The sequence below is a fragment of the Hylobates moloch genome, unplaced genomic scaffold (genome assembly GCF_009828535.3).
Source record: "Hylobates moloch isolate HMO894 unplaced genomic scaffold, HMol_V3 SCAFFOLD_18, whole genome shotgun sequence".
NCBI lineage: Eukaryota > Metazoa > Chordata > Mammalia > Primates > Hylobatidae > Hylobates > Hylobates moloch.
This window is the reverse complement of record NW_026652293.1, coordinates 57,941,165-58,150,348: the sequence shown is the minus strand read 5'-3', so window position 1 is coordinate 58,150,348 and position 209,184 is coordinate 57,941,165. Positions and strand designations below refer to the sequence as shown.

General features: G+C 44.8%; 1 protein-coding gene and 2 pseudogenes across 3 annotated transcripts; 1 reads left to right on the top strand and 2 right to left on the bottom strand.

The window, feature by feature from the left end:
- Nucleotides 1–18,725: 18,725 nt before the first annotated feature.
- CNIH3 (cornichon family AMPA receptor auxiliary protein 3) lies at nt 18,726–155,935 on the bottom strand. Of its 3 annotated transcripts, none has more exons than XM_032137338.2 (6): nt 148,892–149,906; nt 84,803–84,871; nt 80,974–81,021; nt 35,203–35,315; nt 31,074–31,217; nt 18,726–20,242 (listed from the first exon to the last, which is right to left on the bottom strand). In XM_032137338.2, exons 1-6 carry the CDS (start codon nt 148,970–148,972, stop codon nt 20,215–20,217), a joined length of 483 nt encoding a protein of 160 aa, XP_031993229.1. In that variant the 5' UTR covers nt 148,973–149,906; the 3' UTR covers nt 18,726–20,214. The 3 variants fall into 3 exon arrangements, with proteins under 3 accessions (XP_031993229.1, XP_058286924.1, XP_058286925.1); XM_058430941.1 differs by lacking the exon at nt 148,892–149,906 and adding an exon at nt 115,459–115,554; XM_058430942.1 differs by lacking the exon at nt 148,892–149,906 and adding an exon at nt 155,620–155,935 and having other exon boundaries at nt 18,727–20,242.
- LOC116457938 (dnaJ homolog subfamily B member 6-like) lies at nt 85,359–105,187 on the top strand (annotated as a pseudogene).
- Nucleotides 155,936–196,891: 40,956 nt separating the features above from the next.
- Nucleotides 196,892–197,842, bottom strand: LOC116457853 (aldo-keto reductase family 1 member B1-like; annotated as a pseudogene).
- Nucleotides 197,843–209,184: the final 11,342 nt, after the last annotated feature.

The window sequence follows — 209,184 nt, the reverse complement described above, 5'->3', positions numbered from 1 at the left end:
GAGAAATGAAAATAAATCCAGCTTGCAGCACACTCAGCATTCATCCTGAGGCCAGCCTGCTCTCTAGCCCACTTCCTCAGAGCTGTTGGATGCCTATTGCCTCAGAATCACATGGAGCCTAGATTAGAGTTCCCCGTTACTGCTCTATAGATAACAACTTGAACATTATGAAATGTTAATTTTTCTATTTGAGATATTCTTTCAGGTCCTGCACACCATGTGACACTACTGACATCAGCTGGTCTGAAGGACCCCATGAGAAACTGACTTCGCAAAGAATGCAGTTTCCACATCCTAATAATTTCATCCTCCTTACCCCAACCAATCCACAACCCCAGTTTTCCAGCCCCTTGCCCTCCACAATTATCTTGTAAACCTCAGCCCAAAACTCCTCCAGAAGATGAATGTGATGGTCTACTCCCATCTCCTTTCTTGGTTGCCTTGCAATCATTAAACTCTTTCTCTGCTGCAAATACTGCTGTCTCAGTGTATTGGTCTATTATTGCACGGGGAGCACATGAACCTGTTGGTCCTATAACAATGGGACTCTTAGACAAACATATAACAACAATAACATTGCCATCAATTGAGCACTTCTTGCGAAGCTAAGAGCTTCACATACATTATTTGATTCATCACAATACCCCCATAAAAGTTGGTATTATCATCTTCCTATAAGATCAGAAAACTGAGACTTGGAGAGGACAAGTAGCTCACCTAAGTCACATAGCTAATAACTGGCAGAGCCAAGATTCAGCCTCAGTTCCAGCTGACTTCAGAGTCCAAGCTCTTCACTACTCTTAACTCTGGGTAGCTACAGATGCTCCAAGATGGGCCAAGTGCATATTTCAGCTCAGGCCCCCTTCCTCCAGAACACTCTCCCTAATCCCAAGCCTTCTCACCCCTGAGCTGGTTTAGGAGGCCCTCCCATCTGCTCCTCTAGGGCCAGGGCAAACCTTGGTCACAGCTGCATTGTTTCATTTGTTTATGTGCATGCTTCCCTCAGAAGAAACAAGTCCTTGTATGGTACTTGGAAGCAGGGACTATGTCTTATTTGGCTTTACATCCTCGTCCCCTGTTTAGGACCTGACACATAGTCATGCCGAATCTTAAAACTGTAGGCTTTCCCAGAGACTAGACTGTTTTAAACAATCTAGTTAAGTTTTATCACTGGGATGTAACCTGGGGTGCTTGGTTTGGCTCAAACCACTGAAAATTTTTCAAACTAAAGGCCTTCACAGGCCAAGTTCCTTCTCCTGCATGCTGTCTGGGAACTTGAAATCTAAGCATGGAAGATGTAGCTGTGAGTTTCCTGAAGTGAGCACTGAGGTCCCAAATCACTCTCTCATCTCCTCTGACAGCCTAAGCTTGGTTCCTTTCAATTATATGCATGAAAAATAGCATTTAAACTAGTAAACTCTCATCCCCAGTGTAATTTTAAATTGTTCAAAATCACAGTAATGATCCTTTAAACAGAATCATAGCTTTGCCTCTCTTTGCCACCATGTCCTTGCCTTTAAAAATGAGAATCAACAGCCGGGCATGGTGGCTCATGCCTGTAACCCCAGCACTTTGGGAGGCCAAAGCAGGAGGATCACTTGAGGTCAGGAGTTCAAGACCAGCCTGGCCAACATGGTGAAACCTTGTCTCTACTAAAAAAAAAAAAAAAAATTTAGCCAGGCATGGTGGTGCACGCCTATAGTCCTAGCTACTCAGGAGGCTGAGACAGGAGAATTGCCTGAACCCAGGTGGCAGAGGTTGCAGTGAGCCGAGATTGTGCCACTGCACTCCAGCCTGGGCAACAGAGTGAGACTCTGCCTTGGGGTAAAAAAAAAAAAAAAAAAAAAAAAAGAGAATCAACATGATCACCAACAGAGACTATTTTTAGGATTGTTGATAGTTTCTAATAAAATTAGCTAAATATAATTGTTATTGGTTATTAACTTGATTACTGAAGCCAACTATAAATAGAGGGTATGTCTTGGACAGCAAAGTAAAATCCAGAATCTCTAAAACTCATTTCAGCCGACAGGTTAACCCAGGCCCATGGCACAGTTCAAAACATGGGCTCTGGAGCCAGACTCGCTGGCTGATTCCCAGCTTGCTGGACTTGTGATTTCTTCCCTGACCTGAGTTTTTTCACCTGCAAATACAGGGAATATATTGGCACTTTACCTATAGGATTATTGTGAGAGTTTAGTAAAATAATTCAAATGAAGCACTCAGCATGTTGCCAAGCATTTAGAAATGCTTAAGTGTAATTAAAATTACTCAATTAAAATAAAATCAGGTCGAGCACAGTGTCTCACACCTGTAATCCCAGCACTTTGGATGGATCACTTGAGGTCAGGAGTTCCAGACCAGCCTGGCCAACATGGTGAAACCCCATCTCAACAGAAAATATGAAAATTAGCCAGACATGGTGGCAGGTGCTTATAATCCCAGCTACCTCAGAGGCTGAGGCAGGAGAAACGTTTGAACCCTAGGAGGCAGAAATTGCAGTGAGCTAAGATCGCGCCGCTGCACCCCAGCCTGGATGACAGAGTGAGGCTCCGTCTAAAAATAAGTAAGTAAATAAATAAAATTTAAAAAATTAAAAAACTTATTTCTGTTTAAGATAAAACTAAAACTGTTCCAAAGAAATTTGGTCCCTTGAAAAGTAAGTTCAGTCAGCAGAAAGTCAGTCTTATTAACTGTCAGAAACTGTGCCTGAGCAGTCTTGCAGGAGCCACAAGATTCGTGACTAAGTTCACTCGTGTGAGAATGAGAAAGATGGAGTCTGCGGATCTGCCTGTTTTGTCAGGGGCTGTTTTCCCGCCCTGGGGTAATTGGGCACAAGAATAAGATTCATTTTCGGCCGGGCATGGTGGCTCACACCTGTAATCCCAGCACTTTGGGAGGCCAAGGCGGGCGGATCACAAGGTCAGGAGATCGAGACCATCCTGGCCAACGTGGTGAAACCCCGTCTCTACTAAAAATACAAAAATTAGCCGGGTGTGGTGGCGCGTGCCTGTAATCCCAGCTATTCGGGAGGTGGAGGCAGAAGAATCCCTTGAACCAGGGAGCTGGAGGTTGCAGCGAGCCGAGATCGCGCCACAGCCCTCTAGCCTGGTGACAGAGCGAGATACTGTCTCAAAACAAACAAACAAAAGAATAGATTCACTTTCTGCAGTGTCATCTTCCTTGTGCCCAACACCCCTGGTGTCAGACTTTGCTCACTATTCCAGTTTTATTCTCTTGGTGCCCTCCAGGTCTGCTGCAAGGCACAGTGGGTTCCAGCTATGACCAGGAATCTGTCCTGATCCATCGGATCATGTGCTCTTGGGCAAATTCCCTCTCAGTTCAATTTGGGACTACCCTCTTCTATCTGGAGAGGTCACAATTCCCTTATTCGGGCAGTGCTAGAGGGGACCACACCTGAGCCAGGGCCAGGAGGAGCAGCAGAACTGAGAAGGTAAGTATATGAGAGGTGTTCTTGGTCCCTGGTTTGCCCAGGACCATCCCAGTTTTAGCACTGAAAGTCCTGGGCAAACTGGGATGGTTGGCCACCCTAGGAAAATCCTAAAGGTCCCCTTGTAGGTGGATTGTGCCAAGGTGTCAGGTCATGTCAAAGGTGGAGGGGAAGCCCAACAGTGCTAACCCCAAACTTTCTGACTGTTTTATAATGGCCCTTTTGATTTATTCAAATGGCTTCACAGAAAACAGCACAATTCACCAGCCTCTCACTGTATAAGAGCTTCGATGTAATTAAGAATAATTTTTATTTCACCTTCCTGTGTTCTCTGGATTGAATAATACCAGTCCCTTCCAGCTGAGCTGTCATGCCATATTCCCTGGTTACTCTCCTCTGACCTCACCCCATCCTGGCCCCCGGCCCCTCAGTTAGAACCAGAGAAAGACCAAAGGCTCCAGGGGATTGTCCCCACCTCTGGCTGGAATACTCATCTTTGGAGTCCAGTGGGGAGTGTGGGCTGCAGGGTCAGGGCTCACAAGGTTCTAACCTGGCCTAGTCTGAACTTGAGTGTTCATCACAAGCACCCAGTTTCACTCTGGACTTTCGGAGGGGAATGGGAAGGGGAGATGTACACAGGAAAATGTCTGACTCAGGGTGAAACCAAGTCAGAGTCATGGGACTTTCTCCAGAGTGTCCCTTTTCTTACTTATGACCCCATCTCTCTCTCCTGGCTCTTTGAAGCAGCCCCCTATGAGAACAGCAGCATGGTCTACATGTTATCAGAGCCCCACTGCAGTGACACCTCCACCAAGAAGTCTCCTCAGCTCTCCTACCTTTCTCATCAGCCTCCTCTAAAAATTCCTGGTGCTTCCAGAGATTGTACCACAAAAATTTGCACTTGATGACTACTTTGTTTCATTCTTCAATTGGTTCATGTTGATTCTCTTTTCCCAATGATATTTCAAGATATTTTTGGAACAAGAAGCTTGTCTCACTTAACTTACTCACTCACTTTTTTTCCCCTAAACCTTCACAGCACCTATCAGGGTGTCAGGGAGCTAAAAAGTACTCAGTAAATACTATCAGAAGACGGTGAATGAATTCTGAACACACCATCCCCCAGCACAACACCTTGCACACTAAAGCTCAACACGTGTTTGTTGAATGAATGAATGAATGAATGAATGAACACTCCTGTCTCCTACTTATCCACATTCCTGATATTCGCCACCCTGGATTTCTGAAAAACAAAAAATATTTATATAAAAAGATGGAATGAGACAAAAATATGATAGAATTGGATGAAGTGCTTGGTATTTAAGTTATTTTTTTACTTCTTATGGTGATATCCTGGCTTCTGATCTGCTCTATTGGAGCTAGAGGTATATTTGAAAAACACACCCACCATAGACCCATCCTCTAGAATTTTTGCTCGTATCTCATTCAAAAACCCCCTTCTTCTTCAGTAGCTGTAAAGCAAGCCACAGGATGGCAAAAAATTAACATGAAAAAAACAAGTAGCATACATTTAAACTGCTGATATTCTGAGAGAAAATCTTTCAGAGTACTTTTAATGCTTTTAGCTGCTATCTACACACTCTGCAAGCAGATTTCTATTTACTAATGGTGGCAATTAAGGCAAGGTCTTAGGCTTAACACAGTGATTTTTTACTGTAGCAGATATGCTAATCAACTTTCCTGCCATGCTCAATTTTTTAATCTAGCTTAGTATTTGTGCCCACAGCCTCAGAACGGGGAAGGCTGTCTGCTATGACATGCATCTTTCTGGCCACATATGGAAACTTGATTGGCAATGAACAGTGAGATTCTATGTAAAGAAACTTGAAATGAATGGCACAGAATTTTAGCACTGTAACCTTTCACATATCACTTATTCTCAGTTTCCTCATTTGCAAAATAGGCATATGATTTTGGAATTAAATGTAATCACTCTGGCAATGTAGTTAACAAACTGCATAGACAAACAACTGCTCAAGAAATGTTAGCCATTGCAAAAATAAAAATTGTAAATACATTAGTAAGGCCGGGCACAATGGCTCATGCCTCCTGAGTAGCTGGGACTACAGGCATTTGCCACCATGCCTGAGGTGGGAGGATTACTTGAGCCCAGGAGGCTGAGGCTACAGTGAGTTAAGATTGCAACACTGCACTGGGTGACAGAGTGAGACCCTGTCTCAAAAAAAAAATTATAGTAAAACACATTGTTATTATGGTTGTTGCTAATGCTGAACTGAAAAGCATATGAAGTTGGATCCTGAAGTGGTCATATTAAGCTATGAGCACTAGGAGAAGAAAAAGAACTAAAAAGAAGCAGGGATGGAAGAGATCACAAGTTCTTGTCTTCCCAGTCCACCTATAAAACTGATTTTGGGCTCCCAGATGTTCATAAAATTGACTCTGATGCCCATAAGTAAATGCTTTGTGCTAGCCAGCATCCAAGATGGCCCTTGATCCTCACCTCCTAGCTACCATGCCCATGTGCAGTGTCCTCCCAAGCTAGGTCATAAAACACATTGACTTCTCCCTCTCTCTCCAGTCACTCTGGTAGAAGCCACGTATCATGTTGTGAAAAGGGGCCAACATTATGAGGAACTGAGGCCTCCTGCTAACAGCCCTATGAGGGAGCCACTCTAGAAGCAAATCCTCCGCCCTGATCAAGCCTTCAGATGGTTGCAGTCCTGGCCAACATCTGGACTCCAACCTCAAGAAGGCTCCTGAGCCAGAACCACTAGCAACGCATCTCCCAGTTTCCTGGTCCTCAGAAACTATGAGATAATGAATGCTTGCTGTTTTATGCAACAAGGTTTTGTAGTAATTTATTACACAGAAATAGATAACTGATACATGCTCTTTTGTTTAAACAGAATTGAGTGCATTTCTGTACCTTGCTGTCTATGATTTCAGGTCAAGATCCTTACTTTAAAAACATTAGTTTAATAAGAAATGGGAACAGAACTATAATTATTAAAGCTTTTCATTTTCTTTTTCTGAGATATACAGAAGCTGATGCTAGTTTCAAAGCTTACTGCTTATTCACCTGCCTGTCAACCACCTATTTTCCTTCACGTTCACTCATCTATCCATGCTATGTCTTAAGACTGGGGTTTTAAGATAGAAGTACATGGATAAATAATATACGGTACTGAGGGCAAGAAATTTTCTTTTCTAGAAATCCTTTTGGGGAAAAGTTTTTCAGAAAATGGTTTTTTGATCAACTGACTTGGGGTAACAGTTGAGCCTCCAGGGCATGATTTACTTTGGTATAAGATTGTAGGATATAGACTTGGCATGGTGGCTCATACCTCGGATCACAAGGTCAGGAGTTCAAGACCAGCCTGATCAACATGGTGAAACCGCGTCTCTACTAAAAATACAAAAGCTAGCTAGGTGTGGTGGTGCATGCATGTAATCCCAGCTACTCAGGAGGCTGAGGCAGGAGAATTGCTTGAACCTGGGAGGCAGAAGTTGCAGTGAGCCGAGATTGTGCCACTGCACTCCAGCCTGGGTAACAGAGCGAGACTCTGTCTCAGAAAAAAAAAAAAGAGTATAGGATATATGGAGGGACGGAGTTTGGAAGTCACATCATCTGGAGAAGAAACACAAGAATGAGATAAAGGGAGAAGAAAGGGGTGAAGAGCAAAGGCTCTATGATATGACTCTTCCCTTTGCCCCTCCCTATCATCTTGAGTAAAATTATTAAACTCACAAAATAGTTGAGACACAATTGGAGAAGTGGAAACTAGTGAAGGGGCAAGCCTTTGTGTCCATGCTGATGTATTGGAATAAAGACCACCCAGGAAGCCCTAAAGCACAGAGGCAGAGAGCAGGAAAAGGAGTAAGCCTCAGGGACACAGAGAAACCATAAGGAGGACTTTGGAGTTTCACAGAGCTATGATAGTGAGGATTTGAAGTTCGGTTAAACCTCTAAGGGCCCTGAGGTCCCAGTGGGCATATTGGATGGATGAATGGATGGATGGAGACAGAGGCAGAGAAATGGACAGGGGTGAACTCCTGGAGGACTGAGAGAAGAAGCCTCATCTTATTTATCTTTATGCATTTTATGTTGTACATGGCAGAGGTTTTATAAACTTGTATGGCAGAAATGAATGAATGAGTGGATAGATAATATATGAATGAATAAACAGATGAATAATTTGCAGGTACTAATTATCTAATATATGCACTCTATCCAATACCTGTATAGTCATCTTGAAACTTAAACTTACATAAACTGTGTTTTTTTCATACGGTTACACATCTTTCAGGTTGTAGAAGATATTCTATCTGCTTAAGTATCTTTACCATAAAGCAATACTTTATTGCTTACAAAAGCCCATCTTTCCTCTGGTTCATCAGACAAATATTTATGTTGTCTTCACTTTCTGCTAGGGGAGCAATGGAGAGGGGAGATATTGCAGAATGAATGTAACCAATTAAGGGATCAATATGTCTCCAGCCTGAGCAAAGTGGGAGCTACTACAAATGAGCTTGCTAGTGCAATAAATGTATTCCGATTCCCTTTCTAAGGCTGCTCCAGGATTCTAGAACTGAACATGCCATTCTTCTCTGCATATTTGAACTGCTCTTGTCATCAGTAAAATGTGAGAGTCTTCTATGTATGACGTTCTAAATCAGCCACAAAGACTCTCTCATCTCCACACACATCAGCTCTGCTGGTCTGCACAGAAGCAATTCAGGTCTGCTGGCTGCTTCAGATTAACTGAACTTAACTGTCTTTTTTCCTAATCGAGGATTTCAATAAAAAGGAGATCATTCCAATACCAGCTGTCAGTTCCAGTGCAGTCCTGGTAATTATCACCTTGTCAGACTTTGAAATCCTCCTTCATTATATGCCAGAGTTCTGAGTTCATCTGAATTTACGAATTATTTGCAGAAATAACAAAACCTATCAGATTACCTTTCAACTTCATTCAAAATGAAATTAACTGGCAAGAAGACATAATGGCTTATGGGAAGACTTTCATATCCTTAAAATAGCAAACTGATTTCCTCTCTCTTTTACCAATGCTGCCTTTCCCTCACAGTTCTCTCCAATTAGCCTGCTACTTCCTTTTTCTTCTCACTGGAGGCTTAAAAGATCAGGAAACTGGAAGGGCCAAATCATTTTTTGAAGTGCGTGTGTGTGTGTGTGTGTGTGTGTGTGTGTGTGTGGTGTGTGTGTATAAATGCTGCTCATTCTGAAATGGTTTCAACATCTTCCTACTCAATCCCCACCGCCCACACTCCAACACCAACTATTGCCGGTAAGGTTCTGGAAAGCAATCTTTGAACATAAAAATTAAACAAAAAGGACATTAGGGACAGGATTATTCTTTTTCCTTTTCTTTCCTTTTTCTCCTTTCATCACCTAGAAGGTGATTTATAAATGTACAGCTCCAGCTCAAAACTCTTTCCTCAGACCCTTCTATTCTACTGTCTTCTAAACATCTTATCTCAATGACCAATTGACATTTAAACTCAACATATCCGTGGTGGGGACAGCTACATGCTCACCAAAACCCACCTAGACTACATTTCCCAATCTGCTGTGTGGGATGAAGGTTGTACCAACTTCTGACCCAAAATTTGGTTTGGACGTTGAGAACTGACTAATGCCACACATGCACCAAGAGGGGATGAACAGACTCATCACTCACATAATGAGTCTTTCAGGGAGAGCACGGCAGGCTCCCAAGCACATCCAAAGATGGCTTGAGAGAGCAAGGAGGGGTCACTGGCTCTGGCTTTTGCTGTTGCTAGGGGTTGGGTCCAAGGTGAGGGTTCCCAATGTAGGCCAGGTTTTGAACTTCCTTGGTGTCAAAGGAGGGAGCATAAAACTTTCCTATTGGTTTGCTCACATGGGAGACAGAAGGAAGAGGGGGAGCTATGGGGCTTGAAAGGTGTCAGCAGTCAAATATCAAAAACAGAGCAAGGCTCTTTAGTACGCTATAGCTAGAATTCTCCTATTCAGCTTCAAAACCGAACACATTATCTTTCCCCTAAACAACTTCTCTTTCTCAAGGATTAGCCCTACCACCTACCATATACAAAGCCAGAAACGTACCCTTTTCACCAAGCCCCCAAATTTCCATTTTCTCATAGCATTTCTCAAAAACCTCCTCCTTGCCACCCTTTTATTTCTTGGATGAGAAAACCACTGGAGGGGTCAAGGGCTCAGTCCCTGAAGTCCTTCTACCCAGGTTTGAAATTCTAGATCCACACCTACCTCCTTGCTAGTTTGTAATCTTGGACATGTACTGAATCTTTCTGTACTTCAGTTTCTTCATTTGTAAAACGGAAATAGTTATAATACTTACCTCCTCAGAGTTGTCATCAGGATAGAATGAGTTAAAATTTACAAAATGCTTAAACGAATGCTTGTCACACAGTAAGTTCTACATAAATGTTTGCAATTTTTCTCTCACCTGGGTTTCTGCAGTAGTTTCTAACCATCTCTCAACCATTTTTGTTTTCTCCAATTCATTCTCCACTTGAAAGCTAGAATGGACTTTCTAAAGCCAAATCCGACCATGTTTCTCATCTTATTTCAAAGCTCCAATCAAATTTGGACATTCCAACCCTCCCTTACATTGACTCTGACCTCTTTGCTTTCTCTACCGGAAAGGGCACAACAGAACTGGATTATTGGCCAAAGACACAGCCAATCCCAGCCAAAGGAGCCATCAAAAAATGTCCAAAGACAACTGCTAATAACAGTAACACATATGAATTAAGAAGTAAAAATGAAATAGCATTCCTGAATCCAATGATATTTCTGGTAGAAATAATCAAAATAAAATTAATTTGACAATGTTTAAAGTAGCCCATGATAAAAATGTATGACAGATGAATGTACCGAAGAACTGCTTCTGATTGATAACAATGGAAACTGCACAATTTGATATGGAGGAGAGAATGGAATTAGTAAAATGCTCAAATAAGAGTTCCAGTGGCTAAAACATCCCATAATAAAATGTGTTCATGACTAGACATTGATAAAAGAATGTGGTGTTACAAAATTTGACTTTGGGGATATGAACTTGGTAAATTGGTGGTTTCATAGAAAACTCACAATGGCAGAAGCTATAACTTTCAAAAACTGACTAATAAATTTAATCTTTGTCATAAAATTTACACAGAAAATAATTGATCTCAGGGAAATAATTTTAGAAAAATGAAAATGGAAAAATTTGGAAATAGTTTATTAATTCTATATTAAAAATTATCCAAGGAATTAAACTGGCCCAATGGAATTCACTCTAGAAATATCTTTCTCAGTGAAAAGCTATCAAGATTGCTAAGGTTCTTATTTTTAAATTTGTATTTTTAGACACAGAGTAAAAAATTGACCTGGGGGTTTCAAAATTGCAGTGTCAAAGATGCCCTGTACTCCAACTAGACAACAACCTTTACGGAGGTCTAGGACCCTCTAACAAGACAAGGACGGCCTCTGAAAAAAAACAAACAAGACCTGGGCAGCAATTTCTTTCCCTCTTGTCCCAAAGCCAATTCCTAAAGCACTTTCATCCAATATTCTCAGATATAGCCATATTTTAAGCATACTCTTAAAGCAGAAGAAAAGTCAACTCCTTCTGTGACTATAATAGTAACAACCCCTCATATCAGTATTGCATTTTCTATACTGTAAATTGATTTCATGTAAATAAGCTTATTCAGTATTCACATCATCCTCACAAAATTATGCATTAGTGCTCCCATATTGTAGTTGAGTAAACTGGGACTCAGAAAGGTTGAGAAATTTGATCAACATCACCCAACTGACAAGAAGTAGAGACAGAATTCCAGTTTAGGTCCTTCTCATTTCAAGACCAGAGCTCATTCCATGAGGTAAGAGTTCACTGATCACCTGATTAACATCACAGCCCCAGTTGGAACTCCAGGCTCAGGAAGGCAGCAGATTATGAACCTCGGAGTTCCCAATCATTCCCAAATAGCCTTGCACCCTGGAGTCAACTGTATACCCCTGGGATCACCCATCATTCAGCACCACCACTCCCAGGTACAGGAGGAGGGGGGCAAGTAGTGCCTTGACTGAGCCCAGGCCAGATGACATTACCCAACCAGCTCAAACCTGCCTTCTCCCCTGCTTCCCTTGGGACCAGGCCAACCAACCCTCAAAAATGTTGGATATGAAAAAAGGGAAACCTTGTAGAGGTGATTAGTTTAAAGTCATTCTTGCTGTCCATATACTCTGCTCTCATCCCCTCCCTCGCCTTTCACAGCCCTAGCTTAGAGAACTTCCAAGGGTTTGTGGGCAGAGCAGGAGCCACTGAGCCATTTCTGCCAGAAACACTGGACAAGAGCTGAGCCAATGAAGGACTTCAGACCACCTCTCAGACACCTGGGGCACTGTGGGCAGGTTTCCTGTGTGTCACTCCCCAACTGCTGCTCCCCTGGCCAGGAGCCAGACTCTCTCATGCCAATAAACAACATGCATGCAAAGAGCTGGTCTTTTTGTTTGAGTTTTTGTTTTTGGTTAATGTTCTCTAAATTGTTACATGTACAAAAAGCGATGGAGTTTAACGACAGTCACTCTGCGACTCTGGAGAGCCAGTCGTCTTTGTTCCTTCAGGCCTAGGAGTCATGTTTTAGTGATTCAGAGAAGAAAGAGAAGAATTCAGAAGAAGAAATCACTCCACCTTAGTCTGGAGTGATCTCTGCAGTGGTAAAGGACAATCTGCTGATGCCCTTCACATGCCCTTGCCTGTTTTACTGCTACTGAACCCGACAGGATATTGCCAGGACACAGCCTGCATGGCACTGCCACATTGCCTTAACATTCCTCCCTGGGATACTGATTCCTATTTACTATGAGGTTATCTCTGCCTTCTGCTTGTTCTAATCATTGAAAATTCAATTTAATTCAACATATATTTACTGTGGGCCTAGTAAGGACAAAGCCAGCTCTAGAGCTATCTAAATAAATACTATCCTCATAGGGCTTATAATTGATGGTATCCTGAATTCAGCCCTTTCTATTTTTTCTGCATTTGAATTACGTGGTTTGTCATTGTGTTTTGCTCAATTTGGGGCAAGTCCTATTTCTTTACAGTACTTCTGATAGTTGGTTCCATATTTGGAACCGTTCCATCCCACAGTACACACTCATCCCTCAGTCTTCCATCAAACCCAGAAAGCTCTGCCTCATGCCTCTCTCTGCTGAGTCTCCACTGCTGCCTTTCACAGAAAAGTGCTTTGCAAACAGTGCCCCTTTTGGTGCTTCTGACCAAGGGTTCCCGCTGAGACAGATTTGAAAAGGACTGCTTGTGTTTAGCCCAGCAGTTCCACATACATTTGACCACAGAACGGTCCTTTTGCCTAACACCTCTCCAGAACCCTCATTGGGAAGCAACTGCTTCAACCAACACCATCTGAAGAGCAAGGGGTGGGGTGGGGGTGCTGTTTTCACCCAAGTCCTGGTTTCTTCCCTCGGAGCCTTCATGTCTTTGAAGACAGTCTTTTAGACTTCTCTCCTGAAATTGACTCTGGATGCCCTGCTATGGGTAGGCTCAGATTTCTCAATGTCCCTCCTAAAGCACGTGGCCTTCACCCCTTCTATATTTTGCTGCTGACTTTTTTGAGCCCAATCTTAAGACCTTTCATGTATGCCTATTGTATTTCCTCTAGTGAGTCTGAGCTTCTGATATTCTTTAAAAAATCTCTTCCTGTCCTGATTGAATCCTTTTCCGTTTTGTGTTAGCCCAGAATTGATCAACTGCCTTCATCTGAAAGTCACTGATAATAAGCAGTGAAGAGGACAGGGTCAAATGCAAAGCCCCATGGTACTCATTCAGGATGGCCTTCCACCTCCCGTGAACCAGCGCTGCTGGGTTACCACTAGTTAGCTCCCTAGAAAGTATCATTATCCAACTGGGGCTGAACGTCTGCACCTGGCATGGGCTGGGCTTCCTCAAACTGTGAGGCTGAAACCTATGTTGGGGTTTCCCAGTAGTGCAGACCTGGGGGGCATGTGTCTCAAATGAAAAATGTGATCTGGCCTCATTTTCTTATTTTCACCTAGAAGTGGTTATGCTAGAGCTGCCATTGGATCCTTATGATTAATTTTTCCACTGGTACCTGTAACACCATTAGGTATGCGCTACATCTCGGGGCACAGGTGTTTTGAATGCAAGCATAAAATATTACTGAAGAACATAGAACTGCCGATTTTAAAGACTGGTCCGCTACGGTGCAGGGTTCCTAACCATCCTTTGGGGATCTGGCTCATCGGCTGGGCATCTCCATTTCACTGAGAGGGCTTGTAGAGTCTAGGAAGTGACCTCAACATCACACTTATTTTCAACTTAGCTCTGGGAAAATAAGAACAGCATTGCAAGATCTGTCCTAGGAAGCCACTTACAAAATTTCCCCCAAAGCCTCTAGTGCTGCCCTGCTGTTTTGATTGCAGCAATCAAAACAGACTGTCCCAGCCATGGGGGCCTGATTGATGGGTTTCATTATAATTTGATGTGGGGACTGGTATTTAGTGGGGCTCTCATTTTCCCTACCTCCTCTGCTCTAGAAGATCAGAAATATAAAACCGCCAAAAAGGTGAGCTTGTTTTTCTGATGTGTCAAGCATTTTTGAAAAGGACAAGGTTTACTGCTCAGACTCCTGTTTGATGTTTGAACAGAAACATTGTGGTGGCATTTAAGTCTCTGCTGGCTGTCAGGCAGTCAAACTCCAGGACATAAAAACACCTTTTCAGACTGTTGCTTCTTTAAGCCAAAAGGTATGTATCTGCCCCTTGAGGTACTCCGGGGTCCAGTGAGGAGACTGGCCCGCCTAGAGGAGGCCGTGCATGTAGAGGAATTGCTCTAAGAATGGCGAGGGAGGGGGACATCCACAGAGAGTAAATATTCTCACCACGGCCAATTTCAAGCAATCAATGGGTCATCACTGGATGCAAAGCTGGGAAGAGATACACAGCAGCATACCGTCACATAGCATTTCTGCCACAGATACAACAGACATAACCTCAAGTAAAATGTAGTAAAATAATTGGGAAGTGGTGAGTTTGACTAGGTATTACCTTTGTTTTTTAAATTATTTATTTAATTGTAAGCTTACATTATTTCAGTTTTAATAATGGCTCTGTTTAACAACTACTTAGTAAAGTCCCTAAAAAACTAAACAGTTGGCTCTCATAAGCCTGTACAAGTCAGCTTTAGCACACACACCGCTGGCTGGGAAGAAATGTGGGCAACACGTGGTAGCTAAGAGGTCAAGTTCATAGCACCCTTGGCGTATCCACAACTATCTAGGCAGAATTTAACAGGGGCAGAAATGACCACAGAGTGGATGGGTGGGAGCAAAGCCTGGAAAATGCTATTTTGTTGTGGCTGTTTTGACCCTGTTTCCATTTCTATTTCTGGATCATTGGCAGCAACCGAAACCCAGTCTGACGTGTGGGCACTGAGGTCTCCCTCTGCAAATGCAGCTGTGTGAAATGCTTCCATCATGTGCCGCTCCCCACAAGGAAAGCCTGCTCCCTGCTAAACTGGACAGAGCTAAAACTTGGCCGGGCGTGGTGGCTCATGCCTGTAATCCCAGCACTTTTCGAGGCTGAGGCGGGTGGATCACCTGAGGTCAGGAGTTTGAGACCAGCCTGGCCAACATGGTGAAACCCCGCCTCTACTAAAAATACAAAAATTAGCTGGGCGTGGTGGCGGGCACCTGTAATCCCAGCTACTCAGGAGGTTGAGGCAGGAGAATCACTTGAACCCAGGAGGTGGAGGTTGCAGTGAGCTGAGATCATGACCCTGCACTCCAGCCCAGGCAACAGAGTGAGACTCGGTCTAAAAAAAAAGCTAAAACTTGCCCCCATCTTTCCCTAGAATGTGTGGTTGTGTCCTGAAGGCTTACTCCCTTGGTCAGCTCCTCCTCTCCTCCGCCTGGGATGAGCCAAGTCACAGGGCATGTCTCAGGATGCCCCCTCAAACGCCCACAGTGAGTACTGCCTTCTGCCTGAGCCTCAGGAACGCAGGCAGCCCCAAGATATCCAGCTTGGACCGGCAGCTCCGAGGCCTGGAGAAGCCTCTGCCCAAACAGTCATTTGCCAGAGCACAGATGAAAACAGAACAGCCCAAGTCCAGGAAGAGAAAGGGTTATGGAAATGGATCTGTGTAACGACACAGCGTGAGTGCAATTAATTGTTGTCAAAGCATTTTGCTGGCTGCATTCACCTCTTACGTAGGAGAACAAAACTGTCATAACGATGACAACTTTATTCAACATTGGTGCAATTACCAAATCTAAAAATAGGATGCAAAGGGGAGATTTTCTTGAGAGGGCTGAGCTCTGCTACCCATGTCGCATGCCTGGAACAGTCCACCCCAAAGATGGAGAGGGGAAAGGAGGGAGCTAAGATTCATTGACTGTCGTCATGTGTTACCAGAAGAAGCACTTTACCGTTTTTATCTCCATAATCCTCCCTTCCCCTCTTTGAAGGGAAGTGCCATCGGGTGGAGCACTGAGGACCGAGATTTGTTGAGCACCAATTGTGAGACAGGCTCAACAAGCATCCTGTACATAATTTACTTAAATTATCACAAGAATACTGAAAGGGAGGTATTATTAACCTCATTTTACGGATAAGAAAATTGAGTCTCTAAAGGTTAAGAAGTTTGCACAAGATCCTGTAGCCAAAATCCTTCCGATTATAAAGTCATTCACATAGAATTGCTTGCTGGGAAACATGTGAGCTCAGTGGAGCCACACTGCTGTCCCGTCGTCATCCCCTTTTCTCTTCTATCTCACATCCCACTGCCCTCCTGGACTCTATCACCCTTTCAGGAATGAGAAAATGTTCAAAGCCTTGGAGTCAAAAGGACTTGGGTGGAAGTCTAGGCTCCATGACTTAATAGCAATTGTGACCTTGGCTCAATTGCTAGACCTCTGTAAGCTTTAATATTTTCAACTACGCATCGAAGACAACAATCATTCCCATTCCATCATGTTGACGTGGGGATTAAATGAGACTACATATATCAAGTGCTTTGCAGAGCATCCAGCACATAGCAAGTACTCGACGGCAGTGGTTATCATTATTGTCAGAGAACATGACACTGAAAAGAGGTGTCGGGTCCCAGCCTGACATCCATTCAGGATACTATAGACAGGAATGGGGCCTCGGGAGGACGGCAGCATCCAGGAATCTTCACTCCTGTTCCACGTGGCCAGTTGGCTTCATGGTCCTTCCAAAGGGAGGGACCTTGCCCTGGAATGGGCACAGGGCAGAGTAAGGATGGTGATACAGTTTGGATGTTTGTCCCCTCCAAATCTCATATTGAAATGTGATTGCCAGTGTTGGAGGTGGGGCCTGGTAGGAGGTGACTGGATCGTGGGGGCAGATCCCTCATGAATGGCTTAACGCCATCCCCTTGGGGATGAGTGCATTCTCGCTCAGTTCACATGAGATCTGGTTTAAGCATCTGAAACCTCTCCCTTCTCTCTCTCGCTCTTCACCACGTGACATGCCTGCTCTCCCTTTGCCTTCCACCATGATTAGAAGCTTCCTGGGGCCCTCACCAGAGGCAGGAGTCATGCTCGTACAGCCCGCAGAACTGTGAGCCAAGTAAATCTCTTTTCTTTACAAATTACCCAGGCTCGGGTATTCCTTTATAGCAACACAACAATGGATTGGCCCAGATGGCAGGGAAGACTCGCCCTCTACAGTGAGCGTGCTGACCACACGCAGGGTACTGTTCTAAGTTCTTTGCAGGTATGAACTCATCTAATCTTTATAGAAAGCCAGTGTGGTGGGTGCCATTATTCTTCCACCTTAGCAAAGTGAAAAGTGAGCTTTAAGTGACTCTTCCAGGTTCCCCTCTGACCCTTTGGGCATAGCCGCACCAGGCCTATAGCTCTACCTCTCTAAAGGATGGGAAGCAGTTCACCAACACCACCTTCAGGAGATGACTCTGCCCCACTGGGAAGCTCTCTCCTTGACGCATGCTTGGAAAGGTGAGCTCTTCGTCTCTCAAGGAAAATATTCACTTTGTATTTTGGAAAACAGAGGAGTTTCTCCTGCTTTTCCTCTCTTCTTCCCTTTGGTCACCTCTGTGGGATACACAATAAGAGACTGTGCAATAAGAACAAAATTATGTGAGAAGAGGCGGACTTGGGTTTAAATCCCAGCTACAGCTAGACATACCCGTCGCTAGCTGTGGATCTCTGCAAGTGACTCCTCTTCTCAGTTTCCTCATCTATAAAAGAGAGATCATATCCACCTTGTGGTACTGTCACGAGGATCAGGGAAAAGCATATGAAGCATCTAGATCACTGCCAGGTGCCTTGGTTTATAACTGTCATTATTTGGCCACTTCTTCAGAGCATCAAGCCCTTGTTCTACGCTACTTCACCTAGGGAGGACTCCCCTTCCCTGAGGCTCCCTAGTTCTCTCATGGGTGACATGGGGATGAGAACAGCTAACGTGCTGTGCATGATCACTGTGAGGGGTGGGTGAGGTCACCATGTGAGCATTTAACACAGTGCCTGGCAAACAGCACGTACCCCATCAACTGTGCCCTTTACTCTTATCTTTATCATCAAGATTAGCTTCTCCCAGGAACTGAAAATTCACTGAAACTCCCAACAGATCACGAGAATTATTTCCCAATCACAACTTGTGGGAGGGAAATATCTGGATGTTTCTTTTTCATAAATATAAGAGCTGTCAGGCCAGTGGCAGTGGCTGAGCCTATAATCCCACTTTGGGAGGTGAAGGTGAGCAGATTGCTTGAGCCCAAGAGTTTGAGACCAGCCTGGGCAACATGGCAAAACCCCATCTCTACAAAAATACAAAAACTAGCCACGCATGGTGGTGCGCACCTGTAGTCTGCTGGGGAGGCTGAGGTGGGAGCATCACTTGAGCCCAGGAAGGTCAAAGCTGCAGAGAGCCGTGACTGCACTACTGCACTCCAGCCTGGGCGACAGAGTGAGACCCTGTCTCAAAAAAAAAAAAAAAAAAAAAGACATTTCTACTTCCATTTTAATGGTCTTTGTGTACTTGCATCTCCTATTACCAGCCACTTCAAATCTTTTTGAAAGGAGGCAGAGTATAGAAACAAAACAGCTCCATGGTGAGAAGTAACATGGACCATTCACCTTCTACATCTAGTTGCATTTGCAGGACGGCTGTGCGGTTAGATTAGTGTCTGCAGCCTGCCATCCAAGGCTTGCCTCTCTGGATGAGGGTCACTAGTCTTCTCAGGAATGAAGCCAAAGCCAGGCCCAAGCAGCCGAAAGGTAACTCTATCCCTAACAACAGTTACTTGGTCGGTAAAAAGGGCATTGGCCAAGAGGAAGCCTTCTCCCAAAATCATCACCTCAAATTCTCCAGTTTTATACCATAAACCTCAGAATAAAAGTCTGCATTTTGTTTTCCACAGAATTTTTAGCAGCATGATGCCTTTTTGAAAATTTGCCTTTTCTTCCTATCAGTTTTCCAACCATATGTAGACAAATTCAGCTGTAATGGTTGAAATGAGAGAGCCAGTTAAGTGAGACACTCAAGTTGTCGCTGCATTTTAATAAACATAGCACACAATGTGTTGCTACACAAACACCATTCATAAACCTGAGTCACAGGTTTCAGATGGGAGCTGGGGACGTGTATAAATAGCCTGTGTATGTTAAACAGTAGAAAAGAAAAGAAGTTTGGGGAATAAGGTCAAAATCATTGTGCCCAATTTAAACATCATAAAAATCTCAGCCTTGTCATTATTTACAACCCCCAGCATAACTCCCACCCAAAAGAGAATGCCAAATGGAAAATTCTAAATAAGATGATGTCCTCACGTCGACCTAAACAGTACAAATGATGCAGCATCATAAAATGAAGTTATAATTATGTTGTCTTACTTCCTGGCTGCCGGATGCCCACGGTACAGAGCAGCCACTCCACAGGATTTTCTGAGCTCTGAGCTGTCTGGGGTTTTTGTAAGAACATAGCTTTGACTAGCATTGACCAACTGATTTGCATTTAATGACTCTGTTATGGTTTGAGGTTGCAAAAGAAGAATACAACTTGTGTGGTGGAGAACTAACACCTTGAACATGTTGCAAACGTTTCAAAAATCCATTTTTCCTATATTCACCCCTCCTCAGCTGAAAATAGCCCAGCAGGCTCAAGGCTGGTTACAGCTGAAGGCAAATCCCACACACCCTCCAGCCCCTCCCATTTGAGAAAAAGGGCGTGGCCATGGCTTGGAAGAAAGGCAACAAGAGTCTTGGGCAGCCAAGACATTCTTGAGGCTTTCAACAGGTCCCTGCAGACTTGGCCTTGACTCTGGATCATTCTGTTCCTTAGCAAGCACCTTGCGGCCTTCCAGCCTCCACTCCCATGGCCCAAGAACTCAGTGTGAACTTGCAAGGTGCTGTTCAATGAAGCGGATTCAGGAAGCAGCAACTCTCTCTCAGGAGAGGTCTAGTGTTTCGTCACCTACTCCCCCACACCACTGATGCTCGGAAGGGCTCTAGGACCCCGTGTGTGGAATTCGAATGCCAAAGATTGACAAATAGGGTGACACAGACACGCAGGGTTAACTCGGCTCCCGGCTGCTGCGTGATCCCAGCTCCCATTCAGTCTGACTGCCTGCCAGGTCTATTTCTCACATATCCTCATTCTGGTCCCTCCTCCAGTCACCAGCAGAAATGCACCTCTCCGTCTCAGGCCTCTCCCATCTCAGTCTCTGATGACGTGCATGGTCTTTGCGTTAAGAGCTCACTAAAGTGTAGATCATGCTGAATGCAAAAAAAAAAAAAAAAAAGGAGAAGAAGGTGTTAGTAGAAGCCCACAGAGGACTCAGGCTGCCCCTCAGGAGAGGGACCTTCCAGAGGCCAGACCCCTTGGCTTCTCCCTCATTCCTGTCACTACAGCATGTCGCCGACTCCACTACTGTGCCCCTTCTACTTCCCGCAACACTGGAATAAACATTTTTTGGGAGAGCATATTGTATCCCTTGGATAAAAGATGTGATTGCTCTAAGTGCCTATTATTACTCCCATCAGGATGATTATTATGGTTGTTTTCCTTTTTGTGCAATTGCAGGGCAGGTCTGGGGGTGGAGGTGGGGGTGCAGTGGATTCTTTCTGCCACCAGCTGCCACGTGTTTGCATGACGGTTGCGTCCAGGGGCTCCCAGATGATGCTGGATAATATGTTAGTGCTGGGGGAAAGATCATCATCACTACTGCAAAGGCCAGCGTGGGAACATAAGCCCTCTGGGCACCAGAACTCAATGAATTCTTGATTGGGTAACTCCCTGGCCCTCCTATTTTTAATGGACTCCAGGAATTAAACATGCATTAAAAGCGTGTGACCTAAAGTATGGCCCCAATACTACTAAGAGTGGGGTGAAGGGGACATGTATCCCTGTGCTCTTAGTAAGGGCTTCAGGTTAATTTTGCAAGGCTGAGGAATGATCTGCACCAAAATATACCTCTTTGTCTATTTCACAGAAAAAGAAACCAACTATCTTTTCACATTATAGTGAGAAAAAAAGATTCATCCAAGAAGTAAAACCGAAGGAAAGAAATGAAAAGGTTTGACTTCTAACCCTATGCAGCTGTGGAGGCCCCATGAGCTCCTCTGAGTAGCTGAAGTTCCATCTCCAGGAACCTCACACACCTCATGTGCACAGAGAACCACTGGTCAGACCTGGAGCAAGAGGGACTTACTCTACTTGGGGAAGCTGAGGGCCAGATGAGGAGTGACAGCAGGGGGAGAAGCCACATCCTAACTCCAAAGCCAGTGCTTTTTGCATGACAGTACTAAGTCTCAAGTGGATACTTTTGTTTACTCACTTTCATTCATTCTTTCATTTAATGTTTATTGAGCACCTGCTGCATGCCAGACACTATTCTCAGTGCTGGGGAAAATGGTGAGTGTGCAGCCCCAATTCCTGCCTTGAGGAAGCATAGCTGTAACAACAAACCATGGGGATTCAGTGAGTGCCAGGCACAGGCCAGGACACTGCAGACGCAGAGATGAATGAAACCAACATGGTCTCCAATGTCAAGGAACAACTAAACCATAAATAAAATAGATGGAGAGAAATAAACCTGAGGAGGAACAGGCACGATCCAGAATAACCGCGCAGGAGGGTGGTCCTACTACTTCAGGTTTGAAAACAATCTTTCTGCAGAGCAGACACTGTTCACACTGGGCTCACTAGCTAGTATTAGTATCTGCATTAGCTAGTCCCCTTCTAACACAACCCTCAAATATCACCTGGTCCACAAGGCAACCTGAGAAGTGGGGTGATGGGTGCCATGCGGTTCAAACAGGATAAAGAGCACAGGCTCTGAAGCCAGATGTTGCTAATTATTAGCAGAGACCTGAGACACATTTCTTAACCTCTGCAAAGTCCTCAGGAGCCCCTCAGGAAGCTCAAACCATAAACCATCAACCCCATCTTCCCCACTGTTGTGTGGGTCTCTAGCCCTGAGCTCAGTTCAGACATGGCTCTGCATACACGAGTCCCCTTCCCTCTCTCCCACGGTGGCCTGCGCTGACGCTGCTGTGCTCTCCACCAGCTCCAGATCTGAGGGGCTGGCAGCTCCTAAGGTGGGAGAAACAGAGTCTTTCAAGCAGCCCCAAAGAGCACCAAGGGGCCAGATTCAACAAAGAATGTGGGTGTCCGTGGCGGCCACCCAGGGTCCCAGTGAGGCTGCAGGAACTGTTTCCAATTTTGTTTTAGAAACAAAGCGATTAACACATGTATCATGAAGGCAGGGCCAAACTGAAGTAATGAACTAGAGGACAAACAGTCAAACAGACTGTTTGGAACACACTCGGTTACAGAACAATCACACCCATCTAACCGAGAGGAGCTGCCAAGACCTCCCCACTCCGCCCCCTCCCACCCCCGCAGCGGAGCACACACAGCCGCTTCCCCTCCCTGTGAATTCATATGGCTTCTTCCCCGCGACGCCTCGGCTCCAGCAGTTACTGCAACAAAACTGAAATGAGGGAATGTCTTGCCTCCGTCTTCATCCACACTGAGGTGGATCCCAGGCTAAAGGGGCAGGAGCTAATGAAAACAATGGTCTCGTTCTGTTGGCTTAGAGGAAAGACAGTGCTGTCTCTGGGGAGAGGCCACTCAGCCCGTGACTCTGCAGAAGGGGAAGTCTGTGGCTCCACAAAGAAAGCATCGTTGAGCACACTGCAGGGAAGAAACCTGACCTCTGAGGTGTCAAGTCCCTAAGCCCACGACGGCTTTGTCCACGCTCTGTAGGTTTCCCAAGACAGGAACCCATCTGACAAGCCTTTGGTTGTTAAATAGTTCAGACTTGGAGTCAGAAAGACTTAGGTGAACCCACTGGGCACCGCAGAAATCTCCGGAGGCTTCAAAGACCATCAGGCTCCCTGCCGGCTGGAGCAGTAAACATCCCAGAGCACCCCAGAGAGTCTGCAGACACTGGGGATGTAAAGGGGAGGGAAGGCAGAACCAAGTAGAATGCTCCAGAGCCACCAAGGTGTGCATCAGGATTGTCCAGAGAGCTTGTTTAAAACACAGACCCCAGCCCTGGAAAGTTTCAATAGGTAGCTATAAGCCCAGCAATCTGCATTTTTAAAAAGCACACCTTCCTTCCTTCCTTACCCCACACTTTGATAAAGACTTTTCTAGAGGTTTTCTAAGATAGCCAGCAGTTAAGAGCTACTGGGCACGGTGGCTCATGCCTGTAATCCCGGCACTTTGGGAGGCTGAGGCGGATAGATCACATGAGCCCAGGAGTTCAAGACCAGCCTGGGCAACATGGCAAAACCCTTTCTCTACAGAAAAATACAAAAATTAGCCGAGCATGGTGGTACATGCCTATAATTCCAGCTACTCAGGAGGCTAAGGCAAGAGGATCCCTTGAGCCTGGAGTTCAAGGCTGCAGCAAGCTATGATCTTGCCATTGTAGTCCAGCCTGGGAGACAGAGTGATACCCTCAAAAAAAAGAAAAAGAAAAAAGGAAAAGGAAAAAGGAGTTCAGTCTTTGAAATCGGACTCAAGATGTACTACTTACAGCTGTGACACTATTAGCTGGAATTCAGGAAAATTATCTGACTTCTCAGATTCAGTTCATTTTTCATATGTGAGTGAGGATAGTATTTATCTTATAAACTGAGCAATACGTACAAAGCTCTGAGCACAAAGCCTGGCTCATTTTTAAATGTCAGAACTTTGGGAGGCTGAGGCAGAAGGGTCACTTGGGGCCAAGAGTTCAAGACCTGCCTGAGCAACACAGTGAAACCCCATCTCTACAAAAAATTTTAAAATTAAAAAAAAAAAAAAATTAGCCGGGCATGGTGACACACACCTGCAGTTCCAGCTACTCAGGTTAAGGTGGGAGAATAGCTTGAGCCGAGTTCAAGGATGCAGTGAGCAGTGATGGCACCACTGCACTCCAGCCTGGGCAAAACAGGGAGACCCCCATCTTTAAATAAAAATTAAAAAATAGGTGGAGCCAAGATGGCTGAATAGGAACAGCTCCAGTCTACAGCTCCCAGCGTGAGCGACACAGAAGACAGGTGATTTCTGCATTTCCGTTTGAGGTACCGGGTTCATCTCACTAGGGAGTGCCAAACAGTGGGTGCAGGACACTCAGTGCAGCGCACTGTGTGTGAGCCAAAGCAGGGCGAGGCATTGCCTCATTCGGGAAGCGCAAGGGGTCAAGGAGTTCCCTTTCCTAGTCAAAGAAAGGGGTAACAGATGGCACCTGGAAAATCGGGTCAGTCCCACCCTAATACTATACTTTTCCAACAGGCTTGGAAAACGGCACACCAGGAGATTGTGCCCCGCACCTGGCTTGGAGGGTCCTATGCCCACGGAGTCTCGCTGATTGCTAGCACAGCAGTCTGAGATCAAACTGCAAGGCGGCAGCGAGGCTGGGGGAGGGGCGCCCATCATTGCCCAGGCTTGCTTAGGTAAACAAAGCAGCCAGGAAGCTCGAACTGGGTGGAGCCCACCACAGCTCAAGGAGGCCTGCCTGCCTCTGTAGGCTCCACCTCCAGGGGCAGGGCACAGACAAACAAAAAGTCAGCAGGAACCTCTGCAGACTTAAATGTCCCTGTCTGACAGCTTTGAAGAGAGTAGTGGTTATCCCAGCACGCAGCTGGAGATCTGAGAACGGACAGACTGCCTCCTAAAGTGAGTCCCTCACCCCCAAGCAGCCTAACTGGGAGGCACCCCCCAGTAGGGACAGACTGACACCTCACTCGGCCAGGTACTCCTCTGAGACAAAACTTCCAGAGGAACTATCAGACAGCTGAATTTGTGGTCTCACGAAAATCCGCTGATTTGCAGCCACCGCTGCTGACACCCAGCCAAACAGCGTCTGGAGTGGACCTCTAGCAAACTCCAACAGACCTGCAGCTAAGGGTCCTGTCTGGTAGAAGGAAAACTAACAAACAGAAAGGACATCCACACCAAAAACCCATCTGTGCATCACCATCATCAAAGACCAAAAGAAGATAAAACCACAAAGATGGGGAAAAAACAGAGCAGAAAAACTGGGAACTCTAAAAAGCAGAGCACCTCTCCTCCTCCAAAGGAACGCAGTTCCTCACCAGCAATGGAACAAAGCTGGATGGAGAAGGACTTTGACAAGTTGAGAGAAGAAGGCTTCAGATGATCAAACTACTCTGAGCTATGGGAGGAAATTCAAAACAATAGCAAAGAAGTTAAAAACTTTGAAAAAAAATTAGACAAATGGATAACTAGAATAACCAGTGGAGAGAAGGGCTTAAAGGAGCTGATGGAGCTGAAAGCCAAGTTTCGAGAACTACGCGAAGATTGCAGAAGCCTCAGTAGCCGAAGCGATCAACTGGAAGAAAGGGTATCAGTGATGGAAGATGAAATGAATGAAATGAAGCGAGAAGGGAAGTTTAGAGAAAAAAGAATAAAAAGAAACAAACAAAGCCACCAAGAAATATGGGACGATGTGAAAAGACCAAACCTACGTCTGATTGGTGTACCTGAAAATGATGAGGAGAATGGAACCAAGTTGGAAAACACTCTGCAAGATATTATCCAGGAGAACATCCCCAGTCTAGCAAGGCAGGCCAACATTCAGATTCAGGAAATACAGAGAACACCACAAAGATACTCCTCGAGAAGAGCAATTCCAAGACACATAATTGTCAGATTCACCAAAGTTGAAATGAAGGAAAAAATGTTAAGGGCGGCCAGAGAGAAAGGTCGGGTTACCCACAAGGCGAAGCCCATCAGACTAACAGCTGATCTCTCGGCAGAAACTCTACAAGCCAGAAGAGAGTGGGGGCCGATATTCAACATTCTTAAAGAAAAGAATTTTCAACCCAGAATTTCATATCCAGCCAAACTAAGCTTCGTAAGTGAAGGAGAAATAAAATACTTTACAGACAAGCAAATGCTGAGTGATTTTTATCACCACCAGGCCTGCCCTAAAAGAGCTCCTGAAGGAAGCACTAAACATGGAAAGGAACAACCAGTACCAGCCACTGCAAAAACATGCCAAATTGTAAAGACCATCGAGGCTAGGAAGAAACTGCATCAACTAACTAGCAAAATAACCAGCTAACATCATAATGACAGGATCAAATTCACACATAACAATATTAACCTGAAATGTAAATGGGCTAAATGCTCCAATTAAAAGACAGAGACTGACAAATTGGATAAAGAGTCAAGACCCATCAGTGTGCTGTATTCAGGAAACCCATCCCATGTGCAGAGACACACATAGACTCAAAATAAAGGGATGGAGGAAGATCTATCAAGCAAACGGAAAACAAAAAAAGGCAGGGGTTGCAATCCTAGTCTCTGATAAAATAGACTTTAAACCAACAAAGATCAAAAGAGACAAAGAAGGCCATTACACAATGGTAAAGGGATCAATTCAACAAGAAGAGCTAACTATCCTAAATATATATGCACCCAACACAGGAGCACCCAGATTCATAAAGCAAGTCCTGCGTGACCTACAAAGGGACTTAAACTCCCACACAATAATAATGGGAGATTTTAACACCCCACTGTCAACATTAGACAGATCAGCGAGACAGAAAGTTAACAAGGATATCCAGGAATTGAACTCAGCTCTGCACAAAGTGGACCTAATAGACATCTACAGAACTCTCCACCCCACATCAACAGAATATTTTTTTTAAGCACCACACCTATTCCAAAATTGACCACATAGTTGGAAGTAAAGCACTCCTCAGCAAATGTAAAAGAACAGAAATTATAACAAACTGTCTCTCAGACCACAGTGCAATCAAACTAGAACTCAGGATTCAGAAACTCACTCAAAACCGCTCAACTACATGGAAACTGAACAACCTGCTCCTGAATGACTACTGGGTACATAATGAAATGAAGGCAGAAATAAAGATGTTCTTTGAAACCAACGAGAACAAAGACACAACATACCAGAATCTCTGGGACACATTCAAAGCAGTGTGTAGAGGGAAATTTATAGCACTGAATGCCCACAAGGGAAAGCAGGAAAGATTTAAAATTGACACCCTAACATCACAATTAAAAGAACTAGAAAAGCAAGAGCAAACACATCCAAAAGCTAGCAGAAGGCTAGAAATAACTAAAATCAGAGCAGAACTGAAGGAAATAAAGACACAAAAAACCCTTCAAAAAAATTAATGAATCCAGGAGCTGGTTTTTTGAAAAGATCAACAAAATTGATAGACCGCTAGCAAGACTAATAAAGAAAAGAGAGAAGAATCAAATAGATGCAATAAAAAATGAAAAAGGGGATATCACCACCGATCCCACAGAAATACAATCTACCATCAGAGAATACTACAAACACCTCTATGCAAATAAACTAGAAAATCTAGAAGAAATGGATAAATTCCTCAACAAACACACCCTCCCAAGACTAAACGAGGAAGAAGTTGAATCTCTGAATAGACCAATAACAGGCTCTGAAACTGTGGCAATAATCAATAGCTTACCAACCAAAAAGAGTCCAGGACCTGATGGATTCACAGCCGAATTCTACCAGAGGTGCAAGGAGGAACTGGTACCATTCCTTCTGAAACTATTCCAATCGATAGAAAAAGAGGGAATCCTCCCTAACACATTTTATGAAGCCAGCATCGTCCTGATACCAAAGCCTGGCAGAGACACAACCAAAAAAGACAATTTCAGACCAATATCCTTGATGAACATTGATGCAAAAATCCTCAATAAAATACTGGCAAACCGAATCCAGCAGCACATCAAAAAGCTTATACACCATGATCAAGTGGGCTTCATCCCTGGGATGCAAGGCTGGTTCAACATACACAAATCAATAAATGTAATCCAGCATATAAACAGAACCAAAGACAAAAACCACATGATTATCTCAATAGATGCAGAAAAGGCCTTTGACAAAATTCAACAGCCCTTCATGCTAAAAACTCTCAATAAATTAGGTATTGATGGGACGTATCTCAAAATAATAAGAGCTATCTATGACAAACCCACAGCCAATATCATACTGAATGGGCAAAAACTGGAAGCATTCCCTTTGAAAACTGGCACAAGACAGGGATGCCCTCTCTCACCACTCCTATTCAACTTAGTGCTGGAAGTTCTGGCCAGGGCAATCAGGCAGGAGAAGGAAATAAAGGGTATTCAATTAGGAAAAGAGGAAGTCAAATTGTCCCTGTTTGCAGATGACATGATTGTATATTTAGAAAACCCCATGGTCTCAGCCCAAAATCCCCTTAAGCTGATTAGCAACTTCAACAAAGTCTCAGGATACAAAATCAATGTACAAAAATCACAAGCATTCTTGTACACCAATCACAGACAAACAGAGAGCCAAATCATGAGTGAACTCCCATTCACAATTGCTTCAAAGAGAATAAAATACCTAGGAATCCAACTTACAAGGGATGTGAAGGACCTCTTCAAGGAGAACTACAAACTACTGCTCAATGAAATAAAAGAGGATACAAACAAATGGAAGAACATTCCATGCTCATGGGTTGGAAGAATCAATATCTTGAAAATGGCCATACTGCTCAAGGTAATTTATAGATTCAATGCCATCCCCATCAAGCTATCAATGACGTTCTTCACAGAATTGGAAAAAACTACTTTAAAGTTCATATGGAACCAAAAAAGAGTCCGCATCACCAAGTCAATCCTAAGCCAAAAGAACAAAGCTGGAGGCATCATGTTACCTGACTTCAAACTATACTACAAGGCTACAGTAACCAAAACAGCATGGTACTGGTACCACAACAGAGACATAGATCAATGGAACAGAATAGAGCCCTCAGAAATAATGCCGCATATCGACAACTATCTGATCTTTGACAAACCTGACAAAAACAAGAAATGGGGAAAGGATTCCCTATTTAATAAATGGTGCTGGGAAAACTGGCTAGCCATATGTAGAAAGCTGAAACTGGATCCCTTCCTTACACCTTATACAAAAATTAATTCAAGATGGATTAAAGACTTACATGTTAGACCTAAAACCATAAAAACCCTAGAAGAAAACCTAGGCAATACCATTCAGGACATAGGCATGGGCAAGGACTTCATGTCTAAAACACCAAAAGCAATGGCAACAAAAGCCAAAATTGACAAATGGGATCTAATTAAACTACAGAGCTTCTGCACAGCAAAAGAAACTACCATCAGAGTGAACAGGCAACCTACAGAATGGGAGAAAATTTTTGCAACCTACTCATCTGACAAAGGGCTAATATCCAGAATCTACAATGAACTCAAACAAATTTACAAGAAAAAAACAAACAACCCCATCAAAAAGTGGGCGAAGGACATGAACAGACACTTCTCAAAAGAAGACATTTATGCAGCCAAAAAACATATGAAAAAATGCTCATCATCACTGGCCATCACAGAAATGCAAATCAAAACCACAATGAGATACCATCTCACACCAGTTAGAATGGCCATCATTAAAAAGTCAGGAAACAACAGGTGCTGGAGAGGATGTGGAGAAATAGGAACACTTTTACACTGTTGGTGGGACTGTAAACTAGTTCAACCATTGTGGAAGTCAGTGTGGCGATTCCTCAGGGATCTAGAACTAGAAATACCATTTGACCCAGCCATCCCATTACTGGGTATATACCCAAAGGACTATAAATCATGCTGCTATAGAGACACATGCACACGTATGTTTATTGCGGCACTATTCACAATAGCAAAGAGTTGGAACCAACCCAAATGTCCAACAACGATAGACTGGATTAAGAAAATGTGGCACATATACACCATGGAATACTATGCAGCCATAAAAAATGATGAGTTCATGTCCTTTGTAGGGACATGGATGAAACTGGAAACCATCATTTTCAGTAAACTATCAAAAGGACAAAAAACCAAACACCGCATGTTCTCACTCATAGGTGGGAATTGAACAATGAGAACTCATGGACACAGGAAGGGGGACATCACACTCCGGGGACTGTTGTGGGGTGAGGGGGAGGGGGAGGGACAGCATTAGGAGATATACCTAATGCTAAATGACGAGTTAATGGGTGCAGCAAACCAACATGGCACATGGATACATATGTAACAAACCTGCACATTGTGCACATGTACCCTAAAACCTAAAGTATAATAATAAAATAAAAATTAAAAAAAATTAAAAATAAATAAAAAATAAAAAATGCTGGACAAATGCAGCCACATTCTGGCCTGCTACAGCCCAATCCAAACCTAGGGGTGGCGTGCAGTCCAGCATCCCGACCCCTCCTCCTCTTCATCTGGCTGCTGTCAACCATGCCCTTCTGGAGACATCGCCGGGAGGTTTGGAGATCACCATGGCCCTGCCACAGGTAATGATGGAATCGCAAGTGACAGGTGACAGTTCCCAGAGATGAGCCAAAGAGGAGCAGGAAGGAGGAGGAGACATTTGCGGAAAAGGCACTCTCTGGGGTGTCAAACCACAAGACAGTCTGTTTATAGCTATCTGCTTAGTTAGGATGTTCTGAGCGGAGAGGTGAAAGGAGGGGAGACTCCTGAAATGGGACTGCAAAGTCAGCAGGTTTTTCTTAATTGGAATGGTGTTATGTAATATTGGGAAAACTGTAAATGAAGCATTTAGCGACCCAATATGCCACTTTATGAACCGTGACAGCCACTGTGGGGCTGGGGTGGGGAGTTTGGGGCCTCTGTTATGGTTCCCAAGAATCCTTGCAAACAGGCCACGGGGCAAGGGACAGTGAGGATGAGCCCGAGCCCCTATGGCCACAGGCAACCTGGTGGGCTGAGCTGCAGAATTGTGAGAGGCAGGAAGCCCTATAGGGAAGAAGGAGTAGCCAGCTGCACTTCACCAGTTATCTCCAAAGGGATGTTGAGAGGGTGTTTTCACTGCATGGCCCTAAGGATGCGCCGATCCGCAGGCAAGGCCTCCTGCAGGATCTCCCGCCCCCTTACTTGTTTATACAGAAGCCCTTGCTCCTGAGCCAGAGTCAGACAGCTGCGACCACACCCGACTGGCCATGACTCCCACCCTCGCACGCCATCTCCCAAAGGCCGCCTCCCCGAGGCCAGCCTGAAATTCTTTTCCTTTTGCTGCAGGAGTCAAAACCACCAGGAGGGGCAGATACTCACCAGTAAAGGTAGTAGAAGAAGGAGAGGAGATAGAAGGCCAGCTTACACCAGGCCTCCTTCTGACAGTAACTCAAAGTGTCAGCATTCATGACCACCGGTGGGTCGTAGGCTAGTTCTGAGCTATCTGCCGGACAGTGGAAATACCTGCAGGGAGAGAGGACATCATTGTCTCTGAGGTCCTGGTACTTCTGGCGTCACCTGGGCAAGCCCTTCCGATGCAGGGCTTCTGTCTTGCAATCCCTGCCAAGCAATTGCCTGCCTTCTGCCTAAATCACAGTTGAAGCACCGCTGAAGAGTGGCTCAGCCACTATCTTCCAGCGGGTAGTAAATCCCCAAATACTCCGATCCACTGGCATCATGGCAATTTCACCCATATACAAAGCTGCTCCAACAGAAGGGGAAATGTGTCACCTGGCGTTGCCTGGGAGTCTGAGGAAGAGCCGCCTCTCAGGACAGGTGTAGGCAGAGGTACGGGGCTATACCACCACTGCTGGGACGCCACCATACCTCCATTCTACCCTCAAACTACTTTACACAGACCCTTATTGAAAATCCTGAATACTTCAGGACATCCTATTCTCACTTGAGTGTAGAGCAGTTTACAGGTGCTTTCCTTCTTGATTGTGGGACCTAGAACTCGAAAAGAACATCAGCCATCTGTCGGGAGAGAGCGGGCCCCGGATGGCAGCTGGGTGAGTGAAAGAACGTAGGTAGGGAAAAGGAGGAGGGGGAGCAGCTAACGCAAACTGTGTCTACTTCAAAATACTACGTTCCCAAGGCTCACCTGGCCACAGCCCCTGAGGAGGGGAGCTGTCAGGCTTGGTGAGACCTGGGGCAGGACTCTGAGCCTCCTGAGTCCCTTGGAAAGTGGTCGCTGCCCCCAGGACACTGCCCCCAGGGACCTGGCCACAGCCTCCTGCCAAGCCCAAGAACAAAGTGCAGCTGGAATCTCTCAGTGAGTTCCTTTTTCAGTCATTCTGGTAAAGCCACCCAGAGGCCAGGAGTGCAAACAAATGGCGCCCTGGGCTCTGGGACAGACAGTGGTTCTCAATGGTGGTAAAGGGCCCAGGGAGAGGGCTCCAACCGGGAGATTCATCACACTGGCTTTGAAGAACATCCTGCAGTGTAGCAACTCGCAGATCCGGCAGCTCAGCTCCCTCCTCCTTCCCCTTCAGAGAATTGCACTGACGTTATCTGTCACTGACACTGTGCTGAAGAGAAATCACAAGCCAGAGTCGATGACAACTGCCAGCTCATAGCCCTCCAGGCCACTCACCTCTCCTCTTCCTGGGAGCCGATCTCACAAGCTATTTGCTGTCACTGTGGTTTTATTCCCAGGTGACCTCATTAAGTGGAGACAGAAGGGCAGGGTGGCCATGTGGCTCCGTGGAAAGAGCAAAGGCCCTGCCAGTCACCGGTCACCACACTGACTTTCCTTGGGTCAGTCATTAACCCATCTGAGCCTCAACTTTCTCATCTGTGAAATGGGGATGGAATTGCCCATTGCAAAGGGCTGTTGTGACCATTACGTGAGGCGACGTATGCAAATAACCTGGGAAGAACAGGTACTGAGTCAACAGCAGACAGTTCTATTTCCTTTAAGCAAACGAAGAGCCAGAGCAGGAGGGGAATTTCTGTGTATGTGAAACGTCACTGGTCTGGACCTGTTGGGAAGGAGGGGGAGTGAAAGGGGGGATAAAGGGTGTACAAGGGCTCTGATTTTTAAAGGACTCCTCCCCTCCTCATTCTTTTTTTTCTTTCATGATCTGAGAACTTACTAATTGCCAGGAACTAGACTAGATCCTGTCAGGGACTCAAAAAAAAAAAGCAAGACAAAATCCCTATTGGCAAGATTACAGCCCCTCCTTTCTTCCAAAGAGATCAACTTTCCAAGTCTACGGACACTGGCTGCCTCTCCTTTTCCTCCCTTTTGGACAAGCGCTAGCCCCACGAAGCAGTGCCCTGATCGATGTTTTGTCCATTAATCACATTTCTGATACCCTGCCTTGACAGCCCCCTACTTGAAGGACCTTGGGACGAACTCCTTTCCTGGGGAGAAGAGCCAGCCCCTGGGGCAGTGTGTCGGGCGGCAGGGACTTGGACCGGAATTCGTACAGAGGTGGAGTGTAACCTCAGCCCTGCCATGTCCGAGCTGAGCAACACAGGTTAATTTGACTTTAACCTTTGTGAGTCTCTGTGTCCCCATGTGTCAAACACAGAAAATGAAACCCAGCTCACTTGGTTGTTGTGAATCCTGGATCTTCTATTTGACTTCTCTCTAATTCAGATGAGAGCAGATTGCCTTTACTTAAAGTGAGGCTTCTCGATGTAACTGAATCTTTTTCCTTCCTCCCTAAACCTGAGATTTCTTCTACCCTGCTGGCCCTGGTCAATGGCACCATCGACCTCCCGGCCACCCAGCCTAGAGGCTTCCTCTCCCTCACCTGCATCCAATTATGGGCCAAGGCCTATCTAGTTCACCTCCACGGGTTCTCTTGTTCTCTCACATTCTGACTCCCACTACCTGGGTCAAGGCTCTCTCACCTCTCCACCTGGAGTTCCCACCATGACACCCTCGTTGGATTTCACCCTCAGTATTTCACCCTCTAACCCGTCCTTTACGCTGCTTCCCAGGCCACCTTCCTAAAAATCAGATACGTAATGCCATTGTCTTCTTCTAAAGCTTCTGATCATTTTCCATTACCTAGAGAATAAACTAATTCCACCTTCCCCATCAAATTATTTCAGGCCCTCCATACCATACTCTCAGCTGCCTACCAACCCTATCTCTTCTTATTTCCCTCCAAGAACCCTACATCCAACCTCACTGAACAACTACTGTTTCCCAAGCACACCAAGTGCTCTCTTAACTCTGGGCCTTTGCACATGCTGGTCCTTCGCCCTGGAATGTGCTTTTCCAATGTCACTCTTGAGCTAATTTAAGTGCTTCTTTCTCTATGCTCCTACTAGTATTCCTCAAACGTCTGTTAAGAATATATTTCCCTCCACCACTAGGATGTACGTTCCTTAAGGGTAAAGGTTTTGCTTTATACTTAACGTGAAATCTCTCACAATGCCTAACATGTAGTATGTATTCCATATGTTTTCTAAATGAATGAGTGCATGTCTTAGGTGTGGCTAAATTCAAGCCAGATTTTATGGTACAATAACAATGATAAAACACTTTGGGGTCCAATGCTCTGGCAGGAAAGGGTCAAGGGCAGGCAACTTATCTGCACAAATACCTTCTCTACTATTTTGATATTCCTCCACCTCTGCCTCCTGTGTCCATATGGTGACTCTATTTTACAAAAAGCCAAAAATCACATGATCTGACGCATGGTCTTAGCAGGGAATAGAATGTATGAAATTATAACTGTCCCAGAAAATCCAGCCCATCTGGTAGGTGCTTTTTTTTTTTATTAAGATATAATTTACATACCATAAAAGTCACCCTTTTAAAGTGTACAAGTGTACATTTCAGTGGTTTTTAGTATATTCATAGAGTTGTGCAACCATCATGACTATCTAATTTCAGAACATTTTAATCACCCTAAAAAGAAAACCTTTGACCCATTAGCAGTCATTCCCTATTCTCATTCCCTCCCAGCCCCTGGCAGCTATGAATTTACTTTCTGTCTCTATAGATTTGCCTATCCTGGACATTTCACATAAATAGAATCATGAAATACGTGACCTTTTGTGTCTGGCTTTTTTCACTGATACTTTCTTTAGGGCTCCATGTTGTAGCATGTATCAGTACTTCATTTCTTTTTATTGACAAATAATATTCCATTGTATGGATAGACCATATTTTGTTTCTCCATTTGTCAGTTGATGGGCATTTGGGTTGGTTCCACTCTTTAGCTGTTGTGAATGCTACTATAGATGCTTTTAACACTGACCTACAAGGGATGGGGTTGTGGTTAATGAAACCAACAAAAAGAGCCTTCCCTTATTAGACCTGCTGCCTAAGAGCAGTTTGGGAATGGGCTTTAAAGAGAGAGACCCAGAAAGGAAAGGATGATTGGAAGGCACTAGAAGCTGCCTATTTGGGTGACATCATCACTGGAGAGCAGGCTGCCCTGGCAGAAAAGACAGAGGATAGACCAGCCCCAGTCTGACTTACCTCCAGAAGTGATAGAAAAGTAGGGGGACATTCAGCCCCAGCGTGAGCCACTCTTGCGCACACAGGAACATGATGCAGAAGAGGCTATGGATGGAGTATTCTGGCAGCACCAGCTGAAGAGGGAGCAGACACAGCCCTAAGTTAGAGGAGGAAAACGCCACTCCTGCTTCTATGGCAGCTGACTTCTGCCTGGACACTACCTCTCACAGGCAGTTGACACAAAGGCCCTCCCTGCAGCAACATAGAGCCACTGCCCCAACACAGATCCATTTCTGGTAAGTTCTTCTTTTTATGGCACTCCTCTTTTTATCATACCCAAACCCAAATGACACAAGCCCTCAGTGCACTACTTACTATTAACAGAATACCACGCTTGCCCCTAGGGGTCACCCATGGATGGCCACTGAGAAGACTGGAAGAGCTGGTCCAGCCTATGTGTCATTTGACCCAACATAGGATCACTAGGAGAAATACTGCAAGGGTTTCTAATGAATCCATAACTGCCCTGCTCTTGTTTTCCTGGCCCCTGTGTATCCTCCTATAGTAACTCACAAACCTAAAGTGAATATGTACATTTATCACAAATATAGGAGGGTCAGGAAAAAATGGCCAGCCTCAGAAGGCAGTGGCATTTTGCCTGATGGTGGATGGAGCAAGAGGAACACAAGAAAAACAACAATTAGCAATGATGAAGAGGGACAGTGTAGCCTCTGGGGGAAGAGGGAAGAAACTGATCCTGACCAAGAAAGGCCTGATGGTGGGAAGTGTGACCAGCAGGAAGACTAAGCTCTCCCACCTCCAATCCAGCCACACAGGTATAAATGGGCAAAAGGAGCTTAAAATCATTGAAAAGCTGCTCCCAAGGGTACTCACATTTTATCAGAAATAAAGTTGTAAGCTAAAGGGTAACTGTAAGGAAGAAATTTGGCACCTAAACCAGCAGTAGGGAAGGCTACAGATATAAATGTACCATTTTACCCAGTTATATAGGGAGATATATATTACTAAATATATTTATTTATATAATATACAAATATACTTTGTATTGTTTAGGCTCTCATGAATGCTTTGGTCTTCCCATCAAAATCTTTTGAAACATCCTTCAAGGCCCATCTCAAATGCCACTTACTTTCTTTTTTTTTGAGACATAGTCTTACTCTGTCGCCCAGGCTAGAGTGCAGTGGCATGATCTCGGCTCACTCTAATCTCTGCCTCCTGGGTTCAAGCAATTCTCCTGCCTCAGCCTCCCAAGTAGCTGGGATTACATACAGGCACCTGCTACCACACCCAGATAATTTTCATATTTTTCAGTAGAAAGGGGATTTCACCATGTTGGCTTGATTGGTCTTGAACTCCTGATCGGAGGTGATCTGCCCACCTCAACCTCCCAAAGTGCTGGGATTACAGGTGTAAGCCACCATCCCCAGCCTCAAATGACACTTTCTATCAGGAGCTCTGCCCACCCTCCCTTGTTCCTCCACCCTCCCCTGTACCTCTGGGCCCCACAGCATGTTTTCTGACCCCCTCCCAGGGGTACTTTCCATAATCTATCCATTGTGGAGTCATCATCTTCTTCTCACCTTCCAATACAGATAGACTCCTCTGTCCAGCATTCTGCAGGCCATCTTAGCCAACATCTATTCTTTTCTCATTTCCATTTGCAAAGCGCCTTTGTACAATGCATGGCAGTTAGGAGAGATTTAACAAATACATTGTAAAGTGCATTGAACTGACCAAGTGCATATGTTTACAACATGGCTGGCTGGCATTAGATATGCAGCCTGTGGTTACAAACTAAGATTTCTTTGGGTAGAGAACAAACTCCCTCAAACTATCCCATTTGAGTATGGACCATGACTTTGGTCTCTCGATTTAGTTAGATGAGCTAACTACCCCAGATGGCAGACACAGAGGGAGAAACACATACTCACACATTAAAAATAAAGACATGCACAGCACACGTGTAAGACATTTTGTAACTATGGGGCACCTTCTTTACTCTCTAAGTCCAGTGTAGATGAATTGCATTAACACTCACCTTAGACTTCTCAGGCAGTCACCTGAGGGATCAGAGCAAAGGAGCCATCATTCCAGAGGTGGTGACCCTTGGTGGGTGAAGCAGGTATCAGCAGCCCCTGTGAATCTCAACCACCTGGCAGGAGGGGGCACGCCATGTCCCTATTGTATCTCCTTATAGGACCTCAGAGTTGTGCTAACCAACCCTATCTACCCCCAGCCAAGGCATCACCCTATCCCCTCCCATTCAAAGAGAAAGCCCACTTTCTCAGAGCTGGGTGCGCCAGCCCCGGGAGGCAGTGGCTATGAATTCTGCTGTGCACACCTCTACATTTTCTAATCATCAGTTTCAGACACTTAAGCTGAGGCAATTAACATGTTTAGAGACAGCCACCGTGGGCCTGAATCATCCATTATTTCTCCATCTCCATCTCCAATTCCAATGACAAATCTCTGATTGATTACACTTTGGATTTCAGGTCCCACTCTTAATCACCACTGCTTCTTCTCTCTTTGGGGCTTGATTTATTGTGGAGGCTGCAACCTTCCAAGCCGGGAGGATTTATCACTGTCTCCATGTAGAGGAAAACTGCTTAATGCAGGCCAGCTAGTCGTGGAGGTCTCCAGCCTTTTGGAGGTTGGGAAAAAAGCTGAAGAATTTATTCTGCCATTTCAGGTAGCTTCTCTAGATGACCTCTTACTGCCTAGAACACTGAACAGGATCCTTACAAGTAGAAGAGGCTCCTCCAATTAATCCAGAGACTTTTAGGAGTGACAGTGACCTTTTGATACACATACTGATCCTTGCCTACTCCCCCAGCTGCTTCTTGTCACAATGATGTGGAAGAGGTAGGGAACCTCTTCCTTCTAGACCAAATGGAAATCAGCCAGGCCATTTGCATGAGGCCTGCACCATAGCCATTACGGCTGCCTCCACTCACACCCAGCACTCAGCCTTCTGGAAGGTGGTAAGGTCTGATTTTCCAGCTCTCAGGGGTTGGGGTTGCCGATGCGCTGTGGGCAGAAGTGATGTGGAGAGAAGGCCAGACCACTTAACGGCTGATACAAAATTCTCCAGAGTTTCTTTTCCTTTTCCTCTGACAAAGCAAAAAGCATTTAGGATGGTGGATACTCCATCATCCTGAAGCCACAAGTAAGGAAAGAGGCCCCCAGGCAACTCATGATGGACTAGAGTGTGAGCAATAAAGAAACCTGTGTTGTTTTAAGCCGCCAAGAGTTGAGTGTTCTTGCTGTTTTTTTGCCATAGCATGATTTAACCTATCTCATATGATACCGTCAGCAAGCCCCAGACTGAGTAATCAATGGGGAAAGCAAAGTTGTGTTCTTCACTCTTTATCCTCCACCAACCATCCACTCAGCCCTTCCTTAACAAGCCATCGAGGCTGGCAGGACACAGCTCCCTGTCACTGGACATGCTCGGGCAGGGGCTGAATAACCACCAGGCAGGCATAATGCTCATTCATTTGTGTGGGCAGTCAGACCAGGCGTTCCCTCCCAACTCTGAGAGTGTCTGTTATATAAAGACCACCCCTAAAGCTTCCAAGCAAAATACAGAGATGCTGATGCAAGCACTCACCACAGCCCCATGACCCTGAGTCATCCCTTAGCTTTGGAAAACACTTTTTTTTTTAATAAGAGAAGATGTTGAATGGTGCCAATCTCATTCCTTCACTCAACAAATGGAGAAACTGTTTTATGCAAGCCACAGCCTATTGAATTGCCATGTATTATTACCCTGCTTTCTAGAGTCATAAATACTAAATCTCAATATAAATATTGTGGGATTACTGAAAGACTGCAATTCATTCCAACCGGGGGGGATCATGGAAGGTTTGTGATCAAAGGGAAGTTGGAAAGGGCAAGTAAAACCTAATCACGTATGGGAACTGGAGGTCAGCATCCTAGAAGTGGCACAGTGAAAGCAAAAGCATAAAGAGATGGAAGTCACTGGTCTGGCGTGGCTCCTTAACAAGGCCACCTCAAAGGGCCCCTATTAAAGGACATTAATGATATCACGTAAGGACTGTGTAAATGCTAACTTTATTCTACCTGTCCTGACTTCCTGCCCAGATGCTAATAGTCAATTTTCATTTGCTGGCAAACATTTCCACCTGGATATCCCACAACCACTTTGTGCTGAAATTCACATTCCTGCCAGTATCTGCAAACTTTATCTCCTAAATTTCCAACTTCTACTAAGCATACCATCTCTGACTCCTTCTTCTCATCAGTCTCCATATGAGTCTGTTTCCAAATCTTGCTCCTTCACAGCCACTTGCATTTGTTCCTTCCTTTTTATTTATCCTGCCCCTGCTGGTGCAGGAACCTTCTAGCAGGTTTCCATCCCTATACACATGTGCCCTCCATGCAACAGAGCAGTATATGCCACGCTCAGCTCGGCTCTAAGCCATCGTCCACAATCTTGTTTTTCCAGGAATTGTACTTGTCTGCATTCTAAATATTTTATTTCTAGTTATGCATCCTCTCATTCATTCATGTATCCATTCGTTTGCTGTTTTATCCCATCAATGACCTGCAGCTGATTGGTACCCCATGGACTATGAAAACAATGGAATCATGTGCCAAGTCCTGTCCTATTTTCACTACTGTGGTGGAGAAGGGCATCAGGGGTTGTGGGAGAGATTCTTCTTACCCCCAAAGGAAAAGAAGTAGAAAGGGGATGCTTGGAGTTGAAGCAAGGGAATAATGCTCCTGGTGGAGAAAAGGGATTCCCTAAGACCAGGGGAAGGGAGAAGATGAGGGAGATGGAGAGGCAGCAAGCACCCCTGTTGTTGGAGATCTGTCTGCTCCTGGCTCTCATCATGCATTCCAAGGGCACAGGATTTCTGAGGGGCTGGTGTCAGCATGCCTAGGACCAAACACATTAAAAGTCACAGCTATGGAAGCCACAGGGAAGCTCCTGGCGCTGAGTTTATCTTGAAGAGAGTGGAAGCTGTGAGACTCTGAGTCTCCACCCATCTCTGAATGCCCCTGTTGACTCAGACAACAAGCTTTACAGCTGTAATCCCATAAGTCTCAATATATTAGCCCAATGTCTCAAAGCATTATATAAATTCCTACAGTTACATAATACTCAACTGTGTGCTATTTAGAAAAGCAGCTACCCATGCTGAGTCTTATTTTCCCCATCTGTAAAATGCCATACCTACCAGCCAGGGACACAGGATATACTATGAATGACAGTGCTCTCAAAAGTGAAGAAGCCTCCAGCAAAAGAAGACACCACTATTGTGTCGTAATCATTATTATCATTATTATTTTTTCTGAGATACAGTCTTGCTCTGTCACCCAAGCTGGAGTGTAGTAGCACAATATCGGCTCACTGCAACCTCCACCTCCCAGGTTCAAGTGATTCTCCTGCCTCAGCCTCCTGAGTAGCTGGTACTGCAGGCATGTGCCACCATGCCCGGCTAATTTTTGTATTTTTAGTAGAGATGGGGGGTTCACTATGTTGACCAGGCTGGTCTTGAACTCCTGACCTTGTGATCCACCCGCTTCGGCCTCCCAAAGTGCTGGGATTACGGGCATGAGCCACCATGCCTGGCCGGTCATTATTATTTTTAATAATCATACACTAGATGATGACCATTCTCAGGTGGATAACTTGTTGCTCTTACCGTGAAAGGCAATGAAATGACCCAGAACCAAAGTTGGTTTCCTGATTTTTCGATTCAGTCTCCTGACTCCCTCTGATTGAACCAAGCTCCAGCTTCCTCAAGTGGGAAGAGAAACCAAGGGCTGTTTCAACAGCCTGCCTCTCAAATCATAAAAAACCTCAGTCTTTGCCTGTTTTCAACAGCAATAATCCAGTTCTGCATGTCTGCCCTAAGGTTTGTTTGCCCCAGGAGCCAATGAGTGTGGAGAAAAAGATAATATATCTTCTATTTGATTCCTCAGCCCATACTAAACTGGCCCTAAAATAGAGGATCCCTCTGGGATGCCCAGGACAAAGTCAATATTCCCAGCATGGAAATCATTCTCCATTTGTTCCCAAATGAATATTCATGCACATGAGTATCTCCAAGCGCTGTCAGGAAACCACATTCTGGGCCCCTTTGCTCTCAGGAGGCCACATGCTCTTTAATCACTCTGGACGACGGTCGTCTTTGGAGAGCCTGCACCAGCCTGGGCATCCAGGAGGGCTGCCCAGCCCCATAGGCCCTGCTGTGTCAGGGACTAGCACCCAACCTCAAATGGCACAATACAGTAGGAACACTCCGCCAGCTGGGACTTGGGTTGGGTCGACTTGAGTGTTCCCTATTTGTTGGTGCTGGCATTTTAAATGTTTTGACCTCCTGGAATTTGCAGCAAAGTTTATTAAATAGTTTTAAGCCATAAGACAAAGGCTCTGCTCCATAAGCAACTTAACACAGAATCACCTAGTCTAGAATTATAATCTTATTTAAAATTTTTTTTAATTTTTTGGTTAAGAGATGGGGTCTATGTTTCCCAGGCTAGTCTTCAACTCCTGGGCTCAAGTGATCCTCCTATCTCAGCCTTCCAAATTGTGGGGATTATAGGCGTGAACCACCATGTCTGGTCCTAGAATAATTTAAAAAGTCACCATAAAGTTAATATGACACCTACTGATTTTATGTACACCAGGAACTGTGGATGTGACTCAGAACCCTTTGCTGTTAGCAGCTCTCCTAAATGCCTGGACCAAGTATTGCTTTGATCTTGGCCTTCCGTGGCCAGAATTGGACCCTCATGGCTGACCACTGGGGACTGGGCCGCTATTCAAGGGAAACCAGTAGCAGATTATTTTCCTCATGGGCCTGCACCAGGAACATGAAGGAAAATAAGTTAGAGAAAGCAAGAGATGGTTGCCTGCCTGAGTGACCCAGGACCTGAAGACAGAAGAATTTTCCTCCTGGTCTGGGGAGGCCCAGTGGTCAGTGACGGCATGAAGGGCAGAGGAGTGACGGGCTGCTTCCAGCCCCAGAGGGGCTTTCTCTCCAGGCCCCCCACTTTTCCATCCAATGGCGCCTCTGGTTTCTCCCTATGTTTTCTTCGCTTACCCTCCCTGAGCACATTTAATCCACACTGTGGATGTTCCTGTTGCTTCTTGGCACCCACTTGGACTCATTTCCACCTCTGCACTGAGAGAAGGCAGCACAGGAAAAGGCACAGAGAGAGAGGGCACAGAGAGAGAAGGGGGGCACAGAGAGGAAAGGCACAGAGAGGAAAAGGCACAGAGAGAGAAGGGGGGTCAAAACCAGCACCCCTGCTGCCCACTGCTCCTGACCACCCAGGGTGTGATGGCCCAGAGGCCCCTGTTGGGACTTAGCTGTGCCTGACACATCTGCAGCCGGCCGCACATGCTCCAGACACTGCCTTCGTGGACTACTCCGGGCTCCGCTCTTGCCCTGCCCAGCACCCTGGGAGCTGCCTGACCCGTCCTGTCCTCACTGCTCGTTGGGGACCAGCTTCCAGCCTGACTGACACTGACCGGCTCAGGCACCTCTAGCCCCACTGTCATTTCCCTTGGGGCCCTCACCACCAGCTGTACCCTGTGCAGGGGATACAGGCCAACCATCCTGCATACATTACAGATCCCAGCCAGTCGACTGGGGAAATTCTCCTGCTTTGATCCAAGAGGAAAAGCATGTATGCACACCACCATGAAGGAGAAGGCTTCTTCCGTCGGAATTCACGGGTCTCAGCTGTGTTTCTGGAGGAGAAGGAAACTATGGCAGGAGGTGACTGACTGGGCCTACTGCCCTCCTCTACAGCCTGGCTGCTCCCACCCTGCCTCCCACCCATGTCTTTAAGCTTCCCCATCTTTTAGCAGTGGTTCTCAAACTTTAGAATCCCCTGGAGCTTTTGCTAAAACCCAGATTGCTGACCCCACTCCCCCCAAGTTTCAGATGCAGTAGGTCTGAGTGGCGCCTAAGAGTCCCCCTTTCTAACAAGGTCCCATGTAAGCTGCTCCTCAAAGTGTGGTCCCTGCGCCAGCATCCAGTTTCTCCTGGGAGCTTGTTAGAAATGCAGAATTTTGGCCCCATCCCAGACCTACTGAATCAAAGCCTGCAGTGTAACAAAATCCCCGGTGACTTACATGCACATTAAAGTTTGAGAAGTGGCTGCTCAGCACTGATTCCCAAAATAGAGTCCCCCAGCCACCTGCATCCAAATTGCCTAGGGCACTTGTTACAAATGCAGATTTCCAGGTTCTACTCTAGACTTTTTAGATTCTCTGGGTCAAGAATCTGCATTTTTCAGAGCATTCCAGGTGATTTTGTTAAACACTTGAGCTGAGATTCATAGACCTAAGGTATGAAGAGCGTACAAGGGTCGCCAGGCCATAACACCTGGAATATGCCCAATCCCATCTGAAGAGCACACGAGACAGACGTTTCTTTTTTAAAACCCCTGGTGTGAGGCCTCCTCCCACCCAACCCTCCCAGAGGCTGTGGGTCTTCTCCCACATCATGAGGGTCCTGTGCACACACAGCCCTGCTCACTAACTACCGCTTCAGGGGCTCAAGTCTGGGCAACCAGCATTTGCAGTCAAAAGCAGCTGTCTCTGGCTCCTGGCTCTCCCACACAACACCCCGTGGGAGAGCACCCCTGAGGCTCCCCGGGGTCCTGCAGCCCTGCAGCTGGTGGTCTCTAGTCTTGGAGGGTTGGCTTCGGCATACTCCTGGGATGGAGGTGAGCTCTCCAGCATCCTCCCACCTCCAGAATCCCCCCTCCAGTTCTGGCCAGATTCTTTCCACCCTCCACAGGCCACCCCTTCATTCAGCCTCACAAGCTCCTTCCACCTGTCTCTGGCCCTCCTGGTGTCTCAATGGACACTTTATAGATCTGTAAGGGGACAGCTTCCTTTTAGGACCAAACCTTTGGATTCCAGCCTTGCTCTGCCCACTCCTCCCAGCCTTCCTTTTATAATTGTTTTCATACAGCATCAAGACACACTTGAATTTCAAAAGCCTCTGCCAGTTTCTTCACACACTTGTTAAATTACTGAACTACCTAAGATTTCACTCAGGGAGGAGATGAGAATAAAAGCGCTCTCTCAAATAATACCACATATTTTAAGGGACAAAATTCTCCTACAACTTGCTGGCAATTCAGAGCTTCTTAACACTTGTAGCTTCCCACTCCTTTTCTTCTTTACTTTGAGCCAGAGATGAAGGGAGGAGAAATCATGCCCAGACTATAGGGAGTGATCAGGCAAAGACTCAGATGGTTTGAGAGGAGAGGCACTCACCTCTCCTCTCAGAATGAGGAGGGCAGTGGGGTCAAGGGTTCAACAAGCCTTGTTCTGGTGCTGGAGAGCCCCATTTTCACACTCATTCAGCAAATATTTATTAGAAGCACTTACTAGGTGGTGAATGCAAAGCCATCCAGCTGGGGAGACTCAATGTAAATGACCAGGTGTACCACAGGCTCTATGAACAACAAACACGGAAGCCAGAGGACAAACCAAGGCAGCACAGGAGCACTCGATGCAGGAGGAAAGGAGAGAAGAAACCGTTGTACTGAGTGAGGAAATGAAGGAGGGCCCCTTGGAGGTGACGGCCTCTCAAGTGGAGATTTAAAGGATGAGTTATACTATGGAAAGCAGAATGTGTGGCCAAAGTTGCCCCCAAGGAACACTCAGAGCCATCCTTTCATTCAGGGGCTTGAGACAGTCACTTTTTCCTTTATGTCTTGGGAAGAAAAATCTCCATTCCATCACGTGGGCTATCCCTTACACATCTTCCAGGGAAACGACAAGGCGACTGGAAATCCTTTCTGCCAGTCTCTTTTTAAACCTGGGAGACTTCCAGGGAATAGTCACAGTGATTTTACCTGACAAGGAAGAGCATGGTGACAGGAAGGGGAACTAGGGCAGAAACAGGTCATCTTCTGCCTTTAGTTACTCAGCACGGGGCAGATGATAATGAGCCTCGACATCAGCCCCGCCTGCCTAGAGCTTGCTGGGAATTTAGCACAGCTGAGAGCTCCGCCCTCCTCTCCAATCTGTCCCACCCACGGTGCCCACCCAGCCCAGAGGGAAGGGAAGGAAGCCCAACTCTGCTTAGAGAAGAGGGTTCCAAGTCCCCAGGGCCACACCTCCCCACTTCCACTGCCCGCTACAGCCGCGCTTCCCAGGTGAGGCTCTGCTGCCAGGTCTCTTTTGTAACAAGAACCTGGTGTTTCCAGAGGAGGCAGTTGACCTCATGCACCGCTATGCTCCTTAACAGAGTGAACCTGGTGTAAGCCTGAGTCTTCAGCAGCACCATTAACTTCTAAAGAACATTTTCCAGGAAAAAAAAAAAAAAAAAAGATGATTATCCTACTTAACACTTATTAAGTGGTGTTAATTACCTGTTACACTCAGCAGGTTGGAAAAATTTTGCCCTAACAAACAAAAGAGGGTGAACTGAATGAGAATGGGAAGTACTGGCATTCGCAGAAGAAACACAAGCTGTCATCGTCATCATCATCAATTAATATTTATTGAGTGCACGTACAGGGGAATGGGCAATTTGCTGAACGTCCTGACCCAGAGCCCTAACTGCAAGAACAAGATGAATGGACACAGCCCTCCCTCCCCGTGGCCCAGGCAGAGGGGGTTGTCTGAATTCGAGCACATGCATATGTGTTTGTCCAAAGTCTGGCAACAATTCCTATTAGCTGGACTGTGCCAAGCTTTACCACAAGTCTGATTTAGCAAATTAATATTTTGAAGAAAAGACAAAATAATATTGTAACTTGCTTCCAGCACGGGATTGAGTGCCAGTGTCTTAGTGAAAATAGTAGTAGATTAAGGAACAAGAAACTTGGGCTGTAGCCTGGACTATTAAGAAACTACAGAAACTTCGGTAAACCATTTAACCTCAATAGGCTCAGTTTGTTCATCTACAAAATGAAAACGATAATAGTATCTAATTCATAGGACTGTTATGAGTATTAAATGAGTTAATACCTGTGAAGCTCTTAAAATAGTTTCTGGCACAGAGTAACACTTTATAAATAATAACTATTACCTGTAAGAGGAGGCATTTGACCTGTACAATCTCTACAGTCCTTCTCAGTTCAAATACTCCATATAGTTTTAAAAAGCAGCAATTAAACTCCCTTGAAAATTAAACCAATAGATCTTCCTTTTCACTCTCTAGTGCTTGCAAATTTTAAAAATCCTCCTCCTCCAATAATTTTTATCCCCAGAAACACCATGTGTTCTGGGGAGTCTGACCATTTTGTGTGTCAGCAATTACCACTCCTAAGTAATAAAAGCTCCCCATGCTCTTGAAGAAGGATTTTTCTCACTTCTCGAGTCAGTGCTGTGCAGGTGTAGGTATCTGTGCCATTGGTTTGTCTGTGTGTATCCTTGTGGGTCTCTCTCCATAAAATTGTTCCATCAGCACAGGGGCCGGCACATAGTGGGTGCTCAGCAAACTCCCCATTTATTCACTTAACAGATACGCATCAAGAGCCTACTATGAGGTGTCAAACACCGCGGCAGGCACTGGAGGTGCCAGGATGAGTTCAGTAATCCTGGCGACAATGTTCCAGGCACCCCCAGGCTGATGGGAGAGACCGACAGCTGAACACTGGACCATGCTGCAGCCAGCACTCACACACTGGTGAGTAGGCAAAGGGGTCAAAAGCCACAACCTATAAGCTACAGGTAGTGGGGAAACCAGAGGCAGACATGCCACCTGGCAGGCACACATGGAGAGGGATCCCGCTGCAGAACGGTGGAAACACCTGGGGCCATCTGTGAGTCCTGAGAATCACTATGACAAACTGCCACGAGTCCCAGGAAAACCCTCTGCTCCCACATCAAAGAACAGGCTTCACATAGAAGGAAGGAACTGCCCCTTTCTCCTGAAGTGTCACCTCTTCCTCCTCCTCTCATCCCCTATCCCTGCCTCCTTCCACCAGAGCCACCCGTCTCCTCCTAACTGGTCCCCTCACTTTCACTCCACCCCAAGCTATTTTTCACCAGTAGGCAAAGTGATCTTTTTGAAACATAAATTAGATCATGTCACTTTTTGGCTTAACCCTCCAATGTCTTCCCACTCCTCCTAGAACGAAACCCAAACTCCTTACGATGGTCTCTAAGGCCCCACATGATCTGGCCTCTGTGCCCCTGGGTCCTACAACCTGCCACTCGCTCCCCTGCTCACTCCACTCCAGCCACACTTGACCCTTTGTTGTTACTCAAACCCAGCATGTCTGTTCCCACCTCAGAGGCTTAGCATGTGCTGTAGCCCCTGACTGGGGAGCTTCTCCTTAGATATTCGCATGGCAGTGCCTTCATCATTCAAGAATCTACTCAAGATCACCTCCTCAGATGAGCCCTCCCTGCCGATCCAGTATCGTCTCTCTCCTTATTTACCTTAACTTTTCCATGGCTCTTAGCATCATTATCTGAAAATGTACCCATTGTGCATTTGTTTACTTGCTTATTGTCTATTTCCCACACTTGAATGTTCCATAGGGCAGCTTGTCTTTTTCATGACTTTACCCCCAATTCCTAGAACAGTGGCTGGCACATGGTGCAATTTTGTTGTGTTGAGTGAGTAAACAAACTGGTCCTTTGGTCATTCCCCACACAAGCATAGCTATCACCATCATTGAGCTGATTTCTGAATATGAAAAACCATAACAGCCATCCCAGTAACTAAGAAATGGTGTTGACTCGACACTAATTTAGCAGGCCCCAGGTTCAGTAGGTCTGGCCCCAGTGTATCTCTCTGTTGTACATCCACAGACTGAAGCTCTAGCTCTGGCTGGTCCCTTACAGGTGAGTACAGTTGATCACAAAGGGTGTGGACAAAGAAGAATCCATGCAAATTCAAACTCAGCCCAACTCTCCAAGCTTTGAGCACCCAATGCCTGGGATTAAATATGGCAGGAGGCCCAGCAACGACCTTACAATAGATGGGGAGAGATAAACTGAAAACCTAAGTGACTATATAATCCAAGGCTGAATATAGGGAGAAGCAAAATAGAAGGATAAGCATAGTAGGGTCAAAAGAGGAGGGAGACAGATCGGCCAACACTGGCCCTTGCTGGGATACATGCTGCTATGGACTGAATGTTTGTGCCCTCCCCTAAATTCATATATTGAAGTCCTATCCCCATTGTGATGGCATTAGGAGGTGGCATCTTTGGGAGGTAATTAGGTCATCAGAATGGAGCCCTCATGAATGGGATTAGTGCCCTCATAAGGAAAGACACTAAGGAGCAAGCTTCTCTTCTCTGCCACGTGAGGATACAGTGAGAAGGTGGCCATCTGCAGATCAGGAAGACGGCCCTCACCAGAACCCGGTCATGCTGGCACTGTGATCTTGAGGTTTTAACCTCCAGAACTGTCAGAATAAATTTCTGTTAAGCCACCAATCTATGGTCTTTTCGTTGCAGCAGCCCAAGCACGCGTGTGCACACATACACACAGACACACACACCAAATGCCTCACTGGAGCTTCCTCCTACTGCTCGCCACTGTTGCGGTGCAAGGGGTGAAGGAACAGCTGCAGGAAAAGGCTGGCCAGTGTTATGAGAAGGGAAGGAAAGGTCACCTGTCCCCAAGTATTGCAAAGAACCCTCTGCAGCTCCTGATGTCCCCACTCCAGAACCCTAGCAGGGCTCCCCTCTCTCCAGTGGCAGAAGTGGGTGCTCTGAAGGGGCCTGATGAGGAGCTTTACGGCATCACTGCCAGAAGACAGCACTTCCTGTCCTTTATTATTTCCATTTCTCATTACACCCACTCCCTAGGTGACCACAGCAATAGCAGAGAAGGGCAAGAGAGGAGGGGAAGGCAGACTCTCCTTGGGAACTTTCCTCCTCACCCCACAGTTCCCTCTTCTCCATCACAGTGCCTCCCAGTTCCCTCCGGGGTGCCTCAAAATTCCCTAAGTTATCAGCCTGCTTTCCAAACTCCCAGGGTCCCCAAACTGTACCCCATTCCTTCCCCAAATTTCCATTCCTGCTGCTAATCCCAAGAATCTTGTCCTCCATGCATCTCCTCCAGCCCCCAAAACCCCCATTCTTGGAGCAAGTGACATAGCAAGTGACAGATAATTTCTGTGATTCCCAAGCAAAATGTAAGACATGTGTTTATTCACTCAGTCATTCAGCATTTATTATATACTGGGTCCTATGTGGTAGTGGTGGTGGGGTATACAGAAGTAAGACACCATCCTTGCCAGTGTAGTTATAGGCTTATAGGCTAGTGTAGAAAACACATGTTTTTATGAAGGAGAACGTTGATATTATGCATGAAGAAACATATGGTCAGAGTTTGGGGTCTGGGATTCTAGGAAGACTTCCCTGAAGAATAATAATCAAAGCTGAAGTAGAAGAGTAATCCTTTGGCCCTACCTTTCTTTGTAGTGTTCCAGGCAAGAGATGATGATGGGTCAGGACAGGTAGTTAGGGGCAGAATATGATGGAGTCATACTGATGGATTTGAAAAATACTTAGGAGGTACCATCTATAGAACTCAGTAATTGATTGGATGAGAGGGTGAGTATGAGCATTACTCTGAGAAATCTTGAACATCAGTGTGAATGATTTACTGGAATGAGCAGCAGCATTGGGAGGAGAAATATTTTTAGGGGTGAAAGAAAAGAACTCCGCATGGGCCACTGTGTGAAGTGTGCTGTAGTTATGTTTGACCTCTCCAAATCTCATGTTGAAATTTGATCCTCAATGTGGTGGTACTGGGAAGTGGGGCCTAATGGGAGGCGTTTGGGTCATGGGAGTAGATCCCTTATGAATGGCTTGATGCTCTCCTTGCAGTAATGAGTGAATTCTCCACTCTATTAGTTCCCATGAGAGCTGGTTATTATAAAGAGCCTGGCACCTCCCCACCCCTCACTTCCTTTCCCGCCGTGTGATCTCTGTGCACGCCTGCTTCCATTTGCCTTCTGCCACAAATGGAAGCAGCCTGAGGCTTTCACCAGGTGCCCATCCTTTCAGCCAGATGAACCATGAGCCAAATAAACCTTTTTTCTTTATAAATTATCCAACTTCAGGTATTCCTTGATAGTAACACAAAGCAGACTAAGACAAAGTCCCTGCAGGACATCCAAGGCAGTTGGATGTTGAGGACTAGTTCTCAGAAAAGGAATTTGAAGGTTCTGGAAACATCAATGGTAAATGAAACCCTGGGCTGGTGGGAGAGTGGAGAGTGAGACAAGATGGAGGACACAGTCCTTGGGGTCACCAACCTTCAAGGAATGAGTAGCGAAAGCAGCACAGAAAAAGGAGGCTGAAGACCAGCAAAGACACAGGACAGGGGAAAACCAGAGGGTGTGGGGTTAGGAAAGCCAGGGGACTGAACATTTAAAGATGCAGACATAGCTGCCAGACACTGCTAAGAAAGATGAATATCATGCAGAATGAAAAATGCCCCCTGGATTTGGTGACGCTGAGTCACTGCCACTTCACACACCATTTAGGAAAGTGTGGCTGTGGAAAGCAGGCAGGAAGAGGGCAGGAACTAGGGAGACACGTGTGAACAAGGGGTTTTTTGTTGGTTGGTTGTTTTCAGTAAGGCATATTAGATGAGCACAATTTTATGTGGAGAGAGGACAGCTGCAGAAATATTGATCCTGTTCCTTACTACGTAAGGTGAAATCTGGATTAGTCTGAAGACTGAACATTAGGTTTTCATTTGAAATGATCAACCTACAGGTAAATTTCTAGAATGCAAACAACCATTTATAAGCTGGGGACAGTCCGTGCTTCTCCTGGAGCCCCAACAGCTCTCTGGGATGTGGCTGTCATGAGTCCTAGGGTAGGTGTTCAATAATAACTTAATCAACTGGTGGATGAATGGAGTGACTCTGAGGTCTGATTAATCACTTCTCCCTGGAATTTCAATCATGGGCAGCTCATTCCATCCATCCACACTTGACGACATTATTCGGGGCCTAACAGTACCAGAGCCCCGGGCCTGGCAGAATTTATATCACCTCAAACCATGGCACAGGGAATGTGTGCAAGGCACACACCGGGACATGTCCTCTGTACACAGTGGGAAGTGTAAATGAAGCTGCTCCCTACACTCTATGACAAGCGAGGCTCCATGTGCATATTTGCTCCCTTGAAGAGAGCAAAGGAAGCAGCCAGCACACATCTCGTCTCTGCTCCCACCACTGGCGACTCCCCGTTATCTTTCATATTTTCCCTTGGCGGCACCTGAGAAGTTCGTCCCAACAAGCTGATTCTCAGTGAGTTTAAGGAATGGTGGGGGTGGGGTCTTACATAGGCATATGTTTTTGTGACACTGTTGTGATACAAAACTCGGAAAAATAGGAGCTAACCGTGTCATCTTGTCTGGGACCTTCCAACTAAAGGCTGCTTTAATTTCAGGAAGCACAGGCCTTGTAGAGGCTGCTTAAAAGATAGCCAACATTAATGCTCTATGTTATACACCAATTAAAAGTTGCACTGAGGCCGGGCACGGTGGCTCACACGTGTAATCCCAGCACTTTGGGAAGCTGAGTGGGGTGGATCACTTGAGTCCAGGAGTTCAAAACCAGCCTGGACAACATGGTGAAATCCCATCTCTACAAAAAATACAAAAATTAGCTGGGTGTGGTAGTGCATGCCTGTAGTCCCAGCTACTCGAGAGGCTGAGGTGGGAGGATCACTTGTGCCCAAAAGGTTGAGGCTGCAGTGAGCTGTGATTATGCCACTGCATTCCAGCCTAGGTGGCAGAATGAGACCTTGTCTCAAAAAATAGAAATTTAAATTTTAATTTTAAAAAAGTTGCATTGAAACCAGAGGAGCAAAACTCAGTGAAGCTAAAGTATTAATACTAAAATAAACAGATTTCATCTTGGTAGAAAAGAGCTTATGCTTTTCTCTTTTCTTCCAATAAACTGGGTTTTATATATATATATAAGCTGCTTGATAATAATAGTGGCTAATGTTTATTCAGCCCCAACCACTGTGGTGTTTTATTACATTATCACATGTATTCCTTGTAACAACCTATGAAGTAGGTGCTTTTATAATCCCTACTTTACAGATAGGAAAGTGAAGCTCAGAGAACTCAGAGTAACTTTCCTGAAGTCATATTGCCTTTTAGTGACTCAAACAAGACTGAAACCCTGACCTCTGGTACCAACAGCACATGTGGACTTACAGAAATAAACCCCTGAATCTGCACACATGTGCACACTGAATAATCAAAGCAAGGTGAGAGCTGAGGTGTCAATAACGATACCTGGAACTGTGCAAAGACTTCACCATGATAATCAAAATCACATACACGTCTCAGCAGACAAATGTTTTTTCTCTGGTTAGCTTTTCAATAAAACCAAAGACACTTTCGGGAAGCTACAGGTGCGTTGATTATGATTTCAATAAACTATTGGACTGCAGCAGGTCTCCTGGGCAGTGTGTGTTTGATACCTGGTTGACCAGCTGCTGAAGACCCAGAGCTCAATAACAGTACAGTCAAGAAAGGAACATTCAACAACAAGGATGTTAAGCATGCTTGGATTTTTTGAAAGGATTTTAGGAGATTGAGCTAATTAATTGAGATCATTTAATGTTAAACTTTTTGTCAGGGCACTACTGAAAAATGGTGTGGCAGCCAGAAAATCTGAGAAGTTTGGCAACTTAGGATAATGCTCTCTGGAGTTTTCAAGGTGGTTGCCAGAGCAACCTCAGGGACTAGATCCTGGAAGAGCTGAAACATTCTATTTTAAAAACACCCAGTTGATCATCAGAGAGCCAGAATGAAACAACCAAATAATAAGGCAGATATTGAGAATGTTTTAAATGATGAGCATCTTCCCAAAGTGGAAATAATTTAATCGATGAGGAATATTTTAAACCCTGGAAGCAAAGAGATTTCAAAGTGAGTCCCCAGGGGTCTGATTATCACCTGCATCTTGCACAAAATATTGATACTAGACACTCTTCTTTCTGCTTGAATTTCCTCCTCTCAACTCCTGGCTACATTACAAGTTCCTGCTACCCTTCAAGTCTCACCTCTTCAAAGGAGTCTCTCATGCATGTATTCATTCATTCAGAGTAATTTATCCTATTACTGTGAGCCAGATATTCTGCCAGGTGATCCAGATGCAATCCTGCTTTTAGGAAGAGTACAATCCAGAAGGAGAGATCAAAAAGATACATAAATACCCACAACGCACAGCAGGACAAGACCTTCAGCTTGTAGGGTCCCAAGAGTCACTGGCTTCCAAAACTGTTGCATATCAGAATCCCTTCGTAGATATTAATAAAAATGCAAATTCCCAAGTTCTACTTCAGAATTTCCAGAGGGTGGGGCCCAGTGATTTGTATTTTAAATGCTGTGCATATGCAACCAGGTTTGGGAACAACTGCTAAAGGTGAGAGAAGAACCTATTCCCAGCTGAAATGGTCATTAACAATGTTGTGAAAGTGAGTGGGCTTTAGGCAAGCCTTCGTCATCTAGGGAAGATACGGCACCTGAATGGAGGGAAGCTTCCCGGCTGGCCCGGGCTTGAAGCTAGTGAGAACCAGGGCAATAGCCTGGGGAAATGGCCTTTGGGGACAGCCATGAAGGTTAGGCTAAGGAGTTCGGACCTGATGCAACAGGCACTGAGGAACCATCAAAGGCCCCTAAGCATGAGAGTGATATGCACAGCAGCGTTAGCAGAAATAATTATTGGAGTTGTGATAGATGGATTGGAAAAGTTGGCAACAGGCTTTAGAGAAGCCAACAAAACTTCCTGGTTCTTTTTTTTTTTTTTTTTTGAGACAGGGTCTGGCTCTGTCACCCAAGCTGGAGTGCAGTGGCATGATCAAGGCTCACTGCAGCCTTGATCTCCCGTGCTCAAGCAATCCTCCTACCTCAGCCTCCTGAGTCGGTGGGACTACAGGCGGGTACCACCATGCCTGGCTAAGTTTTGTATTTTTTGTAGAGGCAGGGTTTTGCCATGTTGCCCAGGCTGGTCTCAAACTCCTAGATGCAAGCAATCCACCCACCTCAGCCTCCCAAAGTGCTGAGATTACAGATGTGAGCCACTGCGCCCACCCTCCGGTTCTTAAAAGTAAAATGATTAGAGCTAGGCGTGGTGGCTCATGCCTATAATCCCAGCTACTCAGGAGGCTGAAGTGGGAGGATCACTTGAGCCCAGTAGCTCAAGACTGCAGTAAGCTAAAATCACATGACTATACTCCAGCTTGGGTGACAGAGCAAAAACCCTGTCTCCAAAAAAAAAAAAAAAAGAGAGAGAAAGATTAAAAACCTAAGTTGGTTGCAGTAGGAATGAAAAGGAAGAGATGAAGAAACATTATTTAAATATGTTAAATACCATTTTGTTTCAAAAGGGATAGTAGATGGCTCACAAATGTGTTATTAATTATGACATATTCATCTCTGTACAGCTATATTTAGTAATACCTAGGATCATGTTTAATTTATTTGTGTGTTAAAACATTTTTCTCTGGGTTTGTTTCATTTTCTGCTTCAGAGGAGATGCAATTTTAAAGACACTCATCTATGGAGTGCCCCAAATGCGCTAGGACTGCACAGGCTGCGTGGGGAACTCAAGGCTGAAAAAAGATATATCCTTGGCCCTCAGGAAGATTACAGCCAGGTAAGGGAGATAAAACATGTACACAAGATATCATTATGCAGGAAGAATATGCTTTTAAAAATCCAGTAAAATAGAGAGAGCAGAGATTATTTCTTTAGTGGAATAGAAAAGGCTTCATAGAAGAGATGACACTTGAGTTGAAATGTAAAGATAACATTTTAGCCAACAGAGAGGAACATTCCAAGTGATAAAGTGGTGTCAGTAATGTCATGAGGATCTCAAATCACAGGGCACTGACTGTAACTTATGCACCTCTCTTCCCAGCACTTGGCACCCTCCTTGGCACATAGCAAATACTTGATAAATGCTGGCTGAGAAAACGAGTGTTTGAAAGAAAGCAGATTGCAATAAGGTTAAAAGATACGTTAGGGGAAGTCACAGAGTACCTTAGGAGCCATGCCAAATCCTTTAGTGGTCACTTATTCTCCAAAACTGGGATCCAGAGATTTCTGGGTATGGAAACTATATATGATCAAGGTTTGCTTAGATCATTCCAACAATGTGAAGGGTGAATGGAGGAGGAGGCCTAGGGACTCGAACGAAGACCAAGAAAAACAAAAAGCAAACAAACTAGGAAGCTTCTGAAATAGTCCAGGCAAAGAAATGAGAGTCTGAGCTCTTCCAGCAGTGGCCTGGAGGAGGAGGGCTGTAATTCACGAAGCACTCGGGAAATAGAATCCACAGAAAGACAAGAGATGTGGTATAAATCCCGAGTAACATGGAAGACAGTGTCTCAATTAACTAAAATGGGTGAACGAACATGGCTGTAAAGCAATTCAGCAGTACCCCTTATCTGTAGTTTCACTTTCTACTATTCAAATTACCTGTGATCAACTGCATCTGAAAATAGGTAAGTACAGTACGATAAGATATTTTGAGAGAGACCATATTCGTATAACTTTTATCACAGTATATTGTTATAATTTTTCTATTTTATTAGTTATTAATAACAAAGATAACAAAGTTAATCTCTTACTATGCCTAATTTATAAGTAAAACTTTATCATAGATATGTATGGATAGGAAAAACATAGGATATACCGCAGCTTGGTACTATCTGCAGCTTCAGGAATCTCCACCAGGGATCTCAGAACATATGCCCCATGGATAAGGGGGTACTACTGTAATGAGTAGATGGCAGGTTGAAGGAAAAGAGAACCCTGAACCCTTCTCTTCCTCTTTCTGTATTCCTGCTTCAACCCATAAAACAGGAATTTCCACCAACTTTTCCACATCTTGGGGAATTATTAGGGAGGAAGCCTGTGGCCTGGCTTCTCTTGCTCCTGGACTTGCCTGCCCTTAAACTGCAGGTATCCTCTTTCTCTATACCTGCAAGCATGTGGTAGGTTTATGTGGTCAGGTCCAGAGACTGCCTCCTTGGCAACACAAGCCTGGAGTGAGTCCACCCCTCTGCGATACTCTCTCTCTCCTACACTTGAAGGTGCTGGAGTCCTGCCATGCCCTTCCATGCAGCTGGCTGGATACCACATGGTTCTTCGGCTCTCATCTAGACTCTTGTGTCTGTTCTCAATTGATTCAAAACTCAGAGACGTGGGTAAGTGTGATTCGTAAGCACTCCTAACCCCAAGACTGAGTTTGAGGTACAATGAGTAAAACCAGGTAAAGATGCCCAAGATGGTTAGAAGCACATTCCTGGAATTCAAGAGAGAAAGCAGGAGAAGATGCGTAGATTTGGGGCCACTAGAAGATGAACGATGATAGATGCTTCAGCATTGGAGGAGATGAGCCCTGGGGAGGGCCCACACTCAGGGGAGGGCCCACACTTACTCAGGAGCACAAGTGGCTCACACTCAAAAGCATGTGGTGCTAGACAGACATGTGTGGTGGTCATGGAAGTGATCTGAGGGCAGACACCCCATCTAAAGGGGTCATCTGCTACCCACTCCGGCTGACTGTTGTCCTGAAGAATACGAATCCACTATTTCCAGGTCCTGTGTTCTGTTTTGTTTTGTTTTTTCAAAAGCAGCTTGAAACCCAGATTTTTGTGTGGGGTTTTCAGGTTCCTAAAATATTAAATGAGTCAAATGAAAACAAATTTCCAAGACATCTCTGATCCACAGGCTGCCAATAGCAACTCTTAGTACAGAGTAAGAGGAAAACAAGGGCAGAAGGTGCATGAACACCTGTATTTGGGGTGTGAGAAAGGAGAGAAAAAGGAGAGACATGAGTGTGCATAAGACAGGAGGAAAACTAAGATGGTCTCATGCCAGGAAGCCAAAGAGGAGCAGGAGACTAGTCATGTCATACTACATACTACAGGTCAAAGGGGAACAGGACAAACAAGTCAGTCTACTGGATTTGGCAACTGGGACGTCATTGGTGACCTTCAATCAGCAGTTTCAATAGAAGGAGAGGCACATCTGCTGGACTGCAAGGGATTCTGAGATGCGTAGGAGTCAGGAAGCGCAGGCGGGGAGTGCAAGGGACTCTTTCCAGAATTGGGCAACATATGAAAAAAGAAATGTGTGGGTTGGTAGCGTGAAGGGTTACCAAGGCCAATGCAATTTTTTAGAACGAGGAAGACAAAATGTGTTTTAGGACAGGGGAAAAAAGGAGCTGGATAACAATGAGAGAGAGAAGGTACTCAAAAGAGGAAGCTGGTCTGGATACGCTCCAGAGTGAGTCAGAGGGGGACTGAATCATGAGGCAGCATTAAAATGGGGCCCTGAGAGGGGAGGGGCCCTGAGATGGGAGAGGAGGATTGGAGAGGTGAGGACACGAAGTGGAGGGGGAAATAGGGAACTCAGCATCAACAACCTCCACTTACTCAAGAGCATCCATGGCTGAGAGAGAAGGGGTTGAGGGATGGCAGGATCGCTGGGGAACTTAAGGAAGGTAGAGAAAACCAGGAGCTGCCCATGGAGGCAGCGTGACCAGAGACAGGGAGCAGGATGGGATGAGTCAGAGGATAGTTGCATGGCAGGAGGACCCTGCAACAGTGAGATGGTGGGAATTCTAGTGGACAGAGAGCGTCTCAGCAGCACCAGGGGCACACCTAGAGGAGTGAAACTGATGAGGTGGGAAAGGTATGTCAATAAGGACAAGATAACAACGAGGGCAGGATGTTCATTTCTTTGGTGCCGTCCAAAAAGGCCACACAAGGTGGATGCCCAGTAAGTGCTGAAGAGCGGGTACAGCCTGCCAGCTCTGAACTTGACAGCCAGGGTTCTCAGCCATGCTGCTCAAAATAATGTGCATACAAGGATCTTGTTAAAATGCAGATTATGATCCCACAGGTCTGGGTGGGGCATGAGATTCTGCCTTTATAACAAGCTCCCAGGAGATGCCAAAGCTGCTGGTTCACTATGCTATTCAAGTCATGGACCACTTGAATAGCAATATTCTTGGACCGTCCCAGGACTCACATTGCTCATTGGCCAAGCCCACAATGGGGTAGAGAGAGAAGAAAAGCTGCTTCTGTGAACTTTGTGGTTAACTCAATCATCCACACCAATTGAGGCCGGGGCGGGGGGTCTCTCCATGATGTTTCAAAGCAGTACAGAATTCCTTAATTGAAGTTGGGGGTGGTTGAAGTGTGTTTCGGGCTTGTTGCTTTTCATCCAATAGATTTGCTCTCCTCATTACATTGTGCTTAAACTTTGATTAAAATGAACTTTTCTTTCCTGTGGTCAGAAAGGAAAGGCAGCTGTGGCTGACACCTGTAATCCCAGCACTTTGGGAGGCTGAGGCGGGCAGATCACTTGAGGTCAGGAGTTCGAGATCAGCCTGGTCAACATGGTGAAACCCCATGTCTACTAAAAATACAAAAATTAGCCGGGTGTGGTGGCACACACCTGTGGTCCCGGCTACTCGGGAGGCTGAGATGGCAGGATTGCTTGAACTCGTGAGGTAGAGGTTGCAGTGAGCAAAGATCACACCACTGCACTCCAGACTGGGTGACAGAGCAAGACTCTGTCTCAAAAAAAAAAAAAAAAAAAAAAGGAAAGGAAAGGAGAGGCAGCCAATTAGAGGTTGGATTTTTAAAGTACATAATAATATGAAAAATTATCCACATGTGAATAATGAAAAGTCAATAGGATTTGGACATATGAAATCAATAAACAGTAATGAAATAAAGGTGAATGGTATCATAGGGAAAAAACCCTGGTTTCAGGGAAACAGGAGACAGGCTTAGTCCTGACTAACTGTACCACTTTTTGGCATTGAGGCAGGTCTCTCTGCACTTTTGTTTACCTTCAATAAAAGAGCGAGGCCAGAATTCACTAATATCCTTTCTGGCTTTTCCATTAAAGATACATACATGCAAACCTCCCAAATGCTGAAGGAGCTGAGACATCAAAGAACGAGGCAGACAAATCCAGTTTGTTGGTATTGGGTCATTGATTGAGAGAATGTACAGATAAAAGTGTGGTCTTGGGCAGCCACAAGACAGGTAGATCTCCGCATTGTTACTCCTCAGACCCAAGGCTTATAGACCACAGGGAGAGGGTACACGTGCTCTAGCAAGACAATCAAAGGCGACCCTCCAGAATAGGCAAGGATGCTATGTGCGTCATTGCCTGTAGTTTGTCTGATGACATCAAGGTTGACATGTTCTTACTGTAGAGACAGTAAGTAAAGTGGGAATCAAGAGCCATTCCTGGGACTAGGGCTAATCAGAAGTGAACATGGCGGATCAGCATCCAAGATGAAGTCATTTTTGTCCCCACCCTAGCCCTAAGATTCTATTATTGTAACCTGGAGAACTGTGACTGTAGAATTCTCAGAACTGAACACACCTCTTTTGCTTTCATTCACCAAACATTTACTGGACACCTACAATGTGCAGACACTGGTGTTGGACTCATAACAGCCTCAGTCCCTGTCCTCTAGCAGCTCCTGGTCTAGCTGCAGAAAGAAAAATGCAGTGCTGCCTAGTAAGTGCTAGGGTAGTCATCAGCCTGGGGTGCTAGGGGAGCCCCCAGAAGCACACAGACTCCAACTGAGGAAGGAAGCAAAAGGCTTCCCCGAAGTGATTATGTGAGCTGAGTCTTAAAAAATGGGTAGGTTCAACTCAAAAAAAAAAAAGAAAGAAAGAAAAGAAAAAGAGAAAGAGAAAATAAAAGTGAAGGAAGAAGGAAGATGAAGGGCAAGTGAATGGTGCTGAATTCAGTGTGGCTGGAGCAGGGTCCTGTGGCAGCCTGGGAGAGACATCCCTCTCTGCAGAACATTTACAACAATCCCTCACTGCTGCTGCTACAGAGAGAGCAGATACCACCACATCCCCTCCCTTCACCCTCCTCTGTCAGGTTGCTCAAGCGATTCCTATCACGGGCTCAATACCTTGAACATCCAGCACAAAAATCACAGAATGGGAGCCGGGGATCCCAGGAGGGAGGGGAAAAGAAGAGGCAAAGGTGCTGAGCCACCACAAAAGGTATTGATCAGAGTGGCTTGTGACTCTGCATAACTAAAACTAAACACCACTGTGGAAAGGGGCCAGGGCTGTGCATGGAAGGCACACGCGGCTCTTCCCAAGAATGAAAGGGGCCCCAGGCAGCGCCCTGCTTCCTGTTCATTTTTCCACATATTTATATGGGGAAAGCAAAGCATGCAGCCTTTGATTGCAGTGCTTCCTAATCCTGCTGCTCATTAGAAATACATGGGGAACTTTTAAAAACTACCTGCATTCGGCACTCTTCAGAAGAGGTCAGTGTCACAAAAAAAGTGGAGAAATGGTTCTAGATTAAAGGAAACTATGGAAAACACAACAACTAGATGCAATGTGTGATTTTATTTATTTATTTTTATTTTGTTGAGAGGGAGTCTCGCTTTTGCCCAGGCTGGAGTGCAGTGGTGTGATCTCGGCTCACTGCAACCTTCGTCTCCCAGGTTCAAGCAATTCTCCTGTCTTGGCCTCCTGAGTAGCTGGGACTACAGGCTACTGTAGTCTGCCACCACGCCCAAATAATTTTTGTATTTTTTACTAGAGACAGGGTTTCATCACACTGGTCAGGCTGGTCTTGAACTCTTGACCTCAGGTGATCCACCCGCCTCATTCTCCCTAAGTGCTGGGTTTACAGGCATGAGCCACCGTGCCTGGTGCAATGTGTGATTTTTGATTGGATCCTGGATTTAAACAACAACAACAACTATAAAGAACACTACAGAAACTAGGGGAAATGTGACTATGACTAGGTGACAATATTAGAGCCATGTTCTTTGGTGTGACATGGTATTGTGGTTATGTCGGAGGATGTATTTGGGGATGCAGATCCATGATGTGTACAATTAAATGGTCCAGCAAAAAAAAGTCTGTGCTGTACATACACGGGGGATGGGGAAAAGCCGAGAAGGCAAATGTGGCAAACTGTGAACAAGCGGCGCATCTTGGTAAAGGCTACGTAGGTGTTCATTATGCCGCTCTTCCAACATCCCCTTATATTTGACATTTTTCAAAATAAAATGTTAAATGAGACTCAGGGGATGGCGCCCTGCCTCTGGATCCCTGGGTTTTAAAAGCTCCCCAGATGATTTGAATGTGCATAATCCTGCATCATATTATCTGCTGCTGAGTTTAGCTTTTGCAGAAAGCACCTGCTGGCTTTCAGAGCTGTTAAGACCCTGCAGGGCCACACTGCCCTGGAGAGAGCCTTCTCATTGTTCCCATGACGCTGCTTCTAGGAGAGAAGGGGCTGTGTCTCCACTCCTCTTTGATGACCTGAGACTCAGGGAGGTCCTGCTCTGTAGGTGATGTAGCCTGCTCACACCAGGCAGGACACACACCGTCCTTCCACCTGCCATCCTGCACCTTACTACCTTCAGTGTGCACTGGTGTGGCCCATTCCCCTACCTCCTGAACACTGGTGTGACCCATGCACCTACCTCCTCACTACCCACAGTGTGCACTGGTGTGACCCACGCCCCCACCTCCTGAACAGCAGTTCATGTTCTCACTCCACAAAAGGCGCACCTCTGAGAGGTGTATTACAGAATCCAATCCAATGAAACTCTGGCCTCATTCATCGCATGATTGGTACACCATTGCTCGCTTTGAGTTGGAATACATCGCAGGCTGAGGTGGGAGGCCTGCAGAGCAGCAGCGACTCAGGTGCTGCAGGGAGAATATGCAGGTGCTCATCTTGTTCTGCCTAAATACCTGCTGCGTGCTGAATGAGCTGGCAGTAGGTGATGGGGCTAACAGAGTCAACAGAATCCTGCAGAACCAAGAAATGTTCACATGTATAAAAATACTAGGAATATTTTTGCCTCATGAAAAAAGATGAACTTCTATCTTTTAGGAAACAAATTGCTTTGGAAACTCTATTCTTAGCTCAAGAACTGGGTAGGGAGGCTTGAAAGAGGCAACCAGGCAGGTAAAGGCAGCAATGCTAATAGGAAAGCAGTAGCTGCCCATCAGCACAGCCAGGCCGACGAAACTCAGTGCCCTAACCATGGTAACTAACATTGCAAAATGCTCCCTAGGGCACTGATTTTTCCAACTTAGCTGCGCAGTGGAGTCACCTGGGGAGTTTTGTAAAATACTGATGCTGAGTCTCTGGTTTGGGATGAATTCTGGGCATCAAGACTTTTTAAATTTCCCCCAGGTGATTCTAATGTGCAGCAAAGTTTGAGCCCCTCTGCTAAGCAGGCTTCATGTTCATTAACACATTTAAGCTGCCCATCGTGGCTCAGCTGGTCTGATGGTCACGTCTAACTTGGCCAGCCCTCTCCCCTCATGAGTGCAGGCCCATGTGGGATGCACAGACACGAGGTCACTGGCTCCTCAAAATCTCCTGGCCCCTCCAACAGGTAGAAAAAAGGTTTTGACCAGCCAGGACAGAGGTCAGAAGTGTTTCCTGCTCTGGAAAGAAACAAGGCAATGGTTTGCCCCTGCCTGCACACTGGAGCTATCTTGGCAGCATTTATAAAATGCTGAGGCCCTAACCTCACCTCCCGAGTTTCCAATTCAATGATGAGGTTCGGACATGGAAATTAAAAGCTAGCCCTTACAACCAATGTGTTTCTGCAGGCCCAGGACAGTAAAGGTAGAGGATGCTATCTCAGTGAAGTCTCCCCTGACCAGCAAGGACAGGGCCCAAGGAGTGGGGAAGAAATGAGGGGGAAGGGAAGAGAGGGGAAAGAGAAGTTAGGATCTTCGTGTCTGCAAGGTCTCTAGTAGAAGTCTCCACCTTGTCAGGCCATCAGAATCCTCTGAGAGCTTTTGAAAACACCACTGTCTGTGCCCCCTTGACCAATCAGGTGAGACTCTCTGGGGTGGGGTCCTGCATCTGGATCCTTGGGTTTTAAACGTCCCCCAGTGGGTTGAAATGTGCTGCTGAGATTGAGAAAGCTGGTCTCTGAGAAGAAGTTCCTGACTGCTCAATTCTGTATCTACCTCGGGCTGTGCCTAGGGCTGAGGACAGAAGGCCGCCTCTGCGACAGGCCAGCCCACACCCCGGAGCATCTAGTCATGGTGACGCTGGTGTGGGGAAACAGACACTCTCTTATACTGCTGGTGGGAATACATCTGCTTTGACCTTTTTGAGAAAGTAATCTGACAATTTTTAGAAAAGTATAAATTTATATACACTTTTGCCTGACAATCTCACTCCTGGGATGTAAGCCCACGAAGGTGTTTATTGCAGGGTTGGGGCTAAACAGAACTGAAAACATACAGAAGGTCCATAAATATGAAAATGACTAAATAAATTGTGTGTACTATGGAATATTATGAAAGCTTGTGTCATTATTTTTAAGAGAAAACTATAGCTATTGACCTACAAGGGTATCGGTGATGTAATGGTATGTGGGGAAAAAACTAGTTATAGGAAAACAACTTTTGCATTATTAGGAAAGAGAAAAAAAACTGAGCTGGAGTGTATATCTGTGCATACATGTATTTGTCCATCTAAATGCGCATGGAGATACAGCATGACGGGAGGATACAAACCCAGCTTTTAGGTCAGAGAGTTACAAAGGACAAGGGTGGGGTAGCTTATTAATATTTTCTTCATATCAACTTTGCGTCATTTTACTAGTGAAAATATGAACATATTATTTTTATAACTAAAACAATTAATAAAGAAAAATGAAATAGCATGCTCCAAGGAAAGACTGCCTGGATTCAAACCCCAGCTTTGCATGTACTAGCTTATGTTACTTAACTTCTCTGTCCCTCAATTTCCTCCTCAGTGTAAAGGGGACCATAATGATGTCTACATCCCAGGGCTGTCGCGAGTGAGATCATCCAACCAAGCACTTTGTACAACGTCTGGCATATTATACCACATATAATACCTTAATAAATGTTGTTATAGAAAAAAACACTTAAGCCTCTGTTACGAGCTGAATGTTCATCTCCCCCCAAAAGTCACATGTTGAAATGCTACCCCTAACGTGATGGTGTTAGGAAGTGGGGTCTCTGGGAGTTGATTAGGATTAGATGACAACATGAGGGTGGAGCCCTCATGAATGGGATTAGTGTCCTGATAAAGGGTGCAGAGAGAGCTTGCCCCTCCACCATGTAAGGCTGCAGCAAGAAGACAGCTGTCTATGAACCAGGAAGTGGCCCTCTACAGATGCTGAATTGTCTGGCACCTTAATCTTGGACTTCCCAGCCTCCAGAGCTGTGAGAGATACATTTATGTTGTTAAGCCACTGAGTCTAGGGTATTTTGTTATAGCAGCACAAAGATAGCCACTGAGAACCAATCTTCCATGTCTAGCTAACCTCGCCTCCTTCAGCAAAAAAAAAAAAAAGAACCCGAGCCCCCCTTCCACTCTCTGCATAGCAGTGTGACACCCCCCAGTGGCCTCTCCAGAAGCTTATGCATGCCATGGCTTCCGGGGAGCCAGCATAGCACCATGGGTGGTCAGGGCCCTTCATCACTTCCTTCAGCCCCAACATGGGTCAATGCTGTCCTGCTCTTATGTGACAACTTCTGGGCAATGAAGTGCCTGGGATCTCCTGGGAAGGGACATCCTATAAACAAAAATAGTTACAATAATTACATGACTTCGGCCCTACTCAGCAATTGGCACCTCTGCAGAAGTTCACATGGCAGATGTGGATTTTGTCCTGACTCTGTGCCTGCTGGGGAGACAGGCACCGGAGCTAATTAGAATGATGAATGACCCATGCCCTGTCCAACATGTGTTGAGCCAACCATCTAGGTCCAGGGGACAGGCTCTGCAGTCTGCTCCCTGCAAGAGGTGTGGTAGCATGGAGAGGCGGGACCCAGTCCCTTCTGTTTGGGCCCTTTTTCCAGGAGAATGATGGGGGAAAGTCTTCACAGACTTTACTGAGGATAACTTTGCTTTTGATCTTGATAAACACATAAAACCCAATGAAAGAGGATCCAAGTCTTGCCCTTTCTTTCTCTGAAGCACATCTGGGATAATGAGAAAGTGCTAGGAAAATTAAAACCCAGAAACTCACTATTCACTCTATTTGCCATTCACCAAAGAACAGAATTCAAGGGCAGGGAAATCATTTCTCCTAACCAATGGGATGTTGTTTCCATGAAAACTCTTCTCTGGTGCAGAGATCCTGTTGCAGACTGAAACATGTCCTCCCAAATTTTATATGTGGAAGCCCTAACCCCCAGTACCTCAGAATGGGACAGTAAGTATTTGGAGACAGAGTCTTCAAAGAGGCAATTAGGTTAAATGTGGTCATTAGGGTGGGCCCTATTATGCCAAAACCCTATTAACCTCAGTAGGGAGGGTATCAGATTCAAGAGTCTGAAGAAGAGAACCAGAGCTAGCAAACGAGACATGGGGTTTTATCAGGGGCCTCCATACAGGGGAGAGAGTCCAGCGGTGGCAAGCTGGAAAGGAGAACTGCCTTATATACAGAAATGGTCCAGCGGTGATGGGCTGGACAAAATATCCGCCTTCCTACAGTGCAGTGGCAGTGAGCTGGACAACACATCCACCTTCCTACAGTCCAGTAGGTGGTGGGCCAGACAAGATAACCACAGGGCCCAGTGGCAGCAGGGTAGGCAAGAAAACCACAACCTCCTGCAAACATCATGCAGTTTATAAGACATTTTCACTTAACACTCTCCCTTAATGAGCCCCACATGGCAACCTGCATTCAACCCAAAGCTCAGGGCCTCAATCCCCTGTGTGCATGTCCCTGACAAGTGGGACAGGTAGGGGGTGAGGGACTCAGATTTTTATCATAGATAAGGTATGAATCTCTGGGTTGGCCACACACAGGTTCCCCAGCTTGGAACACACATTCAGATGCGTCTGCCATATAGGGCCATTCTAAAGGTATGCTTAGATTATTGCTGTCAGATGGATTTACCCTATAGATCCTAACCTAGTATGACTAGTGTCCTTAAAGAAGAGGAAATTAGGACACGGACACACAGAGGAATGATCATTTGGAGACAGTGAGAAGGTGGTCATCCACAAGCCAAGCGGAGAACCCTCAGAAGGAACCAACCCTGCCAACACCTTGATCTAGTACTTCCAGCCTCCAGACCTGTGAGAAGATGAATGCCTGTGGCTAAAGCCACCCAGCTGCTGTGTTATGGCAGCCCTGGCTGACACTCAGTTGCCGAAGGGCCAGGAGAAGGGGGTACAGTGTCCTCTGAAGGTTCTTTCTCTCAAGACATCTTTCTATCAAGACATCAGTTTCAACAGTCTCTTGAGGTTGAAACAATGCCTTTGGTCAAAACCTCTTAGCCCATTTTTGACTTGGAGGGTGGGAATCAGTGGAGAAGAGATGGTAGTCAGACTAGAAAACAGGGCCCATCCGCATGAGGCTAACGGTGGATCCTGGAAATGGATATGCCCGGGAATGTCCAGGGATGGTGCCAAGCTTGCTCTGAAAAACTCAAAAGATGTGGAAGTATTCTGGGAAAAGTAGGGAAATGTGTCTTTAATCCCTAAAGCATGGAAACATAAGGACTATTAGAAAGGGCAGGGATTTGGGTGTGAATCCAGACCCTGCACTTACTAAGTGACCTCATAGCCCTCCGAGTCTCAGCTCCCCATCTCCACATCACATAAGAACAAGTGAAACACTTGTAAAGCATGTAGCAGTCACCATGGAGTTTGTTCCACTCATTCATTCATTCATTCATTCATTCCATCAGCAAAGCATTACTGGCTATGTGCTGCGCTGGCTGTAGGCAAAATTCCGCAAGTGAACAAGATTCACAATTAGTGCCCTTACTCATCTTCCAGTCTGCTAAGGAAAGCACGCTTTTTACAAATTATTATACCTCCTGAATTCCGCCTATACCTACCTTCCTTTTAAAGCCCAGAATATGTGTGCTTGAAATACATTATCAATAACTCAGAAAGACCTAACATTGGCAATTGGTATCACCACTGTCAAAAAACGTGAAGTACCCAATGGCATGTATTAAAGTCTAGCTCATGCACAGAATTCTACAGGTTCTCTCAGAAGACACATAGTTTGTCATTTATCAGTACACCCTGTCTAAGTGGTTCCTTTATTTGGTTCCCACTAGGACACCAGTGGCACTGGTGCTACCTTACGCTGGTGTGCTGAGTGGTAACAGCAGTGATGTCACCACTAAAAGGCCACAATAGCAGAGCTGTTCTTGCTGCGTGTTCCCCGCCTACCTCCTTGTGCTATAATCGGTGATCATTGTCCTCCAGAATCTCATCATTGCTTTGACCATTTGGCTGGTACAGAAAGGAAACAGGATGGCTTTTCTGTCCCTTTATAATAATGGCACTTTGCATTTGTATAGCACATTTAACTTATTCAGTGCATTTTCTTGTCTACTGCCGGGTCTTATCCTAATGAAACAAAACTCCATGAGTTGTGTAATTGTCTGTGCCACAGAGACAGCTTAGAAATCAGAGCCAGTGAAACTCAGTTCTGGAGGAGGACCAATGCCCCAAATTGCTTAAGGAATAACAAGTCCCATAGAAGTTACAAATGGAGCCAGCATGATAACTCGGCAATGCAGCTTTTCCGTGGGGAGAAGATATGTCTGGAGCATGTGAATTAATTCAGCACAAGCCGGGAGCTCAGAGGAATTCTCTCTTATTGTCCCCACCTAGGTGCAGGCTGGCATGGTTTTACCTCTAGAGAGGGGCAGTAGGAGTTGGAAAGAGTGAGAGGCAGAGACTGCATAATGCTACCGAAAATAAGAGGCTATTAGGATTTGTAAGATTGGCCCATTTTGTGGCCCAGAAACAGGACCCAGAAATGTTTCTTGCTTCTTCAGCAATTTGGAAAAGGGCAAGAATGAGTGCCTGCAAGGGTGAGCATTCTGGGGGCTGAAAAACAGAATCTTTACTTCTCATCACATTCTGGAAAATGAAGCATCTGGAAGCAGAGTTCCCACCATGAAAATGCACGTGGCTCGTGGATGACTTGCAATGAGTCATCCCGTTGGGCTGACCATCTCCCTGGAATTTGGGAAGTAACTCTTCAGTCCACTTGGGCACCTGTTGGCAAATTATTGCTTTTACTCTGCTACCATTTTGAAAATTATGGCTCTCTAAATCATACCCTGGAGAACGGAGAAAATGAAAATGCCTCCCCACCTGCACTATTCTCCCACTCAGTGATCCTCAGCTTGGCTACACATTAGAATCATCTGGAGAGCTGTTAAAAAAACAAGTGCCAAGCTGCACTTCAGAAATTCTGGGGGGTGGGACAAAGGCAACAGGATTTTTTAACCTCTGCAAGCAATTTCAGCGTACAGCCAAGGTTGAAAACTAGTGCTCTAACTACGTCCACTACAATGCTCACCCACTGGGCACTGAGGGTGCTCTGATGTGACAAGCACGTCACACCTGTCATGGCCTTTCTCTGGTCTCCACATGGCTTTATCCCATGCTCAGCAGTGGAAATTCCTGCTCACGCATTATGAAAATCATAGCCCATGGTATTTGTGGTTGCCAGTCTCATGTTGACTAATCCTTGCAGCTGGGTAACATGAATTTGACACCATGCTAAGCAATGTAGCAGCTGCAGAAACCAGAAGGACAGGATCCTTGTCTTCAAGAATATAACTGTGTAAAATATGTGTACAGGCAACTATCATATAAGGTGTTAGGTGATCAGGGCTTTGAGGGACTCTCAGGCAGGAATGCAGAGAAAAAGCAAGATTTCTTTTAGCTGTACTGAGCATGTCTTCACAACTGACACACCACATACACACACACACGCACACACACACATAAATTTATCCCCTTCAGCACATAATAACCAACTATGTACATGGTAGGTGCTAAATGAATTCCAGTTGAAAGAACGAATAAATTCAGATTGGTACCTATTGGGTTGTTCCATCAAAGCCAACAGCCAGCACTTCTCGGCTCCCCACAACCCATATCATGCCCAGCCTCCTCCAGGTCCCATTTAATATCATTCAACCTGTGACACCTCATCTTGCTCCTCTCCCACCTCACATTCCTGCCCTTAGTTTTCCAGAGTGCACATCAGTGGCTGTGTGCCCTGCACAGGCTGCGCTGCTGACCGACTTCCCCCGTGAGACAGAGAGCTGCAGCTGTCCTCCAATGTCCTCACTCCCACTTCTCTGGAATAAAGTCCCTGATGTTGAGCTGAGCACATAGCCCCACGGAATCAAGACTAGATTCTGCCATTTGCCTCAGATCTGGCCAAAGAGTTAAGGGGAAGTGATGTGTGTGACTTCTGGGTCACTTCCTTCAAGGAAATGGCCCTTTTCCTCTTGCCTCCTCCATCCTGCTACTTGAAAGGAGGTCATGATGTGACGTCCTCATGGTCCACATGGACAAGGAAATTCCCTAAAAATGACAGCTCCAAAGACGGGAGGAGCCTGGGTCTCTAGACAGCTTTGTGAGGCCGAGTCCCACCCACCCCATTCCAGCCTGAACAGGCTTCCCAAGGCAGAGTGAGCCCCATCATGTTTCAGTCATGGTAACAGTGGGTCTCTGTTACTCACAGACCCAAACCCATATCCCAATATGCTTTCCCGCCTCTCACACATCCTACAATCCCAGAGTTCCTTGTTACATTAATGAGAGGAGAAGGATATTATGAAAACCCAAATTGTTTCTGTCAGAACAATCAATGATTTGGTGACTTCTCATAGCAAAACTCCCAAGAGTCCATAAATCTTTATTGCTGAGAAGGTCAGGCTGTGACAATCTGCTCTGCCTCTGCCGATGAATGCAGTAAGGGGACCAGCCTACTTTCATCTGGTCCACGTGGTCTGTGGAGACTACAGGGGCGCCTGAGAGATCATCATTCTTTTCGCTGGCCCTGCAGAGATTGGCCCCTAGGGTAGTGGTAGGAAGCTCTGTAAAGTTATGGAAAATAACTGACTCCTATGAATGTGAGGAATTGGAAGCAGCAAGGGTTGAGGACTCTGAACATGGACCCTGGGACCAGACCTGAGCTGGGTGACCTTGAACAAGGTACTGACCATCTGGTGAGCAGATAATTTCACCCAACTCACAGGGTTGCTGTGAAGGCTCAGTTCACAGCAGTTCCAGGCCTCTCTGTAAACCTACTGAACCTGAACTTACCAGAATTGAGGGGAGTGCATTAGTCAGGGCTCTCCAGGAAAACAGAAACAACAGGGGTGTGTGTGTGTGTGTGTGTGTGTGTGTGTGTGTGTGTGTGTGTGTGTGTGTGTGTGTGTGTGTGTGTGTGTGTGTGTGTGTGTGTGTTTAGAAAGAGAGAGAGATTTTAAGGAATAGGATCATGCAACTGTAGAGATTTGGTAAGTCCAAAATCTGCAGAGTGGACTGGCAGGCCGGAGACCCAGGGAAGAGTCAAGTTGCGGGTGAAGTCTGAAAGCTGACTATTGGCCAAATCCACTCTTGCTCAGGACAGCTCAGTCTTTCTGCTCCAGTAAGGCCTTCAACTGCTTGAGTGAGGCACACCCACAGAAGGGATGATAATGTGCTTTACTCAAAGTCCAATTTATTTTTTAAATTTTATTTCAATAGTTTTTGGGGAGCAGGTGGTGTTTGGTTACATGGATAAGTTCTTTAGTGGTGATTTTGGTGCACCCATCACCTGAGCAGTGTACACTGTACCCAATGTGTAGTCTTTTATCCCTCACCCCCTCCCACCTTTCCCCCAAAATCCCCAAAGCCCGTTATATCATTTTTATGCCTTTGCATCCTCATAGCTTAGCTCCCACTTATAAGTGAGAATATACGATATTTGGATTTCCATTCCTGAGTTTCTTCACTTAGAATAATGGCCTCCAGTTCCATCCAAGTTGCCGCAAAGGCCTTTATTTCATTATTTCATTCCATTTCATGGCTAAGTAGTATTCCATGGTGCATACATGCCACATTTTCTTTCCACTCATTGGCTGATGGGCACTTAGGTTGGTTCCATAGTTTTGCAATTACAAATTATACTGCTATAAACATGTGTGTGCCTGTGTCATTTTCGTATAACTAAAGTCTGATTTAAATGTTAATCTCATGCAAAAAATACACCCTCACGGAAACAACTGGAACAATGTTTGATCACATATCTGGGCACCGTGACCTAGCCAAGGTGACAGATTAAATTAACTATCCTGGGCGGATGGGAATCTACCTTTCAGAGTCGTATGTTTAATCATCAATCCAGATTCAATGTGAGGCACAGCCAGGTTTAGGGACCCTCTCAATGACACATCCTAAAGTCCCTGACAGTTTTAGGGTTTCTCCTCCTGCTGCCATGAGGGCTGCTGGACTTCTTTACTTTTTGAAACTGGTTGTGACGGCCCCAAATTCATCTCAAAACCAACCTTCTGTTGTGTCTCAGGTGAGGAAGGTGCTCTCTCCACACACAGCCAGGACATAGCAAGTTGTGGAAATGCTCCCCAAGTCCAGGGCTCAGCTCATCCGGGGCTGTCTGCAAAGGAGCCGGCAGCTGGCAACATCTGTCTGCTGTCAACTTCTCTGGGTGGAAGCTCTTGTCCCTCTCCTCTCCTCCTCCATAGATCCAGTTCTCCAGACCCTGGGGAGCCATCCTGGCACTGCTTAGGAATCACCAGAACATCTACCAAACACTCAAGTCACCAAATACTTCCCAGAGTGTTTCTCTACCGTGGCCCCCCATGGGGCATTTTCAAAACAGAGATGACTAGACCCTCGCAAGAACTCCTGGAGCAGATCTTCTGGAAGTGATTCTTAAGCAGACATATGTTGAAACATCTCCAGAGGTGATCTTGATATGCAAAAAAATTAGAAACCACCAGTTCCACTAATGACGAATACTGGAGACCAGCAGACTCTAACATTTGCTACTTCCTGATATGATCCTAGCATAGAATTTTCACAATCAAGGAAGCAAGGTCTGACTGAAGAATATCCACACCCTTTGCCCCTAACTTTGTAGTCCCCCCATGCTGACCAAAGCTTGAAAAGGTGCTTGCACATTTCCACTTCTTCTCTTGCTTCTCTATGACACCAGGAGAACAAGCCTCAGGTGGTCGCTGGAGGACGAGATGTGTCTGAGGCTAACTGAGATGAGCTAATGGCCTTCTGCCCACCAGATACAAGAATGAGCTCCAGCCAAGACCAGAAGAACATCCCCCCTGCTCAAGCACAGCCAAGGTCAACAGAACTGACCACATGACCCATGGACTTGTGAGAAATAAATGGTGGTTGCTGTAAGCTGGTTTGATACCTTATTATCAGGACAATAGAGAACTAAAAAGGATAGGGTCAACCAGCTACCCAGATCCCCAGTGAAAAGCCAGTGCCCATGTGTTAGGGATTTGTTTGTAAAGTCCTTCAGTTCGCCTGCTGTGGCCCTAGGGAAGGAGTGAGGTGAGGACAAGCCCCCTCCAACTTCTGGTTCAGCAACCCCATGACAGCACCACAGTTTACACATCAAGGAAAATGTTCCCTCTTTCCCTCTGACTAACAAGGAGTTTGCCACGGAAAGCATCTGAAAATAAATTATACATGAGACATGGGTTCTGAACTAGTTACAACTTTTGTTCCAGGATATTTTTACTTCTCTTCAAATATTCCCTCCAGGGGTGAACTACCCTACCAAGAAGTGAAATGAAATGAGACAAAGAGCCTAAAAGAATCCACTCGGACCCATCAACAGTGAGCCAAGCATCTTACAGGCTCCCTGAGGCCCTATGTGGTTTCAGTATCCATAGCTTCCCTTTAAAACAGCTGAGCCATGTTACTGTAGCGGTGGTCCTTAAAGAGCATGTTTTGACAAGAAGCAACAATCTCCCTTATAATGTGGTGATCAGAAATGTGGACTCTGGTCACATGGGCTTGCCTTCAAATCTGAGCTCTACCACTTAAGAAATAGGAGACTCTCAGATATATACTTAACCTCTCTAAGCCTCAATTTCCCTTTCTCTTAAGTGTGGCTTTTAATAATGATTACTTCATAGGGTTGTTGTGAGATTAAAGGAGTTAATACTTTTAAAGGCATACAGTAGTCAGCATCACTATTTCCATGCTTTAGAAATCCTCCCAAGAAACAGAGAATTCTGATCTAGAAAACTTCTGTGTCAAGGATGGTCTCTCTAAGGCACTCCACACAACTGCCTTTGAGTTTACGTATCCCTTTTCACTGTATCATGTCCCTCAGTTAAAATATGCCATTCCCTCCAGAGCCCTGTAGGAAGAACCGTATTAACAGCTAAAAAGAACTGAAATCAAGTCAATCCCTTGTGGCAAGGAGTGCCAGTGATTAGAAAAAAAAGGCACCATCTTCTCCATTCCTCCCAGATGTTTTTAGAGACTGGGTCTTACACTGTCCCAGGTTGGAGTGCAGTGGCATGACCTTGGCTCACTGCAGCCTGAACCTCCTGGACTCAAGTGATCCTCCCACCTCACCCTCCCTCCTGAGTAGCTGGGACTACAGATGTGCACCACCGTGCCTGGCTAATTTTATTTTAATTTATTAATTTTTTGTAGAGATGGGGGTCTCACTATGTTACCCAGACTGATCTCAACCTCCTGGGCTCAAGCAATACTCCTGCCTCCCAAAGTGCTGGGATTACAGGCATGAGCCACTGCGCCCTGCCCTTCCTGGTTGTTAGCACATGACAAACACTGTGCACCAAAGCAACATGGATCTTTCTCTAAGTTCTGGTTTATAAATGTACTTAGTAGCCCCCACTTAGGTCAAAGAAATTTGGACAAAGCTTGAAACCATCTATTTGTAAATTTGTAGAGTCAACAAATGGCTGAATTCTGGCAAAGAATAAAATCACTTTAAGAAAAAAGTTTTCCCCTTATAGAAGTGCCACATGCTTATGGTATCAATGAGGTACCAAGAGCTAAGATACTCTGCCCAATGAGAGAATGAAAATAATCCATCCACTACAGCTTTTTACATCCATGCATGTCAGGAATGTTGCCATAAGAATGTTATGTAACAAACCATTCTCCAAAATACAGTGCCTTAAAACAATAACCATTTATAATTGCTCACCCATCTAAAGGATGGTTGGCAGTCACTGGCTCTAGCAGGCTTAGCCTTAAGATACAGGTGGGCTCAGGTAGGTTCCCCATGCCTCTCATCCTCCTTGAACCAGTGCATTGGTCTTGCCAATGACAGAATTTCAGAAGGGAGAACAGGAATATCCAATGACTCTCACAGCCTTGACACACACTCCCACGTCTGCCCACTTTGCAGTGGACAAGTCCTGTCACCTGGCAGAGCCAACTATCAGTGGGGAGAGGAAATATACTCTGCTTATAGGAAGAGGAACTGCAAAATCATAATGCAAAGGTCACGGAGACCAGGCTGAGTTGCTTCAAGCTGCACAAGGCCCTGAGCTGGGAAGGGCTCCATCTTTGGTTAAATGTTTGGCATCAGTTTCTGACATGGAGCCTCACATTGCCATTTTTCACCAGGCCCTGACAATTATGTAGACAGTCCTGGAGAGAGGGGAGGGTAAGGAAGCATTAACAGTAATGCAATCTCCTCATTTAACAAGACTGACTTTTCACTGCAAAAGTGTCATATCCACTCCCCATCTCCTCCAACCCCTGCTTTCAGAACCACATCATGGAATTTCTGCAGTGGGTTCAGGCTGCTACTGGCAGCCTCACTTCACATCATAACTCCTCCGTAACACAGAGCTGTGGCTCTGGGAAGCTTTAACAAGGAACAGACACACGTGCCCATTAGTGGGAACACCTGTGGTCATATCACCACTGCATTTCCGGTACTAAACCTGGAGCACCTACCCCTTCCCACCAGGCTCTCCAATGAACTCAACAGCCCACTCACCCCCAAACCCTACCCACACACCCTTCTCCTCCATGTGGTGATGAGAATGCCCAATGAAGAATGAAAATAATCCACCCACTACAGCTTTTTATATTCACAAATGTCAGGGAAAACCTGCAGTGGGACTGGACAAATCCTTGGGGAAATTGGGACATGAATTGGAGAATCACAAAATTGTCAAGCCAGAAGGGACATCCCAAACTATGCAACTAAATGTCCCCAATGTTGGGCAGCCTCAGTCTAACTCAAAATCATCTCAGACATTAATTTGTCTAATTTGATCTAAGGGGTGGTGTGCCTGTAATCACGCCTGTAATCCCAGCACTTTGGGAGGCCGAGGAGGCTGGATCACCTGAGGTTAGGGGTTCGAGAACAGCCTGGCCAACATGGCATAACCTCATCTCTACTAAAAATACAAAAATTAGCCAAGCATGGTGGTGCATGCCTGTAGTCCCAGGTACTCAGGAGGCTGAGGCAGGAGAATCATTTGAACCTGGGAGGCAGAGGTTGCAGTGAGCTGAGATCGTGCCACTGCACTTTAGCCTGGACAACAAAGTGAGACTCTGTCTCAAAAAATAAAAAATAAAAATAAAAATAACTAACTTGGTCTAAGGGATGTGAACATTTCACAACCAGTCCCAAAGTTTGATGACTACCACTGATGAAGCACGTTTCTCCTTATTCTCGTACCAATCATTTGGGCTTACATTTAAGTTAATTTCCTCGAACCACTCGCTAAACTTGCAGATGCAACAGGAGTCAGCCTCCTGCCCACAAGAACACTTTATATGCCCGAAAGCAGCAGTCACACCAACCTCTGCCTTCTGGGATGCTTCCTGCTCCCAAACCTGCACTTTGTAGGGGCCCCATAGAGCTTATGATGTGCTCTGGTGGGGAGAGCTGCTCAAGAGGCAAGTGGCTCTTGCCACAAAAAAATGAATCATGAGCACAAGTCAACACAAGAATCCTGCAGTTCAGACAATTACCCAAAGAACACATTTTCTGATAATTACAGAGCTAAAAATGGATCCACTTTGAAAATCCCTTCCTTTCTCCCAAGAAAGCTGAGGAGGTGGTTTAACAACAATCAGCTGCTGAGATGCATCACATTCTAGGGTGTTTAGGAGGCTAGTTCCAAGAAATTCTTGGAAGGTGCACTTCCCAGAAGGTGGTGCTGCTAACTAGACCCACTAACCCTCCCCGCCATCCCCAACATGTGCTCACAGCTTGGGAATCGGAACTCAGAAGCCCATTCAAAATGGGAGAGACAGGAGGGAGGAGGCCCAGGCCGGCCCACCTTGTGATGCTGCTCAAACGCTAAACGGCACTTACCTAAGAAAATGGGAGGGGATGCTAAGAGGGGGTGCAACCAGCCGAGGATTATCTCAGCTGGCCAAGTGTGTGCTTAGCGATGTTATAAAGCGTTTTAGGTAGAATCTAAGGGTCAGGATGATAATAATAACATTTAATATGCATTGCACACTTATAAGCCAGATGTACCATATTACCTCGTTTAATTCTCACACACCTCTATGAGCAAGGTCTTGTTATTTTTACCCCTAGTTTACAGTCACACTGAGGCACAAACTGTGGGTTACACGGATAATAAGGGCAGAGGCAGGATTTGGAAGCAGCAGAAGTTTGCACACTTCACCAAAACCTTCCAAATATAAAAGTCCCAGAATTGGCTGAGAGCAGATATCAGGATGGTTGAAATACAGACTACAAGGGGGCAGAGGGTATAAGCATTATGGAAGAAAATCGGACTGAAGAAACTGTAGGTCAGAGATCTTCTGTGTCAATAAGGAATACAATATTGAGTTAAATTCAATTTTTAAATACAAATCTTTTTTTTTTTTTTTTTTTTTTGAGACAGAGTTTTGCTGTTGTTGCCCAGGCTGGAGTGCAATGGCGCGATCTCTGCTCACCGCAACCTCCACCTCCCGGGTTCAAGCGATTCTCCTGCCTTAGCCTCCCAAGTAGCTGGGATTACAGGCGCCCACCACCAGGCCCGGCTAATTTGTGGGGGTTTCACCATGTTGGCCAGGCTGGTCACCGACCTCAGGTGATCTGCCCACCTCGGCCTCCCAAAGTGCTGGGATTACAGGTGTGAGCCACTGAGCCTGGCCTATAAATCTTATATAAGGAGTAAATATAGTAAAATATGTAAATTTTGTAGTATGTCACGGACAGTACTGAAATGAAGAAATGGAAAGATTATTGACTAAGCTAGTGTTCCCAAGAAGAAAGATTTAGATGACAGAAGTGCCAGAAAGTTGGCACTCATTCATTCACTTACTTAGTAAATACTCACTGAGCACCTTCAGTAGGCTATGCGTTCCTCTACATTCTATGTCACAGCCCATGATGGTGAACGAAACAAAATTGCTGACCATCCAGAACTGGCATTCTAGTGAGAGAAGACAGAACTGCGTGCCCAGGACCTAAATGCCTTTGCGAGAATAGTGTTACCAACTTAAGCTAAATAATATGTGAGCTACAGCCAGACCTCAAGGGCCGGACAGACAGAAGCACCTGTAATTTGAAATTACATTCGGAAAGAAATTATGTTGAAATCATCCTCATAAAGTTAATAAAACAAAATTGCTCGACTTTTAACAAAAGCATAAGCTTTAAACAGAAGCATAACTAAGCATTAACCAGCTTGCCCTATAGCCCATCTCCTTATAGCCACTTACTGCTTAGTCCCATCACCTCTGTCACAAGGTCCTAACATCTATAGGTAACATCTTTAACATTAAAAAACCTCAGGTTTCCCATTTGAGATATTTTCTAGATCCTGATTCCATCAGGCCCACTGACACCAGCCAGTCTGCGGACTCCTTCCAAGGAACTGACTTAGTACAAGAATGAAGTTTCTACGTCCTTATGATTTCATCTCCCATGTCCCAACCAATCAGCAACCCCCAGTTCTTCAGCCCACTACCCACCAAAATTCCCTCTAAAATCCCAGCCCAAAACTTCTCGAGGAGGTGGATTTGAGATTCCCTCGTGCCTCGTTTGGCTGCCATACAATTATTAAGCTCCTTCTCTGCTGCAACTCCCACCGTCTCAGTGTATTGGTCTGTTACTGTGCAAGGGTGCAAAGCTGGTGGTCCTGGTACGAAGCTGGTGGTCCTGTAACAATGACGACATCACTGAAAACAATCTCAGATATCCAGGGCACACAGAAGAACTAACGACCAGTTGTTAAAAGTAGATGTGCTTAGGGCAAGAGGACTGGAGGAGGAGGGAGATCCCACAAAGAAAGAAAGAAAGCTGGGCTGGGCATGGTGGCTCATCCTTGTAATTCCAGCATTTTGAGAGGCCAAGGTGGGAGGATCACTTGAAGTCAGGAGTTTGAGACCAGCCTGGACAACAAAGCAAGAACCCATCTCTACAAAAAATAAAAAAGTCGGCCAGGCATGGTGGTGCATGCCTGCAGTTCCAGCTACTCAGGAGGCTGAGGTGGGAAAATCACTTGAGCCCAAGGAGTTCAAGGCTGCAATGAGTTAGGATTGCACCCCTTCACTCCAGCCTAGGTGGCAGAGAAGATCCCATCTCAAATAAATAAATAAAGTTGTAGGTACATGGTTTATTTCTGCCTTGAGTTAGTGAAGAGGTGCTGGCCACTCCAGTGCCACTCCCCGTGGGAGCTAGAAAACTGTCTGGCTGCAGAAGGTGTGATCGCGCAGCCACAACACCTAAAGTCTTGAAGTCACTGTCTCATGTCCTCTGATGTCTACCTTTTCTCCCTGGTATTTTCCATGACCATGAGCAGCAACTACATTTGACCTCCCAGAAGCTGCAGCAGAGGCAGTGACATGGGAAGAAGGAGCATGTACAAATGAAAGGGGCAAAAGGCAGGAAAAGGTAGAGTACAGTGTTCCTTGGAGTAAAATGCCTCAGTTTATTGTTTATAGAAACTTACGCAAACAATATGCAAATCTGCAAAAAGTAACGCTAATTCTTGCATCGTGTGCTTACTTTCATACCCTTGGCTCTGACCTTTAAAAGGTCCAGGGCTACAAGTCTGTGGGCCACAGGACCTTGGCCATTGCCTGCTGCCTGGCCGGAGTCAGTGGTCAAGCATCATAAAAGAATAAGCAAGGATAAAAGGTGATGGATATGGAACATTGTTCTGCCAGAGAATACAGGATGGTATATTCAGGATGGGAGAAAAAGGGGCAACTTGGAGTCTGAAAGGCAAAACTTTGATTTTGTCTTGATCCATTCTATGTCACTTAGGCGTCAAGTCTTAAAGAACAAACCAGAGACTATAGAAGTACTGGCTGGACATCCCATTACTGGGTATATACCCAAAGGATTATAAATCATGCTGCTATAAAGACACATGCACATGTATGTTTATTGCAACACTATTCACAATAGCAAAGACTTGGAACCAACCCAAATGCCCATAAATGATAGACTGGATTAAGAAAATGTGGCACAAATACACCATGGAATACTATGCAGCCATAAAAAAGGATGAGTTCATGTCCTTTGTAAGGACATGGATGAAGCTGGAAACCATCATTCTGAGCAATCTATCGCAAGGACAGAAAAACAAACACCGCATGTTCTCACTCATAGGTGGGAATTGAACAATGAGAACACTTAGACACGGGGTGGGGAACATCACACACCAAGGCCTGTTGTGGGGTAGGGGGAGGGGGGAGGCATAGCATTAGGAGATATACCTAATGTAAATGACGAGTTGATGGGTGCAGCACACCAACGTGGCACATGTATACATATGTAACAAACCTGCACATTGTGTACATGTACCCTAGAACTTAAAGTATAAAAAGAAAAAAGTAGTACTGGCTGGAGCAGGTTATGGGTCTCCAAGATATTATCTGGAAAAATAATTTATAAATTTGCGAATTCATATTATGTTATTTTCCTAATCATTCTTTATCCCTTGGATCACAAATATTTTCACATATAGGTTTTATCCAAGCATATTTCCCTGCTGTATCATACAAGATATGGGATTCTAACACACTGGCTCTCTTAGAAGATATTAAAAGACAAGTAATTAGCTAGAAAAATAACTGGCTGCTTGATTAAGCTCTCTCTCAATGAAAGGTATCATTACTGAAATACAGAAAAAACTTTAAAAGCTTGCAAAGTATTTTCCCCTTTTATCAATGTTGGCATAACATTTTATTTCTGTCCTATTCATGTAAGGCTCAAAAACTCCTTTTGGGCTGACAGATGGCTTTCTTATGGCCTGTAGTTCATCCACTCTGTACAGAGGTTAGGGATGTCCTTTGGTTATTTTACCGGCAAGTTGCCGTTCTCCATATTTTGCTGCAAAAAGCACACACTTTTTTGGGAAAGAGACACAGGGGCCCCCAGCTATGGCACAGAGCTATGCTAAATACCAAGTTTGAACTGTGTGTGCCCACGTGCGCTTCCTGAATGAGTCTGGGGAAGCTGTAACGTACTACCCATCCATTCAGAGCAACTCTCTGAATGACGTGACTCTGCCTTTAGTAACACTGCCTCATCCCACCCATCCAGCACTCCCAGTGATGCTGACAATCAAATTGCAAAGCTGCGTGACAGGCTGCAACCTCAAAGGAAACGCAGCATCTAGTTAAAAACTTCCCAAGGTCGGCGGGGAGTGTTCCTGAGCCCAGCCCCAGACAGGAACAAAGGCTCTGTGGCAATAGCAGCTGGAAATGCCATCCATCATCACGCAAAGATAAAGAGCTTATAACTCCAACCAGAGGGCACTTGCAAATATCCAGTGCTGTCCTGACACTTTGATTGATGGCCACCTCCTTTAATTAGCTCCTCTTGTCTCTGGAGGTTTCCAAAGAACTGATCACTTGCTCCCACCTCCCCCTTTCCCTGCCACCATTTGCCTCCCTGGTGGACAGGACTGGAGCAGGCACAGCCTCACCAGCCTCTTTCACTGTGTGCCCACCCACCACCACGCAATCCTCCATCCTCGGCATGAAGCTGCCACACTAACCTTTCGCAGAAGGAAGCAGATACGCTCGATGTTCCTCAGCCGTTCCCTCTATCAGGATGCACAAGAAAGAAACGAGAGGGGAGGTTAGGGGTTCTGCTAAAACAGCATGAGAAGGCCCCGCAATCAGCCCCAATAGTGGAGGCAGAAGCCACCAGAGAGCCCTCCTGGGCACATGGCCAGCATGCTCCCACCCAATGGCTTTTTCTAACAGTTTCTGACTTTCTTCCCTGTACCTTGTCATGGTCATTTGCTCTTAACAGAACTCTCCCAGCAAACAGCATGGGCTCACCTTCCCTCTCAGTCCAGCACGGATTTCTGTTCTTTTATCTACAGTCAAAGTCTCTCTCAGCCTCCACGTATACATAAGGTGGTCAAACTGCTGAATGGTACCTCATGTTCATGGCGCATCCTAAAGCCTGCAGCCGGCCCTCCCAGGAGGCCTTCCCACTTAGGTCTCGAAGACAGTATGTGCCCTCATTAGTATCTAAGGTAGACAAGTTCTCCGCCTGCTGGTTTTATTTTTCTAAAGTGAGTCTACTTGGAGGAAGTAATCTCCCTACTAAATTAGACACCAATGATGCCCCCAGGCTAAGGCTTTTTAAGAAGTTCGAGTCTATCAAGGCCTGGCTCACTGCCAAGGGAAGATGAGCTGATGGCCCGTGGCTGGGCAGGTGATGATGCCCACATCATGCACTAAATGCCGTTGCCTCCCTTTTCCTTCAATGACTTTAGCGATTTCCAAAGCCACACTGAACACAGCTGTGGCATCTCCCGGTGCTTCATTACTGAGGCAATTTGGTTGCCGTAGATGGAATGGTAATGAGATTCCTCGTGGATCTGGAAAGGACAGGTGGCTGGGACACTTCATTTCCCTAATTAAATCATAAATATAGTGATTCCTGTGCATCCTGTAAGCCCAGAGGAAGGAGCCCACATCAGGACAAATTAGTGTCCACATGGCTGGAAAGACACACTGCATCCTCCTCACACGTGTGCACACGCAAGCACACATACGTATGTGCACGCACGCACGAAAGGGAATGCTACAAGACACGCACTAGCTACTTCTCCAGCAAGCCAGAGCCTCTGAAGGACAACATCTACCATTACTTTAAAGTAATACTGAATGCCCAGCTGGTAAAAGGAAGGGGGAACATGAGAAATGAGGAGTAAAACAGAGCATTCCTCCTCCTTTCCATCCCAGAGGGTCCAACAATATCGACAGCTTCAGGGCATCTTAAATCCAAATGGGCCTCATGCCCTCATTGACAGACACATCATACGGATCAGCAATTATTTGTGACACACAAGTCCTTCCAGGGCTGGAGTCACCAATCAGTGAAGTAGCTTTTTTAAGCCGCCTGAGTCTGAAATGCTGCTTTGGGGGCTCTATAGAGGTCTAAGAGCTCGCAGAAGAGTTAAATGAGGCATCTGAAGCATTTAACTTCCTGCCAGGGAGTAACAGCGTAAGAACTGGGAAAATGTGTCTAGCACTCTTCCATTTAGGGTTTCTATTTGTTTTTGTTTTCGTTTTTAATCTGAGACAAGAGTCTTTTCCCCATGGGGCACCTAGAGTCTTTATTCTGTCCATGAGCTTCATAGGGCCCAAGCTCCTTAACTAATCAGTTTACTAATTAGAAGTATGCCTTTAATAATAGGAGTAAAAAAAGTGAATTGAGATTTAACTTCTATGCCACCACTTCAATATTCACCTATTGTTTAATCGACAAATAGCTATGGAGCACCTACTATGTGCAAATTCTATTCCTGCACTGACCTTTCACAGAAGCTCCCTGGGGAGCATATACTAGTCCTGCTTTTCTTTATTCTGTCTAAATTTCCTTATTCTTTGCCATGGTGAGATGGAAAGGGTTCCACAAAAATATTTCGTGGTTTCACCAATCACCTGCAACCCAGCATGGAATTTGCATGATAGAATTGTGCAGTAGGACAAATTCCTTCCCTAGCATTTGCCCTGGAAACAGACAAGAAAGCTCTGGGTGTTCTAAGTGAGCTGCCTATTAATTTGAGCCCAAACAATTAGAAGGAAGGAAAGTAGGTTCTTGTCTTCCCTGGCATTCCTAAATGAAGCTGTCTCTCAGACTAGAGCCGCTCACTGCACCTGGTAGATATTGACAGGCCAGGTGTGTAATGTTGGGGCCAAACACAAAAACATCCAGAAAGACATGAGACCCAAAGTGAAACCTTTCAGGCCTGACAGATCCAAATTATTCCGGATGCATGGTGAGGCTGGTAGATGGAAACAAAATGGCTTTTAATAGTTCTAAGTTCATGAAATACAGCAAGTTTTCAAGTGGATCTTGCAGGTTCTTTAAACTTGCATTAAAATTTGCTTTGAAAGAGTTCGTCTCTATTTCATGGAATCAAAAAATATGACGCCAAAGCGGGCCTCAGATATCATAAAATCAGGTCTCTTAAAGAGGCAACACAGGGTAGATGGTAGGATGAGAGACTTTGGAGACAGGCAAGCCTGGGTTCAAGTCCTAGCTGCAGCACTCATAAGCTATAAATCCCTGTACAAACGAGTCCATTTTGTGGTTTATAAATTGGGTTAACGATGCTTGTCTCACAGCATTATTGTGAGGATTACAGATTATGTATATAAAGTTCCTAGCATATAATAAAAACTCAAAAAAATGACAACTCCAGTAATAACTCTCTACTTTATAGAAAGGGACACTGAATCCTGGTTCTTCCATATGGTCTTTTGGTACCTCCCTAAAAGCATATCCTTCTTCATAGGGCCTGCAGCTAAGGAGAAGAGACCTCTTTGTCCCTGCTGAATGACGCCATAAACCTTCCAAGCTAAGATGGTATCATGCTAGCAGAGCCTGTTGTTCTCTCTACAACTTCTGGCTGAAAAGGTCAACAAAGCTACTCAAGAGGCAAAAAGTTGCCTCAGCGCTGGAAACCATGGCCTGGAAGGAACTTCAACTACACACAGACCCAGTGAATGTGGATTGAGAAACACACTTGAATGAACTGTGTGTGCACCACCCTTTGAACTCAGAAGTGCAGGTCTGGTGTAAGTTTGGAAAAGGCTCTGTCCACATACAGGGTTGGTCTCTGGCTCCGGGACATGGACTACACTGACCAGGGAAACAAACAGCCGAAACACCCATCCCCACCCAGCACCCATTCAGAAGCTCCCAGTCGGAGGCATAGCCAGGGCACAGGGGAAGGGCAGCATGTGGGGCCTGCCAAGCCAGACAAGCAGGAAGATGCCAGGAGCCACGCATGCCGGGGCAGGTGGCCTTTCACATCCCAAACCCAGACCAGGACAATCAGACTGCACCAAATCCTCCAGGCAGAGGTGAACTGACTTCAGGCCCACAGAACCACCTGAGATGAATGCTTTCTGGGTGATGGATATGGCACTAGGGACTTTGTGCATTAACCCACCCTCCACATCTCCACTTGGTGCCCAAGTGAAGAGTGCGGCACGGACATCCGCTCATAGTGCTCACGTGCCTGCAAGCATGTTGGCCAACATGGAGCCTCTTTCCTTGTTTAAGGATGAGTAACCAAAACACATGAGCACCAGGCTTTGAGGACTCAAGTGCCACAGCACAGTAGACTACTCCCCTGGGTTACTGGGACAGTCACATCTGATTTGCAACATATCTCAAGACCTCAGCACACTTCAAGAATGAGAAGGCTCCTCCACAACCTTGAGCCAGGTAGAGAGGCACAGTGAGGGTGAGCATGTTCTTTACGCATTCAAATCATTCACATTCTCGCCCTCCTTCCCAGGCCCTGGGTAGCCTGGGGTGATAGCACCTTCCCCTCACCAGTACCCGCTACTTACCGCATGAACAGGGTTGCATTGGTCTATGGGGCTCTTAAAATCTGTCCTTAACTCATCAAAGGCAATTATCTGAAACAGAATACAGAGATTTGAGGTGTTAGTGCACACATGAGTCAATACACCATGTCCAAAGCTTCTGTGGATTTGCTTCCAAATAACACAAGAGAAAGGAAGAGGCTGTAGATGGTATGAGATTGGCCAGCAGCTGGTCACTGTCGAAGCTGGCAATAAGCACATGGGGTTGATTATATTCTTCTGTCTACTGTGTACGCTTAAAATTGTCCCCAGTAAGATTTTTAAGTATTCTGTGCTTTACAAAGATGTAGAGAAGTCTACTGTGCTGAGGGCAGGTTGGGATTTAGATAAAAGCACAAAAAATTTAAAACTTCAAACCACTACTTTTAGCCCCTTTCCTTCCAGGAAGAGCTATTTAATTTTTTGTGTGTATTTGGGCAGAAAAGGTGATTGGAAGTGAAACAGACAGAAGTCAGGTGAGAGGGAAAACAGAAAAACAAGGCAGTAGAGTTGACAGTAATAGAAATAACCAAATCTCTAGATGTCCACAAGCCTGGACGGTCAGCTCCTGGACAGTCAGCGCTTCAAAGCACAGTCCTTTGGACTTCAGTCCTACGGTTCATTTTGGACAAAGACTCAGAACTCCCCAGAGAACAACAGTTTCCTGATATCCCTGGAGGAAAGAATGCTGGAGAGGACCTTTTCCAGTCACAGAATGAGACATGGCCCTCCACAGAAGGACCTAACTGACAGGTGAAGGTTCACAAGCCCACATCCTCACCACAGCTACCTTGTCTGCTACAGAAGGAACAAATAATAGAACAAGGTGGGATTTGGCCAGGGGAGTGTCCTTTCTTAGGGTGTGGAAGCCTTGGGTGCTCCCAGTAAAGTCTCTCCTTTTGAAAATAAACAGACATGACCGCCTGTAATCCCAGCACTTTCAGAGGCCGAGGCAGGTGGATCACTTGAAGTCAGGAATTCGAGACCAGCCTGGACCAGCCTGGCCAACATGGTGAAATCCCATCTCTACTAAAAATACAAAAATTAGCTGGGTGTAGTGGCATGCACCTGTAATCTCAGCTATCTGGGAGGCTGAGGCAGGAGAAAAAAGGGAAAATAAAATAAACAGACATAACCAACTCCCCAGGAAGGCACATCCCAGGGGTCCCTGAACACTTGGCAGAATTGCTGAAGCAAGGAAGCCAGCTTCCCACCCCCAAATGTCCCCAATCCAGCAACATGGGGCTGAGAGTAAGCACTAAGTGAGAGAAAACAACTTCCCTCTACAAAGCAAGTAGAATTTTAAAGCAGTCATATGTCATCCTGATTTCAATCCTCCTACAGAATTTGAAGAAAACTCCAGTATAACTTGTATTAAACCAACACATTTCTATATCATCCCTTGCCAGATAATTATCCAGCCTGTACTTAAAGGCTTCAGTAATAAGAAACTCACCACTTACTGAGGATGCTCATTCCATTTCTGGCTACCTCTAATTAATCATTACTTTCCTTATTAAACGAATATATGACTCCCTGAAGCTTCCACCCACAGCCTAAGCCAGGGTCAGCAAACTACAGCCTGAAGGCCAAATCCAGCCTGCTACCCATTTTTGTTCAACCTGTGAGCTAAGAATGTTTTGGTTTGTTTTTTAGTTTTTGTTTTTGTTTTTGTTTTGAGACAGAGTCTCACTCTGTCAGCCAGGCTGGAATGCAGTGGTGCGATCTCAGCTCACTGCAACCTCCATCTCCCGGGCTCAAGCAATTCTCCTGCCTCAGGCTCGTGAGTAGCTGGGATTACAGGCGTGTGCCACCATGTACAAAAAAAATACAAATACAAAAAAAATAATTTTTGTATTTTTAGTGGAGACAGGGTTTCATGTTTTTAACATTTTTTTAAATAACTGAAATAAACCAAAAGGAGAATATTTTGTGGCATGTGAAGCTTATATTAAAATTCATATTTCAGTATCCATAAAGGTTTATTGGAATATAGTAGCAATCATTCTTTTATCGATACTGCTTTTGCACAACGGCAGGGTTGAGTAGTAGTTACAGGCTGTAAGGCTCACAAAACCCAAAATATTTACTATTTTGCCTTTTATAGAAAAAAATCTGCTGACCCCAGCCTATTCTTTCATTTGCCCTCTAGAGCTATCCTCTCCACTACGGTAGCCTCTAGCCACATGTAGCTATTAAAGCTTAAACTTTTAATTAAAATTAAATTAAAAATTCAGTTCATAGACACATTTTAGTTGTTCAACAATCTTATCTATCTAGTAGCTATTACACATCACAGATACAAAACATCCCCATCACCACAGAAAGTGCTATCAGACAGCACTGCTTTAGAGGCACATAGCATGGGTCAAATCGCTCCTCCACAAAGAACCCTTTTAAGTACTGTCAGCTACAGGGACCCCAGCAAATCTTTTTTCTTCAAGCTAAATCTCTCCAACCATTGTTTACACAAACTGGCGCTAAGTTGCCTCATCATCCTGATTGTCCACCACGGATGTTTCAGGTTGTAAATGCCCATTTGAAAGTGTGACTGTCAGTACTAAACACTAGATTCAAGGTGAGGGTGGCTGGCACAGACAGTAGAGATGTCACTCACCTCCTCTGTTCTATAGTCTATGCTTCTTTTAATCCAGCCTGATTGCATTAGCTTTTTTGTGGCCATATCACATTCCTGGCTTTATACTGAATTTGCATTAACTAAAAGCCCTAGGTCTTTTCATGTGCTTCACTTAAACTCAGTCCACCTCATTCTGCACAAGCATTGTTGGATTTGGAGGCCTAAGAGCAGGAACTAATATTTATCCTGGTTAATTCCTCCCTATTCAATCTGATCTACTGGTCCAATCTTTTGAGACATGACCTATCTCCCAACTATTATATAAATCCTAATAAACACAGTATCGTCAATACCCACAACCACATTCACCCTGACATAAATGTAGACCAAGCAGGACCAAGGCCAGAGCTCTGAGCTCACCACTCCTAGCTCCTGTGAGGCTGACATCGGTTTTCCTGGCACCTATTATCTATCCAGTTATAAAGACAGTTTACTATATTTTGATCCAGTCACTGAAAGTAAGTATCTGGACAGCTGCAGAACTCCACAACTGTTAGTGCTCCACATATAGGCCCCCCACAAAGAGACTGGGCACCCATGGAGGAAAGGGAGCTGAGCCCCCACATTGTGGACAATCCCCATCCCCAGTCCTGCTCTAGGGCCCGTGTCTCTGTCTGAGTGCAGGGAGGTGGGTCTAGACTGAATAGATCAAAAGTAGCTGGAGCTTGAAGCAGCAGAGACGAGCCAATGGGGATCTGGGGCCGCTCAGCCAGGCTGAGAGCCGGCGACCCCTACCTCGGCCCACCTCAGTGCCCCACCTAGAGGATGGCGCAGAGGAAGGAGGCCTGAAGTGTGGCTTATGCCTTTGAGCTCCATGAGATAAGAGGTCCTTCATGGGTGCTTTCTGATGATGTGATGGCAGTGCACCCATGAGGACAAAGGCTTTCAGCGTCCCTGCCCCCAGTGTCTACTCGCTAATGTATCCATCCATTCACCTAACATTCAGCCAGCATCCTTTATACACAGGCAATGGCTAACCACTGGAGACACAAAAGTCAACAAGATCGGTGCCTGTCCTCACCAAGTTCCTAGTCTAGAGGGGAAGACCCCCATGTAGACAGGCCACTGTGCTACAGTGTGATGAGGGCTATCAAGATGATTGTAATAACAGCTCTCGTGTATTGCCTGCTCACAATGTCAGCTGCCGGGCTATATGCTGCACATGCTTTTTATCATTTAATCCTCTGACCACCCAAAGGATTAAATGGAACCAATAATAGTACCTACCTCACTATTACTGGTCCCATTTCAGAGAAGAAGAAACTGAGGCCCAAAGTAGTTAAGTTACTTGCCCACGATCACTCTTTGATGCCAGGATCCAAACCAAGGCCTGCCTAACACTAAAACCTGAGTGTTACCATTACATTATTCTGCCTCCAAGTACATACAGAGAAAAGTAAATAAGGAGTCAGAAGACATTCAGAAGAATGAACAGCTGTCCCCATGGAACCAAAGTAAAGCTTCCCCGAGGAGGCAGGGGTTAGGCTACCCCCCACTTAGCACTAATTCATAGATTCCCAGTCCCAGCCTCCTGACCTGTCTGAGGATAGAAGCCACGGGCCCCACAGTGTAGTATCATCCTTTGCATGTGGCAGACTTCTATCTAGAGCTAAGCCTTAGCATCAGCAATAGACTGCAAGTGCGATAAACACAATGATGTAAGGATGGGCAGATGAACGGCCAGCATAGTTGAATTCAGTTGAATTCACAGACCAGCCTGTGTGTGTGTCCTACAAGGCTCCACTGCACCCTTCAGCCCAGCAACTGACAGTACAGGTTTAACTGCTGAACTTTAGGTGAACTTTAACTGCTAAACCAATGATAAGATCATTTCATATCTCACCTGTTTTAAAAATCATTTTTACATTTAATGCAGTAAAACTCACTCTTTTTGGTGAAAAGTTCTGTGAATTTTGACAAATGCAGTCATGTGATCACCTCCAAAATCAAGACAGAACAGTTCTATCACCCCCAAAATTCCCTCCTGCAACACCCCCCCGCCATGTCTCACCCCTGTCCCCTGCCCAGCAACCACTAATCTGTTCTCCATCCCTCTAGTTTTGCCTTCTCCAGAAAGTCACAAAAATGGAATTACGCAGTATGTAGGCTTCTGAGCCTGCTTTCTTTTATAAGCATGTGTGAATACACGATGTGTTTAAGTTTAAGCCACACTGTTGCCTATATCAATGGTTTGTTCCTTTTTACTGCCGAGTAGTATTCTATTGTACAAATGAACTACGGTTTATTTGTCTACCTGTTAAAGGACATTTGGGTTGTTTCCAGATTTTGATAATTATGAATAAAGCTGCTATAAACACCTACACAAGGCCTTTTATCTAAACATAAGTTTTCAATTTCCTTGGACAAACAGGAGGGGGATTGCTGGTCCATGTGGTAAGTGTAGATTTAATTTATAAGAAACTGACAAAACTGTTTTCCAAAGTGGCTGCACTATTTTGCATTCCCACAAGCAACATGAGTGTTCCCATTACTCCACACCCTAGCCAGAACTAAGCACTCTCAGTTTAGTTTTGGGGGGTTTTTTGCCTAGTGTTGGTTTTTTAGTCATTTCAGTAGGTGTGTCGAGGTATCGTTACAGCTGTAATTTGCATTCCTCCAGTGACTAACGATGCTGAGCACTTTTCATGGGCTTAGCTGTCATCTGTACATCTTTTTTGATGAAATGTGTGTCCAAATCATTTTCTCTTTTACAACAAAATTAGCTGGGTTTTTTTGTTACTGATGATCTTTGAGAGTTCTTTATAAATTTTGGATATGAGTCCCTTGTCAAATATGTAATTTGCAAATACTGTCTTCTGTGCTGTGGCTTGTCATTTCATTTTTGACAGTATGCTTCTCGGAGCAAAAATTTTTCACTTTAACACTAGTTTATCCCATTTATGAGTTTTTCTTTTATGGATCATATTTTGGTATTCAACCTATGAACTCTTTTGAATCTAAGAACTTCTAAAATCATAGAGGTTTTCACTTACATATTTTTCTAAAACTTGAGTTTTCTCTGTAGGAAGGTTTAAACTACAAATTCAATTTATTTAATAGATTTAGGACTATTCCAGTTATCTATTTCCTATGACATGAGCTTTGACAGTTTGTGATTTCAAGGAATTCGCCCATTTCATCAGTTGTCAAATCTGCAGATTTATATTCACAGCCACCCCTATTTTTGTATTTCACCCTCCCTCATCAGGCATCTCCCCTGCTTTTTTCTCACCAGACTTTTGAGATGGAGGTTTAAGTGATCACAGAAAATGTAAGAAAAGTTGGCAGCAAAGCAGTGGAAACAAAGCAAAAGCTATTGTTCCTCCCCAAGCAGCATAACTGAGGTCCTTGAAAGCCAAATTGCCTCTACGCTGCCTGGGGCCCGGCCCTGCCAGAAAAAGTGGGGCAAGGGTGAGGCTCTGGGGTAGAAAATTAGAGGTCTTGCAGGAGATGCAGCACCAGAGGGAGAGAGAAGGATCAAGTTACATCAGTAAGATAAGGCAATATACATGGGCAAACATCAGAACTTAGTGGAGTACTAGCCTGGATGGAGGCTTCAGGACAGGCAGAGCCAGAGGAAGCCACCGAGAAGTCCAGAAAGGAGGGCAGCTACAAACAGAGAACATGCTAGAAGTGAAGCTGTTTCTATGAACACTGAACCCTATCCCTACCACCACTAGGCTTAGGCGAGTTCAGCCCAAAAGGAGCTGCCCCAACCCTCTAGCATATTGCCCCTCCCTGTTCCCCCAACCACAGGACCATGAAGCAACGATCCATGGAAGCTCACTGTGCGGAGCCTCACCAAGGACTACAGCAAGGGCAGTCCTGCTTGGGCCTGCCCTAAGTCTAGACCGCCTGGATTCCATCCAGCCTGAACACCAGCAGGGAAGCAGGATGGACCCACCTCAAGAGGTGGGAAACCATAGAAACACTCCATAAAGCATCTCATGCTTCCTTCTTTGGGTCCACAGAATTTATAATTAGGAGATTAAAAGTTATCTCACTTGTCTGAAATCATTATTTTGCTAAAAATAACCATGCTGTACTATGGCAAAAACAAAAAACAAAACAAAAAAAACCTTCCTGGAAGATGAAGAAACGATTGAAATGTCAACGTGCATTAGCTAATAAGTCCCTAGGGCTGCCCCATCAGAGAGCTTAGCATTAGGAGAGGCTGGTTTTCTCTGGGACTTTCTCTTCCCTGCATTTGCTCCTCTTATTTCTGAAAGCTCTTAAATGGTTGAGACCTCACTACCTTGCATGTGTACTGCACTATCTTATTGACATAACTTGATCTGCATAAGAACTCTGTGAACTGGATAGGAATCTCCCCCTAGCATACAGTTCAGGAGACCGAGACCCAGTCACAGTGTTTGAATGATGTACTTTACCTTGCATGATGAATGAGGGACAACCCACACTGGACCCAGGTCTCTGAGTCTTTGACTGGTTAGTGCTCCATCCAGCACGATGTGCTGCCCCTCTGTGACTTGAACGGGTAAAAAGAAAATGTTGGGTTACTGAAGAGGCCAAAAAAAAAATACTGACTAGATACCCACGATGTACCTGGCACCATTTTTGGTTCTCTAGGACAGGAGCGAGAAAGAAGAGAAGGTCCCTGTCATCACAGAAGTTATAATCAAGGGTAAGGGCAGAAGAGATAATTAACAAATAGATAAGAAAAGCATCAGAAAATGGAAGACTGTGTGAAGAAAATAAAACAGCTGATAGGAAGAAACAGAATTGGGAGTAGAGAGGGAAGTGATCAAGGAAGGCTCTCTGATGAGCTATCTTTTAAGCTGAGAGGACTGAATGACCAGGAGCCAGACATGGAAAGGTCTGGGAAGAAATTTCCAGAGATGGAAATTATGCTGCAGATGCCAGAAGCAGGAAATAAGCTTGGCAGGTGTGAGGCACGGAAAGGCCTGCACAGGAGAAGCCAGAGAGTGAGACAGACAGCAGGGGGAGGGGAGGTCGAGGCTCAGGGCTGGCCAGGATCCCAACTGTGCGGGATTCATCCAACTGCAGCTCCCCAAAATAGACGGTGTGGCATGAAGCCATTTAGCCCATCTACTCTATCGGGGATGCGGCCCTTATATGACTTGCAGGACTGTGTTTGCTGCTTGTGGTCTCTCACTCTAACAAAAGGAGTTGCATGGACATGACCGAGGGGGCCACTGCTGATACAGGTTGATCGGTGTGAAACCAGTGTCAGTTGTGCAGACTGAGGAACAGGTGCTGGGCTGACAGTTTTCAAGTCTGTTCTGAGCAGTAGCAAGTTCACCCAAATGAAAACTCAATGTTCAGGGACAATATTTAAAGAGATCATGAATCCTAGCAAGTCATACCCAGGGACTCAGAGGATGGATTTGGGTTAACCCCTCTCAGAGAGCATTTGGGCACTGGGAAAAGCTGCGCAGTTTTCTAATGAGTAGGCACATGCCCCAAACCTCCTGGGAACTCTGACTACAGGTCCAATTGTGAATAGGTACAGCTCCCTCCCCCAGTTCTGTGCTCATACTCCTATTTGCATTAGGGCCACTTTGAACAGACCTTTCTCTCTTGATTTCTCCATGTTGTGGTTGAATAGTGACCCCCAAAATTCACATCCACTTGGAACCTCAGAATGTGACCTTATTTAGAAATAGGGTCTTTGCAGGTGTAATTAGAAAAGATGGGGTCATCTTTATGAGACAGAAAAAAAGCCACACAGTGAAGGCCATGTGAAGACATAGGCTGCAATTGGAGGGACACAGCTATCAGCCAAGGAACATCTAGGGCTGCCAGGAGCCACCATTAGCTGGGAAGAGGCGAGGAAGGATTCTTCCTTAGAGCATTTGGAGGGAACGTGGCCCATCTGTCTTCAGACTTCTAGCCTTCCAAACTTTGAGAGATAAATTCCTATTGTTTTAAGCCACCCACCTGGTGGTAATTTGTTAAGGCTGCCCTAGGGAACAAATACACTCCATTTGCAAAATACCTGAAACTACTGCTGCTGTCATCTAAGATCTGGAAGGAATGGCTTTTGGTGCTACCTGAGAACGTTAGCATGAAAGATGCAAACAAGAGCATTTCTGACCCAAAATATACACCTCCCCAGGGAAGCAGGCTTTTATACTCACCCCAAACCTTCCTGTAAGTCCCCCAAACCCACGCTCAGAATACAATTCTAATTTAGAGAGAATTCTGCTTTTTACTTCCTCTGTCTTGTCCCCAAAAGAGCAATGTCTTCAAACCACAGCCCAAGTTTTAGGGGCCCTTTCTGAGGTCCCATTAGAGCACAAAGAGCTCCAATGGAGAGGAAAAAAATGAGAGATGAGAGTGATTTTATTGGTTATAACATACATCTTATATCTAGTCCTAGTTTTATGCCTGAAACTAGTACAGCCTTGAGTCCTAAAGTCTCTCTGTACACTGATTCTAAACTGCTACATGCAAGTGTTTGCTTAGTCATCCCTGAGCCTCCAAGAAGCAAGTGGCACTGGCTGCAAACTCAAAAGCCTCTTGGGGACTCTACATGGGTACCACCCACCTGTTCAAGTCCTTGCTCAGCTCCCATCACCAAGTGGTCTGGAAAAAGACTCAGGGTCTCTCAACCCACTCCCTTCTCTAAAAAGTGCAATGCCAGACGTCATGGAGTAATAGAAGCTTTCCAAAGTGTTTTCACATGTTTTATTTGATTTTATGTTCATTGTATATAATATCCCAAATGATGTGACACCCACTTTGCAAATGAAGAATCAAGAAGAATGAGAGGTCATTAGCAATGTCCAGGGCTATCTGGTTGAAGAGGGCAGAGCTGGGGCCAGTCCTCACCTTCCCCATTTCTCTTCCTTGTGCTTCCTCCATTGGGCCATGCAGTCTCTCCCTCTTCTGCGAGGGGGAGTGAGGAACCTTTTTTTTTTATTATTATTATTATTTTTAATCCTGATTTAAATTTTATTTTTTTATTATTATACTTTAGGTTTTAGGGTACATGTGCACAATGTGCACGTTTGTTACATATGTATCCATGTGCCAAGTTGGTGTGCTGCACCCATTAACTCGTCAATTAGCATTAGGTATATCTCCTAATGCTGTCCCTCCCGCCTCCCTCCACCCCACAACAGTCCCCAGAGTGTGATGTTCCCCTTCCTGTGTCCATGAGTTCTCATTGTTCAATTCCCACCTATGAGTGAGAACATGCGGTGTTTGGTTTTTTGTCCTTGCGATAGTTTACTGAGAATGACGTTTTCCAGTTTCATCCATGTCCCTACAAAGGACATGAACTCATCATTTTTTATGGCTGCATAGTATTCCATGGTGTATATGTGCCACATTTTCTTAATCCAGTCTATCATTGTTGGACATTTGGGTTGGTTCCAAGTCTTTTCTATTGTGAATAGTGCCGCAATAAACATACCATCCAGCCACACGGGGTGCCATGCAGGGCAGGACACAACAGGCTTAGCACCAGAGTCCTGCCTTTTAAGGGCTCCCAATCAAATGAATGGTCTGCTTATCCCTGTATGACCAAGAGTCTAGGAGAGGAAGTTAAACTTCCAACCAGCACAGAGGCTCTGGTTGGAGAGGCTCAGAGTCTTGCCCTAATTCCACCCCATTTCACCTCTGTATTGGTCAGGGTTCCCTAGAGAAACAGAACCAACAGGATGTGTGTACATATATGCACAGAAAAAGATCTGTTTTAAGGAATTGGCTTATGCAATGACAGAGGCTGAGAAGTCCCAATTCTGCAGAGTCAGCCAGCAGGCTGGAAACCTAGGAAGGAGCCAGTGCTGTGGTTCAAGTCCAAAGGCTGTCTGCTGACAGAATTCCCTCTTGCTCGGAGGAAGTTCGTCTTTCATTCTATCTGGACCTTCAGCTGATTGGATGAGGCCCACCTATGTTAGGGAAGGCAATCTGCTTTACCAATTTAAATATTAATCTCATCTAAAACCACCCTCACAGAAACATCCAGAATAACATTTGGCCACATATCTAGACATCATAGCCAAGTCACATTGACATGCAAAGTTAACCACCAGAAACCCCCAATACTAGGGACTGTCACAGGCTCTGGGCAGTGTGCTGGGCCCTGGCCATTGGGGCTTGGTGGGAAAATGGCAGAGTGATAACCAATGGGTCCTTTTCACATGTAAGAAACCATCATGAATCATGGCATCCCGCATCTTGGCACACACTCATCTTACGAAGGAAGCTGCCTTACAGTAAGTTGGGAAAAGTGTGTGACCCAGCCTCCTCCATTTAGGGATGAGGAGCCTCAGGACCAGAGAAGAAGGGGACCTGTCCTGGCACTCTCGCCCTCAGAGCCTGCACAGGGTAGCTTATCATTGTCTCAAGAGCAGTGTCCACCCTCATCATGAGTGGGGACCGTCTGTGCTGTGGGCTACCCATAACAGGCTCCACAAAAGGATGGGGCTGGGCAAATTCCAAAGCTGAGCCTTAAGGATAAAGAGCCCCTTAGACTCTATAGGAGGAGAGCCGCTGGTCAGGAAAATGAGACCCAGCCCTTCTGCCACCATGCCCTCCACACCTGAGCAGCAGCCCCGAGTGTCCAGATCTTCCTGTGCCACCATCTTCTAAGTCCTTGCATAGCTACATCCCTTCCTCACACCATCACAAAATGGACCGCCCCTAGCTCCACGCCTCTCTCTCCCTAACAGGTGCTGCCTCTTTAGAGTGAAGAGTCCTGGACCTGAAGGAGGTCTCACTTGCATCCTGACCCTGCCAGTTCCCAGCTCTGTGACCTGGAGCTTGTCACTTCACTTCTCCAGGTCATGGCTTCCTTATCCATAAAATGAGAATAATCTCTACCTCAACTAGTTGCTATGAATGCAGAATGGGGTGATACAGACTACAGCACCAGGATAGAGAGAAATAAAGACTGTTGGTGCGGGGGTGGGGGGAATGCCATTGTGTAAAAGGCACAACAGTGTCATTGTTACACATACCATGTGAGTCAGTACGTCTCAGTTCAAATCCAAATTCTACCTCATTTGTTTGTGTGACTATGGGCAAAGTGTTTAACCCCTCCAAGCCTCGGTGTCCTCAAGTATAAACAGGAGACAGTAGTGGTTCCTACTTCATATTGATACTTTGAGGATTAAATGAAATAATGTGCAACAAGCACTGGGCACAATGCCTAGCACGTAAAGTTAAAACATTAATATTAACACTTTTATTTCCATAATTATTACCATGCAGATGTTCAGGCCCCACCCTCTGGTCTCAGGGCTCTCCTCCCCTTTCTGGTCTTGAGCATAATCATTAGCAACACACCCTCTGAATCAGGAGAATCCAGTCACTGCAGGGGAAAGCTGGGGTACGGGGTGTAGGTAAAAGCCATGGCAGAGCCCCTCTGAGGACTCAGGTGGATGATAAAGCCAGCATGGCCCATCCTGTAACAGGTGGAAACATGAACTCAGAGTTGCCAGGATGGAAGCTGGAGACCAGCAGGTGAGCTGAGGAGGGAGGCATCAGCTGCCCCTGGAAGAGTCCCTAGACCTGAACGATGAGTACAAATTGGGAAACACAGGACACGTTGGCTTATTTGCCATCGTGTGCCAGAATCTGCAGACACAGCTGGTTCTGACATAGCTTCCCTGGTTCCCATCTAGTTAACAGGAAACAAAGACACTCCGGAGCTGTGCAACTCTGGGACTAAAGCCAAATGAGCAGGACACCAGGCAGACCTAGCCCCAGCTGACTTGCTTCAGGTGACAGCACAGCCATCCTCAACTCCAACCAGCAGCCATCTGGGTCAGGGTGAAATCCAGAGAGGAGAAGGGAATGAGAAGGCCCTTTTCTGCTGACTTGTCATAGGCATAGGCCGGGTACCCACTCTGAATAGCTCAAGCAGTGAGGGAGCGGTTGGGAAGAAGTGGGGGCAGCCTGCAGTGTGCTGGGACCTTCCCTGGGGCAATCAGGCTAGGATCCCCACGCTCCACCAGCCCCCTAACTCAGCCGGCCCACCAGCACTACATCTGGTGGCCCTGCACATGAAGCACACTGGGGCCACAGAGCCTACCCCAGGTAACCACCCCCAGCCCCAGGTTCCCCCTCCTCTCACCAAACTTGTGCATCCTCTGGCATCCTTGGTTCTCAAACATAAGAATGCAGGAGCAATTTCTGGCTCAAATGTTTGGTGACCTTCCACACATCCTTTCAAGATCCTTGTTTTCAGCCTCCCTCCTTCTTCTGGTCCAGTGTCCTCTATTCCTTGGGTACTTCTCCGACACCTAGGCCTCAAGGGTCCATGGCCAGCCTAGCCCAGCTCTGGGGGAGCATGCACCCAAGTGTGGATGTGCATCAGAAAGGTTCCCCAAAGTATCTTCCAAGAAGATCTATCATTACTCATTCCTAAAAATACTTACTAAGCATCTACCATTTGCCAGGCACTGTAGTAGCAGCTGGAGATACAACAAAAAGCAAGGCAGACAGGAGCTGGCCTCTACCAGCTGCCGTTCATTTTGTGTTGACTCTGAAAACACAATGCTTCTGGGCGTGGTAGTCTGCTGAGCAAGGCATCAGTTGCTCACCTAAATATGGATTATTTTAATCAAACTGAAGACAGAATATGTATAAAGGAACGCAGTAATGCCAGCTCCGGCATTACTTAAAAGTTAAAACAACTTAAAAGCTGTAGGTGACCGGTTGCTTGTAGTTTGTTTTGAGATATCATCATTGATCTGAGCAAGGCCCTCTCTTACATATATAATTGTTCATTTATTCATTCATTCATTTCCTTTTATCCCATTAGCCCTTTGGTCCATCCTTGGCAATTATTGGTTTATGTTTCATGTGTATCTTTCTGTTCCTTGTGTTCTTACAAAATGTGTATTCTGTATGTGTGCATAGATTTTAAATTTACCCAACTTGTATCCCATTCTTTCTTACCTTTTGCCCTCAGAAGTGTAGCTGCAGGGCTCCATGGGAGCAGCCACTATACTTTGTCTATCCACGCTACCAGTGAGAAACACAGACTTGACCATGTCACCTCAAATAATGTCACAAAACCCTAATGCATGTCACCTTAGGGACTGGTATGCCGATTTCTTTGTGATTTACACCTAGGAGTTTAACTGTAGGGTCATGGTTTTGTTTTTTTGTTGTTGTTGTTGTTTTTTAATTAGACTGACTGCCCTCCTTGACTGCCCTTCAAAGTGGTTACATTCCCCCAGCAGAGCTGCGGATTCTCTGTCCCGCATCCCCTCAGACACTTGGCAGAATCCAGCTTTCTAGCGTTTGCAGTCTAATAGGTAAAGTACAGTCTCCCTTGTCTTAATTTGCATCTCTCCAGAGATGAGTTGGAGCAACTCTTTATATAAAGCGTTAGCCTTCGGGGTTTCCTTTTCTGTTTGTTGTCTGCTTAGATGCTCTGACCATTTTTCAACAAGATCGCTGCCTTTTTCTCTTTTTGATTTGTACTGGTTGCTGGTATGTTGTAGATGCGAATCCTCTTTCAATTTTAGACATTTTAAACACCTTCTCTCATCAGTCACCTGTTGATTAATTAACTGTGGCTATGGTGTCCTTCACTGAATGAAAATCAATTTCACTCATTTTTGCCTCATATTTTATACTTTCTGAAGTTTTATTTAAGAAGTTCTTCCTTGCCCCTAAGACACAAAGATAGACTCTTACCTTATTTTGTATTTTCTTTATGAAATTGGAGGATTCTAATTAGTCCTCTCCTGTCGTCAGATGCCAGTATCTGGGACTAAGCCAGGTCAACTCACGAGTCAGAGTTGCTTCATTCGCTGAATATTTAATGAGCACTTACTATGTATGAGGCACTGTTCTGGGAGCTGCAGACAGAAGGCAAGGTGTAGTCCCTGGACAGGATGACAGAAGTGGATTAAGAACTCCATGTGACCGGAGATGAGAGGGGTCAGGAAAGGGCAACCTCAAGTAGAAGGAATGAAATTTCAACTTGCAAACTGCCCAGGAGGGAGAGACCACAATCTCAGCAGGCACATATCAACCATAAACACGTGACATGATGACCATGCAAACATTTGGGGTAGCCCAAGAGTGGAGAGACTGTCGTTGGGGGATCTAGAATTCCTTTCCTAGTCTAGAAGAATCATACCAGGACTTGAATGATAAAGCCTAAAGTTCTCAAAACCAAATGTGGAATCAACTACTAAGAAGAAACTTCTAAAATGCAGTGGCTCAGCCTCCATGTTGTACCCAGTGGGCAGACTCCTTCTGTATAAAGACAATCTTTGGCAGCAGTTTCCTCCAAATCTGCAGAAATCCACGAACTGGCGATTGAGGGCTGAGCCATGGCCCTTTGTAAAAGTCTCCATGGGCTCCTAAGACAAGTGCCCACTCTAATGATCACCTGCAGAAAAACTCGCCCCAACCAGGAGGATACCTATGCACTTTATTAAGATTCTTCTAAATAGCACTATCCACTTCGGGAAATTTTAAGAGCCAGGCATTACAAATTTATTAAAATACTTCAATGGAAAAATAGCAACCACAGTATCAACTCAGAGTACAACCAGAGCATACAGGACATGACCCTGCTGGAACCCTTACCAGACCTGAGCCAAGGCCAGTCAGAAAGCAGGATGGATTATTTCACAGCCCATTAACACCTCACAGTACCAGCTGTCTGCATGCTCAGAAAAAGGTCCGTCACCTGGGCTTGTGGAAAGGGCATTGTGGGGAAGTCAGGAACCTGAGTTTGGGTTCTGGCTTTGCTTTTGACTGTGTGATTTTGAACAATCCCTTTATCCCCTATGTCTCAGTGTCCTCATGTGCAAAATTAGCACGTTGCATTGCATCAGTATTTCTGAACATGGAACAGGGGTGGGAAACATTTCAGAACTCCTTGGGAAAGTTGCCAAAATACAAGCTGGCACAGACCCTGCCCTGTACCTGCTAAATCAAAACCAGAGGGTGGCTTGGCCAGGCCAGTTGAGAGCCACCTGACTGGTTACACGTGACTCGGGGATTGTTTGTACATCACCTGAAGCATCCCTAGCACACTAGGCTCCTCGGGAACCTACAGACAGAATCCTTGGGCTTATCACTAAACCTATCGACTCTAACCTGTAGATATCATTCCACGGTGCTGGGAAAAAGGGAGGGGGGAGGGAGGAACTGTAAATCTTTTTGCAAATACAAACATCTTCCATGTCGTAACTTAGGTCCATAAACCCTAAGTCTAAAACACAGCTTTGATCTCATAAGTGAGTCCTACCACATATGAGTAGATGCAAAGAATGCAAAGAACACATACAAAGAATCCCATTAGGTTACGAGTGCCTCGAGGATTGCAGGAAGTACTGCTCTAGGTAAGGAGACACTGTTTTGCTCATTGCTGCATTCCAAGCACCTGGATCAGGGCAAGGCACACAGTGGTTATTCAATAAGTATCTATTGAAAGAATGAATGAGTTTACCCATCTTCATATCCTTGGCCCAGTGCTTGCAATAAATGTTAAATGAGCAAATAGAAAACATTTTAAACTTTTCAAAATGCTTTCATAAATCCTTCATTAGTTGATCACAGCAACTCACCCAGTTCTTCATTTAGATGAAGTAGGTTAGCTCCTTCTCTGCACCAGACTGTCTTCCTAGTGTGCTTAAGGGCAAATTATCTTCTTCACTAAAGATAAAGCCTGGGAGTATCCAGTGTACAAGAGGGCAGTTCTGAGGCCCAGTCACATGTCTATCCATCACACAGCAGGTCTCAGGATTCAGAACCTCCATCCAGACCATCCTGTCCAAGACCTACTAATTAACTAACTGAATGTATACATATTCAAGAGTGTGTAATACTCTACCTTATAAAAAATTATTTCAGATGGTTTATCAGAAATACACAAAATAAAGAAAAATAATTGAAAATAAAAATTAGACCCAGGAAGAAATACAGAGGTGGGAGAGAGAGAGATACCAAGACCACAGGGCCCTCGAAGAGCCAAATTCATTGGCTTGAAAATTTGGATCTAAGTTTCCCAGAATAGCCAGGTGTGGTGGTGCACACCTGTAGTCCTAGCTACTCAAGAGGCTGAGGCAGGAGAATCGCTTGAGCCCAGGACTTCAAGTCTGCAGTGAGATATTATTGCCCCACTGTACTCCAGCTTGGGCGACAGAGTGAGACCTTGTCTCTAAAACAAAATAAAAATTAAAAATAAGTTTCCTAGAAGCTGAAGTGGAAAGAGAAATCAGTTACTTAGCTGTCCTTGTCCATAAAGAAAAAGGATACCAGTTTCTCAGGGGAAACAAACTATTCCCCAAACTCATATTTAAAAGTTATTTTCTGTACAAATTTTAACTACAATGGAGAATACTGCACCCCCATAGCACGCACAGCAATAGGCATTAAACTGTTTGTTGTAGCATCCCTCAATAATGACTAAGTACTGAATACAAAATATGACCCAGCAAAAATATTTGATGGAGGAGGCAAGACAATGCAATGTGGTCCAAATTTTAAATGTGCTTTAGTCAACTTCATCTATTTCACAACTAGTGAAACCAGTCCAACTGCCCATAGAACTTATGCTGATGGCTTTTTGAATACACATGGAAATTGACTCTCCCTGGTCTTAAAAGTTGAAACTTACATTTGTCTTATCTGAATTCCTTCCTCAGAAAACCGACCCTCAGGCAAGGAACTGAAACTCACTAGACCACCACATCCAGTGAGATGCCAGATCCCTCATCCATCATGACTGCTTCCATACCTCTCCCTAATTCCCATTTTCCTGCACGCGGTTGCATTCCTTCCCTACTATATAAACCCCCAATTTTAGTTGGCTGAGAGGAATTGATTTAAGGCAATCTCCCATCACTCTGGCTGACATCACCCAAATAAAGCTTTCTTCCCTGGCAATATTCATTGTCTCAGTAATTGGCTTTCTGTGCATCAAGCAACAGAACTAGACCAAACCCCTGGCATTTCAGTAACAGATTTTGGTTCCTTGACCAGAAGGCCTTGTTCAAGGCTCTGCAGCCGTGGGCCAGGAGAGTTTCAGAAGCCCTCCTAAGCAGCCACCTGGCCCTTTTTTGCCTGGAGGTGGATTTCGGTCTCTCTCTCTGACTCTGTCACTGTGGCCCCTACTGCATTTCTGATTGCCTATGAAGAACAGCCTTTGAAATTTGACATCTGCATCTGGATAAGTGAGTGTCTTTTGTGGGTACCAGACGAGGGGAATGGCTCAATTTTGGGAATTCCAAAGAAATTTCCATTTGCAGGTTGAACAAGTGTAACCAACAGAGAGGCAAGCCCTCCACCTATTTGTTTGGACACTCTTGGGGCTTGTTAGTAATTGTTTGTGTGTATACACATCTGTGTCTGGACAAGTATGTTTTGTGGGTCCAAACAGTGACAACTGCTCCTCTCAATTTTGAGAATTCTGAAGAAATTTCCATTTGCAGGTTGAATAAGCCCAACCAAGAGAGGAAAGCACCCCAACTATTTCAGTTTGGACACTCTTGGGGCATGGTGGCTGCTGCTGCAGTTGGATTGTGTATTGGTGATTGTGTGTACGTCGACATAGCTGTGGGAGGTCAAGGTTCAATCCCACAGTGCAGCCTGCTTGGATGCACTCTTTAGGTTGGTATGAATGTAGTTGTGGGCCAAGAGAGCAAGGGAAAGTCTACGGCCATATCCATACCACCCCGAACAGCCTGATCTCATCTCATCTTGGAAGGTCTTTGAATCATAGGGCTGTCTTACAACTGGATTCATTTTACTGTTAAATGGGAAACTGGGTCGGAGTTCCTTGTATCCAGGCTTGTATGCTGCTCATCTAAAAAGCGTCAGGACTGATTAGTATTAAGTTGGTGCAAAAGTAATTGCGGTTTTTGCCATTGCTTTCAGATGGCAAAAACCATAATTATTTTTGCGCCAACCTCATACATGATGTTCTTCTGTGGTGCTGTTTGGCCCCAGTGTTCTTTGGAGTCTGGGGAGGTTTGGCCTTTAAAAATCAAACTGCCTTGGGAACTGCTTAACCCAAAATTTTGGTTCACAGGCTTCACTGGATTACCTACCAGGGCAAAATTTAGCCACATGAACATGTTCATAAACAGGTGAGTTTGCACTACTATCTCATGGCTAGAATTCCAAGGTAAAAGCTATTGGATCTTTGTTTATATGTGTACATATGTGTCTGGATATCGTGTTATCTTTACATGGTACCAAATTGGCTTATAAATAAAAAGGAACCCATAAATTAAGTAAATAAGTCCAAGCCTTTTTCAAGTTCATGTGACTTAAGTAAATCCTAAACAAGCTGGCTTTAAAATTATTGGTAAGATTAAAATAGAAATGTTTTCAGCGTTGTCAACATATTTTTTCTGGGTTTTATATTTGTCTCTGCTAGATATTTTAAAGTGTCAGAGTTTGGCACAGAAGGTTATAAAACTATAAATCCAGCCAAAACAAAATGATCTTTGTGTGATTTTTTTATAAGTAAGACTAATATCATTAGTTTAATTGAAAGAGCTGAATCTTCTGAGTTATTGGTGAAAATACCCACATATTTAAGGTTCTTGAGTGAGCACTTAATATGCACAGGTTATAAAAATAATTAACAAGGAAATGATGACTAGCTCTGTCTAATATCTCAGCTCTCACACATAATCTAGACTGCTAAAAATGAGTGAAATGTAAATGGGATAATTGCTATAAGTGAACTTTTTATGTAATTTAAAATCTTGAAATTATTTTGGATGCTCACTAGATGTCTAAGTCATTTCCAATTAAGAAAGCGTTATAATATAGGCAAAGCATGTTTTTGTAAAAAAATTATGGAATGTTCTTACCTATAAAATGCTAACATCTGATAGACAGTTCAGAATTACTTGCTTCCTAGATCGTCACTCAAATTTAAGGTTACTAAGAATAGGAATTCTAGCTAATATATAATTTTGGGCCACAATCACCAACACAGCCATGCTGCCGCCCCACCTCCCCCGCTTCCCGCCAGTTGCCCACATCCTCCAACCTGTTCCAACAATCTGATAAAATGTGATGGATTACTATGAAGTTCTAGGTGTGCAGACATGCCTTACCAGAGAATATTAAAATGACGTATCAGAAACTGGCACTGAAGTGGCACCGAGATAAAAATCCTGAGAATAAAGCAGCAGAGAGAAAATTCAAACAAGTAGCCAAGACATGTGAGGTGGTGTCAGATGCTAGAAAATAAGACAGCTTAATTTATATTAAACCAGAAGGAGGATTAAATGGTGGAGGAGGCAGCGGAAGTCATTTTGACAGTTGTTTGAGTTTGTCATCACATTTCATAACCTAGATGATGTCTTCAGGGAATTTTTTGGTAGAAGGGACCCATTTTCATTCCACTACTTTGAAAACCTATTTGAGGACTTTTTTGGGAATCAAAGGGGTCCCCGAGGGAGTAGAAGCTGAGGGATGGGTTGTTTTTCTCAGCATTCAGTAGATTTCCATATTTTGGAAGTGGATTTTCTTCTTTTGATACAGGATGTACTTCATTCTGGTCACGAGGTCACGGGGGACTCATTTCATCCTCTTCCACATCACTGGTGGTAGTGTGATGGGCAACTTCAAATGTGTATCAACTTCTACTGAAATGGTTAACGGCAGAAAAATTACTAAAAAAAGGATTGTCAAGAATGGTCAAGAAAGCAGAAGTTGAAGAAGAGGGCCAGTTAAAGTCCTTAACGATACATGGCGAGGAGCAGCAGCTGCGCTTGGATAACCAGGAATTCGATGCACACACCTAACAGAAATGTTAAACTATAACAAGCACCATCTGAGGATTAACAAAAACAGTTTTTGAAGATATCCAATGAACTCAACTTTCAGTATAACTGTACCTAAAGTATTTATAAACAGCTTCTCAGAGCTCCTTTTTGTCATAGACATTTGAGTTTATTGTTGGGACCACAAAATACGACTTTTTGTTTTAAAAATTAATGTAAATCTCTGTATGCACTTTGCTTTTTTATTAAACATACTCCAAGGTGAGCCTTCACTCTTCAGTGGTAGGACAAGTTTGTACACTAACACCAGCATGGATCTGCTTTTCCAGCACGTCTGGAAATGTGAGCCAAGCAGTGTCAGCCTGTTATGACTTTAACATTGCCAGGACAAGCCTTCTATAGAAACAATGTCATTTTTTTTCAGTGTTTAGTAGTGAAAGATATTAATGCATTAATGGTAATACACTTCTGGTTTAATATAAATTAAGGATGTTTTCTACTTGTGCATAAATGCGGGCAATTTAGTAGGTCTTGACAATCATTTAAACGTGCAACGTTAAGCTTGGGTTTTAAAAAAGTAAAGCTGGTAAGCTGGGTCTTTGTCATTTGCTTTAAAACAAAGAAACGCAAATGTGTTCAGTACATTCTTTCCTGAAAAAAAAAATTGTATATAAAATGTGCCAAAGAAGATGTGTTCTTATTGAGAAAAATAATAATTTTGTTTAACTCAGAAGTTATCTGATATGGTTTGGCTGTGTCCCCACCCAAATCTCATCATGAATTATGCTCCCATAATTCCCATGTGTTGTGGGAGGGACCCAGTGGGAGATCACTGAATTATGGGGGTGATTTCCACCATACTGTTCTCATGGTAGCGAATAAGTCTCATGAGAGCTGATCTCCCTTTGCCTGCTGTCATCTACGTAAGATGTGACTGACTCCTTGTCTTCTACCATGATTGTGAGGCTTCCCCAGCCATGCGGAACTGTAAGTCCAGTTAAAACTCTTTCTTTTGTAAATTGCCTGGTCTCAGGTATGTCTTTATCAGCAGCATGAAAATGGACTAATACATTATCTAAAGGTTAAATTATGGATTTGGAAAGGTTATTTATGAAACAAGGTAGAAAGGAACCAGTGGTAGGGGAAAGAGATGTGAAAAAGTTAAGATTGGTCTCCTATGTTAGAAAAAAATTCCCTTAAAATATCGATTTGCTCTTAATAAAATCACAACAGGTTTTGATTTTGGTTCTATACTGTTTCTTTTTGAAAACTTCTCATATTCATGTCTCAGAATGTGTCTTGCTGCTTTCAGCTTTTTTCTCCCCCTGAAAAGGCCTGAGATGCTAACTCTCTCCTTCAACTTTTTTGCTAGCTCTTTTAACTTTTTTTCCTCCAGTTCTAACTACTGCAGTGGCCTGATGCTGAAATGTTTATCTGTAAGGTCTAGAAAAGCAATGTTTTCTCCAGTATAACTTGATTCTGTACTCTTGGCTTTTCTTGATTATGTCTAAATTGTTCCATGTAACTGGCAAACTTCTCATGCTGTTCCCCTGCTCAAAGTACTAGTTTCCCGGTTTCTTCTTTCCAAGGTTCACTCATGACCCTGGACACACTCTTCCAGTACCTGATTAATTCAAGTACTCTTTTCCCCTCAGGTTTGGCTTTCAGGTTATCTAAATGAGCTTCCCATAAGGAGAAGCAATCACGCTGCAGAAGGTCTTTCTTTGCCTTTTGGTAACTGGCCTAAGAAGCAGATTTACATTTTACTAAGAGAATTTCTATCTCCTCATTATTAAGTTTTTGATTAATTAGGAAAACCGAAATTTGAAAGAATTAAGGTTTTTACATCCATGTAACTTGCTGTATTGCTTTTAAAGTCCTCGTGCTATTAAGTTACAGGGCATTGACTCCTGGGTCTGAAAAAGGCACCTACTCCTGCTACATCCTCAACACTGACACCAGTCAAAGCCTCGTCTTCAGACCCAGGAGAGGGTGACAAAACAAACTGCTTTCATGAGACACAGGGCCAGAAATTAAAACTATTCAATCCCTCTAGGCCCAGGGACTATAGCAGAAGAGGTGGGCATGTGAGATTGCAAGGCCAATTTTGAGGAGTAAAATTAGTTCAGTCTTTCTAAAAACTAAACATTAATATCAAAAGCACACTGATGCAACGCCAGCATCTGGGCCTCTGTGTCAGAATAACAAGATTTTCTTGAAGCATTGATCTGCTCTAATAGAAAATTATAAAAGGTTATAAAAGGTTTATATAAATGTCAGATTGATTAAAATTAGATAAAATTGTTTATAAGGTTTTATTGAACTTAGCTTTAACATTAATAATACACTATACAGAGGTAAATTCGATTTTCTCTTTTGAACAAAATGTGTAATATTAATAAGAGATAATAGGAGATTTCTGTTTACCTTTTGAGTTAGCTGCAGGAAAAAAAAAGAGGGGAGAGAGAGACAGGTTTAGTTGGCCCCACACTGTCTTTGTTGTCTTATTATCTGGGAAAGTGGATTTCCTATCAAAAAGTAAAGGTCAGGATTTGGTGTTTTTTTTTTTTTTTTAATATTTGAATTATCCTTCTGGCTAAACGAATAACTATCCTATAGTGACTGTGACCCTATTTTGTGAAATCAGGTGTATTAAACCTTTGATATTTGACAAATTTTCCAAAAGCAAAATTTCAAGTTTTAAATTCAGTCTTTTTGGCCAGGCACAGGGGCTCACGCCTGTAACCAGCACTTTGGGACACAGAGGCAGGCTGATTGCTTGAGCCCATTTCAAGACCAGCTGGGCAACATGGCAAAACCTCACCTCTACAAAAAAAAAATACAAATATTAGCTGGGCATGGTGACACACACCTGTAGTCCCAGCTACTTGAGAGGCTAAGGTTGGAGGATTGCTTGAGCCAGGGAGGTTGCGGCTGCAGTGAGCCATGATTGTGCCACTGCACACCAGCCTGGGCAACAGGGCAAGACCTGATCTCAAAAATAAACAAATAAATAAATACATTCAGTCTTTTTGACCACAAACTAATTTTTTAGATATTAGGGTCCCTTGAATTCCAAGAGAGACATATTAGGCTTATTTGGTATGTTAAAATTATATACAAATCATTGTCATATAGTAAATGTTTAACTTTCTTTGGGTTACATTTATATAAATGTGTTATTAATGTATATTCCAAAATCATGTGAATCCCTAAATTTCTGATCTTAGCATATGTTATCAGTAATAATTAAGATTATGTTAAATTGTTGCATGCCACAGAAATAACCAATCTTCCTTGTCAATTGTGTCTTCAACCCTGACTGTCCTAAGACTTTTGTCAACCACAATTGTTTTACTTTGATTCTTCTCAAAAAGCAGTTTATAATCAGCTACAGTCAAAAACTTGCTTCTTTAGGGGAGTTCATGAAAAGGACTCTTGAATGCAGATTTCTAATAACTTTGGAGATTGTGCCACTGGATTAGAAAGAAAATGTCCAGGACTCTCATTGGAGGGCTGATGTGTTCATGAGGATTGCTGGCCCAATATCAAGCAGAACAGGACTAATTGCATGGACTGAACTAGTAGAGGACTGAAATAAGTTTTTATTATGTCTTTTATTTGAAATATTGCTGATTGTTTTTGTTTTGGTTTTCAGAGTCAAGAACACTTTTTCTTTTGGGCTATTTATAGCCTTTAACAAGTGAGTAAAATAAGCTCTTATCAATAAAATGTGAAGCATATTTCTCTCTCTCTCTACTCTGTTTCTCCTGAATCTGAAAACTATTTGTGGTGTTATTACTTTATGGCTTAATATATGCTTTGTATGCAAACCATAGGGGACTGGCTTTATGATGACAGGCATATTAACCTTATTTTTTGGCTTTGGGGTTTTGGCTCTTATGTTGATTTAAGGGTTAAGGACTGTGTGCTCACCTCCACTCCTGTCTGGCCTAGAATGTTTAATTGGCTATAAGCATTGGCTATAGGTATCCTACTGAAGGACAGGATGGACGCAGGACAGGTAGCCATACCACCCTGGCAATGATATGGGACAAAATAAAAGCTTGGCCATCAATGTTGCCTCTGGCATATCGAGACCAAAAGAGACCAAAACGAAAACAAAGTCCTAAGCCTCCCATCAACTGAATGGATCCACTTGTAGCCAAGGGGACTCCAGTTGCCAAGAGACAAATCTTGTCTAGGAAAAGGTCTTGCCGCTTGCCCTGCTGAAGATACAAGTAGCTCCCAGGAGTGGGTTGGCTCTTAGCCCCTTCGAAATGTATGGAAGACCATTTCTCCAACTCCTAGACTCTAGATGATATATAAAATAATTAAGAACTATATTAACTACTGTCTCTGAGCTTGCTTCCAACAAGCTCCAGTTCCCTACAGATGTGCCTCTCCACTCTTTGAAACTGGAGGATCAAGTCTGGTTGAAGACCTGGAAATCCCAACAGGCTGAAGACCAGCCACAAGCACAATAAGTCAGCCCTTTTGAAATGCTGCTGACCACCCACTCATCTGTCAAGTTAGCCAGCATAGATTGGGTAAAACCAGTCAGTCCCTCTGGAGTAAACAGTCATGTTCTTGTGAACACCGCCCCCCCCGACCACTGCCCCTGCGCCACCTGCCACCCTTATACCCAGCCAAAGATCCTAGATAAGAAATCATAAAGGGAACATGCACTTTTCCGGTCATCGTTCTCTCCTAGACCCTAGCTTTTCGCATGTGGGATGTAATGAATCAGGAAGACGTTTTTGGTAGGCTTAGGATTGTTCTCTTGGATTCCCCAGTGGATTCACTCCAGATTCTGCTACTTTAAAATTTGGTTTATCTATGCTATTAATCACTTTAGTTCAATGTGGCCTCAAATGTTGTTCAAAAAGCAAAATAAAAGTACACAGATCATGGTCTTCCAGTGCGCCAGATGCCAACCAGGTACTTTGAGTATTTCCCATTATAAGTGGAATGCTTTCATTCTTCTCATTATGCCACAACGACCTTCCTCGGCATGAAGCATCCAGGATTGATGGTCAGATTCCCCATGACTGAGGAACTGATCAATAGAAAGGGGAGGGACTGAAACTGCCCCAACTGTTCAACAGAACTGATGCTTCTGGTTTTTTGAATAAACATGGAAATTGACACTCCTGGGTCTTAAAATGTGAAATTTACGTTTGTCTCATCTCAGTTCCTTCCTCAGGAAACTGACCATCAGACAAGAAGCTGAAATTCAAACAATTACCACATCCAGTGAGAGGCCAGTCCCCACAACCTTCATGTTTGCTTCCATACTACCCCTCCCTAATTCCTGCTTTCCCACGCATAGCTACACTCCTTCTCCACTATACAAACCTCCAATTTTAGTCCGTTGAGAGAGTTGGGTTTGGGACTGATCTCTCATCTTTCTGATTGATGTCACCCTAACAAAAAGGCTTCTTCCCTGGCAATACTTGTTATCTCAGTAATTGGCTTTCCATGCAGTGAGCAACGGATCCTGAGTGTTTTGCTAACACTAGGTGTCTGGAAAGTTGGAGAACAAACAAGTGGAAGTGAGGTTCTCCAGAAAAGGCCTAGTGTTCTGTGTTGCTCATTAGGAGTGGCTCCCTATAGCTTGAAGGCCCACTATACTGACAGTGACATTAACAATGACTTGTGAAAACCGAGGAGTCTAACTAGGATTCTCCCTCCTGCTTGCATGTCCATTTTCCTTCAGCCCAAAAGTTAACTGTGCTGAAAGGCCTCCATTTACCCTTCCAGATCCCTCTTCACCCTTCTCCACCCTGCCCACAGCCCTAGCAGCCTCTGAACAATGCATCATCTGGCCTTCCTTGCCCTCTTGCTTCCCATTACATTAGGCCAACAGGAGGCATCAGCTGAAGACACAAGGATCTTATTAGGGTAGTTATTGCCCAGTTCCCTTCCTGCTACTGTGGCTTCACAATGTCTCTACCTCTCCACATGAGGCCCTAGCTCCTTCAGAAGACAGCCCCACCCACTATAGCTCCCATGAAGTTCTAGTAACAGCCTCCTCCCCTCACCCCTTCACACCCAGGGGTGGTAACAGCTTCATGGGTTGCTAGATCCTGGTGCCACATCATCCCTGTTGGTTTCTTAACCCTATACCTCCTCTGTAAATAGTCCCCACTAAACTTTCCTCAATTACCCCCTTTGCATGTGCGATCTGTTTTCTAACAGGACCCTAAAAGATACATGAGCCAAAGAGAGACCTGAAGGTTAGGTCAAGTTGCATTTCCTAAATACTCTGGATATATTCCAGCATGTAAAGGGATGGCCGATCAAAGTTTTCAACATTCTACACCATAGGGATTGGAATTAGTCTGGCCTAGAAAAGTTTCAAAGCAGGTACTACTCGTTACTAGTTATTAAGCAGAGGTATTTTTTATAAAAAATCTTGGTAATGCTCCTGTAGACTATCTGGCTTTGGGCAATACAGCTTCTTAATGAATTCTCCAGAATGAATTATTTGCAAAGTGTGTCCCTAAGTAACTAAACGAAGTGACCTGCTGTATGGAGTTATTGTGTATAGCCAATTAAATCCTGCAAGGCATTTGCTGATTCAGTTTTTAGAAACAGGCATCAACAGTGGTTAAAATCAGTGTCTATTGAGGTCACACCTAGTTTATGAACAAAGAAAGGAAGAAAAAGCTGTATATCAGCATATATAATATCTTATTTATTAAACAAACAAAACCCAACTCTACAGCAGGGAGGCATGCATCTGGGCTATTCAAAAGCAACTTAAAATCTTTTTTCGTTGTTGTTGAGATGGAGTCTTGCTCTGTTGCCTAGGCTGCAGTGCAGTGGTGTGATCCTGGCTCACTGCAACCTCCACCCCCTGGGTTCAAGTGATCCTCCTGCCTCAGCCTCCCAAGTAGCTGGGATTACAGGTGTGCGCCACCACAACTGGCTCATTTTTGTATTTTTAGTAGAGACAGGGTTTCGCCATGTTGGCCAGGCTGGTCTTGAACTCCTAACCTCAGGTGATCCACCCGCCTTGGCCTCCCAAAGTGTTGGGATTACAGACATGAGCCACCGCATCCAGCCAAATCTTTTTCTTTTTTTTTTTTCTGAGACAGGGTCTCACTCTGTCATCCAGGCTGGAGCACAGTGGCACAATCACAGCTCACTGCAACCTTGACCTCTCAGGCTCACGTGATCCTCTCACCTCAGCCTCCCAAGTAGCTAGGTGTGGTAGTGCATACCTGCAGTCCCAGCTAATTTTTTCATTTTTTAATAGAGACAGGGTTTCACCATATTGCCCAGGCTGGTCTCAAACTCCCGGATCAAGCAATCAACCTGCCTCGGCCTACCAAAGTGCTGGGATTACAGGTGTGTACCACTATGCCCGGCCTTAAACTCTTTAAAGGAAGAGAGGCTAAGGCCCAGCTGCCTTCCTTTGTTCAAAACAGATATAGGAGGCCATACTGAATCTTGAGGTAGTATTAAAAAGCAACAGTAACTGAGAATTTATATTGAGTTTGTACAGCTTCACCAGTTCAGAGTGAATACTAAAGAGAGACTGCAAAGTCTTATATTTTCCTTAATAGATTACTTCACAGGAGAAGTATGTAAAAAATGATCAATAAAAATACAGAAATATCCAAAACCCCATTGCTCCTCATCTAAAACACTGGACTGAGAAACACAGATTCCAAAATTCAAGGAAGAAAAACATAAAATTTAGATGAAATGTCTAATAAACTACAGTTGCTTTTTGTTTCTTTTGAGGCAGAGTTTCACTCTTGTTGCCCAGGCTGGAGTGCAATGGCACAATCTTGGCTCACTGCAACCTCTGCCTCCTGGGTTCAAGTGATTCTCCTACCTCAGCCTCCCAAGTAGCCGGGATTATAGGCGTGCACCACCACACCAGGCTAATTTTGTATTTTTAGTAGAGACGGGGTTTCACCATGTTGGTCAGGCTGGTCTCAAACTCCTGACCTCAAGTGATCTGCCTGCCTCAGCCTCCCAAAGTGCTGGGATTACAGGCATGAGCCACTACAGTCTTTTAATGATGAGGTCCTCCCGGTTTGAAAAATAAGAGCCAAAAAATGGTTGATAAGGAATATGTAGCCTAATTAATAATTTATTTTAGTTGTCAAACCTAGGCTAGTGACTCACCAGGGCTGGCACAAAATGTGCCCCCTTCCTCCAGCTGGCCTTCCTGTGGCCTTCCTCCAGCTGGGAATTTCCGGTGAGTTATGCTCCTGCTGCGTTCCCAGTACCTTCACCCTCTGAACACCTGTGCAGCTAGAGCTGCTGAGACCCTCACATGTGGGCTTAGGCAGAGAGAAGCCCACATGTGCTGCACCAACCCTCACCACGGACAGAAACACATTAGCAGCCTCAGCCCCACCAATTCGTGCAAACTGGATTTAGTTTTGCTTCCATGGGCTTGGTTTCTGGAAGTCCAGAAATGAGCCCTGGGCTTCTGTGGAGCCCCCTTGCTGTCCTTCCCGCTCCTTCTACGTTGATGTGGTGTGTGCAGCCAGGCTACATCCCCAGCCTCCCACCCAGTAGAGGACTGGCTCGCCATACCTGGAACACCTATCAGGGGCCCGACGCTCCACTTAGCTCTTGCCTACCCCTCTCCTAAGGGGCCTTAAGTCCCTTCTTCTTCCCTCACTTCCTTTCTTCCTACACTAATCGACTGGCTAGAGTCCAGCTGACGGCAAGCTGACTCACTGCTTGGAACAGACACTTCTGCCAATCAAACTTTCAATAGCACTTCCCTACCGCTAGGTCTGAGTCCTGCCTGCTAAACTCATCAAACCTGTTAGCTCTTGTGCACAGACCACTCCATAGCCTCTTTGGAATGCAGCCAGGTTATATTCCCCAACCTTATGTCCAGTCCCAGTCCAGGAATGTTAAAGTTACCCCAGTCCGCTATATAGATCTGCTTCCTTCCATCTGGTCATGCCTCTGGCCAGAGGCAGCACACAGGGACGAAGGGTCTGGGTGAGGTCACAAGGCCCATTACCTGCCATCCCTCAAAACCCAGAAATCCCAGGTCGAAATCCCGGGCTAATATTCCTGCTTTGCAAGAATATCCAACAGGTCAATAATGTTATGAAAGTTTCTCACCCTCACTGGTTGGCTAGGGAGTGCGACAAGGGTGACAAGGAGATATCATTTTACACCTAACGGATTGAAAAAAATTTTGTGATAAGTTACTGTTGAGGAAGCAGGGAAAAAGGAGCCCCCACCCATGGCTGGTGAAAATGTGAACTGATAAAGCCTTTGGAAAGCAATCTAATAATATCTATTATTAATGAAAATACATATATCCTTCACTCAGCAATTCCCTGAGGATTTATCCCATTGAAATAGACACGACTAGGTAAGAATATATGCCCAGGTACTGTCTGAGATCACAAAAAACTAGAAACACATAAAGTCCAATCAATAAAAGCATGATTGAATAAACAGTGACACATCTAAATCTGGAATATTACGCAGTTCTGAGTTAGACCTTTACCGATCAACTCAGAGGGACTCCCTGAGCCATTATTCAGTGAGAAAAGCAAGATGCAGAGATGCAAAACCAAAATCAAGACACACTCTAAAAAGCATTAGTGTTTATGTAAGATTACATGAACACAAAGAAACAAATGAAGGATATACACCAGGCTGCTAACACCGGCAACCCTGAGGATGGAGGGGACAGTGACTGGAGGAAAGAGTTAAGCAATGATCAACAAAAACTACAACTTTTTTAAAGTGATGGTAAAGAAAACCAGAATGTGTGATGTAATCCCTTATCAATTATGTAAAATTACACGTGTGCCCGTAAAAAGACACATGAAAGTACAGTCACCAGAATGCTAACAGAGGTGACCACTACGTAGTTTCCTTATTCCTGCACTGCACAAGTGATGTTTTTTCCTATAACCAGGAAAATACTCCCCACACTATTTTACCATTGTTTTCTTTTTCATTGCCCTGCTTTTCTAACTCTATGGTCACTACAAACTCATTACTTCCCACTAAATTAACTATGTCATAGAAACAGCTGCCCACTGCACTGGGCTCAATGTTCACTGGGGATCGGGTGTGCGTGTGTGTGTGTGTGTGTGTGTCCGTGTCCCTCTGTCTCTCACTTTCACTCCAGCCCACCATCTACTGGAAAACTGAGCCTCCCCGTGTGAACAACCTTACAGAAAACTGAGGCCTTGCTCCAAAAGACCCCACCAAGCCAGTGTCTACACTGAGCACCTGGGCTCTGTACTTACCTCATTTTCCCCTGCCCAAGGAGTCCAGATCTTTACCTTGTGAGAAGCTTTGCCTGAATTCCAGCAGCAACAACAACAGGGGGCTCCACCAGACAGCCAAGGAGTCTTCTCCCCCGTCATCCTCTCAGGAGCTGGGTTCTGATGAATCTTTCCTGACTTTTACTCCCAAAAAGAGAGTTTATAAAGCCTCTAAATCCTCGCGCACATAGAAAGCCGTTTATGAACAGCATACCAATTTGCTAAAACAACTTTTGTTGTTGCGGGTGTTTAAATTGGAGCAGTCCTTCCCTCCACTGCCCACCCCTCTGCCCCCACCAAGTTTTGCCAACAAAACAGCCCCAAAGTCCCAGAGCCAAAAACAGAACTAAACACAAGGTCAGCTAGGTCAGGGGCTGCTATCCTGTGTGAGGGAACAAAGCCAGGCGCTTGGCTCTGGTGTTCATTTGCACATTCTTTTACATAAATTTGCATGTTGGCCTCCAGAAGCCTTACTCCAAGTATTAATATTTAAAATCAAATTGGTTAGTTTGTGCAACCTCCAGGAAGTATGTACTCAGCCTCCCTGCTTGATCGAGTCCAGAGAAACTTGTATCCCGTGGAAAAATGCTACTTAGGCAGAGAGCGCCCTGGCCCCATACTCTCAGTCTTCACAGTGGAGATTCCATCCTTAGCCCAGAATAGGTTGTCCAGTCTCCCAAGCCACCCCTGAAGATGTTCCCCAGCCTCAAAAGCTAGTTAAGGGTGTGGTCGGTGTGGCCACAGGCCTGCTGTTGAAGAATTAGTCACTTTTAGGACACTTAGGTTGTGTATAATGCGGAACTCAGCTCTTGCACTTGACACACAACACTTCGTGCTTGAGGAAGAGCATTTTTGTACATAATTGTGCATAACACCTACCACCCTTGAAAGCAGAAACCACAGCTTGCTATTTCAAAGTTCATGCTATTTCAAAGACCTCTAAGATTCCTGCTATTTCGGAGACCTCTAAGATTCTGTTAAGAACAACAATTTAGTGTAGTTGTCTTTCTGCCTGGCTGTTTAAGCTTGCATGCATTCTCCTCGATTTGGATTTACAACACAGAGATTATACAAGCAGTGAAGAGCAAGCTAGACGCAAAGCAATAAAGCCATCCTCACAGGTGTAAATACTGCCCAGGCAGACCCTGCATTTGGTGGACTGGGCTGGAGAATGGATCATTTTGCAATTTACAGAGGAGGAACCTCTGTTAAGGGATTTCCTTCCTTGGGCAAAGTTTTCCCCAAGTTTCTAGCTATCCAAATGAAGCCAAGTAGATTTCAAAAACCACTGTAGAGAGCCCTACTTGGGGGTTAGAGTTAAATATGGGATTCATAATTCATCCAATAAATTAAACTGAGCACCTATTGTGTAACAGGCTCTGTGCTGGAAATTAGGTATACATTATAGTATTAGTTCCTACTGCTGCTATAATAAATTTACACAAATTTAGGAATTTAAAGCAGCACAGTTTATTATCCTACAGCTCTGGAGGTCAGAAGTCCAAAATGGGTCTTGGAGGGCTAAAATCAAGGTGTCAGCAGGGCTTACTTCCTTCTGGAAGCCCTAGGGGAGAAGCCGTTTGCTTGCCTTTTCCAGCTTTCGGAGACCACTGGCATTTCCTGACCTCTGCTTCCAATGTCACATCTCTTTCTCTATCTCTCCTGCCTCCCTCTGTCACCTATAAAGACCTCTGTGATTACACTGGCTATACCCAGATAATCCAGGATAATCTCCCCATCTCGAGATCCTTGACTTAATCACCTTATATGGCAGAAGGGACTTTCCAGATGTAACAGTCACAGGTTCCAAGGATTAGGACATGAACATCTTTGGGGGTTCCTCAGTCTGCCTAGTGCAACTGGTGAGCCCCATAAATAAGGAAGGAGCCACCACTGATGGGCTGGCTGAAGAAGCCAGAGATTCAGAAAGGAAGAAATTCTAGTAACAAAAGGTGGTAGATTCTTCACAACTCAGTTTAGATAAATCATACCTTCTGGGTCTTCTATTTCCCTCTCTGATAAGGGGGATTTTGTAGTGGTAGTTGGAGCTCATGCTTGCAGCAGGGCTGAGAACCTCCTTTTGCTCTTGTCCCACCAGGAAGGAACAGTTACTAATCTGACTGCAGAACCAGACTAGATCTTGCTTACTGATGGGCAGGGTCACTGTGCACCAAGATATTCACAGGGCCTTACAGGTTGTTCCTTATGTCTACACCATCTTCAGAAGCATCATGGGGGGAAGTAATTGGGCCAAGGCAAAATCAGTATTCCAATATCCTTCTCTAACCTTGCCTCAATATGCAAACTCCCCAAGCCCAAACAGTGCACTTTGCTTCTAAATGACTCTGAAGAATGAAGATTGCCTATTACAGTACCCGGTACAAAACAGACATTTAATGTATGAGTAAATGAGCAGAAAATATTCTCCCTTTGTGCTCTTTTCTTTAGTAAACTCATCCCTTTCCACAGGTCCCATTACCATTTTTTTTCTTTTTTTCTTTTTTTTTCTGAGACAGAGTCTGGCTCTGTCACCCAGGCTGGAGTGCAGTGGCATGATCTCGGCTCACTGCAACCTCTGCCTCCTGGGTTCGAGCGATTCTCCTGCCTCAGCCTCCCTAGTAGCTGGGATTACAGGTACCCGCCACCACACCCAGCTAATTTTTGTATTTTAATAGAGACAGGGTTTCACCATGTTGGCCAGGCTGGTCTCAAACTCCTGACCTCAGGTGATCCACCCGCCTCGGGGTCTTGGTAAGAATCCCAAAGTGTTGGGATTACAGGCGTGAGCCACCATGCCCGGCCGCCCACTACCATTTCTAGCCTGCTTCACTCCTACCTGGACATGGCTGGTTCTTCACTCTCTCCCCAGCTCCAGATCCAGTTTCCATCCTAGATTCCTCCAGAACCTCAGCATGCCCGAAACAGAATTCATCAGTATATGTCTCCAAAAATTCCTGCCTGTTCCTGTAACCAGGACCCTAAGATAGAACAGTTCCAAAGCCTGGCTGAGTTTTAACTCTGTTCTTACCGACCTGCCACTATCTATCCAGCCGCCTGGCCCACCCAGTCCCTGTGCCTGCAGGCTCCTTACACCAGGGCCCCTGTGCCTGCAGGCTCCTTATGCCGATCTGGGAACCATAGCTGCTGTCCTTCCCTCCCCTCTGCCCTGCTGGCTCCCAGCCCACGTTCTCTTCTCCCCTGGGCCAGCCAGCCACACATCCTTGGCTCTGTCCCAGCCTCTGTGCTCTCCAGAAGTGGGGTTAACACACGTTCTCCCAAGTTTCCAGGCTTCACTTTCTCCACAGGGCCCTAACCCAGTTCACTGCTTTGGTTCTCATCATGAACATTTGGTCTCAGGTAATAATTTCCTGCCACAGCCTTGGCCACACAGAACCCAGTCCCTGGCAGTGACTGCTGTCCCAGCTTCTGCCCATCCCCAGTCTCTACCCTGACACCCAGGCCCAGGCAGGGGGGTGGTCAGACACTCCTGTTCCACCTCCATGGACAAGCAAGCCAGACTACTTCAGGGTTTTCCACAAGACACCCTCACTATTTGGTCTGAAGAATAAACTTTTTATCAGAGGAATCCAAGCCCCCTTTAATTATCAAGCCCAGAGAGGCACTGAAATGTGACTGTAGGATGGGCACAGTGGCTCATGCCTATAATTACGGCACTTCGGGAGGCCGAGGCAAGCGGATCACTTGAGGCCAGGAGTTCAAGACCAGCCTGGCCAACATGGTAAAACCCCGTCTCTACTAAAAATACAGAAGTGAGCTGGGTGTGGTGGCAGGCACCTGTAACCTCAGCCACTCAGGAGGCTGAGGCAGAAGAATCGCTTGAACCCAGGAGGTGGGAGGTTGCAGTGAGCCAAGATTGCACCACTGCACCCCGGCCTGCATGACAGAGCAAGACTCCGTCTCAAAAAAAAAAAAAAAAAAAAAGAAAAGTGAAGGGGCCATGTGTGACAGCAGTCATGTCTCATTCCCCTCTTGGGCTAAATCATTTCCTCTTGAGGCCACGTGCTATATGGGCTCTAGGCTAACTGACACCAGATTGTCATAAAATGTCACACACGGGACACCAGCACTCATACTCTATAGTTCACCAGTGTAGGGCCAATCACTAACAAATGTTATTTCTGTCAACCGGTGAGAACTCCTGTCAAACAACTTTGTATCGGCTCAGCCTTGTCCCCTTTTGCCTTTAAAAACCTGTTTGTAATAGGCTGGACGCAGTGGCTTATGCCTGTAATCCCAGTACTTTAGGATGCCGAAGCAGGAGGGTTGCTTGAGTCCAGGAGTTGGAGACCAGCTTGGGTAACAGAGCAAGACCCTGTCTCTACAAAAAATACAAAAATTAGCTGGGCGTGGAGGCACACCCCTGTAGTCCCAGCTACTCGGGAGATTAAGGTAGGAGGATTGCTAAAGCCCAGGAGGTTGAGGCCGCAGTGAGCCATGACTGTGCCACCGCACTCCAGCCTGGAAGACAGAGTGAGACACTGTCTCAGAACAAAAACAAAAACAAACAAACAACATGCTTGTAACAAAGGCCAAAGGGAGCACTCCCCAAGGCAACTTGGAATTGTGTCCCGGGCAGCTGTCCTCAACCTTGGCTCAGATAAACTGTCTGTATCAACGTTGCCTCAGTTCTTTCTTTAGGTTGGCAGAACTAATCCCTCTGTCTTTCTCTTCATCTGTCAAAATGCTGTTAGACCCATATAAGTGTCACCTCTCTGTGATGTCTCCAATCAAACATGACCTTGAATTGAACCTCCACTGAAAACCTCTGCTGTCTTATGTTAGAGTTACTATCTTAGACCGTGAGACTCTGAGGACTGGGCCTTTATCTAACTCTTTATAACCCATATAATTATGTGCTTGTTGTGACTGATCAATGGGTGCACAATAAATATGAATATAATTAAACACAACTGGATTCCCTAAAGGGCTACCCAGCACAATGCCCAAAACAGCCTGCATACTGCCAAGGGGAAGAGATGATCTGATCTATAAATTAAACATGCGCCATGCTTCTCTACTGCATCTCCCCCACTGCTTCCTGCCCTTTGGCCATTTGGTCCTTATTAATTCCGGAAATGACTGGAGCTTGGATGTGCTTTTCTTTGGGTTTCTAGGCTCCAACAAATGTAAACATCCGCTGGCCACAATGAGTGCTGCACCTGCTGCCATAGCACAGCCTTCCGGGCTGAGCCTGCTCCACATGTTACCACGAATTAGAACAGGGGCTAAACCTCGCCACCCACCATATTTTGGAAATAAGCACATCAGGAGCACAGAGGGAGCGTCACCACGTGATGGGGAGCTGCGCAGCCCTGCCTTCAGAGGGCTGAAAACGCTCGGCACCGCTGGCTCATCATCTTCCACAGCACGCTCTGTAACAGGCGTGCAATCCAGTACAACGCTGAACAGAGGCGCAGGGGAAAGGAGGCCAAGCCAGGTCTCTCTGCCACTTCTTTGGGGATTGCCCTTCGAGAGGTGAGTGTACTGCCTCTTAGGGGCTGAGTCTCCTCTGCAGCACCAAGCAATGGCCAGACACCAAACAGGGCGAGACCCAAGAAAGTAACATAGGAGAGAGGGGGCAGAGCAGGGCAGTGGGGAGGTGGTGGGAGGAGAGAGAGAGAACTGATCAAATGTGGTAGGGAGAGGCACAAGGTAAGCATACAGTTTTTCCTTGGTAGAGACCTCACTCCCTCTTGTGTATTTCTCCATGTTTAAAACTGAAATAAAAGATGCCCAGCACTCAAAGAGAAGGCGAGCAGGGATTCACACCATTCGCCACTCCCAGTGGTGAGGCAGCCTCTATTGCCTTCCATAACCATCCTCACCCAGGGTGTGAAATGCTTCCACAGTCCTTAGTTGGCCACACAGAGATCTCAGCCACTACCTGCACGGGGTCTGTTAGCAGTACAGAAGCCACTGTCCTTCTCCAGTGCCCCCAGCTCAGAGGTGTATGCACTTGGCTGCTTACACTTAAGCAAGTTTCCAGCACTGGCATTTGCCTGAGCCTCTCTGGGTATCTCAGAAGACCTTTGAACTTGGAGGAGTCTTGAGCACCACCGCTGTGCAAAACCTCAGCCCTCTAGTGGCAAGGGTTGAGCATTACAGCTTGGTGGAAGAAAAAAATTGTTTGGCATACAGCAGTCAGGTATCTGTGGGATAAAGGACAGTCATCTGCTTGCAGCAGCCAGGAGAAATTTAAGAATGGATGAAAACAAAGCTGAAGGTATAAGGGTCATAGGGATGCTTTTTTGCTCCCTTGGTTTGCAGAATTTGTTTAATTCAACAAATACATCCCGCTGCATGCCAGGCAGAATATTAGAGCCAGACATCGCCTTGGACATCACCTGGTCCAACCCCACACTCCCCGATATCCTGTAGTCTAGCTCCATAGCTGCCACCTTGGATGGGGAATCATCCACTAGAGAGCTACAAAAAATACAAAAATTAGCTGGGCGTGGAGGCACACCCCTGTAGTCCCAGCTACTCAGGAGGTTAAGGTAGGAGGAGGATTGCTAAAGCCCAGGAGGTTGAGGCTGCAGTGAGCCATGACTGTGCCACCACACTCCAGCCTGGAAGACAGAGTGAGACACTGTCTCAAAACAAAAACAAAAACAAACAAACAACATGCTTGTAACAAAGGCCGAAGGGAGCACTCCCCAAGGCATTCAACACATTCGGTCACCAAGCATGCGTTGAATGTGCAGGCCCTGCTGAGGTGCTGGAGCAACGGCTATGAACAAGCCCCACTCGGGCCCTGCCTTCATGAAGCTTTCAGTCTAAGAGGTCCCCAAGGTCACTTGGCCTCTACTACAATTCTAATACCCCACTAGATCCACCGGGGTTGCTGCCAACCCCCAACTTCCAGTCTCAGAAACGCCAGGATGGCCTCAAGTGGTCTGAGCCACAGCAGTGAGACAGCCAGGCAGGAAGGGGTCCCCAGAGAAACTCCAGCCGACCTGCACACTGGGAGGAATGCACCCTGGGGTAGAGCCTCGGAAGTTCCCGTCATGTGCAGCAGGAAGGAGCCCGGACCCTCCTCTTCCTGGGTAGAACCTGGGATTTCATCCATGAGGCAGGAAGCCTATACTAGAAGGACTCTCGTTCTGCTGAGTCCCTGTTCCCCCCTTTTTTCCTTTTTGCCCAATAAATCCCATTATTCTCACCCTTCAAATTGTCTGTGAGTGTAATCTTTTGTGGCTGTGTGACAAGGACCCCATCTTTAGCTGGACTAAGGAAAAGTGCCACAACGGGAGGGAGGCTGCCCGGCCTCCATGAAGGTCCAGGCTCTCTCCTCACACACCAGACCCACCACATCAGGCCTCGCCCTCATGACTCACTCACTGTCCCGCCAGGGTCTCTCCAGCCAAGCCGACTGGGCTGCGGGGCCAAAGCAGGCCAGCGTGGTGACACTAAACACCTCGCTGCATTTTCCCTAGTTTCCTTAAATCTAGATGAGCCTCATGTAGACGTGACTGGAACCGATGTCCAAAAGATGCCGCAAATAAAATGCACTGTAGACACAGAAACCACTGTACTGCAGTGTAATTTCTCATACTACATTTGTTTTCTCTAGTGGACTACCATCTCCTTCAGGGCAGGCCTTGTTTTGTTTCTCCCTCTATTCCCAGGGCCCAGGATCCTTGGCAGGTATTTGATAGTTGTGAAATAAGCAGGTGCGTTTGAGAACAGGAATACAAAGTGAATACCAAAGTGCATATACTCCAAACACACGCCTCGACCATCAGCAAGGCCATAGAAGGGCTGCAGATGTGTCCACACTGCCAGATCTTAGCTGGCTGACACAGGCAGAAATGGAGGACCCTTTAGGAATCTCAGAGGAGAACCACACCTTGGCCTGCATGCTCAGATACAATGCGCTCTCCTTTAGAACTCTCTCCGGAGAACTCTACAGCTCAGAGCACCAACAGTTCACAGTGTCCCAACTGTTCCCCCTGCCTAGCTCTCTAGCATCTTACTTCGCAAGGCCAGGCTTTCGATGCACAGATGCAAGACCCAGATATGTTTGGATTTTCTTTCATAACAGCCTCTCTATGTGCAGTTCTAAGACAATGAGAAATCAGAAACACAAAGCATTCTCTTAAATAAAATAAAATAAAATCTCCACCTACAGAGCACAGAGAGCTTGAGTCACCCAGAATATATAGCAGAAAGGTGGAGGAGCACAGTGGTAAGGTGCCATGCTCTGGGGTCAGACTGCCTGGAATCAGTCCGGGCTCAGCCATTTACTACCTGTGCCTCCACTTCCTAATCTGAAAAACAGACACCATCATAGTAGCTACAGCCAGGTACAGTGGCTCACACCGACAATCCCAGCACTTTAAGAGTCCAAGGCAGGTGGCCTTGCATTCAGGGTATTCACTAGTTTTACAAATACAACTCGAGTTTCCAAGGTGGGGGCCTGGGAGCATCAGGAAAGTTTTAGACATGGTTGCAAGCCATTGTCCCGATCCTAGATCCTATGACACAGATGCTAAGGAATCAGAACATGACAAAGAAAAAAGGAAGTGTGTTGTGGGTAGAGGCTGCATCCTCTGAGAGTTGGCCAATCTTCCTTTGAGAAGTGCACCAGTGCCCAAAATAGACCCTGGAATCCAGCTAGAGCTGCCTAGGCAGAGGCCACACCTGCAGCATTTGTGCTCTTAGCAACGGCGTCCACTCAGACACCAGGATGTAGATTTGTCCCAGGGCTGGTGGTTCCCGGCTTTCTTCAGGGTCTGGGCTGGGCTGGTGACTGGAATGGGAAGCAATGGCTGGAAGGTACAGACCAGACCCTGATTCTCCAGAAGAAGAGTTCTCTGGAGATGACCCCAGGGTGTTGCACCTGGGTGCCTGGGATGAAGCGGGCATCGGTGAATAAAAGTGGGGAATCCAAAGAGGCCAGGTGGGGAAGGATGGAGGGGAGGGTTCCCAGCGCGGTCACACATGTCAAGCTTAGGCACTGCTACCCGGGAATCGACTGGTGGGCAAGGAGGAGCATTCCCTCAGAAGGGAAACTTCTCTTCCCCTCCTCGGCAGGTGGGGCTAAACCTCTTGCTGTACAGCAGATGCTGCACCTCAGGGCAGCAGCAGGGTAGTGCCGATGTATGCACGTATGCCGAGGAGGCTTAGCCCAGGAATCTCCCCTGGGTCCCTCTGCTACCATGCCGAAGACTCCAATCACAGCATCTTCACATCCCAATTATATTGAAAATGAACCTCAGAGCCCCTGAGGAATTGCACTTGCCTGATCAGAGAAGCAAATATAGCACACGCAAAGTAGAAGAATATGGTGTAATCTTTGCTGAATGTCAACTCTTTCCTGGAAACATATCACCTCCACACTTGCTCACAATCAAGTGCTCCTTCTTCCCTCACTTTTAGATCTGCTGCTTAGAATACAACAAGCAGCTGGCTTGCAGCCTGCCCCAAACAGCCCCTGCCCCTTAACGACCACTCAGCCATGTCTCAGGGGTGACACACACAAGGGGAATCTTGGCAGATGGTGGCAGAGATCCCTTGTTATCTCCCAAACATCTTATCTCTGGGTTTGGCTCTGCCATGACCCCCCACCAATTCACAACACAGCATCCAGGGAGCCAGTGAAGGGCTTTTCACTTCACTTGCTCCTCCAGCCTCTGCCTGCACAGACACTGAGCACAGACACTAATGAGCAGAGAATAGCTAGAAGAGGAAGTGGTGATGCTGAGGAGTAAATAATTATTCAGATCACAGAAAAGGAGAGACACAAAGGGGTCTGAGAGTCTGCTAAGCTCTGAATCACCCAAGATCGCATATGCCTTCTCCAAACTTGACACCAACCTCCTTTGCAAAGAAAGGGCTTGTCTAAGCATCATGCTTCAAATTGCCTCTCAGGGCAATTGTTGTTGAAGGGCTGGGAGCAGTGAGGAATGAAGAGGGAGTCACGGCATCTCTACAGCACAAGAGAGCTGAAAGGGGCTCTTCTGTCACCTGCCCAGCCACCCAGATGAGAAAAGTGCCGCTCAGAGAGGTGGGGGAGGCTGGTGAAAGAGCACACACTCACTGTCACAGAGCAGAGGGTGCCCTGTCATGTTTGCACACACACACATGAACAGCGTGAGGAAATGGAAAGGTGTTACTGAATTAGAATCCACTTGCCCAGCACAGTAAAACCTCACATCCACACCGAGGTTTTGCAGTGGGAGAAAGGAGGGCATTTATTTGCAAGGCACCAAGCAAGGAAAACTGGGCAGCTCATGCTCAAGACCTGGCCTCGTCTATAGTTTACAGGCAAGGGTTTTTAAAGGTAGGGGTACACGTCAGGAAAACAGAAGTTACAGGCAAAGTCATAACTGAATACATGGAGGTGATACATCGTTTTGGCCTCAAAAGCTGGGATATCTTGGAGTCTTAGGGGTCATGAGTGGATTTAAAGATTCTCTGATCTGCAATCGGGTTAAGGAAGCAAGGCTTTGTCTATAATCTTGGGGTCAGCAGAAAGGATATAATCTTGGCAGTCAGCTAAGCTCTGGCCTGTGGCATGACTGCCCTACAGGCCCTCAGGAAGAAATTTAGAACAAAGAATGACAGACAGAGTTCAGTCCTCAGTTCCCCCTTATCTGAGGTCTACCTGCCAGCGATGGCATTTTCCATCTTCCATCTGGTAGGGGTCCAGGTTTCTGAAAAACAACTCAGGGACATATGTTAAGATGTTATCTTTAGTTTCTATAGGGAACCAAACATGTTCTGGCTCTAATTTCCTTGGCTATTGTTTTAAGCTATTATCACCTTCTTGCTTTACTTTTCAAGGCTAGCTAGGTACTTGGAATTTTCCTTGAAGGAACTCAAGACTTTCCATTATTTTCAAGCTTGCAAGGGTGGGGCCCGCAGGTCCCTAAGAGGGCTCACAAGACAGACACCAGGTCTTTCTCCTTTTCAGCCATATCTCCTTCAAGGCCTGAAGGAAGAGGGGGACATGAGGACCCCATCCGGGTCTGAATCACATCATCATCAGGTAATGGGGCTTCCTGTATTTGAAAATCCACTTGAAGAGAGTGCTAGGCAGTGTCTGCCAATTTCCTGTGGAAGAGAGAGCTCAAAGGTCAACAGTATGTACTGAGCCTCCCATGACTGTGGGGTCCTTGCTGGGAGGGGAGAAGGCTACTTGGGAATTTACCTTCCTATCAGGGAAAGAGAATTTGCAGACCAAACAACCATAAGAATACATTTCCTGAGCAAAACAGTAAGGCTCACTTTCCACAGCGAGAGATACATATCACCTTAAGGAGGTACAGGAGACTCCAGTCAAAAGGGAAACCGGCAAGTAAGAAGCAAATCATGAGAAACTTCCTGGAGGAGGAAGGAAATTGGAAATATAGATTGGTAAAAAGTAGAACTGCAAATAAAATAAATAATGGCATGTTACAGGTACAGAGTGACACCAAGTATAAAGTATTGACAAGGTGATGAACTTCATTTAATGCGAGGTCCTAGAGCAGGATCATGAGAGGATAAGACGGAGTATCATGGAATGTTGGAGAGATCCCATGGCCAGTGTTTCCTGAAGCTTCCTAATGCATGTTCTAATCACTTGGGAGCTAAAAATTCAGAGTCCTGAACCCATGTAAGGCTTCCTGAGAGATAATATCTAGGGATGTGCCAGCTATGGGAACCATTAACCCTGCCACCCCTCCTTTTACAGAGCAGGAAACTGGGGCCCAGAATGTTATGGCACCGCTGGTAAAGTCAGGAAAGGCAAACCAGAGGAGAGTTCTAGAGCCCAAATTCAGAAGCTCAGGTCTGACATGGCATGGGGAAGAATGAACCACAAGAGACTCCACCTGTCAGGATGCACATCCTGGTGGGAGGGACTCAGGGGTATCCACAGAGCCTTCTGGAGGCCCCTGAAAAAGGCTGATCCTGGAGGCAGGAGCTGGGCCAAAACCCTGTCAACATCCCTTGTCCCTTGGGAATCTCCCCATGGTGTTCAACTCTTCGCCTGCATCCTCTGCTGACACTGCCCGGCCTCTCCCTGGGTGCACAGGCTGTAAAGCCATCCAAGGGCCGGGTCTGCCACTGAGGAATCTGGAATGGAAGGTGCAGGCTAGCCCTGCCCAGTCTCTAGGATGTTGGCACCTGCTCACAGGCACAGCCACAAGGCGTTCTTCCATCTCGCTGCATGAGACTTTTCTTTCTTTTGTTAGGGCAGGAAATATTTCAGTTACACTCAAAAGCAGGCTTTCTATATTGGAGACATTAGAAACAGGAAATGCCCATTTGCTTAATTTTACTTTTCTTATTCATCAATTTTAAAAGCATTGAAGCCACAGCAAATCTGTCTTCCACAAGGCAAGGGTCACAGGTGCCACTGGCAGAAAGGGGGTGCCAGACAGGGGGACTGGAGGTGTGGGGTGCAGACAGAAGATGTTGACTGGCCACGGGATCACTGAGAGGATAGAAGGGGCCTCAAGAGGCCACCTAAGAAGACAGCACCACAGAGCTCTGCCTCCACCCAGCTGAGCGGCTGGTGACATTCATAACGTGCTAACTATGTGAGCAACAAGACCTCAACTGGCCACTTGGTAATAAGCCAGCCATTACCTTGTTCATGATCCATTCCTGCGAGACGGTACGAGCCAGACAACACTATGACAAAGGGAGAAAGGGTGTGGTTTTGTTGGTGGTTAACAAAGATGTTCTGAAGGCAAGTCAGGGGGCCAGTGTTAAACAGCTCCTGAAACTACACGATCTTCATCTCGCTATGTTGAGGCAGGAGAGGGTGACCCCGCCGACTCAGAACATCAGGAGGCTGAAGCAACTGTTTTGCCCCTTGTTTGACAGAGAATGCAACCCAGGGACAGGAGAACTGACTCGTGGGGTTGGGGGGGTGGTTGGAGACTGGCATCCAGGTGCAGCACATTGCCTGACTCACAACTCTGAATTAGGGCTGCATGTGTGTGCTGGGACCTCTCGGATGGAAACATCTGCTCACAAGTAAAGAATGCATCTCTCGCTGGGCGTGGTGGTTCATGCCTGTAATCCCAGCACTTTGGGAGGCTGAGGTGGGTGGATCCCGAGGTCAGGAGTTCAAGACCAGCCTGGCCAACATAGTGAAATCCCATCTCTACTAAAAATACAAAAAAAATTAGCCAGACGTGGAAGCATGCACCTGTAATCCCAGCTAGTCAGGAGGCTGAGGCAGGAGAATCGCTTGAACCCGGGAGGCGGAGGTTGCAGTGAGCCAAGATCACGCCACTGCACTCCAGCCCAGGTGACCGTGCGAGACTCCGTCTCGAAAAAAAAAAAAGAATGCATCTCTCAAAAACAGATAGATGATAGACAGATAATAGATTAGATAGTGTAGCTAGATGATAGACAAAAATCTTTTTTTTTTTTTATCAGTAGGTAACGCTTTAGGTTTTATTCGATTGGGACATGCAGCAAGAAAAAGAACCTAGAAATTACCATAGGTTTGAAAGGAGAAAAATTAACATGTCTAGGATGTCTAAGCATATGGAAACAATAGCCCTGCCAACCATATTGATTGATTGATTGTTTAAAAAGAGATGTGGTCTAGCTGGGTGTGGTGGCTCACACCTGTAATCCCAGCGCTTTGGGAGGCCGAGGTGGAGGGTTCACTTGAGCCTCAGGAATTCGAGACCAGCCCAGCCAATATGGCAAAACCCCACCTCTATTGAAAAAAAAAAAAAACAAAAACAAAAAAACCAGACATGGTCTCACTATGTTGCCCAGGTGGGTCCCAAACTCTCGGCCTCAAGCAATCCTTCCATCTTGGCTTCCCAAAGTACTGGGATTACAGGTGATAAATAAAAATCTTAAAGCAACCTTCTAATTCACATCTTCCTCAGGGCTAAGCAATATCTTAAATATGGAGATTGGCTGAATATTATATGTGTACCTCTTTTTTTAATTCAATCAATGTCTTTCTCCTTCGGCCCATCCAGAAAACAACCAATGCCACAAAATCCAATTATGAGTTGTGGAGGAAGTAGGAATACTAAGTACACACAGCTATAAAGATCAAGTAACTACACCAAACTTTGACTCCTTTAACAACTTTGCCACATCAAACTTTATTTGGCTCCTTAAAGGAACTCATTTTAACAGAGGTGCCAGCACACGGCATAGCTCAAAAAGATCAAGTTTTTGTTCTTTATTGATGTTGCTATAAAGCACACTAGCTTGTCTGATGAAAGCTCCTGGGATTGGACACCGGTCTGGTAATTAGGAAACAGAATTCCCCTCTGGACTTCGTCCTGAATAGGCCGTGATCTCGGCCAAGTCACTTTACCTCTCTGGGTTAAAGTATCCTCATTTCCAAATGAGACGACAGAACCAGGTGATCTTAGGTCCCTTTAGGTGTCAGGATTCCAGGACTATGTGATTATATGACTCTATCCTCTTTCACCAATGTAGTCAAATTAAAAGAAAACAAATCTGCAAATGGTAAACCCAACTCACCCAACCCAACCCCACTACCAGAAGGATGGTGCCATCAGCTAAGACCTGGTGCACCAACACAGAGCAACCAATGCTTCTAACAACGGGGTGCCACAGCTGCTCCTGGTTAGGCCCTTGACCCCAGACGTTTTACTCTCTTGGGTTTTGGCTCATTGTGTTGTTGATTTTTGTTTTCTTGAACGAAACATTCCGCTTGGTATTTTGATATAAAAAAGAGGGTTCATGCCCATAATCCCAGTGCTTTGGGAGGCCGAGGCAGGAGGATCGCTTGAAGCCAGGTGTTCAAGATCAACCTGGACAATGGAGTGAGACCCCCCCAATCTCTAGAAAGAAAAAAAAAATTAGCCAGGTGTGGTGGCACACACCTGTAATCCCAGCTACTCAGGAGGCTAAGGCAGGAGGAATGCTTGAGCCCAGTTGAGCCCAGGAGTTCAAGGTGACAGTGAGCTATGATTACACCACTACCCTCTAGCCCAGGCAATAAAGTGAGACCCTATCTGTAACAAAGGAAGGAAGGGAGGAAAAAGTGAAGAAATATAGGGACTAAGCTAAGAAGTAGGTCTCAGAAACAACCAAACTTTTGCATGCTGTGGGCTGACTGCTCATGTCCAAGGCCAAGGCCGGCTCGGCTGTGCTATGAGGTCTGAGTCAGCATCCCTGTCCTAGCACAGCCCCCGGCACTTTATTTTCCTCCCTGTTGCTCAGCAGGACTCACTTCTTGAAAATGCTTGCTGTTCCTACAGTCATTTCTCTGTTGATTTTAATAATCTTGCCACACCAAACTTCATTTGGCTTCTTTAAGAAACTCATTTTAACAGAGGTGCCAGCACACAGCACAGCTCTGAGCCATAATATCAACTCTCCCCTTGATAGGGTTTGGCTCTGTGTCCCCACCCAAATCTCATCTCGAATAGTAATCCCCATGTGTCGTGGGATTGTGATTGGATCATGTGGTGGGAGGTGATTGGATCACGGGCGCGGATTCCCTCATGCTGTTCTCATGATAGTGAGTGAGTTCTCACAAGATCTGATGGTTTAAAAGTGTTTAGGGCAATTCCTCCTCTCACTCTCTGTCCTACCACCCTGTAGGACGTCCCTTGCTTTCCCTTACCTTCCGCCATGATTATAAGTTTCCTGAGGCCTCTCCAGCCATGCGGAACTGTGAGTCAATTAAACCTGTTCTTTATAAATTACCCAGTCTCAGGTAGTTCTTTATAGCAGTGTGAAAACAAACTAACACACCCCTCGTGAGACAACGGATGCTGCCTCCCATTTATGGAGCAAAACAACTTAGACTCCGCACAGTGCTGGAAGCTGCCAACTTTGCTAATTATGAGCGAGCAGCTCCTGGCAGGGATGCAGTGGGGCATATTAAGCGGTACAGGTAGGGCCGAGGAGAGGCCTCCACCCCTGGCTTGGTGTGAATCAGGGACGTGAAATTGAGCACCTCTGCTCAACACAGACTAGTTACAGGGTAACTGGGCGGAGGGGCAGCATTTCTCAGGAAGAGGAGTGAGTTGGGAGGCAGGGGATTATGCTCCATGGGGGACAGTAAGAAGAAAAGGAAAGGAAGAGCTAGGTTTCACTTTACCATTTATCCTCTAGAATTTGGGCCTGCACTGACTGGGAGACATCAAGCTAGCAAAACACCTTTTTTTTTTCTTCTTTTTTTTTTGGAGACAGAGTCTCAATCTGTTGCCCAGGCTAGAGTGCAGTGGTGCAATCTCAGCTCACTGCAACCTCCGCCTCCCAGGTTCAAGCGATTCTCCTGCCTCAGCCTCCCGAGTAGCTGGGACTACAGGTGTGTGCCACCATGCTCAGCTAATTTTTGTATTTTTAGTAGAGACGGGGTTTCACTATGTTGGCCAGGCTGGTCTCGAACTCCTGACTTCTAGTGATCCACCCGCCTCAGCATCCCAAAGTGCGTGAGCCACCACGCCCGGCCTCTTTTTTCTTATTCTTAATTCACACAACTGCTGTTCCTTCCAAGTGAGCACATGCTCTGCTAAAGTCCTGCAAAACCCTCATCCAAGCGGATTCTGTGAAAGCTGCAGGCTCAGAAGGACAAACACGTGCTACGGAAGCATGCTGCACTGCCTCCACGGCCAGGGGATGTTTTCATGAGAAGCGGAGACTTTCCTAAGGGGCAGTGGGTAGTCATCCCCTTGCAGGGAAACATGTTCAGGGCCACAAGTCCAGTAAATCCATCCTCCCCACCAGACCACAGCTGCTCCCATCAAGCTGAGAGGGAAGAGAAATAAGATGTTTTTCTGCAGCTCACATGGATAACACATCAAAGAGTCGGTGGCACCAAGAAGTTAATCTTGACTTTAGAGAAAATCTTGCTTTCCCTGAATACAGGCGAGGTGACAAGCTAAAAAATTAAACCAAAGAGCCGAAGCAGTGATTATCTGGCATTTTTTGGTCACCCACATTTATGCCACACTTCCACACCAGTCTGATGTCCTCTGGAGAATTCTCCCACTGAGTGCAGTCCTGGTGGGGGGGATAATCCAGGGGCCCGCCCTTCCACTGGAGAGATTAAAAGGATGCCTGGAGACCCTGCCATACTTCTAGTTGCCACTGTGTACAGCCAATGGGCAGCACTCACCCAAGCTCGGCCTTAGATGTTCAGAGTGATTCAAGGACAGAGATCTAAATCTGGCTATTCTATTGTTTCAAGCCTTGTTTTCTGGACTTTCCATCCATTTTATGAGTACTCCAATTCCCTTCCCATAAATTCCTTTTTTGGTTACGATGACCAGAACTGATTTCTAAGAATCTTAACTGCCAGGCCTGGTGGCTCATGCCTGTAAGCCCAGCACTTTGGGAGGCCGAGGCGGGCAGATAACTTGAGCCCAGGAATTCAAGATCAGCCTGGGCAATGTGACAAAACCCCATATCTACAAAAAATACAAAAATTTGCTGGGCGTGGTTGTGGGTGCCTGTGGTCCCAGATACTTGGCGGGCTGAGATGGGAGAATCGCTTGAACCTGGGAGGCAGAAGTTGCAGTGAACAGAGGTCGCGCCACTGCATTCCAGCCTGGGGGACAGAGCAAGAACTTGTCTCAGAAAAAAAAAAAAGAGAATCTTAACTGATACATTCCTTACTGAGAAACCTGACACCTCATACCCAGGAAGCCTATCAAGAGACAAACCACGACGGGAGAAAGACAAAAGAATAAGGGGGAGGGAGCAAGCAATAGAGAACCACAGCATTTGGGGACTGGTAGGATCTTAGAGGTCACTTTGTCCAGCTCCTTCATTTCACACACAAGGAAACAAAAGGTCCAGGGGGATGCAGGGAGGTTTGCTAAGACAGAGAGGTTTGCTAAGGAGTGCCCCTCAGCAGCACCACCAGCCCCATTCACTGCCAGCCCCTTTCTAGGGCACGACTTTTGGTACTAAAACTGCCAACCAATAAGAGGAAAGGATGTCAAAACTGAACACATTTTCCTCCAGTCAGCACATATGCTTGGCTGGCCTCGGCTCAATTCTCTTATCACTCTCCAGAACCTGCAAGAAAAATTATTCCAGGATAAGTCATAATCTCATAATGACCGAGTGGCTTGAAATCCCACAGCATCTGGGCCAGTTCCCAGCTCCAGATGACTTCACATGATCTGGGAGACCACCTCTCCTCACCACCCCACCCCGCCCTCACATATTGCATCCCAGTGGCTCTTCCAAATCCCTTCGCAGACCTGCCCCCTACCCAATCCTCTTGTGAAATGACCACTGCAATTAGAACCCCACTGGACAAGGACTTTCAAGCTACACCCAAAGGCGTGCTGATGACATAAGACAATAACAATGAGATTCTGCTAGATATGGGATTCACTGTAGGAGGATGTAGCCTGTACCATTTCCCAATGACCACAGAGAAAGGAAGCAGGATAACCTAGGTATCTGTTCAGTATAGAATTTAGAAGCTATTGACACAGTGTGTTCTCTTCCACCCGGGTCTGCCTATACCTGCTCTAAAGGCTCCCAGTTTGTAGTAGCCATAGAGAGACACAGAAGCCCGGATATGTAGCTCCTCATCCACATCCACACGCACATGTGTTCAAACAGGACCTCTCTCCCTGCGCCCCACTCGAGAGTGGGTTATCTCAGACCTATGGACAATGCAGGGCAGTGTCCTCGCAATATGTCTCCCCTTATTTCCTGGCCGTGGACCTCCCAAGTCTTATTTCCTCCTCTTTGCATTCCGAGGAACTACCTAATCATTTGGCTATTTCCATAGCCACAACTCTGGAATGCAATTACTAATTCCTTTTTCTTAAAAAGGTTCACAGAACACAGTTAAATTTTTTTTAATCCAAGATACAAATGTCTCTATTATATAGGGGACCATCTGGGCTGCTACAGTTAGCTGGCTATGTTGCTATCAACTCTTTTTTTAGAGTTCATGAATCAGTTGCCAATAAGAAAAAAAAAGTAGTTAGTGCCAAGACTCTGCTTTCCTCCCCTGCATTTTTCCCCAGCAGGAGAGATGCATCCCGGAGTCAAAATGGACCATGCGAACACAAAACCAGAAAATATACCTAAGACTGATGCTCTGGAAACTTCAGCCCACGGTTCGAGACGCTGTGGAGGTGGGAGGTGGTGTCAGCTTACTTCCCAGCCCTAGGGCCCACCAGCTAGGCTAAGTAATATTGTGTAGCCTCCACAGATCTAAGATGTATGCACAGGAAAAGAAATAAAAGGAGGGCAAAAGAGAAAGAGGGAGAAAGAAAGGAAGATGAAGAAGAGGGAAAAAGAAATCAGAGAAAAGCAAGAATGAATACCCAAGGGCTGGGAAATCCCTAATGCCAGGGACTCACCAACAACCACAGACTTCTGAACGAGCCAGACTGCCCAGAGAAGCCACTGAGCAGTGGTGGGAGCTGAGTTCAAATTGGAAACCAAAACCTTGAAAGAATATGAATGGGAAAGCTGATGAATGGAGAGGAACGCTAGGTGGATTCACGGTGGCATGGCCTGCCATTCCTCCCTTGCTAGGATGAAAGGGATCCAGTGAAAAGGGTATCAGTGTGTCATCCTGTCATCCCCATGTCCTGAGCATGCACCTTCGGTTTTGTTGTTGTTGTTGTTGTTGTTTGAGATGGAGTCTCACTCTGTCGCCCAGGATAGAGTGCAGGGGCACAATCTCAGCTCACTGCAACCAACCTCTGCCTCCTGGGTTCAAGTGATTCTCCTGCCTCAGCCTCCTGAGTAGCTGGGATTACAGGCATGCGCCACCACGCCCGGCTAATTTTTGTATTTTTAGTAGAGACGGGGCTTCACCATGTTGGCCAGGCTGGTCTCAATCTCTTGACCTCGTGATCCGCCCGCCTCAGCCTCCCAAAGCGCTGGGATTCGGTTTTTACAGACACTGCAAAGGATCAGAAATTACAGCTCCATTCTGGCCAGAGAGCATACCCCAAGGGCAGAAACCACCTACCTCACTCACCTGAAGGCAGTTTCAGATGTTAATTACACTCACAAGCAACCACATAAACAGAGTTGGGAGCCCTTGGCCAGAAGCCTCTGGATGGTGAGAAGCAAATGATGGTTGAATAAATGTGTGATTAATTGTTCCCACTAAGGCATTCAGCCCAAAGAGTGCCAACTGCAAATGGGTACATAAGCATTCTTCACCTCCCACCCTTACCCCAGGGGGAAGAAGAAAAGCAAATTCTATCCTCCACAAAATATACGGCCAGGTAAGTGTGGGATGTGCATTGCTATGGAATTTTTTGTTGTGGTGGTAATTGTGTACATGTGTGAGAGAGAAACTACCTTTTTACAAATCTGGTTGTTTTTTAAATCACTTTTGTGACTCAAGGCAGCCGAAAAACATTAAAAAATATATCATCTCCCAAATTGTCTCCCAGTGAGCTAACAACCTACTTCATTTCCATGCCCCCAACAACCCCCAGCTTCGGGGCAAATATGGAAGTGTAAGACTTCAGCTCCTCTGCAGCACAGGTAAGGCCGCCTGGTCCACACTCTCTCCTCCTCAACCACGGATGTGCTAACCCTTTGCACTGATCTGAGAGCAGAAATGCAAATAAGGTTTTAATGAACAATAACAAAATTCTTGGCAAGATGCCCTTTGTACTTAATGGCAGGTGCATTCCTCAGTTCTCGCAAAGCCAAAAACATTCACAGCCCTAAAATCACGGGAAACACTGCTACTCTCTTCCTGGTGAAATCCTCTGGAAGAAACAACTGTAATCATGAGGCAAACTCCGTGGCAAAGCCCAAGAGTTGTCTTCAATAAAATCTCTGTTTAAGGACCATTTATAACTTCTCACAACTAGAGCTTAATGCAAAAACTTGAATAAAGATTTTATAACTATTTTGTTCACTTATAAGACGTGAAGGTTCTAGGAAATGTAGTAAAACAGACCAGATACTTAAGCAAATGCATGAACTGGGTCCTGCGGTTGCTCCAGCCTAGAGAGGACAGCAGAGAGACAGCAACCATCAGGGGCCAGAGAGTCAAGAAAGAGCAGAGGGTCTGTGCAGCAAAGACTGAGGACCAAGAGTTTCTGCCTGTAATATCACAGGAGCCACAAAAAATTAAACATTAAACACTTGATCCAGCAATTCCACCTCTGAATACACACACAAGAGAACTAGAGGCAGGGACTCAAGCCCTGGATACTTGTACACCCACATTCACAGCAGCATTATCCACTGTAGCCAAAAGGTGGAAGCAACCCAGTGTTCGTCGACAAAGGGGTGAGCAAAATGCAGTCTATCCATACAATGGAACTGTCGACAGAAAGAGTCAAACTCAGTAAAATATTTGAAGAGATTTATTCTGAGCCAAATATGAGTGTCATGGCCCATGACACAGCCCTCAGGAGATCCTGAGAACACGTGCCCAAGGTGGTCAGGGTGCAACTTCGTTTTACATATTTTAGGGAGACATGAGGTATCAATCAAATACATTTAAGATATACATTGCAGTCGGGCATGGTGGCACACACCTGTAATCCCAGCACTTTGGGAGGCTGAGGTGGGCAGATCATGGGTTCAGGAGTTCAAGACCACCCTGGCCAACATAGTGAAACCCCACCTCTATTAAAAATACAAAAAAATTAGCCAGGCATGGTGACGTGTGCCTGTAATCCCAGCTACTCAGGAGGCTGAGGCAGAAGAATTGCTTGAACCCGGGAGGCAGAGGTTGCAGTGAGCCGAGATCGTGCCACTGCACTCCAGCCTGGGTGACAGAGCAAGATTCTGTCTCGGGGGAAAAAGAAAAAAACAGATAAACATTGCTTCAGTCCAGAAAGGTGGGACAACTCAAAGTGGGGGCAGCAGGTGGTTGGGGGGGGTTCCAGGTCCTAGGTAGATTTAAATTTCTTCTGATTGACAGGTAGCAGGCTTCAGAGAGAATAGACTGTAAATATTGCTTATCAGACTTAAGGTCTGTGTTGATGTTAAATGCTAGTTGGTGTTTCCTGAATTCCAAAAGGGAGGAGGGCATAATGACACATGTCCCACCTCCCTTCCCCTCATGGCCTAAACCAGCCTTTCAGGTTAACTTTCGAGTGCCCTGGCCAGGGAGGGAGCCCATTCAGATGGTTGGGGCGGGGGCTTTGAGTTTTATTTTTGGTTTACAGAATATTACTCAACCTTAAAAAGGAGAGAAATGCTGACACAGACTACAATATGATGAACCTGGAAGACATTATGCTGAGTAAAAAAAGCCAATCACAGGAGGACAAATACTGTATGATTCCACTTATACATGGTGTCTAGAAGTAGATCAGTTTAGAGGGACAAGGTAGAATGGTGGTGGCCAGGGGCTTGGGGAGGAGAGAATGGGGAGTTACTGTTTAATGGGCACAGAGTTTCTGTTTGGGAAGGGGAAACAGTTCTGGAGATGGATGGTGGTGATGGTTATACAACAATGTGAATGTACTTACCGCCACTAAGCTGTACACTTAAAAACGGTTTAAAAAAAGTAAATGTCATATATGTATTTTACAACAAATTTTTTTAAGTTAAGGGAGCCAGACTGAGTCCCAGTAGAAACTGCAGGGTAGGGTGAGATCCCTTTTGCTCTCAGGTAGCCAGGGGAATAAAGAGACAGTTGAGCGAAGCGTAGAAGCAGGATAGAACTACAGAAAATGGCTAACTTGACAAGGTGGGCTAAGTCTAGACCTGGGCTAGACTATTAAACGATAGAGTCTGAACAGAAATACCCAGTCTGATTCAAACTCAATTAGTGTCTATACATATTCCAGAGGCAGAGGTAAAAGAGACAGCCCCTGCCCTCCATCTGCTGACCAGCAACAGGGCCTGTATCAATCCTTCGGCTGGAGTCATCTAATTGTTCTTTCAAGACAATGGCCTCCAAGACTCAGGTGGTGACGAAAGGTTCTGTTCTCAGAGCCCCTGTCCCAAGCAGGAGTGCCAAGGCCCATGGTGGCAGTGGCAGAAAGCAGGCAGCCCCTGGAGAGAGAAGCCATTCCCTCTCACAATGGCACCCTGGGCCTCTGAGCCTCATTATCGGACTGACTTGTGGGTCCGAGATGGCACTGCATTGACTCCCCTTCCAGAGTCACAGAGCAGACTGCAGGAGTGGGCCTCAGTCCCCATGGGTCTGCTAGTGCACACAGGACCCACTGCACACTGCCAGGCAGACCATCCTAGCCGGACATGGCTCCTGCAGCCAGCCACCACTGTCCCCAAAGTCACAGGCTCCCTCTTTTCTTCAAAGAATGAGACCCACAGGCCAGGTGTGGTGGCTCACACCTGTAATCCCAGCACTTTGGGAGACTGAGGCGGGAGGATCACAAGGTCAGAAGTTCGAGACCAGCATGAACAACGTGGTGAAACCCCGTCTCTACTAAAAATATAAAAATTAGCCAGGTATGGTGGCACGTGCCTGTAATCCCAGCTATTCAGGAGGCTGAGGCAGGAGAATTGCTTGAACTCGGGGGGCGGAGGTTGCAGTGAGCTGAGATCTCACCACTGCACTCCAGCCTGGGTGATAGAGCCAGACCTCATCTCAAAAAAAAAAAAAAAAAGAATGAGACCCACAAGCTTCTGGGTTCATAAGCCAGAATGAGGCTACCAAAGAGGTGACTTTTTTCTGCTTTCCTGGTCAGTCTGAGAGCCACCATCAGTCATGCACTCAACACGTGTCCACCATGTCCTCCTAAGTCCCGTGAACAGATACATTGGACACCAAGGGCCCTGTTCTCCATTCGCCCCTGCTTCATTTAGAAAGTCCAGGTACAGGCACACAGAAGTGTGTAAGAACACAGGTTTGTACTTGGAGAAGAACAAACAACCCACACAAGTTTGCCAGGTTGTAGGAGCCTGTGGTAGGTTGGAGTGAGCGGAGTTGCTGATGATGAGACCCAGGCTCGTCAGTGACAGCATATGGAAAACTTAGATCCAAGAGGGAAGAAGGCTCTGCTTGTAGAAAGAATAATAAATAGACATATCTACAGTGCAATAAAGTCTACATGTGGGGTTGGGGCTGTGAGATGGGGAGTTGTGGGAGACCGCCTGGAAAGGTAGGTCAGTGCTACGTTGTAATAGGCTTCCAACCCCAAATTGAGGGGTTTGGCCGTTATCCTACAGGCAGTTTACATCGATCCCATGAGACCCCAAGATTAGTCTTCAATCCCCACGTCCTAGAGCAGGGATCATCTTAACCAAGACTCTCAAGTCTTTTAATGCCTAGGACACTGTGCACACAGAAATGGTGGTGGCCCCATTACAGTCTATCACCCTAATCTTTAGATATATTTTTTAGTTTTTTATTTGGGCTTTATTTTAGCATATGCAAGAATGTCTCCTGTTTGCTTCTCTTTCTATGCCAAATTAAAAATATTTGCGAGTCTGATCATTATGCCCTGGATTTGTATTCAGAAACCAGTTCAGGATCTAGCTGTGCATTTAGAGTTTTCAGTGACCAGTTTCTGGGAGTTAAGCAGATTCCAAGTGTCATTAAGAAATGCAGGCAACCCTCAGCTAACCCCGTTAAGATGCAGACACTCTGGCTATGAATGATCCCAAACAGCAACCACTTCCAACCCTGCAGATCTGAGTTGGTCACTCACGCAAATGACCTCACTATTTGTAGCAGAGCTCATTTCATGCTTCTTCTCTAGATTAAAACAGTTCAGTTTATTTTTCTAAAGACCCTCCAGGTCCTAGAAGAAGAAGCAACCCAGAAGCAATGTGAATGGCAAGGATTTCAGCCTGGAATTTAATATCTGCCTTACCTAACCCACAAGGGGACTATCTACACCTAGTTGTCAAAGGATGGAAGAAAGGTGTATTTCATAATCTATGATTTAAAAAAATGGGTACCACAAGATAGCAGTGGGATTGCTATCTTGAAGCACAAAATCAACATATGTGATGTTGGAGAGCCCCCTGCGTCAGCCTCGACATCATCCTCTGCTTTTGAGCATACACATGGGTTCCTGGGCTGCAGTCACCATCTGACAGCCCTTTCCTGTCACAGCTCGTCTTCTTTGGAGTCTGTTGTTCACAGCCTCTCCCCAGCAGTGTCCTCCTCCACACCTTCAACTACCCTGATCTATCCCATCCACCATCTCCCCTCCACTTAATTCTGGACTGAAGCTCAGTTAGCCTCCCTTACACAGAGAGAGTCACCAAGTCTAGGATTCCATGGGCCTTCAGCAAAGCCCAAAAATGTGTTGTTTTTTTTTTTTTTTGAGACGGAGTCTCACTCTGTCGCCCAGGCTGGAGTGCAGTGGCACCATCTCAGCTCACTGCCAGCTCCACCTCCTGGGTTCACGCCATTCTCCTGCCTCAGCATCCCAAGTAGCTGGGACTACAGGTGCCCACCACTACGCCTGGCTAATTTTTTTTTTTTTTTTGTATTTTTAGGAGAGATGGGGTTTCACCATGTTAGCCAGGATGATCTCCATCTCCTGACCTCGTGATCTGCCCGCCTCAGCCTCCCAAAGTGCTGGGATTACAGGCGTGAGCCACCACGCCCGACCAAAAATGTGCATTTTTAATAAGCATCCAGATGATTGTCATAACCAGCTAAGTCTGGGAAAGTATTCACTGAGGAGGAGTCTGTCAAGCTTAAGCTGGCTGTAATAAATTATCCAGATCCTTAACTTATTTATCAGCAACCACTGAGTTCCCATCATACTGCCCCACGCTGGACACTGAGGCCACAAGTGAGGGCAACAGTTTCTGCCCTCCAGAAGCTTATAGTCCAAGCACAGAGACGAATACAACAGTAGGATTCAGACCTGGGGACAGGTGCAGAGGACCAGTGGACTCAGATCGCCAGGGAGAATGGGGCTTCCTAGAGGACAAAGGCTGCAGCAGAGCCAGTCAGGTGAAGAATGAAGTGGGGAACAGCATTCCAGGGAGACAGAACAGCCCATTTGGGAATTGCAAGAAGGTGAGGATATCTGGAACACAGAAAATGCAAAATGTGGCTAAACAGTTAACTGGGACCTGGTCCTCTCAGCCCTCTAAACTGTGAAAGCGAGAGAAACCAGAAAAAGCTTTAGTCTGGGAATAACATGGAAGGATCCTTTTAGGTATTAGATCCCTCTTGGTAGCCATGAGTGGGGAGGATTAGTCCAGGGGAGATGATAACCAAGGAGGCCAGCTTGGAAGGGACCACGATGCTCTGAGAAACAGCAAATGGGGGCCTGAACCAAGGCAGGGATGGGAGGCATGGAAGGGAGGGGACAGACATGGCTGGTGACTACAGAAGGAGCAGATGGGGTAGAGAGGGTCTCTGGGTGAAGACTAAACCCACTGGGGCTGTGAGGAGTGAGGAGGGCATGAAGACAAGCTCGGCTGGGATCCAACTGTGGGGCATGGGGCAGGTGGCCCCATGGACACACGGGTCAGTGTCGGGGGACAGGTCTGGGAGGCCAGGAAACTACCAACATGGAAAGGAAGGTGCAGAAAGAACTCACAGGGGAGATGGAGGAGAAACAGGGCCCCAGAAAAACATTTGAAAACAGTTGTAAAGAAGACGCGGACAGCAGTCTCAAAGCCACGGAGAGGCCAAGATAAGCACTAAATGGTGCCCAGAGATTGCCACAGGAGACCACCGGTGTCCTCATTAAGTGCTGAGCTGAGAAAAGGCAGGGGCACAAGCCAGGTGGCCAGAAAGGAAACAAATGTCTTTGGAAAAGAGATAAGATACACAAATAACAAAATGCTGACACGTGCCAATTCTGAGTGGTGGATGCAGAGGGCTTTGTTTTATTAGTCTCCGTGGTTTCTGAGTGTCTGAGGTAAGAATCCAAAGAGGTGATGGCAGGCAGGATATGGTGAGATAAAACCGCTCTGCAAGGGAAGAGAGGTTGAGCAGCATCTAGAGGGTCTGGGGACCAAAGGCTTGTCTACAGCTCAGAGGCACCACAGCCTTTGAATCTGCCAGGGCGTGGGGACAGGTGGACCTGCAAAGGGCAGTGGCTGAAGACACAGACAGGTGGGGAAAAGTGATGGAGCAATGTCCACAGATAACTAGGATCGGAGGAAGTAGCCTCAGATGAGGGAGAGACTCTGCTGCTTCTGAGTCTGAGAAGGAAAGATAAACCATTAATCAGAAGTCTGGGGAGAGGCAGGATCCTGAGGCATCCCTGCCTGATCATCTCTATCTTCTCTGGGAGCTGGAAGTAAAGTCATCTGCTCAGAGGTGGTCGGGGGTGGGGGGCAGTTTGGGGAGCTTCAGGAGACTCTGAGAAAATGACAACAATCTAGAACAGTGTTGTGGAAGATGAAGGAACTGACTCACATCCTGCTGATGAGTTAGGAGGCAATACTGAGACCAGCTAAGGTCAAACCATGCCTCCACCTGGGTCCCAGCAGCTCCCAGGTACCTGGGGTGAGAGAAGAGAGAGAAGAGAGTAGATTCCTGGGAGAATGAGGCATCCACTACAGGAGCGACAGGAAACAGAGGATGCCGCAGTGGAGAGCAGCAGCAGGAGCTAAGTGGTGGATGATGAGGGGTGATGACACAGGAGGAAGTAAATCCTAGAGAAGCGATGCATTGAGGGAAGAAGGAAAAGCCACAGTCAAAGGAGGGCCAAGAGCCCCTGGGGCAGCAGAGTGCGGGAGGAGAGAACAGGGAGCTCACTGCAGAGGCAGGTCCAGGGCAGGTCAGGGGGCCCAGGGACCACAAAGATGGAAATGGTCACCAGAGGGGAGATCAGATAACCAACAGCACCCAGCACCTTGCAGGACAGCAAGGACAGGACAGTGACCAGGAGCCAAGTCCTCAGTGGTGCCCAGCAGAGGGGCCCATGGGAGTGAGTCAGATGACGGTGGCAAGGGCACCATCCAGATAGCACAGCTACTGAAGAATGAGGCCCCAGAGGAACCTGTTTGCAGACTTACTGGGACAGAGGTCCACAGCAGAAAACAAGTCCAGAGAGCAAAGCGCAGAGCCATGTGGATATACAGAAGGGAAAAGCACTGGGTAGCCAGAGGGGCTAGAGTGAGGCAAGGGCCCAGGCACAGCTTCAGCGCCAGTATAGGCGGGAGCTCCAATTGCCTGTCAAGAGCCTCACAACATTCACTGCCTTTAATGTTTGTTCAGTAACTCTAAAGTCAAAGACAAGTTACTTTAGTGTCTCTAACATCCAACCCCAGTGAGGCCTTGAAACCTCACCAAACAGTTGGGATTGGGGCTGGTGCCTGATTCTTTTAGGTGACCTGTGAATTCTGCACACTTCTCTCCTCTCCTCTCTAACATGACTGCAGTGGAAACACAATGATGACGTAAGCTTTCTTTTTCAGGGGGGAGTTATTGCAGTGCAAACAAGGATAAAGCGGCAAGCAATGCAAACAATGATAAGGTGCCATGCATCAACCCAGACACTACACTTTCCAGAAGGTGTTCTCTCCAGGGACAGCCAGTGCTTCTTCCCAACCTGTTCCTCTGAAAGAGAACCAGCTCCACTATCATCAAGAAGGGCCCCATACCCCATGGCAATGGCCAGTCTTCTTTGCAATAATTAGCTTCCAAAGTTTCAAAGTGCCAAGGCATGGGGGAAAATGCACATTGTCCAAACTACCTAGAAAGTAGTCCTTAAGAAGCAGCCAGAAGCCAAATCAGAAACGAGTTACCGTTAGTATATTCTCCCACTGCTAATAAAGACATACCCGAGACTGAGTAATTTACAAAGAAAAGAAGTTTAATGGACTCACAGTTCAGCATGGCTGTAAGGAGGCCTCACGATCATGGCAGAAGGTGAAGGAGCAAAGGCATGTCTTACATGGCAGCAAGCAAGAGAGCACGTGCAGGAGAACTGCCCTTTATAAAACCATCAGATCTCATGAGACTTATTCACTATCATGAGAACAGCACAAAAAAAAAACCCATCCCCCATGATTCAATTACCTCCCACCAGATCCTTCCCACAACACATAGAGATTATGAGAGCTACAATTCAAGATGAGATTTGGGTGTGAACATAGCCAAAACATATCACTATGTCAACTGGAAATGCATCAAGCCAGAAGGAAACAAGAATTTGTCCTACGAGTATTTATACCAAACACTCTCTATTTGTCAGGCACTGTTCTGGGCTCTGGAGAAACAATGGTAAAGTAGAAAACATCCCTGCTCTCATGAAGCGTCCTTCCACTTCAGCTGTGGGCAATGGACAGTGATGGAGGGAGGAGATAAAAGGGGGATGGAGCAGGCTGGAGCTGCAGACATCCCACCTGAAAGTGAGATGAGAATGGACAGGGGCATCACAAGTAGAACAAAAAGTGGAGACCAAGTAAGACCTGGCAGTGAGTGCAGTACCCTCATCTGAGTAGGCCAAGGCAGGGTCATAAAAAAACAGGCTATTTATTGTCAACCCCAAGCATCCTACCATTTCACATAAACCCATTTTTTGTTTCCAGGTGGGTACTCTGAGAAACTGAGATGTTTACTAGATTTCCAGAGGCTGAGTCTGTGACAAGGTGGAACTGGCAAAAGGCTCCACCATGAAGACATCTTCTCTAACAAAACTGCCTCTCAGCACATATGTATGTCATCCCTGTCCACGGCCATTTAAACCCTCAAACAGCAAATGCTGCTGTGAATCCAAAGAAATTTCAAGGTGAGATGGTGCATCAGATCTTTCTAGGGAATTTTACTGGGAATTAATTTTATTTGTAAATTGTCAAAACTCACAGTGACTCCAAATAGAAAAACTTCAAAAGCCAAAAACCTGCAATTCAGTAATGAATCTTTGATCTTTTCAAAGAATAGCTTAATCTGTGTTTATATAAATGAGACGCTGCAAACAGGCTTAACCAAGCTGGAGCAGAGAAGGCTCTTGTGAGTCAACACCGTTCATTTTATACTGGCTGGAAATACACATCACTTCACATCAAAAACCCTTTAGAACAATTTTTTTCCTTCTAAACATCCACATGCAATTTTTTTTCTTAGAAATGGGGTCTCACCATGTTGCCTAGACTGGTGTCAAACTCCTAGGCTCAAGTGATCCTCCTGCCTCAACCTCCCAAAGTGCTGGGATTACGAGCATGAGCCACTGAGCCCGGCCATATGCAATTTTTTAAAATACACAAGAGATAATCTTTTCTGGATAAGATTACTGATGATTGTATTTCATTACAAATCACTGTATTTTCAAAATTTTGGACGACGAACCTGTATCATTTTATAAGCAAAAGTCCAATTTAAATAAATAGAATTTTCCTCTTTTAAAAAAGGATATATAGCATGTCTTGAGTCTGGCTGCTGTTGCTATTGTAACCCCAATCAGAAATTCCAACTCTAAAATTTCATTTATACAGAGAAAGGTAATCCTTTGGATATAAATTATTATCTAAGTTATGAATCCAAAAATAGTGACTACAGTTAAAGAAAGGGCTTAGGCTTAAGAGTCTCACAGACCTAGCTCAAGTCCATGCATACCAGCTCCAATACATACCAGCTGTGCAACCTTAGGCAACCTTGTAATCTCTCTGATCCAGTTTCCTCATCTGGGAAATGTCCGTTATGAGGACTAAAGGGCTGCCTGGGCAGTAAGAGGCCAGGTGCCTGAGGGTATGCAAAGCCACAGAAAAAACTCAGTTTTCTTCTGCTTCTTCCAAATGTGATAAATGTACTCAGAGATGGTAGCTGATATAAAATAAATGGGTAACTTGAAGTATTTTCAACTGAAAACAAATGCAGATAAATTTTCAAAGTAAAAAACAAGACTTGAAAGAAAGGCTGGTCACATCCATCCTTGCTCCCAGACATCTGGAGGGAAGAAAGGGGAGGAAAACGATTGGACTGAGAGATCCTCTGTAAAGCACTTAAAACTTGTCCTACAGCAGACACCCAATACATAGTAGCTACCATCATTACCCCTAAGTAGGTATGTACAATTCAATAAGAAAAGCATGCCATCTTCATATCTTATAGCCTAGGCATGGCAGCGTGGCAGGCATTTTAACTGCTATATGTTGTTAAGTGCCCAATTCATTTTTTGGGGTGTTGATATATACCACACAATCAATATGCCTTGTCCGATCAAGAAGTACATAAGGAATATAAGAAGCTGGAAAGAAGGCAAACAGTCTAACATAAAACCAAGTCCCTTCAATTTTGGTCAAAATAATTACTACCATGTAACTAACACCCAGACATACAAACCATGTCCTGAAACCAGGGTGTCTCTGGTTTCCCAGTTCAATGTTCAGGAACCAAATCAGTGTGATGGGGTTTGGGTTGTTTGATTTGGAGAGAGGGAAAGAGATAGAGAAGGAAAAGACTGGGAAAGGAGGGACTGAGACTACGAAATTATTACTGTAATTTGAAATCAAAACGCACAAATTCTTTTCATTATTAGAAACAAGAATCTTGCCACTTTCACGAGGAATCTGGGTAAAACCTGAGTTGGGATTTGACTGCATTTCAGCCACCCCTAGATAAGGGGGTGAGCATTGAGAAGCTGGAGGACAGAGCCAATGCTGGATGAGGGAACACCTGATTTTCATTCAAATGTCAACCAGCTGCACAAACCACTCAGTTAAGCTGTTCTTGAATTATTAATCATCTTCCCCTGAATAAGAGAAAATTATTCTTTCTGGTTACTTGCTCTGCTTCAGGGACCAATTCAGAGAACTCCAAGCCAGACTTGAGTTTGAGGGAGCTCTCTGGTACCTGACACCCTCTGGCCAAGGCAAAAACAGAAAACGGCAAATGAAGTATTGCAGAAAAAAAGGAAGTAGTTGGCCTTCTAGAATGCAAGTAACTCCCCAAATCCAAAGAAGCTGAGAAAGTTCCTTTAAAGCACATTAGCAGAGGTTTGCTGCACTGCTTGGGCATGACCTAATCTGTACTCCTTTCTATTCTAAATCAGGTAAATTTCCTTTTCCCTTAAGAACTGTCAACAACTTCAAGCCTCAATTTTCTACCATAGATTAGACCCAGCCTTGCAGAGCAGAGAAGGGAGGGTTTAAAATGACATTACTTCTAAACAGCGGAATTTTTAAAATCATCCCCCAAATATCTATGTTTGGATTCCCTGTCACCCCCAGATTCCTAAGTCTACTGATGCACGGATTTACACAATCTGAGACATGGGGGAAAGCTTAGCGATTATCCAGGTCAATTTTCTCACTTTAGAGATGTGGAAGGAAGCCAGCAAGGGTCTTTCCTAAGGTTACATGATCGGAAGCCACCTTCCTCCCCGAGTTTCCCCTCTCCTCTCTGTCAGAGCCCTGTAGCAGGAGCTGCTCTAGCTGCTTAGTTCTATTTTAAGACAAACTCTCACACTGCAAACCACTTACAGAAAACAAGGGCACCTCACCCACCCTGCAATTTTCTCCACGTCTTCATTTTGGGTCATCCCCACTGTATGAGAGTCTGTGATGCTCACCAGAACCATGCCTCCGGGAATTCGTCTCAGGGTCCTTCCCTGTCACCTAGACGCTGCGCAGGGCAAGGCTGTTAAAGGTGGGAAATTGTGCACTGGGGTGCTCCTTCTAAACATTTGGCCTTGGCCATTCTTCCCACCAGCCCTCTGAGGGTGAGGATAGGGGGCTTAAACAACCTCAGAGAAGGAAGCCTTGAGAGTTGCATGCACTCGCTAAATGTTGCACAGTCTTTGAGAGAACCGGCGAACGCACTCCTGCGCTCTCTCAGTACTTCTCTTCCCCTATTCAGAAGCTTTCGCTCCTCTATTCCCAACCACACCTAAAGAACTGGGATCCACGGCTGCCCTCCACCTGGCGTAGCCCCGGGAAGGGTGACAAGAAGCTTCTGCGGGCTGGGGACGCTGGGGGCCTAGCGGAGGTTCGCCACCTGCAGGGGGTCTTCAGGAGTCGGACTTCAGACGCCAAGAGGGAAGAGAAGGACACCGTCGTCGCTCTCCACGGTCTCGCTTCGTGACTTTCCCCCATGGCCTTAATGATGCCTGCCCTTCCCCAGTCTTCCTCGCCTTTCCCCCACCGCCTTCCATTTCGACCCCCATTGCCTGGTCTCATTCCTTTCCGTGGGCTCGGCTTCTCCCTACCTCTTACAAGGCGCTCCCGTCGTGTTTCCACTTTGTCTCCAATTATGTCTAAATGCAACCCACCACAGATGCTGACATTTTAAATGTCTAGTTATTATAGCTACTTGACTAATTGCCGGGACCGACAGCGGCGCTTCTCCTTCGCCTCCCGCCAGCAGGAGAGGAGGGGGCGGGAGAGGAAGGGGTTAGACGTGGTGGTAGCCGCCACTCCCCGGCGCCCGGGACCCGGGACGCCCGGTCGGGCCCTGCAGAGCGTGTCCTACCCGGGCACCAGCGGACCCCCGCCTCCAGCCAGGGCACTGAAGGCGCGCCCGGCGGGATGCAGCGAACTGACTCCTGCCCCGGGACAGAGGAGCGGCAAAAGGTCCAACCTTCCGGTCCGCCCACCCCCGCAAGGTGGAAAAAGTGAGGTGAAATCGGGGAAATTTAGCGAAATTGGGGCGAAAGAAGAGAGACCAAAGCGGGTTACTCACGTGCCAGATGGCGAAGAAGATGAGCGCAGCGCACAGCACCAGAGACAGCATGTAGCAGAACGCAGCGAAAGTGAAGGCCATGGCCGGAGGACCCCAATCCCACCACACACGCCAAGAAGCCCCTAGGAGCCCGATGCCTCCCTAGAGGACCGCACTCCCTCAAAGGAGCCGCGTCTGCACGCTTCTCTCCAGGCTAGTGCCCCAGAGGGCGCACAGCTAGCGGAGCGACTCGAGGGTCAGCGAACAAGCGCTGGATTCCCGCAGGCTCCGGCGACCCCAGACCCGGCCCTCCCGCGAAAACAGGAAAACGTGTGTCGAGTGTCGCTGGCGGGAATCGTCCGCAAATCGAAGAAGAAACCAAATCAGCGGCGAACACCTGCAAATTAGTGCCAAGCTGTGAGGCCCTCGAGACCAACACAAGCGATGCGATGACTCCACGGAGGACCGAGGGAGGAGGTCCCGTCCGCCCCAGGAAGAGCTCTCTGCTTTCCTTCACTAAACCGCAGAGCAGAGACAAGCGCTCCGCTCCGGACCCTCCCGCGCCACTGGGAGGCAAACGGATAGTGTCCAGCGAGGTGCCCGAGCGGCCTCCGAGCTCCTCCCAAATCCCAGAGCCGGCAGCGCTTTGTCCGGACAGAAGGGGTCTTTAAGTAGCCGGGAGGAGGTAGGTCCCGTTGGTCCTGCGCCCCAGACGCGGCTTCCAGCGCAGCCGTGCGCTCCGAGACGCGCCCGCCCCCAACCGCGACTCCGGCCAGCCGGCCTCCGCTACCCAAGTGTCCCGGAAACCGGGGGTCGGACCGGGTCGAGCACTGGCTCCACCCAGCGGGCCAACTCCCGCCCGGGTTGCTGTAGCAGTGGGTTTCAGGCCAAACGCTGTAGCTCGCTCCACCTGCTGCTGCCGCCGCCGCCGCCGCCGCCGCCTCTGCCACTGCGAGAACTGTAGCGGTGCGACCCGGGATTCCCTCCTCTCGGCGCCCCACCCTCGACTCCTGCTCCGCTGAGCGCGCCCTCCCCGGCGGGCGGAGACTGCAGCGCCGGGGGCTAAGGAAAGGTGGGTGGCGAAGCGCCGCCGGGCGCTTGGTGTCCGCTGCTGCCGCCGCCACTGCAGCTGTGCACGCCCGCCTCTCGGAGAAAACTTAAAGCCAGCAGTACAGGCAGGGCTGGAGGCCGAGCGGAGGTGGGGCGGGACCGGTTGGAGCAGGGACTCTTTAAACACGTGCGTCTGGAGGAGGTGGGAAGCTGCGGAAGGGTATGGTGTGTGCCTCGCGCCTAAACGCGGCAGCCGCCCCTCCCGATTCTTGCAGTTTCGCCTATCGGAGTGGGAAGTGTGGGGACTTGGGGCGTTGCCTAGTGTTGGTTGGGGATACAGTACAAGCCTTGGATCCCAAAGCTGCTTGGGTGGATTTTACCAAACTGTAGCATACTCAGTGCTTAGGGCTGCGTTGACTGCTCTGCTCCCAGACCCTGCAAAATTCTCCATTAGCGCCTTTCCGTTGCATCCTCTACCCTCCCCAGCCATCCGACCTTGGGACTAGGGAAACGTGGACTTGGTGGACTATTCTGCGCTGAAGAGGCAGCAACGAGGGCTCGGTTATGTTGGTGTTGGTCCTAGTGGAATTGTCAAGAGGATGCTTTTGGAGGTAGACCGTTTTCTAGCTGCAAGTTACCTAACCTCTTTAATCCTTAGTTTCTTTATCAGAAAAACATAAATAAGAGTAGAGTCAAGCCATTTCAAAGGATTAAAAGGGAACGTAAGTAAAAAACCTAGCACTTGGTATACATTCAATAAGTGGTAGGGATTATTAATTGCACCCTTTCCCCCAGTGGCCCAGCATCTTGAAAGTTCACCATGCTTGCTTTGCAAGAGATTCCTGACGCTGCAGTGAAAGAGGTCTAGTCATTCCAGATAGAACTTCAGTTTCAGACAAGTCATCAAATCCAGAAAGCAAGGAAAAATACCCTGAAAGACGACTGGCAAATCTCGGTGAAAGAGTAGACACACCTCATGGATTGGAGTGAATCTTAAGAGCACCTGGTACCTTGCACAGGGTGGGAACCAGATAAATAACTATTGCTTGATTCTGACTCTGGTATGCTAGCTTTCCTGTTCACAGATGTGATTCCGATGCCTTGAGAGCTGGAAGGGATGAATTCCAGCAAGCTAGAGATACAGCTTTCTAGTGACAGAACTGGAATCCTGTCTGCGGACTCCTAATCCTGGGCTCTTTCTACTATGCCCCAACATCCCTGCAGCTATTTGGCCACATCTCTTATTTATTTATTTATTTATTTATTTAATTTATTTATTTTTTATTTAATGGAGTCTCACTTTGTCGCCAGGCTGGAGTGCAGTGGAGTGATCTCGGCTCACTGCAACCTCCGCCTCCCGGGTTCAAGTGATTCTCCTGCCTTAGCCTCCGGAGTAGGTGGGACTACAGGCGCGCACCACCACGCCCAGCTAATCTTTGTATTTTTAGTAAAGACGTGGTTTCACCATGTTGGCCAGGATGGTCTCGATCTCGTGACCTCGTGATCTACCCACCTCGGCCTCCCAAAGTGCTGGGATTACAGGCGTGAGCTACCGCTCCCGGCCCTTCAATTTATTTTATTTTATTTTTTTGAAGACAGTCTTGCTGTGTTGCCCAGGCTGGAGTGCAGTGGTGCTATCATAGCTCACTGCAGCCTCAAACTCCTTGCTAGGACTACAGGCATGCACCACCACACCCAGATAATTTTTGTTTTGTTTTGTTTGCAGACATAGGTCTCAATATATGGCCAGGCTGGTCCCAAACTCCTGGCCTCAAGCAGTCCTCCAGCCTTGGCCTCCCAAAGCGCTGGGATTATAGGTTTGCACCACAGTGCCTGGCCACATATCTCCCTCCAGTTTAGAAACTAGATGCCTTTCAGTAAGAAGTGGGGAAACTAGAGCAAATCCAGAGGCTGATGACCAGAGCAATGAACCGATCAAGATTTTATTGCCTCTGGGTCAGGACTGGCTACATACTTTGGAGGGCCAAGTGCAAAATGAAAATATGGGACTTTGTATTAGGCCATTCTTGCATTGCTATAAAGAAATACCTGGCCAGACATGGTGGCTTACGTCTGTAATCCCAGTACATGGGAAGGCCGAGGTGGGCAGATTACCTGAGCTTAGGTATTTGAGACCAGCCTGGGCAACATGGCAGAAACCCCATCGCTACAAAAAATATAAAAATTAGCCAGGTGTGGTGGCATGCACCTGTAGTCCCAGCTTCTTGCAGAGCTGAGGTGAGAGTGTTGCTTGAGCCCAGGAGGTCAAGGGTGCAGTGAGCTGTGTTCGTGCCACTGCACTCCAGCCTAGGCAATAGAGCCAGACCCTGTCTCAAAACAAAACAAAACAAAAAAAAAACCCGAGGCTGGGTACTTTATAAAGAAAACAGATTGAATCGGCTCATGGTTCTGCAGGCTGTACAAGCATGGCACCAGCATCTGCTCGGCTTCGGGGGAGGCCTCAGGGCTGCTTTTATTCATGCTAGAAGGTGAAGTAGGAGCAAGCATGTCACATGGCAAAAGCAAGAGCAAGAGAGGGTTGTGGAGAAGTGCGACACACGTGTAAATAACCAGATCTTGCGAGAACACTCTCTTTATTGCGAGGACAGCACCAAGCCATGAGGGATCCACCCCCATGACCCAGACACCTCCCACCAGGCCCCACCTCCAACACTGGGGATTACATTTCAACGTGAGATTTGGGCAGGGACAAATACCCAAACTATATCAAGCTTCTTGTTTAAAAATTAATAATTTCAAGACAGCAATAGCAGAACATTAAGCCAAGCATGAGGCCCTTCTGAGCACAAGACCCTGGACACCTGTAGAAGCTGAATGCCTACAAATCTAGCCCTGCTCTGGGTTATACCCTATGTTGCTTTCTCGTTTACATAAGTATTTCTTCCAGTATAAATTGTCATTAAAGAAAATTTGGAGGCCAGGCACCATGGCTCACACCTGTAATCTCAGCACTTTGGGAGGTTGAGGCGGGTGGATCACTTGTGGTCAGGAGTTTGCAATTAGCTTGGGCAACATAATTAAGACCCTGTCTCTACAAAAATGAAAATAAAGTTAGCCAGGTGTGGTGGTGCGCACCTGTAGTCTCAGCTACTCAGGAGGCTGAGGCCAGAGGATTGCTTGAGCCCAAGAGGTCAAGGCACGGTGAGCTGTGATCATGCCACTGCACCCCAGCTTGGGTGACAAAGCGAGATCCTGTCTCAAAAATATAAAATAACTTGGAAAATATAAAAATGAAAAAGATAAACACCACAGTTTGCTGCTCTCAGATACCACAACACAATGCTGGTATATTTCTTTCTAGCTGTTGTTTTGCTTTTTATTTTATATAGATCATTTCTTGTCGTTGTAATTGTACTGTATAAAATTTCCTGACACCAAAATTCTGAGTCCCTTTGGGACCGATCTGATCTTTTGTTTCTGCTGGTTCTTGTTTACGGAGTCCTCGCTTCTTATCCATCTAGTAGATTTTTACTGTGCCAACCTTCTTTTGAAAAGTTTTCTTACAGTCATTTGAGGCCTAAAATGATGTTATCTTTCTCCAGGGAGGATTTTCAACCTCTTTTTCCAGGTGTCTAGGGGAACCTAGTGCTCCAGGATTACCTTAATCCAAATTCAGCGTTTGAGATTTTCCAGGATGACCAAGATAACTGTGGTCTGTGTGAGGGCTGCTTTATTTCTGGTTCAGCCTTACTCACATGGAGCAGTCCTTCTGGATCCCAAGTCAAAACACAGGGCTTATCAAGTCCCAACCCTTGATGGTCCTTGGACTCTGACTTTTGCCCCTAGCCCCACAGAGTACTAAAGGCATAGCTCAGCCTCCTCCTCAAGATTAAGAAATGCCCCTAAAAGCATACCACAGCTACCTCCTCAAGATTAAGAAATGCCCCTAGAAAAAAAAACTGGCCCCAAGAGCTAAACCAACCCCTCTAGATTCTGAATCACTCTCAGCTTTTGACCCCACTAATTCCGTACTCTCTTATTAGGTCTTTGATGCTTTCAAGAAGATGTTATTATATTTCATTCAGCTTTATAAGTTGTGCTCAGTGGGAGAACTGGTCTGAATTCACTAGCACAGCATCACCAGAACCAAGAGTCTCTACATCAAAATAAAATTTCAAATTTAAAAATGGAATCCATTATCCTACTACTGTGACTTTCAAGTCTCCATCCAGCCACTGTTTTTCTTGCCATTTACCTGGTCCTGCTTTGCCTTGTTTTATTAGTTACAGAACGAGATCTTGGCAAAGGTTACTGCAAAACTTCAGAAAATAAGAACCCCAGGCAGTTACTGCTCTTTATTTCAAAATATTTTAGTGTCCATAGTTCTGGGCACTGTCAGGGATCCACAAGGTTTCTAGTGTAATTGGTGAGGCAGTAATTCCTTCACAAGGCAGTGTTTAAAAAAATCAAAAAGTACTAGTGACACAGTAGAGGAAGGCAAGGGAGAAGGTGATTGGGAATGGATGTCGAGTGGAGTGACCAAGCTACATTGTTTTCTCTACTGTAGACATTGAAAAGCCAATTACTTGATTTTTTCCCCACCCACCATGCAGCCAGGAGAGGCCATATGACACAGTTTGAACTCTTTAGATAATATTTCTTTTTGCCTGAAATGCAGACCTGATGCCTGGAGGTACAGCAGCCATCTTGTGACCATAAGGAGGAAACCAACGCATTAAGAAGGGAAAAGCTAAGAAGATACAGAGGGCAAGGACCACTGACAACATGATCAAGCCACTCTACCAGGCCTTAACTTCCTATTCCCTGACTTCTTATTGAAAGAGACAATAAAACTTCTCATTTGTTTTAACCCATAGAAGTAAGGCATTCTGTTACTTATGGGTAAACACAATTCTTAACTGATGCCATGGTTTCACGGGAGTAGGGATCCTGGTATGACAGGAAATTGAGATGATTCATTTATGGCTAGTGTAGCAGCTCCAAGACACGGTTAATGTCCCAAGCTCTTTTGCCCTCCTGACTTGCTGGCCTCAGTATGTGGATTTTGTTCTCCCAGTCTGAAGGCATAACTTTTGGGGAAGAGTAAAAGAAGCCCTCTCCAGAGATCTGCTACATCTCATTGGCCAGAACTCTAACATTTGGCCACCACTACCTAGTTGCCAGTGAATCTGAGAAGGTGAGTGTTTTCTCATTTCAGCCCTTATAAAATAGAAAGGCAAAGGAAGGGAGGTTTGAGCAGCTTTTGAACAGCCAGTTCACATTTTTGCTATACTGCTATAGTCAGGTTTTCTATTACCAGCAGCCTAATACAATTTCCATGTGCCCCAAGTTGTGCTGACAACTTGGTGTATAAGAGAGACAGTGCTTTGGGGTTAGTATGATCAGGGAAAGTTCATAGACAAAGTGGCAACCTAAGGCAAATTACATCACACTTTTTCTCTGCTTGTAAGTAAGTCTGAATGTTCCATGTTTTCCTGACCTATTCTTAACCTATTCCTGCTCCTCCTGAGTTGTTATACATAAATTAGTTTTGGTTTTCTGCCTTTTCCTAATATATAGCAATACTTCTGTTTATTGAAGGTGAAGGCAAATACAGTTTGCATTAGTCTGTTTTCACACTGCTATAAAGATACTACCTGAGACTGGGTAATTTATAAAGGAAAGAGGTTTCATTGACTCACAGTTCAGTATGGCTGGGGAGGCCTCAGGAAACTTACAATCACAGCAGAAGTCAACGAGGAAGCAAGGCACATCTTACATGGCAGCAGGAGAGAGAAAGAGAGAGAGAGTGAAAGGGAATTGCCAAACACTTTTAAACCATCAGATCTTGTGAGAACTCACTATCAGGAGAATAGCAGGAGGGAAACCACCCCCGTGATCCAGTCATCTCCTGCAGATTCCTTCCTCGACATGTGGAAATTACAATTCAAGATGAGATCTGGGTGGGAACACAGAACCAAACCATATCACAGATGCTTCTTATGATAGGGTTACATCCCAATAAACCCTTTGTAAATTGAAAATAGTGTACATCAAAATGCATTTAATACATCGAACCTATCACACATTATAACTTAGCGTAACCTACCTTAAATGTGCTCAGAACACTTACATTAGCCTACAGTTGGGCAAAATCATCTAACACAAAGCCTATTTTATAATAAAGTATTGAATATCTCATGTCATTTATTAAATGCTGTACCAAAAGTGAAAAAACAGAATGGTTTTATGGGTACTTGAAATATAATATCTATTGAATGTGTATCACTTTGGCACTATTGTGAAGTTGAAAAATCTTAAGATGAACAGTCGTAAGTCGGGGACTGTCTGTAAAGTGTACCCACACAACTAAAGACTTGGTTTATCATGAAGCTTTTTCCAACCTTATCTCCTATCTGCTCTCCCCTTACATTCCGGTCTCCACCCTACCCTCAAGCATCCATCAGAGAAATGGTCAAAGCGTAAAGGGGAATGCCTTTGGATTCATGGGAAGCTCAGTTAAGTGGGCTGTGAGCCTCCTCCTGCCCCATCACTCATCCCGTTCTGCCCACAGGAAAATCTGACCATATGTTTCATTTAGCACAAAATTCGAGAGTATCTCCTAACCAGTATTTTCCCCCATAAATGAACTCTGTAAACTTTTCAGTGCCATAAATAACTGGTATGATATATCAAGTTAGTCTTGCTTCCCAGCCAAGCCCTGTGAAATCCCAGAAAGCTTTCCCCATCCTCCAGCTTAAATCCAGCTCACCAAGTTCTCACTCCCACCTCTCAACACCCCCATCCAAACACCCCCTCCAGTCCCCACCACAAAGATACTCTGCCCTGGCTAAGCAACCACCCCTAATACTGTTTCTCTCTTGGTGGGGTTTGTATGTTTGGAATGTCCTGAGAATTGGGGTTCTTTGAGTGTTTATTATAAAATTTTAAAAGACGTAGAAGAATAGAGAGTTTAGTGAACATTCATCTACCTATCTGGATTCAGCAACTGTTAGCATTTTTGTGCTTTGAGTTGTTTCAAAATTGTATTTTACAGCTGGTTTGTTCAAACCAGGATCTAAAGATTTTCTCACCCCTCAGTGTTACAGTAGCTAGGCACTCAGAGATGAGCAGGGCAGGAGAGGACCTCCCCCCAACAACAGGCATGCCAGGCAACCATCAGGTCATGGTCAGGTGATTGTTAACTGTCTCTCTAAAATAATAATTGGTTGTGGCCCAGTGCCAGAGAAAGGCAATCTCCCAACAGATAGAAACACCTGAAACTGGTAATCAGCAGCTTCCCAATAAGATCTCAGGAGCTGGGCGAGCGGGCTCAAACAGGCGCACTAAGAGGCAAAATGGCAGTTTAAAGGGTATATGAACACTGGGTAAAGGAAGAATTCCTCAAGTGAGCACGTGTACAACTTCAGTAAACACGCTGTGCACATGGCCCCTCCCAACTGCTGGCAGGCCACTGTGCATGCGGACAGCCCACCCCAAGGGAAGCACCAGGATAAGGGAGGAGACCACCCCTCATATTGTCTTATGCCCAATTTCTGCCTCCAAAGAAAGAAGAAGTAAAAACTAAAAGGCAAAAATGAAATTCACAGGCAGACAGCCTGGCACCGTGCCCTGGGCCTGGTTAAAGATTGACCCCTGACCTAACCGGTTATCTATAGATTCCAGACATATGGAAAAGCATTGTGAAAATCCCAGTCCTGTTCTGTTCCGTTCTGATTACTGGTGCATGCATCCCCCAGTCACGTACCCCCTGCTTGCTCAATCCATTATGACCCTCTCACGTGGACCCCCTTAGAGTTGTAAGCCCTTAAAAGGGACAGGAATTGCTCACTCGGGGAGCTCGGTTTTTGAGACGTGAGTCTTGCCGATGCTCCCAGCCGAATAAAGCCCTTCCTTGTTTAACTCGTGTCTGAGGAGTTTTATCATGCCACAAGGGGAGAAGGGATGCAACTCCCAAGAAGTATGCCCGCATATAAAACCCCAAGTCAAAGGTCAAACTGTGCCCTTGACTGGCTCAAGTCGTCAGCTTGGCCCTCTTTCAAATGTACTTTACTTCCTTTTGTTTCTGCTCTAAAGCTTTTTAATAAATGTTCACTCCTGCTCTGAAGCCTGCCTCAGTAGCTCCTTCTGCCTTATGCCCCTTGATTGAATTATTTCTTCTGAGGAGGCAAGAATTGAGGTTGCTGCAGACCCATACTTTGGTGCGGCCTGACTTGGATACATTCCCTAAGTGCTAACACCAGGACATGTTAACCCTTTTCTTGCATGTAATTTATTGCGCAATAACTTTAAAAATTTTGAGAGCTATGAAAGGAAAATAAAATCTCAGGACCAGAAACTCACTAAGCTGAAGGGCTTAGTGGGAACTGGGTCACACAAAGGGTGAAGGGCAAGCTGGGAACTGGGTCACACACACCAGCTTCCCATTTTCTTCCTGAATAGATAGCTACATACCTCCCTCACCTTTTGCTCATGAGGAAACTCCTTGTAGGCCCCAAGACTTTTACCCTGAAGCAGTTCTGTTGAATTTCACCCTGACAATGCAAATTAACTGCTTATTTTTACAGGTAAAGGACCATGAACAGACCTAAAAGTCATCCCTTCACTCACCTGAGACATATGCATATCTGATTGCTTCCCATACTCTGTGATTATTTTATCTTATGTAAAAGTGCAGATTCCAACTGAGCACCAGAGGAATGCATAATTGACTCTTTCCCCACCACTGCTTTCAAATGAAAAATGTGGATTCAGTAAAGCTAATCAAAAGACTCAAAGGAATGCAACCGCTTGCCTCTTTTATCTACCCTCCCTTTTTTCCTTCTTCTTTCCCCTGCTGCCTGCTCTTTTCCCTTTAAATATTGAAGCTCCCAGACCCTCTGGGAAAGGCAAGGACCACACATTTTCCAGTGGTTATGTGTCCTTTTTTCCTGGGTGTGTCCTTAACCTTGGCAAAATCAACTTCTAAAAGCAATTGAGACTTCCCTCCCACCATTTTCTTTTATTTACAGTGCATACCATTGGAAAGGACCAAGGGCCAGTCCAGCCGTGTGGAAGCACAGGGACTTAATTCACTGCCAGCCAATGTCTGTTGCTCTGCATGCCCCTGTATACCTAAGCTGGCACTGTCTGGCTTAGGACGCTGTTTACTTAACTTGCTTCGCACACATTCACATGTGTGGGAAGCTGTGAATTGCAGATTTATGTGTGCTGGCTAAATCACCTTTTTCTTTAAAATAACTTAAATCTAACTTTGAGCCCCTTTCCTGCTTGACTGGCAGGAAATTCAGTATCACCCTTCGCTGGGGCTCCCCACAAAGTTGGGAAAAGCTTCCGGGAGGCTTTCATAGCACCAAAGCACCTGGCAGCACCTCCCTCCACCATTGGTCCTGGGTCCACACTGGTTCCTCCTGAGACATCCCAGTGTAACTGCCCAACAGGTTCCTCCCGCCCACTGCACAAACAAAATCAACTCACCAAGACCATGGCGATATGGATAGGAGGAAGGGAAATACTGGGTAGAAGAGGGCCACACCCTCAAGCCAGGACCTGTAGCCCAAAGTGAAAACATGCACTTATGTTTTCCCGCCTGAATGTTGCCTTTTCCAAAACCACCCTGGCCCACCCTCCCTGCGTCCTGTATTTATAAAAACTCCAGGCTCCACTGGCAGAGGTGCAGCAGAGAAGGAGAGAAGTGTCTGAACTTCAAGAGGAGAAGATGCAGCTGGACATTGGAGACTATGGTTGGAGAGGAGTTCGACTGGGGATAGCCAAACTCCAGGGGAAGACCATCTTCCCACTCCATCCCCTTTCCAGCTCCCCATCCCACTAAGAGCCACTTCCACCACTCAGTAAAATCCTCCACATTCGCCACCCTTCAGTTCATTCACACAACCTGATTCTTCCTGGATGCCAGATAAGAACTCAGGTACCAAGAGGGCAGGTACAAAGGCTGTCACCCTGACCCTCCACTGAGCTGTTAAACACTTAAGCCATTCATGGATGGCAAAACTAAAAGAGCACACTGTAACACATGCTCTCTGGGGATCTGGGGGGTCGCAAGTACCCACCCCCAGACACTGCCGCGAGACCACACAGCATTTACTCCTGCCAGCACCCAGAAGCACTCATGCCGGCCCTGGCACCCACTCACCTACGTGTTCCCCTTCCTGTGAGGCATTGAGAGCTGCGGGCTGAGTAAACGAGTCACCCCCTTTTCGAGTCCCGCAGAGTGGTCAAGGGAACTATCCTGTCTCATTGGCATTGCAGTAAAGAAAGCATTTAATTGACACAAGGCTGGCCAGCCACAGAGGAGACAGAGTTACTACTCAGATCAATCTCCCTGAAAGCTTGGAGGTTAGGGGTTTTTCAAAGATAGTTTGGTGGGTAGGGGGCTAGGGTAGGGAAAATGCTGATTGGTAGGGGAGGCGATCATAGGGATGAGGAAAACAGTCCTCATGCACTGAGTCCCCTTCTGGGTGGGGGCTGCAGGACTGGTTGAGTCACGGGTCCCGGTGGGGCCATCCAGTTGTCAGAAATGCAAAAACCTGAAAAGAAATCTCAAAAGGCCATCTTAGGTTCTGTAGTAGTGCTGTTATCTGCAAGATTAATTGGGGAAGTTGCAAATCTTATGACCTCTGGAATAATGGCTGGGAATTATGTAGAATTCAGGCCTCTCTCATCCTCCTAACTTGGTGGCCTTTCATTAGTTTTACAAGGACAGTTTAGTTTTGGGGAAGGGCTATTATTTAAACTATAAACTACATTTCTCTCAAAGTTAGCTTCGCCCACCCCAGGAATGAGCAAAGACAGCCAGCCTGTGGGGCTAGAAGCAAGATGGAGTCAGACATGTCAGATTTCTCTTACTGTCATACTTTTGCAAAAGCAGAGGCAGATAGGAGTGGGTCCCTGGTGAAACCCCATCTCCAAGCCAAAGACAATTTAAAGCCTGAAAGCCAAGCTACAAGTTACATTCTCAGACAGGATTGAGAACTTGTCTTCCTGTTTGCTGCACTTTCCTCTGATTGATCCCCACCCTTCACCTATTTTACATAAACCTACCCTTTCCTAATTGGTTTTCTACACTGTCATGCCCACCTTTGAGTGGTGTCTTTGCTTTAGCCTTATTTGCCTACTCACAAGCCAGTCACTCCCCATTCTGAATCCGTAAAAGGCCCTGGACCCAACCACACAGTGAACTTTCCTGCTTTCAGGTAGCAGGACCAACCCCTTGTCCCCTCTCCTCTGAAAGCCATTTTCATCACTCAGTAAAACTCTTCTCTGCCCTCCTCACTGTTCAATGTCCAGTGTATCCTCATTCTTCCTGGGCACAGTACAGGAGCTCAGGAACCACTGAATGTGGGTATAAGCTATAACACAGGCGAGCTGGGGCATGCCAGCATGGCCAAGTGACGCCTGGGCCAGGTGTCACTGGCAAGGGTCCCTGGCTTGCAAAGTGACCGGGAAGAAAATTCCTACATCAGTTTCACCAGCTGGACTGGTCCTTGTTCCTTTCACCTCTGGCCTTTTGCTCTCCTCTAGCTAAACAGTCTGGGAGCCCCATCCCTGGCTCCAGCCTCCCTGGCGCCACATAACCACATCTCTGAGGACTTGTCTCTTCCACAAGTCACTGGCACAAAGCGGCGTAGGGGTCTCCTCTTCTTTAGAGGCTCCACCTCAGACTCTGTCCAGTCCACAGGAAACTGCTTCTCACTTCCCTCTGACTGTTGGCAAAGGCATTCTTTCTCTTCTCCCACCCCTCCTCATCAGAGACAGAATCTCTTCAAAAAGCTAAACCTTTTGCCAAACCAGAAAGAATCTTTGTTTTTAAAGCTCTACTTTCCACCTTATAATTTATTCAGCCAATATTCATTAATATAACTGCAGCGATTCCTATACTATTGAAAGATTTCTGTTCTGATTGGCAAATAATATAATGGCTATTGCAGTAATCAGTAGAATTTATTAATAATTAAATTCAAAATTAAACTCATTAATTCAGGCTAATTTTCATAGGATGTCACAAGGACCACTGGCAAATGGGCCTCCCATGTGCTTATTAATCACAAAGCACTGCGTATATACATCACATTTTTATCACTCTACTGAAATCCTGTGGTTGCCACTGGTTCTACATAGTTGTTACTTTATTTGTATTGCCTGTGCATTGTCATTCTTGTGTAAGTTGCAAAGGCAGTGTTTCAATATTTATACATTTAAGAATTTATGAATAAAATATTAAAAATGAACTCTCAGAATAAAGAGACAACCAACTGTGGATACACGTATTAATGTCCCATTAAAGATCATACACCTCAATCTTCTGATTGTACAGAGTACAAGTAGTGATAGTAATAAGGAACCACAGCCTAGAGTATCATCCAAACCACCTCAGACATCCTTTACACCATGCAAGCGTCAGTACAAAATAACACAATGCTTTTTATTTCTTCCATACAAAATAATGTTATTATTTTAACAAAAATACAAGTGTCTCTTGCATACTGACAAAAACCATAAAAAAATGTGTCTCACTGGTGCTACTGATATAAATATTAGATGCAAATGGCACTCAGAGTTCATTGTTAAAAGCTGTGTGGGAGACCAACATATGCCACCCCAAAATATGGATTGCTGAACTGAAGGTGATCAAGAAGAAGCAGATCCAGGTAAAGGTCTCTGCCCTCTCTCTATTTGCCTAAAAGCAGGACAAAGATCTACAAAGACAAAAGGTATCCTGGCCCATCTCCTACCAGGAAGAACAAAGGTTAATCACTGAAGATAGCACTGAACCTGCAAAAGAAAAATAAAATCTTGGGACCCCAGTTTACTATGCCAAAGGGAAAAATTAAGCAGAAGCTGATTGAGTCATTCAAGAAACTGCCTTTCCTTGTTCCTAAGCAGATAAACTGCAGATAAAAGGCCAGGTATCTCCACAGGAGCTACTCTATGTTCATCTCATGTAAAGTGTTGATTTACTGAATGCAAGACAAATACATAACGGACTATTCCTCTGCCTGCCTCCTTCTTTTCTTTTGCAACATGTGGATTTAGTAATGTGACTACACCCTCCCTCTTTCCCTGCCAGCCTGCTTTTCCCCTTTAAATACTGAAGCCCTCAAAATCATCTTTGGAAAAAAGCATAGCTCACAGATTGTTTCTGTGGTTTTGTGTTGCTTTTTTCCCCACAGACATGTCCTTAACCTTGGCTAAATAAACTCTAAATTTATTGAGACCTGTCTCAGATACCTTTTGGTTTGTAGACCCTTACAGGCCCAAGATGGTACCCAAGGAAGCTACATTAACAAGCTTTACTAACCAGCCTTTATCTGCCATTAATTTGCCTTTCCCGAAGTTGCCACCTCTAGAGATTCAAAGTCCTTTTCCTTTTTCTTGTTACTTCTCTAAAAATATACTGGTTTTTGTTGAAGACTCTATATAGGCTGAAATTCAAAGCCACCTCTTTGAGAACTATTCATTCCCTCAGTGTCTCCCATGTACATATGAAATATACATGTTAGTACACTTCTATTTGGTTTTCTCTTATAAATCTGTCTTTTGTTACAGGGGTCACTTCCAAGTAAGGACTTATGAGGGTTGAAGGAAAAATTATTATTCTTCCCAGACAACTTACATATTCTTCAGAATGGCAATCACGTTCTATCAAAGCTCACAGTTTAATTTTTAAAACTGTAAATATCAATGACAAAAGCAATCAAAAGATCAATTTCAGAAAACAATGCATTTGAAAGAAAAAATGTAAATTGGACAAAATATTGATAAAACAATTTAAAATATTATAGAAGTAACCTTTGAAATGTTGCTATACAGCATGTACTTAAACATAAACATTTTCAAACATGAAATATTCAATAGCCATTAAAAAATAATATCCATGCAAGCATACATTGCATTTTAGATTTATGGTCCCACTTGTTGGAAAACATTACTGAAATGAGAAAGCAACTTGCTTAAGATGTTATAAATCAAGACAGTAAAATGTCATTCATTTTCTATGAAATGGTTTCACATAAAAGCATTTAATAATGTATTTTAAATGAGACATTTAAAACTTTGTTGATTTTATGAAGGTGGAAGGAATAATATCCAAAATAATATACAAACTATATTGTCAATGTTGGAAAAGAATGGTACCAGCAAGAAATATTTCATGGAGGCGTATTGTTCAGACAGTGCTAGTGCTTGTATGCTACACAGAAAGTTTGGCATTTCAGCCAAAGTTTTAGAAACATTTCTGCATATTTTTAACTTGGCACTAAGTCACTGTATTCAATCACCACTGGATGATACAATGAAAGATGTTAATCCAATAAATCACTTTAATTTTTTCTTCATAAGCATTCTATTCACTACTATATTATTTTGTTCACACTGCCATTACAAAGCTCAACAGACTGGGTGGCTTAAACAACAGAAATGTATTTTCTCATGGTTCTAGAGGCTGGAAATCCACTATCTAGGTACTGTGAAATTAAGTCTTTCATGAGGGCTCTCATCCTGGTGTTACAGTAGGTAGTCACGCAGACATGACCCCTCTACACTAGGAATGTCAGAAGACCATCAGGTGATGGTCAGGCAGTTGTCACACTGTCTCTCTAAAATAATAACTGGTCGCAGCCAGCGCCAAGGAAAGCCAGTCTCCCAATAGATAGAAAAGACCTGAAACTGGTGCAATCAACAGCTTCCCGATAAGATCTCAGGAGCTGGGTGAATGGGCTCAAGCATGCGCACTAAGAGGCAAAATGGTGGTGTTCACTGGTATACAGTGTTCCTTCCTCTGGGAACTCTGGAGTGGTAAGGGAAAAACACCTCTAGTAAGCATGTGTACAACTCCAGTAAACACACTCTGCATGCAGCTCCTTCCAAGTGCTGGCAGGCCACTGAGCATGCGGACAGCCCAACCCAAGGGAAGCCTCAGGGGAGAAGGGACACAACCCCCCAGAAGCATGCCAGCATATAGAACCCCAAGTCAAAGCTCAAACAGCGCACTTGAATCTCTCAAGTTGTCTGCTTGGCCCTCTTCCAAGTGTACTTTACTTTCATTCCTGTCCTAAAACTTTCTTAATAAATTTTCACTCCTGCTCTAAAACTTGCCTCCGTCTCTCACTCTGTTTTATGCCTCTCGGTCAAATTATGTCTTCTGAGGAGGCAAGAATTGAGGTTGCTACAGACCCGTTTGGATTCGCTGCCTGTAACACTAGCAGGTGGACAGCCACCTTCCTTCTGTGCCTTCACATAACCTTTCTTCTGTGCCTTCACATAACCATTCTTCTGTGCACACATGGGGAAAAAGAGAGATCTCTGGTATATTTTCTTATAAGGACAGGAGTTCTAACAGTTTAAGGTGGCACCCTTATGACCCCGTTTAGCCTTTATTACCTCATTATAGGGACTTTCTCCAAATACAGTTACATCGGTGGTTGGGTATTCAACATATGAACTTTGGGAGAACACAGTTCAGCCCATAAAAACTTCCATAAATGGGGCTGGGCACAGAGGGGCAGGTGCCTGTAGTCCCAGCTATTCAGGAAGCTGAGGTGGGGGGATCGCTTGAGGCCAGGAGTTCCAGGCTGCAGTGCACTATGATTGTGCCTGTGAATAGCCACTGCACTGCACTCCGGCCTGGACGACAGAGCAAGACCCCATCTCTTTTAAAAAATACCACAGGTGGCCGGGCACGATGGCTCATGCCTGTAATCCCAGCACTTTGGGAAGCCAAAGCAGGCAGGTCACCTGAGGTCGGGAGATGGAGACCAGCCTGACCAACATGGAGAAACACCGTCTCTACTAAAAATACAAAAAAAAAATAGCCAGGCATGGTGGTGCATGCCTGTAATCACAGCTACTCGGGAGGCTGAGGCAGGAGAATCACTTGAACCTGGGAGGTGGAGGTTGCAGTGAGCCGAGATCACGCCATTGCACTCCAGCCTGGGCAACAAGAGTGAAACTACATCTCAAAAAAAAAAAAAAAAAACCGTAGGTGAGAGAAACAGAGAACTAAATAATATATCTGATAATCTTGGAATTGAAATTAAAAATTGAGAGAGTAGCATTTTCAAACATGAAATATTCAATAGGCATTAAGAAATAATATCTATATAAGCATACATTGCATTCTAGATTTATGGACCCACTTGTTGGAAAACATTACTAAAATGAGAAAGTAACTTATTTGAGAAGTTATGAACCAATACAGTAAAATCTCATTCATTAATTTTCTATGAAGCCCCAATAGAAAACCTGTAATGCTGTAATGCAAAGAGAGTTTAGAAATTTTATATTCATTTTAGCATAACTTGTGAAATGGGAGTAAACATTTGGAAAATTAAACCATATTTTAGAGAATTCGCCTTAGTAAACAATATTCCAATAGTGATAGCTATACTTTCTCTGTCTTTACAAGAAATGTTTCTGTTAAATCAATAATTTAATTCAATAATCAATAAAAGTTATTAAAGATGAATTTAAAAATTATAGAAGCAAAGAAATGTAATATGCCACTTGAAACAAAGCAATTATAAATTCTAAGAAAATTATTAGAATATCTAATAAATTATGTAAAATGATTGTGATCAAATAAATCACGAACTTATTTATATAAATCTATATAATATAAACATTATGATAATTTAAATGACAAATTATTAAATTGTCCAATAAATTATGTAAAAGGCATAATGAGTTTTTAAGTTGTTTCTATTTATTAAATGCTTCAACTTTGCCAAAAGCTGTTAGCAAACCTCCATGGATCGAAGGTAATCAAAAATTAATAAAAGCTAATTCATTAAATATGATATTCCATAAGGAACAAGAGGCCCATCCAGCCCCTAGCTGTCACAGTCTTGCTTCCAAGATGCCACATATTTGAGGAAGGCCATCTTGGCTCAGTAAGCCTGCCAAGTGATTACAAACCCCTAGGTAAGTGCAGCTAACACCACTTGGAGCAGAGACAAGTGCCCAGCTGAGCCCATTTCATATTGCAGAATTATGAGCAAATAAAGGGTGGCAGTTTTTTTAAACAACTAAGATTGGAGCAACTAAAATAATTTTTGCAGTTATCTATTGCTGCATGGTAGCCAATAAAATAATAATGTCTATATTAAGCATACATTGCAGTCCAGATTTATGGTCCCACTTGTTAATAATAAATATTATTATGCAGCAATAGATAACTGCAAAAGTTCTTTATTCCCCAAGTGACCTTTTATCTGATACCTGTATTGTCTATACAGGTACACCTAGGAGATACTGTGAGATTGGTTGCAGACCACCACAATAAAGTGGAGTCACATGAATTTTCTGGTTTCCCAGGGCATATAAGTTATGTTTATACTATACTGTGGTCCATTCAATGTGCAATAGTGTTCAGTCTAAAATAATAATGTACAAACCTTAATTTGAAAATACTTTATTGCTAAAAAATGCTGACAGTCACCTGAGCCTTCAGCAAGTCTTAATCTTTTTGCTGGTGGAGGGTCTTGCCTCCATGTTGATGGCTGCTGACTGATCAACGTGGTGGTTGCTGAAGGTTGGGCTGGCTGTGTCAATTTCCTAAAATAAGACAACAATGAAGTTTGCCACCTCAGCTGACTCTTCCTTTCATGAAAGATCTCTCTGTAGCATGCAATGCTGTTTGATAGCATTTTGCCCATAGTAGAACTTCTTTCAAAATTGGGGTCAGTTCTTTCATACCCTGCCACTACTTTATTAACCAAGTTTATGTAATATTGTAAATCTTTTGTTGTCAGTTCAACGATATTCATAGCATCTTCACCAGTAGATTTCATCTCAGGAAACCACTTTCTTTGTTCATCCATAAGAAGCAACTCCTCAAACATTCACATTTGATCATGAGATTGCAGCAATTGTCTCCCATCTTCAGGCTCTGCTTCTGATTCTAGTTCTCTTGCTATTTCCACCACATCTGCAGTCAATTCCTCCAATGAAGTCTTGAACCCCTCAAAGTCATCCATGAGGGATGCAATCAACTTCTACTACATTTCTGTTAATGTGGATATTTCGGCCTCCTCACTTGAATTACACATGTTCTTAATGGCATCTTAGAATGGTGAATCCTTTCCAGGAAGTTTCTGCATGGCAAAAACAAACTATTTTTCCTTCTGCTCTCACACCACAAAATTGGGGGTGGGGGTTTCCCACACACCAAGCAAGCAATCAGTTCTGCCGTGGACTCTCGCTGGGTGTCCTTCAATTCAATTCTGACACTATGTACCTGGATATAGCATCAGATCCCACAGGTTGAGGGCTCAGTCCCCACCCCCTACTTCTGATGCCAATTACCAACCCCAGGTTGTTTTACCTGTGTTTCTGACTGACCAGCTAAAAATCAGGGCTCCTATAACTCCTTTCCTTGGGGTAGATTAATTTGCTAGAGCAGCTCACAGAACTCATGGAAACTCTTATTTATATTTACCAGTTTATTATAAAGGATATGACAAAGGATACAGATGAAGAGATGCACAGGGAAGGTATGGGGGAAGGGATGGGGAGCTTCCATGCCCTCCATGGACACATCACCCTCTAGGACCCTCCACAAGTCTGTCTGGAAGCTGAGCTGTCTGGAAGCTTTCTGTACCCTCCACCCCCATACTCTTTGGCCTTTTATAAAGCCTTCTTTGGGTAGGCATGACTGAAGCATGGACAACCATGTAGAAATGTGATTGGACCAAAAGAGGATGATTTCATATTAATAGACTGAGCAGGGAAACCCAGCGAGGCCTGTCTGTTAAGATTCTTCTTGGTCTCTCTGAGCAACATTCCTTCCTCCAGGGTCTGGGACCCCTTCTGAAATGGAGGTCTCATAATCCACAACCAGACAAGTTAGGTCAGAGAATTTCTTTATGGCCAGCTCCAAGATGGAAAGGTCAGGGAGATCCCTCCTTTGCAGTAAAAAAGGAGCAGGTGAAAGGAGAGCAGAAGGTCAGATAGAGATCCTGTTTTGTTTGGTTTGGTTTGTTTATTTGTTTGTTTGAGACAGAACTTCGCTCTTTTTGCCCACGCTGGAGTGCAATGGCACAATCTCGACTCACTGCAACCTGCACCTCTCGGGTTCAAGAAATTCTCCTGCCTCCACCTCCCAGGTAGCTGGGATTACAGGCATGCACCACCATGCCCGGCTAATTTTGTATTTTTAGTAGAGATGGGGTTTCACCATGTTGGCCAGGCTGGTCTCGAACTCCTGACCTCAGGTGATCCACCCGCCTTGATCTCCCAAAGTGCTGGGATTACAGGTGTGAGCCACCACAGCCGGCCAAGATTCTGTTTTTTGATGCGTGCTTCTGTGGCCTAAAGTGCCCCAACATTATAACAAAAGACCGTCTCTAACCTTTGTCACTCTGAGCTGTTCCAAAGCTGCTTTGGGACCCATGGACAAAAGCCCAAATACTTTAATAAAATATATTCTTCTTGTTTTAGTCATTTGGGAAATAACAAGGGTTCTGGGAGTTATGAGCCAGGAACCATAGACAAAAACATATACAAAACAGTTTTCAATTTACATTGCCCAGATCCATCAGAGGAATCACTATCTATGGCAGCCATTACCTTATAAAATGTATGTAATACATAATAAGACTGGAAAGCTGAAAATACTCCTCAATCCGTGAACTACAGAATGGAGTTGTACAAGCAGGCAGGAAAACAATATTCATATCCTTGTACATCTCCATCAGCACTCTTGGATAACTAGGTACATTGTCAATGAGCAGTAATATTTTGAAAGGAATCTTTTTTCCTGAGCAATAGGTCTCAACAGTGGGCTTAACATACTCAGTAAACCATGCTATAAACAAATGTCTGTCACACAGGCTTTGTTGTTCCACTTAGAGAGCACAGGCAGAGTATATTTAGCATAATTATAAAGGGTTCTAGGATTTTTTGGAATGGTAAATGAGCATTGGCTTCAACTTAAAGTCAACAGTTGCATTAGCCCCTAATGAGAGAGTGAGCTTGACTTTGAAGCCAGGCATTGACTTCTCCTCTCTAGCTATGAAAGATGCCTAGATGGCATCTCCCAAGAGAAGGCTGTTTCATCTACATTGAAAATCTGTTGTTTGGTGTAGCCACCTTCATCAATGATCTTAGCTAGACCTTCTGGATAACTTGCTGCAGCTTCTCCATCAGCACTTGCTGCTTCACCTTGCACATGTATGTTATGAAGATGGCTTCTTTCCTTAAACCTTGAAAACCAGCCGCTGCTAGCTTCAAAACTTTTCTTTTGCAGCTTCCTCACCTCTCTCAGCCCTCACAGAATTGAAGAGAGTTAGGGCCTTGCTCTGGGTTAGGCTTTGGCTTAAGGGTATGTGGTGGCTGGTTTGATCTTCTATCTAATATTCTCCACATCAGCAATAAGGTTGTTTTGCTTTCTTATCATTTGTGTGTTCACTGGAGTAGTGTTTTTATTTTCCTTCAAGAACTTCACCTTTGCATTCACAACTTGGCTGACTGACAAGAGGCCTAGCTTTTGGCCCATTTAGACTTTCAATATGCCTTCCTCACTAAGCTAATTATTTCCAGCTTTTGATTTAAAATGAGGGACATGCGACTCTTCTTTCACTTGACCACTCAGGGGCTATTGTCGGGTTATTAATTTGCCTAAATTGAATATTATTGTGTTTCAGGGAAAAGAAAGGTCCAAGGAGAAGGAGACAGATAGGGGAATGGCTAGTTGATGGAGCAGTGAGAACACACACAACATTTACTGATCAACTTTGCCATCTTAGTTAGGCACAACTTGTGGTGCCCCAAAACGATTACAATAGTGACATCAAAAATCACTGATCGGAGTGGAGCCAAGACGGCTGAATAGGAACAGCTCCAGTCTACAGCTCCCAGTGTGAGCGACGCAGAAGACAGGTGATTTCTGCATTTCCAACTGAGGTACTAGGTTCATCTCACAGGGGAGTGCTGGACAGTGGGTGCAAGACAGTGGGTGCAGCGCACCATGCTTGAGCCAAAGCAGGGCGAGGCATCGCCTCACCCAGGAAGCACAAAGGGTCAGGGAATTCCCTTTCCTAGTCAAAGAAAGGGGTGACAGACGGCACCTGGAAAATTGGGTCACTCCCACCCTAATACTGCACTTTTCCAACGGGCTTCACAAATGGCACACCAGGAGATTATATCCCGCACCTGGCTCGGAGGGTCCTATGCCCACGGAGCCTTGCTCATTGCTAGCACAGCAGTCTGAGATCAAACTGCAAGGCAGCAGCGAGGCTGGAGGAGGGGCACCCACCATTGCTCAGGCTTCAGTAGGTAAACAAAGTGGCCTGAAGCTCAAACTGTGTGGAGCCCACCACAGCTGAAGGAGGCCTGCCTGCCTCTGTAGGCTCCACCTCTGGGGGCAGGGCACAGACAAACAAAAGACAGCAATACCCTCTGCAGACTTAAATGTCCCTGTCTGACAGCTTTGAAGAGAGTAGTGGTTCTCCCAGCACGCAGCTTGAGATCTGAGAATGGGCAGACTCCCTCCTCAAGTGGGTCCCTGACCCCCGAGTAGCCTAACTGGGAGGCACCCCCCAGTAGGGGTGGACTGACACCTCACACGGCCGGGTACTCCTCTGAGACAAAACTTCCAGAGGAACGATCAGGCAGCAGCATTTGCGGTTCACCAATATCCACTGTTCTGCAGCCACCGCTGCTGATACTCAGGCAAACAGGGTCTGGAGTGGACCTCCAGCAAACTCCAACAGACCTGCAGCTGAGGGTCCTGACTGTTAGAAGGAAAACTAACAAACAGAAAGGACATCCACACAAAAAACCCATCTGTATGTCACCATCATCAAAGACCAAAGGTAGATAAAACCACAAAGATGGGGAAAAAACAGAGCAGAAAAACCGGAAACTCTAAAAATCAGAGCACCTCTCCTCCTCCAAAGGAACACAGCTCCTCACCAGCAATGGAACAAAGCTGGACAGAGAATGACTTTGATGAGTTGAGAGAGGAAGGCTTCAGAAGATCAAACTACTCCGAGCTAAAGGAGGAGGTTCAAACCAATGGCAAAGACGTTAAAAACTTTGAAAAAAATTAGACAAATGGATAACTAGAATAATCAATGCAGAGAAGTCCTTAAAGGACCTGATGGAGCTGGAAACCACAGCACAAGAACTACATGACGAATGCACAAGCCTCAGTAACCGACGCAATCAACTGGAAGAAAGGGTATCAGCAATGGAAGATGAAATTAATGAAATGAAGTGTGAAGAGAAGTTTAGAGAAAAAAGAATGAAAAGAAACAAACAAAGCCTTCAAGAAATACGGGACCATGTGAAAAGACCAAATCTACATCTAATTGGTGTACCTGAAAGTGATGGGGAAAATGGAACCAAGTTGGAAAACACTCTGCAGGATATTATCCAGGAGAACTTCCCCAATCTAGCAAGGCAGGCCAACATTCAAATTCAAGAAATACAGAGAACGCCACAAAGATACTCCTCGAGAAGAGCAACTCCAAGACACATAATTGTCAGATTCACCAAAGTTGAAATGAAGGAAAAAATGTTAAGGGTGGCCAGAGAGAAAAGTCGGGTTACCCACAAAGGGAAGCCCATCAGACTAACAGCTGATCTCTAGCCAGAAACTCTACAAGCCAGAAACTCTACAAGCCAGAAGAGTGGGGGCCATTATTGAACATTCTTAAAGAAAAGAATTTTCAACCCAGAATCTCATATCCAGCCAAACTAAGCTTCATAACTGAAGGAAAAACAAAATACTTTACAGACAAGCAAATGCTCAGAGATTTTGTCACCACCAGGCCTGCCGTAAAAGAGCTCCTGAAGGAAGCACTAAACATGGAAAGGAACAACCAGTACCGGCCACTGCAAAAACATGCCAAATTGTAAAGACCATCGAGGCTAGGAAGAAACTGCATCAACTAACTAGCAAAATAACCAGCTAATATCATAATGACAGGATCAAATTCACACATAACAATATTAACCTGAAATGTAAATGGGCTAAATGCTCCAGTTAAAAGACAGAGACTGACAAATTGGATAAAGAGTCAAGACCCATCAGTGTGCTGTATTCAGGAAACCCATCCCATGTGCAGAGACACACATAGGCTCAAAATTAAGGGATGGAGGAAGATCTACCAAGCAAATGGAAAACAAAAAAAGGCAGGGGTTGCAATCCTAGTCTCAGATAAAACAGACTTTAAACCAACAAAGATCAAAAGAGACAAAGAAGGCCATTACATAATGGTAAAGGGATCAATTCAACAAGAAGAACTAACCATCCTAAGTATATATACACCCAATACAGGAGCACCCAGATTCATAAAGCAAGTCCTTAGAGACATACAAAGAGACTTAGACTCCCACACAATAATAATGGGAGACTTTAACACCCCACTGTCAACATTAGACAGATCAACAAGACAGAAAGTTAACAACGATATCCAGGAATTGAACTCAGCTCTACACCAAGTGGACCTAATAGATATCTACAGAACTCTCCACCACAAATCAACAGAATATACATTCTTTTCAGCACCACATCACACCTATTCCAAAATTGACCATATAGTTGGAAGGAAAGCACTCCTCAGCAAATGGAAAAGAACAGAAACTGTCTCTCAGACCACAGTGCAATCAAACTAGAAGTCAGGATGAAGAAACTCACTCAAAACCGCTCAACTACATGGAAACTGAACAACCTGCTCCTGAATGACTACTGGGTACATAACGAAATGAAGGCAGAAATAAAGATGTTCTTTGAAACCAATGAGAACAAAGACACAACATACCAGAATCTCTGGGACACATTCAAAGCAGTGTGTAGAGGGAAATTTATAGCACTAAATGCCCACAAGAGAAAGCAGGAAAGATCTAAAATTAATACCCTAACATCACAATTAAAAGAACTAGAGAAGCAAGAGCAAACACATTCAAAAGCTAGCAGAAGGCAAGAAATATCTAAGATCAGAGCAGAACTGAAGGAAATAGAGACACAAATAACCCTTCAAAAAATCAATGAATCCAGGAGCTGGTTTTTTGAAAAGATCGACAAAATTGATAGACCACTAGCAAGACTAACAAAGAAGAGAGAAGAATCAAGTAGACACAATAAAAAATGACAAAGGGAATATCACCACCGATCCCCCAGAAACACAAACTACCATCAGAGAATACTATAAACACCTCTACACAAATAAACTAGAAAATCTAGAAGAAATAGATAAATTCCTTGACAAATATACTCTCCTAAGACTAAACCAGGAAGAAGTTGAATCTCTGAATAGACCAATAACAGGCTCTGAAATTGAGGCAATAATTAATAGCTTACGAACCAAAAAAAGTCCAGGACCAGATGGACTCACAGCCGAATTCTACCAGAGGTATAAGGAGGAGCTGGTACCATTCCTTCTGAAACCATTCCAATCAATAGAAAAAGAGAGAATCCTCCCTAACTCATTTTATGAGGCCAGCATCATCCTGATATCAAAGCCTGGCAGAAACACAACAGAAAAAGAATTTTAGACCAATATCCTTGATGAACATTGATGCAAAAATCCTCAATAAAATACTGGCAAACCAAATCCAGCAACACATCAAAAAGCTTATCCCCCATGATCAAGTGGGCTTCATCCCTGGGATGCAAGGCTGGTTCAACACACAAAAATCAGTAAACCTAATCCAGCATATAAACAGAACCAAAGACAAAAACCACATGATTATCTCAATAGATGCAGAAAGGCCTTTGACAAAATTCAACAACCCTTCATGCTAAAAACTCTCAATAAATTAGGTATTGATGAGACGTATCTCAAAATGAGAAGAGCTATCTATGACAAACCCACAGCCAATATCATACTGAATGGACAAAAACTGGAAGCATTCCCTTTGAAAACTGGCACAAGACAGGGATGCCCTGTCTCACCACTCCTATTCAACATAGTGTTGGAAGTTCTGGCCAGGGAAATCAGGCAGGAGAAGGGAATAAAGGGCATTCAATTAGGAAAAGAGGAAGTCAAATTGTCCCTGTTTGCAGATGACATGATTGTATATCCAGAAAACCCCATCATCTCAGCCCAAAATCTCCTTAAGCTGATAGGCAACTTCAGCAAAGTCTCAGGATACAAAATCAATGTGCAAAAATCACAAGCATTCTGATACACCAATAACAGAAAAACAGAGAGCCAAATCATGAGTGAACTCCTATTCACAATTGCTTCAAAGAGAATAAAATACCTAGGAATTCAACTTACAAGGGATGTGAAGGACCTCTTCAAGGAGAACTACAAACCACTGCTCAATGAAATAAAAGAGGATACAAACAAATGGAAGAACATTCCATGCTCATGGGTAGGAAGAATCAGTATCGTGAAAATGGCCATACTGCCCAAGGTAATTTATAGATTCAATGCCATCCCCATCAAGCTACCAATGACTTTCTTCACAGAATTAGAAAAAACTACTTTAAAGTTCATATGGAACCAAAAAAGAGCCTGCATGGCCAAGTCAATCCTAAGCCAAAAGAACAAAGCTGGAGGCATCACACTATCTGACTTCAAACTATACTACAAGGCTACAGTAACCAAAACCGCATGGTACTGGTACCACAACAGAAATATAGACCAATGGAACAGAACAGAGCCCTCAGAAATAATGCCACATATCTGCAACTGTCTGATCTTTGACAAACCTGACAAAAATAAGCAATGGGGAAAGGATTCCCTATTTAATAAACGGTGCTGGGAAAACTGGCTAGCCATATGTAGAAAGCTGAAACTGGATCCCTTCCTTACACCTTATACAAAAATTAATTCAAGATGGATTACAGACTTACATGTTAGACTTAAAACCATAAAAACCCTAGAAGAAAACCTAGGCATTACCATTCAGGACATAGGCATGGGCAAGGACTTCATGTCTAAAACACCAAAAGCAATGGCAACAAAAGCCAAAATTGACAAATGGGATCTAATTAAACTAAAGAGCTTCTGCACAGCAAAAGAAACCGCCATCAGAGTGAACAAGCAACCTACAGAATGGGAGAAAATTTTTGCAACCTACTCATCTGACAAAGGGCTAATATCCAGAATCTACAAAGAACTCAAACAGATTTACAAGAAAAAAACAAACAACCCCATCAAAAAGTGGGTGAAGGATATGAACAGACACTTCTCAAAAGAAGACATTTATGCAGCCAAAAAACACATGAAAAAATGCTCATCATCACTGACCATCAGAGAAATGCAAATCAAAGCCACAATGAGATACCATCTCACACCAGTTAGAATGGCGATCATTAAAAAGTCAGGAAACAACAGGTGCTGGAGAGGATGTGGAGAAATAGGAACACTTTTACACTGTTGGTAGGACTGTAAACTAGTTCAACCATTATGGAAGTGTGTGTGGCGATTCCTCAGGGATCTAGAACTAGAAATACCACTTGACCCAGCCATCCCATTACTGGGTATATACCCAAAGGATTATAAATCATGCTGCTATAAAGACACATGCACACATATGTTTACTGCACTATTCACAATAGCAAAGACTTGGAACCAACCCAAATGTCCAACAACGATAGACTGGATTAAGAAAATGTGGCACATATACACCATGGAATATTATGCAGGCATAAAAAATGATGAGTTCATGTCTTTTGTGGGGACATGGATGAAGCTGGAAACCATCATTCTCAGCAAACTATCGCAAGGACAAAAAACCAAATACCACATGTTCTCACTCATAGGTGGGAACTGAACAATGAGAACACATGGACACAGGAAGGGGAACATCACACACTGGGGACTGTTGTGGGGTGGGGGAAGGGGGGAGGGATAGCATTAGGAGATATACCTAATGTTAAATGGTGAGTTAACGGGTGCAGCACACCAACGTGGCACATGTATACATATGTAACAAACCTGCACGTTGTGCACATGTACCCTAAAACTTAAAGTATAATAATAAAAAAAAATCACTGATCACAGGCTGGGCATGGTGGCTCATACCTGTAATCCCAGCACCCTGGGAGGCTGAGGTGGGAGGATCACTTGAGCCCATCAGTTTGAGACCAGCCTGGGTGACATAGTGAGACTCTGACTCTACAAAAATTTTAAAATTAGCCAGGTATGGTGGTGCACACCTGTAGTCCTAGCTAATTGCAAAGTTGAGGTAGGAGGATCACTTGAGTCCAGGAGTTCAAGGCTGCAGTGAGCTGTGATCACATCCCTGCACTCCAGCCTGACAGCAGGGCAAATTTGAAATATTGTGAGAATTACCAAAATGTGACACAGAGACATGAGGCAAGCACATGATGTTGGAGAAATGGTGCTGACAGACTTGCTCAACACAAGGTTGTCATGAACCTTCAATTTGTAAAAAATACAATATCTGCGAGACACAATAAAGCAAAGTGCAGTAAAACAATGTGTGCTTATATTTTTATTTTCAGTATATTTTGATGTTTATCTTAAAACTCTTTCTGGGTAGAGAGAGACTGCCCCTGCAGGGGCTGGCCTATCTAGTCACATCTCTTCTATGGGACCTGTAACTACACGAAGCAATATTCCTCTGCCTTAGTCATCCCAGATCCAGGTACCAGGCAACTAGAGGCCATCCCTAGAGAGCCCAAAACCTGCCATTTATAAAGCAGATTGGCCAATCCAAAACTGTTTACGCTGCTCCGCCTGACCTTTCCCGTGCAAACCCCAGTAAAGGCCATGGCCTAGATTTTCCCTCGCTCCGGCCCTTTCTGCCTCCTGACCTACACTGGTGCTTTCCCTTGTGGCCCTGTGTGCCACACCTCCTGCTTCCAGGACCTGTGAGTGTAATAAACTTCCTTTTCCAGAGCCTGCCCCATGTGGCTGCACCGGATCAACCATCACATAAAATAACATAGAACAGTACCCACTATAGACAGAACTCATGGCTTCTGGAAAGGGGGCGTGTATAATGAAGCTCTTATAGCTTAGATAAGATCTGCTCCAAATCCTAAACCTCCATTTGCTCCAGTTCCCACAACTGCTCCAACCCCTTCCAGACAAGCCGGGGTGCAAAGGCTTTGGAGACTCGGTCAGCGTGAAGTGCCCAGGCCACTTGGGCCAGGCTTGGGCTCTAGGGGTCACTTGTCCTCAGGCTGCAGAGCACTTTTCTGTTTTGTTTTATTGTGGCGAAATAAATATAACATAAAATTTACCATTTTAAGTGTTCAGTTCTGTGGCATTATTTACACTTACATTGTTGTGCAACCATCACCACTATCCATCTCCAGAACTTTTTCAACTTCTCAAACTAAAACTCTGTACCCATTAAACAATAATTCCTCATTTCCCGTTTCTCCCAGCCGTTGGTAACCTGGTTAGCAGTGGCAGTGCCTACCTTTCATTTATTTACTTTAGAGCACTTATTACTCGGCAGGCACAATAAACTGAACACAATCCCTGCCTATAAAGAGCTTGAAATCTAACAGAGATGCACAGAAGCCATCTATTATCTTGATAAGAACAGCAACAGATGGGAGCAAATGTCTATGGATGCACCCAGCACAAGGCTCTGGATAGAGTGTGTGTTCAATGGAAGTACTTTTTTCCTAAATTTGCTCACGTCCTATAATGACATTGTTTTATTTTTATTTTTAAAGTTTTTAAAATTGACAATAATTGTACCTGTTTGTGGGGTCCATATGATGTTTTGATACATATAATGTACAGTGATCAGATCAGGTAATTAGTATAAACATTATCTCAAATATTTATCATTTCTTTGTGTTAGGAAAATTCAGTATCAACAGAGGTATTTTTAACTGAACTGAGTCAGATGACAAGCTAGTTGGGAAGCTTTGAGCTTCCCACTTTCAAGCTGTGTGACTTTAGGCAAGCCACTTAATTTCTCTTTGCCCCGCAGATGTGTAGCAGTTATGACCTGAAAACCAGCTTGGCCTGTGTGGACTGGGCGCAGCAAATCAGCAAGCCATGTTTTTGCCTAAGAAGTAACAGAGTGGATAGCTGGGCATGGTGCCACATGCCTGTGGCCCCAGCTATTTGGGAGGCTGAGCCGGAGGATAGCTTGAGCCTGGGAGGTGGAGGTTGCAGTGAGCTGAGATCACGCCACTGCACTCCAGCCTGGGCAACAGAGTGAGACCCTGTCTCAAAAAAAAAAAAAAAAAAAGTTAAAAAAAAGAAGAAGAAGTAACATAGCCAATCTGGGGATGCGAATTGGGGAGAACCTCTAGCCACAGAACTGACCATTTCAGACAGTCCTCAGGCCAGGGAGACAGAGTAATGGGATGTAGCTTCCTGCTTGCATTTCCTGCTCATCTAAATGTCATCTTCCCACCAATGAAAATTAAGTGATTTTCCTATTATTAGCACCACTAAACAGGCACTGTAAACAGATCACAATCAGCCTTTGTTAGAAACTCCCCATTTAGCTCTGGGCCCTGGCTCCTTCCACACCTGGAGATGTATCATCTATTTTCACAGTACTGCTTAGGAAGCAGATGTCTGTCAGGGGAATCGTCCTACTCAGAACCTGTGGAGCTTGAGTAGGGGAGCTTCCTGGTGCATGCCAAATGCCCACACCTCCCAACTTCAGCTGTCAAAACTAGATCCCCAGTTCTGCCCTCTGCCATTCTAAAGCATAGGTAGTCAATAGACAGGGCTGGGCATGATAACTCTGTGATGCCATTTTTTTCTGATTTGCTAATTCCAGTAGGAAAGTTAAAGTCCTGAGCTTTCCTGTCAGATGTGAAATATATTCCTGCTCTTCCATCAGCCATGAGCAGGTGTGCCATTTTTCATTGCTGTTTCAGGCATCCTGCTGAAAATCTGAGGCTACTAAGTTTAACCCTACAGCTAACAAGTCCACAACTCACAAGATTGATGTCAAATCTAATATTACGTCTGAATATCACTGCCTTGATTTCCCTTCCTTTTTCTACCTCTTAGGCACTGACTTCAATATGTCCTGAGAGTGCCCTCTCTGCTCACTGAGTTCTGCTCTCTTGTCTTTTACTCTTCTAAGCTCGACCAGAATCTCAGCTTTTAAAAGCTGTGAGGTGCTTAATTATTCCATTTTTCTCAGTTCATGTAAAGGATGCCTGAAACAGTAATAAAGATCTGTCTGTGCACATATATGTATGCACACACACACACATACACACACATACCATACACACACATATATACACACACATACATATACACACACATACATACACACACACATACAGACACACGGAATGAAGAAGCTTTCACATTGGGACAAAAAAAAAGTCCTGCCTGTGTCATCTGAATGAGCATCAGATGTCATTATGACCCAACCACAACAGCCACTCTTTATGTTCCACAAAAGCGGTTTATAATTAGTGGCTATTAATAATCTATGTTGATTGCTTCCTGGTATCAGACCTTGTGCAAGCACTTGCCTTGCACTTTTTTTAATTCTCACACTCTGCACCATGGGTATTATCCCTATTTTACCAATGAGAAAACGATAACTCAGACAGATCAGGCACCAAGGTCATATAGTAAATAGCAGAGTCAGCTAGCAGTCATGCCCAAATCCATCTGACTCTAAAGCTGCCTCCCTGTACCCCAGAGGTGGAGGCCTAGGGATGCTGGCTTCCTGGAGAGGGGTAAAAGGAACCTGACAGCCTCTGAGAATAAAAATGGGCTGTTTTACAGGATAGTATCTGAAACCTATAAAACCACAAGTCCTCCAGTTGGAACCATTCTCCAACTTTTGTGTCTTGGTGTTCAGGGAAGGAGCAGTTGCCAAGATAGCTGGGCCTGATCAGTCTGTGGTCTCTCTTTATCATGTAAATGGGCCTCCAAGAAACTCATCTCTTCAGTAAGACCAAGCTCTTCTCAGCTGCCAATTGTAAGACCCAGAGGTACATAGAGAAGTTGAGTAACTTTGCCAAGGAACACACAGCTAGTAAACAGTGGGGTTAGGATTCAAACCCAAGGAGTCCCACTGAAGAGCTGGTTCTCAAACTTTGCACCTTACAAAGGAGCCAGTGCAGAATATAAATGACTTCCCAGTACTGAGAGAACAGTGGCTGGAATAGAGGAGAAACTTTACAGAGGACCTAACCATTCAACCACAGCTAGAAGAACAGGTAGAATCTAGATATGTGAAGCGGTGCAGGGTGTCAATGTGCATATTGTTTTCATTGATCACTGAATAGACTTGCTTAGCTAGAGTGAATAATAAGTGAAACTGGAAATATAATTAGAAAGGTAGATCAGGTAGCCTTGAATGGTAACCTGGATTAAATAAAAACAAGTTCAAGAGAAGCTTAGATCTACCTTTTCCAACTGCCTCCCACATCATGTTTCTATATATGTAACTTTAGGGGTGGGAGCTGTTTCTGAGGCAAGAACCCTGTAAGTCTTACAGGAAAAAGGAATGTATAAATGAAGCCCCAGCAGTCCCGCCAGGCTCTGGACACAGAGGCCAGAAATGTAACTAGGACCTTTCTCTTGGGTAGGGGGTGGGGTGGGGAAGAAAGGCCAAAGGCATTAGCTATGATTTGAATGTGTCCCCCAAAAAGCACATGTTAGGAACTTAATCCCAAATGCAATAGTGTTGGAAGATGAGACCTAAGGGGGGGTGTTTAGGTCACGAGGGCTCCACTCTCATGAATAGATTAATGCCAATTATAAAAAGCGCTTGAGGCTGCAAGTTTGGTCACTTGCCTTCTCTTGACCTTCCTCCTTCTGCCATGTGATGACACAGCAAGAAGGCCCTCACCAGATGCTGGTGCTATGCTCTGGGACTTCCCAGCCCCCAGAACTGTGAGATAACAAACTTCTGTTCTTTATAAATTACCCAGTCTCAGGTATTCTGATATAGCAGCACAAACAAAGATAATGTGGAAAAAGGAGACTCTTTGGCACATATACACATCCACGCTCAGGTTAAAATGGAGAGCAGTTACACAAAAAAGGGAGGAAGTTATAGAGGTAAAACAACCCAAAGGAACCAGTAAGCCAAAAATCTCTCATATGGCCATATAGTGGAATTTGGGCTTTAATCATTCATTCACTTATTCAACAAAGATTTATTCATGGTCTACTTTATGCCAAGTACAGCACTAGCATTTAAAAGTGGATATCAGCCAGGTGTGATGGCTCACGCCTGTAATCCCAGCACTTTGGGAGGCCAAGGTGGGTGGATCATGAGGTCAGGAGTTTGAGACCAGCCTGGCCAACATAGTAAAACCCTGTATCTACTAAAATTACAAAAATTAGCCAGGCCTGGTGGCTTATGCCTGTAATCCCAGCTACTGGGGAGGCTGAGGCAGGAGAATCACTTGAACCCGAGAGGCAGAGGTTGCAGTGAGCTGAGATTATGCCACTGCACTCCAGCCTGGGTGACAGAGCGAGACTCTATCTCAAAAAAAAAAAAAAAAAAAAAAGTGGATATCCTGGTGAACTGGTAACTCTCAAACTTCCAAGCAAAACAGTAAGGTCTCACTGGTAAGCCTCCTCTTTAGAGGAGCTGGAAAACCCCCTGCCTGCCCTGGGCTCCACTTTTCCTTTCTCAATCCCATGCTGCAAGTGAGCTACAGAGCGACCCAAAGAGCACTCAAAGAAGTGCTCTTACTAAGTCAAAGAAGCCCTTTCCCTGGGGCTGGGGAGTTGTGTGTATATTTTGGATTAAAAATCTTTTCTTGTCATCAAAAGTTGAGTTTGGACAGAAATATCACATTAAGCTGTAGAGCAGCCATCAGAGATAAAGGTGTCTGATTGTCAACAATTCATGCAAAAAGCAGCCCTGGCCAAACCCTGTGGGAGTCAGCTTTGAAAAGAGGCTGCAGGCTGCAGCTCACTCAGAACAAAATCAGTTTTGCCTGCACATAGAAAAGTATGTGACTTACCCTCATTTAGCCCCAGATATTCCCTCTCATCTGAGAAGACTAAACCATTATTTTGATTCAGAATGTAGACTTATTATAAAAATGATGCTGTGTGTTTCTATAATGTGTTAAATCTTCAAAGTGCCTCACATTCACAGTGAGGACAGGAAGTGAGCATGGAGACATTGGGAATTCAACAGTCTTTTGTGGCAGGGTCTGGGAATAGCAACGTGGTGCATTTCTGTGCCTGTGAATCACTCAGCTGCCTTACTATCCAGGCAGAGGTCAGGCAAAAGCAGATCCAAACTTAGAAAGTTTCAACTCGTGCATTGCAGGTTGTCTTAACAGCGATAACGATGCTCGCTTAGCCACTTTGACCTCTGGAGCTCAGACTCCTCAATCCATTCTCGCAGGGATCTGGGAAGTTGATAGATGTCATGATTCTCAGTAAAATGGCTCCAAAAAAAAAAAAAAAACAGGGGGTCAGGAAGAAGGTAGTGGCTTGGCCCATGGCTTAATGTTAATCACCTCCAGACTTAAGAACAGAAATTTTGAAGGCTAGCCTTTACTCCCACAGCAGGTTCCAAAGCCTGAGAAGCTGGCCCTTATTATCCAAAGTCTTTTTTTTAACTCCTAGAATCAGCACCATCAAGTGGAGCTAAGAAATAAGTAAGTGTTGCCTAGTGCTGCCAGCAAAAAGAAAAAAGTGCAAAAATCCAGCTAATTACTCAGGACATGTTGGCAGACACCTCTGCTTTTCAGATTCCTGGTTGTCTGAATGGTTATTTACATCTGAATTAATTTACACTATGGGAGTTTAAATGCTTGTTGTTGTTTTTTAAGTAGTGGCAAAGATCCTACCAGAAACTATGCTGGTTCCAAAAACGTCCTCTTTGTCCTTGATTTATTCGTGGGCATAGGACACTCTGCCGTTGGGCCATGACTCCTGTGCTTGGAAAGATCCTAAATGGGAATTCTTCCTCAGACATCATCGTCGGAGCCCCTGCCATCCTCCTTGCTCCATGACCTGAGCCCACTCCATAGATCTCCCACTCCTGCTGTATGCATGTCTGAGGCAAAGGCACTAAGAAAATCCAGACAGCCTTTAAAATATAAAAGAAAGCTATCGAGGAAACATTTAAAAAATTATTCATACATTCTGAATTTTTTCATTCATTCAACAAATATTCAGTGAGATGACACCATGTGTTAGAATTGTCCTATTAGGTCTTGCAGGCACAGATATCCAAATATATGTCGAAAGATAGCTGATGTCATCTCTACCCACAAGAGGCTGACAGTTCAAGGGAGGGAACAAACATGGGGGTGGGGGGGAAACACAACAGAATACAGCAAATATCTAGGAATGGGGTGAGATGGGAGTTGACATTTAGATACTGTAACTAAAATAGGCAAAAACTAGAAATGTATTTCCATAACTGGTCTCATCTTGTAACTAATTATTTGTTAGTTTTTAGGTTTGTTTGTCTTTTTTTTAATGGAAACAGGGTCTCACTCTGTCACCCAGGCTGAAGTACAATGGTGCGATCAGAGCTCCCTAAGGCCTTGACCTCCTGGCTCAAGCAATCCTCCCGCCTTGGCCTCCTGAGCAGCTGGGACTACTGGCACACACCACCATGCCCCGCTATTTTTTAAAAATTTTTGTGTAGAGATGGGGTCTCCCTATGTTACCCAGGCTAGTCTCAAACTCCTGGGCTCAAGGGGTCCTCCCACCTTGGCCTCCCAAAGTGCTGGGATGACAGGTGTAAGCCACTATGCCCGGCCTGTGATCAATCCTTAATGACAACACACACATATACGCACACCACACAGATCTTAAATTTTTCAATAAAAAGTAGCCCAGGCTCTTCTAGGTTCAAAATACCTCTTTCAGGTAAACATGCACTCATTTTCCAAGGTCAAATTCTCTATCAGGTGTGCCTTGCCTTCCCTTCCCAAAGGAGCTCTGGCCAGACACCTGCTTCCTTCCCAAGAGGGTAGGTACCTCGGTGCAGGCAGCAACTTCCTACCTTGATGGCATCAAGCATGAATTCTGTGGTCCACACACTGTCCCCTGGCTTCTACTGGGTTGCTTCTGGTCTCATCTGGATACTGATATCCTACTGCAGGGTCCTAGCTGATCTGTCTTGGTGTCTTGATGTTCTGGGATGTTGTGTTGACCCCAAAAGCTGCAGTTCTGAAGTCCTGGGTCTCTGGTTCCCCTCCTGAACCCTGACTCTTCACTATTGCCTGCTCCTTCAGCACACCTGCATTCTCACTCAGGCCTGTGTAAATTGTGAATCCCACAGGCAGAGCACGTGGGTATAGGCAACCAGGCGCATGACCCAAAGCTCCAGCACTGCCCTGCTGCTTCCACACGATTTTCACCTTCTAGAGCTGTTGGAACAAACTACCACTAACTGGGTGGCTCCAAACAACAGAACTTTATTCTCCTTCCCATTGTTCTGGAGGATGGAAGTCTAAAATCAAGGTGTCAGCAGGGCCATGCTCCCCTGCCAGTCTTTAGAAGAGAATCTTTCCTCAACTCTTCCAATGTCTAGCAGCTCTCCAGTTTCCTCAGCTTGTGGCAGCATCACTCCAATCTCTGCCTCCATCTGCCCATGGCCTTCTTTTCTGTGTCTCTGGGTGTCCTCTCCTCTTCTTATAAGGACACCAGTCATTGGATTTAGGGCCTACCCTGAATCCAGGATGATTTTATCTCAAGATTCTCAACTAATTAAATCTGCAAAGACCCTATTTCCAAATAAGGTTACATTCTGAGGTTCTGGGTGAACACAAACTTCGGGGACACTGTTCAACCCGCTATACACATCATGCTGAGACAACGGTCCTGCCAAATCCAGACTTTCTCTAAGGCTCAAAGTCTCCCAGGGAAGCAAAGTACTGGCCTGATATGGTTTGCCTGTGTCCCCACCCAAATCTCATCTTGAATTCCCACATGTTGTGGGAGGGACCCAGTAGGACATAATTGAATCATGGTGGCAGGTCTTTCCCACGCTGTCCTCATGACAGTGAGTAAGTCTCATGTGAGCTGATGGTTTTAAAAAGGGGAGTTTCTCTTGACAAGCTTCTTCTATTGTCTGCCACCATGTGAGACATGGCTTTCACCTTCTACCATGACTGTGAGGCCTCCCCAGCCACATGGAACTGTAAGTCTATTAAAACTCTTTCTTTTGTAAATTGCCCAGTCTTGGGTATCTCTTTAGCAGCAGCAAGAAAACGGGCTAATACATGGCCCTAAAGTTCCCAAAGTCCCCAGATCATCTGGTTGTTACCAGGTCCCTTTTCAAGGTTCAGATCCCATGGGGAGAACCAGATCATTCACATGAAAACTTCCCTCTCGGTCCCATTCGTTTCTGCAGTACTAGGGGAAGGAAGTCTTTCCTTTTTCCTCCATGATGTCCTGAGTTCTCTCTTCATTCATGGCTCTTGCCATGTAGGGGGAAATGTGTGTCTCTAGAAAGCCCTTTTCTCTTTCAACGTAGTATGGCTTTCAAGACTAATGCTGGTTATGGATTTTTAAAAATCTAATCTAGTTTGCAGTTCAAAGCTAAACCTTGACCCCTGTGCTATCTACATCCTCCTTTGAGCCATTGATTCATGTGTATGTGCAGGAACTGGAGACTTATAAGAATGAATGGGCTGGGTGCGGTGGCTCATTTAGGTTTGTAATCTCAGCACTTCAAAAGGCCAAAGTGGGAGGATCACTTGAGCCCAGGAGTTCAAAACCAGCCTGGGCAACATAGTGAGACCCCCATCTCTACAAAAAAAAAAAAAAGTTTTTAAATTATCCAGGTGTGGTGATGTGCCTGTAATCCTAGCTACTTGGGAGGTGAAGGCAGGAGGACCGCTTGAGCCCAGGAATTCAAGACTGCAGTGACCCACGATTGCATCACTGCAATCCAGCCTGGGCAATGGAGCAGAGCCTTGTCTCAGAAAAAAAAAAAAAAAAAGAATAAAAGAACTGTGCTTTGGTTTAATATCACCAGTATTATTACTGGGCACGTGTAGGGTATGGCTCTGGAAGCACACATGTGGTCCCTTGAAGAGACTATGTCCTCTATGCATCTTTAGTCACAACATCAGCACAGTGCCTGGCATGTGGCAGATGCTCATTACACGTGTTGAGTGATTGCAGGGTCTGGAGGGCTTTGCGGTAGAGGAGACGTTAAGATGGGCCTCGAAAAATAAGTGAGAAGGATTTGATCTAGGGAAACAGGCAAGGAAGGCATTATGAACAAAGGGCAAGTGCAAAGGCGTGGAGGCATGAACAAGAATGACATCTCAGGAATGGTAAGGAAAAGTAAGTTGCAGCAAACCCTGAAGGACTTGAGTGATGTGCTGCAGAGCTGGAGTTTCAATGGGAGGGAAATGGAGAGAGGTGATGCAGGCTGAAAACTGAATGCTCTTCAAGAGTTTTTCACATGAATTCATGCTTTATTGGTCTCTAACAGATTATTGAGTAAGTCAGCACGTTTGAGGGGTTCTTTAGAAGCTTATGTCAGCAGATGTAGCTGTGTCATTCCCATTCCTAAAGATGTCCCTTGGTCTATCCTCATAGACTTAATGCTGGGCCAACCCACTATGGCATTGCTGAGATTCTCATTTTCTTATCTTACACTAAGTCTGGGGAAAACACTACATAGTCAACTAGGCCACAAACTGGAATATTCCAAAGAAACAAATTATTTCACAACCAAGAAATGCTTCATTTTTCCAAAATGGTCAATGCAAATCAAAATGCTGAATCATGCAGCCAGAAAAAATATATCAAATGATAAATGCATTTCTGCATCAAATTCAAGTTTTGCCATCCTGATGACTGCAAATGTCAATATTTTTACCAGTCTTTGTTCCATGACAAAAAGAATCAGCTTCCCAAAAAGTAAAGATTTACATCAGCACTTTTTCTCTGTCTTTTAATGAAATGTTGTCTACTCTGGCATAAAGCGTTTGTGATAGAACTGGTTATTTATTTTTCTAGCCCCCAAACAAAACTTAAATCCTGTTTGTTCAAAATCAAGAAGTGCCTTGCTATCCTAAATACTGCCAGGCATAATATTGTCTCTAAGTCTCCCGTTATTCTAAGGATGTTCAAGGACAAATTAGACCTGGAATGTTTACGGGGACTGTATACTTCTCTATGCAATAGAAACTTGAAAATTTCTTTTTTCTAATGCCTTTGTTCTGTGTATTGTAACTTTCTTTTAAAGAGCAGAATTGAACAAAACACAAGCTGAGATTTATAATAAAATAGCTTTTAAAACATGAGTAATAATAGTGTCAGCAATAATGATGTGCAAAAATATCCTTTTTAAAAGTTGTCCACTAAGTTCTCAAAGAACTATGCTGTCAGTGAAATTATTTCCAAAGAAAGGGCTGTAAGTGAGGCCAATGCAGTGGTGAGTGAGTTGCAGAACTTAGCTATGCTAATCTGGAAGATATGACAGGAAGTGGGGTGTGGTCCAGAACATCACATACACCGGAGCAGGGACTGGTCTAATATCAATTCATGTCTTGCTTATTCTTGTATTACAAAGTCTTTCAAATTCAACTCTTCTTATCCATTTCCATTGCCACCGCCTGAAATCCAAGTTCCATTACATTAGAAGTAGGCCATTGTAATCACCTCCTATTTCACGGATTTTTAGCCAGGGAATGCAACAAAATTGGCTGAAGAACTCTTCCACATACAGACTCCATAGGCTCTACAACAGACTTATTGAATCAGAGTCTCCAATGGTAGAAGCCCCATCATCGTTAGTTTAAAATGTTCTGCAGGTAAGTCTGAAGTGCATCTCTGATTAGAATCACTAAACCAAACAACTTGGTATCTAAACTCACCCTCCACCATAGCTTACCATCCTCTTGTTATCTTCCCTAAACTATCCATTTGATGATGTCCAAAATCATCAGAAATTTCTAATAATGAATGGGAGAGTTGATGGGTGTCTCTTACCCACTGATCCCCATATGCAATTCAGATTTTATCCCTCACTCTCACATAGTTTGGCCAAACTGGTCCACTCTGGTTGACATTTCCACCATTGAGCTGGGACTCATGACATTCCCTCACCCAGCATGGCCCCCTCCCAAACACATATTCACCAATTGCTCCCTAATAGACGCTCCCAGTCCTTTGAAACACACCTCAAGTCCTGCCTCCAGAAAGCCTTCTGTGGTCACTCATGACTGTCCACTGCCACAGACGTCCTCTCCACCCTGTGAATTCTTACACCACTTTGCATGTGCCTGGGGACAGTAAGTACATACTATGAAAGAGGAGGAAATATCTAAGAGCACAGACTCAAGTGTACCAAGAATAACTTCTTTAAAATGTAATGTTTTTACAAACAGAGATGAATGTTGCATCTCCATAATCCACTTATGGAGTCCACTAATGCCCCAGGAAGATGGTCCATGTATATTCTGAAGCTTCTGTAAACTCCCAGCACATGCTGTGTGCCCCAGCCACACATCTGCTTAAGCAACGCGGCCGAGTACCACGGAGAGAAAGGACTCAACGAAGATGTCTGAAATAATGAATAGATAAGTGAATCAACAAAGGCAAATTCTTTTTCCGCTCTATTATTAAGAGCAATTTAGATACATGGCAGCTCCAAACCTCCAAACTTATAGACCTGACCATCTTAGTATTCAGAAAAACAAAGTCCTCCAGATGGCAGGTCTCAGCCTCTTTAGAAGGCATTTGGAACACCTTCTGATTCCTGAATATGCCACTTGGAGTCCCCCACCCTGATTTCAACAGGCTTCTCAAAATATTTCCTCCAAACTCATACTCCTTCTCTCCAAGAAGAATTTGGGTGAATAACATGTCTTCCATTTCATAACATGTACACATAAGAAGGAAGTTCTGCGGTGATTGATCCAGGTGTATTGCACACAGGCTACCACCCCAGGCACTTCAAAATCCATCACCATTATTTTAGATTAAAAATTAACTGGTAGCTACAACAAGGAGGAAAAAAAAAAACCGTGTTCTGTTCTTTTCTATCTTTATGTAACATACTTGTCACGGACAAACCCTACAAAAGAAAAGCCCAGCCACATCTGTCTCTGCACATAATAAGAAAATGTTTACCTCTAAAATTCTGTTTATTCACCAACACACTTTAAGGTCTGGCCATCTGTGGCTACCTATGGCCTATAAACAGCAGTTAAAAGAAATAAATAAACTCAGGAACAGCTGCAGGAGGCACGAAGAAAGGATGAAGGGAACCCCAGGCCCTCAGCATGTCAAAGCCAAACAGCTGAATTGTATGTAAACATTATGAAAGAAAATGCAAAGGTTGTCAGGAAGAGGAACCAGCTTCCCCAGCCCTCCCCACACCCCCTCTGTCCAATTTTTTTATCATGATTCTTTCCCTATTTTGTGCATGTCCACCCCCATCACCTGTACAGATAAATGTTGAATGTTACAACCTTGCGCATACTCAGTCTGATTCCAGAGATGTGAAAAGGCATCCAGGATGTGCAGCTGCAGCTACCAGCTCTCCAGGCTTCCCAGAGTCCTCCTTATCCTCCTGTAATTTAGGTATGAAGAGTCTGTCTCTCAAAGTCTAGGTTTATAAGTGACTTAAATGTTATCCCCAAAGATCCTTGGCAAAGAAGATGAGCTAAATATGACCTTAAATCATCTTCCGAGAAAAGAAAAATGATGCCTGTCACCTTTAAAAAGCCAACCAATCAATAACAAAATAATCGGCCCATAAGAATGACAATTCTTTTTTTCTCTCATGATGCCAACTATATGCAATAGCACTGTTTTCAAAAGAAGCACAATTTACTTCTCTTAAAGGGAGCCCATAAGGAGGTATCCAACATGCCTTGGGCTCTTCATATTGTATTCTCAAGAGCAAGGAGCAATTTGTCATGTGTCTGATTATTATTTGTACCACTCAATTAGTCAATACACACAATCAAATTAATCAAGACATAGTAGAAACCTGTGAAAAAGAAACAGGAAAGGAAAAGGTTTTCAAAAGCTTAGAAGAAAGTAAGAGAACTGATTAGGAATCACTAAGCAATGATTTCCAGTCTTCTCCCTGTAATGATGCCTTTTTTACTTCAAGAAATGTTAGGGTTCTGGTTAAAGATAGAAGACTAAACACACTCAGCCTCCAATCTCTCCAAAAAAACCATCAAAACCTCAAGAAGACTTGGGTAAAGCCTAAATCCCCAGAACAAAGTGAAAAGGACAAAGACAAAAGCAACATGGTGTAAAAGGAAAATAAAATTTCACTATGCCAAAAGGGAAAAATTAAGCCTGGAAGCCAAGTCACAAAAAAAACAAAGAAAGAAAACAATTGCATTTTCTTTTGTTCCTAAACTGATAGCCACAGATAGAGGCCATATGTCTCCATCGGGGGCCTCCCTCACCCTGACAATGTAAATTAACAACCTATCCTCATGGTATAGGAAAAGAGGAGACTAGAAATTGTCCTCATCTACCCCAAGATGAATGCATATTTGACTGCTTTCTCTACTCTATGTTTATCTTATGTAAAGTGCAGATTCATTAAGCACAAGGGGAATACATAAACTGTTCCCTCTACCCCTCCTTTTCTTTTTTTTTTTTTTTTTTTTTGAGACAGAGTCTTGCTCTGTCATCGGGCTGTGGCCACTGCAATCTCCGACTCCCTGGTTCAAGCGATTCTCCTGCGTCAGTCTCCCAAGTAGCTGGGATTATAGGCATGTGCCACCATGCCTGGATAATTTTTGTATTTTTAGTAGAGACAGGGTTTCACCATGTTAGCCAGGATGGTCTCGATCTCCTGACCTCATGATCCGCCCACCTTGGGCTCCCAAAGTGCTGGGATTACAGGCGTGAGCCACTGCGCCTGGCCTACCCCTCCTTTTCATGTGTAACATGTGGATTCACAAGAATGCGACCTCCTTTTTTTGCTTTGCCCTTTCCCCTTTTGCCACTTTTCCACTTTAAATATTGAAGCCCTCAAAATCCTCTTCAGAAAAAGTACAGGCTACAGATCCTACTGTGGCTTATGTCTCCTTTTCCCAGGCATGTCTTCAACCTTGGCAAAATAAACCTCTACACTGATGGAGGCCTGTGTCAGATATTTTTTGGTTTACAATGGTAACAGAAACTGGAAAGCAGATGGATGAGTGGCTGATCACTGACTTAGAAGGCTGAATCCTAAACCAGCCCAGGTACCTTTGGGAGTAGGGATGAAAGTGGGGGCCAAATATAAGGGGTCTGACTCAAAGTCTATTTAAGATACAGTTAGATACTCCCCAGCCCATCATTCCCTCAGCACTTGGCTGAAGACTAGATATTTACTCTCTTGGGGTAAAATGTCAGGATTCTAGGCACAGCTGAGGGTAGGGATAGCATATTAAAAACATGAGCAAGGAATCTGTTGAAGATTTACAGACTGATTTTGAGACACTCCCCACCAACATCCACCCCAGGCTTATGTTCACTCTGTGTTTATCTGTTTGTGTTGCTAGAAAGGAATACCTGAGGCTGGGTATAAAGAAAAGAAAAGGCTTATTTGACTCACAATTCTGCTGACTGGAACACTGGGCATCTGGTGAGAGCCTCAGGCTGCCTCCAATCATGGCAAATGGCAAACAGGAGCTGGTCTGTGCAAAGCTCATGTGGCCAGAGAGGAAGGAAGAGAGAGGGGGGAAAGGTTCCAGGCTCTTTTTAACAACCAGCTCTCTCAGGAACTAACAGAGCAAGAACTCACTCATTACCACGAGGACGACACCAATTCCTTCCTGAGGGATCCACCCTCATGACCCAAACATCTCCCATTAGACTCCACCTCCAGCACTGGTGATCAAATTTCAGCATGAGGTTTGCAGGGGTCAAATAGCTAAACCATAATACACTCAGTCCCTAGACATTGTCAGCCAGACTTTTACCCTCTAGATGGAACACTGGAGGAGCCTTCCTTGCAGAATCAGATCCCAATACAAATGACCTAGAGATACTGACATAAAGAGATTTTTCAAAGAAGTTCTTCAGCCACACCAGCCTAGTAAAGCCCACATTTGACAAGTCACACCCAACACGCTCTGAGTTTCCAATGGACTCTATGGAGACACCACTCAAATACAATGGGCTGAGACTCACTGGGGCATTTGAGGAAAACCTTTACAATGAAAGACAGAGGCCAAAATAAATAAGCAGAAAACAGCAACTTGGAGGAAACAGAGCTTATGAAAAGATAAAAAGGAATCTCAAAAATGGCGTTCTTAGAAATTAAAAAAGATGACAAGATGAATATCCCAAGGGCAAGAAGTTAAAATGGAAGAAATCACTCAGAAATAGAGTCAAAGGCAGAGACAGAAAACAGAAAAAAAAAAAGAAAACAGTTCAGGAGGTCCAACATCTAAACAAAAAATTTCAATACAGTTGTTCTCTACTCTCTACATGAAAAAGAAGACATCGACAAAGAAATAATTGAGATATCCCGGGATGGAAAACATGAGTTGCCAGATTGAAAGGGCCCTCTGAACTCTCAGCACAACAGATGAAAATACAAAAATACTCTGTGAAACTTTAGACAACTAAAGAGAAAATCCTACAAGCTTTCAGAAAGAGGAGAAAGAGGGAGAAGGGAGTTTCAACAAAAGTATAAAGAATCAGAAAGACATTGAATTAGCAGCAACACTGGAAATTAGAAGATAATGAGGCAGAGAAAGTGTTTTCTAATCCAAAATTTTATAGAGTCAAACTGTAATTGAGTGTGTAGGCAGAATAAAGACATTTTTAGATATGTAAGATCTCAAAACACTTCTCATGCAACCTTTATCAAGGAGATACTAGGTACTAGTACCTACACCAAATAATAGTACCAGTCACCAAAATGAGTGACTCACTGAGAAAAAGAAAGACAATGGATACGAGACACAGGGGATCAAAAACAAGAGAGCCAAAGGGAATTTCTAGGATAATGGTGAAGGAAACCCTTAAGATGGCAGCTGTGCAGTAGGCATAGAGCATAACTAGCCCAGCCTGGAGCAAGTCAGAAGGTTCTGGAATCATCAAGAAGATGAAATTGTTGGAAATACCTAATGTGTTTAAGTACTGAAGGCAGAAATAGATCTTGGGAGCAAGTTAGGGGAATAAATTAGTAGTAAGGACAAAGAAAGCTAACCACCAGTCAGAAAAGGCAAATGTTTAACTTTTTATTTTATCAGTTGGAATAGCTTTTTGTTGTCGTCGTTGTTGTTTTTATTTTTTAAATTTTTATTTCAATAGTTTTGGGGGAAGAGGTGGTGTTTGGTGCATGGAAAAGTTCTTTAGTAGTGATTTCTGAGATTTTGGTCCACCCTTCACCCAAGCAGTGTACACTGTACCCAATATGTAGTTTTTTATCCTTCACCTCCCTCCCACCCTTCCCTGCAAGCTCCTGCTTATAAGTGAGAACATAAGGTATTTGGTTTTCCATTCCTGAGTGACTTCACTTAGAATAATGGCCTCCAATTCCATCCAGGTTGCTTTGAATGCCATTATTTTGTTCCTTTTCATGGCTAAGTAGTATTTCATGGTATATGTATACACCACATTTTCTTTATCCATTTGTTGGTTGATGGGCATTTAGGCAGGTTCCGTATTTTTACAATTGTGAATTATGCTGCTATAAACCTGCATGTGCAAGTGTCTTTTTCATATAATGACTTATTTTCCTCTGGGTAGATACCCAGTAGTGGGATTGCTGGATCAAACAATAGTTCTACAATACTTTTAGTTCTTTAAAAAATCTCCATACTGTTTTCCATAGAGGTTGTACTAGTTTACATTCCTACCAGCATTATAAAAGTGTTCCCCTTTCACCACTTCCATGCCAATATCTGTTTTTTTTTTTTTTTTTTTTTTAATTTTTAAATCATGGCCATTCTTGCACGAGTAAGGTGGTGGCGCATTCTGATTTTGATTTGTATTTCCCTGACAATTACAGTTGTTGAGCATTTTTTCATGTTGGGCATTAGTGTATATATATATATTTTTTTTTGAGAATTGTCTATTAATGTCCTTTGCCCACTTTTTGATGGGATAATTTTGTTTTTTTCTTGCTGATTTTGTTTGAGTTCCTTATAGATTCTGGATATTAGTCCTTTCTCAGATGCACAGTTTGTGAATGTTTTCTCCCACTCTGTGAGTTGTCTGTTTACTCTTTTGATTATTTCTTCTGCTGTGTAGCAGCTTTCTAGTTTAATTAGGTCCCATCTAGTTATCTTTGTTTTCATTGCATTTGCTTTTGGGTTCATGAAGTCCTTGCCTAAGCCAATGTCTAGAAGAGTTTTTCCAATATTGTCATATAGAATTTTTGTGACTTCAGGTATTAGATTTAAGTCTTTATCCATCTTAAGTTGATTTTGTATAAGGTAAGAGATGAGGATCCAGTTTCATTCTTCTACATGTGGCTTGCCAATTATCCCAGCACCATTTGTTGAATAGGGTGTCCTTTGTCCCACTTTATCTTTTTGTTTGCTTTGTTGAAGATCAGTTGGCTTTATTTGGCTTTATTTCTGGGTTATAATTCCAAAAAATTATAAGTACTTCTGAAGGGCAGGAAATGCAGGGCAAAGTTGGGAATGGAAGGCGGACTCCCATCAAGCTCTTCACTTTTACATGCCCATTTTTATACCAGTACCATGTTGTTTCCGTAACAATAGCTTTGTATTATAGTTTGAAGTCAAGTAACGTGTGATGCCTCTAGATTTGTTTTTGAGTTTTGTGGCTTTGTTTGTTTGTTTGCTTACTTACTCTTGCTTTCACTACGTGGGCTCTAGAAAAGGCAAATATTACCTTCAGAAAAAACAAAAGGCTTTACAGGAAAGAAATAGTAATCATAGCATACTACATGGCTCAGTTGTGAATAGCACTTACATAGGTGATAAGAATGCAAACACTGAATGTTAACTAACCACATGTGAAAGTGAAGTGTATAAAGAAAACTGAATCCCTCTCTTCCTTAGTGGGAAATAAGTAGATTATTCCTACTACCAAAAAAGTGAAGAAAGAGCAAGACAAGCATGTTATTTAGAGATATGTAGGTAAATTCCAAAAAATTATAAGTACTTCTGAAGGGCAGGAAATGGAGGGCAAAGAATGGAAGGGGGACTCCCATCAAGCTCTTCACTTTTACTATTTGACTCTTTAAACTATGTACATATATAACTTTTTTTTAAAAGGAACTATTTTTAAAGGAAAAAGAAACTTTATGGATACTCCCGTGTATATTGACTGTCTCTTGGCTAAGAAAGAACATGATAAAAGCCACACTTAAATATATATTTGAACTTCCTTACTCAGAGTAGCATTTACATACATTAGAAAAATAGCAGATTCATGTAAGTACAAAACACATAATTGATTCATTCCTAAGCAGTGCTCAGTACATGTATGGATTTCCTCTCCCCATAAGGCTTAGTAGTTAAGAGACTTAACCTACCTAAGCCTCAGTTTCCCATAAATGTTACCAAGAATGGATGCAGTTGTTCGTCTGGTCTTTGGATTCTGTAAGATCCATATCTTTTTAATAAAGTTCCCTTTTATATGTACTAGCTTGAGTAAGTATCTAATTGTTGCACCCAAACATGCCCTGAGAAAAACAGTGAAGATGTATATACACTACTCAAAGTTGCCCAGTTGGTAAGTGATAGAGACATGATTTGAAACTAGTACAAAGGCTATTCTACTTTGCTACACATTTATAGATCTTTGTAATTTTTCTTCAGTGACTTTTTTTTTTCCACAAAAAGCACTTTTTATTTGAGGCAAAGAGAAGTCTTGCTGAAAGGATTACATTTCCAAGCAGTCAAAACTCAACTGTTAGTGGCACTGTTTTGACCTGGTAGATTTTGCTTCTCTTTGGTCAGAAAAGGGTATTCAGGTTGTACTTTCCCCAGCTGGGCAAAAAGAAGGGCAAAGCAAAGCTACTCTATTGACAGGGCTCTTCAGATCCAACATCAAGCTAGACACACCCTCACTGGCCACTCTACAGGTTGCTGTCCCACTGCTGAGTGACACAGGCCATACTACTTTTGCAAGCAAAAAAAAAAAAATGAGGCAGGAAACATGGTATAGGTCATTTGGGGACAAGCAGGCATCAACAGCTTCAAAACTCTTCATGGAAGGAGTAATCCTTGTGGGAGGCACAGCTCACCAAGGCACAGACCCTCCAGTTTCTGTTGTAACTGAATAAGGTGGTCATATCCTGGCTGTTCAGCTCAAAATTGAAGACCTTAAAGTGCTCAGCAATGCATTCTGGTGTCACAGACTTGGGGATTACCACCAAGTTCCTCTGCATGAGGAACCAGATCAGAACCTGGGCTGTAGTTTTATTGTGTTTGGCTGTGATTGCCTTGATCCTGGGATCTTCCAGGAGGGAAGGGTCCTCAGGCTTGGCCCAGAGCCTGTCGGGAGAGCTGAAGGGGCGGTAGGCAGTCACCATGATGCCTTTGGACTGGCAGTACTGGATTAACTTCTCCTGAGTGAGGTATGGGTGGCACTCAATCTGATTAACCGCCTACTTATACTTTAAGTCAGGTTTGTTTAAGATCCTCTCAATCTGGAGATGGTTGAAGTTGGAGATGCCAGTAGCTTTCACCAGCCCTTCATCCACCAGCTCTTCCATGCCCGCCCATGTGTCCAGAATGTTGGTGTTACTGGGAATCACATTACCCAGCTCATCCAATGGGAAAAATTCCTTCCCAGGTTTGAAGCTGGTTGGCCAGTGAATAAGGTAGAGGTCCAGGTAGTCCAGCTTCAGGTCAATGAGCATCTTCTGGCAGGCTCCTTTCACCAGGCCCTTCTCATGGTACGCTCACCACAGCTTGCTGGCGATGAAGAGCTCCTCACACTTCACCACCTGCTCCCTGAGCTTCTCCCGAATGGCCACCCCCACCTCATTCTCATTCCGGTACATGTGGGCACAGTCGATGTGGCAGTACCCAACGTCAATGGCCACCTTCACAGCCTCAGTTACCTGGCCCGGAAGGGAATTCCAGGTGCCTAGCCCCAGGATGGGCATCTTGGTGCCATTGTTGAGCACAAGGAGGCTGGCCATGGCTGCTGCGCTCTCCAGACCCCCACCCAGAACCATGTACCTCAGTGACTCTTTAAGCAACTTAATAATATTAAAATAGTTATGTCTTTAAGAATGCCTGGTCTAATCAACAATGAAATACTTACTGTGACAGTAGAGCCACTTAATAGATTTGGATTTGCAAAGCCAGTAAGTGGGAAGTTGCTTATTTTCTAGTAGGTACCTGATGTGAAGCAGTGGGTCCTTTTATTATGGCCACAGGGACCTACCTGATTTTCCCAACTATGGATAGGTAGAGAGACTGAAGTAGCATATAGTCTAGCCTACATGCATTTTATATATAAATATACTATTAAAATGTCAAAAATAAACTATATATTTTCTAATTAGAATATATAAAAAATGGACTCATGTGTAATCCTAACACCTTGGGAGGCTGAGGTGGGAGGATCCTTGAGCCCAGGAGTTCAAGACCAGCCTGGGCAACACTGTGAGACCCTTTCTCTATAAATATATAATGCTTTTCTAAAAAGAACATATTAAAAAGGGAAATACCATTTACAAAAAAAGATGGAAGGAACTACAAAGCATCTTCATGCAAGTGAATTACCTTCCTAGTTAATAAGATCTCACTTGTAGCTACCTCTCCTTTACCTTTTTATCACACATTTCCTACCCTGGGAAAAGGTAGGGAGACTACTCCCTTCACAAAGGAAACATGGAAAAAAGACAAACAGCTCCCCAAGAATTAGTTTCTCATGCTTGAGTTCTGATATGGGGTGTTATATTTTCACACAAAAAGCCCTACTGAATTCCTGACTCAGGGTTAATTTGCTGAACTACTATTACCTAGTTCCACTTAATCTCATTCTAGTTTTCCTTATTCTGCCTTAGAAAAGGACTTTTCTTGGACTCCCTCATATTGATAAGCTAAGTGTCAATAATTTCCAGCCTTATGAAGATCTCCAAGTAGCACACTGCCTAAATTCCAGCTTAGAGTTCCACAGCAAAGGCAGCGGCTGAGCTCGGCTTTTCCTCTATGCCTAGTCAGACCCTTGCACCTTGTGTTTTAAGCCCCCACTTCCTACATACTCTCTTCCTGAAGTAGTAACTAAGAGAAAAGGAAGATTGAATGAAAATAGAGAATGGAAAAACAATAAAGAAAATCAACAAAACCATAAGTTGGTTCTTTGAAAAGATCAACAAAATTAACAAATCTTTGATGATACTGACTAAAAATTCGAGAGAAAAGACTCAAGTTACTAAAATACAAAACAATGCTGGGAACATTACTACTGATATTACAGAAGTAAAGAAGATTACAAGGCAGTATTATGAACAATTGTATGTCAACAATTTTGATTATTGATTCAATCTACTTAATCGTTGTAGGTCTAGTAAAATTCTCCATTTCTTTATTAGTCAGTTTGGTAGATTATGTGTTTCTAGGAATTGCTCATTTCATCTAGGTTATTCAATGTGTTGCACTCCAGTCTAGGCAACAGGGCGAGACCCTGTCTCAACAACAACAAAAAACCAACTTAGAAATAAATTTAACCAAGGAAGCAAAAGACTTGTACACTGAAAACTATGAAACACTGCTGGAAGATATAAATAAATGAAAAGACATCCTTTCTTCATGGATTGGCAGACTTAACATTGTTAAGATGACAAGACTACCCGAAGTAATCTACAGCTTGAATACAATTGCTATTAAAATCCCAACAGCATTTTTTGGGGCAGAAATATTGAAAAAAAAAAACCCCTATCCTAAAATTCATCAAGGGATCAATCTCCAATAATCTTCTGACAGGATTGCTGTAGGTTCAATTAGATCAGGGGTGTAGTGCTTTTTTTTTTTTTTTTTTTTTTTTTTTGAGATGGAGTTTCACTCTGTCACCCAGGCTGAAGTGCAGTAGCATGATCTCAGCTCACTGAAACTTCCACCTCCCAGATTCAAGTGATTCTCATCCCTCAACCTCCCGAAGAGCTGGGACTACAGGCGTGCGCCACCTTGCCCAGCTAAGTTTTGTATTTTTAGTAGAGACAGGGTTTCACCATGTTGACTAGGCTGGTCTCAAACTCCTGACCTCAGGTGATTCGCCCCAGCCTCCCAAAGTGCTGGGATTACAGGCATGAGCCACCACACTGGGCTGTGAATTCTTATAATTCTATGTTGCCTTGGCATCCATTTTAAATATAAGTTGGACTTCCTCATACCAGAAGTAGAGTTTAGTTGCCTTTGACACAATTTCTAGTTCTCTACCTCCTCCTAGTTCTGCAGTGTGGTTAATCCAGACATCTGCCTTATACAACCACCTCCTGGTGACCACCTCCCTATAAGACAACTAGATGCAACCTACTTGACTTGCCCTGCTGACCCCCATATCTTGCAGTGTCTGTGCAGATATGCTGCAGTGACCACCTCTCAGTCACAGCATGACCCCATGGAACTCACGCCTGCTTGCTTTAAACCTACCAGTTAGAACTCCCTGTGGAAAACCTGCTTGGGCAATGCCCTGGACACCAAAAAAGGCTTTGGCCCTCAGGTCCGCCCCCCCCCACCCTCTCTCTTTTGCTTTCCACCCTCTGGTTGCCCCTGCAGGTCCCAGTCAGCACCCCTCTTCCTGTTAGACCTGCTTGGGGTTTTTTTGTTTGTTTGTTTTTGAGATGGAGTCTCGCTCTGTCACCCAGGCTGGAATGCAGTGGTGCAATCTCGCCTCACTGCAACCTCCGCCTCCTAGGTTCAAGCGATTCTCATGCCTCAGCCTCCCAAGTAGCTGGGATTACAGGCGCCCAGCACCATGTCCGGTTAATTTTTGTATTTTTAGTAGAGACGGGGTTTCATCATGTTGGCCAGACTGGTCTTGAACTCCTGACCTCAAGTGATCCGTCCACCTCAGCTTCCCAAAGTGCTGGGATTACAGGCATGAGCCACCGCGCCTGGCCCCTGCTGGTTTTATGATGCCCTCTTCTCTCTGTGATCTTTAAGTAATTAAAAACTGCTTCTGTTATTTCATATGTTTTGCTGTGCCACCTCTTCCGTGTCTCACCTGGCTGACATACCTGATCCTAGCTCTCCTCAGGGCAGGCCTCTCCTAAAGAGTGACAATCTTGCATTAGGGCCACTCTCAAAAGAGAGACCTCAAAACCCAATGAGAAGAAAACACAACAAGGGGTTTGGGGGGAATTTGATGGGTTAACCCAAAGTTTACAGAGAAGTGCAAGGGACCAAGAATAGCCAAGACACACTCAAAGGAGAATAAGACAAGAGGCCTTGCCCTATCAAGTATCAAGAATTATTAAAAAGCTCTAGGAATTAAGATAGTGGAGCCACAGAGGTATACTGAATAATGAAATAGAATAGGTTCCAGAAACAGATCCATATGTATATGTACATTTATGACAAAGCTGCCATTGCTCACAGTATGGAAATTCACGGTGCTGAGAATACTGAGTATTCACACAGGAAAAAAAAAAAGAAATATGATCCTATTTCTATTGGATCTATCCTATTGAACACAAACATCAATTTCACGTAGACTGTAGTAGGACAAAACGTGAAAGGCAAAACTATAAAACTTTTAGAAGATAATATAGGCAATGTGATTATAACATTCAGTAAGAAAGATTGCATACAAAGTTGTTGTATAAATAGTTTATACAAAAATATAAACTATAAAGGAAATGTTTGATAAGTTTGGCTAAGCTAAAATTGGAACATACGTTCACCAAAAGAAACTGTTAGAGAATTTAAAAAACAATTAAAAGTGGAGAAGCTATTTGTTGCAACACACAAATGAGGTAGTATCTAAAATACATAAAGAAGTCATATAAGTCTATAAGAAAAAGACATCTTAATAGAAAAAGATAGGTGCAGCCATAAAAAAGAACAAAATCATGGCGTTTGTGGCAACATGGATGCAGCTGGAGGCCATTATCCTAAGCAAATTAATGCAGAAACAGAAAACCAAATACCACATGTTCTCACTTATAAGTGGGAGCTAAATATTGGGTACACGTGGACACAAAGGTGGCAACAACAGACACTGGGGACTACTAGAGGTGGGAGGGAGAGGGAAGGATTGAAAAACTAACTATTGGGTGCTATGCTCACTACATGGGTGACAGGATCGATTGTACCAAACTGCAGCAGCACATAATATACCCAGGGAACAAACCTGCACATATACCCCTTGAATCTAAAATAGAAATTGAAATTATTTTAAAAATCATTAATATTGGCAAGACTTTATCTCTTTAGAAGAAACATAAGTATCCATATCCATATGAAAATATGCTTGGCCGGGTGCAGTGGCTCAAGCCTGTAATCCCGGCACTTTGTGAGGCTGAGACAGGTGGATCACCTGAGGTTGGGAGTTCAAGACCAGCCTGGCCAACATGGTGAAACCCCATGTCTACTAAAACTACAAAAATTAGCCCAGCATGGTGGTAGGTGCCTGTAATCCCAGCTACTCTGGAGGCTGAGGCAGGAGAATCGCTTGAAGCTGGGAGGTGGAGGTTGCAGTGAGCTGAGATCACACCATTGCACTCCAGCCTGGGCAACAGAGCAAGACTCTGTCTAAAAAAAAAAGAAAGAAGATATTCTCAACCTCATTCATAATCAGATAAAAAGAACAAACCACAATAAGATACTATTTCATACCTACCAGACTGGCAAAAGTTTAAAAGTCTGACAAAATCAGGTGTTGGCTATGATGGATAAAACCAGAATACTCACACTGCTGGTGAGAGTGTCAATTGGTACAACCACTTGAAAAATAATTAGAAATAATCTAGCAAGAATGAAGATGCATGTGCCCTGTAATCCAGCAGGTCTGCATGCAGGATTATACCCTAGAGCTCCTGTACATGTGCGCAGAGGGACTCATACAAGAATGATCAAAAAAGTCTTGTCTAGATCGTGTTTTAAAAATGGAAACAATGCAAATATTCATCCACATCTGAATGAATAAACCATACTGTGGTGTATTTATATGCTCTAGCACCATATAATTCTTATTATAGGAATTAATTACAGTGACACACAACTACACGGATGAAACTCAAGATCAAATGTCTGAGTAAAACACACAAGTTGCAGAAAATTCATACAGTATGATTCCATTTGTTTAAAGTCCAACAACATTCAAAACTAAACAACATGTCATTTTGGAATATAGCAAAAAGTAAAAAAGCATTTTAGAAAAAAAGTGAACAAGGCCAGGTGCAGTGGCTCACGCCTGTAATCCCACCACTTTGGGAGGCCGAGATGGGCAGATCACCTGAGGTTGGGAGTTTGAGACCAGCCTGACCAACATGGAGAAACCCCATCTCTACTAAAAATACAAAGCCGGGCGTGGTGGCGCATGCCTGTAATCCCAGCTACTCAGGAGGCTGAGGCAGGAGAATTGCTTGAGCCTGGGAGGCGGAGGTTGCAGTGAGCTGAGATCACTCCATTGTACTTCAGCCTGGGCAACAAGAGTAAAGCTCTGTCTAAAAAAAAAAAAAAAAAAGTGAACAATAAACTTCAGGAGAATAGCTACATCTGTGAAGGGAAGAAGACAGATTCTACAGGGCACCCAAAGGTAATGATGGACACAGGGGTTCACTCTTTTGTAATTCTTTCTATATTTTAGAGACAGGGTCTTGCTCTGTCACCCAGGCTGGAATGCAATGACGTGATCAAGGTTCACTGCAGCCCCAAGCCCCTGGGCTCAAGCAATCCTCCCACCTCAGCCTCCTGAGTAGCTGGGACTGCAGGCATGCATCACACCTGACTAATTTATTTATTTATTGTAGAGATGAGGTCTCACTATGTTGCTCAGGCTGGTCTTGAAATCCTGGCCTCAAGCAATCCTCCTGCCTTGGCCTTCAGAAGCTCTGGGATTACGGGCATGAACTACCATGCCTGGCCAATATTGTAATTCCTTACACATCATATATATATATTATATGAATATTCTCAATACCTAATCAAAACAATTACATGAGGTGATGACTAAGTAAAACACACAGCTCAGTAGCTGGCATCTATTAGGTGCCCATTCTTCTTCTAAGTCTTGTTTCATTATAGATTTTTTTTGTTTGTTTGCTTGTTTGTTTGAGACAGAGTCTTGCTCTGTCACCAGGCTGGAGTGCAGTGGCATGATCTCGGCTCACTGCAACCTCCGACTCCCTGGTTCAAGCAATTCTCCTCCCTCAGCCTCCAGAGTAGCTAGGATAACAGGCACGTGCCACCATGCCCAGCTAATTTTTGTATTTTTAGTAAAGACAGGGTTTTACCATGTTGGCCAGGATGGTCTTGATCTCCTGATCTCATGATCCACCCACCTTGTCCTCCCAAAGTGCTGGGATTATAGGTGTGAGCCACTGTGCCTGGCCTCATTATAAATATTTTAAAACAAATTTGAGTAAAACTAAGTGGTTTTCTTTCAACTCCAATAATTGCTCTTAGATGGAAGAATGCCACAGATCAGATTCTAGGTCTGTTCAAAGTCAAAGACTAACAAGGCTCCCCTACTCTGGGTTCTCAATCTTACAACATCCCAGTGGGGTCATTTATGCCAACTGAACTAAAAATAAATATCTGCAACTGTTTCATCCTTTCCCCCCACCTTGATTTCTACCTGTGTGGTTCTCTTTTTGACTAGAAAATAATCCTTTTGTGAAACTATGATGAGAGAAGCCACACCCCTAAGCTGGAAGAAATAAAAATAGAGGCACAGTGGATGCCTGCACAGTCACACACTCTCTCGTTTGGGTGCTCTGCATCATCACACGTTATATTTAGGTTGGTGCAAAAGTAATTTTAATGGCAAAAAAAATGCAATTGCTTTTGCACCAACCTAATACAAAAGGCAGACTAGGCGTAAAGACAGTGATCTGCTCACTGCCTGCTCTTGGGCTATCTTCTGGTCCAAATGCTGTAAATCTCAGGACACAGGCATGGGCAAAGACTTCATCTCTAAAACACCGAAAACAATGGCAACAAAAGCCCAAATTGACAAATGGGATCTAATTAAACTAAAGCGCTTCTGCACAGTAAAAGAAATTATCATCAGAGTGAACAGGCAACCTACAGAATGGCAGAAAATTTTTGCAATCTATCCATCTGACAAAGGGCTAATGTCCAGAATCTACAAAGAACTTAAACAATTTACAAGAAAAAAAAAAAACCATCAAAAAGTGGGTAAAGGATATGAACAGGCACTTCACAAAAGAAGACATTTATGCAGCCAACAAACATATGAAAAAATGCTCATCATCACTGGTCATTAGAGAAATGCAAATCAAAACCACAATGAGATACCATCTTATGCCAGTTAGAATGGCAATCATTAAAAAGTCAAGAAACAACAGATGCTGGAGAGGACGTGGAGAAATAGGAATGCTTTTACACTGTTGGTGGGAGTGTAATTAGTTCAACCATTGTTGAAGACAGTGTGGCGATTCCTCAAGGATCTAGAACTAGAAATACCATTTGACCCAGCAATCTCATTACTGGGTATATACCCAAAGAATTATATATCATTCTACTGTAAAGACACATGCACATGTATGTTTGTTGCAGCACTATTCACAATAGCAAAGACTTGGAATCAACCCAAATATCCATCAATGATAAACTAGATAAAGAAAATGTGGCACATATACACCATGGAATACTATGCAGCCATAAAAAAAGAATGAGTTCATGTCCTTTGCATGGGCATGGATGAAGCTGGAAACCATCATTCTCAGCAAACTATCATAGGAACAGAAAACCAAACACCACATGTTCTCACTCATAAGTGGGAGTTGAGGAAGAAGAGCATAGACACAGGGAGGGGAACATCACAAACCAGGGTCTGTCGGGGGATAGGGGATGGGGGGGGATAGGGGATAGGGGAGGGATAGTATTAGGAGAAATACCTCATGTAGGTGACAGGTTGATGGGTGCAGCAAACCGCCATGGCACGTGTATACCTATGTAACGAAACTGCATGTTCTGCACATGTACCCCAGAACTTAAAGTATAATTTTTAAAAAAAAGAAGAAATTAAACTCATGCTTAATCCTGGAAAAAAAAAAAAAGGAAAGAAAACATCTGTGACACAAAGGAGCCCCAAACCAAAGAGAGTTGCAAGTAATGCTGACCTTTTAGTAATAAAGGCTCTGGCACTGGTCTTCTCTCCAGTTTGGCTTTGCTTTATAACCAGGAGGCAGCTGGAAAACAAACAAAACATACAAGGTTTTATCACTTTATTCAAACAGACTTAAGAGAAGTGGCATCCAGGTATACTATAGAGATAATCAACTTCTATTGTTTGTCTAAGTGTCCACTGAATTTCTAAGTTAATTAAAGCAATTGGGAGAGAATAAAAAAAAAACAGAAGGCCAGGGAAGGACTGTGTTTTCACTGGTGCTCCAGAAGAGTCAGCAAGAAACAAGGGAGAGGAGAAAGGGAAACGAGCTGGCCAGACCTTCTCAGTGTGAGGGAAGCAAAGAATCACCGAGATGGTCCATTCATCTGCTCAACCACTGAGCACCCAGTGTGCACCAGGCTCTGTGCTGGAAAAATAAACACATAATCCCCTACGTCATGGAGAATGTAGCTCAGTAGGGGAAAGTCAGAAGCAAGTTGGCAATACGTGGTGTACAGGAGAAGCAGGGGCTGCCACGGGAGCACACAGCACCAGACTTGGGGGCTCAGAAAAGCCTCCCCACAGGAAGCAACAGCGAACCTCAGACTCTCCTGCGGAGTAAGACCAGTTGGCCTGACATAGTGCATAGTGGGCTGAGGGAGGGGAGTACAAAGCAAGAGGAGAAAGCCTCAATCTGGAGAACAGCAGGCGTCAGGGCTCAGGGAGCAAGCATGGGGTACAGGAAAAGGACAACTAGGTGAGAAGGCCTGGAGCAAAGAATGCAAGCAGGGTGGTGCCGGGTTTGCCACCTCTAAATATTATGCTCTCCATGGCTTCAGGCCCACTGGACAAACCCAGGCAATGAACAGCCTCAGACCTGGAGAGCAGAACTCCTGACTCATACAGCTCATGTGTCTTTGCACAGTGCCTTGTGTTCTTGCAGTCACACTCTTGGTTGCAGATACAATGCCAGCCAGAAATATGGCTGTGACAGGACAGTGACTCAGAGTATACAGTTGGGCAATGAGAACTTAAACCATAACTATAAGACTTTTTGCAAGAAAAAACTATTAGACAGAGACATACACACACTCAGATCAGCTACTCCTAGCAACTCCTCCATTATATATCAAGAGGAGAGCTCAAGCACTGCAAAATCTATTTGGGGGAATGGTGACCAGTCTTATTGTCTGCCTGTTCTTGAGAAAACCTGTGATAAATGGAATCAATTGAATCTTTTTTATTTTCAAATCTGCTCACACATAGCCTTAAGGTCATTTGTGATGTGAGACTGAAGGGGACTGGGATGCAGTGGATGACAGCTGCCCACCGTCTATCTGGTCCTAAACCATCCACCTTCCCACTGTAGCTGCTCAGGCCCTCCTAATCAGAGGCCTGTCAGGAGCCAATTGAGCTGTATCTATCCAGGTATCGTTACACATTTGTTTCAGCTGTGATTATTCTTTCTGGCAGACAAAGCCATCCTTGTGGAAGGCAGAGCAGGACAATCCCACCCAGGCACATGGACCAGGCAGCTGGCAGGGTGCATTGAGGTGGCTCTGCCATCTGCTGCTTAGAAGGAAGGGCCTGAGGCTCACACATGCCTCCAGAGCCTGTAAACCCCAGACTTCACTAAACCAAGTGGTAACGCCTCCATCCAAGTATCGTCAGCCCTTCTGGTCACATGGATGCATTGTGCGATTTCTCATCCTCTTCAAGTTTTAACCCTTGTCATTCACTTTGACCTGATAAAAATGCTGGGTTGCCAGTGGGAGGGGTTGAGAATAGGAAGCAAAGAGACTTCATAGTATGATTTGTCTTGCACTGGAGACGAATCAAGCCCTGGGGATGGCCTTAGCCTCTTCTGTCCAGAGATGGTCCTGCTGAAAATAATAATGGATTATATTCCTCAAAAAATTCATGTCATGTTTAGAGCTAAATCATTCTTCATTTTGGTCACTTTAGAAAACCAGAGATATATTTCAAACTGGTAGTGACACTTTCTTCTACCACTCTGTGCCACCAGTGCCTAGCATACAGCAGGTATTTATAAACAGTTATTGATACTATGTGATGAATTACTAGCACACAAGCCTGCTTATTTAGAAAAGCAAATCCTACAAAATCAAAGATCTAGAAGCACAGGTATGGACTATCCAGTATAGAGTACACTTCAATATGTGACTGCTCAAGAAGCCACTTATCAAATCAAACACAAGTGTGACTCTCATCACATGGGTCCTTTCAATGTGGGGACCTATTCCTCTCCAGGATCTCACCTATTAGAAAAATGTATATTCACCCTATAGATTTTGTTTAAGATTCTGTCCTCTCTGTGGGGAGATACTTGGAGTTGTCACTCAGCAGCAGAGATCCGGAGGGACCAGATGGCTGGTAAAACAGGAGGCTATTCTCAATCCAGGGCCAACAGGAAAGCTGGAAGGCAGAGCCCAAATTTAGTTTGAAACCTGATGCCCAACAGTATAAAATTAGAAACTCCTTTGAACCATCTGGTTCTTTTAAATAAATACCTGTCTGTCCAATCCTAGAATGGAAGGAGCTTCAAAGTCTAGCTCCCTTCCCTAAGAGACAACATCTGTCCCAACAGTAGTGAACAGCAGCCATGGGAGATACTTAATATTGGCTAGCTGACAGAGCCTAGGCTAATGGCTGCCAATCTTAAGTACTCTAAAGTTCTTTAGAATCTTTCTGATTCCAATATCTCTTTCACTCTTCTCTTCCAACCACCAAATCCCCTCTTCTTACTCTCCCTGAGGCTAGAATACACACACACACACACACACACAAACCATCTAAAATATTTCAATGTATTATTGTCCTTCTTCTGCCAACCCACCCATAATGATCATTCCTTCTATACATTGCTCTACTTTCTGTTGTCCTTCTCTCCCCTTCTCTGACAGTGATATAATTTATCCATGACCCCCCAAAAATCAACACTTCACACCCTTGTGGGGTGACTGTCTTAGTTCATTTTGTGTTGCTATAAAGGAATACCTGAGACTGGGTAATTTAAAAAAAAGAGGTTTATTTGGCTTATGGTTCTGCAGCCTGTACAAGAAGCATGACCACAGTTTTACTGTTGGACATTTGCTTCATATTAATAATAGTGAGTAATGCTGCTATGAATATTCTTGGGCATGGCTTTTCATGTGTATATCCTATATTATGTAAAACCACTTCTAGGCACTTCCATACCTAGGAGTGGAATTTCTG

What these genes read in the sequence shown, in the direction of transcription:
- CNIH3 (XM_058430941.1), bottom strand. Translation starts at nt 115,542, where the DNA reads ATGACGGGGGAGAAGACTCCTTGGCTGTCTGGTGGAGCCCCCTGTTGT. An exon ending in TCTGCTTCCTTCTGCGAAAG is followed by an intron (nt 35,316 to 80,973) that starts GTTAGTGTGGCA and finishes CTCCCTCTTCAG; the next exon opens with CTGGTGCTGCCAGAATACTC. An exon ending in TTCTTCTACTACCTTTACTG is followed by an intron (nt 20,243 to 31,073) that starts GTGAGTATCTGC and finishes TTTTGCATTCAG; the next exon opens with CATGATCTACACTTTAGTGA.